Source organism: Hypanus sabinus, chromosome 10 (genome assembly GCF_030144855.1).
Source record: "Hypanus sabinus isolate sHypSab1 chromosome 10, sHypSab1.hap1, whole genome shotgun sequence".
NCBI lineage: Eukaryota > Metazoa > Chordata > Chondrichthyes > Myliobatiformes > Dasyatidae > Hypanus > Hypanus sabinus.
Window position 1 is genome coordinate 33,997,049 of NC_082715.1, and position 288,358 is coordinate 34,285,406.

Consider the following 288,358-nt stretch of genomic DNA (forward strand, 5'->3'; position numbering starts at 1 on the left):
GTTTCCTATTAATTAATTTTATGGTTCATTCCCACCATCAAAGAATGTCCAGCGCTATGTATTCCGGTGCTTCAAAATCACCATGACAACAGTCAATTAGGGTAATTTTACCATGGCAAGTATATTTCCATTAAGACAAGTTTCTAACTCCTGTACTTTGCCATTTTTCCATCAATTTTTTTCTTCCTATGTTCTTTCCTTTGCAGGAAAATCTTCCTCAGGAAATTCACTTAAAATTATAAACTGAGCATATTTCCATTGACAAATAATCTTACGCATCTCGTACAAAAGGCTTGAACCTGAGCCATTTCAACCCATTAATGCGTCATTTTTTTAACCACCACAATGAGTAATAGCTGTAATTTAGACGTAGAGGACCAGAATAGTTGAAGGATATTGTCTCATGGTTGGAACTAAATTAAAGCCTTTATCTGCTTCAGCTGTATAATTTCTTTTTACATATTCTTTCTTCCAATAATAATTAAACTACTTCTGGAACCCAATAACAAAAGAATCAGTTGTGATATTTTTATACTGATATAATAGCACTGAATCCTTGAAAACCTGAGTGGTGTCCAGAACACTCAGAGAATAAATGCTTATTATAATAATGGACCATGTAGAAGAGCTCAGGGAAACCTGTACTGCCCTTGACGATTTCAAATGGAAAGGTGATTGGCGAGTTGCAAATCAATACTGGAATGAGGCCACTCAGATGCCACGATGCTCACCATTGCAAAGAGGCAGATCCTGGCTCTGCTACAGAGTCGTTTATAGACTGTTGCTCTACATTGTCTGGATTTCTAGGCTGAGCACAACTCAGAACCTTCAGTAGAAAAGAAGTATTTAAAAGAAGAAGAAATAAGCACTTTTTCTGTTAATGAAAGTTCGAAGAGTAAAAAATTTCCTGCCAGATTATAATGAAAATCCTGAAGGTGAATTAGAAATTTTAGATACATTGACTCCCAACGTTTGCTAAAATCGCTCAATAGCTCTCTCGGCAGATTAATTTTGAGCTGTACCAAGCATTCTTGCCAATGGTCAGGAAGTAGACAGCGTAATATCACAATAGTTACTATGTTGCTTACGTTGAAAATATACCACTTACATCACCTGCAGGAGATTACAAAAGTGAAAATTTGAGAGTGCGTGTAAAGGATCTAGTGTTTTCCCGGCATATATGTCAAATAAACTATTCTTGAGCTTCCATCCAGGTACAGGTATCAATTTCAATCGACGTTTCAATGACAAGCTCTGCCACCTTCATCAAGGATGATGCCTGGGCATGTCTAGTCCGGTGGTATTTATACCCCTGTTGTCCATCCCTCCTGATTGGTTAGTCCTCATCCAATTAGGTTTCTGCTGTCCCACCTTCTTTACAATCGAATTCCAGCTCTTACTTAGAGTGAGACTTTTATTTTTGTTAAAATACTTCTCCTCTAGCTTTACTTCAATGGCCTCCTTCACCAGGCAGTCCCAAAAGCCATTGGTGTGGCACAATAGTTTTGTGCCGTCAAGGTCAATCCTACGACCATTGCGAAATCAATGTTCTGCTACCACTGATTCCTTCAGGTAACCCAAACTGCTACACATTTCAGAGAAAAAGAATTTTAGAACTAGAGGTGAAAGGCTCCTTCACCCTCTGCCTGTTCTGGACTGACACTGGGTGCACATCTCCATGGAATTTGCCATGGATCTTTCTCCTTCCAAGGGAAAGACCATTATGGTAATTGTGGATCACTTCTTGAAGGCCTGCAAATTCATCACCTTGGACAGACTACCATTCTGTAAGCTGATTAGGGCAATACTGAGTCTTTCCTCTGGGCTTCACATACAGTTCAATGGCCAAACAGAATGGGTGTACCAAAACTTAGAACGAATCCTAAGATGCTTGGCCTCTAAAAAACCGGAGAAGTGGTGCAACAGTTTGATGTGGGCACAGCTCTTCACATCATTTGGCATGTGGAGTGTCTCCTTTCAAATACTAATTTGGGTATTCTTGCTATTCTGCCTTGAGTAGGAGGCCAAAGTTGGGGTTCCTGTGACCAAAGATCTTGTCTGACGTTGCAAGGAGAAATGGACTAGGGCAAGGTTTTGTTAGCCTCCACCCGGAGGATGAAATAAAGGCTACCTGCAGAGAAGACAGGGTCCAGTTTTGTAGCGTGGGCAACAGGTCTGACTGTCAACTCAAGATTTGCCTGTCTAGGTAGAGTCTAGGAAATTGGCACCCAAGTTCATTAGACTCTTCAAGGTTCTCAAGAAAGTAAACCCGGTAGCTTACACCTTGCAGCTCCCCAAGACCCCCAAGATCAATCCCACTTTCTAAGTTTCTAAATTAAAACCCGTAAGCACCAGTCCTTCAGCCCCACCACCATCAGTCCTGCCATTGGCCAGGTTTGTTAATGGGGAGCAGGTCTTCACTGTGAGAAGAAATTTGGATTCATGAACTGTTTGGGGTGTTTGACATGTACTGGGAAGGATTTGTACCCGCAGAACAGCACTGGGTTCCTGAAAGGGTCGTCTTGGATACAGCTCTCATCCATGTCTATCATCATCGCTTCTCCGAGCAGCCAGGGCCATCAGGAGTCAGCCATAGCACAGGGTGTCCTGCTATGACATGCACCAAACTGCGCCAGCTTCTGGAATTTAGATGCTCTAACTCTTCGGCCTCTGTGCTAATTGGTGGCCATTTAATATTTAAAGAGCACCTGAACTGAAGTTCAGTGATCAATCGTCAGCTCAACTTGGATTATTGTCTAGAATCTAGTTTCGTATACTGTTCTCATTTCAGTCTCTCATCATGTCTCGATTCCAGCCTCACATACTCCAGCAATTGGGTCCAACCATGCTCGCCTCATTCACTCACCACACACCAGACACACTCAATAAATCCATAACAGAATAATAATAGAATCAATGGAAGACAGCACGATTTTATCTATTCAATACTGTAATTGATTAACTTACTTATTTATTATGATTTTTTTCTTCTTCTATATTATGTATTGCATTGAACTGCTGTTGCTAAGTTAACAAATTTCACGATTCTGATTCTGTTTCTGATCTTCTTAAGCTCTTAAGGAAGTAGAGATGCTGCCGTGCTTTCTTTGTATTTGCACTTACAGGTTGTGCCCAGGACGGGTCCTCCAAAACAATAACACCAAAGAACTTAAAGTTGCTGACCCTCTCCACCTCTGGTCCTTCAATAAGGACTGGCTCATGGACCTCCGGTTTCCTCCTCCTGGAGTCAATAATCAGCTCCTTGGTCTCGCTGACATTGAGTGAGAGGTTGTTGTTGTGGTATCACTCAGTCAGATTTTCAATCTCTCTTCTTTATGCTGATTCGTCACAACCTTGATTTGGCCTATGACAGTGGTGTCATCAGCAAACTTGAATATGGCATTGGAGCTGTACTTAGCCACACAGTCGTAAGTGTAAAGTGAGTAGAGCAGGGGGCTAAGCACACAGTCTTGTGGTGCATCAGTGCTGATGGAGATGGTAGAGAAGGTGTTTTTGCCAAACCAAACTGTCCCGGGTCTGCAAGAGAAGAAATCAAGGATCCAATTGGAAAAGAAGATATTGAGGTCAAGCTCTTGAAGCTTATTGATCAATTTTGAGAGGTTGATGGTATTGAATGCAGCTGTAATTGATAAAGAGCATCCATATTTTTGCATACTTTATTATCAAAATATATGTTACCATATACAGCCTCAGATTCATTTTCTTGTAGGCATTCACAGTACATACAAGAATCACAATACAATCAAAAAAATGCCACCCCAATAGGACAGACAACAGCCAATATGCAAAAATATACAAATACTAAATAAGAAAATAACTAATTAATAATAAATATTGAGAACTATATCGAGAAATATCTGAGTTTTAGAGTGCTTGAAAGTGAGCCCATATGTTGTGGAAAGAGTTCAGTGGTGGGGCAAGTGAAGTTGAGTGAAGTTAGCCCCTCTAGTTCAACAACTGATGGTTGAGGGGTAATAACTGTTCCTGAACCTTGTGGTGTGGGTTCTGAGTCTCCTGTACCTTCTTCCCGATGGCAACAATGAGAAGAGAGTGTGACCTGGATGGTGGGAGTCCCTGGTGATGGACGCTACTACTTCTTCAAAGAATGGGGTTTCGGAGTTTAAAAAGTTCAAAGTAAAATTTATTATCAGAGTACATACTGTGCGTGTCACCACGTACAACCTTGAGATTCTTTTTCCTGTGGGCATACTTAGCAAATCTGGAGGACAGTAACTGTAAACAGGATCGATGAACAATAAACGGTGCAAATGCAAATATGAATAAATAGCAATAAATTGTCATTTCTACATCAGAGTCTGACTTTCTTCTGCACTTGGGTTCCAGTATTGCCAGCACACATTGCTACAGAAGGACCCGCCAAGTAATGGCCCAGTGGAGCCTGAAAAGCACAAACAAGACAGAATCTGCAGATGCTGGAAATCGGAAGTGAAACACCAGAACAAGCGGGATCTCCCAGTGGCCACACATTTTAATTCCACGTCCCATTCCCATTCTGATATGTCTATCCATGGCCTCCTCTACTGTCAAAATGAATCCAAACTCAGGTTGGAGGAACAACACCTTATATACCGGCTGGGTAGCCTCCAACCTTATGGCATGAACATTGACTTCTCTAACTTCCGTTAATGCCCCTCCTCCCCTTCTTCCCCATCCCTGACATATTTAGTTGTTTGCCTGTTCTCCATCTCCCTCTGGTGCTCCCCCCCACTCCTTTCTTACTCTCAAGGCCTCCTGACCCATGATTCTTTCCCTTCTCCAGCTCTGTATCACTTTCGCCAATCACCTTTCCAGCTCTCAGCTTCATCCCACCCCCTCCGGTCTTCTCCTATCATTTTGCATTTCCCCTCCCCCCACTACTTCCAAATCTCTTACTATCTTTCCTTTCAGTTAGTCCTGACGAAGGGTCTCGGCCTGAAACGTTGACAGTGCTTCTCCTTATAGATGCTGCCTGGTCTGTTGTGGTCCACCAGCATTTTGTGAGTGTTGTTGTTTGAATTTCCAGCATCTGCAGATTTCCTCGTGTTTGCTCTCCCAGTGGTCACCCATTTTAATTCTACCTCCCACTCCCATTCCGATATGTCCATCTATGGCCTCCTCCACTGTCGGGATGAGGTCACATTTAGATTGGAGGAACAACACCTTATATTCCGTTTGGGTAGCCTTCAACCTGATGGCATGATCATCGATTTCTCAAACTTCCGGTAATGCCTCCCCTTCCTTCACCATTTCCCACCCCCTTGTCCCTCTCTCATGTTATCTCCTTGCCCACCCATTGCCTCCCTCTGGTGCTCCGCCACACCCCTCCTTTCTCTTTTCTCCATGGCGTTCTGTCTCTTTCTGCAATCAACTTTCTAGCTCTCCCCCTCCAAATTTCACCTATTGCCTGGTGTTGCTCTCTCCCCTCCCCACACCTTTCAAATCTACTCCTCAGCATTTTTCCTTCAGTCCTGCCAAAGGGGTTTGGCCCAAAACGTTGACTGTACTTTTTTCCATAGATGCTGCCTGGTCTGCTGAGTTCCTCCAGCATTTTGTGTGGGTTGCTTGGAGTTTGAAAAGCAGTGTTTTGACATTGGTCATCTTTAGGTGGGAACGTCATCTATTCTAAGTCCACCTACTGAATTTCTCAAGTTTATGTTCCAAGTGTCTCTAGTCTATATTCCAAATTTCTTAAGTCCAGATTCTGATCTTCTCTAGTCTACATTTAGAATTTCTCTAGTATCTGTTCTGAGCTTTTCAAGTCATAAGTATCCGGGTTCACAGATCTGGGGTCCTGTGACTCAGGTCTGCATAACAATTGAGCAATCAAGCTTATCAATAAAGTTTGTTTGATTCAACAAATCAGCATTCAAGTCAATAGTGCAAACTTTGGAAGGATTTGCCCTTTCCTGATGCTGCTCCTTGAATTAATGACATGCCTTTGTTAATGTCAAATAAATGTTCGAAAGGACACTACTGGGAATAATTGAAATAAGTTTACATGCCAACACCTTCAGTGGGATAGACTAACCTTTTACAATTCATAATTCCTGTCTTTCTATTCTGATGAGTGATGTTAAAGGTAGCAAACAGTGCAGGTGTCTCCTGAAACAGTGTACAAGCTCTCCTGAGCTTCTAACCCTGAAGAAGACTGCTCCGAAAGCTGATCTCTGGCTGGAGTGTGCAAACACACTAGTAGAGTAACCGTACCAAGAGTAAGCTACCTTATATTTAATCTCTTGATGAAAGTCATGGTACAGACTGCAAAAAATTGGACTTTTATGTAATAAATGAAAGAGATCTACAGAGAGCCAGCTAGCTCAGCGAAAGGAAAGCTGGCATATGCTGTCTCAAGCTGTAAAATTCTGTGTCCTAATTGCCTTAGTGAAGAGTAAAACACTGAGAACAAGATCCTTCCCAGGATCCTACCCTAGGTTTTGAGTTCCATGGCTTTTTCTGGGTCTAAACATCCTGGTCTATTAGTCCCAGTCTAACCATCCCAGGTTCTCAAGGTCATCGTGTTCCTCCAGGTTTCCCAGGGCTTTTCAAAGTTTCAATGTTTATATGGTTTTTTCCAATGTTCTCCCTATCTCAAGGACTCCCAAGTCTGTCTTGAGGGTTCTCAGGCCTCCCTTTTGGGGTCCAACTTGATACCCAGGCCCTGCTCAAGGATCCCTAGTCACCCTGCCTCTCAGGGTACCTCAGGGTACCTAAATCTCTCCACCTCTCGGGGTCCACAGGTCTCTCTGCCTGTCCAGGTCCCCAAGACTCTGTGCCTCTTGAGGTTTCCTAGGCTCTCACTTCAGGTCTCCCAGGTCACCCTCTCAGAATCAGATTTATTACCACTGGCATATGTCATGAAATTTGCTATTATGTAGCAATAGTACGAGGTATATTGCAAGACATAATAATTCTCCAGCCCTGTATCTCTTTCACCAATCTATTTCCCAGCGCGTTACTTTATCCCTCACCTTTCCAGTTTCACCTATCACCTTGTGTTTCTCTCTCCCTTCCCCCACCTTTAAAAGCTACTCATCTTTTTTTTCTCCAGTCCTGCTGAAGGATCTCGGTTACCATATGAGGAATGTCTGGCAGCTCTTGGGCTGTATTCCCTGGAGTTCAGGAGAATGAGGGGGAATCTCACAGAAACATTCTGAATGTTAAAAGGCCTGAACAGATTAGATATGGCAAAGTTATTTCCCATGGTAAGGGAGTCTAGGGCAAGCGGGTATGACTTCAGGATTGAAGGTAGTAGATCTGTGGAATTTGTTTCCATGAGTAGCTGTGGAGGCCAAGTCACTGGGTGCATTTAAGGCAGAAATAGATATGTTCTTGATTAGCCAGGGCATCAAAGGTTATGGGATGAAGGCAGGGGAGTAGGGAATGACTGGAAGAATTGGATTAGCCCATGAATGAACGGTGGAGCAGACTCCATGAGCCGAACGGCCTACTTCTGCTCCTATATCTTATGGTCTTAGGTGAGTGGTGGTACGCTCCTGTTGAAGATTGTGGAAGTTAGAGAATGACGTTCTGAATACAGTGGCTGATGGGGTGGTAGGTGAGGATGAGAGTAACTCTATCCCTGTTAAGGCGGCGAAAAAAGGGGGTGAACATGGATATCTGGGAAATGGAGAAGATGTGGGTGAGGGCAGCATCATTAGTCGAGGAAGTCTGCAGAGATTTGGCATGTCATCAAAAACCTTGACAAACTTCTACAGATGTGTGATGGAAAGTGTATTGACCTGCTGCATTACAGCCTGGTATGGGAGCATGGTATGGTATGGGCCTTTGAGCAGAAAATCCTACAAAGGGTAGTCGATTCACCCAGTCTATCACAGGTAAAGGCCTCCCAAACATCGAGCACATCTACATGAAACGTTGACATAGAAAAACAGAATCCATCATCACAGATACTCACCGCTCAGACCATACTCTTTTCTCGCTGCTGCCATCAGGTAGAAGGTGCAAGTGCCACCAGCTTCAAGAATAGTTACTACCCCAGCCACTAGCTCTTGAACTAAAGGGGATCTACTTCTGGAATTCCCACAACCAATGATCTCACTTTAAAGACTCTTTACTGTAACATTAGCTCTGTTTCTCTCCCCACAGATGTGTTCTAACCTGTTGAGTTTTGTTTTTTGCATTTTATGTTTATATTTCAGACTTTCAGTGCCCACATTTTATTTTAAAATGTTTACTTACCACTGTAGTGGTCCTTGTTGAATTCTAGATTGTGCTTGTCCTTTGCACACACAGCTATTCTTACTTCTAAGTGTAATACAGAAAGTAGATTTCAGCAAACATCTATGATATAACGATGGTGGGTTCAGGATCTGTATCTACTAAAGGTTTGTGAATAGGTGTTCAAAGGTATCGGGTACCTTTGTTGATGAATCAATGAAAGTTAACACACAGGCTGAGTTAGCAGTTATGGTAAATGGTGCATAGAGTTTTATTGCCACAGGTTTTGTGTAGTATAGTAAAGATACAATACCAAAACTGAAACACAGTGTATAGGTCTGGCTTCCTTACTCAAGGAAGGAAATACTTGGTGATAGAGCCAATTATTTTTTCAAGATTTGAAAATTAGCTTTAACTTTCTTTGTCACATGTACTCTACATCATGTGACTATGTCAAAGGAAAAAAGAATCACCCAACTAATTCCTAGGAGCTGAGGGTGGGAACATACAAATTGGACTGAGCCTTTGCTCCTGTGTTGGCAAAGAGATTTAGGTTACAAAAGAAAAGAATTGTTATTTTCCCTCAGTGGGTTACTAAGAAGCAAGGGTCATGGTCTCAGTGATGATGAATCTTTTGAATTCTCTGCCCAAGGGCTGTAGAGATTCAGTTTCTGAGAATATTCAAGCCTGAGATCTTCAGAATTTTGAAAATTAAAGGAATCAAATGATAGGTGTTTGTTTTAAAAAAAAAGTGACACAGGAAGAGATAAAAAAAATCAGCCATGATCTTAAAGAATGATAGAGTCTGTGCAAGGTGCTGAATGGCCTAAATCTGTTTCTTTTTCTTTTGTTCTGATACTAATCTTCCCAGTTCCTTTAAAAGAATGCTGACTTAAAACTATAATCATATTTTTCTCTCTTCCCTCCCTCTCATCAGCACCATTATGCCAATAGATGCTCCTTCAGATGCTAATCATTTTCTGATTTTATTTTGGAACTGTGAAGACTGATAAAATCAGTTTGTATAGCCTGATCTGATAAATCAGTTATAGTATAGGATCTAAAAATGGAAAGTTCTGAAGTAGTCAACTAATCAGGCAATTTCTATGGAAAGAAAACAAAGATATTATTTTAGGTCAATAAGCTTTCAACAAAATAGGGCCATCAATTTGAACTCTGTTGCTCTCTCCACAGAGGCTGTCCGATTTTCTGCGCATTTACTCTTTTGACTTTAGGTTTCCTAAACCTGCAGATCTTTTGTTTGCTTTTTGATGAAGGTGGTGAGGTAAGAGGTCAGGTGATGATTCAGAGTAGGAAAGGGACTACAATTGTGCTGGATGGGAAATAAGACCCTAATTCTCAGGTCATAGAAAGGTGAGGTCAATGCAATTAATGACAATCATTATAGTTTATGCCAAGGGGGAGGGATGACAGTGTATCCTTCCCAAAGTTTAACAGAGTAAATCTGGGTTCTTTTAAAAAAAACTGATAGGTGATCTGACAACACAGAGGCATTGACAGAAAACTTATTGGAAGCATACCTATGTTAGGCTCATGTTCTTGATGAATTAGTTAACAATCATATGCCATGCCTCGAGTGGTCCCAGTTTCAACTGCCACTACCAGCCAAGCAGTGGACTCAAGACAGTACTCGAATGGGATTCAGTTCCAGTTCCAGGAACTGGCTTATTCAAGTGATGGAGCTGTATAGCCTAACTCTGTCCTGATAAGCATGAATTCTTATAAGCCTTCACACATCCATCTGCTGCTGTTTGGGTAGAATTGGAGTGGAAATCTTGGAACTGTCACAGAAAATAATATGGGATCAACTGGCAATTCAGTTGTTGCTTGTATTGACCCTCAACAAAAATGATCAGTTAGACACATAGAGAATCTGATTTCCTAACAAATACCTTTATTGGCTCAGTTAGCATGCTGGTGAATTTACAGAACTAACTATCTGCGCGCACAGCCCCACTAGCTCTCCCTAACTCCTCACGAACAAAGAATAGAAAAATATTACCCTGGAAAAGGAGTCTTCACTGATCAGGAATTCCCCTTGACCCCAGTATAAATTCCGCATTTCCAACATGGGGTCATCACTTCTGCGATGGTTGGCCTCAACAGAGTTGTTGCTGTCTGCACTCCCGAAATCCTCCATTTTTTTTCCTTATCAGATCAATTTGTTATGTTTTGATTTCATTGGCTCAAGCTCATCTGCCTGACCTTTGTCAGCTTCTCAGTGGATCTGGCCAAGGCTACAAACTATTACAATATAGGTTTTCCCTACAGAATTGTGCTCTAGGTAACTTCCTTTGTTCTTTCCAACTTACTCTGGTTCAAACTAGTCCAACCAGTTCAGCCAAGAACTGGGCCCAGGCTGTTCCTTCTGCAAGCCTGTCATTTCTACATAACCAAATAAACAGCTTCTTACCTGGAAATAGTCTCAGGTTTAGCGAATCAACAGTTGGAAAATCATTGTTTCAAATGTTCAGTTTGCTCTAATTGAGCCATCCTTGAGCAAGAGCTAGTTCACTAAACAGTTAACAAAATGGTGGCTGCAAGAACTGTGTCATCCTCCATTCCTTTGACCACGTGGCAAGAACAAAGATGTCTGCTTTGCCTGTACCCTCTGCCTTTGCATCATTCCAGTTCACTGAGTTGGAAAATTTAGTTCTTTCTGGCCAACATAGTCAGTCAATGTAAGTTTTGGTCAACTTCCTCCCACCTACTCTCCCTCTTTCCACCCTCTCCCTACTCCATCATGATGTATCATGTATTTGAAAGAATTTGTTTCATGGCACTAGAAATAGACAGGCTTTTCCAAGTTTGCACTAGAAATTTGGGAGAATTTGAGAACCATGGTCAACATTCAGGGAATATCCGTTGGTGCAATCCACATATTGTAATCTAAAACCTTCATGTTCTTCGGGTTTCTAATCTGAATTCAATAAAGATCCATGAAGTCAAACATGCTCTCCAGGAATTCTTGTAACTTTTGCTCAAGCTCTGACTTTCTGAATAAGAGCCTCTTCAAATACTTGATTCTGATTCAAAAGCCACTTGGAAATAATGTGTTCTTGGCGGTAGTCCATCACCCTTGAGCTTCAGACAAAGTGCAGCTTGATGGCCCTACATATCTATTTCTTGGAAAATGTCAGTTGCTGTGACATAAAATCCATTTCTCTGACGTTACAGGGCAACAAAATGCATAACAAACGGCAGACGTAGGAGCATCTAATGAACTTTAGTCAGATTTAATTACACTGTTTTGATGAAACTAATATCCTATCAATAGTCTGCATGGTACGAGGAACAAATATGTCAGAATTTATCCTCTCACTATCTGATTCATGTGGCTGGAAGAAATCAGTTTTGTGCTGAAATTCACTTATATTTACTGTTGCCTGCATTAAACAAAACTATTACAAATAATAATTGCTCATAGAACTCAACAAAAATTCATGATTTCTACATTAACTCTCATCTTCTTAGGCAGTCCTGATGGTCAAGGATGACTTACCTCCACTCGTTAGCTGAACAGCTGAAGATGTCTATACTTAAACATTAACAGATGTACCCATTTCATACCAGCACCTAATCACACTAGTCTTAAATATGATGGAAGATTTTTCAGCTAAGATAAATTGCAAGTCAGAGAAAGGTTAATACATCTGAGATGAACTTAGAGGTAATTATACAATCTCAATAATACTCATAAATGAGTCCTATTTCAGATATCATTTGTGTTGAATATTTTAAACCACAATCCTGCAATGCACTTCTGCCTCCATCGTTTGTTAGCCATGGGTCATGAAGTATTGTAATGTTGACCTTGCGTTACACTTTGTGCAGGGAATTAATTAATTACACCTCAAAGCTTTAACCTAATCATAGGTGGCTAATTTTGTGAAATTGTGCTAAATCTAAAGAATGCTGCTTGCTGGGAAGTGATATCTGTTCTTTATCTATAAAATGTGTTGCTGAATCTTACAGCATCATCTTTCAAGATGATATGTTGGGCTATCAAAAAGATATTTGCAGATGGTGTGACTAATGCTCCCAGCATTTTCCATTTAGATTATGCCAGCATTTAAGATACTTAAGTCTTTTTTCTTTTGATATTTCACATAAAATTTGAATTACAATAACTCATATTAAGTACTATGCCACATGTAATCATGTGTTACTTACACAATATGTAAATTTAGTGATAATTCTAGTCCAAATTAGAGATGCATGTTTATTATAGCACCTTTAAATGGGAATAAAATATTCCCAAGCACTTAAAATAAGGAATTAACTACATTTATGATGAAAAAAATTAAAATCCAAATCATTAATTGCACAGTAAAAGTCACCATGGGAAACACAGGGAGCAGCTCATCGTTATTCCAATTGAGTTCAGCCAAATCACTTACTTCAGAATACTTAAGATGACTTTCTGGACTATGTCTTTATTTCATTTAGAGATACAGCACAGTAACAAACCCTTCCGGCCCAACAAGCCCGAGCTTCTTAATTATATCCTTGTGATCAATGAATCTACAAACCTGTATGTCTTTGGAATGTGGGAGGAAACCTATGTGATCACAGGGAGACCACAAACCCCTTACTGACAGCAGCATAATCGAACCCATGCCTTTGGCACTGTAATAGAGTTATGCTCACAATTACGCTGCCACGCTAGCCCCCAGAGATGCAGAGCAGAAAATGGAGGCAGGAGGTAATCAAAATCAAATAAAAAGGACACATCTGTAGACACTGGCTCCATCTCACATGCTCAAAGTCAAGTGTGATTTCAAGGCCATTTCAAGATTAATGAATGTAATTGTGACAGTCAGGAAATTCCAAAGCAGTCCCATATTATTTCAAGGAGTTAGGGAACTGAGGGTGAACATTAATCATGCCTTTCAATTCTTCGAAATAGATTAGGCTCTCCTGGTGTGTGGTCAATATTTAACCTTAAAGATTCCAAACAAATTAATTGGTTTATTTATCTGCCTATAGCTTTACCATTCATAGAATATCTTCACTAAAAATAATGAATTAGCTACAATTAGAAATTGGATGTTACAGTATAAACCTGAATATCTTCAGGTTTATGTCATAAACATGAGAACCTCTGCAGATGCTGGAAATCCAAAGCAACACACCCAAAATGCTGGAGGATCGCAGCAGGCCGGGCAGCATCTATGGAAGCGACCCTTCTTTAGGACCGAGAAGGAAGGGGGAAGATGCCATAATAAAACATTGGAGGACGGGAAGAAGTCTACCTGGAAGGTGATTGGTGAAGGTAAAGTGCTGGAGTAGAAGGAATCTGAAAGGAGAGGAGAATGGACCATAGGAGAAATGGAAGGAGGAGAGGACTCGGGGGAAGAAATAGCCAATTGAGAAGAGGTAAAAGATCAGAGTGAGGAATAGAGGAAAGGAGGGGTTGAGATTTGTTTACCGGAAGGAGAAATTGATACATTGCTTTACATTGCTAATTTTGTTTTAACACCTCCTCCTTATAGTTCAAAAACTTTTAATCTCTTTGATACTTGACTTCATTATCCTTTCAATTTCCCTTTCCACTTCCTCTGTCATGAAAGCAGTGATTCATGCTGGGATTTAATTCTTCAGAGTATAACTTCTTCATCGTTGAATTCATCCTGTCGCTGAGAATTGGATCAGCATTATAGTGACGACAGGGCTGCTGAAAGAAATTCAGTTCTGGCACACTTTCACCACAACTGCAGGATCCCTGCACCCTGGCCAATCATCAGAGGAATTCATGGATAATCCAAGCAATACGGGATAGACTTATTTCAGCATCACAACTGCAGAACTATAACATACCTCGGCCATAAGTCACGAATCAGCCCAGTTGCAGGGTTCTGAAGATTTTAAAGAGCTTTGTTAGGCTTAGATTGCAACTCAAGCTCTATTACATGTATTGATAAAGGCAGATTTTGTCCAATAAATGAGAATGCAAACCCAATTTACTTTTCTCCTGATTTTTATTTTTATTGACTTCGTCTCCTTCAAAATGCTGCCTTGATGCTCCTGACTTCCCTTGAGACTGTTAGCTCTTTAAAGATTACAGGAGCTCCAACAATGCCATTTTCCTGTAGGAACAGCTACAAGAGCTGAACATTTCTCAACGTTTTCAATATATCCTTACCGCCACAGCAGCAAACATGTAAAAAATAGGCTGGGGATGAAATACACTGCATCTTGGTTGGGGATTTCATAAACACAAGCAGTTCTGCAGATGCTGGAATTCCAAAGCAATGCATACAGAATGCTGAAGGAACTCAGCGGGTCAGGCAGCATCCGTGGAAATGAACAAGCTGTCGACACTCGGGCCAAGATCCTTCATTCTGTCATTCTTGTGAGGTGTGTTTTGTCTGCCAGTATTGTACTAGGTTCATACTACTGTGCAAACAAAGCAACAACTAGCACCTGATCAAGGATCAATCATCAACTTCATTCACCATTTAAAATATGAATATGGAACAAAATATGCATAAATATATAAATACCAGCATGTATTTACAATGTAACCAGCATTATAAAAAGTGGTTTAAAGTGTTTATGGAGCTGTGCAGTGACAGGAGTAAGAGATAAAAGGCTAGGATGGTATTATCTACATTAGATGATCCCAGAGAGTTACCAGAATAAATATCATAAAGAGTGAGGAGGTCTGGAAGAGAGATTTTAGGGAGCTTGGTAGAAAGCTGAAGAACTGGACCTCCAGGGTAGTACAGTAATCTCTGAGCTGCTGGCTGTGTCATGCGCCAATGGGGCAAGAATTGGATGATTTGGCAGGTGAATGTGTGGCTGAGGAACGGGTGCAGGCGGTCAGGGATTCTGATTAATGGGTCATTGGGATCTCTTCTGGGGAAGATATGACCTGTACAAAAGGGATGGATTATACCTGAACCCGAAAGGGTCTAATATCCTTGCTAGGGTTGTTTGGGAGGGTTCAAGCTAATTTGGCAAGAGGATCAGAACCAGGGTGATAGGGCTGAGGATGAGGTAGTTGATTTCAGAATCAGAATCAGAATCAGGTATATGTCATGAAACTCATTATCTTAGCAGCAGCAGTTCAATGCAATACATAATACAGAAGAAAAAATAAATAAATCAATTACAGTATACATATATGGAACAGATTAAAAGTCATGCAAAGACAGAAATAATATATATTAAAAAAAGTGAGGTAGTATTCAAGGGTTCAATGTCCATTTATGAATTGGATGGCAGAAGGGAAGAAGCTGTTCCTGAATCGCTGAGTCTTTATGTATACTTAAGGCAGAGGTTGATAGATTCTTGATTGGTCATAGCATGGTGGGATATGTGGAGAAGGCAGGAGATTGGGGCTGAGAGGGAAAATGGATCAGCCATGATGAAAATGTGGACCTGACGATGTGGCCAAATGGCCTGATTCTGCTCCTATATCTTATGGTCTTATTATTCTGATTAGGCTATGGAGTTCTAAAAACCTATCGTAAAAACATAAAAGGAAGACAGCCACTTTCTTATGGGGTGGCATTTTCCTCAGTTTTTAGCCAGCAATCTTTGACTGCAACTCTGTTCAAATGAACATCTGTAAAGCAACACCAATAGCACAGGGAAGGGAAAAATCCCTTTAATATCACCTGTAGTTTGTTTTTCTTAAGAAAGTGGAAAATATTGAAGAAAACAATAATCATTTTACTAAGATTATCTAATTGAACCTATTATATAGATATTTTAGTGTAATATTGCTTTCACTGGGAACTGTTTGTTTTTTAATTAGGCTGGACAAGTTATTAATTTGCTGCATTTCAACACAGCTCTGCACTGCTGTTTTTTTAATACATGAGCATTCATTAACTCAGTTTAAATGACTTGACACCTCAGTTAAAATATGCACAGAGGGAGCTAACACAGAAATATGTTAGGAATTCAATTACAGAGCATTGTCTCTTCAGCACCATTTGGATGAAAATCGAAGATCAGCGATTCCAGGTGAATCATAAACCAGTATTCCCTGTTGCTCCCGAGCACTCCCTATCACAATCCGTGCTTGAACAGAACACACAGGTGTGCACATAATCATGTCATTCTCCGTGACTGCTGACTAGAGGAATCAGTTCCCGCAATGCTACTGGGACACTTAGCCTCGCCAGGTTTGATAGTGCTGTGTGCTCTATGTCAGTGCAGTTCACAGGAGACCACCAAAACTGCTAACCCAGCTGGTTTCCTTCCAATTTATTTACTTTGCTGCTTTTCCCTCAGGTCTTTAAACCCACAAACCCTCAGTAGCAATCTCCACTCCCCACCGAAGAGTCCCCATCAACACCCTTCACTACCCTTAACCACTGAACCCCTAAGCATCGCCCTCATGAACCTGAGATCCCACTCTCATGACTGACCACAGACTACAATCTGCAAAGCTGCAGCCTACTCTGCTCCTGTGCCTTGTGGGTCTTAACTCAGACACCATCCAGTTGAATCACTGACCTCCCCAAACTGATGATCACCACCTCCCTTGCTCCCAAACAACAATCAACGTCTGACTCCATGGCAACTCTGACTTGCTTGGCACTTGTAGGGTCTGAGATCACTGATAGGCAATCCACTCCTCAAGTACTTGCCCCTCCCCTGCCAGCCTCAGTCCGGTCTCTCCCCATGACATCCAAACATCTGGATTAACGTGTTCCTTTGTGCAATTCCTCAAATGCTTCCGGTCATATAAGCAGAGGACACAAAATTAAACCTGCTGTTGTGCCACTTGAAAATAGCCTGACACCATATGTGCCCTGCTGAACCATTAGTGTCTCGGCCTGAAATGTCATCTTTTTATTTCCCTCCATAGATGCTACCTGACCAGCTGAGTTCCTCCAGCATTTTCTGTTTCCAGCATCTTGTGGTTTTGAGTCCCTAACCTATCTCTTAATTAATCAGTAAAGAACCAATAAACATTAAAGGGGCACTGGGTTTCATGAATCCACATTTTAAAACCTCATTGTGCAGTCCCAACACAAACCCTTACATGTCATACTACCTTTCTGCTGTTAGTTCTGCAGACAAAATATCTTGCAGTACATATTGTGGTAGATACTAACTGAGGGACTAAGAAACTCATGGTACAGCCTGTCTGTATATAGGAATTATTCTGATTTTGCACCTCAGGGTAGCATTTCTTGGCATTGTTTACAGATGGCTTAATGCATTACACTACAATGTCTTACAAAATTAATATGCAAATATTATTCTGATGTAGGCCACACTGTTAAATGGAGCCACTTAAAGAGCAGGTATCCACTTTTATTTAGATGGGTGGGTGGGGAATAATTCATCCCAGGTTCCCTAGGTAACTGGTCACATTCTCGTCTCATTGGTTAGAAAATGATCATTAATACTCGCCTAGCATTCCTCTCTGTCACAGAAGAAAACGCTTGTAGAAAACAGCAAAAAGAATCAGAAGAGCAAAGGAATTTTTAGTTCAGCTTGCATTATTAATTCATTGTAATTGCTGACACTTGGAAAAGTACGATCACTTTGACATAATATTCCATTCACTTCATTTTCCATTACTCCACAGGCATGGCATATAAAATAATTCACAATATCAGGCATTTCATCCCTTGCACAGGATATTGCTATCTTTGGCTCTGCAATCAAAATAAATAGAAATCCACCTCCATTGAGAAACATTTGAACAGATTAGCAAATTTCCTCTTTAAATTTAAAGCAGCAAACTCTTCAAAAATTCAGAAGTTGGTAACATTTTTCTCAATCAATTCTACTAGTTCTAATTACAATCATATTATTACACGGAGTGTTATATTGTAATGAGTACATTAATATTGAGTTCTCACCATGGTATAAATGAGAGCCCTAGCTCCATTAGTAAAGAGAAACCTGTTTCTCTTTCATGGTTAATCTCTCTGTTGGGAATATTACCAATCAACATAATGGTTGAATGTTAATGAAATAACAATGTTATTTTACAAAAGTGGAGCTAATCAGGGTGAAACTGATGCATCATATAACATGGATGTACAGTACTGTGCAGAAATCGTAGGCACATACATACAGCTAGGGTGCCTGAGACTTTTGCACAGTTATGTCACACTGTAATGTATTGGACTGTACTGCTGCTGCAGCAAAAATAAAACACATTTCATGACATTTGTGAGTGATGATAAACCTGATTCTGATATGGTTCTCTATGGTGGGCTGGGAGTGGGAAGGGGGCAGGGAGTGTGGTTGGCAAAAGGGGAAGGGAGAAGAGAGGATGGGGAAGCACCAGAGAGACCTTCTGTAGTGATCAGTTAATCAATTGTTTGTAATCAAATTACCTTGTCTGTAGTGATCAGTTAACCAATTGTTTGTAATCAAATTACCTTGTCTGGTGTCTGAGGGCTGGGTGTGTCTCCACTTGTGCCACCTTCTCTGCCACCACTCCTTCTCTGCCACTTGTCCCACACCCATCCCATGGTGCTCCACCCTTACCATTCTCAACACCTTTTGCTCCCACCAGATTTACAAACTTGCTCTCCGCTCCATATTGACAAGTACAGTACTGTCCAAGCTATACATATATGTGCCATAAGTCTTTTGCACAGTACTGTACATGTGTGGATCTGAGTTTGCATTGAATCCTATAGCAATTAAAAAAATAAGCTGTAAATGTATTCAATTTCAATACCAACCAGAGGCAACACTCTTTATGTGACTTGACTTAGAATCTTAGCTTAAGATCTCAGATCAGATTGATAGACATATGATCAATTCGAGTGTCATTGGCACATTTAAAAAAGTCTCAAAATTTCATCTCAGACACACTGTACTGGTGCTCCCTCATCTTTTTATTCTAGTGGGTTCATGGGAACACTCTGACTTCACAATGAAGCAGCGTTATTTTATAACTGATCACCTTCCTGCTATTGTGACCCTATAAGCTGACCTTCCCGGCAGTTGACTCCCCTTTGATAAAGAAAGGACTCATCCATGAGTTGGCAGACCAACAAATCAAATCTGGATATATAGGGAGTGGAGTGCTCTGAAGCCGGCAGAGCAGAATTTAGTGCCGGGCTGCTACTGCAAGTCCCTGTGACCTGGTTAATGTCTGCACAGGTCACCTTTGATGGTCCTTTGTATTGGAGAAGGATTCCCACATGCATGGCTTCAGTCTCCATGCAGATATCTCTGAGGGAAGAAACTCTTGGCTACGACATGCTTTCAGGCATAAAGAACTGGTGTTAAAATGCAAAGTATGGATAAATAAGATTTAGACAACGGTCCTTCAGTCTTCTGTGTTGTTGCTCCATCTACGGTGCCATACTGCAGGAATCAAACTTCGATGATGTTAATGGCTGGCGTGTTATTTTGGAACTAAAAAACAAGGGGAAAAAAGTAAAATTAAATTCTGAACATGATATCAACAATTCATATGGTAAAATTATTATCACTTTTGCTTGACGTGATTGACAGGATTGCAGCAGATCTTTAAATCTATTGAATATTTTTAAATTAAGAAATGAAAACTTTGGCAGATATCTAGACACAGCAGCTCTGTTTGATGTTCAAGTATGGAAATGAGATTTCAATTCAACTTTCCTTATGTACAGCAACAGAAAGACATTGGCATGTACCCAGGTAATCCCTCTCACATCCTCTACCATCTGCAACTGAAATTGCCAATTATTTATCATGTTTGTTTCCATTTACCTTCATCTTGAATTACATCCAATGATGTCCACTGAAGTTATTTTGCATGAGAATGTCTTTTGTGAAACTTTATTGCAGAGATTCCCAAACAGGGGCAGTTACAGGTCCCAAGGGAGCATTATTAGGGGAAATAGAAGTCATTGGGGGGCGTTCAAGATTCTTGGGTGAGGGGGCAGTTATGTATCCTTAGGGGGCTTTAGGGGAAAATGGAAGTTATTGGAGGGTGCTCATGACTCTTGGGGGAGGGGGTCAGTAGCAGTACCCTAACCTGAGGCACGAGATCTGACCAACCGTGTCAACTCACTGCTGTTGCCAACATCAGATAGGCATTCCCAGTTTGTGTTAATTTTTAATTTTAATTTAGCCCCATTAATGATGGTTAAATATGTATGGCACGATCTCTGTGAGTCTGAAGGTGGTGGAGCCTTGAATTCTAATCCTGCTAAGAAACAGAAACTACAGAAAGTGTGTCAATACAATGTTACATAGCTGGAGTATGCTTTTTTCGTTCCTGTCGGAGGAACAATGCCCTATGTGTCATATTAGTAATACTGTACTATCTAATGAAGCCATGAACCATCAAGATTGCAGGAATACTTCCATGAAAGACACCATGAAAAGGCTACTTATGGTATTACTCAGTTCCAGAAGATGAAAGAAGCACTTAAAAAGCGTTGCACACTCGAGTCATTTGCCAAGAAAGCTAAAAATGGCCTTGATAGGGGTGTCATTGCTTCTTATAACATTTGCAAAATGATAGCAAAGTGTGGAAAATCTCATACAATTGGTGAAAGATTAATAATGCCTGCTGTATCAGAAGAGCTCACCACTATTCCCAAAATGGATACCATTATTTTAAAATCAATGCCTCTGAGTAATAACTCTGTAGCTTACCGTATTGATGAAATGAGTGAAGACACTATCAACTGTGCAGTGATACAAAAATCAGAATTTGGGATACAATTGGATAAGTCAACTGTGCCAGACAATGAGGCATTGCTGATGACATATGTAAAAACTGTATCGAAAATGGAAAAATCTATGAATAGATTCTCTTCTGTAAAAAGTTAAAAACAACTATCAATGGAGAATAAATCTATGATGAGCTCAAATATATATTGAGGATAAAAGTATTCCAATTAGGAACATGATTTCTTGTGCAACAGTTGGAGCACCATATATGATAGGCTGCCATGCTGGTTTAGTGGCATTTATGAAAAAAGAAATTCCAAATCTGTTTGCAATCCATTATGTAATTCATCGTCAACCTCTCACAGCCAAAAACTTTAGCCACCGAGTTTTTTAAGCATGACTCTCATAATATCTGCTATCAACAAAAGTGATGTTCATCTGTTAAATAGCAGAATATTTCACCAGTTATGCCAAAATAGCAATGAAGAGTTTGAACTCTGGCTTCTTCACGCTGAAGTGCATTGACTTCAATGATCATTGATCATTTTGACAGTGTGGTTGAATTTTTGCTCAATGTTGACGAGAGCTTGGGAAACAAGATTGAACTTTTACGTGGAGATGTGGCATAGCTAGCCGATCTGTATGACAAAGTGAACATTCTAAATATGAAACTGCAGGGTGAGAACTTCAATATAACCCAGGCAAGAAGCGCAGTGTCCACTTTTATTGGAAATATGTAAGCAAAACATTGGGAGTAGAATGTTCTCACAGCTTCACTCCATGGAATGTTTGGTACTCTCTTTCACAGATGGTGATTTGCAAGAGTACTGCTTACACATGGGGATTTTCAGAATCAATTCAAGGATTTGAATGATCTGGAAATTCTGGTCTGGGTGATTAACCTATTTATTTGCAAGGTAGAAGAATAGGAAGAGAGCTTGTAAGAAGAAATTATCAAAATCAGAATGATGAAGAAGAAAAAATACTTCCAGTGATGTTGGTAGAATCTCAGCTGGTGATGAGAGGGCGTACAGGAGTGAGATATGCCGACTAGTGGGGTGGTGCTGCAGCAACAACCTGGCATGCAATGTAAGTAAGATGAAAGAGCTGATTGTGGACTTCAGGAAGGGTAAGACGAAGGAACTCATACCAGTGCTCATAGAGGGATCAGAAGTGAACAGCTTCAAGTTCCTAGGTGTCAAGATCTCTGAAGATCTAACCTGATCCCAACATATTGATGGAGTTATAAAGAAGGTGAGACAGTGACTATACTTCATTAGGAGTTTGAAAAGATTTGGCATGTCAACAAATACACTCAAAAACTTCTTTAGAAGTACCGTGGAGAGCATTCTGACAGGCTGCATCACTGTCTGGTATGGGGGTTACTGCACAGGACCGAAAGAAGCTGCAGTGGGTTGTAAATCTAGTCAGCTCCATCTTGGGTACTAGCCTACAAAGTACCCAGGACATCTTCGGGGAGCTGTGTCTCAGAAAGGCAGTGTCTATTATTAAGGATCTTCAGCACCAAGGCATGCCCTTTTCTCACTGTTACCATCAGGTAGGAGGTACAGAAGCCTGAAGGCACACACTCAGTGATTCAGGAACAGCTTCTTCCCCTCTACCATCCAATTCCTAAATGGACATTGAACCCTTGGACCCTCACTTTTTTAATATACAGTATTTCTGTTTTTTTGTACAATTTTAAAATCTATTCAATATATGTATACTGTAATTGATATACTTACTTATTATTATTATTTTATTTTATTTATTTCTTTTCTCTTCTATTTTATGCATTGCATTGAACTGCTGCTGCTAAGTTAACAAATTTCATGCCGGTGATAATAAACCTGATTCTGATTCTGCTTTTCAAAAATGTCAACTTTTGTGGAGAAGAGCCAAACTGCTTTTCATTGCATTTCCATCCTTTTACCTTGTTGAAGGAGGCTTCAGTGCAGTGAACCACATAATCACAAAAACCAGAAACTGCTTGAACATTGTTACACGTGGGGTCTTAAGGCTTTTGCTGTCACAACTTGAACCGGATGTTGTAACTCTTGCTAAAAGCCATCAAGCTCCAGGGTCACATTGATATAGAAGCTATTGTATTGTGCACAAGTACTGTGTAAACCAGGTTTAAAGGCAAATAAAGATTCAAACCAGAATCATTTTTCTCATGTTTGGATATGGTAGACATGTTTTTACACTAAGTGGGTGCTAGAAAGAATTTTGTGCCTAGGATGTACCAACATCTTTCTATGTTGGCAAGTATGAAGGTGCTTTAGGGGGATGTTGGCAAGTATGAAAGTGCTTTTGGGAAGCTTTGGGCTAAAAATGTTTGGGAAATACTGCTTTATCAAAATAAAGGTATGATCAAAAAAATGGGCTTGAGCATTAAATGTTCACCTATCAGGAAAAGGAGCATGTGGTTGTCTTATCTATGCAGAGTTCTGCTCATTGTTGATACTGTAATACTTTCGGTTTCCAAATTACCAAAAGATTGTTGAAGAACTGTCAAAAACACAAGGAAGGCTTACAAAGATAATATCAAAAATGCCAGTCAGTGTTGTGGTGCAGTGGCTAAAGCCGTTGCCACACTGTGCCAAGATCCCTGTATGAGTGAAATTCTTATTGTTTAATGAGCTGCCTTCCCCTGAGCCGCTTGCAGATGGTGGGGTCGGAGGGATGGCAGCGGCTGAAATCTCAGCAAGAAGCAAACTGCTGGAGCAACTCAGTTGTCATCATCATCATGCAGAGTTTTGACCTGAAATGTCAGCTATCCCTTTGCATTCACAGATTCTGCCTTCCCTGCTGAACATATCCAGCATATTGTTTCTTGATGAAGAGAGAGGCTGATACTTGAGGTAGGGATTTCACATTCTGAGGGGCTGGTCTATCCTTCCTGTCTTCATTTGCATTATGTTGTTCTCGTCACATCTTAAACTCTGACTGAGGTAGTGCTGGTGCCTCATAACCTAGCACCCTGATTACTGCTGCTGTCAGGGTGGAATCTGAGCATTCCCTGTGATGCCCTGATTTTCCCTCATGCCCCAAAGATGTTAATTGGATCCTGTAAGTTACCCCTTAGAGCAGATTAAAGGCAGAAAATAAATGACTCAAAAGGAGCAATCACAAACACCAGAGATCCTGCAAATGCTGGAAATCCAGAGTAACACACATCAAGTACCTGAGGAACTCAGCAAGTCAGGCTTCATCAATGGAAGAGAGAACAGTCGAAGTTCACTTCCCTCCACAGACACTGCCTGACTAGCATGGACTCGAGGGGCCACGTGGGCTCTTTCCATGTTGCTATAAAAACCATATGGAATGAACAAACAGACCGGGTCTCAGAGATCCACAAAGTAACGTTGAGCATTGTAGGGCGGGCCATGAGATTCTCTGGAGTTATACAGTCATGAAACACAGGCCATTTGACCAGCCCCTGCCCCGCCCTCGACGTCCCTGGCAATCATCAAGAACACATCTAACAACTAGTAGCACACGGGTGCATAACCTTCAGTGCTGTGGCAGTTGCAAAGAATTCTAAAGGAGGAGGGTAAACAATGAAACACCATACCTACATCGGTACTAATGAGATAGGTGGAAAGAGGGCTGAGACAAGCAACATGCATTTTAAGGAGCAAGGCTTCAGGTTAAAAGCAAGTTTGTAATTTTGTTATTACAAAATTAGCAAGTTTGTGCTAGTGAGCATAGATATAGGAATAGAGAGCAAACTAATGCGTGGCTAAGGGGATGGTACGGGAGAGAGATCTCTGCATCACTGGAACCTAGGGAAGCTAGTACCTGACAGGTTACACCTAAAGTAGAACAGGTGTACAGCTTGGAGAGAGATGGAGTCAAATAAAGATGGAAAACTAAGTTAGTCCAGTAGGAAGAGAGATCATAGGGGCGATAAGGCACATAGGTAGAATGCAAGCCTAAGTTGAATCGTTAATGACTACTAGAGCAGATGAATTAGAACACATTCAATTATGATATTTTTCCTATGTCATAGACTGGTTGAATGAAAGACAGGGCTATCAACTCAATATTCCAGTATAATAGATTTTCAGGTGGATTGGCATGTGGAGCAGTTTGTAGAAGAGTCGGCAATGGAATATTGATTAAGGAATCACTTACAGCAATGAGGGAGGACTTTACAGAAGAATCTTTAAATTGAACCACGTAGATAGAGCTTAAAAATAAATAGGCAGAAATCACTTTGCTGGCAATATACTGTAGACATCCCAACAGTCAGCAGGAGATAGAGGAGCATATATGTAAGCAAATCACTGAGGGATGTTTCAGTAATAGAGTGATAGTAGTAAGGATTTTCAAACTACCAATATTAATGATGATCACTGCAGTGAGAAAGATGTAGAGGGGTTGTACTACTAAAGTATGCAATGGAGAACTTTTTGAGCCATTATATACATTGGCCTCTGAGAAAAGGGACAGTACTGGACCTAATTGTCAAGAATGTAGCCAGACAAGTAGTTCTAGTGCTAATGAGAAAGCATTTTGGAGGTAATAAACCTGTTAGTTTCAAGATAGATCTAGTCCATAGATTCCTGTGCCTTGGCAATTCAAGTGCTTGTTTAGATACTTGTTCAATATTGTATGCCTCCATCATTTCCCTTAGGCAACCCATTCCAGATCCTCACTGTCCCCTGCCCACTTACCATTGACCTGTCCTTTTGTTCTTGACACTTCCACTTGGCTTTTACACTGTGTTGTCATCTTTCATTTAATAACTTCTTTGCCCATTGGTGCAAACTTCCAACCTCTAACAATGTGAAGTGGATTGAAAATCTAGCTGATGGCTATATCAATTTCAAATCTGTTTATTGCCGTATCTAAAATACAGTATATTCTGAAGCCTTCTGCCAAATGGCAGCTTGATTAAGTTGTTCCATGTATCTTATTTAATCAAAGTTACTAAATACTACCCTGAGATTCATTTTTTGCAGGCATTCACAGTAGAACAAAGAAATACAATAGAATCAATCCAAATCTACACAAAGAACCAATGTGCAAAATGAGACAAATTGTGCAAACACAGATAATAATAATAATAATAAATAAATAAACAATCAATCAACTATTCAATGATTGAGCTGTAGAGTCTTTGAATGCAAGTCGATGGGTTGTGGAATCAGTTCAGTGTTGAGATGAGTGAAGTTATCCACATTGGTTCAGGAGCCGGATGGGTGAAGGGTAATAACTCTTCCTGAACCTGGTGGTGTGGGAGTTGGGGCTCCTTCCCAATGGTGGCAGTGAGAAGAGAGCATAACCTGTATGGTTGAGAGTACTTGAGCATGAATGCTGCTTTCTTGTGGCAGTACTCTTTGTAGATGTGCTCAGTTGTGGGGAGGGCCTACTCTGTGATGGACTGGGCTGTGCCACTACTTTTATATCATTGTTTCATATTTTTGTATCATGATGTTATCATGATGATACAACTTAAGTACATAGAACATAACGTAGAATGTAGAGATTTACATCGTATTACAGTCCCTTAGGCCCACAATGTTGTGCGGACCATGTAACCTGCTCTAGAGACTGCCCAGAATTTCCCTAGCACATAGCCCTTTATTTTTTTTTAAGTACAGGTGATTCTAAATCAATGCAATTGAAACTTTTAAAGCATAATCTCACTGACAGTAATTTTAAAAGGGAGTCAAGTACATCAATGAGAATAAATGGTGTTTCTTTAATGTTCTTGTCCCAGCTGTTATAATCCTTACCTTGCTACGCATTAATCCGCCCGTTGGACGCTCTGGGGTGCTGTGCTCTGACGACGGCTTAGCCTTTTCCTTATTGTTGTTTGAGTCGTTGTCTTTAATGATGTCATACTGTCTGCAGAAGAGAGCTATAACAGCTGAAACAAACCAGAGGAAAATGCTTTTAATGAGGTGCTGCGAAGTCATCCTGTGCTTCCAGAGCCCAAGTGCTGGCTCCTAAAAACAGACAGAGTGGCGAAACGGAATAATCAAGCACACTTACGAATTATCACCTTCTTTTGTCCATGTGACAAGCTGACCTTGCAGATGAAATTGACATTTTTATACATGTCGCCATAGATACCCAAATAACTGCTAAAGTGCTTTGCATAAGTAAGCAGTAACTTGTTTTTCAACTGAGGAAGTAAAAATAGTTGTTTTGTATGTGTAAACTTTAGCTGTGTAAGAAGCCCTGTTTACTTTTGTATTTGAATATTTATTTTCTATGTACCACATGGCCGAATCCTATGAGGGAGAGAATATAATGGATTAGGGTAGGATTAGTATAAAACAGGTGTTTGGTGACTGACATGGACCTGATGTGATGACATGCCTGCTCTGTGCTTTATCTCTCTTTGATTCAATGACAAAGCTGTTAATACACTGCCAGATGCCTCAATACTCGTATGTATGAAATACGACTGGAACTCTAAGCAAAGACATTTTACTCACACCATAGAAATGGCATAGATGTAGTGGGATCTGATCTTCACCCACCCTTTTAGGAGGTAAAATTTAATAACTTGCTCATACCACTGGACCACTTGAGGCATCGGAACGTGAAGGTCAGGGAATAGAGACTGACATTTTGTTACTTCAGGGAACCTCTGCAATGATAATTGGTCACACTGCAGACTACCGTTTAGGTCCAACAGTGCAGTCTAGTGACTTGATGGCAGAGGAAGTATTCAAGGTTTCTACAAAACTGGTTTAGTGCCCTCACAACATGGTAATAAAATTAAAAGTCTTTGGGAGCAACCGCTATTTTCTTTTCTATTTCTGTAGCATTTACTATGATGGTTCCTGTGGTAGTTTTTATCAGGGTCCAGTGGGGAGCAGCCTCACTCCTCAGTTCCTTTGCACTCCTCCTACCAATGTCACGCACACTGAAAGATGGGGAAAAAGATTGTGGCAAAGCTTAAGTGGGGGACCAAGAGGTTTGAAGACAGTTCCCTGAGTATCCACTTTTATTAGCTTGCATTATCAAATCCTAGCATATAAGAATGCTTTATTTCTGAGTTATGTTTTGTTTTGCCTCTTAATCTTACTAAACTAGACTAACTTCCTGACAAATCTTTGCAAAATGGAGCAAGAAATCACCTTACCCTCACATATAAGTTCATTGAGGCTTCCTATGTTTCAACTAGGGGCAGCCTGCACAACAGCTTTTGCCTCAGTGAATTCATCTTGTCGCATTCAGCTTAAAAGTACTTCCTTACATTAGAGAGGCTTAAGAAAGACAAAATTTGCTCTGGTACATCACAGAAGTGTACCCTAAGACATATTTCAACAAGTGTGCTCTCTATCAAATGAACAATAACAGTTTATGCAAATCAAATCCTCTTCAATCAAAAATCAAATTCACCAAAATTCCCACCAGCACTATAGGACTAATGAAACTGAATCTTATCTGAGAAAGAGACAATTGGCCAATCAAACTGTTAGATATGAGACCCTTTTAAGGAATTTGTTTAATACACCATTTTAAACAAAATGCCATGACTGTTAAAGACCAGAGTTTCTATTGCCACATTGGAATAACTGATCCAGTGACCCACGTAGGATCCCACAATGATGTAAATTACACTAGCCAATCTTCTTGCCTCTGTGTCATGCCTATGATTGATTCAGCTTTTCAACAGATGCTGGGAGTTTCTACTTGGAATGGGAATGCTGTATCTGGACCCTTTTCACCACTTAATCCATTTTTACCTTGTTACTTTATCCTTCTAAGAATACTTTCTTAGGCTGACAATGGTCTTAGTGCCTGTGGAAGTCTTTCCTACTATTTCTAACTTTGAAAAGCCATTTTACGTTATTCAAGAGATTACAAAAATATGGATTAATATGTGTTTATATTATACAGACATTTCCTCAGCCTCAGTTCACCACAACGTACTTCAGTGAAGTACTTCTTTGGAGTATAATCAAACAATTTTCACTCTAGGCAATTCTGCAAAACTGACCAGATAATTGTTCTTGTGTTGATGAGGGAGGATTAAATATGGTCAGGACACCAGAAATACACAAGAGGACTTATGTCCCCTCCTAAGAGGACAGCATTAACTAGATTAACATCTTGTTTGCCTAATGCCTGCTCTGAAGCAAAACACCCTTCGATATTGCCTAAGTTTATCAGTTCAGACCAAAGTTCCTCGAGTAAGATTCAAATCCAGAATCTTCCAACTCACAGACACATGACTTGTTTGTACCTTTGTGTTTTTGTTTGTGTGTAGTTTTTCAATGATTCTATTGTGTTTTCTGTTCTACTGTGAATATGAATGCCTGCAAGAAAATGAATCTCAAGGTAGTATATGTTGATAATATAAAATCTGATAATACATTTACTTGAACTTTGAAATTTGAAGATGTGATATCTGGTGAGCCACTGCTTGCAAGTATAGGCACTGCTGTTGATTTTAATGGACAAGCTACTCTTACTGTTAAGTGTACCTGCCAGACAAAACCCCTCATTGATGGCATTTCTAGGGTAAAATTTACAGGTCAATTTATCCATTGTGCAGGACACTCAGTGGGGAAATATAGATGAATCTTTCCACACAGGGTTTAGCAGACAGCAATAAATTTTAGAGACCTGAGAGATGCAAAGAGCTGAAGAATTTGCGTGTTATTCATTTCTTTCTAACGACCCATACTTCCGAACTGAATCAGAATCAGGATTGTAAAAGAAATGATTGTTGTTATGGAAACAATAAATCCACAAAAATCTCATGATATTTTCTATATCGGTATTATATTTGCAAAAACTTTAGCAGCAGGATTCATGGTTTGAAATCTGGCTCTGGGTTGGCACGCACACAATATCCTGGCTATTAACTCCGCGTGATACTGAATTTCTTATATGTATATGTGAATGAGAATCTCAGCTGGAACCGTTAAGTCATAAAATTATCCCTATTACAGCCAGTTTACTTGCTCAAGGAAAAGGCATCCCTACAATATGATTGTTGATGAGATGACAGGCATCTCCGAAGCTGTTTTAGTTTGCGCTGTGTACACATGCTTGAGTTGTTATTATCTGCGGGTGTACTTATACTGCTGCCATTGCTGGTCTGTAGGCTGTCATCCTTAATGGACTGCACCAAGTTACAGTGTATGGCTAACTGTGTCTTACTCTAAGATTAGTGACAATGCAGCTGTACCAAATCGAACACACTACCCACTGAAGTAATATTTCAATGCACCATCTCCCTCCATGACAACTCCTTTGCCGAATGGTTACTTCCACAGATTCAACTCCTACAGTACATACCAGCAGACAGCCAGGGCATGTTGACAAATAGTTTACTGATCCATCGTCGATTTCAGACACTGTAGGTACCAGCTTTGCCCGCCTCCTATTCTGCATTATCTGTGCATCATCCAGAAACAGGATCAGTTTGCAATGAGTGGCATTTCAATGGGGAGCAATCGGTTGGCAGAATGCAGTAAATGTATAAAACAGGTGACCTACTGGTCCACCTGATAACAAATAGACCAGAATTTTGAGTCCTTTGAAGGTGCATTATTAAGCACAACCAGAGCAGAATATGTAAGTCGAAACAGAACAGATAACTCATGAATGATCTGAATCTAATAAGAAGCAGCATCCCTTAATGAGCAAATATAAAATTCCCACAGATGTACAAGAAAGATTTAGCATTTAAAATTTAGGTGCAGCCTTTTTTGGCTGCATAATGCATGCTGCATTTGGTACTGGTGCCTGGCCAGGTGACCTGCAAGCGAAATAATGGATTTACAGAAAATCCAATTAAATACAAATATTATCGAGGTTTCAGTTCTGAATCATGTTAAAACAAAGTCAAAGTACATTTAATTTCTAATTATGCTATACTTTATACAACCCTGAGATTTCTCTTCTTCTTACAGGCAGCAACAAAGAAAACAAAGAACAGTAGAACCCATTAAAGTAAAAGAATACTGTCAAACATTCAACATGCGGAGAAAATAAAATGTGCAAACAATAAAAGTAAGCAAATAGCATTCAGAACTGAAGTTTTCAAAAGTGTGATAGACGCAGGCCACAGCCAAAGTTCAGTGCGGAGATGAGGAAACCTCATGGAGTTCGGTTGCAGAAACGAGCAAAACTCGTGGAGCAGCAGTTTGAACCAGCCTGTGCCTCGCCTCCATGTCCCTTCATTATGGCAAGTCAGCACCTTAACTGATATCTCTCGGTGACATAGAGGCTACAGCAAAAAGCGCAGTGAAAGTGGGGGATGTGGAGAAAGGGAGGTATGTTTTCAATGTGCCTGATATTACCATCACACTCCCGGCCATCATCTACACAGATGGGACTGCTGCCGCGAGTGGCCCTATAACACTGAAAGAAATGGACTTAGTCCACTGGCATTGATCACAAGACATATCTCTGCAGTGCATTACGTTGATGGGCTGCAGATGTGATAAAGTAGTCAGCAATGTTGAAAAATGATGGGCAGTGGAAATTGGGGCTGGTAGATACAGACAGCAACTCATCAATGGAACAGTAGACATTCAATCATTTGTGTCTCTTTGCTGATCTGCTGTTTTTTATAAATTATAATCATATATCATAGGTTCAGTACATATTTTAGGAGTACAACCTCACCTTTGCATTCCCATCTAGCCAGAGTAACTTTTCACCAACTTGCCAATCAAATGAATATTTCTGCCTCAGCAAATATTCAAATACTCTATCTTCAACCTTTGAACCTTTGAACTTTCACCGGACTTTTGAGCAAATGAGTTCCGAAGACTCGTGTCTCTGAGGGAAAAGTTTCATCTGTAAATCTCTCCCATTTAAGTAGTCCAGTAAACTCATAAAAACTGATGAGAATGCATTAAGAAGTTTCCTTAAATAAGGAGACCGATCCTCCAGAAGTGATCCCATCAATACTCTATTTAAATGAAGCACAACCTCCATAAAATTGTTTACTTTCTGTGCTTCCTGTTAACCAGCCAGTCTTCTCCCTATATACTGTGTTACCTCATTCATAGTGAGCTATTATTTGCCACGATGACATTTGATGCAACAGCTTATCAAGTGCTTTCTTGAAATCTAAGTATAGCCCATTATTAGCACTTGTTTAGCAACAGTACATATTACTAGTCAAATAACTCCAATAATTTAGTGAAACACTATTTCTCTCTCCAAAAAACATGTTGACAGCCTGATTGCCATGAAATTTTCAAAGTATACTGCTATAACATTTTTGTAATAATAGCTTCTGACATTTTCCCATGATAGATGTTAAACTAACTGGCTTGTACTTTCCAGCTTTCTGCCTCCAATCAAACCCAATCTTATCCAAATTCAGTATAGCAAATTTTGTAATATTAAAACCAATATATCAACTATCTCACTACTTTTAAGACCCTGAAATGAAATCCCTCAAGGCCCAAAGACCAATGTTTTATTCAGTACTATATCACTGGTGATAGAAATTTTCTGGAGCTCCTTCTTCTCAATTTTTGATTTACAGTTCTTTCTGGGATATGACTTATATTCTCTATAGTGAAGATGAAGGCAAGTTATTTAAATCACTACCCTTCTCCTGGTTTCCATTATTATCTCCCCAAAGTCATGTTTTACGTGACCGACATTCACTTCGTTAACTATTCTTTTTTTAATATCTATAGAAACTCTCACCATCTCTTTTTCTGTTTTTAGTTATCTTTCTCTCTTTATGTTTTTCCTTCTCTGTTCACCTTTTATGGAGACATAGAAAAATACAGCACTGAGGCAGGTCCTTTGGCCCATCTAGTCCATGCCAACCCGTGTAAGCTGCCTACTCCTATCGACCTGCACCGGGATCATAGACCTCCAAACCCCTACCATCCATGTACATATCCAAACTTCACTTAAATGTTGAAATTGAGCTTACTTGCACCACTTGTGTTGGCAGCTCGTTCCACACTCTCACAACCCTCTGAGTGAAGAGATCTACACTCATGTGCCCCTTAAACTTTTCACCTTTCACCTTTAACCCGTGACCTCTGACTGCTTGCACCTACTCTATTTATACCAGTCATAATTTTGTATACCTCTATCAAATCTTCCCTCAATTTACTACATTCTGGGGTATACAGTCCTAACCTATTCAACCTTCCATTATAACTCAGGTCCTCCAGACCCAGGAGCTGCCTTGTAAATTTTCCCTGTACTCTTTCAACCTTATGTACATTTTTCCTGTAGGTAAATGACTAAAACCAATACTCCAAATCAGGCCTCACCGATGTCTTATACATCTCCAACATAACACCCCATCTCCTCTACTCAATACTTTGATTTATGAAGGCCAATGTGTCAAAATAGTTCTTTAAGACCCTATCAACCTGTGATGCTATCTTCAATGAATTATGGACCTGGTCCCTTTGTTCTACCACACTCCTCGGTGCCCTACAGTTCCCTCTGTAAGACCTACCCTGATTGGTCCTACTGAAGGGCAACATAACACATTTGTCTGCTTTAAATTTCATCTGCCATTTTCCAGCCCATGTTCCCAGCTGGTCCAGATCCTTCTGCAAGCCATGATACCTTGCGTTGCTGCCCACTACAACCCCAATCTTTGTGTCATCTGCAAATTTGTTAATTTAGTTAATCACATTATCATCTAGATTGTTGATATAGTTGACAAACAACATTTATTTATTGTAATATTTTACTCAACTCCTAACCTACCTTCCATCTTTGTGTAATTACATTAGAGATAAGTTTATATTATCTTTAACATTTCTAATTAACTAAGACTTGACCCTTTGAAAATTAATCCCTTGAAAATGTATTTATTTGCAAGTATTCTGAAAGATCGCATCAAAACTATGTCACTCCATTCTGAGTGGAGGCACGAGTAAACGGGGGTGAAGCAGCTTTTGACATGCTGGATTTTATAAATCAGGGCATTGAGTATAAAATTTGGGAAGTCAAGATGCAGTTAGAGAATTGTATTTGGTTTTGGTTGACCTGCTTGAGAATGCTATTATACTAGATAGAGTTCAGTAAAGATTTACAAATACGTTGTCAAGACTTGAGGTAGTCTGATATCAGAAGAGGCTGGGCAGGCTAGGACTTCATTCTTTGGAGCAAGGGAGATTTAGAAGTGATCTTATAGATGTATATATAATTATGAAGAGTGTAGGTAGGGTGAATGGACTCAGTCTTTTTCCCAGGATTGGGGAATCAAGAACTAGAGGGCAGAGGTGTAGGTGAGAGGGGAAAGATTTCTCTCTGTGAGAACCTGGAGCATGGTCAATACATGGAAGGAGCTGCCTGTGGAAGTGGTTGAGGCAGGAACAATAACAACTTTTAAAAGACACTTGAGCAGGTACATGAACTTGTATAGTTTGAGAAAATAAGGTCCAAAAACTGGTAAGTAGGACTAATGTGGTTGGAACATCTTGGTTGGCTGGGCCTAAGGGCCTTCCTCCATGCTGTGTAACTCTATGATCTCTTAAGCCTAATTTGCAGTTCATCTTTTTCTTAGTCTAATCTGGTTGTTGTTCCTTTTGCACTTTGTGGCGCATCAGGCTGCACTTTTGCTGTTTCCATAGCATTTGACTGAATTGTATTAGGCCGAGTCACTAGCTCGTTGCTCAACCCAGCATGGATGGTAAGCGTGCAAGGAGCTGCCAGATTTGAACGCGGGACCACTTGCCTCGAAGCCCAATGCTGATGCCACTACATGACTTGCTGGCTATAAGGCTAAAAATTGCCCTTAATTAAGTTTAATATACTTGTCCCTGAACCTGCTCCTCTCCTCCACAAACTGAGTGGTTTAATCATATTTTGATCACTGCAACCTAGAGTTACATTCATGATGAGGTCATTAATTAGTCCTCACATTCACTTTCAATGACCCATTTCTGTAATAAATATGGAAATTGCTGCTGCACATTGTGTGATTATCATTAGATGTGCTCAGATATCTGCTACTCAGATACAGTATGCAAGAGTAAATCATAGCTGGATCTTTAATTGACCTGGAAATGTTTGCTGATGCAACTAAAGATGCACAAAATTACTCTAAAAATTGCTCCAAATTTTACGCACTTGTACTTTTCAGGAAATGTAATATGATTTTTATCTGTATAGTTTCTGACAAAAGATAGCAAGTTTTCAGAGCAAATTTACTTGGTATAATATTTAATTTATATGTGGAAAGCTTTTGTCTTTTCACTCATAAGTTACATAAAATGTGGGACAGTATACAGAACGATACAGCACAGCCACAGCCCCAAGGCCCATGAAGCTGTGCTTCACTAGTTAAGCTAATTTCATTTAATCAAACTACAGTGCCTATAAAAAGTATTCACTCTGCCCCCTCTTCGAAGTTGTCATGCTTTATGGCTTTAGAACATTAAATCACAGTGAATTTAATTTGGCTTTTTTTGACATTGATCCTTCATGTCAAAGTGATCTAAATTAATTACAAATATAAAACAGGAAATAATTGATTGCATAGGCATTCACTCCTTTCAAGTCAGTATTTAATAGATGCACGTTTGGCAGCAATTACAGCCTTGAGTCTATGGATAAGTCTCTTCCAGCTTTGCACATCTGGACTCTGAAACTTTTCCCCATTCTGCTTTACAAAACTGCTCAAGCTCTGTCGGATTGCATAGGGATCATGAAAGAACCGCTCTTTTCAAGACCAGCCACAATTCTCAATTGACTCTGATTTACCCACTTCAGGACATTAATTTTGTTGTTTTTAAGCTATTCTGGTGTAGCTTTGGCTTTATGCTTAGGATCATTGTCTTGCTGGAAAACAAATCTTCTCCAAGTCAGTTTTCTTGCAGACTGCATTGGGTTTCCCTCCAGGATTTCCCTGCATTTTGCTCCATTATCTTCACAAGCCTTGCAAGGACTTCTGCTGTGAAGCATCCCCACAGCAGGATGCAGCCACCCCCATGCTCCTGGGCAGGGATAGTATGTTTTTGATGATGTACAGCGTCTGGCTTACAGCAAACATAGTGTTTAGTCTGATGGCCAAAAAGCTCAATTTTGGTTTCATCAGAATCTTCTTCTAGCTGACTTCAGAGACTCCCAGATGCCTTCTGGCAAACTCTAGCTAAAATGTCATGTGCTGCTTTGCTAATCTCCCACAAAGCTGTGACTGGTGAAGCACCCAGACAACGGTTGTTGTATGTGGAGTCTCTCCTATCCCAGCCACTGAGGCTTGCAACTTCTCCAGAGAATGCCTCCCTCACTAGTCCCCTTCTTGCACGGTCACTCAGTTTTTGAGGATGGCCTGCTCTAGGCAGATTTGCAGCTGTGCCATTTTCATGTCATTTCTTGATATTGGCATAACTGTACTCCAAGGGATATTCAATGACTTGGAAATCTTGGTGTATCCATCTCCTGACTTGTGCTTTTCAATAACCTTTTTGTGGAGTTGCTTGGAGTGTTCCTTTGTCTTCATGGTGTAGTTTTTGCCAGGACACTGACTCACCAGCAGATGGACCTTCCAGATTCAGGTGTATTTTTACTACAGTCAATTGAAACACCTTAACTACAACATGGTAATCTCCATTTAACTAATTATGTGACTTCTAAAACCAACTGGCTACACCAGCGATGATTTGGTGTGTCATATTAAAGGGGGTGAATACTTACACAATCAATTATTTTGTGTTTTATATTTGTAATTAATTAAGATCACTTTGTCGAGATCTGTTTTGACTTTGACATAAATCAGTCTTTTTCTGTTGATCAGTGTCAAAAAAGTCAAATTAAATCCATTGTGATCCAATATTGTAAAACAATAAAACATGAAAACTTCTGGGGGAGGGTGAATACTTTTTATAGGCATTCTAACTCATTATGCTTTCACATTGTGTCTGTCTCCATGACCACTCCAGGTATTCCAGGAACAGAGCCATTCCTGTGTGTAAAAAAAAAACCTGCCTCACACATCTCATTTCAACTTGCCACCCACTCCCACCTTAAATACATGGTCTCTAGCATTAGGCTTTTCAACTCTGAGAAAAATATCAATAAAGAACTCCAGAAATTAAATTACATCTGAATCAAATTCCAGTGTGGTTCATCACATGAAGCCATTGGAACATAATTACAAAATGATTATGCACCTTATTAACTTATTAATGTCAGGTTGTGGTTTTGGAGAGATCGTAAAATCAGAAGGTGTTGGAAAGATTAAACAGAGTCAAATAGCAAGGTGGAAGTTGCTAATGGATACAATAGTCTGAGGTTTGAACACGAAGATACGAGATGCACTCACTACTATTGTGGCTATACACTAAGGTAAGTAAAATACTTCAGCATGATCTTTAAGAAACAATTGCCTAGCTCAGTGTGCTGAGACAGTGTACAATGTACTTACTGCATGCTGTGGGCAATTGCAAACAAGCTTCACAAAGTAGCCTTGTCTTCATTATAGAACTCTTAATATCCTTTGTCATATTGGTTTCTTCAATTTGCTGCCATTATCTTTCATCTTTGTGAGTAAATGTCGGCCCTAATCTCTCATTACTTCACTTTTGAATGACTCCAATTCATCCAATATAGACTTATTTGCACATGAATGCTCCCAGTGTACTTCTGCCATGTCTTGTCTGGTTACATTGAAATCAATCTCTCTCCAAAAAGAAGTCTGATTTTTAAACCATCCTTATCCCTTTCCATAACTGCCTTCTACACTTGACCACATCTCCTCCCAACCCCCACTACCCACACCTAATTGGATATGTACTCTGTAGCCCACTCTCTGCTAGAGGCATAAGAGATCAGTCTTGGAGGTCCTGCTCTAGCTCCCTAGATTGATATTGCAGGGCTTCTTCCCTTGCAGGGTTTTACTAATAAGTTGTCTTGCTATTCTATATGTGTCCAATGGACCCTAGCTTCCCTATGTTAACTAGCAAGAGCACAAGAAAATAGGAACAGAAGTAGACAACTGTGTTCCTCAAGCCAGTTCTGCCATTCATTATGACCGTGGCTGATCAATGCTAGCCTCAATTCTTCTTTTATGCCAGCTTCTCTCAACCCTCATCAAATCTCATCCCTAAAGGGCTACTGAGCTCATTAAAATTATCAATGCATATGACATCAAACAGCCTTTATTATATTTACAGCATTAAAATTGCTAGTTTGCTCTCAGAGTCCTCCTTCTTTGAAGTGGCCACCAAGACTCCTGACCACTTGCTTTATCAATGGATGTTCTGGTTATCACAGTTTTGGAAGCTGATGCATAGATATAGTCAATGCCTTCAAAATACAAAGGAACTTGAGATTCTTAAAATATACTAGAGAAATGTGCAAGTGTTCAGAGAATGCTGTATTCAATTTTTAAACATTGTGGAAGGGAGAAATACTTGGAAAGAGAGAATAAAACTACATCTGTGCAAATCCCTGCAGCATCTGGTAATAAGAACATAAGAAATAGGAGCAGGAACAGGCCATCTGGTCCATCGAGCCTGCCCCGCCATTCAATAAGATCATGGCTGATCTGTCCATAAACTCAACTTCATCTCCCTGCCTGTTCCCCATAACCCTTAATTCCCCTACTATGTGAAAATCTATCCAACTGTATCATAAATATATTGAGTGAAGAAGCCTCAACTGCTTCCCTGGGCAGAGAATTCCACAGATTCACCGGTCTCTGGGAAGAATAGCTTCTCCTCATTTCTGTCCTAAATCTTCTCCTCTGAATCTTGAGGCAATGTCCCCTAGTTCTAGTCTCACCTACCAATGGAAACAACTTTCCTACTTCTACCTTATCTATCCCTTTCAAAATTCTGTATGTTTCTATCAGATCCCCTCTTATTCATCTGAATTCCAGACAGCATAGTCCAGGCAACTCAATCTCTCCTCATAGGTTAACCCCTTCATCTCTGGAATCAACCTGGTGAACCTCCTCTGCACTGCCTCCAAAGCCAGTATATCCTTCCTCAAGTATGGAGACCAGAACTGCACGCAATACTCCAGGTGCGGCCTCACCAGTACCCTGCATAGTTGCAGCATAACCTCCCTGCTCTTGAATTTGATCCCTCTAGCAATGGCCAACATTCCGTTTGCCTTCTTAATAACCTGTTGTACCTGCAAGCCAGCTTCTTGCAATTCATGAACAAGCATCCCTAAGTCCCTCTGCATAACAGCATGCGGCAATCTTTCACCATTTCAATAATAATCTGCTCTTCGAATGCTGTGATCTCTGTCTTGGAGGCCGACATCAGAACATCTTTCAAGAGGATGAACCCTTGCAAGGCATCAGGCCCTGATGGCGTACCTGGTAGGGCTCTGAAAATCTATGCCAACCATCAAGAATACCTTCAGTCTCTCACTGCTACAGCTGGAAGTTCCCACCTGCTTCAAAAGGGCAACAGTCATACCAGTGCCCAAGAATTGCAGACTGAGCTGACTATCACCCAATTCCTTCCACATCTACTGTGAAGAAATGCTATGTGGGGTTAGTCATGGCCAGAATCAATTCCTGCCAAAGTAAGGATCTGGACCCACTGCAATTTGCCTATTGCCAAAATACATCTACTGCAGGTGCAATCTCAATGGCCCTCTACACGTCCTTCGACCAACTGGTGAATAGTAATTACTATGTCAAGCTACTATTTATTGATTACAGACAGCTTGGCATTTAACACAATCATACCCTCAATTTTAATGAACAAGCTCGAAAACCGTGGCCTTTGTACATCTCTCTGCAACTGGATCCTTGACACCCTCATTGGAAGACAAGTCAATGTAGATTAGAAATAATATCTCCTCTTCACTGGCAATCAACATTAGTGCATGCTTAGTCCACTCCGCTACTCTCTCCGCAACTATGATTGTGTAGCCTTAACACCATCTATAAATTTGCAAATGACACAACTGTTGGCAGAATTCCAGATGGTGACGAGGAGGCGTACAGGAGTGAGGTAGATTAGCTGGTTGAGTGGTGTTGCAACAAAAATCTTGCACTCAATGTCAGTAAAACCAAGGAATTGATTGTGGACTTCAGGAAGGGGAAGTCAAGAGAACATACACAATTCCTCATTGAAGAATCAGCAGTGGATAGGGTGAGCTGTTTCAAGTTTCTGCAAGTAAACATCTCTGAATATCTATCCTGGAACCAACATATTGATGCAGTTACAAAAAAAGATACTGAACCCTTGCAAATTTCTACAGAAGTACCATGGCGAGCATTCTAACTGGTTACATCACCATCTACTGTGTAGGGACCAACGTACAGGATTGGAAAAAGCTGCAGAAAGTTACAAGCTCAGCCAGCTTCATCATGGGCACCAGACTTCCCAGTGTAGAGGACATTGTCAAAAGGTAATGCTTCCAAAAGGTGGCATCCATCAATAAGGACCCCATCATCCAGTTCTTGCCCTCTTCTTATTACAACCATCAAGGAGAAAGTACAGGAGCCTGAAGACACACACTCAGTGCTTCAAGAACAGCTTCTTCCTCTCCACCATCAGATTTTTGAATAGACGGTGAACACTACCTCACTATATTAGTGGTCTCTTACTTGCACTACTTATTAATTTATTTATATATATTTTTACAGTAATATATTATAGTATTTTTAGTATTATGTATGTAATGTACTGCTGCCTCAACATAATAAATTTCCTGACATATAACAGTGAAATTAAATCTTATTCTGGTAACGCAATGGGGCAAAGAACCACTTGCACCAATGCTTCATCTAATAGGCATCGACAAAACAAATTACCCATTGCCAGAAACCATGCCACATATACGGGGAGTTCTTATTTATTTTTTATCTCAGGTATATAGAAACAGCTTCTAACCACCTTCTGCTATGTTTACCAATTTGTAGGATCTCAGATTAGCTAGCTGTATCCCCAATTGTATTTAAATAGAATTTAGAATAAAAGTTGAATTTAAATCTAGAAAATGTTTGAAGCATAAAAGGTCCACTACTCATCGTTTAAAAAAGTTCATTCTGAACTAAGGTGTGATATCTTTCCAAAAATAGCTCTGCCACTTATATAACTGTGAGTGTGAATTAGGATACTTTCAGCAAAATGATTCTTACAAATGACAGCAGTCAGTAATAGAAAATCAGAATCAATATTTGCCCTCTGCCAATTCATTACTTGATTGCACAATATTGCACAAGTTAGCCAACAGCTGAAGATGGTCATTATAGGAAAAAGAGGAGCAGAATATAGCATTAATGGCAAGACATTAATTGCAGGAAACATGTTCCCAATGGTGGGGGAGGCCAGAACCAGAGGGCACAGTTTGAGAATAAGGGGTAGGCCATTTAGAACAGAGTTGAGGAAAAACATTTTCACCCAGAGAGTTGTGGATCTGTGGAATGCTCTGCCTCAGGAGGCAGTGGAGGCCAATTCTCCGGATGCTTTCACGAAAGAGTTAGATATAGCTCTTAAAGATAGTGGAGTCAAGGGATATGGGGAAAAGGCAGGAACGGTGTACTGTCTGTGGATGATCAGCCATGATCACATTAAATGGCGGTGCTGGCTCGAAGGGTCGAATGGCCTACTCCTGCACCTATTGTCTATTGATTCTTGGCAGTGCGGAGGATCAGAGGGATCTTGGGGTCCAAGTCCATAGGACACTCAAAGTTGCTACGCAGGTTGATTCTGTGGTTAAGAAGGCATACGGTGCATTGGCCTTCATCAATGGTGGGATTGAGTTTAAGAGCTGAGAGGTAATGTTGCAGCTATATAGGACCCTGGTCAGACCCCACTTGGAGTACTGTGCTCAGTTCTGGTTTCCTCACTACAGGAAGGATGTGGAAACTATAGAAAGGGTGCAGAGTAGATTTTCAAGGATGTTGCCTGGATTGGGGAACATGCCTTATGAGAATAGGTTGAGTGAACTCGACCTTTTCTCCTTGGAGCGACAGAGGATAAGAGGTGACCTGATAGAGGTGTACAAAATAATGAGTGGCCTTGATCATGTGGATAGTCAGAGGCTTTTTCCCAGGGCTGAAATTGCTAGCACAAGAGGGCACAGTTCTAAGGTGCTTAGAAGTAGGTACAGAGGAGATGTCAGGAGTAAGTTTTTTACTCAGAGGGTGGTGAGTGCATGGAATGGGCTGTCAGCGACAATGGTGGAGGCAGATATGATAGGGTCTTTTAAGAGACTCCTGGATGGCTGCATGGAGCTTAGAAACATAGAAGGCTATGGGTAAGCACAGGTAGTTCTGAGATAAGGACATGTTTGGCACAGCTTTGTGGGCCGAAGGACCTGTATTGTGCTGTAGGTTTTCTATGTTTCTATGTCCTATGTTTCTAGAATATGTGACGTGTTGTCTGTAGACAACTGAGATCTCCTCACAGTCAGGCAGAAGAAGTGTACATTATCAATATCAATATCAGAGCCATTGAGCTAATAGCCAGCATCAAGAAAGTCAAGGATATACATATCACAAACAGTCTGGTCCAAACAAAATGACCAACATTACAGAAACAAATTAACTGTGGTCAAGCTGTTTACTGTTGGGCAGTACCCTCACTAGCAATTGACCAAGCCATATTAATACCAGCCATACTAAAATGTCTCTCTTGTTTGGGCATTTCAGCAAGCAATTACTTGCTCAGCATAATAAAAAGATGAAAGTTCAATAGTTATTAAGCAGTCAGTTTTTAAAGAATATTCAAGAGTTGTATTTGCAACACAGACTGCAATGTATGAGGTTTCCACATCATTGCAGCTCAATGGCTCTTAGGTTGAGTTATGACTTCAATGTTGGACATTTTGTCTTGTTGTTTGATGTTCAGATCAATGTCCCACACTGAATCACTCATGAAACAGAACAGATAAGAGTGACATCCAAAATCATATCTTCCTAACTGAGTTGTAAGAATGAACATATATGAGAAGCAGTTGGAGAAATGATTCAGTGAGATGTCAAACACGAGGAAATCTGCAGGTGCTGGAAATTCAAACAACAACACACACAAAATGCTGGTAGAACACAACAGGCCAGGCAACATCTATAGGGAGAAGCGCTGACGACATTTCGGGCCGAGACCCTTCGTCAGGACTAACTGAAAGTAAAGATAGTAAGAGTTTTGAAAGTAGTGGGGGGAGGGGGAAATGCGAAATGATAGGAGAAGACCAGAGGGGGTGGATGAAGCTAAGATCTGGAAAGGTGATTGGCGAAAGTGATACAGAGCTGGAGAAGGGAAAGGATCATGGGATGGGAGGCCTTGGGAGAAAGAAAGGAGGGGGAAGCACCAGAGGGAGATGGAGAACAGGCAAACAACTAAATATGTCAGGGATGGGGTAAGAAGGGGAGGAGGGGCATTAACGGAAGTTAGAGAAGTCAATGTTCATGCCATCAGGTTGGAGGCTACCCAGCCGGTATATATGGTGTTATTTCTCCAACCTGAGTTTGGATTCATTTTGACAGTAGAGGAGGCCATGGATAGACATATCAGAATGGGAATGGGACGTGGAATTAAAATGTGTGGCCACTGGGAGATCCTGCTTTTTCTGGTGGACCGAGTGCAGGTGTTCAGCGAAACGGTCTCCCAGTCTGTGTTGGGTCTCACCAATATATAAAAGGCCACACCGGGAGCACCGGACACAGTATACCACACCAGCCGACTCACAGGTGAAGTGTCGCCTCACCTGGAAGGACTGTCTGAGGGCCCTGAATGGTGGTGAGGGAGGAAGTGTAAGGGCAGGTGTAGCACTTGTTCCGTTTACAAGGATAAGTGCCAGGAGGGAGATTGATGGGAAGGGATAGGGGGGACGAGTGGACAAGGGAGTTGCGTAGGGAGTGATCCCTGTGAAAAGCAGAAAGAGTGGGGGAGGGAAAAATGTGTTTGGTAGTGGGATCCCGTTGGAGGTGGCGGAAGTTACGGAGAATTATATGTTGGACCTGGAGGCTGGTGGGGTGGTAGGTAAGGACAAGGGGAACCCTATCCTGAGTGGGGTGGCGGGTGGATGGGTTGAGGGCAGATGTGTGGGAAATAGGAGAGATGCGTTTGAGAGCAGAGTTGATGGTGGACGAAGGGAAGCCCCTTTGTTTAAAAAAGCAAGACATCTCCTTTTCAGTTCATTGGGTTCAGTTCCATTGCTGTCTGAAAGGAGTTTGTACACACTTCCAATTACCACAAGGGTTTCTGCTAGGTGCTCTAGTTTCCTTCCACATTCTAAAGACATACAATTTGGGATCCTAAGGGATTGGATATATCGGTATTTGGATGGATATGGACTGATTAAGGATAGTCAGCATGGCTTTGTGCGTGGTAGGTCATGTCTAACCAATCTTTTTCAAGGAAGTTACCAGGAAAGTGGATGAAGGAAAGGCAGTGGAAGTTGTCTACATCGTCTTTAGAAAGGCATTGTACAAGGGCCCACATGGGAGGTGAGTCAAAGAAGTTCAGTCGCTTGGCATTCAAGATGAAGTAGTAAATTGGATTAGAGATTGGCCGTATGGGAGAAGTCAGAGAGTGGTAGTCAAGTATTGCCTCTCTGACTGCAGGCCTGTGACTAGTGGAATGTCACAGAATTGGTGCTGGGTCCTTTGTTTTTTATTATCTACATCAACGATCTGGATGATAATGTGGTTAAGTGGATCAGCAAATTTGTGGATGACACCAAGATTGGGGGGTGTAGTGGTCAGCGAGGAAGGCTATCATGGCTTGCAGTGGGATATGGACCAGCTGGGAAAATAGGTTGAAAAATGGCAGATGCAATTTAGTGCAGACAAGTGCCGGGTCCAAACAGGGTAGGTCTTACACAGTGAATAGAAGGGCACTGAGGAGTATGGTAGAACAAAGGGATCTGGGAATACAGGTCCATAATTCATTGAAAGTGGCACCACATGTAGATAGGGTCATAAAGAAAGCTTTTGGCATGTTTGCCTTCATAAATCAAAGCAATGAGTACAGGTGGTGGGATGTTATGTTAAAGTTGTATAAGATGTGTGCGGTTTTGGTCACCTTCCTACAGGAAAGATATAAATAAGGTTGAAAGGATACAGAGAACATTTACAAGGATGTTACTGGGACTGGAGGACCTGAGTTATAAGGAAAGATTGAATAGATTAGGACTTTATTCCTTCAAACGTAGAAAAATGAGAAGAGATTTAATGGAGGTATACAATATTATGAGTGGTTTAGATAGGATTGATGCCAGCCGGCTTTTTCCACTGAACTTGGGCGGGACTACAACCAGAGGTCAGGGGTTAAGGGTGAACGGTGAAGTTTAAGGGGTACATGAGGGGAAACTTCACTCAGAAGGGCGTGAGAGTGTGCAACGAGCTGCCAGCACAAGTGGTGCATGCGAGCTCGAATACAACGTTTAAGAGAAGTTTGGATAGCAGGGATATGGAGGACTATGGTCCCAGTGCAGGTTGATGGTTTAAAAGGCGGTTTAAATGTTTCGGCGCTGACTAGATGGGCCAAAGGGCCTGTTTCTGTGCTGTACTTTTCTATGACACTTCGATCAGGTCGCATGGTTGATGTGGGCTTGTTGGTCCAGAGGGCCTATTACTGTGCTGGATCTCTAAAATAAAATAAAAAAATACTTAAGGATGTCACAGTGATTTAAAATTAATTATTTGGTTGTGTTATTTCAGTGGTAAACTTTCACTTCTAGAGGGACAGGGACAATATGATTTGACGAAAGTTGCAGTATATTGCATTTCAGGTGTGCAAATCCTAAAATCAATAGAAGGAATATCCATTATAAACAGACTCCACTTCGAGCAAAACCATAATGACCTTTTCAATAATTAAACAGACCACTTTAGGAATAAAATAACTATGGTGGTGTTCCTATTCAGATTCTATTCATTTACTCTATTGACCTTTCTATGAAATTACCTTATTGTATCATAAGAACATAAGACATAGGAGCAGAATTAGGCCATTCAGCCCATTGAGTCTCCTCCACCATTCCATCATGGCTGATCCCAGATCTCACTCAACCCCATTTACCTGCCTTCTTACCATATCCGTTGATGACCCGACTGACCAGGAAACGATCAACTTCCACCTTAAATATACGCACAGACTTGGCCTCCATCTCAGTCTGTGGCAGGGCATTCCACAGATTTACTACTCTCTGGTTAAAACAGTTCCTCCTTACCTCTGTTCTAAACTGTCACCCCTCAATTTTGAGGCTGTTCCCTCTAGTTCTGGATACCCCCACCATAGGAAACATCCTCTCCACACCCACCTTATCTAGTCCTTTCAACAACCAGTAGGTTTCAATCAGGATCTCCCCCGACCCCACAGTCTTCTAAATTCCAGTGAGTACAGGCCCAAAGCACCAAACTCTGCTCACATGTTAACCCCTTCATTCCCAGAATCGTCCTCATGAACCTGGTCTGGACTTTTCTCAATGACAGCACATCCTTTCCGAATTATGGGGCCCAAAACTGTTGACAATACTTCAAGTGCAGCCTGACTCATGTCTTAAAAAGGCTCAGCATTATCTCCTTGCTTTTATATTCTTGAAATAAATGCCAACATTGCATTTGCCTTCTTTACCACAGACTCGACCTGTAAATTAACCTTCCGGGAGTCTTGCATGAGGACTCCTAAGTCCCTCTGCACCTCTGATGTTTGAACCTTCTCCACATTTAGATAATAGTCCGCACTATTGTTCTTTTTACCAAAATGCATTATCATACATTTCCCAACACTGTATTCCACCTGCCACTTTTTTGCCTATTCTTCCAATGTGTCTAAGTCCTGCAGCAATCATGGTGCTCCCTCAGCTCTACCTACCCCTCCGCTGATCTTCATATCAGCCTCAATCTTTGCTACAAAGCCATCAATTTTACTATCTAAATTATTCATAAGCAATGTGAAACACATGATGTATGTAACAAATACGTGAATTTTTTAAAAAGCTATTTTCCTTTACATCAGTATCCCACAATTCTTAACTGCAGTCCTCTGAAAATATGCAATGAGATTATATTTGCAAATGTTCAGTAAGCCCCTATGACATCATGGCTACATTTTCCTCTTTGGTGATAAACAGGGACAACTATTTCTTAAAAGTGAAAATAATGAATCTAACATATAATCCCCCTGACTTCCACTCAAATTAGAATAGCTTTTAGAAAATATTCCCCAGGAAACATCCTGCCACTAATATTCTTCACTGTTTTGTAACAAGAAAGCCTTTACCAGGAGCAAAAGTAAAAAAACTTATGTCGTGTGCTTATGTTACAGAAGAAGTAAAACCAAAGAAAGAAATGATTTCTTAATGAACAAAGAGCCATTCTGTGGAATGAAATCAAACCAATATGCAACAGTAATCATTAGATGTACCTATTTACAGTTAACTATTTCATCCTCAAATTGAGGTAACAAAGCAATAGTAGATAAATTGTCAGTACCTAATACTCTAAAAATGAAAGTAAATAATTTCAAAATTGTTTAAATAGCTTCCCAAGAATAGGAAATGAAAGAACTCCATACCAATCCATTTCAGATTTCTGTGTTATAGCTGCAGGTGCAATTTCCTAACACTTTCTACTACATTATAATATATTTTCTGCCAGACATAGACTAGATTATCTCTATATTCGATTTTCATTTTGACATGTGTTATGTCTTCTGACACATTCTTCTGATCTGCCAATTTATCTCAAATCAAACCATCTTCAACAATTGTTCCTTTTACCAAAATGCATTATCATACATTTCGCAACACTGTATTCCACCTGCCACATTTTTGCCCATTCTTCCAATTTTCCATTCTTTGGGGCAACTCTCTGTTTTTGTGGATGTTTGCAAAAAAAAAAAAAGAATTTCAGGATATACATTGCATACATTTCTCTGACGTTAAATGTACCTATTGAAAGCTATTGAAATCTTGCTGCAGCCTTATTGTTTCTTCAGCACTATCTACCCCTCCACCTATCTCCATATCATCCACAAACTTAGCCACAAAGCCATCAGTTCCATTATCTGAATCATTGACAATGTGAAACACATGATATGTGTAACAAAATGATATGTTTTTCATTCTCTAATCATTGTGATGCCTCTACCTAAAACTTTTTTAAATACAAAAAATAGCAAATTATCTCAATAAGTAACTGTCAGTTGTCAAAATATTTCAGGGATAATCCTTTACTGTGGGCTTTCCTTTTTTTTTCTGAATTCTATAGCTTTTGTTCCAGTACATATGTGGAAATGTTGAAAACACCAGTAAACACACTGATGTCTGTGATAATGGCTTGAATGTATATATGGAGCACCCTGCAATTAAATAGGCATTTTTGAATAATCCTAAGAATGTGGCAGTAAATACCTTGTTTATTTGTGACAAGGACAGGCACAGATGGTTAGATTTATTTTACATCTCTTATGTTTCTGCTACACCCTTTATCCATAAAGATAACAAAAGAATGGTTCTGTTCTTCCTTGTTTTCGAGGCTGGAAAAGTAGAGCCCAGTGGACTGGGTTTCTGCACCTTGAGCTTCATTTGCTGTAAAGCACTTTGGAATGTACTGAAATATTAAAACATGTCAAGCAGCTACAATTCTACTTTTATGGTGACTGTCATGGACTCCTATGCCTTCCTTGAATGGGGGCAAGTGGGTAGAGGAGAACACTGAGAAAAGTGAAAACTGAATGTTCACTCGGTAGAAAGCAAGCTATATTGTGGTCGACAGCAGATATCTGCAACATTCTAGACTCAGGGTCTTGGACTATATATTTTTTGTGTGACTGTATTTTACTAATATCTGATAGTGCTATATGTGCCTTGTGCTGTGAGTTGTTAATACTGTCTTTTGCACCTTCACTTCAGTGTAACGCTGTTTCATTTGGCTGTATTTGTGCACATTCATGTATGGTTGAACGACAATTAAACTTGAACTTGAATATTTCTGATGCTGTCCTTAATTTTGTTTGGATGATAAATAGGATACTCATTTTGGAAAAGGTCCCAATGCCTGATCCTGTCCAAATACAGAATCAGAGAGGGTGAGACAGGATTCTTTATTCTGTTCAGATTTTGTTAACCACTAACATCCTTATAATTAGGTTGAGAAACAGCCTCTAAGACCTTCTAGAAAATATATTTTCAGGCCACTCATCCCTACTTCCTTGCACTAGGACATGTAGAAGATATGAATTAACAAAGAATTTCTGGAGGAACAAAGTAAATTGACAATCAAATCTACATATGTGGGTCTAGTACTTTGAGTAAGCTATGTCTAACCAGCAGCCAATCACGAGTCTCACACAAAAACAGCTTAAGTATTTATTTGAGGGCATAAATCACAGCTGTTTGTTAGTTGAGCTTAATTTTCCCTCTGAAATTCACAATCTGTAGACTAAACCAAGTGCTTAGTACTGGACAATCAAAAAGAAATCCAGGGCTTCAGCAACTTCCCATCCATGGTGGTCTTAAGAATGTTAGAAAACAATGCATGGTGTTTAACACACACAAGATGCTGGTGGAACACAGCAGGCCAGGCAGCATCTATAGGGAGAAGTGCTGTCGATGTTTCGGGCCTCGGCCCAAAGGGTCTTGGCCTGAAATGTCGACAGCGCTTCTCCCTATAGATGCTGCCTGGCCTGCTGTGTTCCACCAGCATTTTGTGTGTGTTGTTGTTTGAATTTCCAGCATCTGCAGATTTCCTCAAGTTTGCATGGTGTTTAACATGGGTCTATTAATGCCAAAACGTTTGCAAATGAATAGCTATATTTTGTAGCTCTTGGGTAGCGATGGTGTCAGGAATGGGATTCTGTCTTGAGAGTGCTTATTCTTTCCCTTTCAGTTTGTCTCCACAAATGAAGACTTCAGAAACGTCAGTTCACAAAAACTGCTTTGTTCATGAAAAACTCTCCATCTTTCTTATCTCAGACAGAGAAAATGCTTTCATTTTCTGGATGAAACTGGATTGCACAATCTTCAAACTGGGAAATACTTTATCCATATAATGCTGCTAAAATAATGCACAACGCATCTGTAAATCCTTTTGGACAATGATTTACCAAATAATATGCAGCTCATGTAGAGATAAGTGTTCCTCTGCTTCAGTTGTAACTTTTCCATCGTAACAAATATAAATGAACCTTTTCACAAAGCCCCAAGGCAAGACGGGTGGAGGGGTAACTATTATTCAGCAAAGCACTTTCAGTTTAATATTGAGAGGGAGAACTGGCAGAATACTTGAGATGCTGGTGTCAACTTGCCAAGATAATGTTGAAGGTCAGATTGTTCTTTCTCTTGTTGTGGGGCAAGAGGAAAGAAAGTTATAAGGTCAGCACAACAATGTGGGCCGAAGGGCCTGTACTGCGCTGTAAAGTTCTATGTTCTATGTATGAACAGTGCCTGTTGTAACTCAGGTTTTCTTGACGTGCTCTGTGACCTACAAGGCTGAACCTGGTAGGGTCTTCAGCCTCCACTGAGTGCTGTGGACCATCATCGCTTCAGAGTGCTCCAGCCTCCTGTCTGCTCTAAGACTGCAGCAAGCAGGGGTGTTCTGCAAGCAGCTAGATGACCAGTGTGCAGTTAGGATCACACCTCACTGGGCTTTTTCTTAGCTGGTGCAGTACGCATGGCCTCCCACAGTGTCAGTCAGTCTCAGGCCAATGAGCAACACATTTAGCTTCAAAGAGCTGAAGGAAATGTAGATGTGATATTCTGTCAGCTGAAGCTTCAGACTTCAGCCCAGGACAAGTTATTGGAGGGTGCTGTGGTTATCAAGCATTGGATGGATGCCAGCATGCAACTCATTAAAAGATTGGTGAGTGTGATGTCATGGGCAAGATAAGTAAAATTAGTGCAGGAACTCAGTGAATGGGAGTGTCTGAGCTGAGGCCACACAATAACAGATTGTTTTAGGGCTGCAAGAAGTGTTACTGTCATTTTTATATGGCCTCCAGAAAATCTTTTAAGAGTTACTGGTTTGACCATTTGCCAACTAGTATAAAGACTGGAATGCATCTAGAGTATAGTCGCTGACTTGTATCTGAAAATTTTTACCACTGGCAACAGCCCTGATTCTGTGCATGTCAGCAAGTAACCCTGCCTACTTCAGGAGGCCATTCTTTAAGTTTAATATTGAGATTGAGACCGGGGAGAATGCTTAAGATGATGTTTGTCAACTCACCAAAATAACATAGAAGATCAGATTCTTCTTTCTCTTGTTGTGGGGCAAGAGGAATAGATGTGAACATTCCCTGTTCTGACTCAGCTTTTCTTGATGTTCTCTCAGACCCACAAGGCTGAAACTTGGTTGAGGCTTTGGCGTGATAAAATACAATCAGGGGATCACTAACAGACCCAAGGATCTGGGAAACTACAAAAATGTTTCAGCTTTACTTATGTCTTTCAGGGAAGAAAATCTCCTGATGTTGCCAGTCAGGCCTGTGAGTGACTCCATGGCAACAGCATTCTGGGTCAAGCAAGTCACTAGATTGAAGGATAATTAAGTATGGACAATAAATACCAAAGTTAGCCAAATTCTAGAGAATTAATAAAATTTTACCTGTATGCTTGGAGATCTATTTGTCTGAGAGGCTTTGGCACAGAGAATCTAATGTGTAGGGGCCTCTGTGAACACGACAGGCTCTCCCACATGGAAGGCGAGATATCGGTTGTGATGTCAAATGCTACATAACACCATCTATGTGGACTGCAATTGTACAATGCTTCACGTTTAGAACCACTGTTTCACTGTGGGTGGCTGGATGTTCTGATGACAGCTTCCGGCTGAACAGTAGTTGGTGACTGAAATTTACATTTTGGTGTAGCTCTCATTTAGCTGGCCAGCCTTTATTATCAATTCTATACCCCCCTCCCCCCACTGTCGCCTCCAAATCCAACTGTGACCCAACATTCTGACTGCTGACGATGATCCATGTCTCCTTCTGACTGACTGACCCTCCCTTGGGGTCTTTACAATCTCTCAGCCCTTCATCCTCCTGCTCTGGATTATTGGCCCCATTTTGATGGCCCTCATGGTGCAAGGTCCATGTACAGCAGCTCTCTGCAGCAGCAGGCCTTCAGATATAAAACTGGCATCAGCCTGCTCACATTTAACACACTTCTGTTGGTTTCAGTCTCGGGGACTACTTCAATAAAGTGCTAATATTGTCTTCCAATTCCTCATCAACAACAGTGAACTTTACAACCGTCTGTGACAGTTCAAAAATAGTAGCCTATGCTTCATGACTGAAGGTGATCACAATCTTCCTGTAATGAGGAGGTTTCACCTCTGCCGCTTTATTTAAACGTAATCACAAAATAGTTTCAAAGTTAGGCCATTGTACAACTAACTTACTTTGTGAGAAATTAATGAAGCAAATCTATGTTGTCTCTACACTGGGGTTTGTGCACAGCTTTCCTCAAGGAAGCCAGCAGCTTGTTGATGGCGGAGAGTTCTAAGGGCACTGAAACACTCCTGCAGCAGAATAGCTTTGATGGCAATCAAAGCTGCACTAAGGTTGAATATTTGTAGATGCCTTTACAAAAGCTCAGATACAATTATAATGTCTAACAGGCATTTGGAAGGTTGCATGGATAGGAAAGGTTCAGAGGGACATGGGCCAAATGCAGACAAATGGGATTAGCACAGACAGGCATCTTGGTCAGCAAGACATGATGGGTGGAGGGCTCTGTGTAACTTTGAATCTGTGAATCTATGAATATGATTTGAAAATAAAAATAATGCTAAAACAGTTCAATGTTATTAATTTTAATGCTTTAATCCATTAATCCAATATTCAGTGGCCACTTCTTCCTATTCAATTGTCCTGGCACTGGGCTGGGAAACCTGAGGAATTCTGCACCACTCAGCTGGACACTTTGAGGAGCATGGGGGTTTCACATCCCACGTTTATCCCAAGGGGGAGGCAGAGTCTGTGCTCGACAGGCCTGAGCTTCCACGAAGTAAAGCGATTAAAAACTGGCTGCTTCCAGGCATCCTTCTAGTTGCTAAGCAGTAGGTTTACCCCACCAGCAATGTATAAGTTGAATCAAATAAAGTGTACAGGAATAAATACATAATTTGACCAAAAGCGAGTTACCTACCTGCCCACATGATCAGGACTGTGACGATAATGATCATTTCTCCCGTCTGTAGCGGCATGTTTCTATTCATTTCCTGCACTGTCGGGTCATCTGCAGACAAGGAAGAGCAAGCTCCAGTGACATACATCACAAGCAAGGCTCATTTCTAATGGATTTCAGCACACTAGCCAATTGACTACTATGTAAATGAGCACTTTTGGAAATACTGTCTCAAAATCTCTGAGTGACTGCACAGGACTGGAAAAGCTGCAGAAAGTTGTGAACTCAGACAGCTCCATCATGGCCACTGGCCTCCCCAGCATCGAGGACATCTTCAAAAAATGATGCCTCAAAAAGGCGGCATCCATCATTAAGGACCCCGTAACCCAGGGCATGCCCTCTTCCCATTGCTTCCATCAAGGAGGAAGTACGGGAACCTGATAACATACATTCACCATTTTAGGACAGCTTCTTCCTCTCCACCATCAGATTTCTGAACAGACAATGAACCCACAAACACTACTTCAATACTTCTTTTGCTCTTTTTTTACAATATTTACTTAATTTTACATATTTTTTTCTCAGCTCAAGCTGGTAAAACCTGAGGTACAAGCACAGCCAAGCACACTCATTTCTCAATTGCTAGGAACTTTCAGACTATTCTAGTGGTGTTTAGTATTGTGGATTTCTGAAGATTTACATAGATATTACTGGGTAGCCCTATTGTGTAGTAACTTTGGATGATACCAGTTGTAGATATTACTATCAGGACAATGTACACCTTGTTCATGTTGCAAAGTCTTTTAATTACCTCTTTAATTCTACATGGTTTAGTGGTTTTCACTTATTGATTTCTGTAAGTATGCTTGTTTGGAAAGGCTGTATCTATTAAGTAAGTTGTTCTTCCCTGCTTATCCTGTATTATTATATCTGGATGGATATTATGAGTTGTCCTATCTGTAATAACGGATCAGTCGTAATATAATTTGTGATATTCCAATATAGTATTGTTTAGTATACTAAAACTGGATCAGTCTTGTATTTATGGTAAGGTGTGATTTAATTTACGTATTTGTATTTTAAAGCAGTACTTTGATGAATGGTGTTTGCCACTTGACTGCGCCTGTGTAAGTAATCAGATTGAGTTAAACTGCTACAGGATCCTGCAATAAGTTGAATTGCTTTTGGTTGCTCTTGACATATTTTACATTTACCTTGAACGTGTTGTTCTTTTATTATGAATTTTTGATGTTTTTTTGTGTTGATCACCTGGTCCTGTATTGCCACAAGGAACCTCTGTTTCTGGAGAGAGGTCTCTATCTCTGACCCAGGCATTCAACGCTTCCTTGTCGACATCTAGTCTGCCCAGATTGTGGGGATTATTATTCTGTATTGCAATGTGCAATTTTCACAACATATGCTAGTGATATTAGATCTGATTCTGAGCAGTTAGTTTTCCCCACTATTGCTATGTGAGTTGCCTCTTGCAGAGGGAAAGAAATCTCTGCCTTTCTGTTGTTGGTTTGCTCGACAAGCGCCATTTTAATACTTGGGGAACCTGTTGGCGATCACTTGCTCTGCTAAACTGATATCTCTTTAAAGAGGCTACATCACTACAGGGTCCCTCAACAATTCTTCCTCACCCTCAAGGAGTAAGCAACCCGTCCTGAGGAATAAATACTGGTGGGTTGAAAATGTGGTGACATAAGGACTGAGAAATAAGTACATACAGATTGCATTGTTATCCTTCTATTGGATGTGCCCAGGTACTCATAAACAAATCATATCAATAAATTTAATGACATTTCATGGCATTTAAAATCTTCTGGGCTGCAACCTTCATTTCATCATCAAGCTATAGAGAAAGGGGGAAGGTGATAATGTTATAGGATAATGAGAGCTGGATGATAGGAAACCATCACAAACCCACAAGCTTCATTGTAAGTAGTAGCTCAAATAGTGGGAATAAATCTTATAGGAATGTGCAATGAGAAGGTGTCAGTAGGAGCAGTTTTCTGGCCAGAATCCAGTATTGTGTTGTCTCCTGCCGTATAAAATATTGCTTCATGATGCAAGATTTCAGTGTGAGGAAATGTTGCTGCTTAGTTCATTTTGAAGTCTTTCACAGATGAAGTTTTTATATACTGAGTTGTGAGTGATCTGACAGGCCTGAGCCCAAATTATTTCTTGAGAGATGGTAACTACCATTTGCCTTACAGCTTCATGACAGAAGAGTGGGAAGCAATAATTTTCTTGCCTAGAGCTGCAGACATCAGTTTATAGAATGCTTTCTTACTTGTACAATTGACAACACAGTTTTCTTCTAACAAATCTTAGCTTTCCCACAGAAAGGTTGTGGATATTTAAACAACACACACAAAATGTTCGAGGAACTCAGCAGGCCAGGCAGTATCTATGGAAAAGAGTACAGTCAAAGTTTCAGGCCGAGACCCTTCACTGTCACGACCAAGGGTCTCAGCCCAAATCATCCAACTACCTGCATCCTCTTTGTCAGCAACCGCCAATCAGTGTTCAATTCCTGCCACTGTCCACCTATTCCCTATTCCCTGTGGCCACGCTGTTTTCCTCCAGGTGCTCCAGTTTCCTTCCACATTCCAAAGTCGTCTGCATTAGTGTTAGTAAGTCGTGTGAGCACTACATTGGTGCTGAGAACATGGTATTACTCATGGGATGTCTTCCCCTCCAGCACATTCCTCACTGATTTGGTTTCACACAAAAGACACATTTCACTGTATGTTTCAATGTACATGTGATATATAGAGCTAATAGACAGATAGGGGTGATTGGTATGTTTGTGGCCTAAGGTAGAAGGAGTCAATTTTAGGAAACCTAGCACATTTATTTTTCAAATATCCACAGCAGGGGTGATTGAGAAGTTCATGGCCTAGGGTAGAAGAAGATGAGTTACACAGCTGTTGTTCCATGCACATGCAGGTCAACTTTTTGAGTGATTATGCAGAAAGTTTGAAGTTAATAACTCATCTCCTTCTACCTTAGGCCACAAACTTATCAATCACCCTGATGAGTTATTAACTTCAAACTTTCTGCATAATCACTCAAAGAGTTGACCTGTATGTGCATGTAACAAGAGCTGTATAACTCATCTCCTTCTACCTTACCCACGAACTTATCAATCACCCCTGCTGTGGCCACTTTCTGGAGGTCCAAGATCCGTATGCTCCATGACCGCTGGACTAAGTGTGTAATTGTAGGAGGGGGGACTATGTTGAATAATAAATGTGCTACGTTTTCTAAAGTTGACTCCTTCTACCTTAGGCCACAAACTTATCAATCACCCCTTGTACTTCATTGATCCCGAAGGAAATTACAGAGTCACAGTAACATCATCTTTGAATCAAAATATGTTTCTGATTGAATTTGGACCCCAGTGTGATGAGATATAGAGTATGGCCTCATAGTGGTGCCACATTCTTTATATATATTTTTTTCAAGTTAGGAGACAATAGCTTTCCTTAGATAATAATGCCTAATTAATCCCTTAACTCTTTAGATGTTCACTTCAAGGAGAGGCCAATCTTGTTGCTGTATCTGCTTCACTCATATTTAGAATGTGATTATTCTAATCAAGCATTAATATTCCAAAACTATCATTGCAATAACCTTCAGATCTTCTTCTTTACTGAACAGCGAGCCTCTGCTTATACAGAAAAATAATCAATCCAGCTAAAATCTGTAGTACTTTCAATCTTCTTTTGCAACAAGATTAATCCTCTCTTACAAACGTGTCAATTCACTCCTAATTAACCGATTTTGTAACCTTGCCTATTGCCTGGAAATACAGACGTGCTGAAGTGTAAAGTCCAATTTAAACTGCCGGATTTGTTCACTGCAAGCGTGGACAAAGGGTGTGCTTTACAAAATCCACAATAATGACAGTAATTTTATTCATAAGGCCGGGGTTTCTCCCTCTTTTTTTCTGATTCTAGATTAAATGTCAGTTTAAGACTGTGAGCTAGATTCACAGCCATTTGCAATGTGTCTTATAACTTATACTGAATCTCATTTCAGCCAAAGAAAAACTGTATTTTCCATTTAGAATATTGTTGAATATTGTTGAAGACATACCGGCACAGAATCAAATATAACTTGAATACAACAGCCTTGGGGTACATATTGGATTTTTAACTTATCCTCTATTTGATGGAAGTCTAACATCTTTTTTAACCTATCCTCTCTTCAGCCTTACTCAGTACTTCCTATTATATTTAATTAATGCATGACTGGAATTGTCATTGCAAAGACAACACAAATTATTTCTGCATTATTTTGAAAATATGAAAGCTGAATTAAATACTAACACTTTACACTTGGCTGTTCTATTCAATCTGAATCTTGAAAGTGGTTTGTGGGATTAAAAAAAGAATGCTTTTGCATTATATTGTAATAAATGTTATATTAATTAATTATGGATCTACTGGACCAATGTACAAAGACAGCACTGCAATCCATTAATGTGCCTGACCGAAGCCTAGGAAATTGTAACAACCTGGAGCATATGCCCAGAATTGTATTGACATTGGTAATCACTGCCGACAAAAACATTAATCCAAATGAGCTGGGAAGATTTGGTGAAAAATTTTTAATCCATACCTTTTTAATCCATAGTATATGGGGAGAATTTCAGCTTTACAAACCGTTTGGCCAAACAAAATGATATCAGGTCAGCATAAATTTAGTTGACTCAGACTACTGTAGCAATAATGAAACAAAAGAGGAAACAGTTGGATTCTTCATATCTCTTTCGGTTTGACCAAAAATTACTTTATAGCCACAAAGGTGCTAGAAATGAGGTTTTCCCATACATGTCAATCTGAAACTGGGCAAATAATCTGTTTCTGTTAGATTGTCTGAGGGATAGATATGAGCCTGGATAGCAGAGATAGATCCCTGTTCTTTAAATTAGAGCCGTGGGATCCTTCATTTCCATGTGAGAATGCAGAAGTGCCATTGGCTGAATATTTGAAAAACTATATCTTTGGCAGTGCAGCATCCCTTCAGCCCTGCACAAGAGTGCCAGGCTAATATCTAGTATTAAAACTGGAGCTTAATTTTCTGGATAAAGCTTGTATTGATTATGCCTTATGCTATGATTATATGCACTTAAGTTATCCACTGAGGAATGTGAAGGCTTCTGCACGGAACTTCTCCCAGAGACACCTACACTGGGTAACTCTGGCATTAATGGGTGCTTGCATGCCAAGGATAGAGGCCAGGAAACTCTGGGCCTATAATGTTGCCACAAAAGGCTTTAAAATTCTAAATTAGATGGAACTCCTATTTCAGACTGATTATCACTGGAATTACTAGAATTAAGTATCAAATAGTACTAGGTTGGCCCCGATTTCTTGTACATATCCTCATTGCTCAGGGTTACGAATGAGAATAGCCGCCATTTGGCGGAGTCCCCCATGGGCCAATCTCCCTGTGTTGCCTGATCTGTGGAGTACGTCCTGCATTTTCTGTTTTTGTTTCCGATTTCTAACTTCTGCACTTCTTTTGTTAGTGATAAGTTTCTCAAGGAGAGTTAATATGACAGGGAGGAGAATCGATGTGTCAAATGTGTACTGTGTTGTCCTTGGTGTCATGTGACTTTGCCCTTGACATTCTGTTTGCTTTTCCTGTCAGTACCATTGGATTAAATTATATAGAGGCTTACATTAATATTCTACACACTTCACCAACAATAGCACAAAGGCATATGGGAGAAAAGGTTATTTTTACTTGTAATTATAAATGACATCAACAAAATACTTTGTAATTTATTCCTTACAGCATAATGTTGCTCATAATTTCGATTTCCCCTCCTGCCCATCAAAGCAGTGTTTAGAGGTGATTAATGATCCCAACATTGGCCATTATAGAAAAGGCTGTTTGCAGAAAAAGGTAATTATATTTGTAATCTCAGGCTTGAGCAGATTCTTAATATTTCTTGCAATTGTTGTACACCGCAGACAACAACGTCATGAAAGGAGTCTTCATGCACCACACCACACAGGTTAAATCCAAAGCCCCAGCAAATGGGCATGGAGATAGTGATTAACCCTTTGCTGCTGCTTCTCGCTGAGGAAGGTTTATGCTGTCTGCTATCTAATGAGAGAGAAGTAGGCAACAGCGTCAGTTGTAGCAGCTGACCTCAGCAGAGAGCCCACAGTATGGAGCGCCAGCCTGCATTTAAAGTTCACCAGCACTATCTGAAGGCAGCCTTTGAGAGATGCGTGTTGCGGGCTGGAGCAGGTTGTGGTCATCTTGAAGTCATGATGGACCACTCAAAAAGACATAATAATCTAACAGTGTGGAAGAGAATAGGCTGCATCATTTTCTGATGATGCATTCAGGCCATGGCAGAGGCTGTAGCGACATGTAGCTTTGAATGATGGCAAATAGTCTTCTCATAGTATGAATTTCATGATGCCACCTAAACAGGTTGCACAATGCTTAAGTTTCAAAGTCAGTCAATTTAAACACATTAATACCATACCTAACTGGGTATGTTGCTTGACACCAGGATCTGGTGAGAGAATGCACCAGGCTTACAATAAGTGGCCTACAGCCAGAGAGGGGGCAAAAGATAGTGCAGGGGTCAGCTCCCCATTGAGCGAGCTCCTGTATTGTTTCTCCTGTAGAGCAGGACTTTGAGAGAGAAGCCGACTGGAGAAGGCTTTGGTTTACACAATGAAATGCTCGGTGGATTGCCACCCATGACAGAGCCTGCAAACCAGAGGAATCCTACAAATTGTTCACAGATCTGCACGGTCTGGAGCTCATATTTTTCTGCATATCTACCACTCTAGCCATTAGAAACTCTACCAGGTTCCACAATAGCGTAATGCTGTCACTGCACTAACCAGGTTCAATTCTGCCGCTATCTGTAACGAGTTTGTTCACTCTCCCTGTGGATGCTCAGTTTTCCTCCCACTTTCCAAATTGTACAGCTTAGTAGTCACAGAGGTAGAATTGGGCAGCGCGGGCTCATTGGGCTGGTAGAGCTTGTTACCATGCTGTATCTCTAATTAAAAGTGAACAAGCTTTCTAACTTTCCTTCCTTTAGCATCTATTGCAAAAGAAGCAGAAATCACCCAGCATCCCAGTATATGATGTATTTAATTAACACTAAAACAAGGTAGCTTGTAGCTCTGCAAGTTAAATTGCTTTAAAAGTTCAAAGTAAATTTATTATTCCGGTGTGTGTGTATATATATATATATATATATATATATCACCATATGCAACCCTGATATTCATTTTCTTTGGGCATACTGAATAAATCCATAATCAAATAATAACCATGAGAGAATCGATAAAAGATCACACAAACTTGGGTGTTAAACTAGTGTACAAAGGGCAACATACTGTGCATATGCAAAATTAAATAAATAGTAATAATTACTCAATTGGAAATAAATATCAAGAACATGAGATGATGAGCCGTTGAAGGTGAGTCCACAGATTGTGGAAACATTTAAATGACAGGGCAAGTGAGGTTAAGTGAAGTTATCCCCTTCAGTCCAACAGCCTGACCTTTGAGAGGTAGTAAGACCATAACACTATAAGACATAAGAGCAGAATTAGGCCATTTGGCCCATCGAGTCTGCTCCGCCATTCAATCATGGCTGATTGTTATTTTCTCCTCCTCAACCCCATTTCCCGGCCTTCTCCCTGTAACCTTTGATGCCACGTCCGATCAAGAACCTATCAGTCTCTGCCTTAAATACACCCAATGACCTGGCCTCCACAGCTGCACATGGCAATAAATTCCACACATTCACCACCCTCTGGCTAAATAAATTTCTCCACATTTCTATTTTGAATGGACACCCCTCTATCCTCAGGCTGTGCCCTCTTGTCCCAGACCCTCCCACTATGGGAAACACCCTTTCCACATCTACTCTGTCTAGGCCTTTCAAAGAATCCCCCCTCATCCTTCTAAATTCTAGCAAGTACAGATTCAGAGCCACCAAACGTTCCTCATATGATAACCCTTTCATTCCTGAAATCATCTTTGTGAACCTCCTCTGGACCCTCTCCAATGCCAGTACATCTTTTCTTCGATGAGGAGCCCAAAACTGTTCACAATACTCAAGGTGGGGCCTCAGCGGTACCTTATAAATCCTTAGGAGCACATCCCAGCTTTTGTATTCTAGACGTCTTAAAATGAATGCTATCATTGCATTTGCCTTCCTCATTATCAACTCAACCTGCAAGTTAACCTTTAGGGTATTCTGCAAAAGGACTCCCAAGTACCGCTGCATCTCAGGTTTTTGGATTTTCTCCCTGTTTAGAAAATAGCCCTCACATTTATTTCTACTAGCAAAGTGCATGATCATGCATTTTCCAACATTATATTTCATTTGCCACTTTCTTGCCCAGTCTTCTAATCTGTCTAAGTCCTTCTGCATCCTACCTGTTCCTGTATCCTCAACACTACCTGCCCCTCATCTTCGTATCATCTGTAAACTTGGTAACAAAGCCATCTATTTCATCGTCTAAATCAGTTATATTCAGCATTAAAATAAGAGGTTCGAAAACCGACCCCTGTGGAACACCTCTGGTCACTGACAGCCAACCAGAAAAGGATCTTTTTATTCCTACTTGCTCCCTTCTTACAATCAGCTAATGCTCTACCCATGCCGGTAACGTTCCAATAATACCATGGGCTCTTAACTTGGTAAGCAGCCTCATGTGTGGCACCTTGTCAAGGGCCTTATGAAAGTCCAAATATACAACATCCACTTCATCCCCTACATATAATTTCCTCAAAGAATTCCAGAAGGTTCATTAGGTAGGACTTTCCCTTAAGGAAACCACGCTGACTTTGTCCTATCTTGTCCTGTGTCTCCAATTATTCCATCACCTCGTCCTTACCAATTGATTCTACCATCTTCCCAACCACTGAGGTCAGGCTAACTGGTCTATGATTTCCTTTCTGCTGCCGTCCTCCTTTCTTAAAGAGTGGAGCAATAACTGTTCCTGAACGTAGTCGTGCATATCCTGAGGCTCCTGTATTTTCTTCCTGATGGCAGCAGCGAGAAGAGAGCATGTCCTGGTGGTGGGGGTCCCTGGTAATGGATGCTGCTTTACTGCGATAGCATTTCATGTAGATATGCTCAATGATGGGGAGGGCTTTACCCGTGATGGGATGTATCCTCTGCTTTTTGTAGCATTATCATCTCAAGGGCAATGGTGTTTCCATACCATGCTTTGTAACTTCTTGCCACTACAGTTGTTTCACTAACAATGCCATTTTAACCTATTTCCTACTTTTTTACCAGTATGCTGGACCATCCATACTTGCTACTTTCACTTCTGGAAAGCTGTCATCAAGGCTGTCTCATTATGCTGACAGGAACTTGCAGAGTGTTTCAGCCTCAGCAATCCGTGCAGCACAAGGCTACTAGGTTTGCCACGGCACAACATGGCACTCCATGGTCTTACACAGGTAAGTGTGATGAATCCATAGATTCGTTTCCTATTAGATTACTCGACTGATAACTCTGCCAGCACCTGAGCTAGTTGAAGCCGTCTGTAGTATTTGTTGTAGTTTATTTCTGAACTTTGCCCACAGCTACTGGTACATTGTGCCATGTGGCAAGGTTGTGGTGTAGGACCATTACAGAAAGAGGAATGGTGTTGCTGTTACAGGCATTTGGAGTTATTTACAGACTTTCTGCATAGTAGGGAGTCTTCTTTCTCTTCTTCCTACATCTCCTCCTCCTCACTTTAAAGTTGGTACAAGAAACATTATTTGGTTTAAACACAAGAACTCCAGAAAAAAAAAACTTACTGAATGCTGAAGGAATTCTGCATGTCAGGCTGCATCTATGGGAAGCAATTAGCAGTCAACATTTTGGGCTGAGATCCTTCTTCTGGACTATGGAGTATTGTATTTCATCTGGAGTACTGAGAGCAGTTTTGGGCCCAACAACTAAGAATGGATATGCAGGTACTGGAGGGGGTCCATAAGAGATTTATGAGAATGATCCCGGGAATGAAAGGGTTACCATTTGAAGAGTATCTGATGGCATTGAGCCCATACTCATTGAAGAATGAAGGGGTGGGAAGGTCTTATAGAAACCTAGTGAATATTCAAAGGCCTATATAGAGTGTACGTGAAGATGATATCTCCATTAGTGGGAGAGTCTAGAACCAACAGCTCTTCCTCTGTATAGAAAGATGCCCCTTTAGAACAGAGATGAGGAGGAATTTCTTTAGCCGGAGAGTGGTGAACCTGTGGAATTCTTTGCCACAGGCAGCTGTAGAGACCAAGTCACAGGTTATATTTGAGATGAAGGTTGAAAGGTTCTTGGTTAGTGAGGGCTAATTGTAAGTATTCTTAATCAGTACGTGTTCTTGATTGGTCACATGTTATGGGGAGAATGCAGCAACGGGATTGAGAAGGGAAGATAAATTACCCATGATGGAATGGCGGAGAAGACTCAAACGGTTGAACAGCTCTATTCTGCTCTTGATGTCTTATGGTCTTACTTCCTTGTGGTATGGATGCAAACCAGCATGATTTTTGACACCAATCTGTGGCCAGTGCTAGGTGACTTCTGTAGGGCCGTTCAGGTAATAATGGCGTCACAGATGTGTCACAATTGTATCATCACATTCTGTGGGAGACTGCATGAATGCATTCTGTGGGAGTGAGAGTTATATAACCAGTGATATATCATGTTGTTGGTGAGTAAATAGCCCCTGACAGCTTAGTAGGCCGTTGTTGCTTTCTCATTATGGCTCAAATCTAGAACTTATGCTGCAGAAAGAAGACATCACATCATGGCTACTGCCTGGATACCAGCTCTTGAATTGCAGGATGTGCTCCTTACAGTTAGACATCAGCTGGGTTTTGCGGGAGTAAAATAATTTTTTTTGTTATAATCTGACAGCTGAAATGTGCTTACTGAAAAGTAACGCGTGTGCTGTTGTTTGTCACCTGCAAGTCAAAGTTGTAATGCCAGTTTTAATCCTCTTCCATATATATTTCTTCAGTTCCTTATCTTTAGCTCTGTGCATTCTGGGGAAACCTTTCAATACCTTGTATTCCCACAAACTGTTGCTTTCTGGCAAAAGGAAATAGAATGTTGTTGGCTCTTCTTTTTAGAATTAAAAGTGGAAAAAGCCTACCTATCATGTTTAAATGATAGTAATATTTCATAGTATTACAGTTAGCTCTTACAAATTGCACAGGTTGCTATATTCATATTTTTGTGCCAGATGAAGGATGATTTCAAGTTAACTTGTATTTCATTTATTCGTCATTTGGTTGAGGTCAGAATGGGGAGGCAAATGGTTGAAAATGATTTTTACAATTCTCCTGATGGACTAGCACATTCCTGCGCTGCCTCATAGTGATTGAGACCTGCGATCAGTCCCAATCCTGGCTGTTGAATGTGTGGTTTTGCATGTTCTCCCTGTGACTGTGGGCTATTCTCTGAATGTCTCAGTATTCTCCCATATCCCAAACCTATACAGGTAAGAGGGTTAGCTGGTCACTGTAAATTACTCTTAGTGTGTACGTGAGGTGTGGAGTCAGATCAGAATTTGAGGTGTATGAAAATGTCGTTGTCGTCACGGCTATCCCTTGAGGTCGAGGATAATGGTTTTCATTCTGTTGATCTATTTATGGGCTCTCAAGTCGCTTATGAGTCCAATCTTGTTCTTTGAAAGTTCTTCTGCATTCAGGACAGGTAGTTCCAGATGGCAGATTGGGCTTTGGCTGTTGCTGCCTCACTTTCTGTTTTCTTCTCTTTTCTTCTAAATCTGCACATCTGTTGGCTTCAAAAGTTGCTGTTCCTTCTCGGATGATGGTTTGCCAGAATTTCCTGTCCTTGGCATTGGTTTCCCAATTGTTGATGTCGATGTTACATTTCTTCATGTTGGCTTTTAAGACGTCTTTGAATTTCTTCTGTTGTCGGCCTCTTTTACGTTTGCCTTCTTTAAGCTGGGAGTAGAAGATTTGTTTCAGCAGACGTTCGTCTTTCATCCGAACAACATGACCGCTCCACCTTAGTTGGTTCATGAGGACATAGGCTTCAAAGTTTGTTGTTTTTTGCTTCATTTAGCATACTGATGTTGGTTCTTCTATCTTCCCAGTTGATAAATAAGATGTTTCAAAGACAGCATTGATGGAACTTTTCAATGTTTTTCAAAAAATGAAAATGTAGGATTAGAGTGAATGGGTGATTGACAGTTGGCTGGACTTTGAGGGTTGAAGGACCTGTTTCTGTGCTCTTTCTCTCTAAGGCTATGTCTATAATTCACACTACTGACCTGCCTTTGTAAATAAGACCATAAGACCATAAGCTAAAGGAGCCCATTCAGCCCATTGAGTCTGCTCCGCCATTCAATCATGGGCTGATCCAATTCTTCCAGTCATCCCCACTCCTGTACTTTCTCCCCACACCCTTTGATGCCCCGGCTAATCAAGAACCTATCTATCTCTGCCTTAAATGCCCCCATTGAGTTGACCTCCACAACCGCTCATGGCAACAAATGCCACAGATTTAACACCCTCTGACTAAAGTAATTTCTCCGCATCTCTGTTCTACATCAACATCCTTCAATCCTGAAGTCATGCTCTCTTGTCCTGGACTCCTCCACCATGGGAAATATCTAATCTATTCAGGCCTTTCAATCAGCTTATTGTTTCTATCATTTGTTTGTTATTTGCCATGTTGTATGACATGGGTGATTGTGCCCATGACCATTGATTGTTGTTGGCAAATTTTTCTACAGTAAAGGTTTGTCATTGCCTTCTTCTGGGCAGTGTCTTCACGAGATGGTGACCCTAGCCATTATCAAAACTCCTCAGATTGTCTGCCTGGCTTCAGTGGTCACATAACCAGGACTTGTGATATGTACCAGCTGCTCATACGGCCATCCACCACCTCTTCCCATAGCTTTGCATTACCCTTGACAGGCTGGGGGAGGGCTAAGCAGGTGTTAAGAGTGTTCAAGGGTGACCTGCAGACTAGCGGAAGGAAAGAGTGCCTTACACCTCCTTTGGTAGAGATGCATCTCCACCCACCAACCAAGCTGCTTCTATATCTTTCTGATAATAGCATCTCCAAAACTAAACTGTAGTCCTAACTTAGTCCTTCTATATTTCCAATTTTAGTTTTCTGCGGAATGCTCTGCTACAGACTGTGGTGGAGACCAAGTCCATGGGTATATTTAAGGTGGAAGTTGATAGTTTCCACATCGGTCAGGGCATTCAAGGAAATGGTGAGAAGGCTGGTTTTCGGGGTTGACTGAGATCCAGCAGCAGCCATAATGCAATGGCGGAGCAGAATGAATGTGCTGAATGGCCTAATTTTGCTCCTATGATCTTACGTCTTTGGATAGAAAAACAAAGATTCTGAGTATTTATTCGTTTCCTCTTATATCCATGTAACATTATTTTTGTTTTTAATTTTTTCAATAATATTGTCTCAATCAGATGTTAAAGACAGTGCCTGTCCCAATGATCACTCATGATTGCTAATTGTGCACGCGGAAAGGCATGGCAAAGTGCCCTTCGGGGTCATTCTCAGGCACACAGCTACTTGACAAGAGCATAGCACGAAATTATTTGGAGGAGCAAGTAACTACTGGGTGAAAATCTGACTCGTCAGATCCAAAGCATGGTAATATTTTATAAATGTCACATGTTTTATGAAGAAACCAACTTTTTAATGAAATAATTTAGATGGAGTAACCTATTCAAGACCTTTATAGAGCCTGAATTCTGGAAGTTCATGGCTGGAGTCACTGATCTGACAATAAAGGATTTGTAACGTTCGTTGGCAATATGCCACCTGGTAGTATCCCTGTCAACATGAACATTTTCGTGATGATTTGTCTTCAGTCACATGCACTAAATCTCTAAGATCAAAGGAGATATGTGTTGAACAGTAATTCCCAAATTCATAGGCAGAATATAAAACAATCATACACTGGCATCACTCCCCAACTTTTCCTACACTACATCGATGACTACATTTGTGCTGCTTCCCGCACCCATGCTGAACTTGTCAATTTCCACCCTGCAGTCAAATTTACCTAGTCCACTTCCAATAACTCTGTCTATCTCTGTCTCTATCTCTGGAGACAGCTTATCTATGATGTCTATTATAAACCCATTGACTCTCACAGCTACCCGAACTATAGCCCTTCCCACCCTGTTACTTGTAAACTTGCCATTGCCTTCTCTCAATTCCTCCACCTCCACTAAATCTGCTCTTAGGATGAGGCTTTTCACTCCAGAACTAAGAAGATGTCCTCCTTCTTCAAAGAAAGGGACTTCCTCTCCTCCACCATTAATGCTGTCTTCAACTGCATCTCTTGCATTTCGTGAACTCTGCTCTTACCCAATCCTTGCACCGCCCTACCAGGGATAGGGTTCCTCTTATCCTCACCTACCACCCTACCAACCTCTGCATCCAGCACGTAATTCTCCATAATTTCTGCCATCTCCAATGGGATCCCACCACCAAGCTCATCTTTCCCTCCCCCAACTTTCAGCTTTCCTCAGAGATCACTCCCTACCCCATTTCCTTGTCCATTCATCCCTCCCTACTAATCTCCCTCCTGGCACTCTTCCTTGCTAGAGGAACAACTGCTCCACCTGCCCCTACACCTCCTTCCTCACTACCATTCAGGGCCCTAAACTGTCTTTCCAGGTGAATGACACTTCACTTGTAAGTCTCTTGGGGTCATCTACTGTGTTCAGTGCTCCTGATGTGACCTCCTATACATTGATGAGACCTGGCGTAGATTGGGAGATAGCTTCGTCAAGTACCTACGTTCCATCTACCAGAAAATACAGGATCTCCCAGTGGTCACCCATTTTAATTTCAATTCCCATTTCCATTCTGACATGTCAATCCATGGTCTCCTCTCCTATAGTGATGAGGCCACACTCAGGTTGGAGGACCAACACCTTATATTCTGTCTAGGTATCCACCAACTTAATGACAAACATTTATCCACTTCTGCTGCAGATAAAAGAATGGTTAAGTTAGTTGTCATATTTTATTGTTTTTCTGTTATTAACCTGATAGTGAATTTCATTATTTTAGCATATGCCAATAAATAGCAGAATTCAAATTAATTATCAGTGAACCCCCTAAGTTCCTGTAGGATACAAGCAACAAAATGGACAGATAGATGAATGGCATGAATTTGGAGATGAACCCAGACCTGCTCAAGGCTGATTTGTTATTTAGTTGAGGCATTCACATCTGTTGAGTTAGAACACTGTGGATTCAATCTTTAGTCTATGATTCTTGACCCTTACAAACAGGGTGAAAACTAAAGGAATGAACTGCTATCTTTTGAATAAAACATGGGATTAAGTTTAAGCCTATGATTCCTGAACCATACAGAGCAGGGTTGATCTAAAGAAATGAGTGGCTGTCTTTTTGATAAGATGCTTGTCCCAAACCCCATCAGACTTCCAGAGTGAACATAAATATTGCTGCAGACTCTCTTAGATAGGGGCATGGGGCTTAGAAAAATGGACAGCTATGCAGTAGGGTAATTCCAGGCAGATTCAAGAGTAGGTTACATGGTAGGCACAACATTGTGGGCCGAAGGGCCCATAATGTGCTGTAGTTTTCTATTATTCTATGTTCTTTAACTATGGCCAGGAGTCCAGGCTACCATTACCTGTCATCAAACACTACAAACAGGTTATCTGATCACTTTTACTTTATTGTTTGAGAGAGTTTGTTGTGTGCAAATTGACTGTTGCATTCTCTACATTACAACAGAGACCACATTTCAGAAGAGTACATTGGGAAAGTGCTCGTTAAGTCCAGGAACTTTTTTCAACACTAAAATGCTCATTTGAATTTTGCAGAATATCCTTGAGTTTGGCCCTGGAATTCAAACTCCAGAGCTGTCAGCTGGCGTTTTTGATCTCTGCCTCAGGGCACTCCACCGTTGAAGACATGATAGGTTGACAGAGAGTAACATTATGACATTGATTTAGTTACTGTTGAGTTGCTTTTGTGTTGAACGTGCAGGGACACTTTGATATCTGCTGAACAAAACAGGTTATGTGTCTTTCAAAAGAACATTCTTTCATGTATTATAAAGTTGTAGTAATTTGTTGTTAATGTACTAGAGTATTAAGGTAGTGTTTGTCATTCAGTTTGTTGGTCATGAGTTCAAATACTGAGTTTTTGAGTTTTGAGGCTTGATAGGTAATTGGGTTTGGAGGGCAGTGGGCTTAAAGTGATAGACATTTGAGGCCTTTCAGATTATAGCTCCTGTATTTTACTTTATCTTGCTTGTTTGTACAATCTGCTTTGCAAAACTCTTTAATAAAGCTCATTCAGCGAAGTGTAGTTTGTTTATGCACATTTGAACTGTGGTGTGTTTAAGCAGAAAGGAAGTAACTTCCTAATAATGATGTGCATGACAAAGATAAAAGTCAGGACTGGCCTAAAAGTCAAATGACAGGGATAAAGTATTGAATAAACATATCTTCAGCTCTATAGTGATGTGTATTAATAATAATAAGTAATAACACATTACTCAACAGAAATATTTTGTAGCACACACTCGTAGAGTTCTGGAGCTGCAGATTCTACTTCTATCCAAACATGAGGCCACACTCAGGTTGCAGGAACATCTTATATTCCGTTTGGGTAGCCTCCAACCTGACTATGTAACAGTTTCTTCCCCCAAGCTATCAGACTCCTCAATACCCAGAGCCTGGACTGACACCTTACTACCATTGTTTATTATTTATTGTAATGCCTGCACTGTTTTTGTGCACTTTATGCAGTCCTGGGTAGGTCTGTAGCCTAGTGTAGTTTTTTTTTCCTGTGTTGTTTTTTACGTAGTTCAGTCTAGTTTTTGTACTGTGTCTTGTAAACACCATGGTCCTGAATAAACATCGTCTCATTTTTACAATGTACTGTACCAGCAATTACGGTCGAAATGACAAAAAAAAAGTGACTTGACTTGATGGCATGAACATCAATTTCTCAAACTTCTGGTAATGCCACCCTCACCTTCACCATTCCCTATTCCCATTTCGCTCTCTCACCTTATCTTATTACCTTCACCTTCTTCTGGTTCTCTTCCACTTTAATTTCTTCCATGGCCTTCTCTCCTTTCTTATCAGACTCCCCCCTTCTCCAGCCCTGTATCTCTTTCAGCAATCAATTTCCCAGCTCTTTACATCCCCCTCCCTTCACTCCAAGTTTCATCTGTCACCTTGTGTTTCTCCATCCCCTCCCCCTGTCTGTTTACTCTGGCTCCTCTTCATTTTCCCCCCAGTCCTGCTGCAGGGTCTCGGCCCAAAACATTGACTGTACTCTCTTCCATAAATGCTGCCTGGCCTGTGAGTTCCTCCAGCATTTTGTGTGTGTTACCAATACATATATTTAAAAGAAATATTTATTTTAAAGTAAATCAGCTCAAGAGTCTCTGCTCTTTTTGTAAAAAGAGGAATCAGCTATCCTACTGAACATAGAACATAGAACAATACAGCTCAGTACAGGCCCTTCGGCCCATGTTGTTGTTCCTACCTTAAACTACATGAAGATCAATCTGACCTTCACTCTCCCATAGTCCGCCATTTTTACTTCATTTGCGTACCTGTCTAAAAGTCTCGTAAATGTCCCAAACGTATCAGCCCCTAACACCAACCTGGCAGTGCATTCCATGTACCCACCACTCCTGTGCAATAAACCCATGTGTGATATCTGAATATTCTGTTATAGCTTTCGATTGACAGGTGTGTCTGTGGCTGTGCAGTTTAACAGACATTTGATAGGATAGATGTTCAAACATCTCTAGACTAGGATTAGAGACTCTGTCTCAGTGAACCATATAAATCTTTCAGCTTTGAACTGCCGATGCAGACAACTTTCTCATAACCTGTCATGGGTTTTGTAATACGATATTCAGGGGGTAATCACTGCATATTTTATACTTAAGTTTGCAAATCAGTGTAACTTCTTCAACGCTCAAGACATACCGAAAGCCCCAAAGAGCCACTGAGCACAAAATGTTGAAAATATGCACTAATATCAAAGGACTTGTATGGCAACTAACAAACACAGGGTATTCAAAATATATTTTACAGCTAATAAGTCATATTTGAAGTGCAGTTAACTTTGTTGTGCAGGAAAAGATTTTTGAACAGCAATCTTCGATAAACAAGAAGCCTAACTAAATAAGTCACCAGTTTTTACTGTCCAGATCAGGGTTGGTGTTCAAATAATATGTGAAGAGTGAAGCTCTTGTTATTCCTGTCAAATTAATTTTGTATTCAGGTTGTAAAAGGATATATTCTGATGCAAGTTTGGGGTCAATGTAGAAAATAGTATTTGTCAATGCAATTTTTGCCTCCATAAAATGACAATGGATCCTTGCTGATGTGGGCACAACCTCTTTGCCCCATGGTCTCCTACTGAAATCAGAGACAAATGTTGGGAATCCTGTTCTGGAAATGCAGGCTCTTCTATCCAAACAAGACATACCAAACATAGCTACTTTATCTTCAAAGAAATATTTACTGTAAATCAAATCAGCGCAAGTGTCTCAGCTGTTTCTGTAAAAGAGGAATCCCTCAATATATCCGACTGAACATGGAACAATACAGCATAGTACAGGCCCTTCAGCTCATGTCATTGTGTCATACTTTAGATCAATCTCATCCTTCCCTCCCACATAGCCCTCCATCTTTCTATAATCTATCTGCCTATCTAGAAGTCTCATTTATCTCTGATGTTTCTGCCTCTATCACAACCCCTGGCAGTGCATTCCATGCACCCACCACTCTCTGTGTGATAAAACCTACCTCTGATATGCATCTACATGTATTATCCATTTCTGCCCTCATAAAAAATGTCTCCAGGTCTCCACTCTATCTATGCCTCCTATCACTTTATGCACCTTTATCAAAGCACCTCTTATCCTCCTTCCCTCCAAAGAGAGAAGCCTGAGCTTACTCAACTTATACTCATGACACAAGCTCTCTGATCCAGGCAGAATAAATTTCCTTTGCACCCTTTCTAAAGCTTCTACATCCTTCCAATAATGAGGAGACCAGAACTGAACCCAATACTCCAAGTGTGTTAAAACTAGAGTTTTACAGAGCTGCAACATGACATTTTGGCTCATGAACTCATCCCTGACCAATGAAGGTAAACCCACCATATGCCTTCTTAACCATTGTACCAATTTGCATGGCAACACTTTGGGATCGATTGATGTGAACCCCAAGATCACTCTGATCTTCTACACTGCTGAGAATCATGCCATTAACCATAAGACCAAAAGATATGGGAGAAGAATTAGATCAGTTGGCCCATCAAGTCTGCCCTGTCATTTCAACATGGCTGATTCTCTTTTCCTCTCAGCCCCAATCACCTACCTTGTCCCAGTATCACTTCATACAATAACCAATGTAGAATCTATCACCCTCTGCCTTAAATATACATAAAAACTTGGTCTCCACAGCTGCCTGTGGGAAAAAATTCTACAGATTCACCATTTTTGGCTAAAGAAATTCCTCCACATCTCCATTCTAAAAGGATGCCCCTCTATTCTGAGGCTGTGTCCTCTGTCCTAGACTCTCCCACCATAGGAAGCATTTTCTCCACATTCACTCTATCAGGGTCTTACACCATTTGATAGGTTTCAATTTGGTCACCCGCCATTCTTCTGAATTCCAGTTAATTCAGGCCCAGAGCCATCAGGGGCTCTTCATATGACAAGCCGTTCAATCCTGGAATCATTTTTGTAAATCTCCTTTGAAACCTCTCCAGTGTCAGCACACTCTTTCTAAGATTAGGGGCCCAAAACTGCTCACAATACTTCAGTGATGCCTCCACAATATTTCATAAAGGCTAAATATAACATCCTTGCTTTTATGTTCTAGTCCTCTTGAAATGAATACTAACATCACATTTGCCTTCCTCACCACAAACTCAGGCTACAAATTAACCTTTATGGAATCCTGTACAAGGACTTCCAAGTCCCTTTATGCCTCAGATTTTTGAATTTTATTTCCATCTACAAAATAGTCTACCCTTTTATTTCTTCTACCAAAGTGTATGACCACACATTTCCTGACACCGTATTCCAACTGTCATTACTTTGCCCATTCTCCTAATCTGTCTATGTCCTTCTATAGGCTCTTTACTTCCTCAAAACTATCTACCCCTCCATCTATCTTTGTATCATCCACAAACTTTGCAATAAAGCCATCAATTGTGCTCAATTCTAGTTGCCTCACTACAAGAAGGATGTGGAAACCATAGAAAGGGTGCAGAAGAGATTTACAAGGATGTTGCCAGGATTGAGGGGCAGGACTTATGAGAATGAACTTGGCCTTTACTCCTTGGAGCGATGGAGGATAAGAGGTGACCTGATAGAGGTGTAAAAGATAATGAGAGGCATTCATCGTGTGGATAGTCAGAGGTTTTTCCCCAGGGCTGAAATGGCTAGCACAAGATGGTACAGTTTTAATGTGCTTGGAAGTAGGTACAGAGGAGATGTCAGGGGTAAGTTTTTATGTAGAGAGTGGTGAGTGCATGGAATGGGCTGCCAGCGACGGTGGTGGAGGCAGATACGATAGTGTCTTTTAAGAGACTCCTGGATAGGTACATGGAGCTTGGAAAAAGTAGAGAGCCATGGGTAAACTGAGATAATTTCTAAGGTAAGGACATGTTCGGCACAGCTTTGAGCGCAGAAGGTCCTGTATTGTGCAGAGGGTTTTCTCTGTTTTTTTTCTAATTTCATCATTCAAATCATTGCCATATACTGTAAAAAGTAGTCCCAACAAAGACCACTGAGGAACACCACTAGTCAGTGGCAGCTGATCAGAAAAGATTCTCTTTATTCCCGTGTTTTGCCTCCTGCTAACCAGCCACTGCTTTATCCATGCTAGTATCTTTTCTGTGACACCATGTGTTCTTAACTTGTTAAGCAGCCTCATGTGTGGCACCTTGTCAAGGGCCTTTCAAAAATCCAAGTATACAATATCAACCAATTCTCCTTTGTTATTTCTTTGCCCTTCTTGTTACTTCTTCAAAGAATTCCAACAGATTTGTCAGGCAAGATTTTCCCTTAAGCAAACTATGCTGACTGGGGCCTATTTTATCATGTGCTTCCAAGTACCCTGTAGTCACATCCTTAGCAATCAACTCCAACATCTTCCTGAGGTCAAACTGACTAGCCTACTGTTTCCTCTTTTCTGCCTTTCTCCCTTCTTGAAGACAGCAGTGATATTTGCAATTTTTCTGTATTCTGGAACCATTCCACAATCTAGAGTTTCTTGAAAGATAATTACTAATGCCTCCACAATCTCTTCAGCTACCTCTGCAGAACCCTGGAGTGTACACCATCTGGTCCTGGTGATTTATCTACCTTCAGACATTTCAGTTTCCCAAGAACTTTCTCCCAAATAATGGCAAATTCCTACACTTCTGATCCCTGACACTCTGGAACTTCATTACGCTGCTAGTGTTTTCCGCAGTGAAGGCTGATGCAAAATACTGATTCAGTTCTTTGTCCCTCATTACTACCTGTCTGGCATCATTTTCCAATGGTCCAATATCCACTCTCACCCCTCCTTTCCACTTCATGTATCTGAAGAAATTCTTAGTATCCACTTTAATATTATTGGCTACCTTACTTTTGTATTCCATCTTTTCCTTCTTAATGATTTTTTAGTTGCCTTCTGCTGGTTTATAAAAGCTTCCCAATCCTTTAGCTTCCCTCTAATTTTTGTTCTATTATATGACCTCTCTCTGGCTTTGAATTCTCTTGTTAGCCACACATGTGTCATCTTGCCTTTAGAATTATTCTTTATTTTTGGGATTATCTATCCTGTGCCTTCCAAATTGCTTCCAGAAATTTCAGCCACTGCTGCCCTGCCAGTGTTTTTTCCCAATTAATTTTAGCCAACTCCTCTCTCAAGCCTCCGTAATTTCCATTACTCCACTGTAACACAGATGCATCTAACTATAGCTTCTCCTTCACAAACGAGTGTGAAATTGATCATATTACAGTCACCTGCTAAATCTGAGACCATTCTCAGACAATTTGTTATGTAAAGTGTGTAGACTCCAAACTGATTCTTGCTCTGGGGTAATCTGATCAGAGCAATTGAATGTGGACACAAGGAACTTCAGTTAATGACCTGCTAAACCTGAGACCATTTTCTGATGAATAGCTACCTTTTATGTAAAATGCCAGATCTACTAAAGAAACTAGTAGGTTAGACTCTGGTTAGTAGGTTAGATGATAGATTCTGCCTGGGTTGCCTCATTTAACTAGTTTGGACCAGTCAGAGTTGAAAGACACAAATACATAAGGCTGGGGACAAGAATCAGTAGGTAGGTGACCCAGGTGGGTCAGGTGATCTTGAGCCAATGGAATGGAGATCCACCAGTTCAACTGATGAGGAACACTGGAAGAGTCAGGAGCTCCAAATATGCAAGGGTGGTAACTCTTCATCAACCAGAGACAATGAAGAGGTAAGGAGGACTCCATGGACATGTGAAGATCCGGACCACAAGGAACGCCTGGCCAGTTTACACTCCTGGGTAATACCTTTTCTCTTCATTCATTCATGCAGGTTCTGATCTGAAACATCCCTGACCCTGGCACCTGGGAGGCAACACACCATCGGGATGTCTCTATTGTGCCCACAGAAACTTGTCTCTGTTCCTTTGACTATAGAATCTCCTATCAATATGGCAATCCTCTTCACCTCTCTGCTCTTCTGAGCCACAGCACCAGACTCAGAACCAGAGACCCGGTCACTGTGACCCCCCCCTCCCCAGTAGGTTGTCCCTGTCAACAGTATCTAAATTTGTATAATTATTATTGTGGGGAACCTCCACGGGTGTACTCTGTACCGGCTGTGCATTTTCCTTCATTCTCCTGACAGTCACCCAGTTCCCTGCCTCCTGCAATCTAGAGGTGACTCCCTCCCTGTAGCTTCTGTTCATCACCTACTCTTTCTCCTGTCTGAGTCGAAGGTCATTGAGCTGCAGTTCCAGTTCATTAATGTGTTTTCTCAGAAACTGTAGCTCAGTGCACCTAGTGCAGTTGTGTTTATTTGGGAGATTGCAGGTCTCCCAGATTTCCCACATCCCACACAGAGTGAAAAAATTATGGATCTATGGAGTAAGGAATTCACTTTTTGCAGCATAATTGCTGCTCATTTAGAACTGAGGCATATTTGGTGATATGCTGGTTTGCTGGCAGGTTAACCACCTGTGAAAAACTACCACATGGTCAGGTGATGGTTGGAAAATCAGGTGGCAGTTGTTGGGCATGTGGTAGAATAGAAAACTGGGGAATACATAGAGATTGGGTTTAATGGAGGTTTTTTACTAAGAGGTAGCATAGGCTTGATGTTCTGAATGGCACCCCTTCTATGTTACAAGAAATTATGAAATTATTGATCTTAACTGTTTCAGTAACTCACAGTGATTGTGCTGTAACTGCTTCTGAATTGAAGCTTTAGACCAATTTCATCGTTTTCCATCTTTCCACAGGAGTTATGAACATGCTAACGTGACAACTGATGGCTAAACTATGCCATTGACCCTCTATTTTATGTGTGAAATAAAATCTATGCAAAGTGCACTAATATTTTCTTAAACTCTTAAACCTCAAATATCAAGCAAAGTTAATTCCAGTCTTGTCTCTAATCCCATGTCAATTACATAAATGTTCTTAAATAACTAACAATTTTTCTTCTTTAGAAAAGACGAGTGTCGGTCAACATCACTGAAACCAAAGGGCAGAACTGAGATCTAATGTAAGATTACATCAAAGTAGTAAATTAGCTTCCCTTTCTTTGGATTCTGTACAATTGATTGTCAAGTTCAAATATTTTCAAATGTATGAGGTTAGAAGATATTGTGGCAGATGTTTATAACATTGAATGACATTTCTCCATCTGTGGCCTTTACAGATTAAAAAAAAGTAATTTAATGTAAATGGGTTAATAGTCTCATTAAAATATCACCAGAGAGAAGTCATTCAAACACATTAGGCTTTTATTTGCAATTATCATTAACTGTAATAATTTGGTTTTTCCCTGATTGATGAAAATAATTTATTTTGGTACTGGATATAAAAGGTATTACAGACTATAATTGCAATAAATATCTCAGTTGGGGTTTCATAACTTGTAGAAACATAGCATGTTGAATGTGCAGAGTAAAATATAGGAAACTCAGAGGAAGTCTGAAAGGACTGGTAAACATGAGATACATACTAAATCTACACTGGTAAATGCATATTAGAGCACCCTTCAAGAAGATAAACCCTCACAGCATGCCGTGCAAAAACCTTAACAAGCCAAATGCATTAAATGCTGAAGGAAGATCATAGTGAATGCCCATGGCATCAAAGGATGTGTGAATAAATGTAGCATTGCAGAGCACTGGAAAGCTTAAATCAATGGTCATCAAAATTCTTTCCAAAATAGCATGATGTTTAAGTTAATGGGCCGTTTCTTTATCCAGTTGATATAATTTTGTGTTAACTGTTGAATTAAAATTGAAAATATTGCAATACTTTCTATAGCCAAATGGATGCACAGACTAATGGAATATGGTACCAAAGCACCAGCCGAAAGATTACTGCTACCCAAATTGGATTTAGGAAATATATTGTTACCTGTTAACCTAGAACACCAAATAAACTGTAGGTATTTTTTTCCTTTTTTGGCATATGTATCACATAATATGGTATTTTGAAAATTCACATGATAGATTCTAACGTATTTACATTTAGCACATTGATGACATTCCTGAGAAAATTGGACAAGGGGGTATGAATTGCTTAAGAGTAGGAAATGTCCTGGGACTTTGCTAAGTTGGAACCAGCATTTATCCTATTAAAACTGGCACTTAGGGAGGCGAGGACTACAAGGTCATTAGCAGAGAGACACAGAGGCCACTTGAAGCATATACTTGCTGTCCACTTGATAAAGATAGTTGATATATTTCGGAATTCTTGATGGTGAGGGTTCACCAAGGTCAACCGCTGTAACTCATACTATGATCTTCTCAGCAACTTCTAATGTAAGGTACAATCCAAACAATAAAAGGAAAATAAATATTCCTCACTTCAGCACTGTGGATTGTTTTTGTTTTGGCTGGACTCCATGACAGGGCATATTTCCGAAACAGTTATCTCAACGGCATTGGACCAATTGTAAGTAACAAGGACTTCAACAGTGAAAGTCAGAGGTTAGGGTCAAGACAGAGGATGGCCACATCTCAGGCTTGTAAATAATCAAAGAAATCACATAACATGTTCACCAAGCATCACCAGACAATGAAAAGGAATAATTATTTTGGATGAAAAAGCCATTGGTGACATTGATAACATATGATTCAATGGTGGAGCATAGAAAATCCTTGCAGCAGATGGACTTGGAGCCAAGTATTATGAAAACTGAAAGTGAAGATGTCATAGCTGGTTAGTCATCAAGGAAGAAAACACCATGAAATAATCTGACCTACCACCGGGACACTGGAAGAAGTTCTCCAAGCCTTTGAGAAGCACTGCTACTCTCTGTACAATGAGTCAGAGCACTAATTCAACATATTCAAGTGGCAACCGGTGAATGGATGGAATGGCATGACAAAATGTGTAAGATCCCAAGGGGTCTCAGGACACTAGATGCTAGAATACTACAGCACAGTACAGGTTCTTCGGCCCTCGATGTTGTGCTGACCCATATATTCCTTTAAAAGTAGTACTAAACCCACACTACCCCATAACCCTCCATTTTTCTTTCATCCATGTGCCTGTCCAAGAGGCTCTTATATACCTCTAATGTTTTAGCCTCCACCACCATCCCTGGCAAGTCATCCAAAAAATTGTTACAGATTATTTTACTTACCTAGGTATTAAAATTACTAAAAAACATAAAGATCTATTTAAGGTTAACTTTTTACCTTTAATTGATCAAATTAAGCAACTTGCTGTTAGGTAGAGTTAATGCTATTAAGATGATGATACTACCTAAATTCTTATATTTATTTCAAGCATTACCAATTTTTATTCCTAAAGCTTTTTTTGATACTATTGACTCTAAAATATCTTCTTATTTGTGGCAGAACAAAAACCCTAGATTGGGTAAAAAATATTTACAGAAGCCTAAGAAGGAGGGCGGCTTGGTTTTACCAAACTTAAGATTTTACTATTGGGCAGTCAATATGCGGTATTTAATATTCTGGACACAAGAATGGACTATAGCTACTTGCCCACAATGGGTAAATTTGGAATGTAAATCTGTGCAAGATTTTTCATTGATTTCAATCTTAGGATCTTCACTTCCTTTTTCTTTATTCAAATTGAATAAACAGATAACTAATCCTAGAGTCAGATATACATTACGAATTTGGTTTCAATTTCGTAAATTTTTTGGTTTGAATAAATTTATTTTATCATGTCCTATAATATCTAATTATTTTTTTCGGCCTTCATCTATGGATCAAGCTTTTCTTTGATGGAAAACAAAAGGTATAACATGTTTTCGTGATCTGTTTCTGGATGATAACATTATGTCCTTTGAACAGCTATCTAATAAATATAATTTACCTAAAACCCATTTTTTTAGATATTTGCAAGTTAGAAATTTTTTGTATAATGAGTTACAGTCCTTTTCGAAAGAATGTCCATTGGACATTACAGATAGAATTTTAGCTCCTAATCCTTATCAAAAGGGTTTAGTAGCCATCATTTATAAGATGATCATGAATTTACAGTTAGATGTATCAGAAAAAATTAAGAAGGAATGGCAAGAAGAGTTGCATTGTCTTATATCTACTGAGCAAAGGGAAAAAATTTTATTTTTGGTAAATTCCTCCTCTATCTGTGCTAAACATGCCCTAATACAATTTAAGGTTGTACATAGAGCTCATATGTCTAAGGATAAACTGGCTCGATTTTACTCTCATCTTAACTCAACCTGTGATAGATGTCATTCTGATGTTGCTTCATTGACTCATATGTTCTGGTCTTGTCCTTGTTTACAAGATTATTGGAAAGATATCTTCAGTATTATTTCAAAAGTCTTAAAAATTAATTTTCAACCACATCCTCTTACTGCAATTTTCGGTTTACCAATGACGGATAATAATCGTTTATCTGCTTCATCTCAACGAATGATTGCATTTGTTACATTAATGGCTAGAAGATCTATATTATTGAATTGGAAAGAAATTAATCCTCCAACTGTATTTCAGTGGTTTTCTCAAACTATTTCTTGTTTGAGTTTAGAAAAGATTAGAAGTGTGGATTTTGAACCTTCAGTTAAATTTGAAGAAACTTGGAGACCTTTTATTCAACATTTTCACATGAGTTGAATTGTCTTTTCCTAAACCTTACTTATATTATCCTTAATCGATTGGATGGAGGTTCGGAGTTATTGGCACTACTGTATAGGTACTTAATATTATTCAATGGCCCATGTTGGTTAGTGTTTTTTTTTTGTTCTTTTTTCTCTCTTTTTTTGGGTTTTTTTTTCCTTTTTTTTCTTTTTACTTCTTTGTTCATTATTGTTCTGGGTTTAAGAGGTTATATATTTTTATTATTACATATCTAAATGTCTATTTAAACTATTAATTATGTACTCTCAAACATTTTGTATTCATGTTTCATTTATGTTTGTTTAAAACTAATAAAAAGATTTAAAATGAAAAAAGAAAAAGTCATCCAGGCACCCACAACCCTCTGTGTAAAAAACTTACCCCTGATGTCTCCCCTAAACCTCTCTCCCTTAACTTTGTACATATGCCCTCTGGTGTTTGCTATTGGTGCCCTGGGAAACAGGTACAGGCTATCCATCCTATCTATGCCTCTCGTAATCTTGTAGACCTCTAACAATTCAATTCAAAATTAGAGTTGATAAATAAAACAGATAACAAAATTTTACTAGTGCAGTCAAATAGAAGTACAAAGGGAAACCATGGTCCCCTCCCCATTGCCTTACATATTCTTTCATTTCAAATACTTATCTGGCTCCCCTTTTCAGGTCAAAATTGAACTTGTCACCTAGCAGTACATTCTAGACTTTAAACACTCACTGCTTGAAATACTTGTTCCTCAAGTCAATTTTGATACTTTCCAAGTCCCCTGGATTTTAGACCATCTGCCAATGTTTATACTCCTAATGACTCTGAATACTTGAAAAACCCTCTCCCCCTCCTCCATCTGGCTCTATCTGCCGATCATCTATCACCTCACCTAATTCCACCTGTCACTTATCAGCCCCTGTCTCACCCCTCCCTCTCACCTTCTTTATACTGGCTATCTTCCCTCTGTATGCTAAGTCCTGATGCAGTGATTTGACTCAATATGTTGGCTGTCCCTTTGCCTCCACAGATACTGCCTGAGCTGCTGAGTTCCTCTCTTGAAACTTCCTCTGTCCCAACTCCCCCTACCTATCTGTATATCTAAAGTCTCTCATTGCTAGTATACACACGTGAAGCTCCACGTCTTTGCTGAAGTGTGACTCAGAGCTGCACACAGTACTGGACCATTGCTCTATAAAGGTGATCTTGCCTTCCTTGCTTGTGCATATGCTTTTATTCATACATATATTCAACTATCCTATACACTTTTAAAAACAATTTTCTCATCTTCTTCTGCTCTTGAAAATGATGCACATCTCACATGCACATCTCTTTGATCTCACCTTTCTTGCACCGTTTTGGAAACGTGCTACCCTCCTCATAGTTTGTGATATTTCCAAGTCATCTGGGTATTTGGAAACTGTGTCCTGTACAGCCAGGTCCAAGCCGTTAATATAGATTTAGAAAAGACAGCAGTAGACCGCCCTCTGGTGAGCAGCACTACATTGTACCATCCAGTCTGAGAAATGTGAGGATGACACAGTAACGTAGTGGTCAGCACAACTTGCTGTAAGATCGGGGCTCAATTCCCGTCTCTGTATCTAAGGCACTTGCACCTTCTTGACTGTGTGGGCTTCCTTCAGGCGCTCCAGTTCCAGACACTCGGTCGGGGTTACTGAATTGTGGACACACTATATTGACGCCAGAATCGTGGTGAGACTTGCTAATCACAATCTTCACTGATGCATTTCACTGTACCTTTCTATGCACATGTGACAAATAAAGCTAATTTACAAAACTTTCACTTCTGCTCTCTGATTTTGGTTATTTAGCCAGTGTTGTTGGATGGGAAATATGCACTGGAATGGCTGTACATTTACTTGGAATAATTACAACTTATGGAGTCCGACCCCTTCAGTATATTAGTATATTAAATATTGGAACGAGAATTCTGAGTACTCAAAAACAAATGTAAAAACCATAAGCCGTAGGAGCAGATTTAGGCCATTCAGCCCATTGAGTCTGTTCTGCCATTCCATCATGGCTGATCCCAGATACCACTCAACCCCATACACCTGCCTTCTCACCATATCCTTCGATGCCCTGACTGATCAATCAACTTCTGCCTTAAATAAACCCATGGATTTGGCCTCCACTGCAGTCTATGGCAGAGCATTCCACAGATGTACTATTCTCTTTGGCTAAAAAAAAATCCTCCTTACCTCTGTTCTAAAACGTTGCCACTCAGTTTTGAGGATGTGCCCTCTAGTTCTGGATACCCCACCACAGGAAAAATCCTCTCCACACCCACCATCTCTAGTCCTTTCAACATTCAGTTGGTTTCAATGAGATCCCCTTCCCACTCCATTCTTCTAAAATCCAGTGAGTACAGGCACAAAGCTGCCAAAAACTCCTCGTACATTAACCCCTTCATTCCTGGAATCACCCTCATGAACCTCCTCTGGACTATCTCCAATGACAACACATCCTTTCTGAAATATGGAGCCTGAAACTGTTGATAATACTTAAGTGTGGCCTGACTAGGATGACAAGGATGTGATAGACGTGATGCCATTTGGATTCGATTCATAGCTGTGCAATTTTAAGATGAAACATTCTGATGTCAGAGGGGTTTGCCAAGCTGAAGGAAAACCACTCTGCAGGTATATCAGTAGCACAAAGGTTTATTATGACATGATTCACAAGAACCCACGGAACATGACAAGGACTACATTAATAAAAGAAAGAACAAGCCAGAGGTAACAGTGTAATGTGACATACTAAACTTCCTCAAGCTAAAATGCAATAACGCGGTTTGCAGCTTTTACCAATGAGCTAAATGAGTGAGAACTCAGTGTGAAAAATATTCAAGGCTGAATTTGATGAACTTTTGGTTCCATTTAAAGACTAATTCAAAGACAATGTCAAAAACTGTTTCATAATAACATCAGAAGAGCATACTTGCATTATCATAATGCTACTTTCATTCCAAAAAGTTGACATTCACTGACACAGACTGATGGAATCTCATTCAAGGCATAAAACTCACAAATATTAAACTGAAGCATTGAAAAATTAAAATAATGCATTAAAATTGCCCAGATCATTGCCATGATTATGGGCAGTAATTTCTGCTGCAGTATGGGTGTAAAATGGGCAACATCGGATTGGACATTATACAATCAAACAAATCTCATTTTCATCAGAGATAAATGAAATTTAGGTGGAATATATGATGAGCCGTCAGCTTGATATTACAGACTCATAGAACACTGCAGCACAAAACCAGGCCCTTCAGCCTATCTAGTCCTTGCTGAACCATAGCCCTCCATACGCCACCCATTCAAGTATCTATACAGATTTCTCTTAAATGCTGAAATTGAATCCAAATCCACCAAAACAGATCATTCTGCTCATTATTTCCAGATGTAAGCAACTAGAATGAGGAAGATAATAATAAATCTGCACCAATAATTTACTTTTTATGTTGTCTCTTATGATCAAGTAAGATCATATGAAATAGAAGCAGGATCTGACCATATAATCTGAATTTCCTCTTCCATTTAAAAGATCAAGACTGATCTCAAAGATCCCTTTATCCCCTAGAAACCAAATATCAGTTCTTCCCACCATGAATATAATTAAACATTTGAACCTCCACAAGTTTTGGGTTAGACCTTTTATAAGATTCACAGCCCTCTGGGCATAGAAATTCATCCTCATCTCTATATAGTATACAGCAGTGATTGTAGACTTTGGGAGAGGGAAATCAGAGATCCATGAGCCAGTCCTCATTGGAGAATCAGAGGTGGTGTGGGTCAGTAACTGTAAGTTCCTGGTGTCACTATCTCAGAGGACTTCTCCTGGACACATCAAATAAATACAATTGCAAAGAAAGCACAACAGCGTCTCTACTGTCTTAGGAATCTGAAGAGATTCGGCATAACATCAAAGACTTTAAAAAAATCCTAAAGGTATTTAGTGCAAAGTATATTGACCATTATGGCCTGGTATGGGAACACTAATGCCTTTGAATGGAAAATCCTCCAAAAGGTAGTTGGTAGGGTAAAATCCTCCCTACCACTGAGCACATCTACATGAAACATTGCCGTAGAAAAGCAGCATCCACCATCAAAGATCCTCACTATGCTCTTTTCTCTCTGCTGCCTCAGGTAGAAGGTACAAGTGCCTCAGGACCTACACCACCAGGTTCAAGAACAGCTACTACCCCTCAACCATCAAGCTCACAAATAAAAAAGATAATCTCACTTTAAGGAGCGTTTACCTGGTTATTTCATGCTCTTGTTATTTATTGCCTATTATTTGTTATTTATTTATACAGGCATTTGCACAGCTTGTTGTCTTCTATGCTCTACTTGCTCTTTCATTGATCCTGTTTGCAGTTACTATTCTACAGATTTGCTAAGTATGCCCACTGGAAAAAAGAACCTTAGGGTTGTCTGTGGTGACATGTTTATACTCTGATAACAATTTTTACTTCAAACTTTGATATAGTGAAGCCTTTTACAGAAAATATGCCACTAATTCTGGATTCCCTCAACAAGATGAAACATTTTCTAAGCAATTATCATGTCAAAACCCTTCAGAATTGTACATATTTCAATAAGATCACTTCTTATTTTCTTTACAGCTTGGTATACTTATCCTCGTCATCAACCCTTCAGTCCTGGAATTAGCTTGGTGAACTGTGTCCAAACTGCCTCTAATGCAAGTTTATCTCTCTTTTGCTGTGGAGATCAAAGCAGTCTCTTTCATTCTCAAGGTGGTGAAATCATCTTTCCAAAGTTCCTTTGCTCTCAGTTTGTGGCAAACAGGAAAACTCCTTCTTACAACAATCTAGATGTTTTATTTGTCATTGTCCACCTGGGAGAAGGGTTGGCTGCATGCAAAGGTAAAAACATACGGCAATGGATGCAATACCTTGCACCCTCCAAAGTTAAGAAACTGTGCACTCATTGAGTGGATATTACAGGACGCACTTGCACATGCCTTCTATGCTACAGTGCTTTTGTCCACTTTGTCCCCCTGGAGGACAGCTGTACACAGCTGTACAACAAGCAGTGCTGCCACCTGAAAAGTCCAACAACCCAGCTTCAGTCCTGACCTCCGATGCTATGCCAGTGTTCTGGGTTCCTCCAAGACTCCAAAGATGTGCTAGTCAGTTAACTGACTGTGATAGTAGAGGTGGGTGGCAGGAGTCAATGTGGAGTTAGTGGACAGGTGAGGAAGAAAGTTTTACAGGAAAAATTGGTAGAATGGGATTGATGGGCTGCTTTGATTGCTGAATGCTCACCTCTCAATTGTTTGAGATCATGGAACCCACCCAATTGCTCTTTATCACATTTAATTCCACTTCCCATTCCTATTATTACATGTCAGTCCATGGCCTCCTCTACTGCACAATGAGGTGACACTCAGGTTGGAGGAACAACACCTTATATTCTGTCTGGGTAGCCTCCAACCTGATGGCATGAACATTGATTTCTCGAAATTCTGTTAATGTGTACCTCTCACCATTCTTCCTTCCCTCCCCCCACCCTGTTACCCTGACTTCTCATCTTTTTCTCCAGTCCTGATGAAGGGTCTCGGCCCAAAACATCGACTGTTAACTCTTTTCCAAAGAAGCTGCCTGGCCTGCTGAGATTTTCCAGCATTTTGTGTGTGTTGACTATTTTTGAGATACAGTGCAGACAATGGAGGAGACAATGGCGCCTAACGGCAACTCCTTTGCTTGCATCTTCAGAAACTGCTCTATTTCCATCTTTAATATCCGTGTTTTTCCCTTTCAGGGTTCTTTTGAAGACCCTGACCTGGAGTTACACGCTGACTTCGGTTCTTTGCGGGAATGGGACCCACTCTTGGGGTTTAACGACTGGTCGCTATTTGACATGCCAAGGATGTGGCCTAAGAGATTAAATCGCCTTCAGAGTTCCGGGATCTCGTGGCTCTGGAGATGGGTGGACCAAAGGTCAGTGTCTCAGTAGGAAATCGGTGTGTCATGGGAGATGGAAGATCTCTGGCTGTGTGTCCAGAAACCCGAGATCTTTGGGCACAGGGCTTGGAGAAAGCGACGCAGCAGACTTTTAACATCGTAAATTAGAGAGTTGTTTGCTGTGTCTCCCCTCTCGCTGTGAAATGGAGACATCTCTTTCTCCCTAATTAGAAAGAGAGAGAGAGAGAGAGAGAGAGAGAGAGAGAGCCTGTGTTATGTTGAATACTGGGTGAACCAGTAGTCTTTGCGGTACTGCAGGCTATGTCTTTGCTGTTGCTTTGCTGCACACTTGTGCTCAGTGGGGGGTGCTGATGCTTTTTTTTGCTGGTGGGGGAGAGGAGATTGTTGCTTATGCATGGGAGGGGGAAGCTGTGGTGGGGGGCTGTGGGGTTCTAGCATTTAACTGTCACTTACTCTTTGGGGGTACTCCTCTGTTTTCGTGGTTGGTTGTGATGGAAAAGCATATCAGGATGTATATTGTATACATTTCTCTGACATTAAGCGTAGTTTTGAAACCTTTGAATACCCTTCAGGCTGCGCTGCCTAACAATCCCCCTAGCTTAATCACAGGACAATCAACCTACCTAACTTGAAAGTCTTTGGACTGTGGCAGAAAACTGGAGCACGGTCACGGGAAAAACGTATAAATTCCTCACCGATAGTGACTGGAAATGAACCCAGGTTGTCTGTAGCGTAAAACATTGTGCTAACTACTATGCCTCCTCAATTAGATAGAATGTGCAGCACAGGAAGAACTGTTTCATCCCATAACATGATGATGGTGTTTATACTCTAAATAGGCAATCTCTCACCTCACTTCCTCTAATTTCCTCATCTTCTTTTGATCCAACTTCATATTAAATGCATCTATACTACTTACCTCAACCACCTTGAGTAAAATGGAAATGGTGTCCATTCTGACTGGATGTCACTGCCTCACCTTTTGGGATCAGTAAAGGAACCGTCAACACAAGTTCATGTAACAACACGCACAAAATGCTGGTAGAACACAGCAGGCCAGGCAGCATCTATAAGAAGCACTGTTGACGTTTCAGGCCGAGACCCTTCATCAGGACTAACTGAAAGGAAAGATAGTAAGAGATTTGAAAGTAATGGGGGGGAGGGGGAAATGTGAAATGATAGGAGAAGACCGGAGGGGGTGGGATGAAGCTAAGAGCTGGAAAGGTGATTGGCGAAAGTGATACAGAGCTGAAGAAGGGAAAGGATCATGGGACGGGAGGCCTTGAGAGTAAGAAAGGGGGGGGGGTAAGCACCAGAGGGAGATGGAGAACAGGCAAACAACTAAATATATCAGGGATGGGATAAGAAGGGGAGGAGGGACATTAACAGAAGTTAGAGAAGTCAATGTTCATGCCATCAGGTTGGAGGTTACCTAGCCGGTATATAAGGTGTTGTTCCTCCAACCTGAGTTTGGATTCATTTTGACAATAGAGGAGGCCATGGAGAGACATATGAGAATGGGAATGGGACGTGGAATTAAAATGTGTGGCCACTGGGAGATCCTGCTTTTTCTGGCGGACTGAGCGTAGGTGTTCCACGAAGCGGTCTCCCAGTCTGCGTCGGACACAAGTTCATATTGCTGGTTCACAAAACAAAAATTGCAAGTTCACATTTCTGGCTGAATGACAATGAACTTTATATTTGAACAAGAGAGAAAGGATGTATTGTCATGATTTCTAATGTTACAGAGCAAGCTAAGTACAACAGATCAATAATAGCTGAAACTGGAGAAGCAAGAAATCACACTGTACTCAGAAAATAAGCCAAATCAAACTGTTTGCCAAATGTCACACTGGTAGTGTAAGTAGATGGGATAACATCAGTGAATATAACAACAGATAAAAACAAAAACAACGGAAATATTCAGCAGGTCAGACATTATTTGCAGAATAAGAAACAGAATTGTCATTTCTAGTCACTAACCTTTCATTGTCTCCATTTTCTCTTTATAAACTAGTTTGTTGCTAAGCACTTGATGAGATTAACTACAGGACCCATTCTGCCTGCTGAGTTAATTCACAATTGAATTTTGTTAAGGGAGTTTCTAGGACTCTATGGTGTCCATTATAAGAAGTATTCTGGGCTAATTCTGGAGGAATGTCAGCCGCTGACAAGAACATAGGCATAACATTCATCATATTTGACATTTAGACACCTTTTTTAGCTTGAAAAGTAAGTGCAAGAGCTCAATTTCAATGTCAATGGCTGCCACAGAAATACTTTGCAACAAACATGACTTGGTGAACTATGGCTGATTTCTTGCCTTGGCCCCAACCTTGGTCACTGATTGGTCCAAATTACCACTTTTGTGTGAATGAGCAGGTATTCTTTGCCCAACAACAAATATTAAACTATGAGAAATAAAATAGACAAATATAAACTTTACAATCATTCTGTTTCAGAAATATTAAAGCGTTGAATTGTGGGTTTACACAGGAATCATATAATCATATAAGGTTTAAAAAATGAATTGAGATGCCTCAGGACAGTAATTTATTCCAAGTCTATGATCATCAAAAATACCAAAGAAGACACTAAATCAGGGGTCAGGTTTTAAATCATTATTAAATGGGAACTTAATGGCATTAAAAAGATTTTAAAAAATCATTGTTTCAGTATTTTGGTTAAACAAACATGAATACCTGTTTTTATTAAGGGACAAATAATTTTATAGTTCAGCACTGTAAAAATATATTTTGTCACTGGTTTTAGTGAGTGTTATTGCCAATTTTCTCCCCATTTGTTTCGCTGCTCTCGGACCCATCCTGAACTTACCCGGATCACCCTCCTGAATATCTCAATTCAATTCAAGTTTGATTGTCATTCAACCATACATGAATATCAAACAATACCATGTTACGCCGGGGCCAAGGTGCAAAACACAGTGCCAACAATCACACAGAACAAAGCACACGTACAGGATACACGCAGCAAGCATATAAAGATAGTCAGTATGATACAGCCACGCAAAACAAAAAGTCCAGACCCAAGCCATGACTGCCGCAGAAATCAGCAGATGACCACAATACAGCTTGTCTTCTGCTGAGCGAACACTGGGGGGCAGCACCAACCCCAGCCTGGGCACCACACCAGTCCCGATGCCTCTCTCTGGCGGCAATAGACAGGCAACATCATGGCTTGAAGCCTAGTCCTTGAACGTACTAGTCAGCAAGCACATATAAGAAATCAGTAAAGTACAACCACACAAAAAAACGATATATATAGTCCAGACCCTGAGTATGACCCCATGGATAGTACAGGAATCTGCAGTTGAGCTTGCCTTCTGCTGAGCGAACACAGGGGAGCTGCACCAACTTTCAGCCTGGGTGCTGCGCCATGCCACCCCGGCTCCGATGCCTCTCTTCTGCCAGCTGTAATCAGGCGAAACCCGGGCTTGAGGCCTCGTCCTCACTACAATGCAGCTGTCCTGCTGATGTGCCCCTGCTCTCCACCAATAGATTAGTGAATTGCACTTGCGGTATTCCACATTAGTAATGTCTGAAAAGGTCTTGCGATCAGCAGAATGTGAGCTAGAGGGTCACCGCTATTAGAGTGTACGCCTTCCTTGGTGGGGGCAAGCAGAAGCACGCTGTGCAGCTCCCTCATTTTCTCCGCCAATGAGCCATTCGCTGTTGCACTAGATCTGCATTACTTCAACTTCTTAATGTCTAGCAGGATCTAGAAAAAGGATCTAGAAAAAGACAACAGCACCTTTTGTTGACCCCATAGAAGCCGCTGCGATCGAACGCGCTGATATCATGACTCTCTTTCTGGGAAGATGGCGCCAGTGACCAACAGTGAGTTCTTGCAGAGCACTTATAAAACTACTGGATGCTCTCCTTTCTCTAGATATACTTCTGAACCGTGACTGATTACAGCTTGTAATTTCCCTTTTAAGAACATTTTTTTTGGCTGAGTGAACGATCTGGTGCTCCTGTGTCTCCTCGGGATTCAGCCCGGGGATGGCTGTGTCAATTCCTAATGGCGGAATGCGAACTTGCGGCCAGCTCCATTGCTCTGCACCGATGGAAACATTAAGCAAGACGAGAATGGAAAATGAATGGGTGTTCAGTGCCGTCTGCCTGTGTTTGACCAGTCTCCCCCTCACTGCTACTGGCGGAAGGTGCAGGAGTCTTGCGTCCCATTTTCAATTGCCTCAAGAACAGTGCGACCAAGGTGACCGTTCATGAAGCTACTTCTTTCACATCTTATTTTTCTTTCAAATATGGCCCTGCTACTGTAGGAGTCTGTGACCTAGATTTTGGTGTGTGTTCTCAGACCGATTAAGAGATCTGGCACTCTACTGTCTCCAAGAAGGTTCCAGGAGGCTTCAAGCAACGTGCATAGCCTTGAAACCAAGAAGCATGGAGACTGGGTGTGACCCCATGATCAACTCCATTTCTCACCCATCTCGCTGATTAAAGCTCCGTGGAAGATTGAAATGTTCATGCCTACTGCAAAAGGTGAGTGGGTGTTTAGTGCTGTCTACCATTCTCTGGCTCACTGGTGCAGGAGGAAAGTGTCTGTGTTTGATGGTCTTTCTCTCACTCTTACTCACTGCTACTGATCGAAGGTGTCTCTCTCTCTCTCTCTCTCTCTCTTGATGATGATTGAGGATGGTGCCAGAGTTCCGAGCCTTGAACAAGGCTTAATTGATGAATTAGACTCCTGAGTTCATGTTATGACGTGTTTCTGGCTTTAGATCACCCCTTTTTTGTTGCTATTTTGGCAATATGATTGCAGTGGCCTACAGATAAAGAACTGAATATGCCTGGACTCTTCAGATTTTGTGTTTTATATTTTGCATTTTTCGCTCATTTTCTTTTTGTCATTTGTTCGATTTTGGTTTTTTTTTGCCTGCAGTGGGTGTTTGATGGTTTTCTTTGAATGGGTTCCATAGTTTTCTTTGTTTCTTGGCTGTCTGTGGGGAAGACAAATCTCAGAGTTGGATACTGCATCCACACTTCGAAAATAAATGTACTTTGAACCCTGAACTCACTTCTGGCTGCCGTTTGATGTTTAATGTCCTCAGCGTCGAATGCACTTTGCTATTTGCGCCATTTTATCGAGGCGAGAACTGGATCTGCCGCGGTGGCCTACAGCCTGCAGCCACTGACACACTGCTGGTTCAGTGTCCGTGACCGTGGCCATTGGCTCCTGGACAGGCTTCACTCACCTTGGTGGTTTGTGGTTGTGGACTCACTTTTGGGGTTTCTGCAGTTTGATGTTTATTATTCTGTGTGTTATTTGTTCACTTTTTGTTGCTTACATGACTTGTTCCTTTATTCGCAAATTTTAAGGTCTTGTCGTGTGGGCTTTTCCTCAAATGAGTTCTATGGTGTTTCTTTGTTTTGTGGCTGCCTGCAAGAAGATGAATCTCAAAGTTGTATTCTATATACATACTTTGATAATAAATGTACATAGAACTTTGAAAACTACACTGTCAGTATCATACATCCTTTTTATGGAAAACACTTGAAAAATAATTAACTGGATTTTGTTTCAAATGTTGCCTTGACTTAAATCGTTAAATTAATGATAATGTCACAGGAAATCAGCGTCCATCATCAGGGAACCCCACCACCCAAGTCACTGCTGCCATCAGGAAGAAGGTCCAGGAGCCTCAGGATTCACACCACCAGGTTCAGGAGCAGTTATTACCCCTCAGCCATCAGGCTTTTGAACCAGAGGGGAGAACTTCACTCAAATTCACTTGCCCATCACTGAGCTGTTCCCACATCCTAAGGACTCGCTTTCAGGGACTCTTCATTTTTTGTTTTCCGTATTTATTGTTTATTTATTATTATCATTAATATTATTTCTTTTTTTCTTTGCATGGTATGTTGTCTTTTTCACACTGGTTGTCACCCTCTTGGTGTAGTCTTTCACTGATTCTATTATGGTTATTATATTTACCTGTATGGCTGTAAGAAAATGAATCTCAGTGTTGTACATGGCGATATATTATGTACTTAGATAATAAATTTAGTTTGATCTTTGAACTGGGCAGCATGATATCACCTCATGAAGGAAACCCTCAAATAGGAATGCTAAAAAGTGAAACATTGCTGAAAATGATGTGGTAAGTTTATGATTCACCATATTTTAGTTTCTGTGGAATTGGTAGGGCGGGGGTGGTATAATTGGTCAAATGTAAACAAGCTAGCATTAGGTACTAAAGCATGATCTTAAGCCATAGCGTAGAGTCACATAATCAACTGCAACTGTTCATAAATGTGAAAGTCTTTGGTAAGACCAATATTTATTGCCCCTGGAAAGATAACTTGAACTTGTAGTTCAAAGTTTTGAAAGTGTGATGAAGTACTGTTGAATATTTCCAAGCAAAGATAGTGTGTGGCCTTTGTCTTCTCTACATCTCCTTTTAAACAGTAAAGATTGTGGGTTTTGGAACTACTGTCAAAGATGATTTGATGGAATATCACAATACATCCTTCAAACTGTGCCTGTGGCAGCCACAGTGTATCCGTGACACAGGGACTGAATATTTAATGCACAGTACAACAAGCTGTTCTGTTTAATGCACGTACAGTGAGGAGTATATGTACTCATACAAACATGCAGGGGAAGTAGTTCAACTCATGTCTGACAGATTCCTTTAGAGTGGCAGTTAGACTCTGGGGAACCAGAAGCTAAGCACTCACTGGAGATTACCTTGACTCTGACATGCTATCCCAGCTCCAGTGTTTATCTGTTTTGTCCAGTTAAAATCTCCAGTCAATAGCAACCTCTGGGTTGGTGATAACACGAGTTTTTGTAGTAGATAAAGTAAAATTACTGCCGAGGCAGGAAGAGTTATTGAAAACAATTGATAACACAGAATTGTATGGAAAGTGATTTTTATTTAAAATGAGGTTTATTTCACCATGGAAAATGGTTGCAGAACTCAATCACAGTAATCTTTTCTGGAAACTAGACTGGACTGTTACCAATAATGCACAAAGTGTGCTCTTTGAATCCTGGGGTTAATTGCCAATCTTTCTTCATGGAACAGACTGGTCTATTGGGTATTAGACGTGCCATCTGTTCTTTGTACTCATCACTAGCTGTCAGAATATTTTCTGCTTTCTGGGCAGGGGAAATGATATAATAAAATTCAGCAAGGACAGGGATATATAGTCTTCTCATTATTAAATTCTGCTCCCTTTCATATGACTTTCCCAAGAATTGACATTTGCTTAATCTAACTGAAGGAACACATTACTGATATTTTTGTTAGCTTTATTTAGTGCATTAAAGGCCCACTAACACCACTAGTAATATGAGGTTCTTTTAGATTCCATTTAAGTTTTAACATTTAAGAGGAGCAAGCATTTTGATTTGGTGTTTGCCAAGCTTGGCAAACTCTCTACTCACTTACGGGAACACAAATTGGGGGTACGAAGAATGATCCACTGTCGCTGATCTCAGTACATGAAGACCAAGATGGACACTACTTTAACTGGGACAGCGCGGAGGTTCTGGCGCAGGCAGACACAGAACAGGCACGAGAATTTTTAGAAGCGTGGTTCTGTTCTGATAACTCCGTTATCAAACATACGGAAATAGATGGCATCTGCGAACCCCATGAGCCAAAGAAACATGAGCCAATAGAATTCAAAGGTTATCTGAAGGGGTAGCCAATCAGGACAGATGCAAGTGAACGGGGGCCTATATAAACACAGATGGTTGTTGACTTCAGGAAAGCATGGAGCAACAACTCTCCACTGAACGTTGACAGCTCCTTCGTTGAGATCGTTAAGAGCAGTAAATTTCTTGGTGTTCACCTGGCGGAGAATCTCACCTGGTCCCTCAACACCAGCTCCATAGCCAAGAAAGCCCAGCAGCATCTCTACTTTCTGCAAAGGCTGAGGAAAGTCCATCTCCCACACCCCCATCCTCATCACATTCTACAGGGGTTGTACTGAGAGCATCCTGAGCAGCTGCATCACTGCCTGGTTCGGGAATTGCACCATCTCGGATCACAAAACCCTGCAGCGGATAGTGAGGTCAGCTGAGAAGATCATTGGGGTCTCTCTACCTGCTATTTCAGACATTTACACCACACGCTGCACCCGCAAAGCTAACAGTATTGTGAAGGACCCCACGCACCCCTCACACAAACTCTTCTCCCTCCTGCCATCTGGCAAAAGGTATCAAAGCATTCGGGCTCCCAGTGACCAGAATAGTTTCTTCCCCCAAGCCATCAGACTCCTCCATACCCAGAGTCTAGACTGACATCTACATTATTTATTATTATATTGTAATTTGTCCTCTACTGTGCTTATTGTCTTGTTTATTAATTATTGTATTGCCCTGCACTATTTTGTGAACTTTATGTAGTCCTGTGCAGGTCTGTAGTCTAGTGCAGTTTTTATGTTGTTTTATGTAGTCTAGTGTAGCCATGAGTTGTCTCACATAGTCTAGAGTAGTTTTGTGTTGTTTCATGGTCCTGGAGGAACATTGCTTCGTTTTTGCTGTATAGTGTACCAGCAGTTTATGGTCGAAATGACAATAAACTTGACTTGACTTGACAAGCACTCTCAGAGAACTGTGCATTGATGTCTGGTGATGAAATGTCTGCAAGCTAATTGCAAATTTCAGCAAGCACCTCGACATCAAGCATCTCAACCCGAACTACTAATACTCTCCACCATCTTGGACCAAGAAGTATTTCTTAAGCAGCCTCTTTTGCCAATGATTGCACAGGCTGTTTGCTTTAGTAAAAAGTTCAATGATAACAACCCCTTGAGAGCTGGTAATGTATAATTTAAAAGAAGGGCTAAGAATATTAACTTAAGATATATTCAGACAAAGAATACCAGCATGGGAGGTAACCCTGTTTCTCACTATGTGATCTACTGACAGTCCTATCCTATTAACATGTAACAGGGGAACAATGGTAGTAGGATAGATAAGACATGGACTAATACATTCCCTAGTGATTTCTATCAATAGACATTCATCACTTCAAAAATCATTGAAGGTTACTGAAAGCATAGATATCCTGGGTGAACTTGGAAATCATTCTGAGCTATTAGCTAAGGCACTTTTACATTTCCTTTCATCAAGAAAGCTCACAAGTGTCCCAGGTTTGTGTAGAGCCATGCCATGTGCCCAGGGACAGAAAGGTGTGCATTTATTGTACATTGCTTATCAGTAAGTCCTTCATAGTACTCACAAGACCTACATGGTAAATGTCCTTCAAATTGGCAACTCTCTGGTATTATTGATGTAAAATTAATCAATAAAAACAGTTGTAGAAATTAAAACAATTACATTCTTGCCTATCAAGAAACCTTCATAGTCTAATAAAATTTAGCAGATGACTGAACGGATAACAATATTCCATTCACTGATGCAACAATTCAATGTGGAATGTAGTGATGAAAAATAACCCAAAGAGATTTTGTTATCAGGCTCTGCCAGAGCTTCACAGTCAGATGCTGTCACAAGGCACAGACCTCAGCTAGTCACTATCATCTCTGTCCTGCTTATAGATTTCTCTTCAGATAAAGATGAACATTATTTCAATTATTTCATGCTCTGGATTTTTTCAATGATTTCAAGTTCTCTGGCCCCATCGTTTTATTTTCACCATGGATGTCCAGTCCTATATACCTCCATCCTCCACCAGGAAAGTCTCAAAGCTCTCCATTTCTTTTTGGATTCCAGACCCAACCAGTTCCCCTCTATCACCACTGTCTAGTGGAATTGGTCCTCACTCTTAATAATTTCTCCTTTGGCTCCTCCCACTTCCTTCAAACCAAGGGTGTAGCCATGAGCACCCGTATGGGTCCCAGTTATGCCTGCCTTTTTGTTGGCTTTGTGGAACAGTCCATGTTCCAAGCCTATGCTGGTATCCATCCCCTACTTTTCCTTTGCTACATCGACGACTGCATTGGCGCTGCCTCTTGCACGCATGCTGAACTTGTTGAGTTCATTAACTTTTCCTCCAACTTCCACCCTGCCCTCAAATTTACCTGGACCATTTCTGATACCTCCTTCCTCTGCCCCTATCACTGGAGACAGCTTATCTACTTATGTCTACTATAAGCCCATGGACTCTCACAGCTACCTGGGCTATTCCTCTTCCCACCCTGTTAACTGTAAAATGCCATCCCCTTCTCGCAATTCCACCATCTCTGCCACATCTGCTCTCAGAATAAGGCTTTTCACTACAGGAAGAAGGAGATGTCTTCCTTTTTTAAACAAAGGGGCTTCCCTTCCTCCACCGTCAACTCTGCTCTCAAACGCATCTCTCCAATTTCATGCACATCTGCTCTCACCCTATCCTCCCGCCACCCCACTAGAGTTAGGGTTCCTCTTGTCCTTACCTACCACCCCACCAGCCTGTGTGTCCAACATATAATTCTCCGTAACTTCCGCCATCTTCAACAAGACCCCACCACCAAGCACATCTTTCCCTCCTCCCCCCACTTTCTGCTTTGCGCAGGGATCACTCCCTACATGACTCACTTTTCCATTCATTCCCCCCCCCATCCATTCGCACCGATCTCCCTCCCGGCACTTATCCTTGTAAGCAGAACAAGTGTTACACCTGCCCTTACACTTCCTCCCTCACCACCATTCAAGGACCCAGACAGTCCTTCCAGGTGAGGTGACACTTCACCTGTGAGTCGGCTGGTGTGGTATACTGTGTCTGGTGCTCCCGGTGTGGCCTTTTATATATTGGTGAGACCTGACACAGACTGGGAGACCGTTTCGCTGAACACCTACACTCGGTCTGCCAAAGAAAGCAGGATCTCTCAGTGGCCACACATTTTAATTCCACATCCCATTCCCATTCTGATATGTCAATCCATGGCCTCCTCTACTGTCAAGATGAAGCCACACTCAGGCTGGAAGAACAACACCTTATATTCCCTCTGGGTAGCCTCCAACCTGATGGCATGAACATTGACTTCTCTAACTTCTGTTAATGCTCCTCCTCCCCTTCTTACCCCATCCCTATTTATGTATTTATTTATCTATCTATTTATCTATTTTTTAATTATTTTTTTCCTTTTTTTCTCTCTCTTTCCCTCTCACAATAACTCCTTGCCTGCTCTCCATCTCTCTCTGGTGCTCCCCTCCCCCTTTCTTTCTTGCAAGGCCTTCTGTTGTATGATACTCCCCCTTCTCTAGCCTTGCATCACTTTTGCTAATCAACTTCTCAGCTCTTGACTTCACCCCTCCCCCTCCTACTCCCCCTCCCATTCCCCCCTCCTTCTCCTATCATTTCAGATCTCCCGCTCTCCCTCCCACTTCCAAATCTCTTACTATCTCTTCTTTCAGTTAGTCCTGACGAAGGGTCTCAACCCAAAACGTTGACAGTGCTTCTCCCTATAGATGCTGCCTGGCCTGCTGCGTTCCACCAGCATTTTGTGTGCATTGCTTGCATTTCCAGCATCTGCAGATGTCCTCGTGTTTGTCTTATTTCAATGAGCCTATTACTATTCCTAGAGGTAACTATATCAGCTCACCATCAAAACTGCTGGATCTCTTTCTCTATAAAAGATCAGATCAGTTTGCCAGAATAAGATTACCACCACCACAACAAAAACTTGTATTTACATAGCACTTTTAACATCACAAGGCACTTTGCAGGATCATTATCAAAAAAGATTTTTCTGAATAAATAGATGAAAACCATCATTGGTATATTCTTTGGTTATGATTCACTCTGTTTTTTTTTATTTAAACATCAGTAACTATTTTATTAAATATACTTGAAACACTGCCTTTGCAGTGTGAAAGAGACCCACACATCAATTAACCTGTGATTGAAGCTGAATAAAAAACGACGTTGCTAAGCAAAAAGGGAGCTGGTTTGAGAGATCTGGTTGCGAAGCATGTATGGCTGTGAGGTAAAATGTCATAATCACAGGATCTTTCGACCACAGAGGGGAATTAGGAAAGGAGATGGAGTAATAATATTGATAAAAATCTTAATTACTGCAGCAGCATGAAAGGTTTTCATTACGGCTGACTAGGCAGTGGATGCCCTTTGGCTAAGCACTATAGACCAGCAGTAGGATCCAATAGTTTAGGTGCAGTGTTGGGTGACAGGGGAGACAGGATAAAGATTGATTAGTATTTCTCCCTCTCTCTCACCATCTCCCTCCCTCTCTCTCTCTCTCTCTTACTCTAAAATACTGAATGAACTGATAAAAGAAGAAGAGGACAGAATGGGAATGTAGATTATTACAGTATAAACTAATGAAATGAAAATTTCAAAAAAAATCTCCACCAATAATTTACCCAAAGGGAAAAAAATAGATTCCACAATTTTAATCTTCTTGCCTGCAGCAGTCTGCAGAAAGATAAACTCTGTGTTTGAATGTGCTCTTATGCTGCTGGGCAGGACGTTTAACTCCCATTAAATGCTGAAATGGAAGAATTACAAGGGAAGTTGGTAGCAATCTGTTGTTTTCGCAAAGCTAACCACAATACTGAATAGTTACTCAGTAATTTGCTGTGATTCATAATTCAGATTATATCATGACCTCATCATAAATTGCTAGAAATCTTCATATTAAAACAGCAAAAGCTATTAATGTTATCATTATTTATACTGGTGTATTGAGCAGTATAAGGGATCAGGCCAAATTAGAACTTGTGATGAGCAACGATCTAGAAATAAATGATAAACAGAAAATAGATGATCTTGTAAATGATTACCAGCATCTAAACTCAGGGGCCACATTATTATGCAGTACTATTATAGTACAGGATTATTATATCCTGCACCTAATAATGTGAATACAGAGTGCATGTTCCTGGTCTAATGGCTGCTGTAGTCCAACCACTTCAAGATCGAATGTGTTGTACATTCAGAGATGCTTTTCTGCACACCACTGTTGTAACGTGTGGTTATTTCAGTTACTGTCACCTTCCTGTCAGCTTGAACCAGTCTGGCCATTCTCCTCTGACCTCTCTCATTAAAAAGGGCCTCTCTCATTCAACCACAGATCTACTGCTCACTGTGTATGAAATTATGATTAATGTATAATTTGGTTTGAAAAGTGGGAGCCAGAAGACAAGCTTTTCAAAGGAAACTTCAAAGTGAGTCATAATAAACTCAGTATAGTTGTTAATGAATAAATCTGTTACAAAAAGTGACAAATATTTAACAAAGGTTTACGATACTGCATAAGCACATAACCATCACAAGACAACAGCTCATCTAATGTTACAAAACTGTGTTCAACCAACAAGATAAAGGAAAGTGAACAGACCCTTTGTCTTGGCCCGAAGCATTGACTGTACTATTTTCCATAGATGCTGCCTGGCCTGCTCAGTTCCTCCAGCACTTTTGTGTGCCGCTCGGATTTCCAATGTCTGCAGATTTTCCCTTGTTTGCAAAGGACAGTGAAACGATCTTTATATAGATAAAAAGAAAATTCAAAATTCCTTCCTATGTCTTCATACATATTGGTACCAATGACATACAAAGGAAAAGCAAAAAGGTCCTGAAGAGAGAATTTAGAGAGCCAGGCAGAAAGCTGAGAAGCGAGATGTCCAGGGCAGTAATTTCTGGATTACTACCTGTGTCACACACCAGTGGAGACAGAAATAAGATGATTTGGTTGAGAAGCTAGTGTAGGGGGCAGGGCTTCTGGTTCTTTAATCATTGGGATCTCTGGGTACCTGAACCCAAAGGGGACCAATATGCTCTTGAGCAGGTCTGTTAGAGCTGTTGGGGAAGGTTTAAACTAATTTGTCAGGGGGATGGGAACTGGAGTGAAGGGACTCAGGATAGGACGGATGCTATGTTCCCTCTAAGCTGTGCGCATGCGCACTCACACGTGTTTTTCAACCAGCGCACAAAGGAAATTAATGTGCGCACAAAAGGTTAGTTGCCTAAAGTAATATAGTAATTAATAATTACACTTATTGAAAATAATTGTTTAGCTAAATGTTTCTGTTATCTAGTTAGTCAGTTTTTCAAATATCACAATGCACGTCACTAATTTGCGTCACCTCACCTTTCCTGTTCCAGTTTGTACAGCTGCATCACGACGACAGCCATCTTTGGCGGACAGTGTTCATTTCGTAAAGTTTACAAAGATCTGCTTTAAATCCTGTAGATAGCTTACTAAGTTTTTATTGAAAAAAATATTGAATCACTATATTGAATTCAAAGGAAGCAAAGGGCATGAAGCGCAAAAGAACTGCAAATTTGTTTGAAGTTGAATGGCTTAGCAAAATAGTAGAAACTGCCACACCAAAAGCTCATGAGGTCATGAACATTCAGCTACGAGAAATATTTATGTTTGATTTGGAAACTGGGGTTATCTGTTTGTATTGTTGTGATGTGAAAGTTGCTGGAGTATTTGCTAATGGAAAGAAGTGGGATGATATTTGGAAACTTGACTTTTTGAAGTGTCATTTGGCAAGTAAATCACATTTGGATGGTGTACAAAAGCTCAGGCAACAGAACCCATCATTACCCGTTACAGGAGTACCACGCACGTTATGGTTGAGTGCAGATGAGCAAGAGCAAAAACGATCAAACCCAGAGGAGATCAAAGTTCTTATCGACAGTGTGTAGTTAGCTGTTAAAAGGAATAACTCTTTACATTCGTTTCAACACATTAATGAACATATGGAAAAGAATGTTCAACGCCCAGACAGCTGGCAATGCAAAAGTTATGCGTTTGAATTTCTGGAGTCTATCAATATATTGTTCAGAAAGACATGTTTGAAGAAATAGCAGCAGCAGATATTCACATGTTAGCAATTGATGAAACCACAGACATATCTGTCAACAAATGTCTCATTCTGTACTTCAAATTCAGATCTAAAAATTGTACTGTTTATAAAACGTTTTTTTGGTGGAATAGTTCAGCTGCAGGTGTGTTACGCTTCTTCTATTGTTTCAGCGATCAAGCAGTTTCATGAAGAGAATAAACTTGACCTCCATAAATTGGTGATGTTTACGTCTGATAGAGCGAGAGTTAAGGAATGGGTAAATGCCAAAGACAGGAGAGAGAAAAAATAACTGAGTGACTTAAATATGTATGTTATTTTGTTGTTAATCTGTGCAGTTTTATGTCAAATATTCTGTAAACCTACATAAACTGTGCCATGTGTGCATTTAGTGCACACATACTTTTGTCACAGGAAAAAAATTTGCACAACGTAAGATTTTTGTGCACACTGACTACTAAAAATTAGAGGGAACACATTGGACGTATGATAAAAAAGCAAAGATAGCATACAGACAGACTGACAGGAAGGGCAGGCAGATGATAGGACAAAATTGCAGCCAGCAGGGTGAGTATCAGTGATGCAGTATTAGGGATGCAGAATCAAAAAGGGTGTAGCAAATGCAGTACCCAAGGTGTTGTATCTCAATGCACGAAGTATAAGAAATAAGGTGGATGATTTGTTACAGATTGCTGGGTATAATGTTGTGGCCATCACTGAATTGTGGTTCATTGAAGGATGGTTGTAGTTGGGAGCTGAATGTCCAAGGTTACACGTTGTATTGGATGGATAGGGAGGTAGGCAGAAGGGGTGGCGTGGACTTGCTGGTAAAAAATGGCATCAAATCATTAGAAAGATGTGACATAGGATTGGAAGATGTTGAGTTAAGAAACTGTAAGGGTAAAAGGGACCTGATAGTAGTTACATACAGGCTTCCAAACAGTAGCTGGGATGTGGATTACAGATTACAATGGGAAATAGTAAAGGCATATCAAAAGCGTGATGTTATGATAGTCACAGGATATTTTAACATGCAGGTAGATTGGAAAAATTAGGTTGGTAATAGATCTCAAGAGAGTGACTTTGTTGAATGCTTATAAGGTGGCTTTCTGAGCAGTTTTTCATTGACCCTGTGAGGGGATCAGCTATAGTGGATTGTGTGTTATTTAATGAACCAGAGGTGATTAGGGAGCTTAAGGTAAAGGAACCCTTAGGAGTCAATGATCACAATATGATTGAGTTCAGTTTGAAATTTGATGGAGAGAAGGTAAAGTCTGATGTAGCCATATTTCTGTGGAGTAAAGGAATTTACAGTGGTATGATAGAGGATTTGCCAAAGTAAATTGGAAAGAGATACTGGCAGGGATGATAGCAGAGCAGCAATGGTGGGAGTTTCTGGAAAATTGAGGAAGGGTGCAGGATAGCTGTATCCAAAATCAAAGGAATACTCCAATGGCAAAATAGTACAGCCATGGCTGACAAGGAAAGTCAAAGCTCATGTAAAAGCAAAAGAGAAGGCATGCAACAAAGCAAATATTAGTGGGAAAATAGAGGACTGGGAACCTACCGAAAGCAAATGAAAGAATCATTAGGAGGGAAAAGATGAATAATGAAAGCAAGCTGGCAAACAATGTCAAGGTGGATAGAAAAAGCTTTTTCATGTATGTAAAAAATAAAAGACAGATGAGAGTGGGTATAGAACTGCTTGAAAATGAGGACAGAGAAATAATAACAGGGGACAAGGAGATGGAAGGTAAACCAAATGTGTATATTGGACTAGTCTTCACTGTGGAAGACACCAGCAGTGTGCCAGGTGTTGAAGAGTGTGAGGGAAGAGAAGTGATGACAGTTACTATTACAAAGGAGAAAGGGCTCAAAAAGCTGAAAATGTATATAAGTCACCTGAACCAGATGAACTGCACCATAGAGTTCTGAAAGAGGTGGTGGTAAAGATTATGGAGGCATTTGTAATGATTTCCAAAGAATCACTGGCATGGCTCCGGAGGACTGGAAAATTGCAAATGTCACTCCACTCTTTAAGAAAGGAGCAAGGCAGCAGAAAGGAAATTATAGACCAGTTAGCCTGACCTCAGTGGTTGGGAAGATGTTGGAGGCAATTGTTAAGGATGAGGTTATGGCGTACTTGGTAACACGGGACAAGAAAGAACAAAGTCGGCATGCTTCCCTTAAGGGAACATTTTGCCTGATAAACCTATTGGAATTCCTTGAGGACATCTCAAGTAGGATAGATAAAGGGGATACTGTGGATGATGTATATTTGGATTTTTAGAAGATCTTTGATAAGGTGCCACTCAAGAGGCTGCTTACCAAGTTAAGAGCCCATGGTATTACAGGAAAGTTACTAGCATGGTTAGAGCTTTAGCTGATTGGTAAGAGGCAGTGAGTAATAATAAAAGGATCCTTTTCTGGATGGCTGCCAGTCATGGTCCACAGTGGTTGGTGTTGCTACAGCTTCTTTTTATGCTGTATATCAAATGATGAAATAAATTCCTTTATTGCCAAGGTTGCAGAAGATTTTGCTTTGCTTTCAAATATTTTTGGGTGTAACTTATGGATTCTGGGCTGCTAAGCATGGAAATTACCATGAAAATCCCCTGTCATGTACCATTATTTTAAAATTCCCTATATTTGTTATTTTAATTCATAATACAAGTCAATTAAAATGTTGCCCACAATGTAAGCTAGCAAGTTTTTCTATATTATCCAGTGATGCCTGGGCATATTTAGGTGGGGTGGATGCCACATGGCAGGATAGGTTACTGATTCTTCAGTGTTAAGCTTGAAAGCTCAGCTACTACACATCAGCAATGTCCGCCCTTCAATACCAATCGACTGTGCAGCGCACATGAAAGAAAACTACTGAAGTCTAGTTGAAACACATACAGCACACTTGGAACATCTGAGCTGATCTACTACTAGGAGTACAGCTCAGATACACTGAGTGCTGTTTCATTTGCGAATGGGACAGCCATGCCAAAGAATCACATTACATTAAAAAGGATCAGCCATTGTGTATGCAGTTGGTTCCAGGGCAGAAAAATGCGGCACATAAGCCACTTGTAGACCCAACAAAGATATTGCTTCCTCGTCATATTAAACTGGGGCTTATGAACATTTTTGTGAAAGCCACAAACAAGGATTTCGGTATTTCAAGATTCAAGATTCAAAAACTTTACTGTCATTCTAACCGTACATCAGCTGTGCAGGGCAGAATGAGACAGCGTTTCCCAGGGGCAAATGCAATCATAACATAACAAACGCAACAATAAATAGTAAAATACAACAGCTACATGTCGGTTAAAATCAAGTTATAAGTGTCCAGTGCAAGTTAAAAGTGTCCAAAGCAGAGTCAGGTAGAGCAGCTATTTAGCAGTCTGACTGCCTGCGGGAGGAAGCTGATTAGTAGCCTTGTGGTTTTTGTTTTGATGCTCCTGCAACGTTTACCTGGTGGCAGAAGAACAAACAGTTTATGGAGAGGGTATGAGGGGTCTTTAATGATGTACCGTGTCTTCTGGAGGCATCGACTCTGAAAGAGGTCTTCGACAGAAAGTAGGGAGACCCCAATAACCTTCTCTGCTCCCCTAACCACCCTTTGCAAGGCTTTTTTGTCGGCGCACTGCAACTGGAGTACCAGGTAGTGATGCACAAGGTCAGCACACTCTCAACCACGCCTCTGTAGAACGTAGTTAAGATGTTAGTGGGGAGTGATGCTTGTTTAAGTTTCCTCAGAAAGTGCAATCTCTGCTGGGCCCATTTCACAATCCCAGTGATGTTCCTGGACCAGGTGAGATTGTCCAAGATCTGCACCCCAAGGAACTTGATGTTTTCCACTCTCTCATCTGTGGAGCCGCTGATGCTGAGGGGTGTGTGCTCAGGCTGAGACCGTCTGAAATCGACGATCATCTCCTTGGTTTTGGTGACATTAAGCATCATTTGAGATAAGGGTTTCCCAGTATAACTGATGACATGGTTAGGGAAGGTATTGTTGTTGGTCCACAAATCAAAACATATCATCAGTGACAGGTAACTTGAAGAACTTCTAGTGGGACCGGAGAAAATCACATGGAAGACATTTAAGGATGTTGTTGAAAATGTTCTTGGCAACTACAGAGCACTAAACTACGTGCAGTTGTTTGACAACATGCTTCAAGCATACAAATCACTAAATGCTCATTTTCTGCATTCCCATTTAGATTTCTTCCCGGCAAATCTCGACACTGTCATTGACGAGCATGGTGAAAGGTTTCACCAGGACATTGCAGTCATGGAGAAACTGCATCAGGGCAACTGGAATCCATCAGAACTAGCTGATTATTGTTGGACATTTAAGTGAGAAGCCTCAGACACTGAGTACAAATGAAAATAATCAACAAAACATTTTTAGCTTAGTTGAACAATTGCAAAGCGTCAGCACTGTCATGCAATTTAATCCAGTATATTCAATAAAAGTTACTTTCTTGTTTCTCCAAGTTCCTACGTGATACAAGTAGTCTGAAGTTATATTTGTATCCAGATTTAAGCAGCCTATCAGAATCACACATTTCTGAGGAAGCCACAGGTTTAAAAAAATATTACTGTCCTGTTTTTTTAACATTTACTAATATTCATATTGAAAGGATGTTTTACATCACATTCACAGAAGTGACTAAATTATGTTATTTATATATTAATATATTAAGATATCTTGTATGAAGGAGTGGGCAGAGCAGGATGAATAGTGGATTTAATACATATCAAAAACAGCATCTGCAATAATTGAAAATAAAAAGATTATTCAGAATCATATACATTTTTAGAGGATTAAATTTCCAGGAAAGCGAAATTAAATGCATGAAGTTATAATACTCCAAATCTCTCCAGTATCAGAATCAGTCATTTTTAAGTACAAAATGTAAGGAGCTTCATTATGTTAGAAAAGCAAATAATCTCTATGAAGCCTTGTTAAAACTGTATTTATGATCAAAGTATTCACAACCTGCAGTAGAAATTAAAAAAGACAACAGGGCAGGATGTCATAATGATATTGGGAGCTTTTTGTCATTCACAACAAACAAAGACAGAGTTTAACTACTACTCTGCTGAAAGTGATCATAAGTAAGGCCATTTCACTGGTTTCTGTGGGACCAGAGTTTGATAGCTTTACCTGTCCATTCTGAAACGCCAACAGTGTTTCCCCATAGATGAATATTCTGTTCTGAATGCAGAAGACCAATCTCACTGGTTGCCCCAATCCCAGACCAGCAACATGGCTTCCAGTTCACATGGAACATCCCCCACAACTGGAAACATCTTTGAAAGCCTTACACATTTGGCAAAGCTCTGCTGCTGTGTTTTACAGATAGTTTTTAAATGTCTCTGACATTCAAAGACATGCAATTCTCTGCCTCTAGAAGTGCTGTCCATTCTGTACAAACATCACTTCCTGTTTGTATGCTGCTCTTTACATTACTTCCAGTGCAGTTTAATTTGGACTTTGACCTGGAGCAAACACGGTAGAAAGACGTCCATCTCCATTCACTCTTTATTTGCTCTTGAAACAGCAATATCTGTAAGTCTTATGCTTTATTAATATTGGTAGACATTTAGTAGATGTACTTCGAAGGAACTATTGCGCTTATCATTTATCGCTATTAAACTATTGTTGTGTCACGAGTTCACTCTAGTCCACAACATAGCTATGAAATGTTGAATATGTATTTATTTGTTGAACACTGCTTGTTAGAATAATTGATAATATTAATATATTCTGGCACACGCTGATCCTGTATTGGATCTAACTTTCACTTAACTTTCTGCAGCTTTAAAAAGTTTTTTCATTAAAAACCCTGAAGAAATCTTCCGACTTGGGTGATTTTTGAGATGGGCTATAACTTACTGCCTGGCTTTGTACACAATGCACTGTAAGGGCAGTAGATGTAATATCTTTTAAAATTGATGTAAGAACTTATACAAAAATCTAATTAATGCACCTGTAAACACTTCAAATAATTAAATATGACATATTCAAAATTATAGTTCTTTAATTTTGAAACCTTAAATAATTACAATATTAACATAAATTAAAATCATTTTGATATAAGAAACTCTTCCCTTTGCCTCCTCATCCTTTGCCCCAGAATATGCATTGAAATGGTTTTCAAAAATGGCACTTCAAACCTGGTAGCAAGTTTTGGACTTTATTGTTAGACAGATCAAGAAGTCCAAGATTAATTCAGATCATGGGCAATACTCAGTGAGATCTAACCTTTCATTACCAGAAACGTGGGTACATAACTACTGACTAATACTATCAATCTGCACAAGAAAGTGAGATTTGGCAATAAATTCATCAGTGTTCACTTCAGAGCCAAACTGATTCTAACTTGATGTACACATGCACTAGCTCACTGTATGAAACCTTGGCTGATTCTTCTCTCAAGTAGACTCCAGGTTCTGAGGTCAGCTGCTCCGATTGTTCCTGTCTCAGATGGTCAGTGTACCTCAGAACAGATTAAGGATTAAGCTTCCTGATATCAAGCTTCTTCAGGAGCAAACACAGCCACCTGTGATCACGTGCTTACTCAAAAAAATTTCAATTGTTATAGTCACATTGCAGTAATTTTTTATACATTATATTCTGAAATATGATTTTGTTTAAATAAGGTCAGTGCCATTAAATTAACTCAAAGCTTGATCCAGATGAAATAGTTGTGTGTGATGCAGTCATATTTCCCATTAGCTTTCATAGTTTATTTTGAACTCAGCAATGTCTACTGAGGTTTCAACCTAAATTAGGTAGTGTCTGTGTGGAATTTGACAGACTTGCTGTTAACATATGAGTTTCACCCAGGTGCTCTGGCCTCATCTCACATCTTGAAGACATGCAACGAAAGAGGATGAAAGGTACAGTAAAAGATTAACTTTATTTGTCACACGTGCATCAAAACATACAGTAAAATGCGTCGATTGTGTCTAATCTTTTCAGCGAGGATTGTGCGGGAGTCAGACTACAAGTGTTGCCACACTTCCAGCAGGTCCACAACTCACCACCCTGATCTGAACATCTTTGGAATGTGGAAAGAAAGCAGTGCACCTGGAGAAAACCCACACTGTCACAGGGATATAACTGGTTATTGTAATGTATCCATAATGTGCATGGGTAAGAAAATCAGGATGGAATCAATGGACATGTGAGACAGAACTAGCTAGAGAGAAGAGTATGGGAATGAGTCTTATGCATAGTCTTGATAGACTGAATGGGTATCCTTCTATGTTGTAAGGAAATATGAGAAATAAAACAAGACCAAGGTTTTGCAACGTTAGTGGGTTTTAAAAGGAGACTCTTCTGTCATTCTGGTGATCCAGATGACTCATAAAACCTAACAAACTCCCAAACCTCCAATTGTAGGGAGCTTATTCCTTCCCAGGAATCATTGAGGCAGTTCCAAGCAACAGCCACAGAAACAGAACTTTCTTAAATGGGTTGAACAGGTAGCAATCTGCACGTAAATAGCCAACAACAAGAAATGCATGAATACAACAAAAATTTGCCCAAAGTAATAAATTCAAAGAAATGCAATATTTTTCTGAATCATGCTGATCATTTTAGAAAATGATCTGGTGTTTCTTTTTCCCAATGAACTCTACCAATTACATTCAGGTGTTCAGTGTAATTAGCGGGAATTGAATTTGGAGTTCTTTATTAAATCAACTGTAGTGTCATATTCTATTAACTTTACCTGGCTGAAGAGCTAGCAACCATGAAGAACAGAATAAATTGTAAGCTGCTGCCCAGTATTTCAAACTTGTGACATTGGATTCATGGAATCTCTACACCTGGCATCCTGTCATTAAACATGTTGTTTAAAAGTCGAGTGTGCATCTCTTGCATTGAAACATAGAAACATAGAAAACCTACAGCACAATACAGGTCCTTCGGCCCACAAAGCTGCGGTGAACATGTCCTTACCTTAGAACTACCTAGGTTTACCCATAGCTCTCTATATTTCTAAGCTCCATGTACCTATCCAGGAGTCTCTTAAAAGACCCTATCGTTTCTGTCTCCACCACTGCCACTGGCAGCCCATTCCACACTTTCACCACACTCTGCTTAAAAAACTTATCCCGACATCTACTCTGTACTTACTGCCAAGCACCTTAAAACTATGCCCTCTCGTGTTAGCCATTTCAGCCCTCGGAAAAAGCCTTTCACTATCCACAAAATCAATGCCTCTCATTATCTTGTACTCCTCTATCAGGTCACCTCTCATTCTCCATCATTCCAAGGAGAAAAGGCCAAGCTCACTCAACTTATTCTCATAAGGCATGCTCCCCAATCCAGGCAACATCCTTGTAAATCTCCTCTGCACCCTTTCTATGCTTTTCACATCCTTCCTGTAGTGAGGCGACCAGAACTGAGCACAGTACTCCAAGTGGGGTCTGACCAGGGTCCCATATAGCAGCAACATTACCTTTCAGCTCTTAAACTGAATCCCATGATTGATGAAGGCCAATGTACTGTACACCTTCTTAACCACAGAGTCAACCTGTGTAGCAGCTTTGAGTGTCCTATGGACTCGGACCCCAAGATCCCTCTGATCCTCCACACTGCCAAGAGTCTTGTCATTATACTATATTCTACCATCATATTTGACCTACTAAAATGAACCACCTCACGCTTGTCTGGGTTGAACTCCATCTGCCACTTCTCAGTCCAGATTTGCAATCTATCAACATCTGTAACCTTTGACACACTATCCACAACACCCCCAACCTTTGTGTCATCAGCAAATTTACTAATCCATCCCTCCACTTCTTCATTCAGGTCATTTATAAAAATCACAATGACTAGGGGTCCCTGAACACATTCCTTAGGCACATCACTGGTCACCTGTCTCCATGCAGAATATGACCTGTCTATAACCACTCTTTGCCATCTATGGGCAAGCCAGTTCTGGATCCACAAAGCAATGTGCCCTTGGATCCCATGCCTCCTTACTTTCTCAATAAGCCTTGCATGGGGTACCTTATCAAATGCCTTGCTGAAATCCATATATATTACATCTACTGCTTTACGTTCATCAATGTGTTTAGTCATATCCTCAAAATAATCAATCAGGCTCGTAAAGCAAGACCTGTCTTTGACAAAGCCATGCTGACTATTCCTAATCATATTATGCCTTTCCAAATCTTCATAAATCCTGCCTCTCGGGATCTTCTCCATCAATTTACCAATCACTAAAGTAAGACTCACTGATCTATAATTTCCTGTGTTATTCCTACTCCCTTTCTTGTATAAGGGAACAATATCCCCAACCCTCCAATTCTCCAGAACCTCTCCCATCCTCATTGATGATGCAAAGATCATCGCCAGGGGTTCAGCAATCTCCTCCTCGCCTAGGGTACACCCCATCCATGCTCCAGCACATACACTTCCTGAATATCTACATGCTCAAGCTTTTCAGTCCACTGCAAGTCATTCCTACAATCACCAAGATTCTTTTCCATAGTGAATACTGAAGCAAAGTATTCATTAAGTACCTCTGCCATCTCCTCCAGTTGCATGCATACTTTTCCACTGTCACACTTGATTGGTCTTATTCTTTCACATCTTCACATACTTGTAGAATGCCTTGGGGTTTTCTTTAATCCTGTCCACCTTCTCATGGCCCCTTCTGGCTCTCCTAATTTCATTCTTGAGCTCTTTCCTGCTCGCCTTATAATCTTTTAGATCTCAATCATTATTTAGTTTATTGAACCTTTCATAAGCTCTTCTTTTCTTCTTGACTAGATTTACAACAGCCTTTGTACACTATGGTTCCTGTACGCTACCATCCTTTCCCTGTCTCATTGGAACATAACTACACAGAACTCCATGCAAACATCCCCTGAACATTTGTCACATTTTTTCCGTTCGTTTCCCTGGCATTGGAATTCTGTTTCCAATTTATGTTTCCAAGTTCCTGCCTGATAGCAACACACACAAAATGCTGGTGGAACACAACAGGCCAGGCAGCATCTATAGGGAGAAGCGCTGTCGACGACTCGGCCCGAAACGTCGACAGCACTTCTCCCTATAGATGCTGCCTGGCCTGCTGTGTTCCACCAGCATTTTGTGTGTGTTGTTGTTTGAATTTCCAGCATCTGCAGATTTCCTTGTGTCCTGCCTGATAGTCTCATATTTCCCCTTACTCCTATTAAACGTTTCCCTAATTTGTCTGTTCCTATTCCTCTCCAATGCTATGGTAAAGGAGATAGAATTGTGATCACTATCTCCAAAATGCTCTCCCACTGAGAGACCTGACACCTGACCAGGTTCATTTTACCAGATCAAATACAGTCTCTCCTCTTGTAGGCTTATCTGTAGCCTTATAGAGGACACATTAAAAAACGAACTTCATTCTCTATGATAATACATTCCCAAAATTATCTCTGTTTCTTTTCACTTCGACCAAACAATGTTTCCTTCAGCTGAGATTTAGTGCACAATTATCTCACGTTTATTGAACAGACCAAAGAACACTTTATTCTACAGGGAAGTAATTACTTCAGTGTCCATATGCCTGTTAGTCGCTGGGAAAATGATAACCAATGAAAATGTTTCTTGTGTCAACAAGGCATAAAATGTAAAGAAGCTGTTTTCAAAATAACTCTGTCAATCTATAGAGAACAGTGGCCATTTTATTAGGTACACCAGTATATCTGCTGGTTAATGCCAATATCTAATTAGCAAGTCACGTGACAGCAACTCAATGCATAAAAGCATGCAGACATGGTCGACAGGTTCATTTGCTGTTCAGATCAAACAGCAGAATGGGGAAGAAATATCATCTCAGTGACTTTGACCGTGGAATGATTTTTTTTGCCAGACCGGCTGGTTTGAGTATCTCAGAAACTGCTGATCTCCGAAGATTTTCACGCACAGCAGTCTTTAGAGTTTACAGAGAATCGTACGTAAAACAAAAAACATCTAGTGAGAGACAGTCCAGTGGGCAAAAACACCTTGCTCATGAGAAAGGTTAGAGGAGAAAGGCCAGGTTGGCTCAAGCTAACAGGAAGGCAACAGTAATTCAAATAGCCATGCGTTACAACAGCAGTTTGGGCAGGTGGGGCTCGTCAGCCTTGGACGGCAGCCCGCCTAGGAGAGGGAAAACTCTGATTTTATACCTCCGCTGCCTTGCAGCCATACCCACCCATGGGAAAGGCTTCGTGAGTAAACCACGACGAAGAAATCTGGAGCCGGGGCCCCTAATGCAGTTTGATGATGTTTACAAATTCACTCTGGTAACCTCTGGTGCCAAGCTGTATCAATGCTTGCCCTTCCCTTGGACTACATCAGTGACACGGGGAGGGGGAGCCCGCTGCATGGTCCACAGCTGGCTCTTCAAATCTTCCAGCCCAGGCTTGCACCCTGGAGAGGACACAGTCCACCAGAGGCACAGACCCATGATCCCCTGGGATCAGTGGCTGCCTACGACAACCGTGGTGAATCTCTCTCACATAGATTTCTTGTCATTGTCAGACATGCTGGACAACCTCCATACAACAGTGATGTGCAGAGCAGCATCTCTGAATGCACAACACATCGAACCTTGAAATGGATGGGCCACAGCAGCAGAAGATCACAAACACATAGATACACACTCACTTTATTCGGTGCCTCCTGTACCTAATTCAATGGTCACTGAGTGCATATTAAACTGTCTTCTTACAGCACTTGAACAGAATTTCAAAGAATGTGGTTCCCTTAGTGATTGATATAGCACTTAGTTTAAAGACCTAGAAATACTTTACAAGCCACTATTCCCAGATAACTCTGCTTACATTCACAAAAATGCATGGAAGTATTTGCAGTGACAGTGTGAATAACACTTTAGTTATCATATTAGAATGTGCAGATAGCTGCACCATTAGGATGCTCCCCTTGTGTATAACTGATAGGTTGCCAGGGAACATTAAAGTACATGGCAGAAAGCCAGGGTAAATAATAAATTAAGAGATCTCACCTTTGTTCGAGCTATTTGATGGCACCCAATCAGTTTCCTTTAGAGTTCTGAATTGGACACGCTTGCTGGCCCGGCTTTCCCCGTTCAGGCCAATTGACTGAACTTGGATCACGTACTCTGTGTCTTCCTCTAAGTCCCACAGCACACATGCCCGGTTCGTTGTATTCACTTCACGGATTGACCTTTGCATCTGACCATCTTTTCGCTGCATCAAACAGCAATTGGAAAGAATGAGCTGACGATAAATAAATTTGCGACCATGATTAAAATTCAACTCACTTTTTATACACATAAAATAATCGTTTTACAGGATTTTAAATAATGACAGACTACAGCAAGCCTCCGGCAAAGGTTGTCAAATAAAGCCCAAGAATTCCCACGTAAGACATCAAAGCAAGAAGGATTCAGAAATTAACCTAATTATTGTGCATCACGCACAATATGCTGGAGGAACTCAGTGAAAAAGAGTAACAACATTTTATGTCAAGACCCTTCGCCAGGACGTCAGCTTGAAATGTTGACTGTTTACTCTTTTCCATAGATGCTGCCTGGCCTGCTGAATTCCTCCAGCATTTTGTGAGTGTTACTTGCATTTCCAGCATCTGCAGATCTTCTCTTGTTTATATTAATTTTGCATTTTCCATTTATTAATAAAAACAGGATGATAAAAATATGGTGCACGATTTTTATGGATGCCCACCTCTTGGGAAGGAGGGCTGCGGAGTCTGACTCTTGCTCGGCTGCGGAGTCTGACTCTTGCTCGGGTGCGGTAGTCCTGATATTAGGCTTCAGGCCTTACTTCCTTGGATACAACAGTTAAAAAAAAAACCCTAGGTTTCAGGATGCTGATGACTGGGTCACTGTCAGGTAAGGAAAGGGAAATAGGCAGCCATTGCAGAGTACCCCTGTGGCCATTCGCCTCAATAATACGTATACCACTGTGGATGACCTACAGGGGGGCTGGGGAGGAAGGGGATAAGATGCAGCAACCTGGTGTCTGGTACTGTTGCACAGAAGAGAAGAGAGCCGAAGAGGACCGCAGTAATGATTAGAGATTCCATAAGTAGAGGAATGGAAATGAGATTCTATGGACGCGAATGATATGTTGCCTCTCAAGTGCCAGGGTCAGAGGTGTCTCAGATCAGGTTTATGGCACTCTCAAGGGCAAGAGTGAGCAGCCATTAGTCATGGGACATATTGACATGAATGATATAGGTAGAAAGGGTGAGGAGGTCCTGAAGAGTAATCTTTCGATTGCTGCCTGTATCACACACCAGTGAGGGCAAGAATAAAAGATTTGGCAAATAAATGCTTGCCTGAGGATGTGGTGCAGGGGGCAGGGGTTCAGATTTCTGGTCATTGAGATCTCTTTTGGGAAAGATACGACCTGTACAAAAGGGATGGGTTACACCTGAGCATGAGAGGGGGTTAATAACCTTGCAGGCAGGTTTGCTAGAGCTGTTCAGGAGAGCTCTTGGCAGGGGAATGAGGACTGGAATGATTGGGCTGAGGATGAGATAGTTGATTTACAAAGACTGTACAGAGACTGCTAGCAAGAAGAGGCTGATGATAGGGCAAAATTGCATTCAACAGGATGAGTTGCAATGTAAAAGGGGGACAAAATAGAAAATGGGTGATGAATAAATACAGTACTGAAGGTGTTATATTTGAATGCATGTAGTACATGGAATAAGGTAGATGAACTTGCAGCACAGTTACAGATTGGTATGTATGATGTTGTGAGCATCACCAAATCGTGGCTAAAAGATTATAGCTCGGAGCTTAACATCCATGGACACACATTGTATCGAAAGGACAGACAGGTAGGCAGAGGGGTTGAGGTTACTCTGATGGTAAAAAATGAAATGAAATCACTAGAAAGAGCTGACATGGGATCAGAAAGTGTAGAATCATTATGAGTAGATCTAAGAAACTGCAAGGGAAAAAGACCCTGATGGGAGTTACATACAGATATCTGAACAGCAGCAAAGATGTGGTCGACAATTTACAACAGAAAATTGAAAAGGGTGTGACAAAAGTCATTGACGAGGATAGCTTGGACCCAAATGCTGGAATACCTAAGGCTAGGATCGAAACACGGTTTCAAACTGGATCGAGAATCTAAGAACAGAACAACACTAGGCAAAATCATGGGAAGGCTTATGATTGAGTAGCAAACCTCAGTTCAGGTGCTCCTTAAATGCTCAATATTTGGCACCCAAAACATGATCACCAATTAGCAGGGCTGTCCTGAATTTTTCAAGGGGCCATGCCAGCTACCCATACCCCAGAAAGTTAGAGCATCTAAACCTTAGAAGTTGGCACGGATGGGTGTGTGTTGTAATAAAGGGAATGTTACGACAGTCATATAGTCAAATTTCAATATGCAGGTAGACTGGGAAAATCAGGTTGGTGCTGCATAACAACAGAAGGAATTTGTAGAATGCCTACAAGATGACTTTTCAGAGCAGCTTGTGGTTGAGCCTATAGGGGATCAGCTTTTTTGGATGAGGTGTTGTCCAATGAACTGGAATTGATTGGAGAGTTTAAGGTAAAAGAAAACTTCGAGATAGGTGATCATAATATGATAGAATTCACCCTGCAACTGGAGAAAGAGAAGCCGAAGTCAGATATATCAGTATTACAGTGAAGTAATGGGAATTACAAAGACATGAGAGAGGAGCTGGCCAAAGTTGATTGATAGGGGTCATAAGCCAAGTTGATGGTAGTACAGCAATGGCAGAGTATCTGGGAGCAATTCAGAAGGCACAGGATAGATATATCGCAAAGAAGTATTACATAGAAACATAGAATTCCTACAGCACAATACAGGCCCTTCGGCCCACAAAGTTGTGCCGATCATGTACCTACTTTAGAAATTACTAGGCTTACCCATAGCCCTCTATTTTCCTAAGCCCCATGTACCTCTCCAAAAGTCTCTTAAAAGACCCTATCATATCTGCCTCCACCACAGTTGCCCACAGCCCATTCCACACACTCATTATTCTCTCAGTAAAAAACTTACCCTTGACATCTCCTCTGTCGCTACTTCCCAGCACCCTAAACATGTGTCCTCTTGTGGCAACCATTTCAGCCCTGGGAAAAAGCCTCTGACTATTCACACGATCAATGCCTCTCATCATCTTATACACCTCTATCAGGTCACCTCTCATCCTCCATCACTCCAAGGAGAAAAGACTCAATCAACCTGTTTTCATAAGGCATACTCCTCAATCCAGGCAACATCCTTGCAAATCTCCTCTGCGCCCTTTCTATGGCTTCCACATCCTTCCTCTAGTGAGGCGACCAGAACTGAGCACAGTACTCTAAGTGGGGTCTGACCAGTGTCCTATATTACCAACACTATTTTAGCAACATTACCTCTTGGCTCCTAAATTCAATTCCATGATTAATGAAGGCCTTTACACCGTACGCCTTCTTAACCAAGGAGTCAACCTGCACAGCAGCTTTGAGCATCCTATGTACTCGGACCCCAAGATCCCTCTGATCTTCCACACTGTAAGAGCCTTATTATCATTAATACTATAGTCTGCCATCATATTTGACCTACCAAAATGAACCTCTTCGCACTTATCAGGGTTGAACTCCATCTGCCACTTCTAAGCCCAGTTTTGCATCCTATCAATGTCCTGCTGTAACCTCTGACAGCCCTCCACACTATCCACAACACCTCCAACCTTTGTGTCATCAGAAAACTTACTGACCCAGCCCTCCACTCCCTTATCCAGGTCATTTATAAAAATCACAAAGAGTAAGGGTCCCAGAACAGATCCCTAAGGCACACCACTGGTCACCGACCTCCATGCGGAATATGACCTGCCTACAACCACTCGTTGCCTTCTGTGGGCAAGCCAGTTCTGGATCTACAAAGCAATGTCCCCATGGATCCCATGCCTCTTTACTTTCTTAATAAGCCTTGCATGGGGTACCTTATCAAATGCCTTGCTAAAATCCATATACATGACATCTACTGCTCTTCCTTCATCAATGTGTTTAGTCATATCCTCAAAAAATTCAATCAGGCAACCTGCCTTTGACAAAACCACACTGACTATTCCTAATCATATTATACCTCTCGAAATGTTCATAAATCCTGCCTCTCAGGATCTTCTACAGGCAGGATGAGCAACCATGGCTGAATAGAAGTCAAAGTCAACATAAAAGCCAAGAGAGGGCATATAATAGAGCAAAAATTAGTGGGAAGTTAGAGGATTTGGAAGCTTTTTAAAAACAACAGAAAACAACTAAAAAAGTCATAAAGAAGGAAAAGATAGAATACAAAAGTAAGCTAACCAATAATATTAAAGAGGATACTAGAGGTTTTTACAGATACATAAGGTGTAAAAGAGAAATGAGAGTAGATATCAGACCACTGAAAAATGATGCTGGAGAAATAATAATGGAAGAAAAAGGAAATGGTGGATGAACTGCATCAGTATTTTGCTTCAGTCTTTACTGTGGAAGACAGCAATATGATGGAGGTTCAATAGTGTCATGGGTCAGAAGTATGTGAAGTTGCCATTACTAGGGAAAGGTTCTTGGGAAAATGAAGGGCCTGAAGGTAGATAAGTCACCTGGACCAAAGTTCAGAAAGAGGTGTCTGAAGAGATTGCGGAGACATTAGTATTGATCTTTCAAAAATCATATGATTCTGGAATGGTTCTGGGGAAATGGAAAATTGCAAATGGCACTCCACTCTTCAAAAAGGGAGAGAGGCAGAAGAAAGGAAATTATGGGCCAGTTAGTCTGACCTCAGTGGTTGGGAAGATGTTGGAGTCGATTATTAAGGCTATGGTTTTAGGGTATGGAAGCACATGATAAAATAGGCTGAAGCCAGCATAGTTTCTTTAAGGAAAAATCTTGTTTAAGAAATCTGTTGGAATTCTTCAAAGAAATAACAAGCAGGAGAGACAAAGGAGAATTGGTGAATGTTGTGTACTTAGATTTTCAGAAGGCTTTTGACCGGGTGCCATATGAGGCTGCTTAACAAGTTAAGAAGCCATGGTATTACAGGAAAGATTCTAGCATGGATAGAGCATTGGCTGAATGGCAGGAAGCAAAGAGTAGAAATAAAGGGAGCCTTTTCTAGTTCACTGCGGGTGACTAGTAGTGTCTACAGGGGTCTGTGTTAGGATCACTTCTTTTTACTTTGTATGTCAATGATTTGGATGACAGAAATGATGGCTTTGTGGCCAAGTTTGAGGACAGTACAAAGATACATATAGGGGCAGGTAGTGTGAAGAAGCATAGAAACTGCAGAAGGACTTAGATTCAGAGAATGGGCAAAGAAAATGCAGATGGAATATAGTGTCAGAAAGTGTATGGTCTTGCACTTTGGTAGTCCATTTAGACTATTTTCTAAATGGAGAGAAAATTGAAAAATATGAGGTGCAAAGGGACTTAAGAGTCCTTGTGCAGGATTCCCAAAAGGTTAACTTGCAGGTTGAGTTGATAATGAGGAAGGCAAATGCAATGCTAGCATTCATTTCAATAGGTCTATAATATAAAAGCAAGCGTGTAATGTTGAGACTTAATAAAGCACTGGTGAGGCCTCACTTGGAGTATTATGAGCAGGTTTGGACACCTTATGTTAGAAAGGTTGTGCTGAAACTGGAGAGGATTCAAAGGAGGTTCACGGAAATGATTCCAGGATTGAAAGGCTTATCATATGAAGAGCGTTTGATGGCTCTGGGTCTGTACTCGCTAGAATTCAGAAGAATGAGTGAAGGATCTCATTGCAACCAATTGAGTGGTGAAAGGCCTTGATAGAGTGGATGTGGAAGGGACTTTTCCGACGGTGGGAGAGTCTAAGACCAGGGAGCACAGCCACAAAATAAAGGGGTGTCCTTCTAGAATGGACATGAGGAGGAATTTCTTTAGCCAGAAGGTGGTGAATCTGTGGAATTCATTGCCACGGGCAGCTGTGGAGGCCAGGTCTTTATGTATATTTAATGCAGAGATTGATGGATTTTTGATTAGTCAGGGCATGAGGGAATACGGGAAGAAGGGCGGAAATTGGGGCTGAGAGGGAAATGGATTAGCCATGCTGAAATGGCGGAGCAGACTCTATAGGCCAAATGGCTTACTCCTGTATAATCTAATACAAAGATGCATACAGTGCATTCTACCTGTATCCACAGCCTTTACACAGCTTACCATAAGAGAGTCTATTTTGGAATGACAGTATGCTCCAGTAAAATACTTAAAATGGCTACAATGCTGCAATTGAGAGGTTGGTTTGATATTCACTGCTGTTGCATGGGCTTCCCTGCCAATCCAACCATGAAAGGCATCCAGGTGATGGGACCCCAAAATGGAAGTTATCCTGCTTTGGAAGAGGAGCAAAAGCTGCCCACACCAAATCTGATGAGATACCTCTTTGCTATTCCAATCATGTACCACTTCTTGGCGCTCCACTAAAACCTTGGACATGGAAACTTCACTTCCTTTTATCGCGACTATTGACCTGTTCCTCTCCCAGATGCTCAGGGATGGTCATAAAGGCTTTTGATCTATGGCCTCTTACTGCTGATTCCTCCTCCAGATCAGCCAGCTAGTTTTGTTGACAAGGGTGGGAGGGAGACTAAGGCCAACAAAATGGAAGGATTGTAGTTCAGTCAGTTGCCTCTGCCCACAGAATTGTAGGATTCTTGGTTGCCTTCCTGTTTCCTTGGTACTTGTAAATATCGACTTAGTTAGTGATACAGGTAGTTCAGCCATAGCGAATGTTTCCAAAGTGTGGATTGTTTCCATGACATGAATTTGACTGATGGATCGGGAACATTATTTGCATTACAGGGGCTCTATTGATTACAGCAAAATCGTGACATGAAAACCTATTTAAATTTATGCTTTCCACCAACTGCAGCTTGTTCTACTATATCACAACCTTCTATATTGCGAGGTTTCTTAGGATGGAAAATTACCACAGAGCTGAAGATTCTGAACACTTAAATCACCCAAAGCTAATGCACCACTGCAACAGCTATCAGGGTCCTGGGAATGAGTGGTCCCTCTGTGCAGGTGAAGCTTCATTTGCCTTGAATCTCCGATCTGTCCATTTGTGATGCCATGTTCAGTATAGGCCGGAGCCCCTCTGAGAATGAAGGTTTGGGGGGATAGAGTACAGTTCTGCAGAAATCGAGTGAGACATAATTCTACTGGGATATATATATATATGTATACCTAAGACTTTTGCATAGTACTATATTTGTCAACGTGAAGCAGAAAGCATGTTTGTAAATCTGGTGAGAGCAAAGGAGTTTGGGAATGTTGAGGTTGGAGTGACTGCGGGACGGGTATGGGACAGATGGCAGAGATGGAATGCCAAGGTTGGCACGGGTACATACACACGCAGCCCTGAGACACCAGGTTAGGTTATTTGAATTGAAACAATCAGTTTATTGATCATCACAGAAGGTCTCTCTGGTGCTTCCCACTCCCTTCCCCTTTCCCAACAATAATTCCCCCTCCCCACCTCCTTCCCTCTCTCAGTCCACAATAGTGACCCATATCAGAATCAGGTTTATCATCACACACGTCATGATTTTTAGTTTGCGACAATGGTGCAATGTGATATATAAAACTACGACAGTACTGTGCAGGTCTTAGGCATCCTAGCTCTATATATGTGCCTAAGCCTGTTGCACAGTACTGTAGATTAATACATTTTCAGCACAGATTGCTTGATTAAGCTTCTATTCCTTTGAGGTTAAAAGATTAAAGGGAGAACTAATTAGGCATTTAAAATAACTGAAAATTTACTCACTAAGTGTTTTTTAAAGAAATGTGGGCTGGAAAGAGCAGGGAAGTATCTCAAACTCTTAAGAAAGCTTTCTGCTGATTGTACTCAATTTTTGCCATTGCAAAATTCTCTCACAGTGAAGAAGTCTCTCTATCTTGAATGGACAATCTCTTATTTTGAAATAATAACACCTCCGCCAAGGGAAACCTCAACTCCACGTCTACCCCTGTAGTAATAAGATCATCTCTTATTCTTCTAATATCAAGAGGGTATACGCTGCTAAATATCTCCTCACCTGACAAGCCCACTATCCCAGAAATGAATCCAATAAATCTTCCCATCAGCCCTTGACCACAAATAGATCCTTCTTTAGATGCACCAGTCCTGTGCACCATGTTCTAAATCTTCCCTCACCACAGCACATCCATCACTGCAATGAGTCATCAATACTCTTGTATTCAAATCCTCTTGCACTGAAGGACATTAAATCTATATTCCTAATTGGTTGCTGGCTACATATTAACTCTCTGTGATTCCTGCATGAGGAAGCACAGCTTTCTTTGAACATTGGCATCTCTCAATTCCTCACCATTTGAAAAGGAACTTTGTGATTCTGCTTTTTTCCACCAAAGGCTTCACCTACATTTCTTTGTACTTTACATCCCATCTTCCACGTTCTTGTCCACTTACTTAAACTGTCTCTGCATATCTCCCTGAAGCCACTCTGTATGCTCCCAGCACTGCATCATCAGCAAATGTGAGTAAATTGTATTTCATCCTTTCATTTAAATCATTGATTTCAACCACCGGGGTTCAAGCACTGTTCCCTGTGGCACCCCACAGTGCAAAAATTCCCATCATGAAATGACCCATTCATTCCTACTTTCACGTGTTCTACCACGCTCCTTTATCATTCTGAAGAGTTTGCTTTTTCTTTACATCACTCCAGTTCAATATTCCATCCCATCTTGCTGCACTTTTGCACCGCTTCCCTTCCTGCCGTTCCAGGTGGAGCCATTCACACACACTTCTTCCAGTTTAATTTACTGTGCTCACAATGTGGTGTCCTCTACAATGGAACACTCAAAGGTCGATTGGGTGTCGCTCATGGAACAACCATGCTCTACCAAGACATTAACCCTGAATTTCCTTATGTCACCTGAATTCACTAACCTACTCCCACTCTGACCTTTCTGCTTGTGACACCTGCACTGTTACAATGCAAGCTTGAGGAGCAACCCTTGTACTTCTGTCAGTGTGGATTCCAGCCTAGGGAAATCAATATTGATTCCCCAACCTTAGCTGATTCACTCTTTCTTTCTGACTTGATCAGAACAGGTCATTCCTGCCTACCATCATCTTGGCTCAGTTGTCATTTGTCCTGCTGAACACCTCTCACAACTTCACCATTAGCAACACATTGTATAGACAAAGAGGCTCAAACTGAAGTTAACTTCCAGTAAAATAAAATGTAACCAAATATATGTAATGAGTAAAGGAAAATAGAATAATGATTATCATGGAAAATTTCATCTGGTGACAGTTAAACTAACAGGAAGAGAGATAATGAAAATAGTTTATGGAATGTAAGTCTTGCTATTCATGCAAGAGTCTATCCTCTTAAATAATACATAAAAAGCAATACACAGTAAACTAGAACAGATTATCAAAACATAGGGAGATATACGGGCAATAGCAATCAGCATTTAATATGTAAGAAAATAAAAAAAAGGTTGCAAATACAGCAAAGCCCAAGGTAAGAAAAATTTGATTTGGTAAAGACAGGGTTTTAGCCAATGAAAATCATAGGGACACATGGTTCATGGTTATTCAACGTTATGTTATAATTGCTGTTAGAAATAAACTTTCTAAATTGGAGACATGATCAAGTGAGTGATTTAATTAGTAAGTGCTCTAAAATATAGAAAGCTATTAAAAATATAGGTTGGTGAATAAACTTTAGTACAGATAACTTTGTAATGGTACTTAGGAAATACCTACTAATAATTGTTAAATTTGAAAAAGGATCTAGTGCTTTCCTGGCGCGTATGTTGAATAAAATCTTCTTGGGATTCCAGCTGGGTATAGGTATTTAACTGATGTTTCAATGACAAACTCTGCCTTCTTCATCAAGGATGATGCCCAAACATGTCTAGTCCAGTGGTAATTATAACCCCCATAGTCCATCCCTCCTGATTGGTTAGTCCTCATCCAATTAGGTTCTGTTCTCCCACCTTGTTTACAATCAAATTCTAGGTTGAAGAGCCAGACCTTCATCTTTGTTAAAAGTCTTTTCTCCAGTTTTAATTCAATGGCTTCCTTCACCAGGCGGTCCCAAAAGCCACTGGGGTGGCACAATGGTTTTGTGTCATCAAAGTCATTCTCTGGGTAACACAAGCAGATACACCTCCTGTGTTTCTTGATGTGAGTTTCCACCATGCATCCAGTCTGGCAAATATATGCTGCTCCACGTTCACAGGGAATCCTGTAAACACCAGACGTCCTTAGTCCCAGGTCATCTTTGATCCACATAAGCTGAGATAAGGGCTTTCTTTCAGGTTTGTGGTTGGTATTAATCTGGTATTTCTTCAGGATCCTGGCAATCCTTCTTGGAGGACAGGAGCTGTTCCTGTTTGGAGAAATCGGCAGCAGCAGAACGTTGCATTTGCATTGACTTAGGATTGACTTCGACAACACAAAACTACTGTGCCACACCAATGGCTTTTGGGACCACCTAGTAAAGCAACCATTGAAGTAAAACTGGAAAAGCAGAATTTTAACAAAGACGAAAGTCTCACTGTAAGTATGAACAGGAATTCAATTGTAAACAAGGTAGGAGAGTGGAAATCAGATTCAATTAGGACTAACCAATCAGGAGGGATGAACTATGAGGGCATAAATACTACTGGTCTAGACATACCCAGGCATCATCTCTGAAGCAGGTGGCAGAACCTGTCATTGATATGTTGATTATGATCAATACCTGTACCCAGATGGAAGCCCAAGAAGAGTTTATTCATCATATACACCAGGAAAGTACTAGATCATTTTTCATGGCAGTGTTTGGCATTGAAATGTCAGTTAAAATTGATACCTGTTCCCAGCTGGAAGCCTGAGAAGAGTTTAATCATGATTAGCAAATTTGTTAATTGGCATATCATTGATACAGATAAATTAATTGAATTAAGGTAGCAAAAGGTAAAACAATAATAGAGCGCAGGATAAAGTTACAGAGAAAATGCTGTGCAGGTAGACAATGAGGTGCAAGGTCATAATGAGGTAGATTGTAAGGTCAAGAGTCTAGCTTTTGTACTATGAAACCTTTCCACAGTCTTATAACAGCAGGATAGTAGCCTTGAGCCTGGTGTCCATGGTTTCAGGCATTTGTATCTACTGCCCAATGGGACGGAGGAGAAGACAGTATACTTATGGTGGGTGGGATCATTGATTATGGTGGTAAAATATGGAGGGGACCAGTTTCCGTGATGTGCTGAGCTGTGTCCACAGCTGTCTGTAGCTACTTGAGGTCATGGGCAGAGCAGTTACCAATCCAAGCATTTAGGCATCCAGACAGGATGCATTCTATGGTGCATCAATAAACATTGGTGAGGGCCATAATGGACATGACAAATTCCTTTAGCTTCCTGAGAAAGCAGAGCATTTCTTGGTGGTGAGATTGCTTGGCTGTGGCATCTAAGCCATTGGACCAGGATGAGCTAATGGTGATGTTCACTCCTTAGGAATTTGAAGTTTCCAAGTCTCTCAACCTCAGCACTGACAGTTGATATAAGTAGGAGGATCGGCACTGTAGCGCCCAATTTTCTGAAGTCATTGTCATGACACCAGGTCATAAAACTCTTGTCTTCCTGTAGTCTTACTCATCACTATTTGTGATATGGCCCACTATGCTCATATCATCTGCACGTTTTGTCATTGGAGTCAGAGCAGAATCTGGCCATGTAGTGGCATATGTATAGGAAACAGAATAAATGGCAGAGGATGCAGCCTTGTGGCTCACCAGCGTTGTGGATAATCACGCTGGAGGTGCTTCTACAGATTGTAGTCTGTCAGTTTGGAAGTCAGGGATCCATTTACAAAGGGAGGTGTTGAGTCCCAGATTCAGGAGTTTGGAGTTGAGTTTGTTAGCAGAACAGAAATGTCAAAAAATCAAGGTTCTCTTTCTAGAAATGGTCATGATGGGACTTTATTTAGGAACACAATATGTTTTGATGCAGAAAAGAAGTTCCTGCCCAAGGCCACAGTCAGGTACCGTAAATATAAATTAGTCACTAAATGCCAATGGGGAAATCAGGCAAAACTTCTTTCCCCTAGAGGTCTGAGTGTACAACGTGTTGGTATAAGAAGGCAGGTTTTTGTTTAATTTATCAATTCACTGCGCATAAATGTTGCTAGAGAGGCCAGCTTCTGTTTCTGAAGATTTACAAATAGAATTGCACATTGTACAGTCATCACAATGATGATGAATCTCCCCACTTTTGACTTTATGTTAGAAGGAGGGTTATTGATGAAGCTGCTAAAGATGGTTGTGTCCAGTAAGCTATCTCGAAGAACTCCTATAGCTATGTCTTGTGACTGGGATGATTGACCTCTTGAATTGTAACTATTTTTCTTTGTGCAAAGTGCAGTAACAAGAATTATTGCATTCTTCCTTCCCTTGATACACAGTTTTATGAGGGTTGTTTGACGAATGATGAATCAAGTGCTTCCTTGATGTCAGGGACAGTCATCCGTGCTTCTCCATTGAAATTCAGCTCTTTGTCCATGCTTAGGATGTGGGTCTGGAGCAATGATCTCAAAGTGGGGCACTGTGGTAGGGTACGAGTTAGCGTGACACAATTACAGCTTGGGGCTTTCCAGTGTTCAGAATTCAATTCCAGCGCCATCTGTAAAGAATTGGTATGTTCTCTGTGTAACCATGTGTGTTTCCTCCAGATGCTCCAGTTTCCTACCACAGCCCAAAGTCGAATGGGTTAGTAGGCTAGTTGGTCATTGTACATTGCCCAGTGATCAGGCTGGTGTTAAGAAGGTGGGTTGCAGGGTAGTGTGGCTCATTTGGTTGGAAGAATCTGTTCTAGATAAAATAAAATTAAAAGTAAACTGTAACTAGGTCTCAATGAACAAATTACTGGTAGGTTCAGGTCCATGACACTGTCGATGACACCTTTCCTGATGATTAAGAGTGGATCAATCAGTCGATAGTCAGATTGGATTTGATCTACATTTTGTGGAAAGGACATCAATCAACAATTTTCCAAAGTATTGGCTGGAGGGTATCCTGAAACTGCATGGCCTCAGGTGTGTCTATTTCTAAAGCATGTGTTTACTAGTTCCATCAGAATTGTGTTTAGTACTATTGCCCTATAGTACTCGGTGGTGCCAGTCATTCAAAAGGAAATTGGATCATCACAGAGAGAAAGATCTTTGGCATTGGAGAGGGTCCAGAGGAGGTTCATGAGAATATTTGATAGTTCTGTAGATCTGGGCTTGTACTCACTGGAGGCTAGAAGAATGGTGGGGGGGGGGGGGGGGGTACGGAATCTCATAAAAACCTATCAAATATAGATTGGTCTAGATAGAGTGGATGTAGAGAAGGTGTTTCCTATAGTGGGAGAGTCTAGAAGCAGAGGGCAGAGAGCCTTAGAATAGAAGGTTGGCCCTTTAGAATAGATGAGGAGAAATTCCTTTAGCCAGAAGGTGGTAAATCTTTGGAATTCATTGCTACAGCTGCCGGTAGAAGCCAGGTGTGTGGGTATACTTAAAACAAAGGTTGATATTTTCTTGATTGAAAAGGCTGCAAAGGTTACAATGAGAAGGTGGGAGGATGGGGTTGAGAGTGGGTTAATTCACTCTTGTACCTCATAAAGTGCCCTCTGAGTGTATGTTTCTGGTCTTCTACTGCTGTAGCCCATCCATGTCAAGGTGAGACATGATGCCCATTCAGTGATGCTCTTCTTTAGTAACACATGGTTATCTGAGTTACTGTTGCCTTCCTATCAGCTTGAACTACAGTAATTTGGCTGTTCTTCTCTGACCTCTCTCATTAACACAAGACATTTTCGCCCACAGAACTGCTGCTCACTGGATGTTTTTAGTTTTTTGAACCAGTTTCTGTAAACTCCAGGGACTGTTGTGCATGAAAATCACAGGGGATCAGCAATTTCTGAGATACTCAAACCACCTGGTCTGGCATCAACAATCATATGTATTGATTTGCTGCCGGTTGATTGGCTGATTACATATTTGCATTAACAAACAGGTTTAGAGGTGTATCTAATAAAGTGGCCTCTGTGTGTAAATCAGCCATGATGGAATGGTAGAGCAGAAACAATGGGCTGAATGGTCTAATTCTGCTCTTATGTCTTATGGTCTCATGATCTTAAAACTGTTTAGATAGGTATATCGACTGAGTTAAATAATGAAAGTATGTGAGAATAATGTTGTATGATACTTTAAAGCTAACTATATTTTTGTGATCAATGTTGATATACTGCATGCTCTTCTTTTATAATGGCATTGACGAATAAAAGAAATTTGATCTTGAGGCATTGATGGTTTTGAATAGATTTCTATCACTGAAATGTGTGTGACTAATCTAGAATTACTAATGAGGGTGTTTAGAAACGGAGGGGGAACATTCTGTTGGAGCACTGTGGGGATTACTGCCAGATGAAATTAGCCGAAGTCCTTTCTTGTGTCTCTTTACTAGTTGTGGTAGTGGAAAGTTAATTTATTATTTATATTTCTGATTGACAACCATGGAAAGAAAGGATCAACAGGAGAGTGAAAATAGAAGGACATGAATAATAATTTTGAGATAGCCACTATACTCTGAGCCAGTGATGGAATGCTACTCAGTTATCCCATCTCTAGTTATTTCACAATAGGATAGCATTAATTGAAAAAATAACTAGCAAGTGTTACCAACAAATCTAAAAATTGTTTGTTTGTCTCTCCTTCCCCCATCCAATTTATTAAAGCAATAATTTACAGCACCAGTACACAGAGAGTTATATAGTCACACAGCAGAAAACTGCTACAATGGGCAGAGGCTGATTTATTCTATCATAATAAATCAATCTGTTCCCACAGCACTTCAGATGAAAAAATATTTTCCTACTATTTAAGGGATCTGTTCCTGAGCTCCGCACAGACCCACAAGACGAGAAATAATACACAAGCCACAGTAAAATAATAATATATTGACAGAAATAGACAGATCAAGTGATATCATTCAGAGCTATGTTGGATAAACAGGATGAAGGGGATTGACAGAAAGCACATGAACCTGTCACTGTGAGGAACTGATTACAAACCAGCAACAGTGGGTGGTTAAAGCAGAAGGTTGCTGCAGTGCATTGGGAGACTCAAGTGTACATTGTGGAGCCCCTCACAACACAGCAGCAGCAAGGTGGACTCATATCAACAGAAGATCGGATGACAGAAATAAACTTGAAAGCTGATTTGAGTGATCCACAGAGAACAAGGATTATGCTACGTGTAAAATCACACACATCAGACACCTTTCTTGTATAACTGTCTTCAAGCTCAGGAAGGTCAGTCAGGTCAGAGAAACAGTGGGCTTTGACATGGGTCCAGCTGCTGACAAGGAGAATCTGGGCCATTGCAAGCTGTTAGATAAAGGAACCAGCATTGTCACCTTCAGTCTCCCCAAGACTACTTCGTTATTTTCCTGTTCATGTAGTCCGACCTACCAGCCACTTCTAAAACACTTCTGAAGATTGGACTCCACCAATGGGGAATGCCTGTTGGCTTCAAGCAACGGCTTGTGTTTGAAATTCATATTTTCCCTGGCCTTACGTAATGGAGAAGTGTGTAGTTACTTCCTGGCTCCTGCCTCCATATCTCCAATTTCTATCTGAAATCAAAGCCGGCACTTCCGTTTTAAAACAATTGAAAAGTCGTCACTGGTTGTAACAGTCATTCATTGAATCAAGAGTGGAGGAAGGGAATGGAGCTGGCAAAGAGCTAAAAGAAACAGCTTTCTCCAATATTGTAAGCAAATGAGAACAGAAGAACATAAGAAATGCAAGCAGTAGTCATTCAAACCTTTGAGCTTGCTCTACCATTTCAGGAAGATCACGGCTGGCATTGTACCTCAACACCATTTTCATGCCTTATCCCATAACTCTGGATTCCTTGAATATCCAGAAATGTATCAATCTCTTCAATCCGTGACAAAGAACTAAGCTCTGGAGCCCTACAGGGTAGATAGTTCCAAAGGTTCATCACCAAGTGAAGAAATATTCCATGTCAGTCCAAAAGGCTGAAGCTTTATCTTATTACAAACATGTTAGCCAAGTGTTAGGTTTTCTGTAGTCCTTATGTTTTACTATGTTTACCTCTCATTCTTATGAACTCTTCAGATCTCTCCTCAAACAATAGTCGCACAAACCGAGAAACAGCCATTATACTTCTACATAGAGGTTCATTAAGTGAGAACGCTAAAACTGCACAAAACCGCAGGTGTGAGTTCACCAAGCTCATTTATAATTATAATCAAAATTCAAGCTATTCAAATTCCCTTGCAAAAAGGTTAATAACAATATGTCTTCGAACCTGCTTGCTGAGCAAAGTGGGAGACATCATTCATGATGTTACCGGTCCTCAGAAAGACTTCAGAAAGGGTAGGACGAGGGACCAAAAAACAAAACTCATTGAGGGATCAGAGGAGGAGAGAGTGAGAACTTCAAATTCCCGAGTGTCAATATATTTGAGGACCTATATTTTTGAGGAGCATGCCTTATGCGAATAGGTTGAGTGAACTCGTCCTTTCTCCTTGGAGTGACGGAGGATGAGAGGTGACCTGCTAGAGGTGTACAAGATGATGAGAGGCATTGATTGTGTGGATAGTCAGAGGCTTTTCCCCAGGGCTGAAATGGTTGTCACAAGAGAACACAGGTTTACTCCCCGTGCTGGGGAGTAAGTACAGAGGAGATGTCAGGGTTAAGTTTTTAACTCAGAGAGTGGTGAGCATGTGGAATGGGCTGCCGGCAATGGTGCTGGAAGTGGAAACAATAGGGTCCTTTAAGAGACTTTTGGATAAGTACATGGAGCTTAGGAAAATAGAGGGCGATGGGTAAGCCTGGTAATTTCTAAGGTAGGGACATGTTCAGCACAACTTTGTGAGCCAAAGGCCTGTATTGTGCTGTAGGTTTTGTGCATGTAGGTTTTCTATGTTCTATGTTCTAACCTGGATGCAACATATAATAACCATATAACCATATATCAATCACAGCACAGAAACAGGCCATCTCGGCCCTCCTAGTCCGTGCCGAACTCTTAATCTCACCTAGTCCCACCTACCGCACCTACCCTCCACTCCTTTCCTGTCCATATACCTATCCAATTTTACCTTAAATGACACAACTGAACTGGCCTCTACTACTTCTACAGGAAGCTCATTCCACACAGCTATCACTCTCTGAGTAAAGAAATATCCCCTTGTTTCCCTTAAACTTTTGCCCCCTAACTCTCAAATCATGTCCTCTCGTTTGAATCTCCCCTACTCTCAATGGAAACAGCCTATTCACGTCAACTCTATCTATCCCTCTCAAAATTTTAAATACCTCGATCAAATCCCCATTCAACCTTCTATGCTCCAATGAATAGAGATCTAACTTGTTCAGCCTTTCTTTGTAACTTAAGTGCTGAAACCCAGGTAACATCCTAGTAAATCGTCTCTGCACTCTCTCTAATTTATTGATATCTTTCCTATAATTCGGTGACCAGAACTGTACACAATATTCCAAATTTGGCCTTACCAATGCCTTGTACAATTTTAACATTACATCCCAACTTCTGTACTCAATGCTTTGATTTATAAAGGCCAGCATTCCAAAAGCCTTCTTCACCACCCTATCTACATGAGACTCCACCTTCAGGGAACTATGCACTGTTATTCCTAGATTTCTCTGTCCACTGCATTCCTCAATGCCCTACCATTTATCCTGTATGTTCTATTTGGGTTATTCCCGCCAAACTTCTCAGCATTAAACTCCATCTGCCAACATTCAGCCCATTCTTCTAACTGGCATTAATCTCCCTGCAAGCTTTGAAAATCCACCTCATTATCCACAACACTTCCTACCTTAGTATCATCGGCATACTTACTAATCCAATTTACCACCCCATCATCCAGATCATTTATGTATATTACAAACAACATTGGGCCCAAAACAGATCCCTGAGGCACCCCGCTAGTCACCGGCCTCCATCCCGATAAACAATTATCCACCACTACTCTCTGGCATCTCCCATCTAGCCACTGTTGAATCCATTTTATTACTCCAGCATTAATACCTAACGACTGAACCTTCTTAACTAACCTTCCATGTGGAACTTTGTCAAAGGCTTTGCTGAAGTCCATATAGCCTACATCCACTGCCTTACCATCGTCAACATTCCTCATAACTTCTTCAAAAAATTCATTAAGTTTTGTCAAGCATGACCTTCCACGCACAAATCCATGCTGGCTACTCCTAATCAGATCCTGTCTATCCAGATAATTATTAATACTATCTCTAAGAATACTTTCCATTAATTTACCCACCACTGATGTCAAACTGACAGGTCTATAATTGCTAGGCTTACTTCTAGAACCCTTTTTAAACAATGGAACCACATGAGCAACTATATTGATGCAACTATAAAGAAGGCAAGACAGCGTCTATATTTCATTCAGAGTTTGAGGAGCTTTGGTACATTTCTCAACTAAAAGACTTGAAAATTTCTACAATTGTACTGTGGAGAGCATTCTGACTGGCTGCATCACTATCTGGTATGGGGAGGGGGGAGCACTACTACACAAGATTGAAGTAAGTTGCAGAAAAATGTAAAATTAGTCAGCTCCATCATGGGCAGTATCCTCCGTAATATCCAAGACATCTTCAAGGAGTGGTGCCTGAGGAACGTGGTGTAAACCAATAAGGATCCCCACCACCCACCCCATGCCTGCTTCTCCTTGTTACCATTGGGAAGAAGGTACAGAAACATGAAGGCACACACTCAGGAAAGCTTCTTCCCCTCTGCCATCTGATTTCTAAATGGACATTGAACCCATGAACACTACCTTACTACTTTTTTGATTTCTGTTATTTTACATTACTTATTTTAACTTAAACTATTATCTATATATATATACACAGTGGCATGCAAAAGTCTGGGCACCCCTGGTCAAAATTTCTGTTACTGTGAATAGCTAAGCGAGTAAAAGATGACCTGATTTCCAAAAGGCATAAAGTCAAAGATGACACATTTATTTAATATTTTATGCAAGATTACTTTTTTATTTCCATCTTTTACAGTTTCAAAATAAAAAAAAAGAAAAAGGCTCGAAGCAAAAGTTTGGGCACTCTGCAAGGTCAGTATTTAGTAACACCCCCTTTGGCAAGTATCACAGCTTGTAAATGCTTTCTGTAGCCAGCTAAGAGTCTTTCAATTCTTCTTTGATGGATTTTCGCCTATTCTTCCTTGCAAAAGGCTTCTAGTTCTGTGAGATTCTTGGGCCATCTTGCATGCACTGCTCTTGAGGTCTATCCACAGATTTTTGATGATATTTAGGTTGGGGGACTGTGAGGGCCATGGCAAAACCTTCAGCTTGCGCCTCTTGAGGTGGTCCATTGTGGATTTTGTGGTGTGTTTAGGATCATTATCCTGCTGTAGAAGCCATCCTCCTTTCATCTTCAGCTTTTTTACAGATGGTGTGATGTTTGCTTCCAGAATTTGCTGGCATTTAATTGAATTCATTCTTCCCTCCACCAGTGAAATGTTCCCCATGCCACTGGCTGCAACACAAGCCCAAAGCATGATCGATCCACTCCCGTGATAGCAGTTGGAGAGGTGTTCTTTTCATGAAATTCTGCACCCTTTTTTCTCCAAACATACCTTTGCTCATTGCAGCCAAAAAAATTCTATTTTAACTTCATCAGTCCACAGGTCTTGTTTCCAAAATGCATCAGGCTTGTTTAGATGTTCCTTGCTCAGTTCTGGTCACCTCACTACAGGAAGGATGTGGAAACCATAGAGGGTGCAGAGGAGATTTACAAGGATGTTGCCTGGATTGGGGAGCATACCTTATGAGAATAGGTTGAGTGAACTTGGCCTTTTCTCCTTGGAGCGACAGAGGATGAGAGGTGGCCTGATAGAGCTGTACAAGATAATGAGAGGCATTGATCATGTGGATAGTCAGAGGCCTTTTTCCCAGGATTGAAAAGACTAGCACAAGAGGGCATAGTTTTCAGATGCTTGGAAGTAGGTACAGAGGAGATGTCAGGGTAAGTTTTTTACGCAAAGAGTGGTGAGTGTGTGGAATGGGCTGCCAGCAGCGGCGGTGGAGGCGGAAACGATAGGGTCTTTTAAGAGACTCCTGGATGGCTACATGGAGCTTAGAAAAATAGATGGCTATAGGTAAGCCTAGGTAGTTCTAAGGTGAGGACGTGTTCGGCACAGCCAAAGAGCCTGTATTGTGCTGTAGGTTCTTTGTGTTTCTATGTATACTGCTTTACAACATTGAATCACAGTGGATTTAATTTGGCTTTTTTTGACACTGATCAACAGAAAAAAAGTCTCTTTCACGTCAAAGTGAAAACAGATCTCTAAAAAGTGATTTAAATTAATTACAAATATAAGACACAAAATAAATGATAACATAGGTATTCACCCCTTTTAATGTGACACACCAAATCATCACTGATACAGCCAATTGGATTTAGATGTCACGTAATTAGTTAAATGGAGATCTGATTTCGGAGACCTATGTGCGGTCAAGGTTTTTCAACTGATCATAGTAAAAATATATTTGTGTCTGGAAGGTCCAACTGTTGGTGAGTCAGTACGCAGGCAAAAACTACACCATGAAGACAAAAGAACACATCAAACAACTCCATGAAAAAGTTATTGAAAAGCACAAGTCAGGAGATGGATACAAGAAAATTTCCAAGTCACTGAATATCCCTTTGAGTACAGTTAAGTCAATCATCAAGAAATGGAAAGAAGATAGCACAGCTGTAAATCTGCCTAGAGCAGGCCGCCCTCAAAAACTGAGTGACTGTGCAAAAAGGGACTAGTGAGGGAGGTCACCAAGAGCCCGGTGACAACTCTGGAGGAGTTTCAAGCTTCAGTAGCCGAGATGGAAAGACTGGGCATGTAACTGTTGCCAGGTTGCTTTATCGGAGAGTGGCAAAGAGAGAGCCACTTTTGAAAAAAATTCACATGAATTCTTGGCTAGAGTTTACCAGAGGGCATGTGGGAGACTCTGAAATCATCAGAAAGAAGATTCTATGGTCTGATGAAAACAAAATTGAGCCATCAGACTAAACACTATGTTTGGCACAAGCCAAACACCACACATCGTCTAAAAAACACTATTCCTACCATGAAGCATGGTGGTGAATGCATCCTGCTGCGGGGATGCTTCACTGCAGCAGGCCCTGGAAGGCGCATGAAGGTAGAGGGTAAAATGAATGCAGAACAATACAGGGAAACCCAGGAAGAAAACCTGATGCAATCTGCAAGAGAACTGTGATTTGGGAGATTTATTTTTCAGCAAGACGATGATCCTAAGCATAAAGCCAAAGCGACACAGAAATGGCTTAAAAACAGTAAAGCTAATGTCCTGGAGTGGCCAAGTCAGAGTCCAGACCTCAATCCAACTGAGAATTTGTGGCAAGAGTTGAAAAGGGCTGTTTACTCATGATCCCCATGCAAGCTGACAGAGCTTGAACAGTTTTGTAAAGAAGAATGGGGAAAAATCAAAGCAGATAGAGACCTATCCACATAGTTGCAAGCTGTAATTGCTGCCAATGGTATCTACTAAATACTGACATGAGTAACTATGCAATTAATTATTTTGTGCTTAATAATTGTAATAAATTTAGACCAATTTGTAGAAATTTGTTTTTGCTTTGACATGAAAGAGTATTTTCTGTTGATCAGTATCATAAAAGCCAATTTAAATCCACTGTGATTCAATGTTGTACAACAATGAAGCAGGAAGACCTCCAAGGGGGTGGTGAATACTTTTTATAGGGACTGTACTCACTGTAATACTGATGTTTTTTCTCTGTTTATTTATCATGTAGTTCACTGTACTGGTGCTGTAAAGTTAATGAATTTCACGACACATGCCAGAACTATTAAGTCTGATTCCGATTCTTTTCTGACACCTTTCTGTACATATCTCCATGATGATGAATAGGCTGATGCCAGTGATGGATTGGGAAATTTTCACTACCTTCCTGTATGCTGCGGTTCAGTTTCCGTACCATGTAGTGATGCAGCTTGTTGGGATTCTCTCCACTGCTCAACTGTAGAATATCTTGAGTATTGATGTGCTCTCTTCAGTCCCATCAGAAAGTAGAGGCATTGGTGAGCTTTCCTGACTATGTCAATTACTTATATGAGAGATTGTGTGAGATGAGCACTCTCAGATGTTTGAAACTGCTAACATTTTCCACTGCTATGCCACTGATGTAAAAAAGGGCATGAGTGACGGGAGTACTCCTGAAGACAATAACCATCTCCTTCATCTTGTTCACGTTGAAGGAGAGACTATTCGCCTGGCACCAGGCCTCGAGTTCCTTGACCTCCTCTCTGAAGGCAGTTGGTGATGAGCCCCACCACTGTCATGTCATTGACAAACCTGACAACATGGTCACTCGGGTGTTTGGCCGTGCAGTCATGTGTGAGTATAGTGTTCAGCAATGGGCTCAGCACACAGCCTGAATCTGGATGCTTCACAGCTTGCTATGGCAGCCATTCTAACAAAGACTGCAAGAATTATAGAAGTTTTGGAATGCAGCACAGACCTGCAAACATACTAGCCTCTCCTCTACTAACTCTGTCTATACTTCCCACAGCCTCAGGAAAGCAGCTAACATAATCAAGGGCCCTCCCACCCTAGTCATTCTTTCTTCTCTCCTTTTCCATCAGGCAGAAAATATAAAAGCTTGAAAGCATGTACAACCGGACATAGGGACAGCTTCTATCACTGGGTTCACAGACTCTTTGTTGGACCTTTCGTACATTAAAGAACTCTTCATGATGAAATGATCCTCTACATGATGAACTCCCGATCTGCCTTCGCGTGGTTTAGCTGCACAGCACTTTCTGTGCAACACCACATTCCGCATTGTTTTCTCTTTACTGCCTTGATGCACTTACACACAGTGTGATCTGACCAGATGTTATACAAGCAAAAGCTTTTCACTGAATCTTGGTACATATGCTCAATAAACCAACACAGAAATTATCAGCATAACACTGCTTTGTCAAATTCTTCCACTCACATCTTGAGTTTCACTCTGCGGGACAGTACTCCATGGAACTGGGCTCTGCATTAACGCCAATTTTTAGCTAAACCCTCCTGTCTTCAGGGAAGCTATGACCCGCACCAGAACCTGCCAATAGTGATAACTGTTTGGTTATTACCAGGGAATGAGTCCTCCAGTGGATATAAATGATCACACTACTTTGAGGAAAAGTAAGAGAACTATTCCTGATGTCCGAGCCAATAGTCAGAAAACATGAGTGGAAAAAAAAAACAAATCTTCTGGCTATTAGTAGCAATCAGATTCTCTTATGGTTTCAAGTGAATGTTTATTTCGATTACACTGATATTTCTTCAGCTGCTGATGCTGTTAGGATAAGGCTAGATGTGAAGTGAAAATCTGGGGAAGCTGGCAATCTGAAATAAAAACGGATAACAGGAAATATTCAGAGTCTTTGGTGAGAGAAACAGTTAACAGTTTGAAGTTGATGATTTGGCTGACCTTTCATCAGAACTAGGAAAAATTAGAAATAAAAATTCTCCATTAATGCCAACCATATCACAGATATTTCCCTGTGTTCTTTTCACTTAGTTCTGATGAAACATGATCAAATTGCAATATTAACTTTATTTCACTCTCCACAGAACCTGCCCGACCTCTTGAATATTTACAACATTTTCTATTATTAAACCAGAAATGAAAATCCAAGCTATTTTATTTCACAGCAAAATGAAGTTCTGAACTATAATAAGCTAATTTAATTGTGACAATTTATCTTCATAGCTTCAAAGCTTCTCGCTTTATTTTTCATTTTAATCCAAAAGAACACCAGTTACAGAGTTGGATCATCTGGCTCAACTCAGACAAGAAGACATTTAAAAGGTAAAGATAACAACTGTGGGGAAACTTGATTTTCAGGTCATTCGAGAGATATCAAGGCCTTGGTTTAGAGAAAAAAAGGAGGTGCATAGCAGGTATAGGCAGTAGGAACCAATGAGGTGCTTATGTAGTATAAGAAATAAGGCCATAACAAAAAAAGCTTTGACTAGTGACCAATCAGGACATTGGGAGGAGAGCATTTCACACAGATCCACTGCCCGAGTAGTGCAGTGGCCTTCGCGGCAACTTATTTCAAGCAGAAGTTGATAGATTCGTGATTGGTCAGGGCTTGAAGGGACACAGGAGGAATGCAGGAAGAGAGGAAAATTGAATCAGCCATGATGAAATGGGGGGAGCAGACCAGAAGTGGCTAATGGACTAAATCTGCTCATACATCTTATGGTCATATGATATAGGAGCAGAATTATGCCATTTGGCCCATCGACTCTGCTTCGCTATTTCATCATGGCTGATCCACCGTTCCTCTCAGCCCCAATGTTCTGCATTCCTCCTGTATCCCTTTAAGCCCTGACCAATCAAGAATCTATCAACCTCTGCCTTAAATATATATTAGGTAAATATACATTGCCTGTGGCAATAAATTCTACATATTTACCACTCTCTGACTAAAGAAATTCCATCTGATCTCTGTTCTGAAAGAATACCCCTCTATTCTGAGGCTATGTCCTCATGTCTTAGACTCTCCCACCATTGGAGACATTCTCCCTATGTTCACCCTATCAAAGCCTTTCACCATTTGATAGGTTTCAATGAGGTCACCCTCATTGTTCTAAATTCCAGTGAATACAGGTTCAGAGCCATCAAACACTCTTCATATGACAAACCATTTAATCCTGGAATAATTTTCATGAAACTCCTTTGAATCCTCTCCAGTTTCAGTAAATCCTTTCTAAGATAAGGAGCCCAAAACTGCTCACAATACTTCAAGTGAGGCCTCACCAGTGAATTCTCAAGATTACCTCTTTGCTTTTATATTTTAATCCACTTGAAATGAATGCTAACATTACGTTTCTCTTCACCACAGACTTACTTGCAGATGAACCTTTAGGGAATCCTGTACATGGACTCCTAAGTCCCTTTGTGCCTCAGATTTTTGTATTTTCTCTCCATTTACAAAATAGTCAACCCTTTTATTTCTTCTACCAAAGTTCATGAACATGCACTTCCCAACACTGCATTCCATCTGCTATTTCTTTGCCTATACTTCTGATCTCTTTAGGTCCTTCTGTAACCTCTCTACTTCCTCAAAACTACCTGCCCTTCCACCTATCTTTCTATCTTCGGCAAAGATTGCAATAAAGCCATCAAGCCCATTGCCAAAATAATTGACATATAATGTAAAGGAGGTGGTCCCAACACAGGCCCCTGTTGAACACCACTAATCACTTGCAGCCAAACAGAAAAGGCTCCCTTTATTCCTACTTTTTGCCTCCAGCTAACCAGCCAGTGTTGGCGCGTGGTCTAGTGGGTAAGGAATCAGACTAGTAACCTGAAGGTCACTGGTTCGAGCCTCAGCTGAGGCAGCATGTTTGTGTCCTTGAGACATAAAACCCATGCACTTAACAACACATTGCTCTGTGACATCTCCTGTGCCCTTCCCTTGGACAAGGAGAGGGGAAGGCCTGCAGAGCTTGGGCAACTGCCGGTCTCCCATACAACCCTGCCCAGGCCTGCGCCCTGGAAACTCCAGGCGCAGATCCCTGGTCTCTGGAGACCGACGGATGCCACCAACCAGCCACTGCTTTATCCATGCTAGAATCTTTCCTGTAATACCGCAGGCTTGTAGCAAGAGAAGACTTAAATAAATCAGGAAGGCTCAGGAAGGCATGAAATTGCTCAAGCAGACAGCGTGAAGTAGAATCCTAAGAGATTCTACAGATATGTTAAGAGCAAGAGGAATCCAAGGGACAAAATTGGTCCTCCGGAAGATCAAAATGGTAATTCATGTGTGGAGCCAAACAGATCAGGAAGAGCATAAATAGTACTTTTGCATCTGTAATTACCCATGAGATGGACACAGAGTCTACAGAAGTGAGGCAAAGCAGTATCAATTTCATGGACCCTATACAGATTACAGAGGAAGAGGTGTTTGCTACCCTGAACAAAATCAGGGTGGATAAATCCCCAGGGCCTGACAAGGTATTCCCTTGGACCCCATGGGAGGCAAGTGCAGAAATTGCTGGGGCCCTAGCAGAGGTAATTAAATCATCCTTAGCAACAGGAGAGGTACCGGATTGGAAGATAGCCAATGTTGTTCTGTATTTAAGAAAGGCTCAAATCATAAAGCAAGAAATTATAAGCCAGTGAGTCTCACATCATTTGTAGGAAAGTTATTGAAAAATATTCTGAGAGTCTGGATATATAAATATTTGGGCAGACATGGACTGATTAAGGATTGTCAGCATGGCTTTGTGTGTGGTAGGTCAAGCCTAACCAATCTTATAGTTTTTCAAGGAAGTTGGATGAAGGCAACACAGTGGATGTTATTTACATGGACTTTAGTAAGGCACTTGACAAGGAACTGCATGGGAGGCTGGTCTAGAAGGTTCAGGTGCCTGGCATTCATGATGAGGTAGGAAATTGGATTAGATATTGGCTTCGTGGGAGAAGCCAGATAGTGATAATAGATTGTTGCCTCTCTGACTGGAGGCCTGTGCCACAGGGATTGGTGCTGAATCCGTTGTTGTTTGTCACCTATATCAATAATCTGGATGATAATGTGTTAACTGGATTAACAAATTTGTGGATGACACGAAGATTGGAGGTGCAGTGGACAGTGAGGAAGACTATCATGGTTTGCAGAGGGATCTTCAACAGCTGGAAAAATAAACTGAAAAATGGCAGATGGACTTTAATGCAGACAAGTGCGAGGTCTTACACTTCGGTATGACCAGCCAGGGTAGGTCTCAAACAGTGAATGGAAGGGCATTAAGGAGTGTGGTGGAAGAAAGGGATCTGGGAATACAGGTCCATAATTCATTGATTGTGGTGTCACAGATAAATAGGGTTATAAAGAAAGCTTTTGGCACATTGATCTTCATAAATCAATGTACTGAGTACAGGAGATGGGATGTTACGTTGAAGTTGTATAAGACATTGGAGCATTTTGTGCAGTTTTGGTCACCTACTTACAGGAAAGTTGTAAACAAGGATGGAACTGCACAGAGAAAATTTACAAGGATGTTGCTGGGTTTGGAGGACCTGAGGTATGAGGAAAGACTGAATAGGTTAGGACTTCCTTCCTTGGAATGTGGAAGATTGAGAGATTTGATAGGGGTATACAAAATTGAGGGGTATGGATAAAGAAAGCACTTTTTCCACTGAAGTCAGGTGGGACTACAACCAGAAGTCATGGGTTATGGGTGAAAGATGAGAAGTTTAAGGGGAACATGAAGGGAAACTTCTTTGCTCAGAGGGTTATGAGCGTGTGGAATGAGCACCAGCAGGATTGGTGCATGCGAGCTCAATCTCAAACTTTAAACGAAGTTTGGAGAGGTACATGGACAGTACGGGTATAGAGGGCTATGATCCTGGTGCAGGTCAATGGGAGTAGGCAGCTTAAGTGGCTTGGCACAGACTAGATGGGCCAAAGGGCCTGTTTCTGTGCTACAATTCTCTATGACTATCCTTCAGCAATTCTATTCTCTTTGGTGAAAGTCCTCATGGCTTTCTTTTTGGAAAACATGACTGCCTTTACATTTCAGGAAGGCTTATTGCCTACCTCTGTCTGTGTATTTTATCCCTTATTTTACTTCAGCTGGAAAAAGAAGGGGTACCATCCGCAAGGTAACCACTCGGCTGTGGGCATACAAGTAGATTCTACCCAGTCGTTTGTTACTTGTACACTGTGTGCAAAGTTACTATAGGCAGCTCATCAGCACCTTAAACATCTACAGTTTCATGTGAAGCTCCCATTTTACAAAATCCAATAATAGGGTGTTCTTTACAGCTACATGGAAAATAAATACTTCGGCTCCAACATAACAAGGAGAACTGCCACAACAAAGTAGCATCCATCGTCATCGCCCTATCACCTGGCCATGCCTTCTTCTCACTACTACCAGCAGGCAGGAGGTCTCACACCACCAGGTTCAGGAACAGTTATTACCCTATATCCATGAGGCTCCTGCACTGGCTAGATTAGCTTCACTCTCTGAATTAACTCTACGACCTACAGACTCAGTCTCCAGGACTGTTTACAACTCATGTTCTTGGTATTATTTTTATTTGCACAGTTGGTCTTCTTTTGCACATTGATATTTGCCAGTCTTTGGTTATGTATCTTATATGTAAAATTCTATTGCATTTCTTTTACTCCTGTAGCTGCCTACAAGAAAATGAATCTCAAAGTGGCATATGATAATATATACAATGGACACTTGGATAATAATTTTACCTTGAGCTTTGAACTATGAACTTTGAAATGTGATGATGTACAAAGGGTCAATATTGTTTTCAGAAGTGTGCTTTCAAGAGAGCAAAGGCCCCTCTCTGTGGCGCGTACATTTCTAGTTCAGTTCCCTGTGGCAGTGCTCTGGCAAGAGGTCAGTAGGAATCTCATTAAGCCGCATAAGCGGCCACTTCAAGTTGCTCTCATCATGTCCCCCCGGGGTCTTGCAGAACTCCCCATGAAGATGTGGCAGGAGATCTGAAGAACCCCCTGGAAATTCACACTTTGCAGAGACAGAATCAACTCCAATAAAAGCTCAGCTTCAGCATGTACTCTTTGATATCAAAGTGGCAGGACTTTCATTTTAATATCACATAAAATATCAGCTTTAATAAATTGAAGGGAGCTATATTCCTTTGATATGAAAATAGAATCTGTAAATATATTTATACCCCTAAGACTTTTAAGCCTGCTGCAAAATCCTGTTGTTCAAATGAGCACTCGCGGTTCCCTGGATCACAAGATTTCCATTCCCCATTCTGGTTCCCCTTTTACACCTTCTCTTCTCACATGCTAACACCTCCCTCTGGTGCTCCTCCTCATTCTCTTTCTTCCATGGTCCACTCTTCTCTCCTATCAAATTCCTTCTTCTTCAGTTCTTCCACCTAACACCTCTCAGTTTCTCACTCCATCCTCCGTCCCTCACCTTCCTACCTTTGCCCTCACCTGACTTCACCTCTGTGCTTGCACTCCTTCCCCTCCACCACCTTCTTTTTCTGGTTTCTTCCCCATTACTTTCCAGTCTGATAAAGTATCCCTGGTCAAGATGTCAACTGCTTATTCCTCTCCATTGGTGCTACCTGACCTGCCGAGTTCATCCAGCCCTCTGTGCGTGTTTCTTTTGATTCCCAGCATCTGCAGGATCCGTTGTGTTTGTCATGGTATCTGTAATTGTTATTTCACAGTAGTGGATTTACTTGGTCTGACATTGACTCCAATGAAAACTGGCACTTGCTGAGCAAAACTCTATTAAGCAGCAAGTAATAGAGTCTGCAAGATTTTATAAACAGTAGCAAAGAAATAAAATGAAATAGTGCAACATTACCAGTTGTGATATTGCATAACCTATGATAACATCTCCTTCAGGAACATCCCAGGATACACTGGCTGAGTTGGCCTTCAGGTGACTGACAGTGACATTCACAGGAGCTGGTGGTCTATCAGCTGAAAGACACAAATTAGTTGTGGACGTAAGACATATTACCTCAGGCAGTTGTCAAAAAATGTGACAAATATTTATCTCTAAGTGCAGTAAGACATTGAAATGGTCATTTGGCATTAGCAACTGATGGAACACTGTTACTTTTATGATTGTAAGGATGAAGTTTAAGGAATATTTCATTTAAATAAAAGCATTCACTTAATTAGCCCTTTGAGCAACATTTATTGCCTCTATAAAATGAGGGTATCATTTCTGAAAATGCCTGCAAAATATTGCTGCCTTCTTTGGTATCATCAGACCCATTCCACCCTCCCTCAGGTGAAAGAAATGAGATGGTTGGGCTTCAGGGATTGCAAGTCCCATAATGGCTGACGGCTTCCATTCCTTCAGGACGAAGTGATTTGCATCTACATATTAGATGTAATGATCTCACAGAGGGGTGGTGAAATACTCTTTGTACAGATTGGGAACCAACTGCAATCAAGAGATATGGTGATAGGAGCCAGTAAGACAAACAAGAGCCAGTCTTCAATTGAATAAATATACAACACTCTCTGTGAAGAGAGCAAGTAACTGGCTCAGAACAGAGACCACTTAAGAGATGTAGTTTAGAAACCAACATATTGTTGTATATATCAACCAAACCTACAAATAAAAGTGCTGAATTAATTGCCCTACATCAAACTGGGCATCAGACAACTTTAGCTGAGATGTTTTGCAGCTGTATAATTGAGATCAAGGAAGATTCCAGGCTAGCTATTTTATTACTTAGCAAAGACACCTTAATAGGCACACTTGCCTGTCAATGAACATGCAGGAAACTTATGTGCTGAGACAGTCAGCCTTCATAACGCTAATGAGGATCAGAATCAGAAATAGGTTTATTATCACAGACATATGTCATGAAATGTGGTGATTTGCAGCATAAATGTAGTGCAAGGCGTAAAAAATTCTATAAGTTCCAAAATAAGTACATAGTGCAAAAGGCAAAAAATGAGGTAGCGTTCATGGGTTCATGGAGCGACCGTTCAGAAATCTGATGGCAAAGGAACATAAGCTCTTCAGGCTCCTGCACGTCCTCCCCAATGGTAACATACCAAATCTCCTCAAATTCCCAATGACAGAGCCACTGACATGCCTTCTTCATGATTTTGCATGTCAGCCATTTTGCACTCAGAAGCTTTTACAATCCTGATTTACTTTATCTCAGATGTGTTTAATGGTCTTGCCAGTTATGTGCTCCCTTGTAACTACGTAATTCTATTGTCTATAATTAAAATGTTGAAGTAAGCCTCAGTGGTAATTGTAGAAATTAGACATAAACATAGACATAGAAAAGCATGGCACATGAACAGGCCATTCGGTCCACAATGTTGTGCTGAACCAGCTGAAAAGTAAATCATAAACACACAAACACTAATTCTTCCTACCTACACCATGTCCTTATCCTTCCATCTTCCTTACGTCCATGTGCCTATCCAAGCATCTTTTAAAAGCCTCTAATATATTCACCTCTACCACCATACCAAGCAATGCATTCCAGGCATCCACAACTCTCTGAGTAAAAAACTTATCTCTCACATCTCCCTTGAACCTACTCACTCTCTCCTTCGAGGTATGCCTCTGGTAATAGATATTTCAAATAATGGGAAACAGATGCTTTCTTTTCACTCTATCATGTCTCTCATAACCTTGTAACCCTCTATCAGATTTCCTCTCAGCCTCTAATGAACCAGAGAAAACAACCCGCATTTATTTAGTCTCTCATGATATCACATGCCCTCTAAACCAGGCAACATCCTGGTGAACCTCTCCTGCACCCTCTCCAAAACCTCAACATTCTTCCTATAGTGGGGCAACCAGAACTCCAGCTGTAGCCTAACCAGAGTTTTATAAAGTTGCAACATAACTGCTTGACTTCTGAACTCAATGTCTCGACTAATAAAAGCAAACATTCCATTAGCCTTCTCAACCACCTTATCGGCCTGTGTAGCCACTTTCAAGGAACTATGAACTTGGATCCCAAGATCTCTCTGCTCAGCAACACTGTTAAGGATCTTGCCCTTAATAGTGCACTGTCTCCTTGCATTTGCCCAACCGAGGTGCAACACCTCACATTTATCTGGATTAAATCCCAACTGCCATTTCTCAGCCCATATCAGAAACTGGTCTATATCACGCTGTATTCTTCGCCAGTCTTCTGCACTATCCTCAACTCCATCAATCTTGGTATCATCTGTAAATTTACATTTACATCCAGCTCATTATTATGCATTACAAATAGAAGAGTCCCAGCACAATTATATTCAGTTATTTGCTGTTACTGTTGTTCTCAAAGAGTATAAAAACTTAATGTGCTTTATGTTCAGGGAAATTCTTCCTGGCGATTCTCTCAAGTGATTCTTCCACCAGGATTACTCTGCATGCCTATCTGTTATGCTGAATAAAGGCCGACAACATCTATAGTTCCGTGTGGCTCATTCAGAGTCCTGGCACATTCTTTACAATGAGCGTATAAATAAAAGCAACCAAATGCTTTTGAGTTGTTCTGAGAGATGCTACTCCATCATACCAGCTGTTGGGTGTAGGCATGGGCTGAATGAAGTGAGCTTGCTATCTTGCTCAGATGGAAGACAAAACCAACAGCTCATTATCAGGCCATTCTCAGTAAGTTTCCAGAAACCAGCAAAATTGTCCGCAAAAGACTGTCAATACCTTGCCCATCTATTTCTTAAAAGAAGAAATCCATGGTTTGTACCACAGGAAGAAAACTCAAAAGCAAAAAGTTTTAGAACTTTTTTTTAAATAAGTATAAATCACAACAGTGGTATATAGACTACTGTGCCCCTGACTTCTCTTTGTGCCTTGCATACTAGTACTTCAGAATCTGTCATGGACCCATTTCTAGCCCTATTCTTTTTCTCATTTGCATATTACTCCATAGCAAGAACTCTGGATATATATATATGCTGGTGACATTTCCTTCTAACGTTCTACAACACACTTCCACTGCCTCTCTTGCTCATCCGAAATGCAGTCATATGAAAACAATGCAAATCCAACAGCGCTTCAGAACTTAAACAGCTAAAAGGTCATAGACACAAGAGACTGTAATCAACATAAAGGAGCTGGAGGTCTGATGAATGCTATCAACCCAAATATTAACTGTTCGCAGCTGCTGTCTGACACATTGAATAGCCCTAGCTCCAAAGCAATTCTCCAATCCACTTATTTATTTGGCTCTTTAAAAAAACCTTTGGGTACAATTTATCTCATAAAATTCATGGCTGATCTCTCTGATACTGAAAAGTTTCAAGCTGTTTTATCACAATAATCTTAACTACAGGCTATAGTAATTTCCTGATTTCAGATGTGATGCTAACTATTCTACAATACCTGGTTTCTCACAGTTGCATTTATAATTCACAAACTTCTACAGATGTACCATGGAGAGCATTCTAACTGGCATCATCACTGTCTGGTATGGGGGAGGGGGCACTGCAAGGGATCAAAATAAGCTGCCCAGAGGTGTGAACTCAGTCAGCTCCATCATGGGCACCAGCCTCCCCAACATCCAGGACAACTTCAAAGAGAGATGCCTCATAAAAGGAGGCTTCCATCATTAAAGACACCCATCACCCAGGGCATTCCTTCTTCTCATTGCTACCATCAGCTAGGGGGTCCAGGAGCCTGAATGCACACACTCAACAATTCAGAAACAGTGTCTTCCCCTCTGCCATCCAATTTCTGAATGGACATTGAACTCATGAACACTACCTCACTACATTTTTTTTCTTTTTGCACTATTTATCTAACATTTTTAAATATATTCTTGCTATAGTTTACAGTTTTTATTATGTATTGTAGTGTACTGCTCTGCATAACAATAAATTTCATGACATACGCCAGTGATATTAAACCTAATTCTGAATCTGATTAACAGACCACTTGCACATTTCCAATACTTAGTGTAATATAATTGTCATGCACTTTGAACAATCTCTTTCAGTAACTATCTACACATGGTCTTAACTATGACAGCAAATACTCAGATGTATCACTTCCATGGAGAAGGTGAAAAAACACTGATGTCAAACAGCAAACATCAGATGGTAACCTGACTAAAAGAATCCTATTATTTATAATTTAAAGTCAATTTGGTTTGCTATTCAAAATATAGTCGCATTCACGAGTATCAAAGATTGGCAAAAGGTTGATCAGCATATTAAACTGATGAGCGTTGTTTGAACAAGGCATAAAATTAATGCACTATTCATAAAACCTTGCATCAATCCAAACTAGCCTAATTAAGACTAATTGCCCAATGATCACATTTCTATTTATCGGCTCAGTGATCTCATTATTCCAATTTCATTTCTCTTCATGACAGAATGTTAACTTATCTACATATGTATTATTCGATGGATGAGCCAAGAGGACACTTTGGATTCCATGTCATTCTTTTGTTCCACAAGACATGCTGACAGAGAGAGCTACTGCACAGAATTAACTGTCAGATCATGAGTCCATCTTATGTGGTTCCAGAAACAGTCATATTTCCTATCCCAGCAGATATATGACATGGATATTGGTTGTCCAAGGTAATAAATACAGTAGTATTGTCCAGAAGTATGGTCAGCCTATTGGAATCCATGAAGTACGACCCACTTTCACCTTCTAACAGAAAGAATTAGCAACTTGAAGATCACTGTAAAATATTCTGCAGAAGGAAAGGATGAGTTCCAGGTGCTGTCCAGAGATCCCATTTGCCAGGATTTCCTTTTCCTTGATGCAAGGGGGTGAATGGGCTGAATTGCCACAACTGAAAGGTGCCTAGCAACCTGAAGCAGGTTCTGAGTGACACAGAGGCCTCACACTTTGTATCCTGATGCGCCACAGTGGAACACTCTGGTGAACTTTGATGGCCTGTTGCTGTCAAGAGCTTTCAAACTGCTTTACCTCTCAGACAGATGAAAAAGTAATTTAAAACACCTTAAAATGCAAACAAATAATCAAAAGGGTAATGTTTTAAATGGGATCCCTGCCTGTAAGCCTTGCAGGTTGAGGGGTCCAGTACAAAGTACATTTCTGAGCAGATCAGTGATGAACCCAGTGGTAGAGATGGAGCGGAGATCCGTGGCAGCTTGATACATGCTCAGGATTGAACGACTGATAGACGGGGGTTCTCTATGGAACCACCATCCATTAATCGGTACAATTTGGTCCAAAGTGTAAATGTACAATGACACCTTATGACACCTGCAGTCATTAAAGTTCTTTTCTTCCAGTTCTGCATAGACACATCAAAATGAGCACAAATAGCATTTAGAGCCTGCTCACTAGTCCATTGAAACTGGAGCATTAATAAAGCTCCAACACTGAGTGGGTTCGAGCAGTTCATTTCATATTAGCATGATGGCATGGAGTACAGACAGCAATGAACCCAGCACTGGATCTCTTTCCAATCCAATACCTTTTAATGCACTCCTGCAATGTCTGCTCTCCAGACAGACTCTGAAAGCGGACTGCGGATTGATGCAGCCTGCATTCAGCCTGTAGTATATCTGTTTTGCTTTGAGAATGCGTTTTTCTCCATTAAAAACTCTACATGTGACTGTGTATCCCCAATATCAACAATGTGATAGTTCATTGGTCTTGCTTCATTTCCTTGTGGCTTGAATGTGAAAACAGAAGTCTGACTGTCCACGACTGAACCGGTTTGCACTCAGTATCATTTATCACTGTTGAATCTTTACACAACATAGAAATGATGAAACACTGCTTTGTAGTAAAAAAGATGCATAATAACCTCAATAAGACTTTTTGCTCAATGATATTGTATCCTTGAGTACTTGCCCAAAGAAGCAGTGGAGGCTACCTCAGTAAATATATCTATGACAAGGTTGGACAGACTTTTGCATAGAACGGGAGTTATGGATTATGGGGAAAAGCCAGGTAGGTAGAGATGAGTCCATGGCCAGATCTGCCATGATCTTACTGAATGGCAGAGCAAGCTCGATGGGCCAGATGGCCGACTCCTGCTCCTATATTTAATGTTCTTCAGTTATATGACATGGTGCATTTGAAAACTTTATTTTAATGTTGTGTGCTCAATATAAATGGCATACAGAGCAAATGATATTTCAAGGCACAGACTGTTATTTACTGTATAGAGACTTACGGTAACACAAAAAGAACGAAAGTTACTTTTGATTTATCAAGTGTGTCTCTGTGTTGCAGATTTCGAACATTCACTAACTCTATGGCTGAGGAACATTATTTTTAGGCAGGGCACAAAGGAATTATTTTTATTTTCTTTATTTAGAAATGCAGCATGGTAACAGGAACTTCCAGCCCAACAAGCCTACACCACATAATTAGTCTAATGCTATGCTAACTGTGATGCTACTGTACAGCCGTGGAGATGAAATATCAGTCCAGTTCTTGAACGCTATGACGTGGCTATGTTTGGAGGATACTGTGTGTATACTGTAGGCTTTGCAATGATCTTGAATGGTGTAGACATCAACAGCAGTTCTAGGGCTGTTTATGTACAAAGGAAACTTGAGGTCATTGCTCAAATGGTGACTGACACATATGGATAGGATAGTGAAAAAATATTTGGCTTCCTTGCCTTGATAGGCAAGAGTATTGAGTATGACATTTGGACAGTGGATGTCAAAGGGCAAAGGACAGGCAGTGCATGCTATTTACTTGGATTTCTCAAAGGCATTTGATAAGGTACCACACACGAAGCTGCTTAACAAGATCCTGTGGTGTTACAGGAAAGATGCTGGTACGGATTGAGGAATGGCTGACAGGCAAGAGGCAGCAAGTGGGAATTAATGGGGCCTTTTCTGGTTGGTTGCCAGTGACTAGTGGTGTTCCTCAGGGTCAGTACTGGAACCGCTACTTTTCACATTGTCAATGATTTGGAGAATGAAATTGATGGCTATGTGGCAAAGTTTGTGCATGATAGGTGCTGAGGTAGGTATTGCTGAGGAAGCAAAGTGATTGTAGCAGGACTTGGACAAATTGGAAGAATGGGCAAAGAAGTGGCAGATGGAATACAGTGTTGGGAAATGTATGAAAATGCACTTTGGCAAAAGGAACAATAGTGCAGACTATTATCTAAATGGATAGAAGGTTCAAACATCAGAGGTGCAGAGGGACTTAGGAGACCTCGTGCAAGACTCCCTGAAGGTTAATTTACAGGTTGAGTCTGTGGTAAAGAAGGCAAATGCAACGTTGGCATTTATTTCAAGGAGAATAGAATATAAAAGCAAAGAGATAATGTTGAGCCTTTATAAGACACTAGTCAGGCTGCACTTGGAACATTGTCAATATTTTTGGGCCTCATCTCTTAGAAAGGGCGTATTGTCGTTGAAGAGAGTCCAGAGCAGGTTCATGAGGATGATTCCAGGAATGAAGGGGTTAACATATGAGAAGCCTTTGTCTGTTTTGGGCATGTACCCACTGGAATTTAGAAGAATGCATGGGGATCTCATGGAAACCTACTGAATGTTGAAAGGACTAGACAGAGTGGATGTGGAGAGGATGTTTCCCAAGTTGGAGGTATCCAGAACTAGAGGACACAGCCTCAAAATTGAGGGTCAACATTTTAGAAAAGATGTAAGGAGAATTATTTTTTAGCCAGAGAGTAGTGAAAGTGTGGAATGCTCTACCATAGAATGAGGTGGAAGCCAAGTCCGTGGGTATATTTAAAATGGAAGGTGATCATTTCCTGATCTGTCAGGGCCATCAAAGGATATGATGAGTGTATGGGGTTGAGCCATGATGATCTGGGATCAGCCATGATGAAATGGCAGAGCAGACTCAATGGGCTGAATGGCCTAGTTCTGCTCCTATGTCCTGTGGCCTTACGAACATCATATTACAGCTGTACAAGATTTTGGTTAGATCACACTTGGAACATTGTGTTGAGTTCTGGTCGATGGAAATGATGTGGTAGCACTAGAAAGAGTCCAGAAGAGATTTATCCAGATGCAGACTGGACAGGAAGATTTTAGTTACAAGGAGAGTTTGGATTGTCTGGGATTGTTCTCACTGGAGCACAGAGGCTGAGCCATGACCTTATAGACATTTATAACATTATAAGAAGCATATTTAGGGTAGGAGCTGCATTCTTTAGTTCAAATGTTGAGGAGCCTGACACGAGTGGATGTAGGTCTAATGTGAGAGGGAAATATTTAAGGAAAATCTGAGGGACAAGTTTTTCAAACAGTGAGTATGTGCTGATGGAAGAGGCAGTAGAGAATGGTACAAGCATAGTACTTCAGATGCATTGGGCTGGGTACTTAATGATAAAGAATAGAGGTTTATAGTCCAAATGCAGAAAAACACAATGTTCGTAGATAGGCATCGTGATCAGCTGATAGGCTCGATTATAGATTCAATGAGTCTACAGCTAGATAGTAAAGATATGAGTACATGTAAATTAACAGGTCCAGCCCTACAGTTAGGAATCCAAGTTACCCGTCTTTCTCCACATGGCTTTATGTGGCTTCTTGTTGCAGGCATATAAGTCATGGTGATACTGCCCTCGGACTATTGGATATAGACAAGAGATTTCCTGGGACAGGAGAGAACTGTTCCGGAGGGACGGGCTTCACCTGAACCGGGCTGGGGTTAGTGTCCTGGCGAATCATATAACTAGGGCTGCAGAGGGGTCTTTAAACTAACTAGTGGGGGGGGTGGATTCTAGAGAGCAAATAATTAAAAAGACAATGGATGTAGGTAAGAGTGGAGGAATAAAAAGACAGAGTGTGTCAGGAGGGGAAAGAATGTATGGAGATAAGTGTAAAGTTGTACAAAAGGAAAAGGTAGGAAATAAGTGTCAAACATATTTGAAAGTCCTTTATTTGAATGCACATAGTATTAGGAATAAGATTGATGAGCTGACAGTACAAATAATTACGTATGGTTATGATATTGTGGCAATTACGGAAACATGGCTGCAGGGTGACCAGGACTGGGAATTAAACATACGAGGATATTCGACAATTAGGAGAGACAGGCAAGAAGGAAAAGGAGGTGGGGTGGCTATGTTAATAAAGCAAGAAATCACTGCAATAAAGCAAAATGATATTGGCTCAAAGGATCAGGATAACGAAACAATTTGGGTAGAAATAAGAAATAGTAAAGGGAAAAAAGCAGTGGTGGGAGTAGTCTATAGGCCTCCAAACAGCTGTAACTCAGGAGCATAAATCAGGAAATTGTTGGGGCTTGTAATAAGGGAACAGCTATAATTATGGGGGATTTTCACTTTCATATTGACTGGACTAATCAAGTCAGACACGGCAGCCTTGAAAAAGATTTACTGAGTGTATTTGGGATGGGTTCCTTGAACAATACGTTACTGAGCCGACAAAGGGGCAAGCAGTCTCAGATCTGGTCCTGTGTAATGAGACAAAACTAATAAAAAATGTCCTAGTAAAGGATCCCCTTGGAATGAGTGACCATAACATGGTCGAATTCCATATTCAATTAGAGGATGAGAGGGTTGGATCTCAAACAAGCGTACTGAGCTTAAATAAAGGAGACTATGATGGTATGAGAGCGGAGTTGCTTAAGGTGGATTGGGAAAATAGATTAAAGGGTAGATCGGTTCTTGATCAGTGGTGTATATTTAAAGAGTTATTTTACAACTATCAAGAAAAAGTATATTCCACTGAAGAAAAAAGGGTGTAAAAGAAAAAATAGTTATCCGTGGCTAAGTAAAGAAATAAAGCAAAGTATACGACTAAAAAGAAAGTTATATAAGGTAGCTAAATCTAGTGGGAAGATTGAAGATCGAGAAGCTTTTAAAGATCAGCAGCAAATAACAAAAAGATTGATTAAGAAGGGGAAGATAGATTATGAAAGTAAACTGGCGAAAAACATAAAAGCAGATAGTAAGAGTTTTTATAGTTACATAAAAAGAAAAAGGGTGGCTAAAGTAAATGTTGGTCCCCTAGAAGATGAGACCGGGAAATTAATTTTAGGGGACATGGAGATGGTGGAAACGCTGAACAAATATTTTGTATCAGTTTTTACCGTGGAGGACACTCAAAATATCCCAATACTGGATAAACAGGGGGCTCTGGGGGGGGGGAGAAGCTAACTACGATTCAAAGCACCAAGAAAATGGTACTTGATAAATTAATGGGACTGAAGGTCGATAAATCCCCTGGACTGGATGGCTTGCATCCTAGGGTCTTAAGGGAAGTGGCGGTCGGGATTGTGGATGCATTAGTGATAATTTTTCAAAACTTGCTGGACTCGGCAATGGATTGGAAAAATGCTAATGTAACTCCTTTATTTAAAAAGGGCAATAGACAGAAGGCTGGGAATTATAGGACAGTTAGCCTAACAACTGTGGTTGGCAAAATGTTGGAATCGATAATTAAGGAAACAGTAACAGGGCATTTGGATAAACATACCTTAATAGGACAAAGTCAGTATGGCTTTACAAAAGGGAAGTCATGTTTGACAAATTTGTTGGAGTTCTTTGAGGACATAACATATAGGGTAGATAAAGGGGAACCAGTGGATGTGGTGTATTTGGACTTCCAAAAGGCATTTGACAAGGTGCCACACCAAAGATTATTGCTTATAGTAAAAAATCATGGGATTGGGGATAATATTCTGGCATGGGTGGAGGACTGGCTTTCTAACAGAAAACAGAGAGTTGGGATAAATGGTTTATTCTCAGACTGGCAGTTGGTGACTAGTGGTGTTCCGCAGGGGTCAGTGTTGGGACCCCAACTCTTTACAATCTATATTAATGATTTGGAGAAAGGGACTAAGTGCAACGTATCGAAGTTTGCTGATGACACAAAGATGGGAGGGGGTGTAATGAGTGTGGAGGACATTGAAACCCTGCAGGGGGACATAGATAGGCTGAGTGATTGGGCAGACATTAGGCAGATGAAATATAATACTGACAAGTGTGAGGTCTTGCACTTTGGCAGGAAAAATAATAGAGCAAGTTATTATTTAAATGGGGAGAAAGTGGAAAGTGCTTCTGTGCAAAGGGATCTGGGGGTCCTGGTGCAGGAAACACAAAAAGTTAGTATGCAAGTGCAGCAGGTGGTCAAGAAGGCCAATGGAATGCTGGCTTTTATTGCTAGGGGGATGGAGTATAAGAACAGGGAGGTCTTACTGCAGTTGTACCGGGTATTGGTGAGACCACACCTGGAGTACTGCGTGCAGTTCTGGTGTCCATATTTAAGAAAGGACATACTGGCTCTCGAGGCAGTGCAGAGAAGGTTCACTAGGTTAATTCCGGGGATGGCTGGGTTGATGTATGATGAGAGGTTGAGTAGATTGGGACTCTACTCATTGGAGTTCAGAAGAATGAGAGGCAATCTTATTGAAACATGTAAGATTGTGAAGGGGCTTGATCAGGTCGATGCAGGGAGAATGTTCCCAATGATGGGTGAAACTAGGACTAGGGGGCATAATCTTAAAATAAGGGGATGCCGTTCCAGGACTGAGATGAGGAGAAATTTCTTCACTCAGAGGGTAGTTGGGCTGTGGAATTTAATGCCCCAGAGAGCTGTGGAAGCTACTACACTCAATAAATTCAAAACGGAGATAGACATTTTCCTGGATAAAAATGACATTAGGGGATACGGTGAGCGAGCAGGTAAGTGGACATGAGGCTAGGTTTAGATCAGCCATGTGATCTCCTGGGCCAGGTTTCGATAGCCTGGATGGGTCGGAGAGGAATTTTCCAGATTTTTTCTCCTCAATTGGCAAATCGTTTTTTTTTCCCCGGGTGATCACATGGGTTTGGGCGGGATGAATAATAAAATAAAATGGGCGGCACGGTGCCCTGTTGGTTGGCACTGTTGCCTTGTGGGACTCGGGGATAACTAGAGTTAAGATTGGATCAGCCATGATCTTGTTGAATGGCGGAGCAGTCTTGAGGGGCCGATTGGCCTACTCCTGCTGCTATCTCTTATGTTCTTATGTTATGTTCCTGAAGACCAGCTGAAGGGTCTCAGCCCGAAACACTGCTTCCTCTAAATCTTCATTTTAATTGTAACATACAAGATGATCATCGATACCTTCAAGTTCTTCATAATTCCTAACTTGTGTAAGTAGTGAGTTCTTACTCCCAGTTGTTTCTGGCAACTCTAAGCCTGAATGCTTGAAATCACAGTTTTGGATTGTCTTACTGCTTATTTTTCAGCAAATATCAGTGACAAAAGTCAAATCTTTTTGAACAGAAACACAAAAAACTGCTGCTATTTAAAGACTGTTTGTTCTAAGCACTGTGTAGCGCAGCCTTTCTCAACCTTTTTGCCCCTGGAGGAACCCTTGAATTAATTTTCAGGTTTCAGGGACTCAGTACATTAGCGCGATCAGTAACTTCTAGATATAATAATCCAAAAGTAATTGTCAATGTTCTTTTGAGTAGAGAACAAATTTGTAGCTAATTTTTCTTGAAATTAATCTCTTTCTTTCCCTTTCATAAATTTTAACAACTCATAAGACAAACATAATAAATTTCTCTATACTGTATCAAACTTGAAATAAGCATACAAGGATTTCATCTTCAATCAAATTGAGCGTCAAGACCATCCTTACTCTTGATGCTTGTTAAACAAGAAAAAGCTTGTACACATATGTAAGAAGTTGAAAACTGCAGCAAAATGTTCATTGTTTTCATATGAATGGCAGGATACTCTTCTTTCACAGAAACCCAGAACTTGTCCAGGGGCAGGTCAGTAAATCTCATCTTGAGTGCTCGATCAGAGTACAGCTCACAAAGTTCTTCCTCTTCTTTCAAAGTCAAATTCTCAGGCTGAGCAGAAGATTCAGAGAAAGGGTCCGTCACCCACTCATGTTGAAAGGGAGGAAAATACTGTTCAATTTTGCTCTTTCAGATGGTTTTTAATAAGACTTGAGATTTTCTGAAATCATTCCTCACTCTCAAGCCCAAGCAGCAATGGAAACATTTCAAGATTTCCTTTTGCAACATGATTTTTGCAAAGATTCACTTTACTTTTAAATCCAAGAATCTTGTCACTTGAAGTCAAAACATTTTCTCTAGGACCTTGCAGAAACATGCTCAGCTGGTTCATATGGTGAAAAATATTTACAAAGTAGGCTGGTTTCAGCAGCTTTCATCTTCACAACACTCATCAAAACCTGGCCTGCTATTTTCTTGAAAGTACTCCTACAATTCACCTTTCAGCTTAAACACTTTGTTGAAAACTCTTCCTCTGTTAAGCCACCAGATTTCTGTACGTAGCAGGAGATTGCTGTGCTCTTTGTCCAGATTTTCACACAGCTTTTAAAACATTTTCTAGTGAACTGGTCTTAAAGCTACTAAATAACTTGCTTCCTGATTCTTTTCACTGACTGTGATTTAATTTTCAAAAGGTTTAATCTTTTTTTTTGAGATTTCAATAGTCATTTAAAATAATCAGCACTTTTACATGACATATGGCTGTGATTTATAGTTGGGTGTCTTTTCAATTTTGCTGGAGCCATTACTACATCAGGAATTTGTTTGCCACAAACTAGGCAAAATGGAATAGGACAGCCTATAGCACCAGTCCATGTAAAACCCATTGGTCAGTAGCTTTCATTGTAAAGATGGACTTTTTTCTGTGTCTGTTATTGCACTAGTGCAGTAAAATGACTCGGAAAATTGTAATTCTTCAGCAGTAACCTTATCAGAATTGTCCGTAGGCCTGGCCCTAGGCCATTAATCCTCCTCTTCCATTTCACACCTTCTCTTCAAAAATTGCAACACTGGACATTTTTAGAATGAAAATTTCCCTCCAGTGTTCGACTACACTGGTAGTTTGTTTGCTCTCAAAAGTCAGTCAGTGGCCCATAAGGGGAAGTATGAGGGAGGGAATATGGGAGGGAAAAGCTGACATCACAGCCCAAGTTGTGCGAGTCCATTGATTGCTTAGAAAATGCACTTCACGTTCATCATCAGCCTACTGTACTACCTTCCGAGCAATACAGCCTTCTGTTCTCCCCTCCATGCAATAGAGGGCTCACCAATTGTCCTCCCCTATCTCGCGCCAAAAACTGAGAATGGATTCAACCAAATAAGCACGGTCCTGTTGTGCACCGCCATACTGGGGTGAGATTACTAACGGGGCTGTTTGGTCACTGCCCGCCACTGTGAGCTTTAGCATCATATGTGGTGTGAAGTTCAAAAATCAACGTTTATTTTTTTAATCACAATCTCTCACAGAAGATTTAGTGACCACTCACAGAACCCTAGGGTTCCGTGGAATCCCGGTTGAGAAACACTGGTGCAGTATATAACAGCCACACAAGTGCACATGACTGTCACTAGTTAGAAACTGTATGGCAATAGTCCCCTGACCCAATTAAGTGGCACAATGTCCTAAACAAACAAAGGGAATCCCAGCTATTTTCTCTATTAGTTTTTGTTCCTTAAGAGTTATTCCAAATAAGTAGCTGCCCAGATTAACTGATAGCCCAACTAACCAGAATCCACTGTATATTTACAATACGAAAAACATTAATAATCTTATGCATGCAATCATTTGCTGAAATAGGCATAATTACATGAAGTTAGACCATGCCAAAACATGGATGAAAGAGCACTTCAGTGATGCATCTAGGCAGCGTCAGGTTCCATGGTGTGGGTGAAAATGAAGAGCATTGACAATGGCTGATTTCCCAACGAGCTCATCAACTTCACTTAACTGAATTTGAAAATATCTGCCTTACTTAGTCCTGATGAAGTCAGGAAGGAAACAGGAAGTTGTGTGCATCTGTAACCTTCTTTTCTTTATTTTTTCTTTAAGCTGGAAGTCGTCATTGTTGTGGCTATCCCTCAAGGTTGAGGTTGATGGTCTTCGTTCCATTTCCACAGAGTAAAGATGTCTGTGCGTGTATTTGTTTAACGTGTACTTGATGTTGCACTCCAAGAAGCACACGATACTTCACAAATCAACCAACTGATTCCAACGGCATGGAAACCACAACGATTGGAGCTCATGGATTTATTGCAGCCTTCATCTGCCATTGAGTTTGAAGTAACTTCGTCCGCCTGTTCCATCGTTGAGGTCTTGTTTGGATTGTTCTTTGTCAGGGACCTCACCCTCGACCTTACCACCATGGGTGACCCTACCAGGAGCATAGGTCCAGATGGCATCGCTCTCGGGATCTCAGGACCACACAAGCTTCTCCACCACGCCAAGGTGACAATCCATGGAGAAGAAGCTGGAAGTATAGCGTCGATGGAGCAAATTTGCCATAAGGAACGTATTGGTATATCGGAACAGGAGAAGCCATTCAGTTCTGCTACTCATTATTCACCACATCCCCTTAGGTAATGGAAAATCTATCAGATTTCTGCTTGAGAGTTGTACAAAGTAGCGGGGTGAAGCTACCCTTCTATGAAATGCATGTACTGGGGAACACAGACAAAATGCTGGAGGAGCACAGCAGGTCAGGCAGCATCTATAGAAAAGAGTAAACAGTCAACTTTGCATCGAGACAGTTCTAATGAAGGGCCTTGGCCAGAAACGTCGACTGTTTACTCTTTTTCATAGATGCTGCCTGACCCACTGAGTTCCTCCAGCATATTGCATGTGTTTGGATTTCCAGTATTTTTTCTTGTTTGCGATTGGACTTACTGAGGTCCCTCTCAGGAGCATTGCCTAGTAGATGTCTCTCTTGACTGCTCCTTAAAGTAGGCTAAATGTCAGCGTGCAGGGCCATTACAGAGGTTAACATTGAAGAGATGTGAGCTTGTGATTTCAGCTATCCCTGTTTTGAGCTGGCATTGACTCAGCAGGATTAAACCTTGTCTTAGTGTCAGACTGGACTGTAATTTCAGAAGTCAAAAATTAATAAACTTTTTTAATAAAAATACAGAAATTGGTCTGTGCAATCGGCAGGCATGCAGCCCTTTGTTCCTATCCATAAGACCATAAAATATAGGAGCAGAATTAGGCCATTTGGCCCATCGAGTCTGCTCTACTAGTTCATCATGGCTGATCCAATTTTCCTCTCAGCTCCATTCTCCTGCCTTCTCCCTGTATCCCTTCATGCCCTGACCAATCAAGGATCTATTAACCTCTCCCTTAAATACACATACAGACTTGGCTTCCATAGTTGCCTGTGGCAATGATATCCACAGATTCACCACTTTCTGGCTAACAAATTCTTTCTAAAAAGACGCCCCTCTATTCTGAGGCTGTGACCTCTGGTGTTAGACTCTCCCAACATATGAAACATCCTCTCCCCATCCACTCTATCAAGATCTGTCACCATTCGATAGTTTCAATGAGGTCACCCCTCATTCTTCTGAATTGTAGTGAATACAGGCCCAGAGCCATCAAATGCTGTTCATATGGCAAGCCATTCAATCCCAGAATCAATTCATGAACTTCCTTTGAGTCAAAGTTTGAGCATTAGGAAGGACAGGAGTAATACTATTGCTGATTCAGTCAAAAAAAATGTTTAAGTGCTTCCTGTAGAGCACTGCAGATAGGACTACAAACTAATACACTTGGCAAGGAGAAATGCACAGAGGTCACACATCCCACATGATTTTTTCATTCTTGTGACTGAAGATCTAAGAGTCAAGTCAAGTCACTTTTTATTGTCATTTCGACCATAACTGCAGGTGCAGTGCATAGTAAAAATGAGACGACATTTTTCAGGACCATGGTGCTACAGGCAACAGTACAAAAACTACACTGAACTACGTAAAAACTACACTAGGCTACAGACCTACCCAGGACTGCATAAAGTGCACAAAACAGTGCAGGCATTACAATAAATATTAAACAATAGGCACAGTACAGGGCAGTAAATTGGTGTCAGTCCAGGCTCTGGGTATTGAGCAGTCTGATGGCTTGGGGGAAGAAACGGTTACATAATCTGGTTGTGAGAGCCCCAATGCTTCAGTGCCTTTTTCCAGATGGCAGGAGGGAGAAGAGTTTGTATGAGGGGTGCGTGGAGTCCTTCATAATGCTGTTTGCTTTGCAGATGCAGCATGTGGTGTAAATGTCTGTAATGGCAGGTAGAGAGACCCCGATGATCTTCTCAGCTGGCCTCACTATCTGCTTCAGGGTCTTGCAATCCGAGATGGTGCAATTTCTGAACCAGGCAGTGATGCAGCTGCTCAGGATGCTCTCAATACAACCCCTGTAGAATGTGGTGAGGATGGGGGGTGGGAGATGGACTTCCCTCAACCTTCGCAGAAAGTAGAGACGCTGCCATCAAGATCTTGTTTAAAGGTCAGTGAAGCAGCCGGTTGCTTTTGGATTATCACTGTATGTGTCCCTCATGGGAAAAGAAAACATATTTGTGTTGTAATAAACACAAGAATTTCTGCAGATGTTGGAAGTCCAAATCAACACACACAAAACACTGGAGGAAATCAGGAGGTCAGGTAGTATGTATGGAAATGAATAAACAGTTGACATTTTGGGCCTAAACTCTTCTTCAGGACTGGAAAGGAAGAGCGAAAATGCCAGAATAAAAAGTGAAGTGAGGAGAAGGAAGATAGCTAGAGGGTGATAGGTGAAATCAGGAAGGTGGGAAAGGTAAAGAGTTGGTGATGAAGGAATCCGATAGAGAGGACAGTGGACCATGGGAGAAAAGGAAGGAGGAGGTGTACCAAGGGAGGTGATAGGCAGGTAAGAAGAGGTAAGAGGCCAGAGTGGTGAATAGAAGATGAAGGGAAAGGGAGGGAATTTTTTTTGAACTTGAGTTAGAAATCAATATTCATGGCATCAGGTTGGAGACAACGTAAAGGTGTTGCTCCTCCACTGTGAAGGTGGCCTGATCATCCCACTACAGAACACCAAGGACCAACATGTCAAAATGGAAATAGAAATCAGAATTAAAATGCTTGGTCACCGGGAAGTTCTTCTTTTGGCAGATGGAGCAATGGAGCTCCACGGAGTGGTCGCCCAATTTATGATGGGTTTCACCAATGCAGAGGAGTCTGCACCAGGAGCACCCGACACAATAGGCGACCCCAGTAGATTCGCATCTGAAGTGTTGCCTCATGTGGAAGGGCTGTTTGGGGTCCTGAATGGAGGTGACCGAGGAGGTGAATAGGCATGTGTAGCACATTGGCCACTTGCAGGAATAGGTGCCGTGAGGAAGATTAGTGGGGAGGAATGAATGGGCAAGCGAATCATAGAGAGAGCGATCCCTGTGGAAAGTGGAGGTGGGGGTGTGGGAGGGAATGATATGTTTGGTGGTACGATCCTTTTGGAAGTTGCAGAGGATGACGTACTGGATGCAGAGACTCATGGAGTGGTAGGTAAGAACAAGAGGAACTCTGTCACTGTTAAGAGGGTGTGAGGATGGTGTGAATGTGGATGATTGGGGAAAGGTGAAGATGCCAGTGAGGGCAGTATCAATGGTGGAGGAAGGGAACCCCCATTCTTTGAAGAAGTAGGATAATTTGGATGTCCTGTAAAGGAAAACTGCATCCTGAGAACAGATGAGGCAGAGACTAAGGAACTGAGAAAAGTGAATAGCATTTTAGCGTTTTAATTGTGGATTCCTGGATACCTCAGAGGCATCTTTAATTGATTCGAGTGCTTTAATTTCAAGTTTTCTGTGGTGAGTTTCTACTGATGGTGAAGCAGCACTGCCTGTGAAAGACCCATCTCTAGCCTGAATTACCTAGACAACCAGGATAAAGCAATCTTCTCTGGGGAGTCTGCAGAGCAGTTTAAGGATTGCTAATGTTCATCATCATTCACTGTTCATGCTGGGAAAGAAATTAGCTAAAAAGATGGAAATTAAACCCAGGATCTGGGTTTTCTTGCTGCAGAGCAAATAATCTGATGCTAGGATATTTGTAATTGCCTTTAATGGGAAAGTATTGTCCTACAGGTACCCTGGGCAGGGAGAAAGGAAGCCAGCTTGAAATTAAAGATAACGTCAGGAGACTGGGCAGCACTAGAGAGAGTAGGAAATAAATCTTCTCTTTGATCTGACAAAATTGAAGGTGAGTCCCCTCCCTGATCACTGCCTTTCTCCAGACTTCACACCACAAATTCACATAAGCCATTTGGTTCATTGTGATGTTTGTCCATTTAGAATGTGCTTGGAGGCAGAACCAGATGCACGTCAACTCTGGCAGGGTTTGCAGTCCATTTGTTCCTACAAAGCGAAACCCATCATCAGGAATCCCAGATGAGCTCAAAGCCTCTTATGCATGCCTTGATAGGGAGAATACAACTACAGCTGTGAGGACCCTGTGATCTCTGCCTTGGGGGCCAACACCAGGCTGACGTTCAAGAGGGTGAACGCTTGCAAAACGGCGGGGCCCAATGGGGTACCTGGTAATGCTCTGAAATCTAGGTCAACAAACCGGCAGAGTGTTCAAAGACACCTTCAGTCTCTCACTGCTATAGTCAGAAGTTCCACCTGCTTCGAAAGGGCAATGATTATACCAGTCCCGAAGAAGAGCAGGGTGAGCTGCCTTAATGACTTTCATCCAGTAGCACTCACAACTACAGTGGTGAAGTGCTTTGAGAGGTTGGTTGCGGCTAGAATTAACTCTTGTCTCGCCATGGACCTGGATCCACTGCAATTTGCCTATCGCCACAATATGTCTACAGCAGATGTGATCTCATTGGCTCTTCATGCATCCTTGGATCATCTGGACAATACAAATACCTATGTCAGGATTTTGTTTATTGACTACAGCTCAGTGAAGAACTCCTACAGTTATGATTGAAAAGCTCCAAAACCTGGGCCTCTGTACTTCACTCTGCAACTGGATCCTTGACTTCCTAAGCAGAAGACCACAGTCTGTGGAATTAACATCTCCACCTCGCTGACAATCAACACTGGCATATCTCAGGGGTGTATGCTTATACTCTCTCTACATCTATGACTGGGCAGTTAGGCACAGCTCAAATTCCATCTATAAATTTACTGATGACTCCTATTTTTGTCAGAAAATCAGATGCTGATGAGAGGGCATAGGGAAGGGAGATATATGAGCTAGTTGAGTAATGTCACAGTAACAACCTTGCACTCTAATCAGTAATTCCAAAGAACTGACTGCAGATTTCAGAAAGGGTAAGACAAGGGAACACACAGCATCATCAGAGGGATTAGAAATGGAAAGAATAGGCAATTTCCAGTTCCTGGGTGTCAATATCTCTAAGGACCTAACCTGGGTCCAACACATCAATGCAGTTACAAAGAAGGTACAGCAGTGGCTATATTTCATTCGGAGTTTGAAGAGATTTGGCACTTTTTGTGAAGTACTTTGCATGTCTCCACTGTACATAACTTGCCATGGTTTGGGAATGGGAAAAAAAGGACATTAGCATGTGAAGGTGAGGAGAGATGCTACAGAGAACTAACAGAATATAATCTGCAGAATCTCAGCTTGCCTCTTAGTCATCTGACTAAACCAGGTGGGGTGAGGAGGGTGAAGGGTCAGAGTGGTGTGGTTGAGTGATGAGGAGGTTTTAAAAATAATTGGCTGTGGAGATGAAAAGCAATGGACATTTATTTCAACACTTCTAGTTGCAGGGAGAGTGGAAATGGGGGTGGTTTTTGGCAGTGATGTAAGGAAAAAGAATTGCTAACTTATGCTAAATTGCAGCCAGGTTTGTGCTGTGATCAAAGGAGCCCAGACATATTTTAAATAAAATCTTCAGAGACAGTGCGGTATTTATTCATTTTTTTCCTGAATCTGGGCATCACTAGTGGATAGCATTTATTGTTCATTGCTCATTGCCCTTCATAAAGTGGTGTTGAGCCAATTTCTTGAACTGCTTTAAGGTATTCAGGCAGTGATATTAGAGAGGCTGTTTCAGGATTTAGACCCAACTATGATGAAGGAACAGTGATGTATTTTCAAATCTGAATGATATGTGACTTTGCGTGTAACCGGTACCCGATTATGTTCCCAAGTAGCCTCGTATTCTCAATGGTGATATTGTGGTTTGATGGGTACTGTTAGAATAATGCAGTGCACTTTGTAGATGGTAGGTGTAGCAGACGAAGTTCATTGTTGGTGCAGCGAATCAATGACAGAGGTGTTGGACGTACTATTGATCAAATAATAAATACCACGGTGTTGAACTTCTTTGGAGTTGCACTCATCCGGGGGGCAGGGTGCCAGAATCTGGCCTCACTGCAGAATACTCAGCTCTGGTCTGTTCTTGTGAAGATGGCATTTATATGTCTAGTCTACTAGAATTTGAGATTAATGGTAACACCAACCCCCTACCTGACAAGATGTTTATGGTGGGACAAATGGCGGTGGCCTTTTCTGTTAGATTCCTTCTTCATCAGCCCTCAACTCCTCCACTTATCACCTCCCAACATTTCACTTCATCACTCTACCTCCCACCCACTTTACTGCTCACCTAGTTTCACCTATCACCTTCTAATGTGTACTCCTCTCACCCTTTCCTTTCCAGTCCTGGTGAACGGTCTGTCAAGAGGGGCCGGATGGACCCAAGCGCAGGATGCAGGCACTGAAGTACTAGGGGGAGAACAGGATGGGGATGCCATGGCACTTATGGGTAGAGCTGGGGTTCAGTTTGATAGAGTTCTGGCAGGCAGAGCTGAGCGACTCCCGGTCCGGGTTCAGGTAGACAGGCTCCCGGGGTTTGGGCAGGCAGGCAGACAGGTCCTCGAGGTTCGGGCAGACAGGTCCCCGAGGTTCGGGCGGACAGGTCCCCGAGGTTCGGGCGGACAGGTCCCCGAGGTTCGGGCAGAAGAGAAGCAAGGGGGCAGAACCCCCGCCAGGCCACGGCCCATCAGCCGGAACCACCCGACGGAGGCAAGGGATAGGAACAAGCAGAACCCCCGCCGGGCCACGGCCCATCAGCCGGAACCGCCCGACGGAGGCAAGGGATAGGAACAGGCCGAACCACTGTCAGGCCGAGGCAGGTCGGCCAGACGTGCCTGACAGGGGCGAGGGGTAGGAACGGGCATAGGTCCAGGTCGACCAACACAACAGCCATGACAACGGAAAAATTCTGAAACGGTCTGCACACAGCGCGACTGTGCGAAACACAAAACCGAGTGGAGAAGCAGGACCAGCACATGGGAAGAAAGGTGGGAGAGCGGACCAACCTGGCAGAACTAGTACAGGCAGAGAAGCATGCTGAAGAATAGGTCTGAACCCGGGCGGGATAACAGAATGCAGAGATGAGTTCAGAGCCAGCAGGGAAACAGAACAAAACGACCACCCATCTGGTCCCAGTCCCAAGGCCCCTTATAAACACCTGCAGCTCAATGAGTTACAGGTGTGTCTCCTTGAACTAGGAGGGTCCTAACTAGATCACGGGTGACGGGAGGGAACACCGCAGGACCCGGAGTCCGGATCAAAACCCGGAACGCGGCTCCGGATCGGACCCTGACAGGGTCTTGGCCAGAAACCCATAGACGAGTCCCTCCAGCGTTTTGTGTGCATTGCTGTGGCAAATGTCATTGAACGCATCCACACACACAAAACACCGAGGAGCTCAGCAAGTCAACCATCATCTACAGAAATGAATAAACAGTTGACTAAGACCCTTCTTTTGGGCTACAAAGGAAGGGAGAAGACACCAGAGGGGAGGAAGAGGGAACCGTTTTTTAACCAAATGGAGAAATCGATATTCATGCAACCAGGTTGGAGGCTACCCAGACAGAGGATATGGTGTTCCTCCTCTACCCTGAGAGTGGCCTTGTCTTGGCACAAGGGAAGGCCAGGGACCAACATGTCAAAACAGGTTTGGGAATCAGGATTAAAATGTTTGGCCACAGTGAGGTTCTGCCTTTGGTAGATGGAGCAGAGGTGCTCAACAAGACGGTCCCCCAAAACTACGACAGGCCTCATCAATGTATAAGAGGACACATCGGGAGCACAGGACCCAATAGACAACCTCAGCAGATTGGAAGGATTGTTTGGGGCCCAAAATGGAGGTGAATGGGTAGGTGAGGCAGTTAGGCTGTGACAGGGGTAAGTGCTGGGAGGGAGATTAGTGGGAAGGGGCGAATGGACAAGAGAATCAAGGAGGGAGCAATCCTTGTGGAAAGTGGAGAGTGGGGGAGGTCAACATATGTTTGGTGATAGGATCTCTTTGGAGATGGCAGAATATGATTTTCTTGTCCATCCATCCTTCCCTACTAATGCAATCTGCTGGGGTTGTCTATTGTGTCTGGTGCTCCTAATGCAACCTCCTCTACATTGGTGAGACCAATCCTAAATTGGGACCGCTTCCTTGAGCACCTCCTCTCCTTCTGCCAAAAGAGAAACTACCCAGTGACCAAACATTTTAATTTTGATTCCCATTCCTAATCCAACATGTCAGCCCAAATCTACCCTCAGGGTAGAGGAGCAACATCTTATACTACGTCTAGCTAGCCTTCAGCTTGAATATCAATTATGCCTTCTGATATAAAAAAATCCCCTCCCCTTCCCCTCTTCTTCAGTTCATACTCTGGACTCTTTTCTCTTCTCACCTACCTATCATGTTCCCCCTAGGTCCTCTCCTCCTTCCCCTTCTTCTGTGATCTACTCTCCTCTCCTATCAGAGTCTTTCCTCTCCAGCCCTTTATCTTTCCTACCCAATTGGCTTCAGCTATCACCTTCTAACTAACCTCCTTGCACTCTAGCATCTTATCCCTTCCTTTCCAGTCCTGGTGAAAGGTCTCAGCTCAAAATGTTGACTGTTTACTCTTTCCTATAGATGCTGCCTGACTTGTTGAGCTCCTCCAGCATTTTGTGGGTGTTGCTTTGGATTTCCGGCATCTGTAGATGTTCTAGTGTTTACAATTGAATGCCAGTATTAGGGTTTCTTTGCTTGGAGGTATGAATTTTACTTGCCATTTATCAGACCATGCCTGAACATTCTCAAGGTCTCAGTATAGGCTGGCATGGACCACTTCATTTATTGAGCATGGTGCTAATGGAAGTAATCGTATGCCACAGCAGCATAACAGTTAGCGCAAAGCTCGGCGTGTCAGAGTTCAGAGTTCAACCCCGGAGTCCTCTGTAATGAGTCTGTACATCCTCCCTGTGGAATACATGGGTTTTCTCTGGGTCCTCTGGTTTCCTCCCACAGTCCAAATATGTGCTGAATAAGTTAAATGGTCATTGTAAGTCATCCCATGACTGGGTTAGGTTTAAATCGGAGTTCTTGGGCGTTGCTGGGCTTGAAGAAGCAGAAAGACCTATTCCATACAGGATCTCTAAATAAATAAAATGGAAACATCATGCTATCATCATTGAACATTCCTATTTTGACCTTAGGATAGAAGAAAGATCATTGCTAAAGCAGCTGAAGACATTCTGAAGCATCGACTGTACTCTCTTCCATAGATGCTGCCTGGTCTGCTGAGTTCCTCCAGCATTTTGTGTGTGTTGCTCAGATTTCCAGTGTCTGTAGATTTTCTCTTGTTTGTGATTGACTTGATTTCAGTTTTACTTGGGCTACTTCATGCCTCAGATGCTCAAGTGCTGTCCATGGTGCTAAGGGCAGTCATTCTAGCCTCATCTTCAGAATTCAGTTCTTTGATCCCCGTTTGCAACAAGACTACGAAAGCATCTGGAGCTTAGTGATCTTGTTAGAACAAAATTGGATACCGGAGAGCTGGTTATTAGGGAAAACACCACTTGATTGATAGCACTATCGATGATATCCCTATCTAATAGTTATAAGACTATTGAACAGTTCTGCATTGTGATAAGGTGGACATAGCTTTTTCCCCAGAGCTATAATTGCTCTGAATCAATCAATCAAGCATCATCCATAAATTTGTTACATTGCTACTTTTAATACTGGTTTTATGGCTGTCATGCATCTGAGTTGTGCTTTTGTACTGCTGAACATTGCTTGTACTGGCTGGTTACTTGATTTTATTTATTGTTTATTTATTTTATTTGTTGTTTTATAGCATTGAGCACAAGAGTTGCAAACTCAGTTTGGCTGAATTGGTGCATGACAAATTGTACTTTGCAATGACAATAAAGATATTTCACTTACATTTTCATTTCATTTCATTGTTGTCACAATCTACCTCATTGTAGCCTTGCACCTTACTATCTGCTTGCACTGAACTTTTCTCTGTAATTGTAATATGTTATTCTGCTTTCTGTTATTGTTTTCTTTGTAGTGCCCAAATGCACTGTGGTAATGAAATGATCTGTATGGATGGCATACAAAATAAAGTTTTTCTCTGTACTTTATACATATGACAATAACCGAACAACTTACCAATTTACATTCTATCAATTTGCTGGTGATTGAGAGTGAACTGAGAGTGTATTAAATGGATTGGAATCACTCTACTTCTTCTGAATAGAAAATAAGTGGCAGCTATCCTCATTGTCATGTAGATTTATCTTCACTAGAGACAAGCCAAATCTGGAACATAGGTCTTCAGTGCTACAGTATTGTCTAATCACAGGACTTTCCTGACTCTAGACTCTCAGTTGTTTGTTGAATTCATGTAGATGTAATCAAAATGATTGGACTCCAGTTTCTGTGAAGTTAGAGATCTCAACAGGATGCTGAGACTGATTACCAACATCCACAGCACACTGAACATGATTGCAAATGATGTTAGCACTTACTCACTAAGACTTAACATCATTGAGGATAGGAATATTCTCGCCATTAGCTATCTAATCGTTCACCACCATTCATGACCAGGTGAGACAAGGCTCCAGAGCTCGGTGATGATCTATTGGTTATGTGTTGGCTTAAAGCTATGTGAAGCCAGGACTTTTGTTTTATAATGACAATATGGTGCTCATTTCTACCAAAGCTATAGTGGACAAATATACCTTCAGTTGATGAGTATGAGGTAAAAATTGTTAAATCCTGAATGATGATTCACTCACTACCTGCTGCCAATATAATTGCAAGGACATCTCTAAGTCTGGGAAGCTTGATCAGCTTTCAGTGACACCCTCGACCTTAAGTACATTATGGTCTTTTGATACTCCCAGTGAGGTTCAACACAAAGAATTGATTCATGACAACACAAGAAAATAGCTGCAGTTTTTTTATCACGCCTGTCCCGACTTTTAACCTGATCATAGCTGAACTCATCAGTAGAAGGGGAATGATAGGCGGTAACAAGTTGCAGTTTGTTTTTACCCATTTTGCACCAGATGCAATAGAATTTCAATAGTCTCAATTTTAAGGACTCAGAAAGCTACACTCCCTCATGTGTGTACACTGGGCCACTACATCATCTGATTCGACCTTACTGATGAAATAAGGTGCACCCAAGGATTCTGATGGAGAGTTCAGGTGTGTTCTTTTATGGTATATGTTTATAAATATGTCAGAATATTGCTTGACTAGTCTGTTGGACAACTCTCCTTATTTACTTACTATACTCCAAATGATTGTGAGAAGAGCATTGCATTTTATTCCCACTGATGGGACTGAATTGATCTTGTGCCAAACCTGGATAAATAGTATGCTGATCACCTTTTATGAAATAAAATAAGTGATATTTTCGGTATGCTGTATTGAAATTTATAACACAAAGTGCAAGGTATGTGCAACTGGAAAGCAAATCATTCTACAATAAGACAGTCACAAGAATAAATCCATTTGCCTCAGCCTCCTAAGCAGTGAGGCAGTTCAAATCCAAACAATAAGTGGTTTATAACTTCTTCAGTTTATCTGCACCAGGCCAGTATTAGCCACTCACAGCAGGGTTAAAAACTCATCCTCAGTCATATCTGTTTAACATTGTGTTTGAGCATTTTCACTCTAGTTCTGAAATTCAATTATTTTGAAGTTAATGGAACCAAACTTCAAATCAAGAATACATCACCACATTACACAGCTATGGTGTTTGCCTTTGAAGAAAAATATTCCTGCCTAATAGGTGTTATAGAAGTGAACAATATTACTGCATTGCCTTTTCCCAATAGGAATACGCTTTGCTGTTATTTTCAAATATTGATTCTTGCTGCAATTCAGTGACGAAAGTTTGCCATTTTTTATATCTTGCTTGTTGCAAAGCTAGGTTTTAATAATTGATGATGCCATGGCATTTTATTTAAAATAGTATCCAGGAAGTGTGGGTTTGTTTTTAAGCAACAGGTGTCCTGGTGTTTGACTGTATCCCATTGTTCCATCACTCATCACCAAAGAGTTCAGCTCACCACTCTAAATCCACTCAGGTAAACAAATCAAAAGGTTCATACATCTTAGGCCAATTCATCCAGGATGCTGCTCACAACCTATTTCCTGGATACTCACACTACAATCCTTCTCCCCATGGTGGCTGAGCCAAACTCCTATTGGAGTTCAGCCTACAGTTTGCACCAATAACAAGTGATTGCCACAAAAAGCTCAAATGATGTTTCGTAGCCATGTCCTTTTTTTTGATGCGGAGTGTGATGTGTCATTTCCCTCTTCAGACAAAAGACTCTGTTAAGAAACACCAACAAAGCCTTTCACTTGGGACGAAGGAGAAATATTAAAATTACTTCTTAAATATTCAAGACCAGCTCTGCCTTCATTTTTTTTGTCCAAAATACGTAAGCTAGTTGGTGGATTTTTAGTTCCTTCTTCTGACAATTTGTCTAAAAACATTTAAAATAATAGCAAGTGGTGACAAATAATACAACTTCTGTAAATACCTCTGTTATAATTTCCTGCAAATTGATCACAATCTTCACCTTCTTCACTGATTGCCTCATGTTTCAGGCAAAGGCTGAGACCCTGTCCCTTTCCAAAATCTCACTCACTAGAGGCACAGTATGATGTTAATCAGCAGTCCAACAACACTGTGGGAGAGTCACAGCCTCCGAATAAGAGGATATCCCTTTAGAAAAATGATGAGGGAGAACTTCTTTAGCCAAAAGGTGGTGAATCTGTGGAATTTATTGTCACAGACATTTGTGGAGGCCAAGTTATTGTGTATATTTATATGAGAGATTGATAGGTTCTTGACTATTAAGGACATCAATGATTATGGGGCGAAAGCAGGAGAAAAGGGTTGAGAGGGAAAATAAATCAGCCATGATCAAATGGTGGAGCAGACTCGATGGGCCGAACGGTATAATTCTACCTGCAAGTCTTATGGTTTAACATTAACAAATTTTGGATTGCCTGAAGTAGTTGCTATCCATTGGTGTGAGATTCCAAGCTGCACAGGTTATGCATGAGGCGGTGGGAGAGCCAAGATGCATGGAAGATCGGTATGTCACAACATTGGAGAATTGGATGTCTGTATGAAACTCTATCACAATGCATACTATCCAAAATCAGTTAAAGGCCAATCATTCATCTGAAATGCATTCAGGTAACTTTGTTTTTTACTTAAGTATTGCAAGAACCGGGATTGATGGTGAATATTGGTCTAGGTGTGGCCTTGAAAAGGACATAGGGCAGGAGACAGCAGAAGGTGAAAGTCCTAACTGTTAGGGCCAGCAAGTAGCCAACTCCTGGAGATTGGGGGAGGGGGCCTGGAAAGCAGGCGGGGAGCTGGGATGGTTGAGAGGGAATGGAAGAGTTTGGGTTTAGTGAGCAGGCAGCAGAGAGGGAGGGAAGACATTATGGAAATGGGAGTGTGGCAGTGAGGCTAAGGAGAAAGAGAAGGATGGGAGTGGAGTAGGAGAGGGATACAAGGGGGCCAATCCAGGAAATGGATATCGGCAAGATTGCGTGTGAGTGCGTGTTTGGAGAGTTGAGAGTAGGTTTGGGGATGCTCCACAGAACCTAGTCAGCAATCATCTTCTACTTCCTTACTTTTGGACAGAGTGCTCACTTTATTAACTCCCTGAGATACCAGATGGCAAAAAGAATTCACACATGAGTATTTTCCAGGATGAAGTGGTTGCAAGTCATTTTCAGTCTCAATGTTCTGGCTAAAAAGAAAAATGAATAAAAGATCAAGATTAATAACTTTTTACAATGACTGTGGACTAAATGGTCTCTCATTCACAAAGCAATGGATAGCTTCCAGGAGATAGAGCTGGCATTATTAATTCATAAGAAATTATTGAACATTTGGGTTGTAATTGGAACAGATGGAGATGAATATAATCATGCATACCATGGCGCAGAATGGCCCTTCTGCTGCAAGGAACTAGGGAGGTTGTCTGCTCAAGGGCAAGTAGCCAGAGTTGAATGCAAAGACATGGAAAAGATATTCAAACTTTTCACTTAGTTACATTTGAAATTCAAGGGATATTTACATATAATATTTCTCAGAAGATTCAGTAAATGATAACATGAATGAAGAAAGTGTTAGTGAGGAAGGAGAACACAGCAAGACCCCAAACAGGTTTTATGTGTCAAATGACCCTTGCTCGCGTCCCGCTTTCCTGTGTTCTGCTGAAACTGTCCTTACACTAAACCACCACAATATTGATCCCATTGGATTGGTTAGAATGTCACACAAAGTTATCAGTAAATAGAAAGAACTACAATCCTGTTTTTTCCCCCTACTTTACAACTCTCTTTTTTCATTTTTACAAACTTCTTTCAGTGAGCTTCAAGCTAACGCGGTTAAAGAACACTGATCACTTTTCATGACCACAGGGGCAGCCTGAAGCCCAGCTGCCTAGGTTATTCTGAAGTATAATCAATGTTGTAAAGTAGGAATTAAGGGCTCCAGTTTGCAAGTTGCATGAATCAGAATGAGGTTTGATACCACTGGCATATGCCGTGAAATTTGTTAAAGTTGCGGCAGCAGTACGATACATAATAATACAGAGTAAGTTCTGTGAATTACCACATATTAAAGAGCCAGTTCAAAAATAGAAATAAGAAAAGTAGTGAGGTGGTGTTCATGGGGTTCAATGTCCATTCAGAAATTGGATGGCAGAGTGGAAGAAGCTGTTCCTGAATCACTGAGTGTGTGCCTTCAGGCTTCTGTACCTCCTGCCTGATGGTAGCAATGAGAGGAGGGCATGTCCTGGGTGGTGGAGGTCCTTAATGATGGACGCTGCCTTTTTGAGGCACCGCTCCTTGAAGATGTCCGTGATACTATGGAAGCTAGATCCCATGATGGAGCTGACTCATTTTACCATAAAGTGCAATGAAACCATGAAAAGCTAAATTATTTTAATGCTATAGATAGAAGGATAAATATTATCCAGGAAACCCCTGCTTATTCTATATTAGTGCTATTGGGAACATGTTTGCTTGATTTTACCAAGGCTGATTATATTTGCAGACACCAGGCATTGCAGGTGCCTGAGTGCTGGAGGATGCAGCAGGTTAAGCAGCATGTCAGATGACTGCCTACATCTCCGGTTGAGACCCTGTGGCAGTCCAGAGAGTGGGAGGGTACAGAGGCTGTTAAAAAAGAAAGAGATGAGAGAGAGAGAGAGAGAGAGGAGTGGTCATTGAGGCGGGGTCACCACGTGATAGGGGGACGCAGAGAGAGGTGGGCAGGAGGAGTCAGGTGGCAGACAGGGTGGGGTTGGAAGAAAAAGGCAGGTGGGTGATGGATGAGAAAATATAAATGAAGCCTGGTGGGCAGAGGGGTGGAGGGGGATAGGAGATGACACAAAGGTTACCTTTGCAGGAATCGGGTAAGTAAGGGAGATAATAATAGGAACGATCAGTAGAGAGATGAAGAGGAGATAGAACCAAAGATGTGAGGGGATCCAGTGGGTGAAGTGTGTGGGTAATAGGTGTGTGAAACCAGATGAGGGCTGGAGGGGCAATTATGGAAAAGGGAACGGAAGTGGCAGGACCAGAGGTGGATCAGAAGGAAAGAGAGAGGGGAACACAGGAGGTAAAGATTATTGAACTAGTAAATTCAATGTTCATATGAATGGGTTCATATGAGCAGAATATGGAGTGTTGTTCTTCTAATTTGCACCGGGCCTCACTCTGGCAGTGGAGAAGATGGAAGATGGATAGGTTGGTGTGGTAATGGGAAGTTCCAGTTTATTGTCATTCAACCATGTACATGTTTAATGCCAAACGAAACAACATTCCTCCAGACCAAGGTACTTCACTCAATATATATAACTCACACACTTAAATCATTACCACAAATAAATTAACAAATGATAAGGTGCACTGACGATACAAGTTGAAAAGTAAACAGTATAACGCTACTGGTGCTTCATGACTGATGATAGCTGGGTGGTGGCAGGGAGTCCAGCAGACCCACAGCCTGAGGGAAGAAGCTCTTTCCTATCCTTGTCTTAATGTTACAGAAACTCCTACCGGATAGTGGGTGTGTGGGGGATGGGGGGTAAAGAGATTGTTGGATGGATGGGAGGGACCACTGACAATGCTAAGGGCCCTGTGTACACAGTACTCCTGGATGGGTGGAAGAGAACCCCCAGTGATCCTCTCAGCAGTCCTCACCATTCTTTGTACGGTCTTGAGGTCAGATGCTTTTTACTGACTGTATCAAACGGTGATGCAGCTGGCTGGGACACAGAAAAAATTGGTAGGAATTGCAGTGGTGTGGGAAATGCTCAATTTCCTCTGGAAGTGGAGATGCTGCTGTGTTTTTTTTTGACTAGAGAGATGGCATTGAAGGACCAGGTGAAATCTTCCATCATGTGCGCTCCCAGAAACTTGGTGCTTCCCTCTCTTCATGGAGGAGTGTTTATGTGCAGTGAGGAGTGGTCAGTCTGCACTTTCCTAAGCTCCACTATCACCTCTTTAGTCTTGGCCATGTTGAGACTCAAGCTGTCGTGCTTGCACGTTTCTACCAGCCGCTCTCTCTCCTGTCTGTGCGCAATCTTGTCATCATTGTTGATGAGGCCAACTACTGATTCAGCTTGAACTGGATTTAGCAGCACAGTCGTGCATCAGCAGTGTGAACGGCAATGGGCAATGAACAGCAACCAGAAGCTTGGGATATTCAGTGCAGAAAGAATGTATACAGACTGCTAAAGGATCACCTAATCTACACTGGAGTAGAGAAGATTACAATGGGCTGAAATGACTGCAGTACATGAGGTTGAAGGAGGCGTACATGAATGTTTGGCACACCTCGATGGGCCATTTAGATTTCTGGATGGAGGTAATAGAGGAGGCATCCAAAGAAGTGTTGTTCCACCTGCGGTTGTAAGGGAGAGTGCCAGGGGTCAGCGAGGGCTGGGTGGAGGGGTATGAACAGACCAACAGGTCACAGAAAGAATGGTACCTATGGCAGGTGGAAAGGGAAGATCTAACTAGTGGTGGGATTCTGTTACAGCTGGTGAAAATAATGAAGGATGATGTGCTGGAAGTGGAGGCTGGTTATCGAATGAAAAGTTATTCAGGGTAAAATTGATTCCCTGGCCTTTGCACTTCACCTTCACCATGAATGTCCAGTATTCTTGCACCTCGATCCTCCACAGGGAAGCGTTAAAGGTCCCCACTTTTTTTCTGAAACACAGATCCCATCATTTCTCTACCAACACTCTCATCTGCCCGGTAGAATTTGTTCTGACCCTGAACAGCTTCCCTTTATATTCCTCTTGTTTCCTTCAAAACAACGATGTCGCTGTGGGCCCTTCGCTGGCTCTGTCACATAGGCCTTGTTCTCCGGTACCTCTCCTCAACTCTTTTCTCTGTTACATCAACAACCTGAACCTGTACAGACCTCATCAATGTAATCACCATCGCTACTAACATCCGCCCATCAGGCGCATGAGTGCAAATTGCTCTGCTGAGCTGGATAAGTCCAATGAATGGTGACTGTTCAAATGAACTCAAACCAAATAAACAACAAATTGGTGAAAAACATCCAAGAAATGACAAATGAATCTGGCCTTGACTGCTGCAGAATACTCCTTTATATAACAAAAAAATACATTGTATGAATACAAACAGCCAGATAGAACAATAAATTATTTAGAATTACGAGATGACTCTGTAGAACGCAGCTTCAAATTTTTCGAACAGCCTCAAGCAGCTTCAACTGCTGACTGATACATATTCAACAGTAATACTCTATGTACTTCATGCTTTTTTGGGAAAATAAGATACAGTATGTGTGCATCATTTAAGATTAGTAAAAGCATTTGGCCCTCCGTATTCTGGCTCACTTCAAGTAATGTGCCTGCATTATGTTCTTGACAAAATGACACCAGCTATCAGATACTCAGAGCTACACACAATCAAATTCTTCCCTAGGATGTGAGCAAATCCAGGTGGAGTCGTGGGAAATAATTGGATATCTATTTAATCCTCCTGTAAATAAATTACAATTTAAACACAGGTTATCACGTGTCAAACTCCTCCCACCTACAAAATTCACATCCGTGCCCTTGCAATATGATGAGTAAAACAGTTTTAGTGCCAGCATTCAAGCAGAACATGATCTTCTGCCAAAGCAAATTAAGGGCCCAGTGTTTGCTTTACGATCTTTGCCCATGAATGGGCAGCCTACAATGTGCCCTTCACCTAGCCTAAAGAGATCACTAGGGCTTGCTACAAGAGCTTGCCACCCCCTTCTTGAAGTAGTCTGTGCTAGGGACCCGTAGGCCGTATTTGGAGAAGTGCTCTCAACAGCTGTGACCTGCAGTCTTAGTAGAATTGGCAATTGCTGAGAAGCAATTCCAAATAAAGAAATGAAGTGCTGCCTTCACACTAATGCCGAAGTGTTGGACCATAAGACCTTGGAGCAGAATTAGGCCATTTGGCCCATCGAGTCTCCTCCGTGTTGTGAATCAAGTACTTCAATTATTTTGCCACATGTAATTGATTCCGTGCTTGAAACATCAGTGATGAGCAGGCTTCATATTCATTTTAAAGTATGTGCTTGAATCAGCGTGGCCAGCCACAGTGTACTGAAACACTTATTTTTAGATCACTGAACAGAAAAAAGGGACAGGCCCTTCAGCCCACAATGTCTGTGCTGACCAACTAATTCCTTATGCCTGCACATGATCCATGCCTCTCCATTCCCTGCCTTTCTAACTCCCTCTTGGACTTCACTATCATACGTTTCCATCACCATCCCTGGCAGTGTCTTCCAGACACCTAAAATGCTGTGAGTAAAGACGCTGCCCCACACATCACCTTTAAAGTTTCTGCCCCTTGCTTCAAATGCATGTCCCCTGGTATTTGACATCACATGGGTTTACACAGAACACCACCCTGTTACCATCAGAAAGGAGGTACAGAAGCCTGAAGGCACACACTCAGTGATTCAGGAACAGCTTCTTCCCCTCTGCCATCCAATTACTGAATGGACATGAAACCCATGAACATTACCTCACTACTTTCTTTAAATTTCTATCTTTGCACTACTTATTTAACTATTTAATCTCTCTCTCTCTCTCTCTCTGTATATATGGATATGTATTACTGTAACTCACAGTTTTTTTCTCTATTATTATGTATTGTATTGTGCTGCTGCCACAAAGTCAACAAATTTCACAAGATATGCCAGTGACATTAAACCTGATCCTGATTACTACTCTGGGGAAAAAAGTTTATTCCTTTCATAATTTTATAAACTAACATTTCCCCTCAGCCTCTGATGCTCCAGAAAGGACAACCAAGTTTATCTTTCCTTTCTTTAGAACAAATACTCTTTAATCCAGGCAGCACCATGGCAAACCTGTTCTGTATTCTCTCTGAAGTCTCTTTAACACCTTCCTGTAAAGGTGTGACCAAAATTGCACATAATACTCCTGTGTTGACTGTTAATGATGCATTTCACTGCATTTTTCAATGTACATGTGATAAATAAATGAATCTAAATCTGAAGTGCAGACTAACTGAAGTTAGAATCATAAAGTCATGGAAAAGTACAGCACAGAAACAGGCCTTTTGGCCCATCTGGTTCATGCCAAAACCACTTAAGCCACCTACTCTATTCAGCTTGCACCAGGACCTTAGCCCTCCATACCCCTACCATCCACGTACCTAACCAAACTTCTCTTAAATGTTGAACTCAAGCCTGAATGCACCCCTTATGCTGGCAGCTCATTACACACTCTCATGACCCTCTGAGTCAAGAAGTTTCCCCTCATGTTCCTCTTAAACTCTCCACCTTTCACCCTTAACCTATGACCTCTGGTTGAAGGTCCACCCAACCTCAGTGCATACCCTCATAATTTTGTATCATCATCATTATCATGTGATACATGATAGCCATGAGGCTCAGCCAGAGCCTCGGCGACCACTTTGTTCCACTGCAATCTGTCGGCAGTCAAACCTCTTGCATCTCTGGCGGTGAGGCAAGTCCACTTCTTGATGTTGTCGATCTAGGTTGCCCTCTGTCTGCCTCGGGAGCAGCTTCTTTCTACTCTGCCTTCAAGCACAGTGCATTCCAGTGTGTCATCAGTTCTTGAGATGTGTCCAAAATAACGAAGGTTCCGTAGGATAACAGTTTCCAGAAGTATTGGTTTCATGCCAATATTTTCTAGGATGAAATTGTTTGTATACCTCTGTCAAAACTCCTCTCAATCTTCTACGTTCTAATGAATACAGTCTTAACCTGTTCAATCTTTCCTTATAACTCAGGTCTTCCAAATCTGGGAACATCCTTGTCATTTTTCTCTGTAATCTTTAAACCTCGTTTGCACCTTTCCTGTAGTTAGGTGATCAAAACTGCACCTAATACTCCAAATTAAGCTTCACCAATGTCTTATACAACTTCAACATAACAGCCTATCTCTTAAACTCATTATATTGATTTAAGAAGGCCAATGTGCCAGAAGCTTTCTTTATGGTCCTATCTACCTGTGGCGTTACTTCCAACAAATTAGGGAGCTGTATTCCCAGATCTCTTTGTTCCATTACACTCCTCAGTGCCCTACTGTTCACGGTGTAAGACCTACCCTGAAGTACAAAACTTGGCTACATTAAATTCCATTAAGGCCCTTTTCCAGCTGATGCAGATCCCTTTGCAAGCCGTGACAGCCTTCCTAGCTGTCCACTAAACCCTTAATCTTGGTGTCATTCACAGACTTGCTGATCCAGTTAACCACATTATCATGAAGAACGTTGATACAGCTGACAAACGACAGAGGACCCAGCAGCGCTCCCTCCACTAATCACAGGGCTTCCAGTCAGAAAAACAACTGTCTACCACAACTCTCTGGCTTCTCCCACAAAGCCAATGTCTATTCCAACTTACTACCTCATTTTGAATGCCATGTGACTGAACCTTCTTGACCAGCCTCCCACGAGGAACCTTGTGAAATGCCTTGCATTTTACGCAGCTGCAAAATTACTTCCTGACTCTTTTAATCAACATCCTGACCACTGAAGGAAAGCATGTCTAATGCTTCCTTTACCACTCTATCTCCTTCTGTTGCCTCTTCCAGGGAGGTATGGATGTGGGCCCCGACATCCATCATTATGCTGTGATACTAATGAATACCCTGCCACCACTGTGATCTCGTCACTAGGACAGCGAGCTGTTTATTGTTTCCCTGTTCTGCACAATTCACATGCATTTTGAATTGTATTTTATTCAGTTATTTGTGGTAATATTTTGTTTTACGTGCTGCGTGTAATATATGTATTGTGAGGGCACTGTGGTCTGAGTAAAGTCGTTTTGTTTACAATGGCGATAAACTTGAATTTGTGCTTCTGTACATAATTGGTGTTAAAGATCCAGCAATTTATTGTATAGGTACTTTCGCCTTATACTTGACCTCCCAAAGTACAATGCCTCACATTTGCCTTGTTTAAACTCCATCTGTTACTTCTCCAACTTTATCTGCAACTTATCTATTCCCTTCTGTACCGTTTGACAACCTTCTTCACTGTCCACAACTCAAACAACTTCTGTTATTTTTAAACATGGTACCCCTCTTCTGAAATTGAGTTACTGGAAAATAATCCTCACCTGCTCCCAAGGTATGTATTATGTTCCCTAAGTTTATATCGAGTTCCTTGCATGGCAATTTCAATAGCACATCCATTGTGGCTGAACTTGATGCCTGAAATTCAATACCACAAAATACTAGGATGGAAGAATGGTCAGTCGCTGAATTCTTGAGTCTGCCACTGTAGGAAATGGTGATTTCTCCAAGAATCACCACTGAAATTTTATAGTTCATGACTGATGTGAATAGTCTCACCAAAGTGCTGTATTCTTTTCCAACGTTGACCCCCACTGCATCGGTATCATCTTTTCCTTCATGCCTCACTGCATCCCAGGTTTTCTCAGTAAATGTGGGCTGAAGTTCGAGCTCACATCTTTTCTACCCTGATATTACTATGTAACTGTATTAACAATAACTTTATGCAATGGCAGAAATGTGCTGGAATTTTTAAAAGGCTCCTTCAACGTTCTGGCTAGCCTTTACCAGGATATATACATATACAGGATACGGACACAGAAGAAGGGTGACATGATAGAGCAGTGGTCAGCACAATGCTTTACAGTACCAAGGACCCAGGTTCAATTCCCACTGCTGTCTGGAGCAAATTTGTACATTTTCCCCACGTCTGCAAGGGTTTCCTCTGGGTGCTCCGGATTCCCCCCACAGTCCAAAGATGTACTGGTTGGTAAGTTAATTGGTCATTGTAAATTGTCCCATGATTAGGCTAGGGTTAAATTGGTGGTTATCGGTGACACAGCTCGAACAGTGGGAAGGGTCTATTCTGCACTGTATTTCAATAAATAAAAATCTCAATCTTGGCAAACATTTTGTATGCCTTCTACACAATACTAGAATCAGGGACTATGATCCAAGAACACACACAAAATACTGGTGGAATACAGCAGGCCAGGCAGCATCTATATGGAGAAGCACTGTTGACGTTTTGGGCTGAGACCCTTCATCAGGACTACGAAGTAGTCTCCTTATAGATGCTGCCTGGCCTGCTGTGTTCCACCAGCATTTTGTGTGTGTTGTTTGAATTTCCAGCATCTGCAGATTTCCTCATGTTTACTATGATCCAAGATCTATTTTAGTGCTAACAATCATCATCCTCATACAAGTGTCTATAAACTTTGTGAGGACAAATAGAGTTAGCTACCCTTAAACTCATTGACATCAGACTGAATCTATAACCCCCCATGCAAGATTAAATCTTACACAAACACAGCCTCATGAATTTGACTGTTGCTCAACTTGGCTCATTAACAATAAATCTCAGTCCTCAAGAGTATAAACATTTTACTGAACATTCAAAGAATGGAGTTTTAATGTTCAAATTAAAATGGGAGATGGCAATTGTTCATAGAATTAAGTGATTGCTGATCACCAAAATAAAGGCTACAGGTGAGCAAGATTCACATAGTCTTCCCTAATGAGCACTACACCGGCCTAAAAATTAGGCTTTATTTTATGAGATGAGGTGTTAGGATGAGCTTGCATGTACAGCATATACTGGGTGGAGTTTGTGACAGAATCTTCTACGTCATTGTACAGGGTTAGGCTATGAACTGTAGTCATAGTGATTCACACAAAGGCGATGATCTTTTTGGAAGCTCATTATTTATGATAAAAACTAGAAAAGATTTCTTAATGTGGCATTACCTTTTGTGAATATCCAGCCCCTTAAGTATGTGGTGAGATCCAGGGTGCATTTGCTAACAAAAAGAGACAACTGGTAATTAAAAAGTTTATTTTTGAAGTCTGTTGGTTAGTTTACTTTTTGATGTTTTATCCCCTGAGAAAGTTAATTACATTAACAACACAAATGCTGTGGGGTCAGTATCTTAATTGCTTACACAGTAGAATTATCTTTCAGCTAATGGTCCTAATTACATTATTATTCCAAAAGGATTGGATACTTTATGAGAAGATACAATGGGTGATTTAGACAGAGTATGCATGTAGTGAGTATGCATTATCCTTTGAACACAGCTACATGAAACCCTGTTGTAGAAAAGCAGCGTCCATCATCTGAGATCTCCAACATCCAGGTCATACTCTCTTCTTGCTGCTGCTGTCAGGGAGAAGTACAAGAGCCTCAGGACTCTCACACCAGATTCAAGAACAGTTACTATTCCTTAACCATCAGGTTCTTAAATAAAAGGGGATAACTACACACACTTGCCCCATCATTGGAATGTTCCCACAACCAATGGTCTCACTTTAAGTACTCTATATCTCAATTTCTCATGTTCTCATTACTTATTGCTGTTTATTTATATTTGCATTTGCACAGTTTGTTGTCTTCTGCACTCTGGTTGATCTTTCATTGATCCTGTTATAGTTATTGTTCTAAAGATTTGCTGAGGTGCCCTTAGGAAAATTAATCTTAAGGTTGTATATGGTGACATATACAGTATGTGCTTTGATAATAACATTTACTTTGAATAACTTTGATACTGACCAATATATGATTACTAATGAAATGTATGACTGACTGGTAAATATCTTTAACAGCATAGTCCTTAATTCAATGATAAACCTCTGCATGATGATTAACTTAGCTGTTATTTCACTGGCTGTCATTAAATTGAGCTCCAATCAAGCAAGGGCATGTGTGAGTTCAGGAATTAGAACCAGCCCAAAATTGTTTAGATCTATTCCCCAATAAATGGCTGCTTGCTAACACTAAGAAAAGCATTACTGCTTTGATAGATGCAAACCATATGGTCTGTGCCACAGGCAGAACACAGAACGTAAAACAGTACAGCACAGGAACCAGACTTTGGCCCATAATATTATGCTAAAACAACTAAATTAGTGATCAATGGCCAACTAAATTAATCCTCACTGCCTACACAACGTTCATATCTTTCTATTTTCCTCAATTTCATGTCCCTATCTAAATGACCCTTCAAAGTCTCCTACGTATCTGCCCCAGGCAGAGTGTTTCAGGCACCCACCGCTCTCTAAACTTTCCCCTCACACCTCCTTTGAAATTACCCTCTCTCACCTTTGATACATGCCCTCTGTTATTCAACATTTCAACCCTTCGGAAAAAGATGCTGCCTGTCAACTCTGTCTATGCCTCTCATAATCTTATAAACCTCTCTCAGATCTCCCCTCAGCCTCCACTGCTCCAGAGAAATCAACCCAAGTTTGTCCAACCTCTCATGCTTTCAGCATCCAGGTCAACCTCTTCTGCATTCTCTCCAAAGCATCGACGTCCTTCCTAACATGAGGGCGACCAGAACTGTACGCAATACTTCAGATGCGGCCTAACTAGACTTTTATAAGCTGCACTGCAAAGACTCTTATAAAGGTTCCTGACTTTTGAGCTCAATGCCTTGTCTAATAACGGCAAGCATGCCAGATACGTTTTCGTATTATGCAGAAAAGGGATGTGGTAGTTCAGTGGCTGGTCCACGTGAGTTAGTTGACAGAATAAAATAACCGAAGCTAGTGAGAGAAAAGCAAGGGAAGAAGTTCTGCTTGAAGAAACAGCCACTGAAGCAGCAGAGCCTTGGGAGCCAAATGCTTTCAGATGAGGCCTTCAGGAAGCAGCATTCCATTACTTGTGATCTGCAGTGTAATGCACCCCAACTGGCCATGCATTAGTCCAAGTAAGCATGCCAATGGGGCCAGCACAACCAAACTTACTCCTAGCCCATATCCATCTGACATCTACACAGATATCTGCAAACCCTCCAGAAGAACTGATAATTCCTGACCAACATGCAGAGGCAGAGAAGCGTCCTACTTCGGTGACACTGAAACGCACAATAAAGTTAAGAATGAGTAGAGCCAGCAAGGGTGAACCACAGAGCAGGTCAGAATTCAGCAAGTAATAATACACACAGCAGGATCAGCAACACAGACAGACAGACAGACGTACTTTATTGATTCCCAGGGAAATTGGGTTTCGTTACAGCTGCACCAACCAAGAATAGTGAAGAAATATAGCAATATAAAACCATAAATAATTAAATAATAATAAGTTAATCATGCCAAGTGGAAATAAGTCCAGGACCAGCCTATTGGCTCAGGGTGTCTGACATTCTGAGGGAGGAGTTGTAAAGTTTGATGGCCACAGGCAGGAATGACTTCCTATGATGCTCAGTGTTACATCTCGGTGCAATGAGTCTCTGGCTGAATGTACTCCTGTGCCTAACCAGTACATTATGGAGTGGATGGGAGACATTGTCCAAGATGGCATGCAACTTGGACAGCATCCTCTTTTCAGATACCACCCCAACAACATCACTGGCCTTACGAATGAATTTGTTGATTCTGTTGGTGTCTGCTACCCTCAGCCTGCTGCCCCAGCACACAACAGCAAACATGATAGCACTGGCCAACACAGACTCATAGAACACCCTCAACATCATCCAGCAGATGTTAAAGAACCTCAATCTCCTCAGGAAATAGAGATGGCTCTGACCCTTCTTGTAGACAGCCTCAGTGTTCTTTGACCAGTCCAGTTTATTGTCCATTCATATCCCCAGGTATTTGTAATCCTCTACTATGTCCACACTGACCCCTAGGATGTAAACAGGGGTCACTGGTGCCTTAGCCCTCCTCAGGTCCACCACCAGCTCCTTAGTCTTTTTCACATTAACACAGACAAAATGTTGGAGGAATTCAGCAGGTCAACCAGCATCTGGTGAAAAGAGTACAGTTGACATTTCGGACCGAGACCCTTCTTCAGAACTGAGAAGGAAGGGGGAAGATGTCAGAATAAAAAGGTAGCTGGAAGGCGATAGGTGAAGCCAGGTGGGTGAGAAAGGTCAAGGTCTGAAGAAGAAGGAATCTGATATGAGAGGAGAGTGGACACTAGCAGAAAGGGAAGGAGGAGGGGACGCAGGAGGAAGTAATAAGGCAGGTGAGGGGAAGTAAAAGGTTGGAGTGGGGAATAGAGGAAGGGGAGGAATCTAAACTGTGAGTGGTAGTTAACTGTATCTGCATGTGGCGGAAAATGCTAAACTGGAAATGATAGATGAAGACTTAGGCAGGACTGAGAGTCATAGAGTCCTGGAATAATACAGTATAGAAACAGGCACTTCAGCCCAACTGTGCAGCAACCACCCTGTTAGCTCCAGTTACCCGCATTTGGGCTATAACCCTCCAAGGCCTTCCTCTCTATGTACCTACCAAAATGCCCCCTACATGTGTAAGGGGGTTTCATCTTTCTTTATGTTACTGCGTGTGTTAATCAAAATGTCTTCTTTGTTTGCTAAAATTAAAAATGCTTCTATGTTATGCTAAAAGGTGAGAGAGTGCTTTCTCTCGCAGTTGTTTGGGTTATAATTACTGATAATGAGAATTGTATTCGTTTGTTAACCAATTGGGATAGAGATTATTCTTTCTTGGGGGTCTGTAAGCTAGTGTTGGGTGAGCTTTGAGAGAGACAGCGCGAGGGGGTTAGAGGGAGAAGACACGATGTTGTAAGCTGGGCGACAGAACGGACCCCGAGCGGGGGTCGCAGGCCCAGGGTTTTCAGCAAGGAGACGAGATGAAGACGGATACGTGTGGGGCGTCTGGTCGACCACCGTGGTTGGTCCCAGGCGGCAGGTCGAGGAGGTCAGAGGGGATCGGATGGTGGCAAGAAGACTTCATTAACTGAGCTCCAACGGTTGTGCGCGAAGTGGTTGGACTTTGATAAGTTTGGCGCCTTTTACTTTTCCCTTTATATTGTTGATGCACCATCAATAACTCTGAGATGTGGGTTAAGGCAGGCTTTTATTGGCTGGAAGAAAACACAAGCAGCAAGTGACCACCACACAACATCCTGGAGACTGAGGAAGGGGCTGTGACTCCAATCGCCTTTATACCGGTGTCTGTGGGAGAAGCCACAGGAGCAGTCATCTGCGGGCGGGGGGGGGGGGGGGGGGGGGCGTGTCCAGACAGGTATATGTAGTTCACCACAATTGTATCTCTATTAATTACATAGTTCCAGTATGATCCATAAAGTGTAATCATTTAATCACATATACTGTGCTGTCTGTTATTTGGCATGGTGGGGACATCACACAGCAGCCACACAAGCTGATTACCCAGTTTGGTGGGGCTGAAGGCTGCTCCCCCTACACGGAAGCGAGCTGAGCGAGCCTGAGGCGAGCCAGGAGGCTATGCATGTTGAAATTCAACTCGCCTTAACCATATCATCTGGCAGCTCGTTCCAGCTACTGACCACCCTTTGTGTAAAGAAGTTACCTTTCAGAACTTACCTTCAGGAACAGCTTCTTCCCCTCAGCCATCAAATTTTGGAATGGACAATGAACTCACAACACACACACAAACAAACACACACGCACATATATATATACACACACAGGGATTAATAATCCTGAGAGTTTTGAAACCTATTTGTACTTCAGGCTGGAAGCACAATCTAAATGTGAGAGCAAAGTGTATACTAGTACAATGAACTTCCTATTTTCATTATTTTGTAATTTAAAGTTATGTAAATAGATGGTACAGTGCTATAATTAAAAGGTTGAGGCACTATTAAAGTTCCTCACATTATGCATACCGGCAAATAAAAAAAAGTTATGAGTTTGTGTTTCTGGGAAGGAGCCTCTTACACCAGGAGCACAAATTGGGCATTTCCCATGATATCTCATCAATTAAAACTCACAAATTTACCCTTTTAACAATGCACCCGAAAAAAATGAGGAGCTCTTTTAATCAGCAACAGAACAAACCGCTGACTAATACACAAAGTAAACTGTCAACATTATCTAGCCATATATCTAATTCAAGGTGATGAAAATGAGCAATCTGGCCTGCTTTTTCACAATGTCAGACACTGATCCAGCAACAAGCCAGCTTCTTTCATAAAAGCTATATATAAAATCTCATTGTGTGTTAAAAATGCAATCAGAGGGCAATGAAGTGACTCCTTTACTGGCAGACTCTACAATCTGACCAATCCCTTCTGATGTGATCAGTAAATGAGAATTCCAAGAGAAGTCCATAAATGTACAGTAAATACTTCTTTTGTTAATACATTATTCTCCAAGTCAACCAACAGTTTGTTAAATACCATCCTCTGGCGAGCTCCTCAGTTCAGGCTCTCAGCTTAGTTAAAAGAATGCTGACGGTTAAAAATGGATCTTTTTACTTGGAGTAGAGGTGAGTAAAGGAAATGCTTCAAAGATATCAAAATCAGCCTGAAGAAAGTCAGCATTATATCTAAAAGCTGGGAAGACATGGTACTCAGTAGAATCAGTGGAGGAAATGCATTCAAGAGGAAGCTGCACTGCATGAGAACGAACTCTGCTGCGCCACAGAGAACAAGCAGCAGACGTGAAATGAGAAGCTGAAAAATCAAAAGACCCAACTGCTAACCTCTTGCCCACACTGTGGTAAACTATGTGTATACCTGTCTGGACACGCCCCTCTGTTGACTGCTCCTGTGGCTCCTCCCACAGACCCCTGTATAAAGGCGATTAGGGGCACTGCTCCTCCCTCAGTCTCCAGGATGTCATGGTCACGTTTGCAGCTAATAAAAGCCTATCTTTTGTCTCCCGTCTCCGAGAGTTATTGATGGTGCATCACACACTGAACCGGAATATGTAGATCCCAGATGGCCAGATGAGGACCCACCAACAGACAACCCTTAGGGGAAAATACTCAGCTCAGTTGATTGCCACACTCTGATGACCCAGCCTGTAAGTTAGGAAGCTAAGTAAAACAAAAGGTTTTGATTAATTAGGTCCATTAGGCCTTGAAGCAAGCAGATGTAAGTCATAAGGGGATGTAGTATGAAAAGACAACTTGTTTTTCGGAGATGAGAGAAATCATTTCAATTAGCAGAGTAACTCTTGGCTGACACAGTAATGTGTTCCTTGGAAGTGAGAAACTAACTCAGTTGATAGTGTAAAATCCAATCTATGTATCTATTATTAAGAAATAGTTAGTTTTGGAATTGTTGCTAATTGGTATGTGTACATTAGAAATTAAGTGGTGACTTCCTTGATTATTTAAGTGTGCAGAATAAGCAAGTTCGTGGGCCTTCTCTCCTCAGACCAAAATCGCGATTGGGGCATCTAAGAGTTTCCAGGCCAGTTGTTGTCAGAGCCCTTCACTAGCAGATGCTTTAGACTTGTTTTGTTAATCCTTTGCATCACTTAGTAGAAAGGTATGGGGCCTATTCTATAACTGTACACAAACTTCACTTGTACACAAGTGTTTTGTATATCTTTCTGTTTACTTATCACTTATTATTCTCTAATAAAATGCCCTGCAGCAACTTTGATGTGTTCCTTCTCCCTCATTGATCTGAATCTTTGAAACCTGCTTTTCTTTTCCTTACAAATGCTTATGTCACTTGGATGAATGAAAGGAAAAATGCATGCATGCAGTTTCATCAATGACTTCCTGCCCAGTGAAAATTAGCAGAATAAATGGTGAACTACTTGTATATTTTGTTGTCATACTACAGGTGTAGAGATGTCATTTACCTGTTTCCAAGGTTTGACAATCAAAAATTTAATGGTTATTGGTGATAGAGTATAAATAATAATTTAGAAAACTTGTGATATCCATTTAACTTATCATAATATCAGAAATCTGACATCATCTATAGAACAGTACTGCACTGGAACAGGCCTTTCAGCCACAATGACGTGCCAAATTAATTAACAAGTAATTAAATCTCTAACTAAAGTAATGCCTTCTATCAACACAATGTTCATATCCCTTAATTTTCTGCACATTTGTGTGCCTAGCTAAGAGCCTCTTGAACACTTATATTATATTTGCGTCCTCTGCCACCCCGGCAGTACTCACTATGTTCTGTGTAAAAGTGAGCTTGCTGTGTAGCCTCCTTTGAACTCACCCCCATCACTTGCAGAATTAGATACTTCAGCTCTGGGAAAAAGAACTACGGTCAATTCTATCTATGCCTCTCGCAAATTTATAAACTATTATTAGATCTCTCCTTAGCTTCTGCCACTCCAGAGAAAATAACCTATGTTTGTGCTTTTTCTCCTTATAACAAACATGCTCTAATACAGGCTGCATCCTCTTACACCTCTTCTGCACCCTCTCCACATCCTCCCTACAATGGGCTGAATAGAACTGAATGCGATACTCCAAAAGCTGCCTAAACAGAGTTTTATAAATCTGCAACAGAACCTCCTGATTCAGGAAGTGAAGGCAAGCAGGCCATACACCTTCTTTATCATTCTATCAAACTGTGCAGCCATCTGTGGAGAAAAAAACAATAAACATTTCATTGGCTTTTAGACCTGAAAAGTTAGCAGCCTTAAATAGTAACACTGTTTCTCTCACTATGTACCCGCTGAGTGTTTCCAGCAGTTTTCTTATTTTATTTCAATTATCTAACAATATTGCAATTATCACATAAACCAATTGCATGACTGGTGTACTCAGCTGGTGTGGGATTGTTGGTAATGAAGTTGATAGGAGGAAAAGGGTGACTCTTCAGTCTAATGAAATAATGCAATTTATAAAGCTCCTCTTTATTAATTCATCACATGTATCACACGAAGGAGCTTTTCCTTTATGAACAGGAACTGATTGGATTCACACTATGTGTGAGCAGAAATAAATATTTCCCTCCCACATTTCTGCACCATGCAGTAGGTACCTTTGTGTCAGTTCTACCCAATGCACACAGCAAGGTCAATCTCACAAACCTGCAGCCCAGCTAACAAGGTTACCTGAAATTCATAGAGCAATTGATAGCCAAACAGCAGGCACTCCGCTACAAATGAGGCCCTTGCATAATTTAAAATGTTTGTGTACCATGCAAGTGAGGAATGTTCATAATCATTTCACTGAGAGAGAACCCCTACTTGGCACTGCAGCCAGTATTCATTACAGTCTCTCAGTACTACTAACCAAGCTTCAAAGCCTGGGGCCTCTGTACCTCCCTCTGCAACTGGACTCTCAGCTTCCTTATTGGGAGACGACAGTCAGTGTGGATTAGTAATAATTTTCTGGCCCTTGTTATCGACGCAGGTATGCCTCAAGGATACAGCTTTAGATCACTGCTCCCCTCGCGCTGTACTCAAAACCATGTGGCTAAGCACAGCCCAAAAGCCATCTATAAATTCACTGTTATCAGTAGAACATCAGAAAGTGATGAATAGTTGCTAAGAATGAGACAGATCAACTGGCTGAGTGTGTTGCAACAGCAACCTTGAATTCAATGTCAGCAAAATCAAGGAAATGATTGTGGACTTCAGGAAAGGGATGTTGAGGGAACTCACAACCAGTCCTCATTGAAGGGTCAGCGGTGGAAAGAGTGAGCAGCTTCAAGTTCCTGGGTGTCAATGTGTCAAGGGATCTGTCCTGGGCCCGGCACATTCATGCAATCAGAGGGAAGGCACACTAGCAGCTCTGCCTTTTTAGGAGTTTCAGGAGGTTTGGTATGTCACCAAATTCTTCTCGATGCACGGTGAAGATCATTCTTACTGGCTGCATCACTGCCTGGTATAGACCCTCCTAGGCACAGCATCGCAAGAGGCTGCAGAGGTTTACACATTCGGCACAACCTTCCCTACCATCGAGGACATCTTCAAGAGCTAGTGCCTAATGTATAAAGTGTTAAGAATTGGTGTGTAAACAGTGAATAGCACTAACGTTCACCAATCACACTTCATTCTGTGATGAATAATACATGAGGAAGGAAGAATTACCCTTATATTTTTCTCTCAGGCAGGGTGAACCTTGTTACTCACAGGCTTACTGAAAAGAATTACCGAAACATGTGGCTTGCCAAGTTTTCGATGTGTGTGACTCCAGGTGGAAATGTTCACTGGTGCACTCTGACCTGGGTTAAATCATTGTTTCTAATTTGCACATATAAAGGCCATTTGTTCTCACTTAACCTCCAGAAGAGCAAATACAGAGCATCATATATACCCATTCAGTTGTTATAATTCCCTTTCACTCAATACATAATCCAATCAAATCATGACCATTGACATAGCCTGCCGTGTACTTGAGCTTTCTGTTCTTCTATCAAATGTCTAGCATTCACAAATTTATTTTTAATTCTATTTGATGCCTATGGTTTTCTGTCACAAAATAAACCAACCTACAGAGATGCCAGAGGAAGCAACAATATTTACTTCAAACTTGGTTTCAGATCATGTAATAAATCCACTTATTCAACAGGAATTACTTATTTATGACTGACTTGCTGGAGCACTACCAGGGAACAATGGAGATGACAATCAAATACAACAATCACTTTGTTGTAAACATTTGATGAGGTTGTCACTTTACACAAGCTAAACTTACAGTCGAGGCATGCACGGTGGAAAGCCTCCTAAATCATTCAAGATGATTTGTGAGATTGCAATGTTAAACTATATTTGTACACAAACTTAAAATGTTTCAGATAAAAGCTTTCAAATTCATTAACTATTACTTACTTACTGCCCATTATGCCGCTGGCGTTTAGGACAGCAATGAAGGTCGTCCATCTGTGGTAGTGTTCAGGGATTCCTTCATCATGTCAGTAGCTTCCTGTCAACTTTCACCACTGTCAGTCATGTAGGTCCCTGCTGGAGACTCAGGAATACCATTGTTCTCCGTTGTACAAAGATTCTTCACTGTTTTCTCCGTAACAATTTTGCTTTACCAGTCAGGGTTGTTAGCTCTGAGCTGAACCCCTGAGCCTGGGGGACTAGTGGATCACTCTTCGTTAGGCCTCTACCCTTTGACCTGTTTGGCATGGATGACCCAACCAACAATCAAAGCATAGAGCCCTGTCTCCAGCCAACATAGCTCTCTGGGTCACTGAGGCACACAACCCTCCAAACCCTATGACAAGGTTGTGGTCCTCTTGGAGCTCCTAGTTTTGTTAAAAAGCCTGCGAGTTCATTCATGGAGTGCACCTGCTAATGCATTGGACAACTTCAGAATCAGAATCAGGTTCAAAATCACTGATACATGTCATTAAATTTGTTGTTTTGTAGCGGGAGTACAATGAAATGAGGTGATGTGAGGGTCTCCATTGGTCAGAGTTGACCATGGATATTGCATTGTAGCTGTCTAGATGCGCAAACCTGGGCAGTACGGTACGGAGAACAAGCTGTTGCCCATGTAGCAAGCTCCCTGTCTCCATGCCATTGATGAACCCAAAGAAACTGCAGACAGATACAGTTCGGTACCAGCAGTGTCGGGGGAGTTGCCAGTCAGCATTGAACTCAATGTACAACTGCCTTAGGGACTCTAATTTTGGATTTTTCCTTCAGGATTTACTCCCAAGGTCTTCTCCATGAGGGGGTATAGCCGCAAGGGAACGGAGGTTTTCTCCAAGTTGAGCTGCCAACCATGGCTGACAGGCCATATCTGCCCAAAATGGCTGGTTTTAAGGTGTCAGTAACCCACCTTTGCCCTTTTTCCTGTCAGTAGACATGGCTTAGTAGCTGAGCAATACGTGAAGTCCAGGAGCTGGACTTCGTTGTCAGAGGCTATTTGAGGTGCATGCCATCGGGATGGTGAGAGCTTGTTCCCGTTACCACCCCCAGCAAAAAGAGTGAGGTAATGTACAAGGGTTCATTGTCCATTCAGAAATCTGATGGCAGAGGGGAAGAAGCTGTTCCTAAAACATTGAGTGTGTGCTTTCAGGCTCCTGTACCTTCTCCTTGATGGTAGAAAATACAGAGCACCATAGAACACTACAGCACAGTACAGGCCCTTCAGCCCTCCATGTTGTGCCAACCCATATAATTCTTAAAAAAAAGTACTAATCCCACACTACCCCATAACCCTCTATTTTTCTATCATCTATGTGCCTGTCCAAGAGGCTCTTAAATACCCCTAATGTTTTAGCCTCCACCACCATCCCTGGCAAGTCATTCCAGGCACTCACAACCTTCTGTGTAAAATCTTACCCCTGATGACTCCCCTAAACTTCCCTCCCTTAATTTTGTACATATGCCCTCTGGTGTTTGCTATTGGTGCCCTGGGAAACAGGTACTGACTATCCAACCTATCTATGTCTCTCATAATCTTGTAGACCTCTATCAAGTCCCCTCTCATTCTTCTATGCTCCAAAGAGAAAAGTCCCAGCTCTGCTAACCTTGCTTCATATGACTTGTTCCCCAAACCAAGCAACATCCTGGTAAATCTCCTCTGCACCCTCTCCATAGCTTCCACATCCTTCCTATAATGAGGTGACCAGAATTGAACACAATACTCTAAGTGCGGTCTCACCAGAGATTTGTAGAGTTGCAACATGACCTCTCTACTCTTGAACTCAATCCCCCTGTTAATGAAGCCTAGCATCCCATAGGCCTTCTTAACTACCCTATCAACCTGCGCAGCGACCTTGAGGGATGTATGGATTTGAACCCCAAGGTCCCTTTGTTCATCCACACTCTTAAGTAACTGACAATTAATCCTGTACTCAGTCTTCTGGTTTGTCCTTCCAAAATGCATCATTCACACTTGTACATATACAAGCATTTGGCTGTTTTCATTCCCTTTCACTCAATACACCCCAGGTGTGATGGGAGACCTTAATCATGGATGCAGCCTTTTTGAGGCATCACCTTCTAAAGATGTCCTAGATGCTGAGAGGCTAGTGCCCATGATGGAGATGGCTGATCTTACATCTTCCTGTGGCTTTTTTTAATCCTGTGCAGTTGCCCCTCCATACCAGACAGAGATGCAGCCTGTTAGAATGCTCTCCACAGTAATCTATAGAAATTTGTTAGTGTTTTTAGTGACATACCAAGTCTCTTCAAACTCCCAATAAAATATAGATGCTGTCGTGCCTTCTTCGTAATTACTATGTTCGGCCCAGGATAGATTTTCAAAGATGTTGACACTCAGGAACTTTTCCTTCCCCTTCCTGAAGTCCACAATCAATTCCTTGGTCTTACTGATAGGGAGTGCAAGGTTGTTGTGACACCACTCAACTAGCTGATCTATCTCACTCCTGTACGCCTCCTCGTCACCACCTGAAATTCTGGCAACAATAGTTGTGTCATTGACAAATTTGTAGATGGCATTTGAGCCATGCCTAGCCACACAGTCATGGGTATAGAGAGAGTAAAGCAGTGGGCTAAGCACACATCCATGAAGTGCACCAGCGCTGTTTGTCAGCGAGGAAGTGGTTATTTTCGATCCACACTAACTGTTGTACCCCAATGAGGATGTCAGGATCCAGTTGCAGAACTTAATTGAAGTGTCACTTGATGCGACTGAGATTCCCCACTGTGCTTCTTGCAACAATATAACTTCCAGTTCTGTGCATGTGTGGCCCCAGTGTGCCAGCAAATGTGCAGAATTGACAACAATGTTAACTAAAATACCACAACACTCACCATGGAAAGATAACAAAGAAGTAATATGGGTCATAACCATAATAACAGGCTTTGTGGAAGAGCCTATAAGGCTCAGATCTTGCTGGGGAGTCCACTGCAGAAGGCATCGAGAAAGTTAGCTTCAACACAACATTTAGCATTTTGCAGGTGGCCACCTACTTCAGTAGGGGGTTAGACCTCCAGTCCTTTCTCCAGCTACCCAGCCATTTCACGCTACCCATTCGAGTGTTGGTGTAACAGGATGCTAAATTTTTTGTCTGACCAAATACTACAGGTCACTGTTAGACATTCCACCACATCTATAGCTACACACATTAAATATGTAAGAATAAGGAGTCCACACTGTGAGAGTGAAGAGGATCTTTGGGAATTAAAAAGCTGACATGATCTGACAATGGATTTTGAGGTCATACACACTCTTGCACTTCTCTGGAAGGGGCAAAATGCTGGAAGTGGTCTAGCATGGTAAAAGTCTGAGGTGTTAACCAAAAGTGTTGAATAAAGTGCATTCCAGTATTCCTGGACTAGGCAGAGGCAGAGCTGGTAATAATACAAAATGTACTGGTACACTTTGGCATCAAATAAAATTGGCTCAAACAATTCTAAAGTGCCATAAGAAAGGTAATTACAATGAGTAGAACAAGTACAGCAGGCCAAGGAGAGCTATTCAGTTGAGGAGATTTTAATTGTTAAGGGGAAATAAAATGGATACAGACGCTACTCAAAATTTTGTCACGGGAAGAGATTATTAGGTGGTCAGAAAAACATTCAAAAATGCATTCAAAGCTCCTATTCAGTGTGACATCCCACGTGACTCTTGGATACCTTTGGCTCAGAGTAGAGGAGGAACACTCAGGGTGGTATTGAGAATGTCAAAGTCATGCATTGGGAACTATGTCAGTGGCAGAAGGAGGGTGCTCGCTCACAAATGACCTAACCAGTCAGCTCCTGACTCATCTAACACTGTGTTGTGCAATTTTCCACCTTTTGGAATGGGCATTGCTGGTAAGGTCAACATTTACCACTCATCCCTTATTGCCATTGAATAACTTACTGAGGCCATTCAGAGTTATCCATAGTGCTGTCAATCTGTAGTATGTGAGATCAGGCTGGTTTGGGACAGTAAATTTCCACCCTGAAGGTTATTGCAGGATCAGATGGGTCTTACAAAGAAGTTGCAGTCACTGTTACTAAGGCACTATTATTTTAACTAGAAATACATGAGTTACTAAATATCAACAGAATTTAATTCCATAATTGGTATGGTGGGATTTGAACTCAAGATTCATAGCCCAGTACCTTAACTGCTCTACAATCACTGCACTGAGAATCAAACCAGTTAACCAAAGCACAGTTTAGCAGCAGACCACACGGAAGAAGATGGTTCAAAATGTGAAAATATCAGAAATACGGTCAGTTTTTCAAAGCCTCGCTACAAGGATCAGAGTCCAGTTTGAAACATATCTGAAAGAAATTTATACAGGGGAAACATTTCATTTCCTAAATAAGGGCTACTAAAAACTTCAAAGCTAACACCAAAGCTACAAGCAATCAGCAGAAGTCATTATATTCTACAAACAATGGAGGCATAGTTAAAATGATAATTGGACTAGATTAACTAGATTGGACATGATATGGTAGCATAGCAGTTAGCGCTTTATTCTGCCAGCGATTGAACTTCAATTCTCACCGCTGTCTGCTTGGAATTTGTATGTTCACCCTGCGACCACAAGCATTTCCTCTCCAAAGGTGTAAGGATTACAGTTAGTAAGTTGTGGGAACTCTATGTTGGCACCAGGAGCATGGCAGTACTTGTAGGCCGACCCCGCCAAATCCGCAGACTGTGCTGGTCATTGACACAAACAATGCACTTCTCTGTATGTTTCAACATTTTGAATGTACATATGACAAATAAAGCTAATGTTATTTAAGTCATGCTTAATTATTTGTAAGGCCTGGTAAAGAATCTTTTTGTGGCCAATGATTGTAGAAGATATGTGTCAGTAACTTGATGCTGATATTTATACCAATAAACAAGTCAGAAACTATGGCCAACCTGAACAGATGGAGATCCAGCATGTAACCCATTGATTAACATTAAAGTTTCAGAGCTCCCTTTGGAGATGCTCACTTGCTTCATACATATTAATGAGACACTCACTTCAGCACTTTCCTGAGTCTCCAATGTAATGGCTTTCAGCAGAGCTTTTTAAAGCCAAGCTGCTGTGAAATTAGACTGTGTTTTTTCTAAATAGAAATAAATATTTCTAGCCAACATACAAACATACCGAAGTGCCTTTTACACTACATTTGCACAGTAGTTCAGCTGCTGGTTATCAATAGCCAGGCTACCACAGTTCTCCGGTTAGATTCTAATCATCTACAGAGCTTGAACTTCTGCAGAGTGTTCACAAAACCTCTATCACACAGCTTCTAACTGAGAATAGGTCAGGGAGAATAGTATAGTCCCCGCTAATTGTATGCCCAGTAATTCCTTGATCAACAGCTCTGTATACCTGAAGTACAGGGAAGAGTTCATGCTGCCTGTTAACCTTGCACTAAACTGGAATAATTTAGTTTAGCCTGGCATTTCTAGGCCTTTCATCCATATAAGATACATAGAAAACCTACAGCACAATGCAGGTCCTTCAGCCCAGAAAGTTGTGCCGAACATGTCCCAACCTTCGAAATTACTAGGCTTCCCCATAGCCCTCTATTTTTCTAAGCTCCATGTACCTATCCAAAAGTCTCTTAAAAAACCCTATCGTATCTGCTTTCACCACCATTGCCGGCAGCTCATTTCACGCACACACCACTGGCTGAGTAAAAAACTTACCCCTGACATCTCCTCTGTACCTACTCCCCAGCACCTTAAACCTGTGTCCTCTTGTAGCAACTATTTCAGCCCTGGGAAAAAGCCTCTGACTATCCACATGATCAATACCTCTCATCATCTTGTACACCTCTATCAAGTCACCTCTCGTCTTCTGTCGCTCCAAGGAGAAAAGGACGAGTTCACTCAACGCATTCTCATAAGGCATGCTCCACCGTCCAGGCAACATTGTTGTAAATCTCCTCTGCACCCAGGCTTTCACATCCTTCCTGTAATGAGGTGACCAGAACTGAACACAGTACTCCAAGTGGGGTCTGACCAGGGTCCTATACATTTGCAACATTACCTCTCAGCTCCTAAATTCAATTCCACGATTGATGAAGGTCAATATACCGTACACCATCTTAACTACAGTCAACCTGTGCAGCAGCTTTGAGCGTCCTATGGACTCGGACCCCAAGATCCCTCTGATCCTCCACACTGCCAAGAGTGTTACCATAAATACTATATTCTGCCATCATATTTGACCTACCAAAATGAACCACTTCACACTTATCTAGGTTGAACTCCATCTGCCACTTCTCAGCCCAGTTTTGCACCCTATCAATGTTCTGCTGTAACCTCTGACAGCCCTCCACACTTTCCACAACACCTCCAACTTTTGTGTCATCAGCAAATTTTCTAACCCCTCCCTCCACTTCCTCATCCAGGTCATTTATAAAAATCATGAAGAGTAAGGGTCCCAGAACACATCCCTGAGGCACTCCACTGGTCACTGACCTCCATGCAGAATATGACCTATCTACAACCACTCTTTGCCTTCTGTGGGCAAGCCAGTTCTGGATCCACAAAGCAATGTCCCCTTGGATCACATGCCTCCTTACTTTCTCGATAAGCCTTGCATGAGGTACCTTATCAAATGCTTTGTTGAAATCCATATACATGACATCTACAGCTCTTCCTTCATCAATGTGTTTAGTCACATCATCAAAAAATTCAATCAGGTTCGTAAGGCCCTTGACAAAGCCATGCTGACTATTAATCATATTATACGTCTCCAAAAGTTCATAAATCCTGCCTCTCGGGATATTGTCCATCAACTTAACAACCACTGAGGTAAGACTCACTGGTCTATAATTTCCTGGGCTATCTCTACTCTCTTTCTTGAATGAAGGAACAACATCCGCAACCCTCCAATCCTCCGCAACCTCTCCTGTCCCCAATGAAGATGCAAAGATCATCTCCTCCCTCACCTCCCACAGCAGCCTGGGGTGCTTCCCATCCAGTCCCAGCAACTTATCCAACTTGATGTTTTCCAAAAGCTCCAGCACATCCTTTTTCTTAATATCTACATGCTCAAGCTTTTCAGTCTGCTGCAAGTCATCACTACAATCACCAAGATCCTTTTCCATAGTGAATACTGAAGTAAAGTATTCATTAAGTACCTCTGCTATTTTCTCTAGTTCCATACATTTTCACACTGTCACACTTGATAAGTCCTATTCTTTCATGTCTTATCCTCTTCCTCTTCACGTACCTGTAGAATGCCTTAGGGTTTTCCTTAATCCTGCTCGCCAAGGCCTTCTCAAGGCCCCTTATGGTTCCCCTAATTTCCTTCTTAAGCTCCTTCCTATTAGCTTTATAATCTTCTAGATCTCTAACATTTCCTAGCACTCTGAACCTTCTGTAAGCTTTTCTTTTCTTCTTAACTAGATTTATTACAGCCTTTGTACACCACGGTTCCTGTACCCTACCATAACTTCCCTGTCTCATTGGACATACCTATGCAGAACTCCACACAAATATCCCCTGAAAATTTGCCACATTTCTTCCGTACCTTTCCCTGAGAACATCTGTTTCCAATTTATGCTTCCAATTTCCTGCCTGATAGCCTCATATTTCCCTTTACTCCAATTAAATGCTTTTCTAACTTGTCTGTTCCTATCTCTCTCCAATGCTATTGTAAAGTAGATAGAATTATGTTCACTGTCTCCAAACTGCTCTCCCACTGAGAGATCTGACTCCTGACCAGGTTCATTTCCCAATACCAGATCAAGTACAGCCTCTCCTCTTGTAGGAGGGTTACCTGAATCCTCCTACATATTTGAGCAATTTTTAATAAATATGATAATTTATAACACACTATAAATTTCCAGCAATAGCAGGCCTTCTCGTGTGTTTGATAATTTATGCCTGCCTAACATTCTTTTGTCTAGTGATAACCCAATGCCACATTATTGCTGTAAATTATTACAGTCAATTAGCCATCCCTTCAAAGCCCTTCCTAGTTTTTTTCCGTTAAATATTTCTGTTCCTGTGAGGAAACATATCCAGATCTTTTGTAAATCTGCAACCTCTTTTTCCTAATGTACCAATCTGGACATGTCATTTTGTACTCCATGTGTAGGAATATCTGTGGCACTGGCTTCTTGCAGTTCTAAGACTATAACAGACTGTTCTCCTTGTTTGCTAATATAAGGAGATGAAATAGGTTGGAAACATATATTGACAGACCATTTATTTTAAGCTGACAGATATGGATTGGCTTTCAACAGTGTCATAAGGCAGGCATGGAGGAGGTTAGATGGGAATTATTTTACTTTAATTGAATGATTGGAGTTCAATCTTAATTATTGCCCTGAATGTTTATTAGTGAAGTACAATATTTGCCCTCAGGTAAAGCCCTCCCCACCATTGAGCATATCTACACAAAGGCTTGTTGTAGGAAAGCAGTGTCCATCATCAGAGACCCCCAACACCCAGGTCATGCTCTCTGCTCACTGCTGCCACCAGAAGGAAGGTACAGGAGCTTCAGGACTCACCCCACCAGATTCGGGAACAGTTCTTACCCCTCAACGATCAGACTCTTGAGCCGAAGGGGATAACTTCACTCAACATCACTTGCCCCATCATTGAAATGTTCCCACAACCCGTGGACTCACTTTCAAGAACTCTTCATCTTATGTTCTCTGTATGTATTGCTTATTTCTTTATTATTATTTTATGATTTTGTATTTGCACAGTTTGTTGTCTTTTGCACATTGCTTCATCACCCAAGGTGTTGTGGTCTTTCATCAATTCTATTATGGTTATTATTCTATTATGGATTTACTGAACATGTCCAGTGTTGTATATGGTGACATATATGTACTTTGATAATTAATTTAGCTTGATCTTTGAAGTTCATGCATTTAAAGAAATATGAACACTCCAACAAAATTTCAAGTGGTGTGCTGTTGAAAGTGCATCATGGTCTAGAATAGCACATTGAGGGCACAGGAACATAGGAAACTGTAGAGATGAGTAGACAGGCTAATACATCCTTACCATTGACTGAATCTACAAGAGGTACTACATGCAAAAGGCAACATCTATCAGCAAAGATACCCGCCATTATAAATAAGACTGTTGCAAGGAGCAGAATTAGACTATTTGACTCATCACATTTGCCCTGCCATCATGGCTGATCCATTTTTCCAAGCTGATTTCCTGCTTTCTGCCTGTATCTCTTCATGCCCAGACAAATCAAGAATCTATCAGCCTCTGGCTGTGGCAATGAATTCCACAGATTTACCACTCTGTTGCTGAAGAAATTCTCCAATGTCAGCACATCCTTTCTAAACTAAGGTTGTGATAGTAGGTGATTTTAACTCTCCACATATAGACTGGGACACCCATACTGTGAAAGGGCTGGATGGGAAATAGTTTTCCAGAATGCTCAGGAAAATTTCCTTAATCAGTACATAGAAGTCACAACTAGAGAGAAAATGATGCTAGATCACCTTTTAGGGAATGGGATAGGGCAGGTGACAGAGGCTTGCGTAGGAGAACATGTTGTATCCAGTCATCATAATGTTGTATATTCCATATTTCACTAATACTTGAGTAATATTTTAAATATATTGTTTGATTGAGCACTCTTTGTTTATTTGCATGAGTCATTGAGGGCTATAAAAATAGCATATTTCATTACACCTCCACATCATAAGTGCACGCCTCACTAAAGTAAAGAATGAAGCAGACACATTATTCCTGGCTCACCAAAGTTTTTCCTCACCATGAACACTAAAAATGGGCTTCATCACTAAAATAGGCTTATTTTTGAAGAAGCATCTGCACCTGCACTCTGATAGAAAGCTGTGGACCAGCAGTTGCAAGACTGTCCAGGCACTCAGTCTTACCTGGATGACATCATTATTACTGGTAAGGATGACAAGGAATGTCTCCAAAATCTCAAGACAGTGTTAAAAAGGGTAGAAAATTATCAGTGCAACTGTGTGAATTCTTTAAACCAAGCATCACTTACTGTGGTCACACCATCGGAGCACAAGATTTACACAAATGTGCTGAGAAAGTTCAAGCAGTGGTGGATGCCCCAAGGTCAAAGGACGTGTCATAGCTGTGGTCCTTTTTAGGATTTGTCAATTACTATAACAGGTTTCTACCAAACCTGGCTACTGCACTCGACCCTTGAACTCCTTACTACAGACATGGAGAAATAGCAATGGATGACGTAGTGTGAGGTGGCTTTCCAAAGGACAAAGAAACTGATGATATCAGATATTGTACTCACACATCATGGTCAAGTGAAGCTAGCCCTGCCTTATGGTGTAGGTGTAGTCATGTCACATGTTTTGAATGATGGAAGTGAAAGTCTCATAGCCTTTGCATTATGTTCTCTTACCATTGTAGAGAAATATTACACACAGATTGACAGAGAGATCTTAGGTCTAGTTTGGGGTATAAAACATTTCAACCAGTACTTTATGGGAGAGAGTTTATCCTCATTTCTGAACATCAATCACTAGTGTTCATTTTCAATCCACAGAAGGGTGTTCCACTAACAGCAGCAGCATAACTGCAGAGATGGGCTCTGTTCCATGGAAGATACAATTACAAAATCAAATTCAAGAGAACAACTAATCATGGAAATGCTGACGGATTGTATCATTTACCTTTGGAAATGGAAATACATGAAAAATTTACAAAAGTGGACAGTCCTCTTGACATATTCTCCCTAATGCAAATTAAAAGTCTCTCTAATATGGCAGAGATGATTCATAGGGAAAACAGAAAAGATCCCATGCTGTCTCAGGTCTACATGGCCGTCTAACATGGCTGGAATGTGCAGCAGAAACTCCAGTTCCTTCATTTTTACCAGTGCTGGGATGAACTTGCCTTGACAATGGTTGCCTTATGTGGGGATTGAGAATTGTTGTACCATCCAAATGGAGAGCTAAAGTGCTGGAGGAGCTACTTGCCAGTCATCTGGATGTGGTCAAAATGAAAGTGTCGGATTGAAGCTTTGCCTGGAGGCCTGAAATAAATCAGCAGATCGAGGAGCTTGTCATGTACTGTGTGGAATACCAACACGTCTAGAAGATGCCAAGAGCCGCTCATCTCCATCCTGGGAATGCTCCGCATTCATGTGGGTTTTACCAGTCCATTTATGGACACAAATTTCTTGATGGTAGTGGATGTAGCTACAAAATGGCCAAAAGTGTTCCCAATAGCCTCTAATACAGCTTCGTACACTGCTGGTGTGTTGAGAAGTGCCTGCTCAAAGACTGGTGTTCCAGAAAACTTAGTCATTGACAATGAATTACAGTTTGTTGCAGAACAGTTTCAGTCATTCCTGAAAATGAATGGAATAAGATATATTGCATCTGCGCCAAGCACCCAGCCACAAATGATGTGGTGGAAAGGTTTGTCCAGAGTCTAAAGAATGCACTGCGAGCAATGTCAGCAGAGCACAGTACACTAGCACTAAATCAGAAGTTCGCCAATTTCCTCCATGTATATCATAATGCAGCACGCTCCATGACCAACAATTCTTCAGCTATGCTGTTCCTGGGTCGTCCCTTGTGCTCATGTTTATATCTCCTCAAACCCAATCTCAGAAAGAGTGTGCAGGACAAAGATTTGAGACAAATCAAGGTCTCCTCAACTGAAGAGGTTTGATATTTCACTCCTGGACAAGCTGTCCTAGTAAGGAACAACAGAGGACACCAAAAATAGGTACTTGGAAAGATTGTCAGAACTGGACCAGTCTCCTACGTACTAGAGATTGCATTTGATGTCATAGGGAAATGACACACCGATCTGTTGAGGAGAGCAGAGTCAATTGTCAGAGAAGAAAGGTGTCCAGAGTGGTCAGAATCACTTCTTACAGCCCAAAAGTCAATTCCATAACCACAACCGAGGAGGCCCCAGAACCTGAGATTGCTTCACAGCCACTAGTCTCACCTGTGATTCCCTTGTTAGGAAAGACTATCCCACAAGAATAAGGAATCCATTACATTGTTAAATTCTTGGGCCTGAATGCGACAATTTAAAATGTTCTATGCTGTGGATATCCATGGGATAGTTAGACTACTGCTTATACCGTATATACATTGAGATGCATTCTATGATTTAGTCAGAGTTTATAGCTGAGTAAGGAGGAGTGTTGTGTATTTAACATTTCAGTAATACTTGAATAATATTTGAAATATATTGTTTGTGCATTCTTTGTTTACATGATTCATTTCAGGTTATAGGATTCATTTTGGGCATATATCATTATGCCACCACGTCATAAGGGCATGCCTTACTAAAGTAAGAACAAAGTAGACATGTTATCTCTGGTTCTGTGTTTTTCTTTTGATTAGTTTTATGTTTTGTAGTTACAAAACATAATATAATGCCATTGGTTTTAAGGTATTTATGGAAAAGAATAGGTCTTGTCCTTGGGTGGAGATCCTAAATAGAAGAAAGGCCAATATTGATGGTATTAGAAAGGAGCTGGCAAGTGTGGATTGTGGAAGGTTGTTATCTGGCAAAAGTGTACTTGGTAAGTGAATGGCCTTCAAAAGTGGAAATTTTGAATGTGCAGGGTTTTTTTATGTTCCTATCAGAATAAAAGGCAAGGTTAACAGGTTTAGGGAACCTTGGTTTTTGAGAAATATTAAGGCCCTGAGTAAGAAAAAGAAGGAGATGCATAGCAGGTATAGACAGGCAGGAACAATGGGTACTTCAGGAATATAAGAAATGCAAGAAAACACTTAAGCATTAAATCAAGAGGAAGACATGTGATTGCTCTAGCAGACAAAGTAAAGGAGAATGCCAAGGACTTCTACAGATAAATTAAGTGCAAAAGGATTGCAAGAGACAAAATTGATCCCCCGGAAGTTCAGAGTGGTAATCTATGTGTGAAGCTGAAGGAGGTGGGGGAGATTATTGCAGCTGTATTTACTCAGGAGATGGACACAGCATATATAGACGTGAGGGAAAGCAGCAGCAAGGTCGTGACGAGATAGGCCCAATCCTGTGATGTAGTGTTCTATGACTTTATCCACTAGTCATGGCTGCACTCAAATCTGAGGGTTCGACACAATGTGCTACACCACACGGCTCACTGCTACGTCCAGCAATAGAGCAGATCATTCAATGAGTAGATGTACAAGTCAGAAATGAGCTGACCATGAGGAGAACATTGCCGGCAGTGCCCTACAGGAAAGGTAATCAAAACAAGCCCAAAGTTTCCACAGCCTGCCTTTAACAGCAATGGAGACATGGACATGTGACAAACATACATCCATGTTGGGCTTCTGCTATTGAACAAAACCCAATGGTGGCAGATGAAAGCAAGGGTGGTCATAACTGGGTCTGCAAAACCCACTAACACAAACCACAATATGCCTCCACCATAGGAGAATGTGCTATCCAGAATTAGACACCTCTGTCATCTAAAAATCCACCAAGCTGAATAACGTCATCCTTGAAGCAAAGGAACTCCCACACCAGAAGACTGTTAAAGTAAGCTATTTCTAATGTTGCTAACAATCCTATAGTCCAGTATAAAGTTACATTCCAGACTGTGTCCGCGAGGCTGGTTTCGATGGAGCTTCCATTGTGTGCTGTGTCTGCGAGGCTGAGTCGGGCGGTGTCGTGGAAGTCCATAGCGGGGGTATTCCCTTCTGTCTCCGGTGTGGGATGGCGAGTCTGTCGGGACCCCTGGGGATTTGTGGAAACTGTGTGGTGATTTCTTTTGAACTTATAGTCCTTTAACATCTTTGGACTATTTTTACTGTGCCCTTGGTCTGTTTTTTTTATCAATTATGCTATTGTTTGCACTGTTGTAACTATATGTTGTAACTATGTGGTTTTGTGCAGGTCTTGTAGCTTTAGTTTTTGGTCTTGTTTGTCTGATGGATTTGGAGCTCCTTTCCGGGGAACGCGCTAAGACGGTAGCACAATATTAATACGCAGCAGCCTCTCCTGGCTCTGGATTGGGGATTGCCAAACGTTATGTGGATTTTCTGGTGTAGTCTGTTTTGTCATATGCTTTTGTGATATCATTCTGGAGGAACATTGTCTCATTTTTTAACTGCATTGCATTTGTGGTTTCTAAATGGCAATAAACTGAATCTGAATCTGAATCATCCTTGTGGACTAAAAAGTTCAGTTTTTTTCCCCAAGTCTTTACACTGGGAATGTCAAAATCTTCCATTTAAAAGATCCAGATAGCAACCAGGGGCTCCTGACAGCAGATTGAAATATGACCTTGAAATATTGAAATATAAGCCACACTGTTGGACCGCTGCCCCTAAATTAAGGTCAAACCACCAATGTGAGTAACTTGCATGCTACTGTACTTGGCAGAATGTTTAACAACTAACATCTATGAGAATGTGCAGACTTTCACAGATTTGCCCAGCTAATAAAATTCTGATGTTACAATGGCCCACAAGACTTGAAAGAAAGTCATGGTCTTTATTTATCTGCTCACAAATGGCAGGAGCAGCCAGTGCAAGAACTATGTGTTCTCTCATACTTCATGGACAAGTTGCTGCCATCTAATATTGTGTTAAACTTCATGCGTGCAGACAGAAATATATTTAGATAGTGATGACTTTAATTAAGAGTGTTAATGGCAAAAAGGCCAATTCCAGATCAGCAAATACTTCCACTGACAGAGCTGGCAAGTGCTGACTGTTAAGTTAGTGACAAGCAATGATCAATTAACATTGTCAGCATTCCTCTCTAGAGCTGGACAGACTGGTTCACTTTCAGTGCAGTAGCTACACCAGAATAATGTCAAGCAGATGGAATCAACTGGTTCACGCACCGATAGTCGCAGATGATGATTGGGTTACTATAACTTTACCGGCCAAGAGTTGCATTCTTTTGAATAAGTTTATTTTATCATGCCCTATAATATCTGACTATTTTTTTCGGCCCTCTTTTATGGATCAAGCTTTTCTTTTATGGAAAACAAAAGGTATAACATGTTTTTGTGATTTGTTTTTGGATGATAGCTTTATGTCCTTTGAACAGCTATCTAATAAATATAATTTACCTAAAACTCATTTTTTAAGATATTTGCAAGTTAGAAATTTTTTGTATAATGAGTTACAGTCTTTTCCAAAACTATGTCCATTGGACATTACTGAAAGAATTTTAGTTCTGAATCCTTGTCAAAAGGGTTTAGTAGCTGTCATTCATAATATGATCATGAAAATACAGCCAGAAGTATCAGAAAAAATTAAGAAGGAATGGGAAGAAGAACTTCATTGTCTTATATCCACTGAGCAGTGGGAGAAAATTTTACTATTAGTCAATTCGTCCTTTATTTGTGCTAAACATGCCCTAATTGTACATAGAGCTCATATGTCTAAGGATAAACTTGCTCAATTTTATTCTCATGTTAATCCAACCTGTGACAGATGTCATTCTGATGTTGCTTCATTGACCCATATGTTTTGGTCTTGTCCTTGTTTGCAAAATTACTGGAAAGATATTTTCAGTATTATTTCAAGAGTTCTGAATATCAATTTCCAACCGCATCCTATTACTGCAATATTTGGTTTACCAATGGTGGATAATAGTCGTTTATCCTCTTCATCTCGACGAATGATTGCATTTGTTACATTAATGGCTAGAAGATCTATTTTATTGAATTGGAAAGAAATTAATCCTCCAACTATATTTCAGTGGTTTTCTCAAACTATCTCTTGTTTGAGCTTAGAAAAAATTAGAAGTGTTGTTTTTGATCCTTCAGTTAAATTTGAAGAAACTTGGAGACCATTTATTCAACATTTTCAGATGAGTTAAATTGTCTTTTCCTAAACCTCAGTTTTATTATCCTTAATTATTTGGATGGAGGTTTGGAGTTATTGGTACTACTGTATATATCTAACATTATGCAATGGCCCATGTTGGTTAGTGTTTTTTTTTTCTTCTCTTTTTTCGGGTTTTTTTTCTTTTTATTTCTTTTGTTCATATATACTCTGAGTTTGGGAGGCTATATATATTATTATATATTTGAATGTCTACTTAAACTATCAACTATGTACTATCAAACACTTTGTATTCTTGTTTCATTTATGTTTGCTTAAAAATTAATAAAAAGATTTTAAAAGAAAGAAAGAAAGATAGAAAGAGTTGCATTCTTTCCTTCACAGCTTTTGCCAAGCTGTATGCGGGTTCCTTAACAATTTCTTCCTCTAATCAAAGCCTTCTGTTTGCTTAATTGGGGTAAGAAAACTGGTCTTCAGGTTCTCTCAATGTCATATTAATGACAACTGTACATATTTCCAGAGTTCAAAAAATAATCTGGATTTATATGAACCGCATGTGCCCTTAACTTCCCTAAAGGTCAGTCTTATAATATTAAATCATCATTTGGGCAACAAATATTTAGGTTCCTTGTATTTATTGTGGTTATTTTCTAAAATAGTCTAGGTTTTAAAGTTCCTAGAAGGTTGAAGAGAAAGATTGCCACCTTAACAAGAGAGAGGGGATGTACACAACTGGTTACTGCCAGACTACCTACCATCTGGATCATTCCTTTAGATTCAGGTAAACCCATGCCTTGAGCTGGAACTTTGATGTCCTCCACCCCCATGTAACATGCATGTGCACACACACATGCACACAAGCGTAACACCATTCCAAAAATATCCACAATTTTAAACAGTTGCCTCCAAGAGGACTGCAGCCTTGTCCTGGTTTTGGAGGCTTGCGTCCCTCAGTGACCTGGAGAGCTGAGGTGGCTGGAGTCAGGGCTTCATGCTTTGGCTCTTGGTAGGGTCACCCATGGAAAGAGGTCAAAGGGTAGAGGCCAGACTTTGAGTGGTCCACAGGTTCACCAGTTTGATAGGTTCAGCTTAGTGCTAATAACCCAGTCTGGTAAAACAAAATCGGTATGGAAACAGCAATTAAGAATCCTTCTACAGTTGAGTCCAATGGTATTCCTGAGTTTCCACCCAGGACTTGCATGACTGACAGTAGTGAAAATTGAGAGGAATTTACTGACACAATGAAGGAAGCCCTGAACACCACCAGAGTTAGCGGGCCTTCATTGCTGACCTAAATGCCAGCAGCATAATGACATTAAGTAAACAATTGACAATATCTTAACAGTAAAATAGTTACGATGGGTTTTTGGATGGACTCTGTATCTTCAGAAGTAAACTGCACTGTACAAAATTATTAAAGGCAGTCCCCAGCCAAAGCTTTTAAAATCAGAAAAATAACGTTGTTTGTCGAAAGCCCCTTGCTCAAATAGTTTAGTAAACGTGTTCATTTTAATGTATAAAGCACTTGAACAATTAAGAGAGAAGTATTAGAGACATATGCACTGAGAGTCCATAGGTTAGAACTCCACCAAGTTCAGTCTCAGCAGAACTCTTTCAAACATTTCCCTTCCAACGGTTTCCTATAAAATTCAATTATCTCATTCACTAATGTTTCTTCGTCTATTCTTCGCAACTTAAGCACTGACATGCACTACATGATGTGTTGCACAAGGATATATTCTACATTGCTTCATTAATATTCAGTGATTCATTAATTTTAATGCCCATATGTTGATTGCTGGAGATCAGGTTCAATAATGCCTCAACTCTATATGCAGATCATTACCTGGCTAAAAGTAAATTCAGCTCACATCTAAATGTTAATTAAAATCACTATGTGCTAGACCTTCCAGCCAGCTTGGCTATTACAGAAATCCTTTACTTCTAAGTAGCTTGCTGAATCTGGAAAAGATGAACCATCGCCAGGCTTGGCCTCATCTGTTCGTTGTTGTTTTCTTACAGCAGTGTATGTGCAGTCAAACAATGAGACAACAGGAAAGCAAGCTCTTTTTATATCCGCTTTGATTAAAATAAATCTTTACCAGGTTGCCTTAGGTAGGGATATGGCATTTACTGAAAACTAAAATAAGCATTTTATGTCAACAAACTGGAATAATTTTAGCATAATGTAAAGCAAAATGCTGTTAATGTTTTGGGTTGAATACCTTGTGATTCAATGTAAAATGAAGAAAAACAAGAGAGGTATTGATGTGTGTGTGTGTGTGTGTGTGTGTGTGTGTGTGTGTGTGTGTGTGTGTGTGTGTGTGTGTGTGTGTGTGTGTGTGTGTGTGTGTGTGTGTGTGTGTAATATTCAGCCGGCTGGAAGTCCATTCCTTCAAGGAGCATAGCTCAAAGGAAGACTAACAAGGCAAAAACAAAGGGGAGTTCAAATAATCCATAACAAAGGTATCTTTTCAAACAGACTTCAACTATTTTTCTTGTACAAGTATGATTTCAACTGGCTTTAAAGTTTGGAAAGTAAATCCCCTCACATCCTTAAGTTGTGTTGGCTGTTAATGCAAATGACAAACTGATAAATAAATAAATGAATCTGGATAAAAAAGCAATTCAAATAATCCAGGGACATGAGTTCAAATCCAACAGATTCTGTTGATAACCTTGAATTTTGAAGAACTGTCATTCATTAGTGTTCCATCTCATAACTAATGCAGGCATGTCCCTACCTGGTCTGGCCTAGACTATGCATAACACTAATTCTACACATGTGCTAGATTCATAAATGGACTAGCAATCCACTCAGTCGCCATTTTAAAACAGAGAACAAAATCAGTTCAGTCATCCAGCATCAACCAAGGCACTGAATTTGGACACTGAAAAATCAATGTTATGCATTTTGTAATGTCCTCCTTACATGTTCTGTTTCTAAACTGAGAAACCTGTCCAAAAAACAACCGCCGTTTTCAACAACAGTTGTACTCAGAGAATTCTATCTTGCTGATAACATGTCAGACCATTCCATCACATTCACTGGGATAGTCCTGTTCAACTATCAAGGCAGAGTGAGCATAGAGTAGAGTAGCCCAAGAAATCGGGGCATGCATGGGCAAGGAAACCTCCTCCTACTACCTACGACTCCCCTTCACCCAATCAATCAGCACTCCTCCTCCTCAGAAGGGCTGAAAATAGCACGGGGAACAGAATGTGGGAGCCATCAGTGTCCATCACAAAGGGTGACTTAGTAACACAAACACTAATCAAATCCCAAAGCTCAGAGCTGCTATGCTCGGTCAGTGAATCAAATGGAGAGGTAAACTCCTAAGACCTCGTCCCCACCAGTCTATCTGAGGGTCATGTATCTATCCAGAAAAGCCCTGCTAAAAGACAGAAACACACTAACGTTGTGTAGAAAATACCAATGTTCGCACATACTTGTCCCATCTTGTAGTGTGGCACTATAATATTACTAATTGGGATAGAGCTGGCAGCTTAGATCAGGACATCATGTAGCACTGTGGATCATTAGAAGCAAAAGACATGCACCCCACCATGATCAGCAAACTCAAGGAGCGGCACACCCCTCACTCTACCACTCCTGTCAACGAGGAGTTCAACCATGATTCAAGGTGGAGTGCAAAAGTTCCCATCACTATCAGCAGTAGATCTACTTAAACATGAGCACCACACACAAAATGCTGAAGGAAATCATCAGGTCAGGCAGCATCAATGATGGAGATTGAACTGTCGAAGTTCTGGGCCAGTGCTGGCAGATTAGGAGACCTTTTTGATGAGAACCTTCCCTCTATCTGCTGCTAAAGGCAGGATCTCCCAGTGGCTAATTCAACTTCTCATTCCCATGGCCTCCCCTACTGCTATGAATAGGCCAAATTCAGATTGAGGTGGCACCACCTCATATTCCATATTTCTATAAATTCTGGTAATCCCCCCTTCTCTCTGTTTCCATTCCCCATTCTGGTTTCCCTCTCACCCCTTCTCTCGTCTTCACCTGTCCATACCCTCTTATCCTTCCCCTTCTTTAATGGTCCACAGTTCTCCCCTATTAGACTCCTTCTTCTTCAGACCTTCACCCCCTCTATCCATCCCCTCTTATCTTCTTACTTCATCTCTGCCCCATCACCCACATTCCCTTCACCTAGTTTCACCTATTGCTTGCCAAGTTGTACTCCTTCCCCACTCATTCTTACCCTGGATCTGCCCCTTTCCCTTCCAGTTCTCATAAAGGGTCTAGGCCCAAAAATCGACTACTTATTCCCCTCTTTAAATGCAGTCTAACCTGCTGAGTTCCTCCAGCATTTTGTGTGAGTGTTGCTCAATAATCTCTTGTGTTTATATTGAAACTTGAAATGCAAACAAATCCACCATGTCCGAGGCTATCACTATGAACAAACAAGCAGAGTGGCCATGGGATCACTGTTGTCACCGGCTGTTGAAAATTTCTACATGGAGGACTTTGAGGAGAGGGCACTGAGTTCATCGCCCTTATGCCCCAAATGCTTCTTCAAATATGTCAATGACACCTTCGTAGTGTGCCCTCATAGACACCAGGCACTCCAACAGTTTCACAATCATCTGAACAGCATATATCCAAACATTCAATTTACGATGGAGATGGAGAAGAATGGCTGCCTCCCGTTCCTGGACATTCTAATAAGACAGAAACTGTGCAGTTGCCTTGAACATGGTATCTATCGGAAACTCACTCACACGGACTTATACCACAACTATAACAGCCACCATCACACCTCCCAATGTAGAACTGTTCTTTCTACTTTGATCAACCATGCAAAAGCTATTTTGGACCCTGAAAGTCTCCCCAAGGAAATAAGACGATTACGCACGACTTTCCTACAGAATGGCTACACAGTGAAGTAAATGAACTGGGCCTTTAAAAGGGCTGACAAAAATACCAAGAAACCTAATGACGAGGAGGAATGTGTCGCTACTGTCTGTGTTCCCTGCATTTCCATGGTTTCTGGAAGGATTGCCAGGATCCCAAAGAAATACTGGATTAATACCACACACAAACCCGTAAGGAAGTTCAAGTCAAAGCTTAAGTGGGACAAAGATAACCTGGGACTCAAGTCGGCTGGCTTTTACAGGAATCCCTGTGAATGTGGAGCAGCGTTGATCAGCCAGACTGGTGTGTGGTGGAAACCCGCATCAAGGAACACAGGAGGTGTATCCGTTTCGGTTACCCGGAGAAACTGGTGGTAGCAGAACATTCGCAATGGACATAGGATTGACTTTGATGGCTCAAAACTACTGTGCCACCCCAAATGCTTTTGGGACCACGTGGTGAAGGAAGCTATTTAAATAAAACTAGAGGACAAGAACCTGAACAAAGACAAAAGTCTCGCTCTAAGTAAAAACTGAAATTTGCTTGTAAACAAGGCGGGAGAACAGAATCCTGACTAGATGAGGACAGACGGACAGTACGGACAGACCACGGGGGTATAGAAACCACCCGACTAGACTTGCCCAGGCATCATCCCTGAGGAAGATGTCAGAGTTTGTCAGCGAAATGGTGGTTTTAATCAATACCTGTGATTGGCTTGAAGCCCAAGAAGAGTTTGTTTGTTCTGCAGACAGTTCACAAAACAATTTCTTCTCCTCCTTCTTACTTTAAGTATGCTACTAAACTATGTGTGATTGGAGCCTGTGATTTATATTTTTGTGATGTGCTTTTGGGGCGACTGAGCGGTTTGGTGCTTGTGCTGTGTCCTGGGGTATTCTGCAAGGTGGAGAACATAGTGTGCAGTCTGATGGCGACATGCAAACCCATGATTGGCTTCATTACCCCTCACTTGTAAAAATGTGTTCAGCAAGATTGAAACTGATGAGGATGAGGGCAAAAGGGGAGAAGGTGTTCAGCGCCATTCACTCCCTCTCCCTGCAACACACCCAAACTGCTGGAGGAACTCAGCAGACCAGGCAGCATCTGTGGAGAAAAGTACAGTCAACGTTTTGGGCTGAGACCCTTCGGCAGGACCCCCTCTCCCTCGCACTCTCTCTCACAGCTGCTGGAGGAAGGTCATGGGTCGTGGGCAAGGTTTGGTCAGCATGGCTCATAGCTGAAAACTTTTCTTTTGTAAAGGACTCTGATGCTCACATTTCATGCATTTATTTTTATTTTATTTTTTATTGAGATACAGTGCAGAATAGGTCCTTCCGGCCCTTTGAGACATGCTGCCCAGTAACGCCCGATTTAGCCCTAGCCTTATCACGGGACAATTTACAATGGCCAATTAACTACCAACCAGTACATCTTTGGACTGTAGGAGGAAACCAGAGCACGTGAAGGAAATCCACATCGTCATGGGGAGAACGTACAAACTCCTTACAGGCAGTGGCGGGAATTGAACCTGTACTGTAAAGAACTGTGCTAACCACTACGATTTTTGGTTGCTCTTTTTTGGTGTTAATTTGGTCAGGGTGCTTCGGTGCGGACTCACTCTGTAGTCTGCAGTAAAAGAATGACACAGTGCTAAAGCGAACTGAACTGAACATTCCCAGACCTTTTTGAGGACTCTGCACTTTAATGTTGGATATCCTATGTGTTATTCATTCGCATTTTGCTGTTTGTGTGACTCGTTCTTTTATCGCGTATTGGGTGTTTGATGTTTTCTTTGAATGGATATTACGGTGTTTCTTTGTTTCATGGCTGCCTGTGGAATAATGAACCTCAGGGTTGTATACCGTACACACACTCTCATAATAAAGCAACACACACAAACGCTGGAGGAACTCAGCAGTTCAGGCAGCATCTCTGGAAATGAATGAACTGTTCACGTTTTGGGCTGAAAGCCTTCTTCAGGACTGGAAAGAAAGTGGGAAGACCCCAAATTAAAAAGGTGGGGGGAGGGGAAGGAGGATAGCTAGAAGGTGATAGGTGAAGACCGGTGGGTAAGAAAGGTAAAGGGCTGGAGAGTAAGGAATCTGATAGCAGAGGAGATTAGACCATAAGAGAAAGGGAAGGATGTGGGGCACTCAGGGGAGGTAATAGGCCAGAGTGAGGAATAGAGGAGGGGAGGGGGCGGGAAACATTTTTTTACCAATAGAAGAAACTGATATTCATGCTATCAAGTTGGAGGCTTCTCAGATGGAATATTAGGTGTTGCTCCTCCACCCTGAGTGTGCTCTCATTGTGGCACAAGGGGAGGCCCGACGCTAATACATCGGAATGGGAAAGGGAATTGAAAGCAAGTTCTGCTTTTGGTGGATGGAGTAGAGGTGCTCGACAAAGCAGTGCTCCAGCTTATGATGAGTCACTTAGAGGAGGTCTCACTAATGTAGAAGAAACTGTATCGAGAGCACTGGTTGCAAGGGATGACCCCAGCAGATCGGCAGGTGAAGTGTTGGCTCACCTGCGAGGTCTGTCTGGGGCCCTGAATGGAGGTGAATGAGCAGGTTAGCACTTTGGTTACTTACAAGGATAAGCGTCGGGAGGGAGAGTAGTGGGAAGGAATAGATAGACAATGTAATCATAGAGGGAGCAATCAGAAAGTTGTGAGGGGGGGAAGGTGGAGTTGAGTATGGTGGTACGATCCATTTGGAGATGGCGGAAGTTGTCGAGAATGATGTGTTGGATGTAGTCTCATTGGGTGGTAGGTAAGGACAAGAGGAACTCTATCACTGTTATGGTGCTGGGAAGATGGGGTGAGCATAGATATTCGGGAAATGAAGGAGATGTGGGTGAGGACAGCATCAATGATGAATAATAAATGTACTTTGAATTGTTAACAGGCTGTTGAAAGTTACTTAATCTCCTGGGCCTTTTATTTTCCTCACATTATAACTAGACTTGATGATAAAGAAAGAAATTATTTTTATGGTAGCTATTACATCAAGAACATCTCAAAGTGCTTCATATCTAATGGATTCTTCCAGGAATGTTTTTGTCACATAAACATGTTCATATAACCTCAAATGAAATGAATAATTTTAGTATCACTTGAGGAACTATATTTGTCTATGAGAAAATACCATGAGACCCTTTACAGTTAATTATAAAAGACAGATAAGGACTTAGTCTCACACTTCAGGATTTAAATTTGAAACCTATAAATTTTGAAGCCAAGGATGTTATGGTATAACTAGCATCGTTCACAAGTAGATAATAATCTCGTGGCTTAAAGCCCATTTAGTGCATCAAGGGACACACAGATTCATGGAACAGCACTTGGTTGCAATATTTTTGGATACACCCATATTTTTTGGATGCAACACCACACTTTGGAGATAGATAATTAATCCAATTTGGGACAAGTAAAGCTTTTTTTTCTCTCTGGAATGCTCTTGCAGTCTTCATCTGTTTGCAATGCTAGCCAATGTGCAACACAGTGCGGGTGAAACCTGTTTGTTCAACTTCCACAACTCAATCTTAACGTACTTTCTTGTCATAACGCAGATGCCACACAAAATGGAGACAGGTGTGCACAATACATATCTGAGCCAAATTGCTTGACAATTAGAGAGAACAGGGAGACCCAGCACTAACTTATCCTTATCACAAATATTTCATTATCTTACGTACTGCATTTGAAGCATTTCTGATGCTTTGTTTTTGAATAGAAACAGCAGAAATTGTCTGCATTAGACATCATCAATCTCTGTCTTCTATCAAAGCAATGCATGTTCAGTGTTATATCACATACATAGTTACATGGAACACAGAGATTTCTAACGCTCTCTTATATTAATATAATACCTTTTCCCTTGCTTCGCCCTCCTTTAAAAGCATTTTATTGGCTTGAAATTCCCTGTTGAAGTAAATGGAGGAAGAAAAATGGCTTCTGCTTTACATACTACCTGAAGCACCCATCATGGGAAAAAATTAGGTCTAAAAGTTTAGTGAGTGTTACTAGCCTGAAAAGTGGTAAAAAGGCCTCCTCGGGCCTACAACTAAATGCCAGATTCTTTTGCAGGAAAATCGCATTTAAATATTTTTCTGCTGATATCCTTTATTTATTATCACTGTTCTACATAAGAGATTTTGCAAAAGCTGGAAATCCAGAGTAACACATATAGAATGCTGGAGGAACACTGGAGGAACAAATCCAGGTCAGGCAACATCAATGAAAAGGAATAAATACCCTTCAACTGCCCTACTTGCTATTACAAATCAACCCATTGAGCTTATAAACAATGTAAATACTCTTTTATGTATTGAACCCTTCTTTTATGATTATTTTAGCCATCTGTACCCAAAGTGACCATTATGAAATCTATTTAAAATTTTACAGCATAACAAAAAGGACATACTTTCAAGTGTGTAAATCTTTTCTCTCATTTGTTTACAGGCTTGCAATCCAATGATGCTAATTATATTGAAACAAATTACCCTGCATGTAACTTTGTAAATAATGAGCTAGATTGATTTGGACCACATTTAATTCACTTACAAGAGTTGGTTCTATTGGATAGATGGGCATCTCTAATCAACTCTGCAATGTGGCATTTCTCCTCTTCAAGTGATGGCATTAAGGGTGTTCCTACAGCATTTTTGGGAAGTTGATTCCATAGCATAGTCGCAAAGACGATGAAGGGATGGTGACACACCATCAAATTACTGATGTGTGATTTGAGAGGGAGATTGGTGATAGGACATCTTCCAAGCTGCTATGACCCAAACTTTGAAGGCTTGCAAATTGCTGCAATGCATTTTTTAGTCGTTACACACATCAACACCTCCAATGAAGAGAATTATGCCATGCATTTCCCAGAGTTGACAATGACATTCCCACCTCAAACATCAATGAACATCAACAGACTGATGCTTGAATTGGGTCTTCAGGTGTTATGCATTTTAATTACCTAATATTCAGAAAATAAGTTGTGTGAATCTAGTTGTGATAAAAGAGCAACTATTAAATCTCATTTGTTTATCTTGCTTCACAAAAATAATGGCCTTAACGTTAACAAACTAACAAGTTAGATGCTATATAAATAATTTGATGTGGACAAATAACTTCTATTAAATCAGTAAACCACAGACATAAAGTTTGACATAAATGAGATAGTAATCTGAATGTTCCAACTTTAAAAAAAATTTTGCAAGCAACAATACAAAGTGAAAATATACAATCTAACATTGTCAAGTCACTTCAATTTTCACATTACAATTCCCAATTTATTCTAAACTGTAGGTGTATTCTTTTTTTCCAGCTTTGGGTTAGCTGTGCATTATAAAATTGAACTGTGAAAATTTAATTTTGGAGTGAAATCATTTCAGTGTAAAAATGCCATCAATTTTAACGTGTATGACTCTTCAGATAAACACTACTCCAGTATGTTAATAGATTTGCAATCATCTCACCCATACTCTGAAAAATGCCCTGCTTTTGTCAACCTTTCAATAGTAAGATGCTTCACTAAATTAGAAAGTTAACTGCAGCAGGGAAGATAAATAAAGAGAGCTTTTACTGAATGCATAAAGTGTTTTGGAAGAAACTTCCAAGAGCATTGTAAACTGGAAAGGAAGGCATCTGATGTGATTACTAATACTTTATTCCAAGCAAAGCTGTTTAATAAACAATGTTTATAGTTCAGATTTCCACCAGCTCTCTCGTAAGGACATTGGTGAAGCCATGTTTAGAACGTTGGCTGAGTCTTCCGTATTTCTGTGCAACTTACTTTTACAAAAATTTCCTTTCTTACAATGATTTCATAATTTATGATAAACTCACAGGACTAGTATATGACCTAGATTTTAAAATGCTTAGAATATGAATGTTATAAATGACAATGCATTAAGATGCACTATGCAGAGACAGCATTGGAAGCAAACTGCCCTAGATGAATAATCTTTACTAATTCCATGTTGGAGAGTGGGAGGGGTATCTTAGATGTGCAGTAGATCTTTTCACCTTGATAAAAGATGGACAAATCTAACCAAGACTGAAGAAATGAACCCTGTCTTACTCTCTCAGATGATGAAGAGGTGTTAGTGAACTTTCCAGGCCATGGTGTCCACGTGGTTGGGTTGATGTTCAGTCCTAGAATCAGGTTCTGCTCACTTCTAGAACTTGAAGGGTTGGGCCATCTCCATCTTATCACCACTCTTGATGTAAGATGGATCATATGCACTTAGTTCTAGATATAAGGAGTTGACTTGATCAATAAGCATTTGACCTTTGACCTTTACGGCCTCCTTTCGCCTCCGCAGATTCTCTTGATCCTCTGAGCTCTTCCAACGTCCTTGTTTTAATTCTAGATTCCAGTATGTGCACTCTCTTTCATCTTGCTAATGGATGTGAGGCAGTATTTCAATCTCTAATACTGTTTTTTTTTATTTAAAGTATTTTTAAACATTTCCAAATGTTCCCCAACCTTAACATTGGTGGCGAATAAATGCTCATGATAGAATGACGGGGCAGACTCGATGGGCCAAATAGCCAGATTAGGCTCGTAGGTCTTGTGGAAATGTCTTACATAAATTCAGAACCACCCCATAAAGCATCCTGGAAAGTCCATGGCTTTTGGAAACCTAAAGCGCGGCTTCACACTCGGAAGAAGTGTCATACACTAGCCACCGCCATTGCGTTCGGGTTTCGGATGATACAAGCCGGGACGTGTATCCTGCGAGTTGCGGCAGGCTTTCTTTCAACTAAACGCTGCACGGTGACATTCAGATCACCCGGAGTACTCAATGACTCCGCTGGGACTTGAACCCACAGACCCTGCTCTGGACCAGGTGCGGCAGTGCCGGAGGCACGATTCCCCTTCACATTTCAGAAGACCAAGGCTTCGCTGATGCCAGTGCGTGTGCCAAGCCTATGGGGCGTTTTTTCAATATTCAGCATGTGTGTTAACAACAATCCGCAGCCAAATCCTAAACCTCTCCAACTTCTTCAACTCTTCCCGATTTGATTTAATCTCCGACGTTTCAACTCTCACCCGTGCACACTTACCTCAGAAAATGCCAGCGATACACAAGCAGGCTGGGGCGGCAACGTTTCAGGACAGTGATATATATAATGTGTCTAATATTTTTGTTTCTATTTCGGATTTCCAGTTTTGTTTTGCTTTTGAACCCAAACTGTAACTGGCCAGAAGAATATTATTGGCTAAATAAGTCCCGTCGTCGCTTTAAAGACTGAACACACATTAAAAAGAGGAATTGAGAGACGTGGTCTACTCTGATCGGAAGTATTTTGCGGGAATAAGAAGACGAGGAGGCACCGTGCGGAAGTATGCGTGCATGTGGAGTCACTAATCATTTTAACTGCGCGGTTCCTTTGCAGAAGAGTGCCCCCATTAACAAATATCAATTAATTTTTGACTTGTATCGGCCTGAATTTAGCTCTAGGTCGATTTCAGACCGTTGCAGAAACACGAGTAGCCGAAGGTGGTCGCGAAGTCACCGCTTCAATAAAGCTGGGTGAAAATACAATCTCGCGAGGAATAAGCACTTAGCTACAGTGAAATTAATGGAAAAGTTGATGAAATTAATTGAGTTGTTGCTTTCGGATCTTGAAGTAAGCTTTACATTTACTTCATGTTTCGTTACAGCCTATCTTTAACTGACAAAGTTATTTAGGGCTCGTTCTGGTGTTTACCGTATTACGGTATTATGGGGGGCGACGGAGTTTAGTGGAGCAGTCAAACTATGTGGCCCACAGTGAGGAATTCAACCCAAACTGAAGAAACCCCTTTGTCGATTAATTCTAGGGCTCCTTGTACGACCGTGATTGTTATAACTTCAGTTTGTGAGCACGTTATTGCAAATTGGAGTAAAAATTTTACTGACGCAGTATTTCCTCTATGTGTGGTTATATTAGAGAGATACGTACCTGGGACAGACTGTGTTCTTATAATATCTGTAAAATTTGATTGTGGCTGCTTTCTGTATCTAGATTGACTAATTTCAGAGATGCGTCAAAAATTTTGGAATTACAGTGCCTAAATTTAATCTATTTTGTTAGCGGAGATGATGGGGGGGGGGGGGGGGTGAGTGTATGTTGCTTAATTAAACATGACAAAACTGGGGAATTGAGTTCCAGTTTGATTAGTAAAGAAGTGTACTTTCATATGAAATTCTCTGCAAACATGCCGCTCAGCCGGTGAAAGTTACTGTTTACGTAGAAAACTAGGACGCAGCCGAGAGTGGCCGTGCCACTGAGCTTTTAGGAACAGCCGGTTTAGTGAGCTGGATAAATGCACGATTTTATTAAATTACTCATAGCTGTCCTCTTAACTAGCACAACAAATTTCTAAGTCGTATCAAACTGCTACAAATAAGCGTAAACCGCAATGGTAATATCGACTCAAGCTCCGGGCACAGCAAAGACCAAGGTTCAACTAATCAGTCCTCCACTATTGACTTCTGGAGCAACCGGGGCTTCCGCCCGTAGTGGGAGAGCTGCCCGAGGAAGTCCATCAACCGCCTGGAGTTGTAGTTCTCAGCATCGTACCAAGCAGTCAATATACGTGAATTCTCCAACCCTTGGATGTCCCGTCAGCAGAAAGCCAAGACCCGAATTTGAAGCACAGTAATATGTAGTTAACAGGGAGGGAAGTGGTACCAGGCTATCGGGTGAGAGCTTGGAAATCCTCAATATTACCTCTGGACCTCATAAAGTCCTATTGTATCAGATCAAAACTGGGTCTGGAAATCTCCTGCCGAATACCATACCTCTACCCTCAATTGACAGCCAGTGTCTTTTCCTTGTTAGAAGTCCCTGAGTGCTGCCTGGGAACGGAATTTGTGACTACACTGTTACATCATTACCGGACAAGATGGCCGAGTCCTCAAATACAGAGCTGCCATTACACGATTTCCATACAGTGGTGACGGAACCAGCAAGAGAATCAACTAACTTTGCCTCACCAACACGCCTATCACTGATGAATCTGTTGGTAGGTTTTGTAGGACAGACCCTCTGCACAGTCCCCATGAAGACAAAGTTCCACTTTCACACTGAAATCACATTCATCAAGTTGTGTGCTGCTAGCATACTACCAAACAAGACAGACACTGCGTGGTTCAAATCTGGACATCCCTGAGGTGCTGGAGGCCATTAGCAGCACTAGAGTTGCACTTCTCACAATCTATAACATTATGGTTTAGCAAACATCAGTCTACCATTAATATTGCCATGGGATTAACCCTAATTCAACAAGAAGTGTCCAAGTGCAGGCCAAGAGCACATGGGCATAATAGTCAAACAAGGTCATGTTTTATGAACTCATATACTGGGCAAACAATTACAGTATTAATGGATTAGATCAGTGCTCTGGGTCGTTGCGACAACTAGTTGGAAACTGATGGTAAATGGATTAATCAAATAACTGGAGCAGTAATATCCACAATAGACTCAATCAGCAGGCATCTTCAGCTGCTTAACCTCCAACATCATGTCAGAAGTGGAGATGTTTGTTGACAATTGCAGAGTATTCTGATCCATCTGCAATTCCTTGGAACATAATGCAGTTTATTCCTGCTGCAACAGGAGTAGGTCAATATTCAGGCTTTGAGTGATAATTGGCAACAAATATTCATGCCAAACACTTGCTAAACAATGACACGCAGTGACATTTCTATCAGAAGACCTCCTAACATCAGTACTCTGGGACTCAGCACTTAATTTATTGTCACATACATAAGAGCAGGTCACAGGCTTTATATTCCACACTGAATTATTCCATACTTGTTCCTAAAGCCTCTCACAATCCACAAGGCTCAAACACTCGATATTCTCCAGAAAAGAAGCCTACCCACCACCCCAGCATCCAAGCTTTTCACTATTAGTGTACAGTGACTGCCTTGTGGATCGCTGACCAGGGGCAGTCCACATGGCGTGGGTTCATTGTAATTGCCACTGTCATTACCTCCCAGATTCCTGAGCTCCACAAGATGTTGAAAAACTAGCATTTGTGAACACCACTGCCAGATGTTACCTCCAAGTTAAAGACACCCAGACTTTGAAATTCTGCATCAAATAAATATGTGGGACTATTTTATCACATAGAAACATAGAATACAGGCCCTTCGGGCCATGATGCTGTGCCGAATATGTACTTACTTTAGAAATTACCTAGGGTTACCGATAACCACTATTTTTCTAAGCTCCATGTGCCTATCCAGGAGTCTCTTAAAAGACCCTACCATATCCATCTCCACCAGCAGCCCATTCCACACACTCACTACGCTCTGCATAAAAAAACTTGCCCCTGATATCTCCTCTGTTCCAAGCACCTCAAAACTGTTTCCTCTCGTGTTAGCCATTTCAGCCCTGGGAAAAAGCCTCCGACTATCCACACGATCAATGCCTCTCATCATCTTATAGTTGAAATAATCGAAGGAAATGGTTCTCTTAGTCAGTCTCAAGGAAAATTAAAGATAGGATATACACTTAATGACCACTTTAATAAAGTACCTAATAAAGTGACCACTGAGTGTGTATTCATGGTGTTCTCCTGCTGTAGCCCATCAACTTTGAAGTTTGATGTTTTGTGAATTCAGAGATGATTTTCTGCACACCATTGTTGTAACATGTGGTCATTTGAGTTACTGTCACCTTCCTGTCGGTTTGAACCATCTTGGCCATTTTCATCTGACCTCTCTCATTAACAAGGTATTTTCACTCATAGAATTTTCACTTACGGGATTTGTCTTTTTTTTTTGTTTTTCTACCATTCTCTGTAAACTCCAGAGACCAAATCCCCAGGAGTTCAGCAATCTCAGATACTCAAACCTGGCACCAACAATCATTCTGCAGTCAAAGTCACTTAAATCACATTTGTCCCCTATTTTGATGTTTGATCTGAACAACAACTGAACCTCTTGACCATGTCTGCAAGCCTTTATGCATTGAGTAGCTGCCATGTGATTGGCTGAATATATATTTGCAGGCATACTGGTGTACCAAATAAAGTAGCCACTACCTGCTTTGTCAACGATTCCCATGTTAACATATTCTGAATGCCTTGAAGAAGCTTAAATTTCATTGCCAGTGGTCTATTTGTTAGAACCTTGTGGCTGAACTGAACGTACATCTCAATTTAAACATTTGTTTTGAATTTGCATTAATTATCACGTATTGAAGCAATCTCAGTCTGAATAAATGTTACTGTCAAATGTCATAGTCTTCGAGCACTACAGCAAAGATGAAGGCTCATCTAATCATTGCCTAAGATTATGGTGAATCTAGGTGATCTAGGTGATCACCTAGATCAAGAAATCTAGGTGATTTCTTTGTTGATTTCTAGGTGATTTGTTTCTCAAACAAATCAACTTTCAAACTCGAAATTACAATCAGGAACTGGTTTGGTAGCATTAGATGAACATGTCATTGAAATATCAGTTGTAGAACCTGGTTATGGAAAGGGTTCAAAGGAGGATCATAAAAATGATTCCAGGATTGAACCGTTTTGTTATATGAAGTGTACATGTATACGGGGAGAAGGCAGGAGATTTGGGCTGAGAGGAATAATGGATCAGCCATGATGAAATGGTGGAGCAGACTTGATGAGCCAAATGGCCTAATTCTAGTCCTATATTTTATGGTCTTACGATGCGCAAAAATAATAGATGAAAAAGCAGAAGGAGCACTCCATCCACGGAGTGTCTGTTTTTTTTTTAAAGATGATGTGGGTACGAAATAAAGGCCCAGGTTGCATGTGCTCAGTCACAATACCAATGAATACTGAATTTGCACTCCGGCTGAGTTGTTGCCCTGTTTAATGATTTTCCTAACATCTGTCTGCCATGCTGTATTTAAATATTTCCCGCAACATATCGGGAGAATTTTGAAATTATGATTAGTCAATACTATGCAGAAATTTATTTTCTTAAAATTTTGGGGATGGGCTCCTACTCAGTATAAACATCAATTTTCATTATTCCTAGTCACGCCACGACCAATCTGGTGGTCATTTTGCTCCCTTTTAATGGTCAGTGCACACTGGGTGGTTTCACGGCCACTCTGCTCTCGCGTCCTTGGGATGAACTTGACCGGCCTTTGTAGGAGATGAACAGGCTTAGCTGACACGCTCTCGCTGAATGAAATTACTCTTCCCAGGAATCTGATCTGGAATTCACAAGGTGAAACCACGTCCCATTTTATTCTGAGAATTTAAATTAGTTCATTATTTTATAAACAGTATACATAACTTTTGTCATCTAAATGGGCAACTCCAAGTTCGCAGCCACTTGGCTGAAGCAACAGTCATTTCAAACATCAGGTGAAAATTATATTTCATCGAACAATTGTCAATGACTCTAAATTAAACTTTTATTCAGACGTCACCCCCTTCTAAACAGACATCGAATAAAATGTATTTCATTTGGTTGTTAGCCAGATGGTAAGCGGAGTATATAGATACAGAGAGACAGCCGCCAACTACCAGCTTCGGAGGCTTCCATGGTTCAGGTTCTGCACTAAGCGTTAACACTGATAGCACTGGACACCATGACTGGAACGGGAGCAAAGAACACCATAGCAGTTCCTCATCAAATATTTATCACATTTCTCTCTTCTACTGTATTCCAGGCAAGTTGTGCGAGGCGAGAGCGTGAAAATTGACCTTAATTCTCGATGCTCGCTTTCCACCTCTCCCTTTGACCCTCGATCTCGGCGGGTCGCTTTGTTCCCAGACTTTGCAGAACGACTCGCTCCTTCCCGTTACCTCTCGCACTTTCCTCCTCAACATTCCTTTTATCCTTCCTTCATCGGCATCGGCGCCTTGCTGCTCCCTCACTTTCCGACTGATGCTAGATTCCACCCCACCCCTACCGCCACTCAGCTTTCCGCGTTCTTCCTGTATATTACCCCTCACTGCCTCATGGCCGGCTTTCGTCTGCCTTTAGTCAAGTCTCGTTCTCCTAATCCTGTTTCACCTCTCACCTTCGAGCCTAGCTGCAAACCCCCCCCCCCCCCACTCGCTTCTTTTTCCCGTTATCAATATACCTGCCAAATGTTCCCACCTTTATCTCTTTAGTTGCCGCGCTGCTTTACTCGCTTGTAATTCTACCCAACACCGGTTGCTGCATCCTTGGTTGGCGCCCACATCCCCCACCTTTTACACCCCACTCTCCCCCCTGTGCTACCCCCACCCCTTGTTCATTTCCACGACGCTCCGATTGGAAAGGCCGTTCAGCCGAGTTCCAAGTCACTGAGCGGCGAACAGACACGGGCACTCGACCCTCGCCGGGAGTCCTTAGAGCGGATCACCAACCAACCTGCCCACTGCCATCACTGAAGCTGACTTGAGTTCACCCGGGGAATGCTGAAGGGTTAAAGTTACAACGTAAATCCACTGAAAGGTAAGATATGCTTTATGTAAAATTCATCAGAGCTTACTTACTTGCTGTCACCAGGCGGAATTCGCAGCTAAACAGCACCAGCATTGCGGAGTTCAAATACAAAGGGAACTGTGCCATCCCGGACGTCCAAATAGAATACACACGGTTTGTCCAGCGGTTCCGAGTGACACATGAAAACAATCCTGGCTCCGGGTCTACGAACACATCTCGGAAGAGAGCTGGAAACGGGAAATAATTCTCTCGCTGTCTCCCATTGGATCGGGTGAGAGGTCCTCAATTCCTGAGCTCAGGGCCGGGGCTGGGGCACGGCAGCCGAGGTGTGCAAAGTTCGCCAGGTTAGGAGCGGGAGCAATGGAGACAGCGAGAGCAACTAGCCTTCTCTGATCAGGTTTCGCCGTTGACAAATGACATGGTGCCGGTTGGCGGATTCAGGAGGCGTCCAGAGACCGGGGGGGTCGCTCAACGCAAGGCGAGTCATTCACGTGGGAGTTGGATACACAGCGGGGGGTCTCTCGCCTTGCTGCTGGAACGGGAGAGATAAACGCGACCCTTTCCAGCGCGGAGAGGTAATAAAGATAAGCCGGCGGCTCCTCGGTGACAGCTGAAACTTCCCTCGCTACGTGAAATGAGGGAGAAGCGCCGGGAAAGCCCGCCCGCCGCTGGCAGCGATTGGTTGGTGGGAACGGGCTCACTTCACTGCGGCCAGTGAACGGTCGCGGACAGGGTCCTGACACCGCAGTCCGAGCGGCCGCGGGAGGGAGTGTGCGAGCGCAGGCGGCGGGGACTTCATTTGCCAAGTTTTCCTCTCTGGTGGGAGAAAGATGACGGAGCGGCAGGTTCCAGCTCAGTTGCTGCTGCCATCACTTGTAAGGAATGCCGCCCTCAACGCAGAATCAATGGTAAAATAGTCTCCAGAAAGCTCTCTAAACCTGCAGATATTGGAAAGCTGAAATAACCTTCGCCTTTCGACAACTTCTTGCAGCATAGAGGAACGCTACATTCCAGTGGAGTATTGCCATCTGTATACTAGTGCCCGAAACAGATGAAGAGAGCGGGAGATTGGTGGTGCAGTTCAGAGCTGCAATACCAGGCACATCAGCAGCAACATCTGTTCTTTTTTAAAAATAAAAGTGAGATCAATAAACTTCAGCCGTTGTTAAGTATTGCAATATCAGATTGGAAAGCTGACGTGACCCGGCGGTCAGGTATGGTATTTTGATAGGACGCGTGAGCTGTCCCAGATGATGTCTCAGCGAGGCATCAACAAGCTCCCCACCCCCTCCCCCCAACCGCCCCTATCGCAGGCACAAAGAACGCCGAAACCGCTGGCATGCCCCGAGCCAACATCCAACCAAGCTGGAAGTATCTGGAATCGACTCCTAACTTGGATGTGTTCCAATGAAATCGACAGGCTTGTGGCAATAGCTCAACGTCTTACAGAATGGAAGCTTATTTTTCGAAGTACAATCCCACAGCCGGAAGAGAGATGGTATGTGGCTGTGGAGAAGTGAGCGCCGTCAACATCTGAGGCAATCTGAAAAGGAATTCAACTTGGGTCTGTTCTGCCCAGGAAACTAAACGAAATAATTTGTCGCAAGCCACTCTCAGAATGACACTCCCCCAGAAAACGTGTGATTAATATGTTGCACGTGCTGCTGATAGGTAGTCAGGCACCTCTTTAAGCAAGCAGTCGTAAGAAAAAAATATGGTGTCAGGGCCTACTTCACGTGAATTATATCTGTGTATAATTCATAGGCGTTATCACCAACCTGTCAGGAAGGCCGTTAAAATGTTTATCAACATCTGAACTTCCAGTGTAATAGGGTACTGTGAGAGCATCACAGAACCTATTGCTTCCATAATCTTTAAAACTGGGTGTCTGCATCAAAATGTGATTTCTCAAGGTAAATGAAATTGTAAAGACAGACTAGATTATTCTGAACAACAAAATACAAAGAGGATGCATTTAAATGATATCTTTTACATCTGGTATGGAAGCAACCTAACAAACAATATCAAGGTGGATAGAAAAAGCTTGTTCAAGTATATAAAAATAAAAGACAGATGAGAGTGGATCTAGGACACTAGAAAATGAGATCGGAGACATAATAATGGGAGACAAGGAGACGGCAGATGAACTAAATTACTATTTTGCATCACTCTTCACTGTGGAAGACACGAGTAGTGTGCCAGGTGTTAAAGGATGTGAGGGAGGAGAAGTGAGTGCAGTTACGACCTGGATGTGGGGGTAGAAGGTTGGGTTGACAAGTTTGCAGATGACACAAAGGTTGGTAGTGTTGTAGATAGTGTAGAAGATTGTCGAAGATTGCAGAGAGACATTGATAGGATGCAGAAGTGGGCTGAGAAGTGGCAGATGGAGTTCAACCTGGAGAAGTGTGAGGTGGTACACTTTGGAAGGACAAACTCCAAGGCAGAGTACAAAGTAAATGGCAGGATACTTGGTAGTGTGGAGGAGCAGAGGGATCTGGGGGTACATGTCCACAGATCCCTGAAAGTTGCCTCACAGGTAGATAGGGTAGTTAAGAAAGCCTATGGGGTGTTAGCTTTCATAAATCGAGGGATAAAGTTTAAGAGTTATGATGTAATGATGTAGCTCTATAAAACTCTGGTTAGGCCACACTTGGAGTACTATGTAACCAGTTGTGGTCGCCTCACTATAGGAAGGATGTGGAAGCATTGGAAAGGGTACAGAGGAGATTTACCAGGATGCTGCCTGGTTTAGAGAGTATGGATTATGATCAGAGATTAAGTGAGCTAGGGTTTTGCTCTTTGGAGAGAAGGAGGATGAGAGGAGACATGATAGAGGTGTACAAGATATTAAGAGTAATAAATAGAGTGGATAGCCAGCACCTCTTCCCCAGGGCACCACTGCTCAGTACAAGAGGACGTGGCTTTAAGGTAAGGGGAGGGAAGTTCAAGGGGGATATTAGAGGAAGGTTTTTTACTCAGAGAGTGGTTGGTGCATAGAATGCACTGTCTGAGTCAGTGGTGGAGGCAGATACACTAGTGAAGTTTAAAAGACTACTAGACAGGTATATGGAGGAATTTAAGGTGGGGGGTTATATGGGAGGCAGGATTTAAGGGCTGGTACAACATTGTGGGCTGAAGGGCCTTTAATGTGCTGTACTATTCTATGTTCTATGTACTATTACAGGGGAGAAGGTGCTCAAAAAGCAGAAAGACCAAATGGTACATAAGCCACCCAGTCCAGATGAACTACACCCTAGGGTTCTGAAAGAGATAATGGTAGAAATTGTGGAGACAATAGTAATGAGCCTCCCAGCATCACTGGACTCTGGTATGGTGCCAGGGAATTGGAAAACTGCAAATGTCACTCCACTCTTTAAGAAAGGAGGAGGGCAGCAGAAAGGAAATTATAAACCAGTTAACCTGACCTCAGTGGTTGGGAAGATGTTAGAGTCAATTGTTAAGGATGAGGTTATTGAGTACTTGGTAACACAGGACAACATAGAACAAAGCCAGCATGGTTTCCTTAAGGGAAAATCCTGCCTGACAAACTTGTTGGAATTCTTTGAGGAGATTACAAGTAAGATAGGTAAAGGGAATGCAGTGGATGTTGTATATTTGGATTTTCAGAAGGCCTTTGACAAGGCACCACTCATGAGGTTGCTTACCAAGTGAAGAGCCCATGGCATTTCAGGAAAATTACTAGAATCTTTAGAGCATTGGCTGATTGGTAGGAGGCAGTGAGTGGGAATAAAAGGGTCTTCTCTGGTTGGCTGTCAGTGACTAGTTGATATTGGGAGCGTACTTTTTATGCTGTATATCAATGATTTAGATGATGAAGTAGATGGCTTTGTTGCCATGGTTACAGATGATATGAAGATTGGCAGAGGGTCAGGTAGGGTTGTGGAAGCAGGAAGGCTGCAGAAGGACTTAAACAGATTAGCAGAATGGGCAAGAAGGTGGTAAATTAAATACAATGTTGGAAAATGTATTGTCATACACTTTGGTAGAAGAAATAAATGTGCAGACTACTTTCTAAACGGGGAGAAGATCAAAAAATCTGAGATGTAGAAGGAATTGGGAGTCCTTGTGCAGAACGCCCTAAAGGTTAACTTATAGGTTCAATCAGTGGTGAGGAATGCAAATACAATGTTAGCATTCATTTCCAGAGGTCTAGAACACAAGAGAAGGGATGTGATGCTGAGGCCTCACCTTGAATATTGTGAACAGTTTTGGGATCCTTATCTCAGAAAAGGTGTGTTGGCATTGGAAAAGGTTCAGAGGAGGTTCAAAAGGATGATTCTGGGAATGAAAATGTTATACAAGGAACATTTGTTAGTTCTGGGCATATGCTCACTCACTGGAGTTTAGAAAGATACTCAACATGGCTTTGTCAAGGGCCTTACAGGCCCAATTGAGTTCTTTGAGCAAGTAACAAAACACTTTGATGAAGGTAAAGCAGTGGATGTAGTGTATATGGATTTCAGTAAGGCATTTGATAAGGTTCCCCATGCAAGGCTCCTTCAGAAAGCAAGGAGGCATGGGATCCTAAGGAGACCTTGCTTTGTGGATCCACAATTCACTTGCCCTCAGAAGGTAATGGGTGGTTGTAGATGGTTCGTATTCTGCATGTAGGTCAGTGACCAGTGGCGTTCCACAGGGATCTGTTCTGGGACCCCTTCTCTTTCTGATTTTTATAAATGACCTGGATGAAGAAGTGGAAGAGTGGGCTAGTAAGTTTGCTGATGACACAAATGTTGGGGGTGTTGTGTATAGTCTGGAGGGTTGTCAGAGGTTACATCGGGACATTGATAAGATGCAGAACTGGGCTGAGAAGTGGCAGATGGAGTTCAACCCAGATAAATGTTAAGTGGTTCATTTCAGTAGATCAAATTTGAGACAGAATATAATTTAAGTGGTAAGAATTTTGGCAGTGTGGAGGATCTGAGAGCTCTTGGAGTTCCCGTTGATAGGACACTCAAAGCTGCTGCGTAGGTTGACAGTGTTGTTATGGTATGTTTGCCTTCATCAGCTGTGGGATTGAGTTCAAGAGCCATGGGGTAATGTTGCAGCTATATAGGACCCTGGTCAGACCCCACTTGGAGTATTGTGTTCAGCTCTGGTCAGCTCACTACAGGAAGGATGTGGATACTATAGAGAGAGTGCAGAGGAGATTTACAAGGATGTTGTCTGGATTGGAGGGTGCACCTTATGAAAATAGGTTGAGCATGCTTGGCCTTTTCTCCTTGAAGTGACGGAGGATGAGAGGTGATCTGATAGAGGTGTATAAGATGATGCGAGGCATTGATCATGTGGATAGCCAGAGGCTTTCTCCCGGGGCTGAAATGGCTAACATGAGCGGCATAGTTTTGAGGTGCTTGAAATGGGACTGGTAAGTGGAATTAAAATGGGTGGCCACTGGGAGATCTTGCTTGTTCTGGGTGACAGAGTGTAGATGTTAGGCGAAGCGGTCTTCCAATCACCACCACCACCATCCCTTTACTTTCTCATCCCCCTTTCCCTCTCCCACTTTACCTCCTTTTAACTGCCCATTCCCTCCCTTTGGTGCTCATTCTCTCTTTTTCTTTCTTCTATGGCCTTCTGTTTCTTTCACCAATCAAATTCCCAGCTCTTTACTTCATGCCTCCCCCTCCAGGTTTCACCTATCACCTAGTGTTTCTCTCTCCCCTTCCCCCATCTTTTAAATCTACTCCTCAGCATTTTTTCTCCAGTCCTGCTGAAGGATTTTGCCTGAAATGTCAACTGTAGTTTTTTCCATAGATGCTGCCTAGCCTACTGAGTTCCTCCAGCATTTTGTGTGTGTTGCTCGGATTTCCAACATCTGCAGATTTTCCCTTGACTATGGAGAAAAAGGCTGGTAGGGTAAAAGAACCATGGTGTACAAAGGATGTAGAAAGTCTAGTAAAGAAGAAAAGAAAAGCTTACAAAAAGTTTAACAAACTAGGTACCGTTAGAGCCCTAGAAAATTACAAGGGTGCCAGGGAAGAGCTCAAGAATGAAATTGGGAGAGTTAGAAGGGGCCATGAGAAGGCCTTGGTGAGCAGGATTAAGGAAAACCTCAACGTATTCTACTAGTACATGAAGAGCAAGGGGAGGTGCAGTGTGAGAATATGACCAATCAGGAGCAATAGTGGAAATGTGTTGGACGAGGTAATAGAGGTACTTAACGAATACTTTGCTTCAGTATTCACCATTGGCATTTGTGGGGATGACTTACAGTGGATTGAAAAGTTTGAATGTATAGACATTAAGAAAGAGGATGTGCTGGAGCTGTTGAAAGATATTAGCTAAGTAGCAGTGGCTGATGTGATATACCCCAGGCCACTGTGGGGAGTGAGCGAAGAGATTCCTGAGCCTCTGGTGATGATCTTTAATCAATAGGGATGGGAGAGGTACCAGAGGATTGGAAGGTTACAAATGTTGTTTCCTTGTTCAAGAAAGGAAGTAGAGCTAACCCAGGAAATTATAGACCAGTGACTTCAGTGGTGGGCAAAATGTTGGAGAAGATCCTGAGAGGCAGGAGTTATGAACATTTGGAAAGACATATCCTGATTAGGGATAGTCAGCATGGCTTTGTCAAGGGCAGGTCATGAGCCTAATTGAATTTTTCGAGGATATAACAAAACACATTGATGAAGGCAGAGCAGTGGATATAGTGTATATGGATTTCAGTAAGGCATTTGATAGGTTCCCCATGCCAGGCTCCTTCAAAAAACAAGGAGACATGGGATCCTAAGGAGACCTTACTTTGTGGATCCACAATTTGCTTGCCCTCAGAAGGTAATGGGTGGTTGTAGATGGTTCGTATTCTGCATGTAGGTCAGTGACCAGTGGTGTTCCGCAGTAATCTGTCCCTCCTCTGTGATTTTTATAAATGACCTGGATGAGGAAGTAGAAGGGTGGGTTAGTAAGTTTACTGATGACACAAAAGTTGGGGGTCTTGTGGATAGTTCAGAGGGTTTTCAGAGGCTACAGCAGGACATTGATCGGATGCAGAACTGGGCTGAGAAGTGGCAGATGAAGTTCAACCCAGATAAATGTTAAGTGGATCATTTCAGTACGTCAAATTTGAAGACAGAATATGATATAAATGGTAAGACTCTTGGCAGTGTGAAGGATCTGAGAGCTCTTGGGATCTGTGTCGATAGGGCACTCAAAGCTGCTGCGTAGGTTGACAGTGTTGTTAAGAAGGCATATAGTGTGCTGGCATTCATCAACCATGGGATTGAGTTCAAGAGCCATGGGGTAATGTTACAGCTATATAAGACCTCACTGTGTTCATTTCTAGTCACTTCTCTACAGGAAGGATGTGGATACTATATAAAGGGTGCAGAGGAGATTTACCAGGATGCTGCCTGGATTGGAGAGCATGCCTTATGAGAATAGGTTGAATGTTCTTGGCCTTTCCTTCTTGGAGTGACGGAGGATGAGAGATGGCCTGATAGAGGTGTATAAGATGATGAGAGGCATTGATCGTGTGGATAGCCAGAGGCTTTTTTCCAGGGCTAACATGAAGGCTAACATGAATGGCTAACATGAAGGGGCACAGTTTTAAGGTGCTTGGAAGTAGGTACAAGAGGGATGTAAGTTTTTTACATGGAGAGTGGTGGGTGCATGGAATGCATTGCCAGTGACAGTAGTAGAGGCAGATACAATAGGGTCTTATAAGAGAATCCTGTTAGGTACATGGAGCTCAGAATAATAGAAGGCTATGTGGAACGGAAATTCTAGGCAGTTTCTAGAGTAGGTTACATGGTCAGTACAACATTGTGGGCTGAAGGGCCTGTAATGTGCTGTAGATTTCTGTGTCCTATATTCTATGAAATATCTATCACCTTCAGCAGAAAAATAAGGCAAAATATGTTTTCTGTATTTCTGCTATGTCTTTGTCATTGGCTATGAATTTATCTTTAATTCTTTAATTAACTAATCTAGACTTATTTTGATTTTGTAATGGCTGCATCTTTAGAACACATTGTTACTTTTTATAATTGTTTGCTTCTCAATTCTCCCAATATTTCATTTAAACCTCTCCACCAGTTTAGGTTTTAACATTTGACCTTATTTGCTCAAATGCCTTTAGGATTCCAGTATTTCTGGCATGTTATTTTTCTTTTGATTTGATTTGATTTTGTTCTAGTTCTTTTTAATGCAGTATTCTATTTTCGTTTCCTTAGATTTGAGGTTTAAAGGAATAGGTTTTCTTGTACTCTACATTACTGCATGTATGGAACTGTTAGCTTGTGAGATTTTATCACAGTCTACCTTCCTTCATTCCATTTCATTGAAAATTTGTTCTTCTGCATTTTTGCAGTTTTCTCGTTCTTTGACATGTGTCATCTTTTTCTCCATTTTTGTTACTTGTTTCTTTTACATTGAATGTTAAGATTTTTGTTCTATATGTAGGCATTCACAGATCATGGGATTCTGAAGGCACTACAATATGAAGATTTAATTTTGTATGCTAACACAAAAGACTGTAGGTACTAACACAAAAGACTTTACGCTAACACAGATGACTGTGGATGCTGGAACCTGGAGCAAACACAAGTTGCTGGATGAACTCAACATTTTTGGAGGGAAATGGGCTGTCAGCATTTCAAGTTAAGACCCTTTATCTAGTCTGTTGCTTCTTCTGCCGATAGTAGCAAAAGTAGGAAAGGAAATTTGTACAATGGGTTGATTTCCTCAATATATGTAGCATGTAAGGCTTTTTCAGTTTTCACATCTGCACATTCTTTCTAAAGTATGATCTAAATGGCACCACGGAAGAGCACCTTCCAGTGTAACTGGAGCATGGATGAGCAAGAGATATTCTAATCACTTTTGGACAGAAGTAGCATCTGGTTTAAGTAGTTTGCAAATGTATTTCAAAATGCTGTAAATGCTTATAAATGGTTGCAGATAACATAAAGGTCAGTTAAATCAGTCTTGTCAGAGGAGACTACAAAGGCAGTTGCTGAGTTAAGGAGCTCAAAAGGAAAAGGAAGAATTGGAATTTGATAAGGTGAGATTGGCAGGAAATTGAGGCAATGGTTTAGGATAAAAACATTGAAAAATTGCTCACAGCACAGCTGTGGGTAATTTCTTCGGATTATTTTTTCAGGATGCAAGTATTACTGGCAAGACTAGAATTTACTGTCCATCCATAATTCACTTGATCTATATAGTGGCCACTTTAATAGATACTTCCTCTATATAATGAAGTGGTCACTGAGTGTATGTTCATGAACTTCTGCTGCTGTAGTCCACCCATTTCAAAGTTTGAGGAATGCTCTTCTGCGGCCACTATTGTAACATGTGTTTATCTGAACTACTGTCACCTTCCTGTCAGCTTGAACTAGACTCGCCATTCTCCTCTGACCTCTCTCATTAACAAGGCATTTTTGCCCACAGAACTGCCACTCACTTGATTCTTTTTTGCTTTTCACACCATTATCTGTAAAATCTAGGGACTGTTGTACATGAAAATCCCAAGAAATCAGCAGTTTCTGAGATAATCAAAACATCTCATCTGGCACCAGCAATCATTCGACTGTTAAAGTCACTTAGATCACATTTCTTAGCCATTCCGATGCTCAGTCTGTATAACAATTGAATCTCATGACTATCTATGCATGTGTTTATGCATTGAGTTATTGTCATATGATCAGCTGATTGGTTATTTGCATTAACGAGCAAGTATACAGGTATACCTACTAAAGTGGCTACTGAATGCCAGTTTCTTGCTACACTATTTCAGAGGGCATTTAAGTGTAAACCCAATGGGCTGGGTCCTGGAATCACTTCTCTCAAGGTAGCCTATCCAACACCAAAAGATTGGACAACTGCACTAAAGTTTCAGTTTATGATCTCAGCTAAAAAGTAGAAGTTCATAAAGGCCAAATGCTACACGATATACACTAATTTGGAAGAATAATTCAGAATAGTATTAGCAACTGTAATGCCCTGGCTAAGATTTCTACTGCTATGCTGTAGGTATTTTATTGATGCCATTCAGTTCCCTTGCAATTTGCGGGCTTAGAACTGATGAGTATCCATGCAATGGTTATGGTCATTGAAGCTGGAGTTTTCGGAGGCAGATGTTGGAGTAACTGAGATTATTGACACACCAATGTTGGTCTTCCCTAATCCAGTTGAAAAGGAGGAAGTTTTCGTCCTTCGGAGAAAGAATACTTCTGTTGTGAGAAGGCTTGTGGGAGCATGAAAGGAGAGAAATGGAAAGAATTTTTTGAAAACCTTGTCATTTCACCCTCGACCCAATACGTCGAATGTACTTCTGCCTCTAGATGCTGCCTGGCCCTGCTGCATTCCACCAGCATTTTGTCAGTATTCAGAGCTGCTTTTGAGAAGGTGAAAATTCCTTCTAAGCAGGATGATGAGGAGAAATGAGGAACTGTGTGATACAGCCAGTCTAAGCCTGTCATGATGCATCCTGGGGAAGTAGCTAGAGTGACAGTATCCCTGGAATGCCCAACGCCTCAGCCATCCAGGTGGGTGCTCCTGATGGTCGAGAGGAAGAGAAGAGTCATGCTTAACTACAGGAGTCGCTGGTGAGACCTGAACTGCAGAAAACTTTGGCCGTCTATGCAAACAGTGATTATCAGGAACACCTCAGGAAGAGATATTACCCTCAGTTGTGGAACACTGAATGCCCATCTTTTTTCCTGTGACAGTAGTGTCTAGTTTTCTGGGGAAAATGGAAGAGAAGGAGTCTCCTGGATTGAGGAAGTTGACATTGAAGTCATTCAATTTTGGTGACTCACCGGTACCAGAGGAATGGAAAAGGAGATTAACTGAGAAGATGTTGGAATGTGAAGGTGTCTTTTCTACTGACAAGTTTGATGGGTACTTGCCACAGTATTAGGGTGACAGAGGACACACCTTTCCGAGAGAGGTCTCACTGTTCGCACCAGTGGAGGTTGAAGATATTCAGCATCAGCTGCTTAAACTAAGTTTAGTCATGGGGCAGGGGGATGTGAGCCACTTGAAGGTATGAATGACAGACAGGGGGAGGCATCCTCTAGAAGACAGGAAAAGTCACAAGGGGACTTTCAAGATGAGATAAGGAGGTCTCAGAGAGTCAGAAACCCCTAGCTAGGCTGTCAGAGGATGCACCTGGGAGACAGAGTGTTATGCCTGTTCCCATGGTGAGATATGCTACTTCCATTTACAAATGGATTGGGCTCCTGAAATCACAAACTTCATTAGAACACTGCATTATTAATAAGTTCCGCAGTCATGAGCACATGACTGTCTTTGGTGGGGGGAGACTGTGATGCCCTAGTTAAAGTTTCTACTACTGTGCTGTAGGTATTTCATTTTAGCAGTTCTCTGCAAAACCAGTGTGTGCTACTGGTAGATGTTTTGGTTTTGGTTTTGGATAAGAAGCAGCTTGGGAATGTGGTCTCAGCCAATCAGGATGGTGGGAACTGGAGAAAGTTCTAGAGAGAGAGGGGTGAAGAGCATTTTGTGACAGACTGTAGTCTGTTTTGGGGTCTGTTGGTGGGATCTGTGGAGTGGGACAGAAGGGAAGATGCTGCAGAGTGCCATTGGAAGGAGAGTCCCAATTGCAAGAAGTGTATTGTGCAGATGAATGGCTCTGAGGATGATGCACAATAGTCCTGGGAGAGAGAGAGCCAGTTTGCTCGAGATGGTCTTGGAGGGGAGTTTGAAAATGTGTCGGGTGCTGTCAAGCACACCATGAATCCAGTGCATGAGTAAGAGATGCACCCCTGAATAAAGGTAAAGGAACCATTAGCAGGTAGTGACCATAATATGATATGTTTTAACCTACAATTTGAGAAGGAGAAGGGAAAATCGGATGTGTCAGTATTACAGTTGAACAAAGGGAACGATGGAGCTATGACGGAGGAGTTGGCCAAAGTTCAATGGAACAATACCCTAGCAGGGAAGACAGTGGAACAAAAATGGGAGGTATTTCTGGGAATAATGCAGAAGCTACAGGATTGGTTCATTCCAAAGAGGAAGAAAGATCCTAAGGGGAGTAAGGGGTGGCCGTGGCTGACGAGGGAAGTAAAGGGCAGTATAAAAATAAAAGAGAAGAAGTACAACATAGCAAAGATGAGCGGGAAACCGGAGGACTGGGAAGCTTTTAAAAAGCAACAGAAGATAACAAAAAAAGGCAATATGCCAAGAAAAAATGAGGTACAAAGGTAAACTAGCCAAGAATATAAAGAAGGATAGTAAAAGCTTCTTTAGGTATGTGTATAGCAAAAAAATAGTTAAGACCAAAATTGGGCCATTGAAGACAGAAATGGGAGAATTTATTATGGGGAACAAGGAAATGGCAGATGAGTTGAACAGGTACTTTGGATCTGTCTTCACTAGGGAAGACACAAACAATCTCCCAGATGTAATAGTGGCCAAAGGAACTAGGGTAAAGGATGAACTGAAGGAAATTCATATTAAGCAAGAAACAGTGTTGGATAGACTGTTGAGTCTGAAGGCTGATAAGTCTTCGGGACCTGATGGTCTGCATCCCAGGGTACTTAAAGAGGTGGCTCTAGAAATTGTGGACGCATTGGTAATCATTTTCCAATGTTCTATAGATTCAGGAACAGTTCATGCTGATTGGAGGGTGGCTAATGTTGTCCCACTTTTCAAGAAAGGAGGGAGAGAGAAAACGGGGAATTATAGACCAGTTAGACTGACGTCAGTGGTGGGAAAGATACTGGAGTCAATTATAAAAGAGGAAATTACGACACATTTGGACAGCAGTAGAAGGAACAGTCCGAGTCAGCATGGATTTATGAAGGGAAAATCATGCTTGACTAATCGTCTGGAGTTTTTTGAGGATGTAACTATGAAAATGGACAAGGGAGAGCCAGTGGATGTAGTGTACCTGGACTTCCAGAAAGCTTTTGATAAAGTCCCACATAGGAGATTAGTGGGCAAAATTAGGGCACATGGTATTGGGGGCAGAGTCCTGACATGGATTGAAAATTGGCTGGCTGACAGGAAACAAAGAGTAGTGATTAACGGGTCCCTTTCAGAATGGCAGGCTGTGACCAGTGGGATACCGCAAGGTTCAGTGCTGGGACCGCAGCTGTTTACAATATACATTAATGATTTAGATGAAGGGATTAAAAGTAACATTAGCAAATTTGCTGATGACACAAAGCTGGGTGGCAGTGTGAAATGTCAGGAGGATGTTATGAGAATGCAGGGTGACTTGGACAGGTTGGGTGAATGGGCAAATGTATGGCAGAGGCAGTTTAATGTGGATAAATGTGAGGTTATCCACTTTGGTGGCAAGAACAGGAAGGCAGATTATCTAAATGGAGTCAAGTTAGGAAAAGGGGAAGTACAACGAGATCTAGGTATTCTTGTACATCAGTCAATGAAAGCAAGCATGCAGGTACAGCAGGCAGTGAAGAAAGCTAATGGCATGCTGGCTTTTATAACAAGAAGAATTGAGTGTAGGAGTAAAGAGGTCCTTCTGCAGCTGTACAGGGCCCTGGTGAGACCCCACCCAGAGTATTGTGTGCACTTTTGGTCTCCAAATTTGAGGAAGGACATTCTTGCTATTGAGGGAGTGCAGCGTAGGTTCACAAGGTTAATTCCCGGAATGGCGGGACTGTCATATGTTGAAAGATTGGAGTGACTGGGCTTGTATACACTGGAATTTAGAAGGATGAGAGGGGATCTGATTGAAACATATAAAATTATTAAGGGATTGGACACACTGGAGGCAGGAAGCATGTTCCCGCTGATGGGTGAGTCCAGAACTAGAGGCCACAGTTTAAGAATAAGGGGTAGGCCATTTAGAACAGAAATGCGGAAAAACTTTTTCACACAGAGAGTGGTGGATATGTGGAATGCTCTGCCCCAGAAGGCAGTGGAGGCCAAGTCTCTGGATGCATTCAAGAGAGAGATAGATAGAGCTGTCATAGATAGTGGGGTCAAGGGATATGGGGAGAGGGCAGGAACGGGGTACTGATTGTGTATGATCAGCCATGATCACAGTGAATGGTGGTGCTGGCTAGAAGGGCCTACACCTACTGTCTATTGTCTATTTGTCTATTGAAAACCCAGCTTTGGAAGAGATGAGCTAACCACTACATTTCAGTGGTGCCTCTGCATAGCATGCCAGCATCTTACTAACTCTAACCCATATGTTACAGCAATGTGGAAGGAAACTGGAGCACCTGGTAGAAATCTATACTGTTACAGGGAGAATGTACAAACTCATTACAGATAGTGCTGGGAATTGAACCCAGGTCACTGGTACTATTAAGCATTGTTCTAGCCACTTTTCTACCATGCCACCACAAATAACATTTTCCTAAGATTTAATTTCACCTTCTGAATATAGAAATGTTTTCACCACTATTATTTAGTACCACATTTCAAGTATTAAATAGCTTTAGATTACAGTAATATTTCAGTTCTAATAATTTTGATTCTGATGAGAAAATTTTAAATATTTCTGCTTTCCATGAAAGAGAGGTTAAAAAAAATCAATACTGTCATTGACAACAGTGGATATCTTGACAGGTTCTGTGACCTTGTACAAAATCAGTGGAATTAATAGGTTCAAAGTTTAAAAAGTAATTAATGCTTACTTTCTTTTCTAGAACAAATTTTTAACCCATATGATGTTTCATCGATTTCAGCAATGCTGCCTTGGAAACAAATACATATCTTTTCTATATTTAATCTTCTTGCAAGATGTATTATGTTACTGTGCATATAAGAGCAGGTGTACAACTGTGGAACATTTAATTCCATTAAATGAAGCAATGGCAACTTAGTACTTCACAACAAAGAAGTAACAGGAATATCATATTAATAACAGAGCATTGAACATTTAATGCGCTCTTAGTTGTAATATGCAATTCAGATTAATCTAGTGTGCTACGCAATAAAATCACATTTTAGCAAAATTGGGAACCACTGACTATCCATGAGAAAAAATACAGATGACTCCACTAAAAATGAACAGGCAGTATGTACTGAGATTGCTTTCTCTCATCTTTAGTAATATTTTTTCATAATTGGATTATATATGACATTTTATTAAGAACTCCAGAGAGAACATGGTTTTGGATAGTAGACTAAATTTTAAATGGTAAACCAATAGCCCTTTTTTGTATTGATACATTGGTAAGAAATGAGTCATAGATCACTACAGTGCAGAGGCTGGCCCTTCAGCTCATCTAGTCCATGCTGAACATAGTGACCTGCACTGGGACCATAGCCCTCCATATTCATCCCATCCATGTACTTACCTAAACTTCTCTTAAATGTTGAAATCTACTCCATATCCTCCACTTCTTCTGGTCTCTCATTCCACACCCATACTACCCTCTGAGTGAAATATTCCCCCTCAGGTTCTCCTTAAATATTTTGCCTTTCACTCTTAAAATATGACCTCTAGTTCAAGTTTCACCAACCTGAGTGGAAAAGGCCTGCCTGCATTAACCCTCATAATTCTGTAATTTTGTATAAAATTTCCTCTCGTTCTCCTCTGTTCCAGGATGATCCTTGTAGTCTCAGTCTCAATGCAATCAAGCTATGATTAGAAGTGTTGGATAATATATCCGAACTTTGAAAATAGACTAGTCCATAAGATGATGAGGGTCTTTCCATCATGAACCTTGACATAGAAGTATATATCAGTCCTTGTTTTGTGATCAGATGCTCTCTGTATGCACATGACTGTGTGGCTGGGCATAGTTCAAATACCATCTATAAATTTGCTGACGATACAACCATTGTTGGTAGAATCTCAGGTGGTGATGAGAGAGCGTACAGGAGTGAGATATGCCAACTAGTGGAGTGGTGCCGCAGCAACAACCCGGCACTCAACATCAGTAAGACGAAAGAGTTGATTGTGGACTTCAAGAAGGGTAAGACAAAGGAGCACATACCAATACTCATAGTTGGATCAGAAGTGGAGAGAGTGAGCAGCTTCAAGTTCCTGGGTGTCAAGATCTCTGAGGATCTAACCTGGTCCCAACATATCGCTGTATAACAGCGGCTATACTTTGTTAGGAGATTGAAGAGATTTGGCAAATCAACAAATACACTCAAAAACCTCTATAATTGTACTGTGGAGAGGATTCTGACAGGCTGCATCACTGTCTACTACTACACAGGACTAAAAGAAGCTGCAGAAGGTTGTAAATCTAGTCAGCTCTATCTTAGGTACTAGCCTGCAAAGACCCCGGACATCTTCAGGAAGTGGTGTCTCAGAAAGGCAGCATCCATTATTAAGGTCCTCCAGCACCCAGGGCATGCCCTTTTCTCATTGTTACCATCAGGTAGGAGGTAGAGAAGCCTGAAGGCACACACTTAGCAATTCAGGTTCAGGAACAGCTTCTTCCCCTCTGCCATCTGATTCCTAAATGGACATTGAAACTTTGGACACTACCTCACTTCTTAAAATTTACAGTATTTCTGTTGTTGCACTTTTAAAAAATCTATTCAATATATGTAATTGATTTACTTGTTTATTTATTATTATTATTATTTTTTTCTCTCTGCTAGATTATGTATTGCATTGAACTGCTGCTGCTAAGTTAACAAATTTCACGTCACATGCCGGTGATAATAAACCTGATTCTGATCCTGAAGAAGTCAGAGGCCTAATGTCTGTGCACTCATGACTCCACTGGAGGCTGGAAACTCGGAGGCAGCCTATCCTAGGGTTGAGGCCTGTCTCTGTGTGTGAGTAGGTGGGTGGGTGGGAGGGAGGAAAGAGGTGTGTTTTCCTGCTGCTGTTGTTGTTCAGATGAACATTGTGGGCAAACTATGTTGGTACCTTCAGGTTGCCCCCAACACATTCTCATGTTGTGTTATTTAGTTGAGATACACCATGAAGAAGGCCCTTGTGGCTCTTTGAGCCAGGCTGCCCAGCAACCCACCAGTTTAATCCTAGCCTAACCATGGAACACTTTACAATGACCAATTATCCTACCAACCGGGACCTCTTTGGATTGTAGGAGGAAACTGAGGCACGCGGAGGGAAGCCACGCGGTCATGGTGTGAACATACAAACTCCTTACAGGCAGCGATGGAAATTGAATCCAGGTTGCCTGTACTGTAAGGTGTTGTGTTAACCACTATGCTAGTTTAAATATTGTTAAGGTAAACTGCGCATTTCACTGTATGTTTCAATGTACATGTGATGGGAGAAATAAATGAATTTGAACACAAATCATATCCTAGATTGACCTAACTGGAAAAAAACCCAGAAATTTCATTAAAATGATCTTCAACTTCCCAAACGTCAGGTATGTAAGTCAGATGTGATCTAATTTAGAAGCAACTCATACAATAAAGTAATCATATCATATGCATTGTTTCTGTGGTATATTACAGAGGAAGAACCATCATTAAGGAAAAAGATAGTGCATAGAGCACCTAAAGGCCAATCTACTTTTCAAATGTTTAGACACAATTTGATTTTAGGCTCAGCTCCATTCTCTTGCCTACTTCCTTCCACAAAAAGCAAAGTACAAGAAGCTGTCTATTTCTGCCTTTAGTATATTCAATGCATCTAAGCTGTCTGGAGTAGAAAATTTCAAACATTCACAACCTTCTGGAGGGAGGTTCGTCATATCCTTTTCTGAAATGAGGGTCACAATGTTGTGGAAATGTACCCTAAAATCTAGATTCCCTCAGAAGAATGATCATCTCAGTATTTACCCTGACAAGTACCCTCAGAACCTTAGATGTTTCCATAAGATTACCCATTATTCTTCCAAATTTCATAGACCCCAATTTGTTAACCTTTCACTCGACAACCTGTTCATCCAAGGGAATAACCTAGTGAACCTTCTCTAAATGTTCTCAAAAGCAGATACATTCCTTGTTAAATAAAGAGGTCAAACAAAACAGAAATGTTAACCCGAGCATGGCCACCTAATGCCTTATGTAGTTGTGACACAACTCCCTTTTTCTAGCTTTTATTTTTCTTTGCAATGAAGACCAACATTCCATTTGCCTTCTGGATTACTTGCTACTCCTGTGTATTACATATAGTATATAAGAGAAAACAAGGGCGCCTTTATACTGCAGTGGTCTGTGGTCTCACTCCATTCAAAACTACTCTTCTATTCTTAATATCCAGATGAGTATCTTACTTAAGGCATCGGTATACTGTCTTTTTATCTTCCTCCTCCTCACAGCTTGCTTTCCCATTTATCTTTTTCAGCAAATTTCACTGCAATACAACATCATTAATATAGATTATAAATAGCTCAAGCCCTAGCACTGATAACTGTGGTACCCCATTAGTTACTGACTGCCAAGTTTAAATGTTAGCAATTTATCCTGACTTTCTTGTTTTCTGTTTTCATGAACACTACCTCACTACTTGTTTAATTTCTGTGTTTTGTTCACTTACTTCAACGTAACTATTTAATAGACGTATATAAACTTAATGTAAATCAGTTTTTGTTTTGCTCTGTTGTCTATATTTCTTTTACCACTGCTGTAAAGTTAACAAATCTCATGACTTATACCGGTGATATTAAACCTGATTCTGATTCTGTTAGTTTGCCACTCTCCTGATCATTCCGATGTACTATCCCAGTCCCATGCACTATTTTCCGACGCAGTAGTCTTTTTTGTGACACTCTATTGCAGATCTCTGGAATTCCGAATACCCTGTATCTACCAATTTCCCTTTGTCCACTGGGCCTGTTACATCCCATGAAAGTCCAATAAATTTATCAAATAAATACTCCCCACATAAACTATGTGTATGATGTTGTAAATGCTGTGTTGTACATCCTTAATATTAGATTCCATTATTTCTCCTATGGGCACATCTTATACCACAGGTAGACGAGGTAATGTTTCCAACTGACCACTGTCATTCTTCCCTCATGATATTTAGTCCTATTGAGGATAACATAAGAGCTGATTGATACTACAGCCTCTATTTGACAAGTAGCCAGAGGTGAATTATTACCCAAGGGCTATTAGTTTGAATTTACACTTTTGGTTATTGCATTGTTACAAATCACTACAAACTTTTCAAAAAATAGACTTGTTACCCTGATGAAGAAATAACAGCACTTCATTTAGAAGTCTTAGGTTTTTCAAGGTCTGTTTATCTTATCAATTCTCCAAGAAGACCACAACCTTGTCATAGGGTTTGGAGGCTTGCGTGCCTCAAGGACCTTGGGAGCTATGTTGGCTGGAATCAGGGCTTTATGCTTCAGCTCTTGGTCAAAGGGGAGAGGCCAGACTAGCAGTCCTCCTGGTTCAGGTGTTCATCTCAGCCCGACAGGTAAAACAAAGTTGTTCTGGAAACAACAATGAAGTTTCCTTCTACACCTGAGTGTGATGGTATTCCTGAGTCTCCACCTGGGACTTGCACAATTGATAGTAGTAAAAACCAAGATGAAGCTACAGACATGATGAAGGAACTCTGAACACCACCAGAGATGACAGACCTTCATTGCTGACCAAAAGCTAGAGGTGTAATGGGCAGAGGTATGTCATCATAACAATGGTGTCAGTTCAGGAGTTACAATCTGCTAAGGAAATTATGGGAAACTACTAAACTTGTACTGGTAGCACTAATTTACATATTTTTCATAATGCAATTTAATTCAGTCCATTTATTTCAAAATAATGAAGAGAGGGTCATTGTGCTTTATATATTCATCTGCTATTGTCACCATCATCAGCCTCTGACTTATAGCCACTGCTAGCTTGTTTTTTAACTGGAAATATATCGGATAGCTGTATTTTTGCCAGTGTGGAGAAAACTCAGCAACAGAAATACTTTAATTTGCTTGAGCTTCAGAACTGTCAGATTGAAGACGTGTCTGGTCTGTAAACAACACTGCAGATGTGTGTAGTGGAATGAATATGGATACGAAAAAGGTACAGAAAATGTCAAGCAGAATGATTATTCAATTTTACAAAAATGTGAAAACTGACTGATTTGAAGATTTTAGATAGGTGAAGTGTAGTTGGATAGTTTTTGATTTATTGGTCAAAAACATTCCTCTGTGCTGCTTCCTTTTCACTGTAAGTGCCTGATTTTAATATTTTATATATCAGATGGTATCCCAGGGCGAGTACTCAGGATGTGTGCAGCACAACTGGCAGGTGTGTTTACAGACGTTTTTAATCTCTCCCCCTCCCAGTGAAGAGTGCCCTCCTGCTTCAAATCATCCACTATTGCCCCTGTACCAGAAAAGACCAAGGTAACATGTCTGAATGACTAGCATCCTGTCATACTCACATCAATAATAAGCAAGTGCTTTGAGAGGCTAATCAAGGACTATATCTGCAGTTTGCTACCACCCAAACTGGACCCCCTATAATTTACCTGCTGACACAACTGATTGACAGATGACACAATAGTCTCTGCTCTATATACCATCCTTACCCATCCGGAGAAGGATGCTTATGTGAGAATGCCTTTCTTGGACTACAGCATACAACACCATAATTCCCTCCAGGCTAGACAGGAAGCTCAGAGACCCTGGCCTTGACCTTAGCTTGTGTAGCTGGATCCTGGACTTACTGTCAGATTGCTGGCAGGTGGTAAGAGTGGGCTCCCTCATCTCCACCCTTCTGACTTTCAACACAGGAGCCCCTCAGGCTGTGGGGTATTAAGTCCCCTCCTTTACTGCCTGTATACTCATGACTGTGTCACCACCCACAGCTTTAAACTGCCACAGTAATTAAATTTGCTGATGACACTACATTGATTGGCCTAATCTCAAACAATCCACATCACCGAGGACCTCACGTGCTCTGTACGCACCAGCTGTGCGGTGAGAAAGGCACAACAGCACCCCTTTTACCTCAGACAGTTGAGGAAGGTTAGTATGGGCCCCCAAATCCCAAGAACTTCCCTCAGCGGAACAATTGAGTGCATCCTGACTGGCTGCATCACTGCCTGGTATGGGAACTGTACCTCCCTTAATCGCAGGACTCTGCAGAGAGTGGTGTGGACAGCCCAGCGCATCTGTAGCTGTGAACTTCCATGACACAGGACATTTACAAAGACAAGTGTGATAAAAGGACCTGAAAGATCACTGGGGACTCGAGTCACCCCAACCATAATCTATTCCAACTGCTACCATCCGGGAAGTGGTACCATAGCATAAAAGCCAGGACCAACAGGATCTGGGACAGCTTCTTCCACCAGGCCATCAGACTGATGAACTCACACTGATTTGAGTGTATTTCTATGTTACATTTACTGTTCTATTTATTATAAATTACTATGATCGCACATTGCACATTTAGATGGAAACAGAACTTAAAAGGTTTTTACCCCTCATGTATGTGAAGGATGTAAGAAATAAAGTCAATTCAATTCAATTCAATTCAATTTTGAGGAGACACCGAATTGTATCAAAAGCAGTGAAGAAGTTCATGGGCTTAAAAGCTGTAGTTGAGCATATAAACTTGGAGTCCTTGTCATCTTTAAGGTTTGCACTGTGGAAAAGATCAATAAATCTTACGCTTAAATGAAAAGTGTGTAAATGTGTCCAACGTAAATTGAAGAGGAAATTGAAAAGAGGCTGATCCCTGGAGGGTACAATGTATTTTCACAGAAAATGGTGGTCAGCGCTAAATTCTTGATATGAAAAATGTTACTAATCTGATGTGACAGCCAGTCCTTCAGATTTAAATTCAGATGGAGTGTCTTTTTGAACCTTTTACAAAACACTTTTCCTGGCAAATACACTTGGTGCATATACCTTCCATTATTGAGTGCTCAATTCAAGTTCTATTACACGTAAATGTCAAAAATTGAAGCTTCCTCTATTATCTAATACTGTCCTTTATCCTTGTATTGGCATCATTTCTACTAAGATTGCTAATAAAGTTGTGCCATGTATAAACACAGAAATTGGTTGGAATCTGCATTAAGGTGAACCTAATTACAAAAATGATTTATTGTATTTATTCACAAACCATAAGTTGAACAATATTAACATATCATTAAGCTAGTTTCAGTGCAAATCTAACTGGAGCAAAGCTTACTTTTAGTACGCAGCTCAAGTTGAACAGAGTCCGCTGCTCCGAAATGCTTTTAATTAAATATTTATGAAAATTAAACTGAATTCTATTCTTTCAATATACTGTGTAGGGGAGATGTTAACAATGAATGTAACAAACGGTTATGTCCTAAAATTGTAGTGGGCAGACAGCCCATGGAAAGACAGAGAAAAAAGCAACATCTTGCAACTCTTTGCAAATTTCACTTGAATGAAACAGCAAATCGGAAAAGAAAGCTGTTGGTTGATGAGAGAGTTATACACTGGAGAACGTGAAGGAAAAGTGGATGCACTGAACACGTGCTGAGCTAAATTATTTTGATGTGGAAGTGATAGTCAACTCTTGATTTAACACTTATTAGTATTGGTTTATTATTGTCACAAGTAGAGTGAAACGATTGTACTTCATACTGTTCATACAGATCAGACCGTTACACAATGTATTGAGGTTGAATAAGATAAGACAATAATGCAGAATTAAGTTTTTAAAGCTGCTGAGTTGGTGCTGTGCAGATTAATGACAAAGTGCAAAATCTTACTGAGCGAGATCGTGAGGGAAAATATCCACTTCGTTGTACAAGAGTTTGAAAAGTCTGACAGGAGCTGTCCTTCAGCCTGATGCTAAGGATGTTCATTTTTACCCATGTGATGAGAAAGGGGAGGAGAGATAATGCCTGGGGTGTGTTGGGTCTTTGTTTATGCCTCTGCCATCTCTGCAATCTGAAGTAACTATTAACAGTTGACAACTAGATGAAATCAGTCAGCAGCTAATCCATAGGTGGACGATGATCTCTTTAAATAGGTCTGTTGGGTTCCAGTGTCATCAAGCATATTTTCAGCTATGTGAGGTTAGGAAAAAACTTTTGCTGGATTGCTGAGCTCTGAATTGTCATCGTGGCATCATCTTCTTGTTTGGCTCTCTTCTTGCAGATATTCTCTGCCGGCCCTAACATACACAATAGTAGGGCAGCTGGCACAACTCACCCTGCAAATGCTATTTTCCCACTCTCAGTCACCCAGAGCATTCAAATAAATGACTGCCCCCAAGGCTAATATCTCATTGGTAGACACAAGCAAGTCACCAAATACTCTAAAATTTATCTGCACTAGAAACCTGAAGTATTATTGTGACAGACCATTTAACCTTCCAGAATAAAGAACCGCCTTTCATAATCATTAGAGAGACAGCTTCACAATGGATTTTGAAAGGATGTTTCTGTCTGGTTGCATTGTTCTGCAGTCACTAAGCTGTCATTGCTGCACTACTGTTAATTATATGTCTGTTACTTTGTGTGACAATTCTGTAACAGCAATGGAAGTACAAGTATTCACTAAGATCTCTTTTATTGACCAGCTGAAACATGGAAATCAAAATCTCGATGGCACTTCTTAGCTGCTATAGGCTCAGTGTAGCAGGACCAAGGCATGTCCACAGAGGAGAACCCATATCTTCTCCAATCAGGAAACCGGAATGGTCCTGGAAAGTACTCAGTGCTGCATCCACAGCCTGGGAACGACTGAAGTTGGGAAGGGGAATACTAGTGAAACTAAGGTAATCTGATGTTTCTTCTGACCTTGAGAAACCTAGGAAGGTACTGAGGAGACCAGTGCTCCCCAACGAGATATCAGTCCCAGGCTGGAAGTCCATATGGGTGATGAGTTCCAGGTACATCCAGGAGTCTCAAGAGCCAGTGACATCCCACCCTGCCCTGCCGACCCAGGTCACCCAGGATTGGAAGTCCTTGCAAGTCTGGAAGTTGAAGTCCATCATCCAAGTCCTGATGTAGAAGCCCAAAGGTCAAGCCCGGTGAAGTCTGGAGGGCAAAGCTGAAGATCGAAGCCTGAAGGTCAAAGAGTGAAGGTTGAAGCCCAAAGGGGTCATAAGGGCCTGAAGGAGTCATGAGGGCATGGGTCACCAGGGTCAGAGGTCCGTGCAAGTCTAGATATTGAGGACCAAAGGTCAAACTGATGAATGGTGTTCTGAGGTGAAATTAGAAGATGGAGGCCTGATGTCTGTGAATCTGAGAATCTGGGGACCAGGACTGGAGGCCCAGAGGTAGTCTGTTTTGGGTTTGGAAGCCTGACTGGGTGGGAGAGATGGGAAAGGGGCTTGTTTTGCTGTTGGTGTCTAACTTTGCTTTTGCTGCTTGTGTTGCTCAGTGGAACACTGTTATAGGTATGCTATAATGGTCCCAGTGTGTTTGACAACCCTTGTGGGCTGACCCCCCCACACATCCAGCATATCCTTGGTTGTTAACTCAAATAATGCATTTCACTGTATTGTTTGGTGTGCATGTAATAGATAAATCTGAATGAACTAATTTGTATTTGCATTAATCATTATGATCCTAGATCTCAGCTGATGACCATTTACAAGCACAAAACTCCAGCTTCATCCATCCTTCCCACCTGGATGAGAAGCTTTCTCTGTAGTGCAGTCAGTGGGGACCCCCTGCAGAGCCAGGTTCTCATATCTGGCAGCTCCACCATGAAGCATTAAGGGCTAATTAAGATTCTTTTCTCAGCATTTGTCTGTTGGTGACAATCTTGTTGTGTCTCAGATTCTCGGTTCTATGTATAGAGAAAGAAAAATGGTCAAAGGTGCCATTGACCTAATGATCAATGGATAGGTAATCAGCAAGCAATGCAAGGATTGGGAGCAATTAAACACTGTAGTGTTAGTGAGCCATTAAGTTACTTCAGTCATAAATTTTAAAGAAGTGTTAGATTATGCATTATATGAAAAAGATATGCTAACTTTGACTGAGTATGAGCAATGGTAGACCTGCTCAAAATTCTCAAAAAATCACAAAGTCAATAATTTCTTCTGGATAATATGAGTTACTCGGCTTCTTCAACAACTGAATTTAATGCCGGCATTTGATGTCTGCATGTATGAAGAAAAGTAACCTTTCATAAACATTAGATGACTTTGAAGCATAGGTCATGTTTGCCATCTGGGAAACCAAGGAATAAAACCATTGGTTGGTAGTGTGTTAATATTTTATCAGAATGTATATCTCATTACACATGACTGACAATAATAAACCAATACCACAACTATGAACTAAGTATGCTTAACAGGATAGCAAGGATAGGAGCAGGAAGAAGGGTTTTCATCTACTTGGTAGAGGCTTGATAAGAGGCTAGCAGAGAATATGGAAGATCAATGAATGGTTTAGGACAGAACTGAAGGAAATAGGGTTCCAGGTAACATCAAGAGATGGTATGGACAAAGTACTAAAGAAGTATGCACATTAAGAAACTATGAATAAGCAAGTCAGTAAATTCAATGAACAGCAAAATATCTATAATGTGTTTATCCATGAACACCAGACATCACTGAAGGAAGATACTTTGAAATGAAGAATGACACATTAACATAAAGCAACACACACAACATACTGGAGGAACTCAGCAGGTCATGCTGCAACTATAGAGATGAATAAACTGTCAATGTTTCAGGCTGAGACCCTTCTTCAAGACTGAAAAGGAAGGGAGAAGATGCCTGAATAAAAAGGCTGGGGAAGGGGAACGAGGAGAGCGTGAAGGTGAATCACAAACATGAGAACATTTGCAGATGTTGGAAATCCAAAGCAACAGACACAAAATGCGAGAGGAATGCAGCTGGTCAGGTAGTATCTGTGGAAAAGAGTAAACAGTCGTCATTTTGAGCTGAGACCCTTGGGTCCTGATGAAAATTTTGGCCCAAAAAGTCGACCCTTTGCTATAGAAGCTGCCTGGCCAGCTGAGTTCCTCCAGCATTTTGTGTGTGTTGCAGGTGATGGGTGAAGCCAGGCGGGTAGGAAGGGTAAAGGAGAGAAGAGTGGACCATAGAAGATAGGGAGGAAGTGAGGAATCTAAGGGGAATGTGATTGGCAGGTGAGAAGAGGTAAGAGGCCAGAGTAGGGAATAGAAGAAGAAGAGAGGGAGGTGGCGAGTTCTTTTATACCAGAAGGAGAAATTGATATTTATGCCATCAGGTTGGAGGCTAACCAGATGGAATATAAGAGGTTGCTCCTCCACCCTGCGGGTAGCCTCAGTTGGCACGAGAGGAAGCCGTGGGTTGGCATGTCAAAACGGGTTTGGGAATCAGAATTAAAATGTTTGGCCACTGCTTTCGGTGGATGGAGCGGAGGTGCTTGAAGGGATGCTCCCCCAGTTTAAGACAGTGGAGAGCAGGCCACATTGGGAGCACCAGACACGAATATGAAATTACAACAGGCAATACTGAAGGTGAAACCAGAAGTAACATTTAATGGTGTGGAGTATTTATGAAGTTCATAGTGAACAGGTAGGGAAGAGGCATAATTGGATTCATGGTGCCATAATTCGATACATGGTGGATAATTATAAGTTAATTCAATGGAAATATAAAATAATGTAAAAAAAAAGCTGTAAAAATTAAAGCAAAATATATGGACAGATACAAAGTCTGAACAAGGAAGGCAATTTCTTTTATGTAGAGATAACAAGGAAAAAATCTAACAGGAAAATTATTTTAATAGGACACTTCAATCAGCCTAATGTAATATGGTGCACAAATGTTTCTTGACACCGTCACTGTGGAGGGCAGGAAAGGCGATTCTGGTCTTAGCATGGGGCATGTCAATGGCCTTGCAATATGCAGAAAATAAATCATGCAATGCCACAGAGGGAAAGAACCACAGAACAATAAAATATAACATAATCTGAGCTTTAGGAAAAAAGAATGAACACAAGAAAATGGAGCATCCAAGATAAGTATAAAAATATAGAGCAAGTAAATCAAAGAAGGTTATTTATTGGCAGCTTTGGACTTCTTGCAGGCTAGAGTGCTGAATATCTCAGTTAGATGCATTTCCAAAATCAAAAAACTCTGAGTAAGTAAATGGTGATGATAAATTAATTCATAAATGCCAGGAGATACAAACAAAAATTGCATTATATCAATCCTGCATTGAGATATAAGATCCCCAGTGAAGTGAATGTATACTATACAGAGATACATTGAGAAATGTAGATAAGCTGTAAAAGGTAAGCTAGAAATTGTACAGCACACTGAAATTGGACCAGCAGAGAGTGAATACCAGCTGTGCATAGGGCCTTCCGGCAGCAAAATCAGGCCACTCTCCAGAATCAAACTGTTCTGTATGCAGATGAATTGATCTTGCACACAAAGGCCCTTTCTCCATGAGTAGATTATGTCTGGTTGATGTGCTGCATGGGGAGGATATGTGGAGTTGGATACAAGATCTGTGACTGAGGTCAGTCAGAGAGAGGTTTGGATACTGAGAATGCATTTGATCGTTGATGACACAGGTAGCTAGAGGGAAGTAGTGAGGTGATTAGAGATGTGGCAGTAAACCATGGATAACAGTAAGAAAACTCTTAAAGGTTGACTAATCCTGAAAGTCTCCATCTTATTGTCAGCAAAATTGACAAAATTTCCCAGGGTGTTACACATATTTATCACATCATCCAACACTGATCCAACAGCACTCTATGCCTAAGCAATTTAAGTGCTCATCTAGACATCTAAACCGAAAACAAAAGCAGGATTCAGTATTCTGGTTAAGATCTGTTTCAACATATGCAGTTGACAATCAACACGGAACAAATTTCTGGAAGGGACCAACTCATCCATTAAGTAACCTGTCATACTTACTGTGTAGGCCTTAAAACAAGCATTTTTGGGCAATGGAAGGCTATTGCTCTGAATCTTTAACTCTGTTTCCTTGTCCACAATTTATTTTCTGATCTAGCAAGTACTTCCTGCATTTCATGTTTTAATTTCAGACCTCCGGTATCTGAAATTAAAACATGAAATACAGGAAGTACTTGCTAGATCAGAAAATATCTTGTGGAAAAGGGAACAGAGTTAAAGATTCGGAGCAAAACAGCAAATCCAAACCCGTCAGTTATACCGCAGTTTGAGACAAAGTTAAAGCAATAAAAAAATGACTGAAATGGGAGATGGGGATGAAAAAGTGAGCATCCTGAATAACTATTTCCTCTATTGAGAATGACAGAATTTAAGAAGTGTCTAGATGAGCACTTAAATTGCTTAGGCATAGAGTGCTGTTGGATCAGTGTTGGATGATGTGATAAATATGTGTAACGCCCTGGGAAAGGTCCACTGTAGATGTAATGGCTCCTCTATAGAGCAGTGTTTGGGTTACGACTAGAGATAATGGGAGCTTTGGAACGTGCACTGTCTAATGAGGGGAGTGTTTTTATTTCTTGTGTGCCCAAGAGCAAGGGATTCGTGGGCTTTTCTTTGGTGGAAGATGGAGAGAGAAGATATCAGAATGGAGAGGTCATAGACTACAGGACAGAGCAGATGTGGAATGGGGTCGGGAGTTGATGACGCCCGGGGGAAATCGATGGAGGGCTAACAGATGGGAAAGCTGTGAGCTCTAACATGCACATTATACTGTTTCATTAAAATGGGCCCTTTTCTTTTTGTTTTCTTTACTAACCCTCTAGCCAAATTATAAAGCTAAATCGTTTAATTGCATATGGTGTACCGTTTGTTATTTCATGGTACTGATTTGTAATTGAGGAAAGCTTCACACAGCAACCACCCAAACAAGATTTCACAAGTTTGGCGGGGCTGGAGACCCCCTTCCCCTAGACTAATATCGCCAGCCAAACCTGAGGGTTACATATGAAAGGATGCCCATTACATGAGTTGGACCATATAGTCTGTTTTTGTGCTGTATAATTGCATTGTAAGATCTGAGTGGTATACATTCCCCAAAAAGCATCTCCTAAGGAAAAGCATAGATTTCATGACAAATGAAATAGAAGTCCTGGACAATGTAAGTCATCTTGTAACAATTAACTCCCTGCTGATGAATAGCGTTTATTTCAGGGTGTTTCATCAAACCAAAGCGGAGGTTGTGAGTTCTGACAAACTGGTAAAAAAGAACATCAGTGGAAACAGTGCCACTCACAAATAGGCTAATGTGGTGCCAATAACCAAAATCAATAATCAATAAACAATTAATTCCATTCAACGTTTCAAAACCACTTATCAAGAGGAAATGGAGAATAACTTTAACTAGTCTAACTCATCAACCTACATTTCAAAGAAGCTACACTGTCTAGCCGACCCCAGTAATCAATGTGGATTTCAATGAGGCCTTTGACAAGGTCCATTATGGAAAGTGTCTAAAAGGCTAGAGCTCAGGGATTTGGGGCAAGTTGGCAAAACAGATCCAAAACCGAGTTGGTAGTAAGTGGCAGAGGATGACGCTGGAAGGTTGTTTTAGTGAGAATGATCGGTAGTGCACAACAGTGCTGGCTGACAGCTGTTTGTTAAATACAGCAACAGTTTGATATGAATGTAAGAGGTATAGTTAGAAAGGTTAAAAATCAGAGATGTTGTTTATAGTGTGGGTATAGTTTAGTTTATTTACTCAGAGACAAGCGGTACAAGTTCTTCCACCAAGCAAGCCGCATCACCCAGCAACCCACCTATTTAGTACAAGCCTAATCACAGGACGATTTCCAATGACCAGTGAACCTACTGACCCGTTCACCTTTGGACTGCAGGTGGAAACTGGAGGACCCAGCGGAAACCTACACAGTTCACAGGGAGAATGTACAAACTCCTTATAGGCGGCACCAGAATTGAACTCCGAGCTCTGGAATGCCCAAGTGTTAATAGCGGCACGCTAATCTTGTTAGGATACAAGATAGTATTGATCAGTTGGTAAGACAGGCAGAGCAATGAAAGATTGAATTGAATCCTAATAACTGTGAAGTGGTGCATTTTGGGAGGACTGATAAATGTAGTACATTTGCAATGAATGGTAAGGTCCTATGGAATATTGAGGAATGGAGTACAAAATACTCAGTGTACAAAGATTCTGTAAGGTGGAAGCTCATGTAGATAAGGTGGTGGTGAAGGAATATTGGATGCATATTCGCATTAGCCAGGTGATAATACAACTTTTTAGAAGGTTGATTAGGCCACTGCTTGAGTCCTGTGTATAGTTCTGGTCATTACACCACTGGATCATTTGTCCGTGATTTAGATAATGGAATTGATGGCTTTGTGGCAAAGTTTATGGATGATATGAAGATAGGTGGAGGGGTAGGTAGTGCTCAGAAAGCAATGCAATTACAGCAGGAATTAGACAAATTGGAAGAATGGGCAAAAAATGGCAGATGGAATACAATGTTGGGAAATGTATAATAATGCATTTTGGTAAAAGGAACAATAGTGTGAACTATTATGTAAATGGGGAGGTGCCAAGGGACTTAGGTGTCCTCCTGCAAGACTCCGAGATGGTTAATTTACAGGTTGAATATTTGATAAAGAAGGCAAATGCAATGTTGGCATTTATTTCAAGGGGAATAGAATATAAAAGCAAGGAGATAATAATGAGCCTTTATATGTAACTAGTCAGGCTGCACTTGGAGTACTGTCAACAGTTTTGGGCCCCATTTCTCAGAAAGGATGTGTTGTCATTGGAGAGAGTCAAGAGGAGGTTCATGAGAATGTTTGCAGGAGTGAAGGGGTTAACATGTGAGGACTATTAGGCAGCTTTGGGCCTGTAGTCACTGGAATTTAGAAGAATACAGCTGGATCTCATTGAAACCTACAAAATGTTGAGAGGACTAGATAGGGTGGATGAGGAGAGGACATTTCCTATGGTGAGGCTTTCCATAACTAGAGGGCACGCCTCAAGATTGAGGGGTGACACTTTAGAACAGAGGCAAGGAGGAATTTTTTTTTTAGCCAGAGAGTGGTAAATCCGTGGAATGACCTGCCACCAATTACAGTGGAGGCCGAGTCCGTGGGTATATTTAAGGTAGAAGTTGATGGTATCCTGATTGGTCAGGGCATCAAAGGTGATGGCAAGAAGGCAGGTATTTGCGGTTGAGTAGGATCTGGGATCAACCATGATGGAATGGCAGATCAGACTTAATGGGGTGAATGGCCTCATTCTGCTCCTTTGTCTTATGGTCTTTTGGAAATATGTAACTGCTTTGAGGAGAATGCAAAAGAGATTTGCCAGGATGTTTCCCACAAGGAGAGACTAAATAGATTGTTAGAGTTGAGGAATCTGAGTGGGGTCCTGACAGAGATGCAAAACTGAGAGGGGTCAAAAATAGATTGGATGGAAAGCAATGTTTTCCTGTTGCAGAGGCATTTAGAGGGCATAGTTGTATTCTAAGGGTTGGAGGGATCTGAGAAAGAACTTATTCAACCAGATGGTGGTTGGAATCTGGAATCCATTGCTTCAGTGGCTGAAGGAGTCACGTCCTCTCAAAATGTTTAATTACCTGGATGAATACTTGAATCAATAAAGCATAGAAAGCTACGGACATAGTAAATGACATTAACGTGGATGGATAGTTGATAGTTGGCATGAGTGTGTGGACTGGAGACCTGATGGAACATTGTGTTTTGGGGTTAAACTTACCTTCAATGTGTTTGCTAATTTGTTCATAAACATTACGAAATATCATTTTCTGTATAAAAAGAACTCCGGTTGCACATTGCATTAAATCTTTCAAACATAAGGCAGAATCCAGTTGTATGACTTCACTTTCTCTATCTTGAGGCAATGGGAACTCACTAAGTCAACAGTAAAACCTGAACGCTGGGAATTAGAAACTTCCAATTAGAAATTGGCTATGAATGCTGAATGTTGAAAGTGTGCAGAAAATATTTATCAATATCCGAAAGAGAAGTTCTACAATCTCATCAAGCAACGCAGTTCCAGCAGGAAAGCAACTGAGCCAATACATGTCAGCTGGGATTGAAGCTGAAAAAGCTTTGAGCCTCTAGAGAGGAGAGACAACAAGGATCAGGCTCTCACTGAGAAGTTCTGGGACCTTTTTATTATATCACTGGTATCTTTCCATGGCCACAGATATCCTAGTATAAAGGAATGGAACAGACAAGAAACTTTGCTTTACACTCTTTGCCAGGCTTACGTTTGACTACTCAGCAAGTGACAGTGGCTGCTTTGGCAGGAGTGGAAAGTTAAATGCGAGGTGGGAATACAGCAATCAACCCTTTCTGCTGTTATGTCCTCTTATGGTAATGGATGGTTGAGTTTATATTGAGGAAGGCTCGGTCATACTGAATGGCTATGTTGGGTGACACACTCAGTCAGTGAGTTACAACACTAAAGCCACTGAATCAGCTACTTAGTTTTCCCAGAGCAATCTCACATTCTGTGTTGTGAGTGAAAAATGTGTCAGAAAAGAGAATGCCCATTAAAGTGGTAACTTTACATAACCTGACAGCTATCCCTAAGAGGTATACAGTGAGCAGTGCCTTTAATAGCTCAGCTGGTAGTGTAGACACTATGGGGGCTTTCTAGTAACCCTGGAGGTTGGTTCGATTCCGGCTCGAAGGGCATATCTTTTTGGGCACCAAGGCAATGTAGCAGTTAGCATGATACCATCAGAGCTTGCGGGCGTCAGAATTCCAAGTTCAATTCCAGTTTCCTCTGTAAGAAGGCTTGCACTTCCTCTCCGTGATATGTGGGTTTCCTCTGGGTACCCCAGTTCCCTCCCACAGTCCAAAGACGTACGGGTTAGTAGATTAACTGGTCATTGCAAACTCTCCTGTGATTTGGCCAGGGTTGAATGGTTGGGTTACTGGTGATGCGGCTCGTTGGGGTGGAAGGGCCTGTTCCATTCTGTATCTCTAAATAAATAAAATAAATAAACTGCTTTGCTATTGTAACCATTGCTTTATCTAAATATTGGCCAATCCATATAGAACATAACGCACAGCACAGGAACAAGCCCTTCAGCCCATGATGACTGTGCTGAAAACAATGCCAAATTAAGCTAAATCTTGTCTGCCCGCACATGATGCACAGAACCCTTCACTCCCTGTATATCCACTTGCTTCTCCAAAAGCCTCTTCAACCACAACTGCATCTCCTTCCACCACAAGCCCTGATAGCTTGCTCCAGATACTTAACACTCTGTCTTAAAATTTGCCCTGCTCATCTTCTTTAAGCTTCTGTTCTCTCACGTTAAATGAATTTCATCCAGTATTTGACATTTCTGCTCTGGGTAAAAGATATGGAGAATTTGTTGATGTGGAACTTTTCCGCTGACTGGATATGGAGAGAGCAAACCAAAGCCCTATCTCAAATGAAGACTGGTGATCTACAATGCATATGAACTGATCTGGTAAGGGTGCATTAAAACATCTTGAACACCTCCACACCATCTGCCACTAGTGGGACTTCCCGGTGGCCAAACATTTTAATTCCAATTCTGACATGTCAGTCCATGGCCTCGTCTTGTGCCTCAGGGTTGAAGAGCAACATCTTATATCCTGTCTGGGTATCCTCCAACTGGATGGTATGCCAATTGATTTCTTCTGGTAACCAAATTTCACCCCTCTCCCATTCCTCTATTCCCCACACTGACCTTTCAATTCTTCTCACCTGCCTGTTGTTTCCCCCTAGGTCCCATCCTCCTTCCCTTTCTCTTATGGTTCACCTTCCTCTCCTAAGAGACTCTTTGTGCTCCAGTTCTTGACCTTTCTTACCCATCTGGCTTCTCCAATTACCTTTCAAATGGCCTCTTTCCATTCCACCCCATCTTTTCATTCTGGCATCTTCCTTCTCAGTACTGAAGAAGAGTCTCAGCCTGATTGATAAGTGACAGAACCTGGGCCTCTGTACCTCCCTCAGTAATTGGATCCTCGACCTCCTAACCGGAGGACCACAATCTGTGCAGATTGGTGATAACTTATCCTCCTCGCTGACGCTCAACACTGGCGCATCTCACGGGAGTGTGCTCAGCCCACTGCTCTACTCTCTGTATACACATGACTGTGTGGCTAAGCATAGTTCAGATACCATCTATAAATTTGCTGATGATACACCATTGTTGGTAGAATCTCAGATGGTGATAAGAGGGCGTACAGGAGTGAGATATGCCGAATGGTGGAGTGGTGTCACAGCAACAACCTCGCACTCAACGTCAGGAAGACAAAAAGGTTGATTATGGACTTCAGGAAGGGTAAAACATGGGAATATGAACCAATCCTCATAGAGGGATCAGAAGTGGAGAGAGTGAGCAGCTTCAAGTTCCTGGGTGTCAAGATCTCTGAGGACCTAACATATCGATGTAGTTACAAAGTAAGCAAGGTCGCTATTATATTTCATTAGGATTTTGAAGGGATTTGGTATGTCAACAAAAAAAAACCTCAAAAACTTCTGTAGATATGCTGTGGAGAGCATTCTAACAGGCTGCATCACTCTCTGGTATGGGGGTGGGGGGCTACTGCACAGGACTAAAAGAAGCTGCAGTGTTGTAAATCTAGTCAGCTCCATCTTGGGCACTAGCCTACAAAGTACCCAGGACATCTTCAGGGAGTGGTATCTCAGAAAGGCAGCGTCCATTATTGAGGACCCCCAGCAACCTGGGCATGCCCCTTTCTCATGGTTACCATCAGGTAGGAGATACAGAAGACTGAAGGCACACACTCAGTGATTCAGGAACAGCTTCTTCCCCTCTGCCATCCAATTCCTAAATGGATGTTGAACCCCTGAACACAACCACATTTTTTAAAGATATTTTATTTCTGTTTTTGTACAATTTTTAATCTATACAATATACATATATTGTAATATATTTATTTTTACTTTTTCTCTTCTATATTATGTATTGCAATGAACTGCCGCTGTCAAGTTAACAAATTTCATGACACATGCCGATGATAATAATCCTGATTCTGATTCTGAAACATTGACTATTTATTCTTCTCCATGGATGCTGCTTGACCTGCTGAGTTCCTCCAGTGTTTTGTGTATATTGCTTAAAACATCAAAGGTTCATTTATTATCAAAGTATGTATCCACATAAAACTCTGAGATTGGTCTTTTCCAGATAGCCATGAAACAAAGAAAGACCATGAAAGTCATTCAGAGAGAAATAGCAAACCCACTCTCACACAAAAAATAATGGCATCCTGACCCCTTCGGCACTCACATCAATCTCTCAATCTTCCTTATACTTCAATCAGAACACTTTAATCAAAGAAATGGAGTTGAACATCAGCTCGTGACCTGTCTCTAAGTTTCTTTGCCACGAGGCTGTCTAAGTATATGTTCACTTCCCTGAATCTTCTTCAAGACAGTGAAGTGATAGATTATTCAAACAACCTACAGATTGTAAATCTCAGGCTCTAATAGTTCCAGAAACACATTTAGAAAGACAGACAGACTTAAGAGAAGTAAAACAGAAATTTTCATGGGTTGTTTGAAAGATGTCAGCCAAGGGAATGCTGTATATTGGCACCATCTTGACCTGAGATTTGATCAAACCTACAATTCAGAAGCAAGCAAACCCTTGAAAGCCAAATTATTATAGATAGCACATAGACCTGGCTGCATTACAAATTTGTGCCTCGTTCATTTAATCCATTGAAATATTGTAGTTAAGGAAAATAGCCTGATTTATGAATAATAGGGTTTTGGAACAAATGTAGAACATAATCACATCCGACTCAATTCTCTTGTCATCCTGACAGTATGGCAGCATGCAATTATCATACCGAGCCATCCACTCATTTACTTACAGGGTGCTCGGGAACTCTGGGTGATAAGCTGACATCAGCAATGTTGATACTGTAAATAATTTATCTAGCTTACCAAATATTAACATTATGAATTATTTGTCTTATGAGAAATTCAATCAAAATCTTGGGCACAGAAGTAAAAACTTCAGATAGTGAAAGAATGAATGAACCAGCTAAATATGGAAAAGAATTTTCCCTGCTGATGTGACTTACTGTTATGCACTGTTACCAAATAAGTCTCTTTGTGACATACTTATGGTTCAAAAAATTAGGTCATGTTATCATTAATTAAAAGATAAAAAAGTAACTAATGTCTCAAGGGAACTTTTTATTAGTCTCAATAGAGGGCTTCTTTCAAAATATTAATCTACTTTTCTTTTGAGATACAGCTCTAAATAATTTTGAATGATCCCCAAAGCCCTGAACCACAATGTTCCAAATGGCAAGGTGCCTTCCCTTGAGATCCTGACACCCCGTTATTACTCCTGTTGAAGGCCTGCTCCCACTTTTACCTTCACCTGAATGCTTCATCAGCGATCACAAACTGCATCACTTGTCTCAGAGACTAATTAGTTAACCACATCCCTGTGAGTCATTGACTAACAGCTGCTTTGAATCAGGATATTTCTAACATGGGCTCCAACACTGAAGTGCTTTGGTGCACTGGTGCTCTGTGAATTTTAAGAAGCATGCAGCTGTTCAAAACTAACTTTCTACGGGGATTTGTGTTGTTATTGGAGTCCACCATTTCCACAACACTAGAGAATAAACCTATTAGCACATCTCCCAGTTATATCATAGTAATTTCCCAATACCTAGGTGCTGCAGTGGAAGAGCAAACTGTTTCATTTACGACACTCAGTGCCAATGTACAATGCTGGATGTCACGCTGATCTACCAAACAAACCTTTAGAGAGTATTTGAAGCACTTATCTACCTGCCACCCAAATGTTAACCTCCCCATCCCCACCCCCTCCTGCCAGTGCCTCAGGAGATTATGGAGCAAAACTTGATGCTGGGAGACAAGTCCAATGAAAAGTAGCAGGCTTCAATCAGCCATGCTTCAGCGAAGGGGTGGCACAGTGACAGAGCACACCAAGGGCAAGTAAATCCATAAAAGTAATTAGCTGAAATTAATAAGTGACAATTTAAAAATTTAGTTTGTTATTCTTTCCAGGCTTGACAAGAAACTCAGAGACCTCGGCCTTCACCCTGTTTTGTGCAGCTGGATCCTGGACTTTCTGTCTGATCACTGGCAGGTGGTAAGAGTGAGCTCCCTCACCTCTGCCCCTCTGACCCTCAACACAGGTGCCCCTCAGGACTAAGCCCCCTCCTTTACTCTCTGTATACCCATGATTGTATCACCACCCACAGCTCCAATCTGCTAATTAAATTTGCTGACAACACTACACTGATTGGCCTAATCTCAAATAATAATGAGGCAGCCTACAGAGAGGAAGTCATCACCCTGATACAGCGGTGTCAAGAAAACAACCTCTCCCTCAATGTCGCAAAAACAAAGGAGCTGGTTGTGGACTACAGGAGAAATAGAGACAGGCTAGCCCCTACTGACATCAATGGATCTGGGGCTGAGAGAGTGAACAGCTTTAAGTTCCTCGGCATAAACATCACTGAGGATCTCAAGTGTTCTGTACGTACTAGCTGTGTGTGAAAAAAGCACAACAGCGCCTCCTTCACCTCAGGTGGTTGAAGAGGTTTGGCATGAGTCCCCAAATCCCAAGGGGCACAACTGAGAGCATCCTGACTGGCTGCATCACTGCCCGGTATGGGAACTGTACTTCCCTCCGTCGCAGGACTCTGCAGAGAGTGGTGCGGACAGCCCAGCGCATCTGTAGATGTGAACTTATTTGGGCCATTTACAGAAAAAGATGCATTAAAAAAGCCCGAAAGGTAATTAGGGACTTGACTCATCTCAACCACAATCTGTTCCAGCTGCTACCATCTGAGAAACGATACCATACCATAAAAGCCAGGTCCAACAGGCTCCGGGACAGCTTCTTCCACCAGGCCATCAGACTGATTAACTCAAGCCAATACAATTGTATTTCTATGCTATATTGACTGTCCTGTTGTACATACTATTTATTACAAATTACTATCAATTGCACATTTAGACAGAGACGTAATGTTAAGGTTTTTACTCCTCATGTATATGAAGGATGGAAGAACTAAAGTCAATTCAATTCAATTAATTCAATAATTTCAGTAAGCTTGAATTTTTGCATTGTGATCAAGTGGAAGCCAATACTGCACAATGAGGTAGTTTGTTGGCTTGTGAAGCACACATCAATTTTTGATAATGCATGGTTCAAAGATCAAATGATCTTTATTACTGAAGTATATATTTGCTGCCATGAAATTCATTTTCTTACAAACATTAACAGGAAGAAAGACAACAGGATTTATGAAAAACAATCTATACATATACAAAGAGAGACACACAATGAATGTACAAAAGAAGACAAACTATACATATAAAAACAATAATGAAAACATGAGATGTAAAGAGCACTTGAAAGTGTCTCTGTAGGTTGTAGAATCAGTTCAGAGTTGTGGTGAGTGAAGTTATCCACATTAGTTCAGGTTGTAGGGGAATAACTGTTTCTGAACTTAGTGGTGTAGAACCTAAAGTTTCTGTACCTCCTGCCCAATAAGGCTATAAGATATAGAAGCAGAATTAGACCATTTGGCTCATTGGGTCTGTTCCACCATTTCATCATGGCTGATCCATTTCCCTCTCAGCCCTAATCTCCTGCCTTCTCCCTGTAAGCCTTCATGCCCTGACCAATCTAGAATATATCAACCTCTGCCTTAAATATACATGAAGACTTGGCCTCCACAGCTGCCTGTGGCAAAGAATTCCACAGATACTCTACTCTCTGGCTAAAGAAATACCTCCTCATCATTCTAAGTGCATGTCCCTCTAATCTCCAGTTGTGCCCTCTGGTCCAAGGCTACTCCAATTTAAGACAAACTGCACATCCAGCCTATCTAGGCCTTTCAGTATTCAATAGGTTTCAGTGAGATCCCCTGTCTTTTTTCTGAATTCTAGTGACTACAGGTCCAGAGCCCAACAACCGATCCTCATGTGGTAACACTTTCATTCCCAGAATCATTCTCGTGAACTCCTGCTGAACCCTCTCTAATGTCAGCATAATCTTTCTTAGATAAGGGACCCAAAACTGCTCACAATACTCCAAGTGAAGCCTCTCACCAGTGCCCTATAAAGCCCCAACTTTACATATTCTAGTCTCTTGAAATGAATACTAATGTTGCCATTGTCTTCCTCACCACTGATTGAAAATGTAAATGAACCTTTAGGGAATCCTACACAATGATTCCCAAGACCCTTTGCAACTTGGATTTTTGAATTTTACCTCCATTTAGAAAATAGTCTACACTTTTATTTCTTCTACCAAAGTGCATGAGCATACAATTCCCACTGTATCCACCTACCACTTTTTGGCCATTTTCCTAATCCATCTAAGCCTTTCTGCAGACTCCCTACTTCCTCAACACCACCCGTCCTTCCAATTATCTTTGTATCATCTGCAAACTTGGCCACAAAACCATCAATTCTGTCATCTAAATCACTGACATATAATGTAAAAAGAATTGGTATCAACACCAACACCTGTGAAACACCACTAGTCACCAGCAGCCAACTAGAAAAGGCTCCCTTTACTCCTACATTTTACCTCCTGCCAATCACCCAATGCTCTAGCCTTGCTAATATCTTTTATGTGCCTCCAAATACCCCAAAACTACATCCTCAACAATTGATTCCAACATCTTCCCAACTACTGAGATCAGACTAACTGGCCTGTAATTTCTTTTCTTCTGACTCTCTCCCTTCTTAAAAAGTGAAGTGACATTTCAGAACCTTGCCAGAATCTTCCAGAACCATGTCAGCATCTATTGATTGTTGAAAGATCATTACTAGTGCCACTATAACCTTCAGCCACCCCTTTCAGAAACCTGGGGTGTAGACCATCTGGTCCAGGTGATTTATCTACCTTCAAATCTTTCAGTTTCTGAAGCACTTTCTCCATAGTAATGGCAATTTCACTCATTCCTGGCCCTGGACACCTGGAACTTCTAGGATATTGCTAGTGTCTTCCACAGTGAAGACTGATGCAAAATATTTATGCAGTTCATCCATCATTTCCTTGTCCCCCATTACTACCTCCCTAGCATCACTTTCCAGTGGTCCAATATCCACTCACACCTTTCTTTCACTCCTTATATATCTGAAAACATTTGGTATCCTCTTTAATATTATTGGCTAGTTTACCTCTGTATTCCATTTTTTACCTCTTTATTACCTTTTTAGTTAGCTACTATTGGTTTTTAAAAGCTTCCCAATCCCCTGACTTCCCACAACTTTTTGCTCTTTGGCCTTTATGTTCGTTTTGATTTCCCTTGTCAGCCACATTAGCATTATGAAGCCTTTAGAATGCTTCTTTTTCTTTCAGATGTATCTGTCCTGCGCCTTCCGAATTGATCCCAGAAATTCCAGCCATTGTTGCCCTGCCTTCATCCCTGCTAGTGTTCCCTTCCAATCAATTTTGGCCAGCTCCTCTCTCATGCCTGTGAATTTCCCTTACTCCACCGTAATACTGATACATTTGCCTTTAGCTTCTCCCTTTCAAATATAGGGTGAATTCTATCATATTATGATCATTGGTCCTTAGTGTTCCTTTATCTCAAGCTCTCTAAGAAATTTCTCTTCTTTGCACAACACTCAATCCAGGATGCCCTAGTGGGCCTGACCATGTGCTGCCCTAAAAAGACATATTGTAGCCATTTACCAGCTGAGCCGCTCACCCCCTCAGCCTACCTGCCTGTCCTTTCAATACAATATGTATACTTAGATGTTAAAACCGCAGCTATCAACTTCTTTGAGCCACCACTCAGTGATGCACACAATGTCATACCTGCCAATGTGTAGCTGTGCCATAAGTTCATCTTCCTCATTCCATATACTGCATGCATTCGCATATTCATCACTCTTTTCGATTTTGTCCTGTTACATTGCAACTCATCCCATTGACTGCAATTTTGCCTTGTTACCAGGTTGTCCTTATTAGTAGTCTCAATACACACTGCATCTGTGTGTAAACCAACCGCTCCATCCTCAACTATATCACTACATTTCCCATCACCCTGCCAGGTTTGTTTAAGCCCCCCTGAACAGCTCTAGCAAACCTGCCCGCAAGGATATTGGTCCCCCTTGGATTCAGGTGTAACCTATCCTTTTTGTACAGGTTGTATCTTACCCAGAAGAGATCACAGTAATCTAAAAATCTGAACCTTTGCCCCTGCACCAGTTCCTCAGCCACACATTCATCTGCCAACTTACTGTATTCTTATCCTCACTGGTGCATTCCTCAGGTAGCAGACCAGAAAATACTACCCTGTCTGTACTGCTTTTCAGCTTTCTATCTAGCTCCCTACAATCTCTCACAGGACCTCCTCCCCTGTCCTAACTATGTCATCAGTGGCAATATGTACCAGGACTTCTGGGTGCTCACCCTCCCCTGTAGAATGCCGTGGACCTGATCCAGGACATCCCTGATCCTGCTACTTGCAGGTAACATACCATTTGGGTGTCTCTATCGCGTCCACAGACTCTCATCTCTATCCCTCTAAATATGGAAACTCCTATCACTACTGCAGTCCTCCTCACCTCTCTTCTCTCTTCAGCCATAGAGCCAGACTGGGCCAGAGATCAAGTTGTAGTGGCTCTCCCCGGTAGATCACCCCCTCAACAGTATCCAAAACAATATACTTATTATTTACCTCTTGAAACCTTGGGCTGACTACCTCCCTGTTGCTCCTGTCTATCATTTCCTCAGTTTCCTATAAGAGCCTACTGGCCAGAAGAAACTGCGGTCTGATCGGGGAGGCAGACAAGCCAGTTATCTTTGTCCCCTCCCCCCCCCCCCATTCTGTGGACTCTGAACAGTTTCTTGCTCTTGGATAATCTAATCAGACCAACTAGACCAACTGAAGGAAGCCAGGAAGTTTCAGGTGATGATCTGCTAAATCTGAGACCATTCTCAAACAAGTAGCCATTTGTTATGTAAAGGGCATGGACTCTGAATTGATTCTTGACTCTAGGACAACCTAATCAGAGCAATAAACCTGAGACCATTCTCAGAGAAGTAGCTACTTGTTCTGTAAAGTGCCAGAGATACCCAAAAAGCAATCTGTAATCTCATTATACTCTGTCTGGGTTGCCTCATTTAACTGGGTTGGACAAGTCAGAGTGTAAAGTCACAAATACACAAGGCAGAGCCATGAAACAAAGTTGGTTGTAGTCCAGTACAGTGAGGAGTAAGAAGGTGACCCGGGCAGATCAGGTAACCTTGAGTCAATGGGATGTAGAGCCAGCAGTTGAATTGATGAGGAACACTATAAGTCAAGAGCTCCAAATACGCAGGGGTGATAACTCTTCAACAGCTAGAGATCAATCATCACGGATAAGGAGGACCCTATGGGCACGTGGAGGTCGGGACGATGAGGAATGCCTGGCCAGTGTAGGCTCCTTTCCTGAGTAATACCTTTCTCTTCATTGGCTGTTCATGGAGGGTCAGGGGATCTAGTAGGGTGCACACAGGTAGGTAACGTGTGAACTGACATACTTTTTGTTGAAACAATAAGAGTTACTTGTTGGTAAATACAGATTCTCTGTACCTCACTGATCATTATTACAAGGGGCAATTCTTCAAGCTGCAGCGCCAGTTCCTTACCACAGTCTCTGAGGTCTGGGACTCAGTGCACCTGGTTCAGATGTGCATATCTGGTAGGCTGTAGGTCTCCCAGAATCCCCATATCTTACAGAAAGAATATAATACTGGCCCCAGGGGCATTCTCACTGCTTTAACTATGACCTTGCAGATGAGAAATAAGAATTAAGGTGAAGAGAAAGAAACTTACCAGATACTTACCTTGCCTAAGCCTGATCTTGCGTAACCCAAAGCCTCTCCACTCTAATACAAGCCCACTCCAACAATGGCTGCTCCATTTCCTCCTGTTTTATTTTTATTTACTCTTTCTAATGAACCCCATTAACCGATTGGCCGCAATTCAAATTCTGAGAACTACCACGAAGAACTGCTTTTTTAGTCTTCATTTGTAGACCACGAAAATAACAAGAAGAGGGCATGGCCTGGATGATAGGGTTTTTGATGATGGATGCTACCTTCTTGTACAAATAGAAATCCTTTTTTATGTTTGATTTCAACAGCAGCTTTACTGGATTGCAGAGACAACTGAGTAGTGAAAGATTCTAAGAGTGAATGACATGTCTATTTCAATAAACAGTCGTGGGAAAAAACAGATACTGACCACTTAACAGCTTGCTGATTTCCACACAACATCATAATCTTCCATTTGACATTACAATTAGTTATCCTACCAGTAATCACTTTACATGATCTGGCTGCTTTTATCAAGGATGATGCTGCTTTCAACCTCAGTCTGCAGCCAAGATTAATATTCTCTTCAGCCAATTGTCAACTTTCCCCAGGGAAAGTACTGCTCAGTAAATTATGCTTGCAAAATAGATCACTGATGCAACTTTTATGAAGTTGCAGAAGACAGACTGACTAACCTGGCACTTACTATTGATAATGGAATGGAAAGATCCAATGACAATAAAGATTAACACACAACAAGAGGCCATGTAAACAGGGCTTGAAGTATCACAGCTGCCAAGAAGCCTCCTTAATCATGCCATGACAGTGAGAACCAAAAGGACTAGATTATCTAGTAATGCCAAGCTTAAACATAACAAAAGACGCAACATGCCAGCTTTGCTGATGCGTTAACTGTGGCTTCTCGTACCACTCTAAGAGTGTCAAAGAAACCCTGATTCTGACCACCTTGATTACTGGAAATGAAGTACTGGGTGAAAAGAGGACAGTCTAAAGAAATTAATTTTAAAGTACTAAAGCCTTAAAGCATATACCAGTTGAAAACATGATTAAACATAGATAAAGGAATGGTATAAGGAGACAATTAAAAAATACACACGGTTTCAAGTGAATGAGAGAACTAGAGGTGGAAAAATTAACATTTTGACCTTGGAAAAGGGAAGGGAGTCAAAACCTGGAGGACATTGGTTTAAGGTGAGAGGGGAATGATTTAAAAAGGAGCTGAAGGGGGCAATTTCTTCATGTAGAGGATGGTGTATATATGGAATGAGCTGTCAAAGAAAGCATTGGATGCTGGTGTAATAACAGGATCTAAAAGACATTTGGAGTCCTGCTGAAGGGTCTCTCAGATTGAAACATCAACTGTGTGCTTTTTTCAGCAGATGCTGCCTGGCTGGCTGAGTTCTTCCAGCATTTTTTTGTGTTCCTAGGATAAGTACACAGATAGGAAAGGTTTACAGGGATATGGGTCAAAAAGAAGTAATTGGGATTAGTTTGGGATTAGGCACCTTGGCTGAGTGGACCAGTTGAGCCATGGAGCTGGTTTCTTTGTTACGGCATAATTCCATATTGGTATATCTTTTGAAATTTAGCTTCTCCCTACGTAAAATCCAACCTGGGATACTTACCTATTTGTGGTTAGCACAATGCCTCTCAGTGCCAGCTGTAAGACTGGGTTTCAATTCCTGCCACTGTCTGTAAGGAGTTTGTATGTTCTCATCATATCTGCATGGGCATTCTCCCACACCTTTGCTTCAGGTAATGCACATACGGTCACTGATTTGTTATCTGCAGAAAAATGGCTGAGCAAATTTTAGTCTTAAGAAATCAGAGGATCCTGACGAAGGGTCTTAGCCTGAAATGCAAACTCTTTGCTCATTTCCATAGATGCTGCCTGTCCTGCTGATTTCGTCTAGCATTTTGTGTGTGTTGTTTGGATTTTCCAGCTTCTGCAGATCTTCTCATGTTTGCATTCATTTAGATTTATTTTCTTTTACCTCATGACATCCACAAAAGATAAATAAAACAATCTAACTGGATGCTACTTGAGTTACCCAAACACCTTCTCAGGTTATCACTGCCCAATCAAAGCTCTGCTGAATATAACACAAAGACAAGAAAATCTGCAGATGCTGGAAATTCCAAACAACACACTCAGCTAGTGCTGGAGAAACTCAGCAGGTCAGGCAGCATCAATGGAAATGAGCAAAGAGTCAACGTTTCAAGCCATGAACTTTCATCAGGACTAAGAGGGAAGGGGGGAGATGCCGGAATTAAAAGGTGGGTGGAGGGGAAAGAGGTTAGCTGGAAGATGACAGGTGAAGCCAGGTGGGTGGGAAAGGTCAAGGGCTGGAGAAGAAGGAATCTGATAGGAGAGGAGAGTGGACAGTAGGAGAAAGGAAAGGAGGAGGGGACCCAGAGGGAAGGAATAGGCAGGGGAGAAGAAGTAAAAGCTTAGAGTGGTGAATAGAGGAGGGCGTAGGTAGTAATTTTGTTCACTGGAAGGAGAAATCGATATTCATGCCATCAGATTTGAGGCTACCCAGATGGAATACAAGACCTTGCTCCTCCGTCCTGAGAGTGGCCTCATCTTGGCACAAGAGGAAGCCATGGACTGACGCATAAGAGTGGGACTAAGAATCGGAATTAAAATGTTTGGCCACCGGGATGTCCTGCTTGTGGTGAATGGTGCGAAGGTGCTCGTCAACGCAATCCCCCAATTTATGGCAGGTCTCATCAGTGCAGAGGAAGCCACATCGGGAGCACCAGACACAATAGACGAGTCCAGCAGATTCGCAGGTGAAGTGTTGCTTCACCTGGAAGGACCCTGAATAGAGATGAAGGAGGAAGTGTATGAGCAGGTGTAGCAATTGTTCTGCTTGCAAGGATAAGTGCCAGGAGGGAGAACAGTGGGGAGGGGTGAATGAACAACAGAGTCGTGTAGGGGCCGATCCCTACGGAAAGCAGAAAGTTGAGGGGTGGGGGATGTGAAAGGTGTGTTTGGTGGTGGGATCCCGTTAGAGCTTCCTGAGAACAAATGCATTGGAGGTGAAGAAACTGAGAAAATAGCATAGCATTTTTACAGGAAGAGGGCAGGAAGAGGTATCGTTGAGATATGAGAATCAGTACATTTAGAAAAATGTCGGTTGACAGTTTGTCTCCAGAGATGAAAACAAAGAGGTCAAGAAAGGGGAGGGAGGTGTCAGAGTTAGCCCAAGTGAATTTTAAGGGCAGGGTGGAAGTTAAAGGCAAATTTGATGAAATTGACGAGCTCAGCATGGGTGCATGAAGCAATGCCAGTGCAGTTGTCAATGTAGCGGAGGAAGAGTTGGGGAGCAATCTCAGCGAAGGCTTTGAACATAGACAGAAGAGGCAGTCTACCCCTCGGGTGTGAAGGAAGTGGGAGGAGCTGAAGGATAATTCGTTCACGGGTGGACCAGTTCAGCCAGACAGAGGAAGGTGGTGGTGGTGGTGGAGGTGGTTGATTGGTTCTTTCATCAAGAAAGAAGCTGAGGACTTTGAGGCCTTTCTGGTGAGAGACAGAAGTGTATAGGGACTGAACATCAATGGTGAAGATGAGGTGGTCAGGGCCAGGGAACTGAAAGTTACTGAGAAGACTGAGGGCATGAGAAATGCTGCAGATGTAGGTGAGAAGGGACTGAACCAAGGGGGATAGAATGGAACCGAGATATGAGGTCAGAAGTTAGCTAGGGAAGGAACAGGTAGGGACATTAGTCCTACCTAGACAGTCCAGTTTGTAGACCCAAGAGATGACGGTGAACAAAATTTCCCCACCCCCCACTCCATTCTCCATTCTGTCCCTCCCTCTGTCTTTTTACTTCTTCTTCTTTGCCTATTACTTTCCCGTGGGTCCCTCCACCTTTTCTTTCTCCTATTGTCCAATCTCCTCTCCTATCAGAGTCTTTCTTCTTCTGCCCCTGACCTTTCCTACCCATCTGGCTTCACCTTTCACCTTCCAGCTAGCCTCTTTCCCTTACACCCCACATTTTCATTCAGTCATCTCCCCCTTGCCTACTTAGTCCCGAAGAAGGGTCTCAGCCCAAAACCTTGAATGTTTATTCTTTTCCATAAGTGTTGCCAGACCTGCTGAGTTCCTCCAGTGTTTTGTGTGTCTGCTGAATATATGTCTTGTATTTTAATATCTGGTGCCTAGAAGTTGTAGTGATACCATTAATCATGTTCAAAACTATTGTCTCAACTTATTTCTCTGGCTGATTAATTCAGGCCAGCAAACAAAAGTACTTCCAAGGTGGCAAATTGTAGGACCTTCCACATCTATGTCACAAAGGAGTAACTACTGAAATTAAATATTCATCCATTTAGAAGCGAACCTTCTCAATGACGTGCCAATAAACAAGTATTTTCTGTAATTCCTCATGTAGAAATTAAGAAAAAACAAAAGAAAATTTTGTTAACATTTTGAGTAGGAAATTATTGTATTTAAATTGTCAAGTGCCTCAATCTTACAGCGATCCCATTCGTGTTTAAAAAAGGGATGGCTGCAAAGATAGCAAAGTACCGAGCTTTTGATCATTCAGCCCTCCCAGGCTTCCAGAGACATCAAGTGTTTGGATAGTACTGAATAACACAACATTTGAAGAAAGGAAGCAGACAGGAAATAGGGAACAAAAAAAAGTAGGCCAGTTGGCCAGAAAACAGTTGTATGGAAAGATATACTGAGTCTGTCGCTGTATGAGACATGATAGCAGGGCACTTAGAGAATCACTATAACTGGGACATCAACGTGAAAAAAGAGTCTGACAAATTTAAAGGTTACCAGTAATAAATCTCTAATTACCTGGATAGAAAACAGGGACAAATACAGACAACCTTCAGAATATGCAGAAGGTCAGGAGTATTCTCTGAAGTGTGAAAAAGAGTTAACCATTTAAGTCAAAAACTTTTCATCATTTAACTTTTGTGGATGAAGGTAAACCAACGGGGACAGTGTATTTGGATATTTACAAAATACTGAATGAATAAGGAGCCACATAAGATTGGGGCTTGTGGGTAAAGGTAATACATAAGCATGGACTAATGATTGGCTAATGGTCAGAAAACAGACAGGGAGTAAAATAGGTCACCTCAGGGTTGTCACATTGTAAACAAATGCGTGCTGCAAGGGTCTCAGCTGGAGGCTTAACTCTTAGCAATGTTTTTTCAATGGATTGGATAATATGGATGAGTTTGTTAATTATAGTCATAAAGTTACAGAACACTACAGCACAGAAATGGGCCCTTCGGCCCATCTAGTCTGTGTGGAGTCATTAATCTGCCTAATCCCATTGGCCAGCATCCGAACCATAAGCCCCCCCATACCCCTTCCATCCATTAGTTTCTCTTAAATATTGAAACTGACCCCGCATCCACTTGTACTGGCAACTCATTCCACACTCTCACAACCCTCTGAGTGAAAAGGTTTCCCCTCATGTTCCCCTTCAACATTTCACCCTACATCCTTAACCCATGACCTCCAGGTGCAGTCTGACCCAAACTCAGTGGAAAAAGCCTGCTTGCATTTATCCTATCTATACCCCTCATAATTTTGTATGCCTCTAGTTAAATCTCTCCTCAATCTTCTGTGTTCTGGGGAGTAACATCTGAACCTATTCAACCTTTGCCTCGGTCCTCCAGTGCCACTCTGTACTCCTATTTACATCTTTGCTGTTGGTAACACCTCCTCCTCTGCCGCCTGTATAGAATCCAGGACCTCGCTAATGCTTTGCCTCACATCTACGTGTCCATCTCCCAGGTAAATACAGATGCAAAAAATCCATTTAAGATCTCCCCTGTCTCTTCCAGCTCCACACATGGACTACTGCTCTTACCTTCCAGAGGACCGATTACTATCATTTTGCTCTTGATATATACATAGCAACCCTTAGGATTCTCCTTCCTTTTGTCTGCTAGAACAAACTCATGTCTTCTTTTAGTCCACCTGATTTTGATCATTGTGAAATCTGGATCCAACCTTTGGTGTTTCAGCTCTCTCATGGTTGTACATCTGTTGACGATGCCCGATTCTCAGGTGTGTCCAGTGCTTCCAATACTCTGTCACCATGCTGTGACAGTATTGGAATTCTAAATGGAAATGTATGTCATCATATTATCCGGCTAATTTCATGTACCAGTAGTTAACTTTGAATCATTAAAATATTCAGGATTATACTGTGAAAGAATGGACATTTGTCTAAATAGGCACCCAAATTTCTAAACGCCAAGTGGAGTATTAACTAATTAAAAAGAATATATGAGCCTGTTACATTGCTAGAGCGGAGCACGGGTTCAGGATTTAGCAGTGCTGACTGTGGTAAATGCTTTTCAAGTTGCTTTGGTGACTGGGCCAACACCTTCCAGGATTCCACTATCAGATAATTTATCACATTTAACTTGTGCCCAACGGCCGACACATCCCACTTCACTCCAGCCATGACTGCATTTGAACAGCAGAGAATGTGCAGAGAGATAGGAAGTAAGACCAGGCAATACATGTGTAAGGAAATGACAGGATTAGGTCTCAAACTCAAGTCCAGGAAGCTGTGGGCTCAATGTCAGTCAATGAGATCAGATTGTTGCCAAGAAAAGACCATGCTGTTGGCAGTAAGCTCAGGACTCCATCAGCACACCTTTATGAAGGGTTTCTACAGCTGTCTAACAGCTGGCCCCAGTAACTCGTTGTCCTGTAAGAGAATAATGAAATAGCCTGTCAAATTTTTAGTTTTGAAGAATGTTATTTCAGAGATACAGCACAGTAACAGGCCCTTCCAGCCCAGTGAGCTTCCACTGTCCAAGTAACCGACTATCCTATACATCCCTGGGGTGCCAGTACATCCGGAGGAAACCTGTATAGTCATGGGGAGAACATAGCACCTCGCACACAGTTGCAGAATTGAACCAAGGCTGCTGGTGCAGTAATAGTGTGATGCCAACTGCTATGCTGTTGTGTAAATTTGTGGAATCTGAGGCCAAAGGATCAGATGGTAATAACAGACAGATTTGGACTAAGATCTCTTTGCTGATCCTCCAGGTCTTGCTCAAAGTAAAGGGCCCTGTAGAGGCCATGGAGAGATTCCATCATTTCATCGGGCTCCAGGATGAAAAATATTTCTCTAAAGATGGTGTAGAACTTACTTGTGATTTTGAATGATCCACTTTGGGAGCAGAGGTGTAGATGCTTAAAGCAGCTTATGGTTGAGCCCACTAGGAGAACAATTTTGGATTGGGTGTTAAACAATAGGACCATAAGATATAGGAACAGAATTAAGCCATTTGGCCCACCGAGTCTGTTCCAACATTGGCTGATCCATTTTCCCTCTCAGCCCCAATCTCTTGCCCTCTCTCCATATCCCTTCATTACCTGACTGATCAAGAATCTATCAACCTCTGCCTTAAATGTACCCACTGACTCAGCCTCCAGAGTCACTTGTGGCAATACATTCCATGGATTTGCCACTCTCAGGCCAAAGAAAATCTTCCTCATCTCCATTCTGAAAGGATGCTCCTCTATTCTGAAGTTGTTTCCTCTGGTCTTAAACTCCACCACCATAGGAAACATCCTCTCCACATTCATGCTATCGAAGCCTTACAGCATTTGATAGATTTCAGTGAGGTCACACCTCATTCTTCTGAATTTCAGTGAATACAGGTCCAGAGCCATCCAACACTCTTCACATGGCAAGCTTTTCAGTCCCAGAATCATTCATCAAACTCTTTTGAGTGCTCCCAAACGTCAGCACATCCTTTCTTAGATAAAGTGCCCAAAACTGCTCACGTTACTCCAAGTTTGGCCTCACTGGCGCTTTATAAAGCTTGAACATTACATCCTTGCTTTTATATTCTAGTAGTCTCTAAAACAATGCTAACATTGAATTGCTGGTTCAGCCTGCAAATTAAGCTCGAGGGAATGCTGAACAAGAACTCCCATGTCCATTTGCAGCTCAAATTTTTGAATTTCCTCTTGATTTAAAAAAATACTTTTTATTCCTTCTACCAAAGTGCATGATCATTCTCTTCCATCTACTGTAATCCATCTGCCATTTCTTTGCCCATTCACTTAATCTGTCTAAGTCCTGCTGTAACTTTTCTACTTCCTCAAAACTACCTGCCCCTCCTCCTATTTTTGTATCATCCAGAAACTTGACCACAAAGCCACCAATTCTATCATCAAAGTCACTGACATATGAAGTAAAAAGAAGCAGTCCCAACACAGAACCCTGTGGAACACCACTAGTCACTGGAAGCCAAACAGAAAAGACTCCCTTTATTCCCATACTTTGACTCCTGCCAACCAACCATTGCTGTATCCATATATTTCCCTTAATACAATGGGCTCTTAACTGTTCATCAGCCTCATGTGTGGCACCTTGTCAAAGGCCTTCTGAAACTCCAAGTAACAACATCCACTGATTCTCCTTTGTCTATCCTGCTTGTTATTTCTTCAAAGAATTCCAACAGACTTGTCAGGCAATGACCCAAGTTTATGGTAAAGGAAACACCTTGGAGACGGTGATCATAATATGATAGAATTCACCAAGCAGTTTGAGAAAGAGAAGCTAAAATCGGACGTATAATTACTACAGTGGAGTAAAGGGAATTACAAAGGCACGACAGAGGAGATGGCCAAAGTTGATTGGAAGGGTACACTAGCAGGGATGATGGCAGAACAGCAATGGCCAGAGTTTTTGGGAGCAATTTTGAAGGCATAGGAAAGATACATTCCAAAGATGAGCTATTCTCAAGCAAGTCTACTGTTCTTACAGTGCATTATGTACAAAGCTAAGCAGGGAAATAAACACCTTTTCAAAATCACCCAAGCCAGAAGCTTTCTTCAGGGATTTTAATGAGAAAACTTTGGAAAGCTGCAGAGAGTTAAATAAAACATTTATTTTATTCAATACAAAACCATTGTGTGCCTGAATATACTAATATCATCAATTATTCTCGCAATCAACTTTAAACAAATTAATACCCCCATGCAACGTTCTTTTGCACCATATACACAATGCTTAAAAAGTATATTGTGCTAATCTTCACTGTGGAAGAAGCTAGCAAAATACCAGAAATGTGAGATCGTCACAGGGCAGAGGTGAGTATCATTGTTATTACTAATTAGAAAGTGCTTGAGGAATTGAAAAGTCTGAAGGTAGATAGGTAATTTGGACTACACCCCAGCGTCCTGAAGCATTGAACTGAATTGAATTGAATTGACTTTATTACTTACATCCTTCATATACATGAGGAGTAAAAATCTTTATGTTACGTCTCTGTCTAATACACAATGTGCAATTTATAATAATTTATAATAAATAGTATGTACAGCAGGATAGTTAATATAATATAGAAATACAGTTGTGTCAGCATGAATAAATCAGTCTGATGTCCTGGAGGAAGAAGCTGTCCTGGTGCCTGTTGGTCTTGGCTATTATGCTGCGGTACCGTTTCCCAGATAGTAGCAGCCGGAACAGTTTGTGGTTGAGGTGAGTCGGGTCCCCAATGATCCTTCAGGCCCTTTTTACACACCTATCTTTGTAAATGTCCTGAATAGTGGGAAGTTCACATCTGCAGATGCGCTGGGCTGTATGCACCACTCTCTTCAGGGTCCTGCAATTGAGGGAAGTACAGTTTCCAAACCAGGCAGTGATACAGCCAGTTAGGATATTCTCAGTTGTGCCCCTATAAAAAGTTCTTAGGATTTGGGGGGCCCATATCAAACTTCTTTAACCAACATAGATGAAAGAGGCACTGTTTTGGCTTTTTCACTACATAGCTGGTATATACAGAACACTTGAGATTCTCAGTGATGTTTATGCCAAGGAACTTAAAGCTATTCACCCTCTCAACCCCAGATCCATTGATGTCAATAAGGGTTAGCCTGCCTCCTTTTCTCCTGTAGTCCACAACCAGCTCCTTTGTTTTTGCGACATTGAGGGAGAGGTTGTTTTCTTGACACCACTGTGTCAGGGTGATGACTTCCTCTCTGTAGGGTGCCACATTATTATTTGAGATTAGGCCAATCAGTGTAGTGTTGTCAGTAAATTTAGTTAGGAGATTGGAGCTGTGGGCGGCGACGCAGTCATGGGTATTTAGAGAGTAAAGGTAGTTGAAGAGATTGGAGAGGCATTACTAATGATCTTTCAAGAATCACTAAGTTCTGGAATGGTTCCTGAGGACTGGAAAATTGCAAATGTCACTCCTCTCTTTAAGAAGGGAGGGAGGTGGAAAAAAGGAAATGTTAGGCCAATTAGCCTGATTTCAGTGGTTGGAAAGATGCTGGAGTCTATTATTAAGGATGAGGTCTCAGGGTACTTGGAGGCACATGATAAAATAGGCCAAAGTCAATGGGGAAATTTTGCCGGACAAATCTGTTGAAATCCTTTTATAAAAACAGGCAGGATCAATCAAGGAAAGTCAGTGGATGGTGTTTATTTGGATTTTCAGAAGGCCTTAGACATGAGTCTGCTTAAAAAGATAAAAACCTATGGTATAATGGGAAAGCTACCAAAATGGATAGAAGATTGGCTGTCTGGCAGGAAGAAAAGAGTGGAATAAAGGCAGCCTCTTTTGGTTGGCTGCCAGTGTCTAATGATGTGCCGCAGGGGTTGGTGTTGGGACCATTTCTTTTCACATTGTATGTCAATGTTTTGGTTGAAGGAATTGACAGCTTTGTGGCCAAGCCTGCAGGTGATACAAAGATAGGTGGAAGGGCAGGTGGTGCTGAGGTATCAGAGTGTCCACAGAAGGGTCTTAGACAAAATGGGAATAGGCAAAGAAGTGAAAGATGGAATAGATTATAGGGAAGTACATGGTCATGCTCTTTGGCAGAAGGAATAAAGGTATGGAGTATTCTGTAAATTGGGAGAAAATTCAAAACTCAGAGGTGCCGAGCAACTTGGGAGTCCTTGCACAGAATTCCTTGAAGGTTAGCTTGCAGGATGAATCAGTGGTGAGGAAGGCAAATGCAATGTTAGCATTCATTTTGAGATGACTAAAATACAAAAGCAAGGATGAAATGCTGAGGCTTTAAAAGGCATTAGGTCAGATGGCACTTGAAGTATTGATAGTGGTTTTGGATCCCTTACCTTAGAAAGGATCTGCTAGGATGTGTTAGAAAGGAAAGAGTCCAGAAGAGAGTCACAAGAATGGTCCCAGGAATAAGTGTTAACATACGAGCAGTGTTTGTTGGCTCTGGGACTGTACAAGTTGGGGGTTAGAGGAAGGTTAGGGAGCTCATTGAAATCTATTGAATATTGAAAGGTGTGATAGAGTGGATATTGGGAGGATGTTTCCTACAGTGGAGGAGCCTCAAAATTGAGGGATGTCTATTCAGAATAGAGATGACAAAATATCTCTTTAGCCAGAGGGTGGTGAATTCTTTGCCATAAGTGGTAGTGCAGGCCAAGACTTTGGGTAAATTTAAGGCAGAGGTTGATCAGCTGTTGATTAATCAGGGAGTCAAAGGTACAAACTCCAAAGTTCAAAGTAAATTTATTATCAAAGTACATAAATATACATACAACCCTGAAATTTGTTTTCTTGTGGGCATATTCAGTAAATCCAAGAACCATGATAGAATCGATGATAGACCCCACCAAACAAGATAGACAAACCATCAGTGTGCAAAGGACAAGAAATTGTACATATACAAAAAGGGAAAAAAGTACAATAAATATAGAGAACATGAGATGAAATGTCCTTGAAAGTAAGTCCATAAAGATAAATGGAGTTATCTCCTCCGGTTAGAGAGCCTAATAGCTGAGAGGTAATAACTGTTCCTTAACCAGATAGTGTGAGTTCCGAGGCTCCTGTACAATCTTCCTGATGGCAGGAATAGAAGAGAGCATGACTGGGGTGGTGGATGCTGTTTTCCTGTGACAGCGCTCCGAATTTCTGTTCAAGGGCATGGTGTTTCCATACCAAGCTGTGACGCAGCCAGTTTGCACCACACATCTAATGAAGTTTGTCCAAGTATTACACGTCATGCCAAATCTTCAGAAACTTCTAAGGAAGTAGAGATGCTGTTGTGTTTTGTTCGCAATTGCACTTACGTGCTGAATGCAGGACTGGTCCTCTGAAATGATAACACCAAGAATTAAGTTGAAAGGGAGAATAAATTAGCCATGATGGTATGGCAGAGCAGACTTGATGGGCCAATTTGCTTAATTTTGCTCCTAGGTCGTATGATCTTATATGACTGTTCTTTAATCAACACAAGCAAACATACAGGAGAGATCTGGCAGAATAATTTCCCTGACCACAAGAGTACGTTGAGTACTCTTTAGGTTCAAAGATAACAGAAGGTAATTAAATAAAATTTCAATCAATACAGTGTTTACACAGCGTCATACATTTACAGTGGAAGCACATCTTAACCAGTAAGATCAACCCTGCACACACAAACACTTCTGTTGGAACAGAGTAGGTCACATTAGCATTCTAAGAACTTCTGAAGAAAAAACGCAGACATCCAAAACATCCTTGCTTACAACAGTATTGTGAAGGGTGGCTCCTTGGGTGCACAGACAGCCCAAATTTTGATTATCAAATGAACATCTGAACATACTTTTGTTTGATGTGCTAAGTGACAATATAAAACTTCTTGGCATGTAGGTTAACTTTGAAAGCAGTTTCAAGACTGTTGTTTGTTTGTATTAATGATTCCTAAGCATTATACTTATAAACTTTCTGTCTATAGCTCCTATTTCTTGGCAGTGAAAGAAAATCAGTCAAAGAATCCCACACAAAGCTCCTGAACTGCTCAAGTATCACAGCAATATTTAAATACTGACCTTCAAGCCTTTTTGGAGTCTTCCAGACTTACCAAGAACAGGCACTCAATATTCTCCCTTTGTGAGATTTTTTTTCCAACATGGTATCTCTCAGGAAAATGTACTATTATGGGGTGCCTTGGTCTGCCAGGACAATGCTGAGATGCACTGGGACACATCATCAGTGATGTGGGTCATTGATGCGCTGGGATCATCGGGTGTTTCAACACCAGGCATCCTTGCCCAGGCCCAGGCTTGTGTCCTAGCCGCATTGGTCCACAGGTCACACCTCTTGATCCACAGTTGTCTTGGAGGCTCATTCAGCAGCCTCTGTGATGGTCCTAACAACTCTTGGCAATAATGCCAAGGAGAGAATAGGTTCTGCACAGAGAGCAGTCAGCAAATTTCTACACCTCACTTTTATAGGCTCACATCGTGCCCTCCAGCCCTGTCTCTGGCACGGCTCTACTAACTTCAAGTATTTGGCTTTCTTACACTCAAACATCTCCTCAATCCGGTCTTCCCAAGGCACTGTCAGTTCTACCATGAATGGTGGAATCCAGTGAAGGCTGCTGAAGATGTTATGGCATGTCCAATAAATTGAAAATTGAATATTGAAATGAACTTCAATCCGATCTGGGGGAAATGGCAACTACTGTATGTAACAACAAGGGAAGAAAATGGAGAACTACATTATGTGGCGAGAAGGAACATTACTGTTGTGGTTAATGTTTAAGAGAATCAAAATTTCAATTATTTTCATGTCATTAATTTTCAAAATCAGTGCCTGCATTTTGGGCCCACACTTCCCATGACGAAGTTGCTCAGCAGCTGAAGCAAATCAGAATAGATCCCTTAGTGGCATGTTTCTGTAACTCACTCCTGGACAAAGCAGCAGCATCTGTGCTTTGCGGAAATTCCAGCGGCAGTTTCACTCACTTGGTTGGACAACAGCCTTATCTTCCTTACCCTGCATCATGCTGTTAATGGTTCAAGACCTAACCATTTACATCCATGGGCTTTATATTCCATCACGGAAGGTTGTAGTGCTCATAGGGATGCTGTCCACTGGAGGGTCTGGGAGATTGGTAAACATCTCTAAAGGGCTAAGTCAGCAGTAGTAAGTTAAAGGATGAGTGGATATCAGTTGTGGGATAGGACAGGAAATCAATTTGGTCAACCCTTATAGCATTTTGCTATCCAGTTAAGGGCCAATCCAATCACTAACATCTTTTTCTAGGGTGCTGTGTATTAATCTCCCATATCCTTTGTCTCATCATTACTTTCGTTGTTAACTCAGTACGATGAAAAGCATATTGATTCAGAGCCTCAGTAAACAAATTTGTTAGTCCTCAAAGAGACAAATTATCTTCCTAGAAATTTAAGAGATAATGTTCGAGCTGATAGTCACATAGAAGCACATTTATCTTTGTGCAAACTAAGATAATGATGATCCTCTACTGGGAGCCAGCCTTTTGGAATTAGTTAACGTACAGCCTCATCTATGAAGAAAAATTGTTTGCTGCAACTTAGAGACTATAGCAGATCTATAACATCAAGCTCTGAAATGCCAATAATAATCCTACAAATCTACTTAATTAAACAATACTCTATAAAACACTGATAACATTCTGTCTGTCCTCCCATAACAGATAGATAATAGATAAGCCAGACTCTACCTGCAATTAAATAAATGTAGGGTGAACTTTACCATGGTTTTGAACTGGGAACAAGTATGAATAGCTCCACATAATATGGCTAACAGGTGAAATATTACATGATAATGGCACATGTTTTTTCATATATATAGAAGAAGAGGTAAAACCATTGCATGATGCCAGTGAAAAAACAAATTCAAAAGGGTAACCCCTCAAAGATATCACACTGATTTGCTAATCTGATTAATTTCTGAGCTTGTTCTCCTTTGGAACCAGAAGAGTGCGTTCAATTTAACTGTGATTTGCTTAGAGAGTATTTAGCACATGTGACAACACATTGGAAGTGTCAGAAATTACAGAGAGTAATTTGTTGATGTGAATCCTGTTGCGAAGTGATGCAAGGGGAACCCTATCTACTTCTGAATGGAAGAAGAAGAGTTGAGAAAAAGTATAGAATCTCCCTGCCAGAGAAAATTTCCCCTCCTCTCTCATCCACTTTCAGATCTCCAAAGGGACACATCTCTCTCATTGAAAATCCACTCCCCTTCTCAGAGGCATTTTCATTTTCTGTGCAAGCATAGAAAGTGCAGCATCAGTCCTTTCACCTCGTCATCATACAGGGACCAGACTTCAAAGCACATTTATTATCAAAGTCAAATTAGTCAAAACAATTGAATTAAATAAAACAGCAATTCACTTGCATTCCTTCCACTTTAGTGTATTGCATTCATTTCTCCCAAAGTACTCACGCCTATTTTAGGGAATCACAATGAGGAGCTGGTTTGTTAAGTATTCACTCTCATTACAGTCACTTTAAAGGCATTGCAACATGGGCTTCCACTTTTCATATTATTGGTAAACTCAGGTACTTTGCATTCCATTCCCTCCTCAATGTCATGAAAATAAATAATAATTAATTGATGGCTAAGAACTTATCCATGAGTATTCTGTTGGTTACACCCGTACATCCCTGTACCCTGAAAACATTTATTCCAATTCATTGTTTTCTAACCCATGCCCCACAGCACCTTCTCTTTCATTCTTTCCACTTTCTACACTTGGACACTTGCATGGACCCCGGCTTGTTGTTGTCCACCCCCCCCCCCCCACCCCTGGTATGCCTGCTTTGTTGTTGGCTACGGGGAACTGTCCATGTTCCAAATCCAACTCTGGCACCTCTCTCCATTTCCGTCTCCGTTCCATCAATGGTGCTGCTTCCGGAACACAAGGTTTTATCATCTTTGCCAGCAACTTCCACTCAACCCTCAAATTCATCAGAACCATTTCCAGCACTTGGCTTCTTTTTATGGATCTTTCTGTTACCATCGCAGGGGACAAACTATCCTAAGAAGTAATACCTACTATAAAACTATGGATTCACATATTTGCCTCAACTATATCTCCACCCACCTTGTTTCCTGCAAAGTCTTTCTTCTTCAGGAAGTGTGCCTTTTCTCTGCTGTAGTTATTAGAGCCCTCACACGTGCTTCCTTTATCTCCCACATACCTGCTCTCAAGCCATCCCCTAACTTCCCATACAGGAGAGATAGAGTTCCTCTGCTCCCCGCCTTTCATCTCTCTAACCTCCAGCACATCATCTTCTGCCACTTCTGTCAGCAGGATCCCACTACCAGCCATATCTTTCCCTTTCTGTTTCTCACAGTGATCACTTTGTTTTTGACTGCCTGGTCCACTCACCCCTTACCATTAACTCTTCCTTACAATCATAGGAGATGCAAAGAGTTGTCCCTATGCCTCATCCTTTACTGTCACCCAGGGACCTAAACAGCCCTTCCAAATGAGGTGGAAAATCACTTGACCTTCCTCCAGCTTGATCTATTGCATCTGATGTTTGTAACATAGCCTTCTTTACACCTGCCAGCTCAAGTACAGACTAGGAGGCTACCTTGAAGAGTACCTCTGCCCTGCCCACAATGGTCATCCTGAGCTTTTGATTACAAGCCCCCTTCCCATTCTCACACTGTGCAATCTATCCTCAACATTCTCCGCTGCCAAACTGAGACCCAGCACAAACTAGAACAACACCTGATACTTCACCAGGGTAGCCCACAGTCCAATGAAATGAACATTACTTTCTCCATTTTCAGGTAGCCCACTGCTATGTTTATTGCTCAGTTCCAACAGTCCACAGATGATCTCTTTCCCTTTGTTCACCTCCTACTCCTTTACCACCTTAATTAATTTTTCTTGCCCACCATTTCTATCCATCAATCACCCATACACATATCTATCTGGGTTTCTTCTCCTTTGCATCATCTTTCCAATTTCATTCCACCTGTCCACCATTCCTACTTGTCTAGGTCAAACTACCACTTATCAGCTTCTCTGTCTCTACACTTCCCACTTCCACTCCTCCACATGCTCTCATTTCTTCCTTCCACAATTTCTCCCCAACCTTGTTTTGTTTCATCTATCATCTCAATCTCCCTCTCAGAGCTTTGACCAGCAGCCAATCGGGACAATGGAAGTTTTGAGAGGAAGGAACTTCAATCAGGTTCACCGCCTGAGTACAAAAGGCAACAGTGGGTCGCTACAGCAAAACAGAGCTTTGACCAGCAACCGATTGGTGTTTGGGATTGATTAGCAAAAGGAAATTAAAGGAAGGCAAGGGCAAGCGCAATGGCCATTGTCTTAGTGGATAGAGCCAAAGTGGTGACCTAGGGGCTTTAGCTCTTAGAAGCTTCAGTCAGAGAAAGCAAAAAGAAAGAAAAACCACAGTCAGGTTGGAGGAACAACACCTTATATTCTGTCTGGGTATCCTCCAACTTAATGGCATAAACATCGATTTCTCAAACTTCGAGTGCTGGCCTCCTCCTCACCAATTTCCATCCTTTCCCCCCCCCCCTCACCTTATCTCCTTGCTTGCCCATCAACTCCCTCTGGTGCTCCTCCCACTTTGCTTTCTTCCATGGCCTTCTGTCCCCCTTCTCCATCCTGTATCTCCTTCACCAATCAACTTCTGAGGTCTTTATTTCATCTCTCCCCCTCACAGTTTCACCTATCACCTTGTGTTTCTCACATCCTTCCCCCTACTTTTTAACTCTACTCCTCATTTTTTTCTCCAGTCCTGCTGTAGAGTCTCAGTCAGAAATGTTGACTGTACTCTTTCCCATGGATGCTGCCTGGCCGGCTGAGTTTTGTGTGTGTTGCTTGGATTTCCAGCATCTGCAGATTTTCTCTTGTTTGTGAGTGGAGCTGAAGGTTAACTTTTTTTTATTCTTTCCCCTCATTGTATCTGCACAGTCAGGACAGTAGAGATGCTAGGCAGGACAGTTGAATGCTCCTCTTGTGGGATGTGGGAAGGCAGGGAAACATTCAGTGTCCCCTACAACTGTGAGAAGTGCATTCAGCTGCAGCTTCTAACAATCCACATTAATGAGTTGCAGTGGGAATTGGATGAACTCTGCATCATTCAGGAGGCTGATGGAGTGATAGGTAGACATATAGAGAGGTAGTTACACCCAAGGAGTGGGATATAGGAAACTGGGTGACAGTCAGGAAGAGAAAAGGGGTTAAGGAGCTGGTGCAGCGTATCTCGGTGGCCATCCCCCTCAGCAACAGGTACAACACTTCAGATACTGTCGGGAGGGGATGAGCAAAGAGAGGAAAGTTACAGTGTCTGGCACTGAGTCTGCCTTTGTGAGTCAGAAGGGAAGAAGGATGTAGAGACATGCTGTGGTGATAAGGGATTTGTTAGTTGGGGAATGGGCAGAAGGTTCTGTTGGCAAGAACGAGAATCCTAGATGGTATGTTTCCTAGAGGTCCAGGATATCTTGGATCGAGTCCACAGCATTCTTAAATAGGTGGGTGAACAGCTATAAGTCATGGTCCATGTATGTGTCAATAACATGGGTAGGATGAATGACAAGGTTCTACATAGGACGTTCATAAAGTTAGGTGCTAAGTTAAAGTGCTAAGTGAAATTTGAGATGACGAAGCTAAAGTCAGATGTATCAGTATTCCAGTGGAATAAAAGAAATTACAGACGCATGAAAGAGGAGTTGGCCAGAATTGATTGGAGAAGAACACTGGCAGGGATGATGGAAAAGCAGCAATGGCTGGAATTTTTAGTAGCAATTCAAAAGAGGCGGAATATATACATCCCAAAGGGTAAGGAATATTCTAAAGGAAAGATGACGCAAGCGAGACTGACAAGAGAAGTTAAAGGCAACATAAAAGACAGAGAGGGGATATAATAGAACAAAAAATAGTGGGAAGTTAGAGGATTCGGAAGCTTTTAAAAACCAACAGAAGGCAACCATTTAAGTCATCAAGAGGATAAAAGTGGAATACAAAAGTAGGCTAGCCAATAATATTAAAGAGGATGCCAAAAGTTTCTTCAGATAGATAAAGTGTAATAGAGAGGTGAGAGTGGATATTGGATTGCTGGAAAATGATGCTGGGGAGGTAGTAATGGGGGACAAAAAATGGAAGACAAACTGAATGATTATTTTGCAACAGTCTTCACAGTGGAAGACACTAAAAGTTTGGATGAAGTTCAAGGTGCCTGAAGTTACCGTAACTAAAGAGAAGGTTTTTGGGAAACTGAAAGATCTGAAGGCAGATAAGTCACAGGGACTGACTGGCAGACACACCAGGTTTCTGAAAAAGATTAGTGAAGAGATTGGGGAGGCATTATTAATGATCTTTCAATAATCAATTGATTCTGCAATGGTTCTGGAAGAATGGAAAATTGCAAATGTCACTCCACTCTTCAAGAAGGAACAGAGGCAGAAGAAAATAAACTGTAAGCCAGTTAATCTGACCTCAGTGGTTGGGAAGATATTGAAGTCAATTATTAAAGATGAGATATCAGGGTGCTTGGAGACACATGATAAAAGAGGCCATCATCAATTTGTTTTAAGGCCATGAGACCATAAGATACAAGAGCAGAAGTAGGCTGTTTGGCCCATCGAGTCTGTTCTACCATTCAATCATGGGCAAATCCAATTCTTCCAGTCATCCTCTCTCCCCTGCCTTCTCCCCATACTCTTTGATGCTCTGGCTAATCAAGAACCTATCTCTCTCTGCCTTAAATACACCGGATGATTTGGCCTCCACAGCCACTCATGGCAACAAATTCCACAGATTTACCACCCTCTAACTAAAGTAATTTCTCCACATATCAGTTCAAAAAGGATGTCCGTCAATCCTGAAGTCGTGTCCTCCTGTCCTAGAATATACTACCATGGGAAATAACTTTGCCATATCTAATCTGTTCAGGCCTTTTAACATTCAGAACATTTCAATGAAGTTCCACCTCATTCTCCTGAACTCCTGGGAATATAGCCCAAGAGCTACCAGATGATCTTCATACCTTTTCATTTCTGGAATCATTATTGTGAATCTTCTCTGAACTCTCTCCAATGTCAGTGTATCCTTTCTAAAATAAGGAGCCAAAAACTGCACACAATACTCAAAGTGTGGTCTCACGAGTGCCTTATAGAGTCTCAATATCACAACCCGGCTCTTATATTCTATACCTCTAGAAATGAATTTCAACATTGCATTCGCCTTCTTCACAACCGACTCAAACTGAGATTAACCTTTAGGGTATCCTGCACAAGGACTCCCAAGTCCCTTTGCATCTCTGCATTTTGAATTCTCTCCACATCAAAATAATAGTCTGCCCATTTATTTCTTCCATCAAAGTGCACAACCATACACTTTCCAACATTGTATTTCATTTGCCAGTTCTTTGCCCATTCCCCTAAAGCATCTAAGTCTCTCTGCAAGCTCTCTGTTTCCTCAACACTATCTGCTCCTCCACCTATCTTTGTATCATTGGCAAATGTAGCCACAAATCCATTAATACCGTAGTCCAAATCATTGACATACATTGTAAAAAGCAGCAGTCCCAATGCCGAACCATGTCCACTGGTAACCAGCAGCCAGCTAGAACAGGATCCCTTTATTCCCACTCTCTGTTTTCTGCCGACCAGCCAATGTTTCACCCACACTAGTAGCTTCCCTGTAATTCCATGGGCTCTTAACTTGCTAAGCAGACTTATGTGCAGCACCTTGTCAAAGGCCTTCTGAAAATCCAAGCACACCATGTCTACTGCATCTCCTTTGTTTGTCCTGCTTGTAATTTCCTCAAAGAATTTCAGTAGGTTTTTCAGGCAGAATTTTCCTTTCAGGAAACCATGCTGGCTTTGGCCTATCTTGTCATGTGCTTTCAGGTACTCCATAATCTCATCCCTAACAATCAATTCCAACAACTTCCCAACCACTGATGTCAGGCTAACAGGTCTATAGTTTCCTTTCTGCTGCCTCCCACCCTTCTTAAACACCGGAGTAACATTTGCAATTTTCCATTCATCCAGTGCGATGCCAGAAGCTATTGATTCTTAAAAGATCATAGTTAATGCCTCCGCAATCTCTCCAGCTACTTCCTTCAGAACCCAAGGGTGCATTCCATCAGGTCCAGGAGATTTATCCACCCTCAGACCATTAAGCTTCCTGAGCACCTTCTCAGTTGTAATTTTCACTGCAGGAACTTCACTTCCCTGACATTCTTGAATGTCCGGTATACTGCAGACATCTTCCACTGTGAAGACTGGTGCAAAATACACATTCAGTTCCTCTGCCATCTCCGCGTCTCTCATTACAATATCTCCGGCGTTA

General features: G+C 41.3%; 1 protein-coding gene across 1 annotated transcript; it reads right to left on the reverse strand.

Moving 5' to 3' along the window:
- Positions 1 to 17,652: 17,652 nt before the first annotated feature.
- On the reverse strand, positions 17,653 to 225,867 carry fndc4a (fibronectin type III domain containing 4a). Its single transcript, XM_059981642.1, has 6 exons — positions 224,776 to 225,867; positions 142,384 to 142,502; positions 112,916 to 113,120; positions 52,810 to 52,899; positions 26,568 to 26,701; positions 17,653 to 19,572 (listed from the first exon to the last, which is right to left on the reverse strand). The coding sequence occupies exons 1-6, from the start codon at positions 224,849 to 224,851 to the stop codon at positions 19,531 to 19,533; spliced, it is 666 nt and encodes a 221-aa protein (XP_059837625.1). The 5' UTR covers positions 224,852 to 225,867; the 3' UTR covers positions 17,653 to 19,530.
- Between the last annotated feature and the right edge of the window lie 62,491 nt (positions 225,868 to 288,358).

What these genes read in the sequence shown, in the direction of transcription:
- fndc4a (XM_059981642.1), bottom strand. Translation starts at nt 224,851, where the DNA reads ATGGCACAGTTCCCTTTGTATTTGAACTCCGCAATGCTGGTGCTGTTT. An exon ending in ATCAAATAGCTCGAACAAAG is followed by an intron (nt 52,900 to 112,915) that starts GTGAGATCTCTT and finishes CCTTGTCTGCAG; the next exon opens with ATGACCCGACAGTGCAGGAA. An exon ending in AGTCCTGATCATGTGGGCAG is followed by an intron (nt 26,702 to 52,809) that starts GTAGGTAACTCG and finishes GGTTTGTTTCAG; the next exon opens with CTGTTATAGCTCTCTTCTGC.